This window comes from Athene noctua, chromosome 2, assembly GCF_965140245.1.
Source record: "Athene noctua chromosome 2, bAthNoc1.hap1.1, whole genome shotgun sequence".
Lineage (NCBI taxonomy): Eukaryota > Metazoa > Chordata > Aves > Strigiformes > Strigidae > Athene > Athene noctua.
In genome coordinates, this window is record NC_134038.1 from 40,894,526 (window position 1) to 41,182,883 (window position 288,358).

The 288,358-nt window shown below is 40.6% G+C and overlaps 2 protein-coding genes across 9 annotated transcripts; both read right to left on the reverse strand.

Moving 5' to 3' along the window:
• Positions 1-31,902: 31,902 nt before the first annotated feature.
• CHD7 (chromodomain helicase DNA binding protein 7) lies at positions 31,903-165,653 on the reverse strand. 8 transcript variants are annotated; one of them, XM_074898915.1, is made up of 38 exons: positions 165,506-165,653; positions 120,820-122,677; positions 90,991-91,412; positions 82,671-82,809; positions 79,231-79,368; positions 78,140-78,205; positions 73,119-73,174; positions 71,595-71,709; positions 69,799-69,882; positions 68,100-68,237; positions 67,882-68,003; positions 67,173-67,416; positions 60,922-61,098; positions 59,285-59,428; positions 56,731-56,986; positions 52,174-52,384; positions 51,458-51,653; positions 51,083-51,250; positions 50,253-50,432; positions 49,854-49,964; positions 49,561-49,766; positions 48,412-48,611; positions 47,649-47,808; positions 44,515-44,604; positions 43,855-43,958; positions 42,357-42,486; positions 42,007-42,079; positions 41,733-41,787; positions 40,782-41,010; positions 40,404-40,612; positions 39,586-40,263; positions 39,013-39,173; positions 37,136-37,363; positions 36,467-36,910; positions 35,713-35,934; positions 35,190-35,330; positions 34,593-34,697; positions 31,903-33,800 (listed from the first exon to the last, which is right to left on the reverse strand). In XM_074898915.1, the coding sequence occupies exons 2-38, from the start codon at positions 122,500-122,502 to the stop codon at positions 32,847-32,849; spliced, it is 9,039 nt and encodes a 3,012-aa protein (XP_074755016.1). In that variant the 5' UTR covers positions 122,503-122,677; positions 165,506-165,653; the 3' UTR covers positions 31,903-32,846. The 8 variants fall into 8 exon arrangements, with proteins under 8 accessions (XP_074755016.1, XP_074755019.1, XP_074755021.1 ...); XM_074898918.1 differs by lacking the exon at positions 165,506-165,653 and adding an exon at positions 163,798-164,248 and having other exon boundaries at positions 39,013-39,170; XM_074898920.1 differs by lacking the exon at positions 165,506-165,653 and adding an exon at positions 163,798-164,248 and having other exon boundaries at positions 35,190-35,297.
• A 17,531-nt stretch (positions 165,654-183,184) lies between these two features.
• RAB2A (RAB2A, member RAS oncogene family) lies at positions 183,185-228,560 on the reverse strand. The gene is made up of 9 exons (XM_074898922.1): positions 228,383-228,560; positions 228,155-228,286; positions 217,588-217,659; positions 213,878-213,945; positions 204,056-204,138; positions 202,623-202,715; positions 198,956-199,067; positions 186,849-186,917; positions 183,185-184,592 (listed from the first exon to the last, which is right to left on the reverse strand). Exons 2-9 carry the CDS (start codon positions 228,198-228,200, stop codon positions 184,497-184,499), a joined length of 639 nt encoding a protein of 212 aa, XP_074755023.1. The 5' UTR covers positions 228,201-228,286; positions 228,383-228,560; the 3' UTR covers positions 183,185-184,496.
• Positions 228,561-288,358: the final 59,798 nt, after the last annotated feature.

A 288,358-nucleotide genomic window follows, 5' to 3' on the forward strand; every position in this document is an offset into this window, starting at 1 on the left:
TGGCCACCTCCTCCCTGATCCAGGGCCACCTCCTTGCAGCTCATGGCCAGCTTCCCATCCCACTCCAAAAAATGGGTCAAATGCAGCATCACCATGCAGAAAGCATGAGTCTGCTGCTCAGCACCCCCCAAGTGAAATGAAAAGAAGGATGTGTTTTTAAATACACCTTACTGTAAGACTGGCTTCCTCTTTGCTGACATTTTGTGTGACCGAGGGGTGTTCAGTGCTCTGGCATGCCTTTGTGGCTATAGAAAGCAGAAACTCATTCGTGCTTTGTTTATTCTTGCACTGAAAGCAGCAGTTCCTGTGCATTCACAAGACTCCAGGACTTGAGGTTTTAATAACCCCAGATATTATGAGACTCTTAATAAACTTGAAACCACTGAAATACTAATAAAGATATTTAAAAAATATGACAGAGAAACTAATTGGCTAGTGGGGAGGAGGGGCTCTTTTTGAGCGTACCCTTCACATTTTCCCAAATCATGAATCACAGAATAAACTTTTGCTCTCTACGGTGCATGCCACCGAGACCAGTGAGGACCTATCTTAAGCTAATATAAATTGCCCAAATTCCAGTAAGACATTAACAATAGATCTGAGCCTGCCCTGCTTTACCTTGCAACCTCACCGGAGATCAAGCCGCCATGGTCAGCCCAGAGACAAACCAAGCAAGCCAGCCCAACTCAAGGGCAGGGTGTATTTACTCAGGCTTGGTCTTAACTGCTAAGACCATTAAGGTCTTTACCGCAGATAGGAGCTTGCTTGCACATCAGTGAGTGATTCAAGACAAGCAGGGTGAGGACACCAACATAATCCTAACTAAATACGATGTTCAGCACAAAAGATGCAGATCGGGGTAGAAAAGGTGCCAGTGTGCCTCCCTCCTGAGGGATAGGATGCTTTTGAAAGCCCTACTCACAACCCACCTGCATCCATGCATGGGAAGTACCTCTGAAAGCCTCCCCTACTGACACAGTCATGATGGGCACCACCGAGTAGCCGAAAATAGAGGGAATTAATGAGAACAGCTGCTGGGGCCATGGTGGGAGCATGTGTGTGAGAGGAAATATGTGTAAGCCCACGGCCCAGGATGGCATGAGCAGGAGCATTACCATGTCTCCTTGTCAAAACTATCAGGGAGGGAAATGCCAGTGTGCTGAGAGCAGGGGATCACCTCCATAAGCCCTGCCCTGTCCTGCCCTGCCCTGTCTTGCATGGTAGCTCTGGGAGGGAGGCGAAGTACGAGGGAAGGAAGGAGATGCAGGCTTCCCTATGCAATGCAGTTGCTTTATGAAATGTGGGATCTTGGGGAAAGGTGCATGAGCGGATGTGCACTCCGCTTTTCAAAACTCAGTGGTCATGTACACCTTGAAGCCACACACTCAAATGCCAAAATATTTCAAGGTCCCTCTGTACAGTAAGAGAATAAAAAAAATAAATGGAGAAGGACTCCTGCCAGGGAGCACACATGGGAGGAGGGCCAGTGTACCCGCTGCTGCCCGCTCCACTGGGTCTCCCTCTGCTCTCTCATAAACGTCCTCCCCACTTGCCATATGTCACACATTCCCTCCCCAAACCAGCCGACACAATTACACTGGGCCTCGGTGAGACCAGGGGACAGCATCACTTTCCTGGTAGTCCTGCACTGCTGTTGATGGCTGGGGAGATAACTGACCCCCAGCTAATTCAGTCACGTCCAACAGAGAACAGGAGCAGGAACGAGTCTGGTCGCTCAGGATGGGAATGGACAGACAGGCGGAAACACAAAGGTAGCAGGAATGGTGTGACATGAAAAATATTTAAACATTTGTGATACTGCAGAAGCTGTCTCCTATGCTGTAATGAAGCTACTTCAGTATAGGCTAGTGCCATAAAAATGAGCGAAGACGTTTAGCGCTGCTGGTAGGATAGCAAGCACTAAACTAAGCAGCCCCTCCAGTAGGGTTCAGGCACCCAGTTCCACAGTTAGGGTCTGGTGTCCTACAATATAAACTCATCTGCAAAGTGTCTACACCAATCTAGGCGAATTTACATCAGGAGGGGGTCCTACAGCAGGTGTATACTTTGTATTAGGGCTTTGCAGCGAGGGAGAAGGTGCAGGAAGGGGGAGATGAGCAGCTCACACACACCTTACCTGCAGCAACAGCCTCACGGGGAGCAGGGGCTGGCAAGCGTGCAAACCACGGGGCCGACCCGGAGCATGTCCAGTGATGCCTGCAAAGATGTGTTAAAAGCAGCTTGGTTTCCAAGCCTGGGCATACCCCTGCAGATTTTCTGCAAGGAATGATAGCAACTAGTGAGCCCGTAGTTGCCCATTAGTGCAACCTCCAGGCTACACGGTTCTCACAGCTTTGCCACCTGCCCCTCAGCACTTCAGGGGACCGTGACTGAGCTTGACACCACCTTCACGGTGCCATTAAGCGGGTGTCTGCCACCACGGCACATGTGGCCAGCTCCCAGGGAGTTACCTCTGGTGCTGGATGCAGCATAGGTGCCTTGCTCATCCCAGGCCGATGTTCCCAGCAGGGCTGGGGAGCAAGCAGAGGTTTATCACCTCCAGTCAGCGAGGACAGCTGTTCAGGCCTGCCCGGGGTAGCCTTGCACAGCATCGTGCTCAGCCATGTAGGTATGTGCTCCTTGATGCATGCAAGTCAGACTGATAAGAGCCAGGGAGAACTGCAAGGGATTACATTTTGCATGCAGTTAATACAAATAAAACAGGTCATCTTTAGGCAAATTGCAAACAAGGCTCATCTTTCTCTACCCGGAGAGTTACTGCCAACACTGAGAAACTGCCCTAACAAAGAGCTCCTATGAGACGGTGGAGGGATGTGATGGAAACCCCACCATTTGAGATGTGATTGACTGGACAAAACATTGAAAATATGATGGCTCCAAGGCTGCCAGAAAAATACATCAGAGCTGATCTCATCTATGACAAGTGTATTATGTACTTATGGATGGATCTATACAAAACCCCACATCTGACCCAGGGTCACAGGCATGAAACAGTGGGAGTCACTGTAAACACACTTATAATTATTTGGGAATTTCTTTCCTCCCTTCCATTCATTAAAGAAAATTATTTTGTTTCTCTTTCCACTTCTTTACTCACGAAGAACTTGAACCACAGCCTATCAAGGTTTGCAGGACTTTGTGGGTTGTGGATCAGACTTTAAAATTCAAACCACTCACTGGCATGAACCAGCTCTGCCAAGATGCAGAGAAAATGTAATCCTTATCCTTGGGAGCTGCTTCTATCTCTCACTGGTGTGCAACCAATAAGCAACAATAATGGTGATGTTTCTGACAGTCCTTGTAGCCTCACAGGCACGTCTTACGCTGGGTGCCTGTTACACATCGCTGTCCCAGTCCTGTTGCTTCATGTGCAATTATACTCGATCTTGGGAAGATGCACCCAGGGTTTTTGCTGATCACTGCTCTGTGCAGAGGCTGTACTATTTGAAGAGAATGCTATGCAAAGGTCCAGAGGAGTTTTTCGATTGCTCCCTGTCCGAGCTGCACCTGCTTCCCAGGGCAGGGACTGGCCCTGCTGGGAAAAAGGGCTTATGCAGCCCAGTTAGCCTCACTGGTGAATTGGCATATGTTCGTAACTAGAAAATAAGTAATGCTCAGAATTTGTTTAATCCAGTGTGTTTTAAGCTGTTTGGGTGTCAGTTCTGGGGTCTGCCCATGGATGCTCCCAACCCTCATGAGAACAGCACTTTTTCTGCAGGAAAAGTGGTGCTCCCAGGAGCAAGTGCCTTGGGCTGAGGGGACCTGTGAGAGGCAGGTGGGCTCCCACCAGCCCTCCCTTGGCCCCTTCATCTCTGCACTTGAAAAGGCAGGAAGGTTGCTGCTCAACCCAATTTCTGGGCACCATGGTGACTGGGGCTGTACCACCTTGACTTCGACTTTATGTCATTCATTTCTTCTCTGCTGGGAAATGGCTCTCTGAGGCTTCAGACCTCTGATGCTGCTTATTCAGGCTGCGATGCTGGTATCAGCACTGGCACCAGCTCAAGAAGGGACTACAATATTTTACTGTGACAGTGCTGTTCTGCTGAACCCTGCCCCAGAGGCCAGAAGGATGGGTGGGTAGGGAAGAGATAGGTGGACCTGGTATTCCACATCTCTGTGGCACAGGGGGGGTGTTGCAGCTGAAGCACCAGTGTCCATCAAGAAGGGAACTTTGCTTGCACTTCACAAGTGGCTTCATGAGGGAAACACATCACTATGGAGCAGGGAGAGGATGTTTTCCTTGGCTCGGCTGGGAAGAGCAGGAGGCAGGAGTGAGAAGAAACCCTCCTGACAGGCAGGAAGGTAGACAGGGGAGGGAGAAGGCAGGAAAAGCACGGATGTTCAAGCAGGAAGGCAACATCAGCAGACAAGCAACATAATGGAGTGCACCTGTTGGAAAAGGTCCAGAAAAGTTCCTAGTTACTCAGTGAGTCAAGAATGTGTTGAGTCAAAGTGTATTAGGAAATAAATCTGGTGGGCAGAGAGGGGGGTGCCTTCAGAAATACTTTGGATAGTCTCTCACAGTGATTGCCCTGACAGGCCAAGAAACTCCCTCCAAATCGCTTGATGATCCCCAGGACAGCAGTGCCCGCAGCCAGGACTGATTTGTCGGGGTGTGGACAATGAATGGCCATAACAGGAGCCATAGAATTCCCCCCTAATTCAAGAGGGGAGATTTTTCCCAGCAGGGTCCTGGCAAGCCCCTCAAGCCACCCCATAGCACACTACTGAGGCTGGGTCAGCCACCCACAGCTGCCCATCCTTCACTAGATCCCCTTGAGGACAGAGCTCTCAGCTTTTGTGGGTGTTTCTTCAGCCCTGACCAGATAAAACCCAAGGTGCACATGCAATGGAGCTGTGACACCCGTTGCTGGGAGCAGAGTGGCTGCATCCATGAGAAGGAGGAAGACTGGGGCTGTAACAGCTCGCCCCATAAGCAAACACCAGACTGAAGGATCGGGGCTCCATTAGATGGTTTCCCAAGGATTTACAGCTCAGCCATAAAACCGTGCTTTGGGGTGAAAGTCAGCAGTGTGGGAACAAAGTTGTGTCATTATTGTTGATCTGCAGATTTGCCTTAGCCATTTTTCAACCCTCACCCTGCTAAAGGAGAGTTGGTGTGCTCTCAGCTGGGGTGATCGCGTTTGAGCGCTTCATGGCCAAAAACCCCACGCTTGCAAGAAGAGGTGGAAAAGGAGCTGGTACAAGATCAGCATTATGGAGCCCTTCTGTGCCCCAGGGACTGCTCCACACTGAAAGAAAACAATAAATAAGAGTGATTGACGGCAGTAGCAGCGTGCCCTGCTGCAGTGGGCTCTGCAGAGGATGCCAGTGGGATTTGCAGGGTGCAGGCTCCTGCAGGCAGGACAGTGTTTTGGAGTGCCCAGGTGGTGCCCAGTTCCACGCTCTGCAGGCAGGCGCTACTGCCTGCCACCGTGGCAAATTAATGCCTCCCCTTGCCTCCCTCCCTGCTTCCCACCCGCCCCTCACACCACCTCGGTGGCCGCCAGGGAGGGGGCCCGGGGGGCACACCCAGTGGTGTGGGGACGCAGGTGCCCATCACCTGCTCCCAGCACCAGCTGGGGGAGAGGAGGATGGGGTGAGCTGCCTCACCCCCCTCATCCCCTTCCCCTGCCTGCCTGTGGGAGGGCCTGGGCCCAGCAAAAGGGGAAATGCGTTTCTAAAAACCACAGCCATTTGCAAGGCGAATCAGGTGGAGTCCTTGAAATCGCTTGAAAGCCTTTTTTTTAAAAAAAAAAAAATCGATAAAAGGAAACTGTGCTGAGCAACAGCCCAGGTGGGAAGCAGCAGGAGAGCAGCCTTGGGGGTCAGTAAACCGCGGTGGCAGGAGATGGACCGACCTGCTGAGGCCATGTGGTGGACACCACTGCAGCGGTTCATACCCTCTGCCACCCCGGCCACATCTGCAGGGCCCCCAGCTCCCCAAAAGCTGCCTCACTTCAGCCCATGCCCATCTGAAGGCACCGGCGCTGGGGCAAGCAAGGGCTTCCCATAACTGTGAGCCATGGCAGGTTTCGAAACGAAAACCTCGCCAGTGCCTCCCCGGCCCCCCCATCTCTCCCTTTCCAACTTCAGGCTCCTTTATCTTTCGGATATAAACCCGTGCTGAAATCGAGTTAAGGGAGGCCTGGGCTTTTCCTTTTAAACAGATGAGGTGGGGGGTGTTGCGGGGGAGGGCTGGCTATAATTGGATCACTTACTGTGTGACTAATCACAGCCCCCGGTAACCACAGTGACTGTGGTTTTAACCTTACTTGGTCATTTGCAAACCACTGGGATGACCCAGACATCTGCAGCAGGGCAGGCAGCTGGGGCGTGGGGATGGGGGCATGCACTCCTGCACCCCTTCACTGACCGGTCTGCGGATGGGACTCCGGCACTAGTCCTTTGCCTGCCTCTGTGCGGGAGGCCTCCCAGATGGGTGCCGGGAAGTTGGGACCTCGGAGCAGGCAGGACCGGTGGCTTGCGGCAGGGACGGGCTTCAGCCAACAATCTGGCTCCAGATATGAAACCAGGGGTTTTCCCCAGATGCACCATTCGGGATTGGCCCATCAGACAAACCCACGTATCTCCACACCGCCGAGTCTGGATGTGACTGATGGCACCCAGGCTCGCTGGGGAGGTGGCATCTGACAGCCCACTCCTCAATCTATTTCTGGCAAGGGTGTGACGACTAGATTACAGACAATAGAGCAGATTAAGTTTTGATTCTTATTTATTTGAGTAAGAACAATCCTTAAAAGCCATTATTAACCTCCTTACCTTTAATCAGTCCATTGCTGGGCGTCCTGGTAGCCCTGCTTTTACCGTGTGAGCCAGTGAACCTGAATGTGGTTCAGGGCAGCAGCACCTGGGCTGCCACCGCTGCTCATCAGGAAGCTGAGGTACGGTGAGGCCTGTGTCAGGGCATTCTCCTTTCTCTGTAATAAATTCAGGGTGGCAAGGTGAGGCTGGGGATCCCCCACCTGCCCATGCCAACAGTCACCCGGGAGAGCCGGGTGGCTGCTGCTCTCACTCGTTTTGAGCTGGCATTCAATTTCTCAAAAGGAGGACGGAAGGAAGCAACAAATGGGAAGGAAACGGGCCTGCTTGTGAAATCCAAAACCGGATCGGTAAGAAAAACATCATAAATTATGGATCCCCTGGAGCCGCCAGCAGCCTGTCACTGTGCATGATCTGTCTCCATTGTACTTTTCTGTGTGGGTGAAACTGTTGTAAACTAACACAGGGCAAGCTTTTTCTGCCGAGGATCACTGCCCGCTGCTGGAAGAGCCCTCTGCCTTCCAGCACAAACAGCCCATTGCGAACCAAATGTTTCGTGTAACCGATAGCAGCCCCAGTGGACAGGCAAGCCCTTGAAGAGGGTGAAGGGGAATGAGGGTTTTCAGCTGATCCTGCTCACTGGAGCTTAGCACCGGTGGACGCACCAGCTGCAAGGACGGGGACAGGCAGCCTGGGCCAGCACAAGGCCGCCCATTGTTCCCCAATACGCTGCTGGAAAAGACAACCGGATTAGGGGAGTTGAGCAGCCGTGCTGTGCTGCAGCGTGGGACACCCGTGCTGGGGAGGCAAGGGGGCTGCTCCCGGCACTCAGCCCCCAGGTCCCAGGGGCTGTGCCGGGGGTGACTGGGGAGCATCCACAGTACGGCCTGCCTGGAGCAGCAGGGGTTAAGGGGAGAGGGGAGGGGGATTTTCGGCCCCCCAGCCGCACCAGCCTGCCTCGGATGCCAGATGCAGGCGGGCAGGGGGAGGAGGGGAGCGGGAGCTGGAGCAGAGAACGAACTCAAGGTCAAACGGAGAGGGGAGGGGGAGGAAGAGGAGGTGGCGGGGAGGGGAGGAAGGGTGTCCCCCATGCGGGCGGAGAATCGCTCTTTATCCACCCTCCTTCCCCCCTTCCCACACACCAACCACAGAGGCAGTCTCTCATCAGGATATTTATGAACACACGCACAAATGGGAGGCTGAGAGGAGAAAAAAAAAAAAAAAAAAAAAAAAACAACAAACCCACCACCAACCACCCAACCCTCTTTTGCTCATTCTCTTTCTTCAAAGAGCAGATGTGCTGTGGCCTGCAAACCGAGAAGGACACTCCCTTGCTGTTAGCTAATTTAGGCTGACATGCTAGGTTTTTGCGGTTTGAAATGAGAAGTTTAGTAATCACCCACTAACATTAACCAACACACCTTTCACACAACCGCCTGCACCATGCTCGGGCATCGTTACAGGGAAAAAAAAAAATATTGTTTTTTTCTCTTGCAGAAAAAAAAAAAAAAAAAAAGGCAAAAGGCTCAGCAGCACCGAGGAGCCAGATAGTGCCGTGGCCGTGGCGCCTGGCTGCAGCAGCACCAGCGAGCCCCCAGCTGCAGGAGCCAAGCCAGCAGCCCGCTTTCACAGGAGCCCAAAAAGTAAATGAACAGCAGCGACGGCTAGGAAAAGGCTGTCGCATCGCCCTGGCACTCGCCAAACACATGCCACCCCCATGGATTGGAGGAAATAAGTCTTTACAGAGGGTTTATATCATTTTAAGGGGTCTTGTTTCTCCTTTTAAGCCACTTTTCTGATTATTTTCTCTATTTCTGGCCACGGTTCAGCAGCTCTTCAGAAGGTGGTCTAGCCCCTCATTGCAGATTCAAATGTATTTCTGTGCCAAATTGACCTGCTGTTATCCCCCCTTTCAGCTACTGTAACCAACACCGCACAAACAATGAATTATGAGATTAGAGTTACAGAAAAATGGCCTCATTCTGCAGATGTTGTGTCTGGAACCGGCTGCTGCGTGGCCTCGTGTTTGTTGTGTCATCCTTCTCACTCCCCCTCCTCCTCCTCCTCACAGCCCCACCTTCGCCGGGTGGCGATGCGTGCCAGGGACCCCGTTATGCGAAGGGTTAATTAGCAGCTTCCAACCCTGCCCCCCCAAAAAATAAAGGAAGGAAAAACGGAGGGAATGGGTGAGAGAGAAAAAGAACACTGATAGGAAAATAGCCATTGTATAGACAGAAAAGCAGATAATTGATCTGGAATAAAAAAGGCCATAGCAGAATTATTTTAAGATATATTGGAGTTTCACACGGGAACTGCACGGCGGGAACAGTGCGATGCTGCGGAGGCCAGAGAGGGCATGGGGTTTCTTTGTTGTATGTGTGCTGGGAGAAGCTCTGTGTGTGTGTGTGCATGTGTGTGAGTGCGCACACGTGTGTGCATGTGCTGGAGCCGGCACAGCACTGTCAGCTGCTCGGCACCACAGCAGCTGGTACCTGCGGACTGAAGGGCCCTGCATGCAGGATGCAGCACCGCAGCCTCGAAAATGCATTTCCAAACTGAGAAACATCAGGGTATTGTGGGGTTTTTCTTCCACGGTCGATCCAAATTTTCAGGTTAAAAAGTGGTGCTTTAAAGCAGATTTGAGGATGAGAAAATATAATAAAATAAAACAAGCCCCTGAAACTCTTGGTGCTGCTGAGAGTTTTGCTGTTGACTTCAGCTGGGTAAGGAATTTACCCAGGAAGCCAGTGACTGATGTGGATCAAGCCTGGTGGATACACCTCATCATTCTTCTCTTTCCTGCTATGCATGGTTTACACAGCTCAATAATTATATCTTACGTGCAATTTTTAATGCACATTACAGAATGATGAATGGAAATAAAGGTTTTCTGCATGCTGAAAGGCCATGGCTGTGCTCTTGGTTAGTGGTGGGACAGTTTTTTCCAAGGGAATAATTGATTTGGAAAAAAAAATGCAACTGTAGGTCAACTGAAACTATTTGCCAAGTTCATCATGGTTTTAGTGAATGGTTTTGACAATTAAAAAAAAAGTACTCCAGCATTTCATCTGGAGTTTTCAAAGGAAAGCATCTACAATTTTCAAAATGAAGAGAGTTCTATGTTTTAAAATTATGTTTAACTTTGGAAATTATTTATATTTAAGGACTTTAAAGGGTAAAACAAAATAAAATGGTCTTCTTTGGAGTTAAATTAATCTTTAATTATTTCCTGTGTTGCTGAGCATTTTTTCCAGTTCATTGAAACCTTTTTTTTTTGTTGTTAAATTCATATAAGAGGGAGAGCTGGGTGTCCACAGTCTGCCTGGCTCTCTCCCCTGGCACAGAATGAGGTGTAATTGCTGGGGAAGGTAATTGCCCATGTGGTGACAATAACTCTCTGTTCATCGGGATGCAGCCAGGGATCCCTGCAAAACCACAGGTTGGGTGCTATGGAAGTGGGACAAGTGCGGTGCTGGCAAGGAGAGGGAGGAGGGCCACCAAACCTCTTTCTCCTCCTCCACTCGGTACCCAGCCTGAGGGACCCAGCCCACATGCTCCCCCCCCCCCCCCCCACCTCTCAAGGAAAAGCCTGGAAGTCATCTTGCACCGGAAAGCTGGGAGTTTCTGCATCCAAGAGCAGATGGCTCCTTGCCCCAAAGTGGGGCAGTCCCATGTCCTCCAAGGAAGACTCAAGTGTCTCTCTGAATTGCCTCGGGTTGCATCCATCCTCCCACTGCCCCCCCATGGGCACCCTCTCCGGCATGCTGTGGTGCTGCCATGTGCCTTTTCAGTAACTGGGACTGCCGTGATGCTCCAGAGGCTGAGAAAGCACGAGGCAGGAATAGGAAGGCGGTTGCAAGAAGAAGCCCCATGGAGATGCTGCATCTGCTCCATCTTTTTCTTTTTTGCTAGTATTTTAATCTCTCAGCTAAAACGAACTGCAAGTTGCAGAATTTGGTTTGATCTTTTGTGTTTTCTGCAAATTCTCAACCTACCATCTCATCCTGTTGTGCTTCAGGCAATGTTTATTTTTTCCAGGTTTTGCTTGACACCAGGCTGTGCAGGCAGGAGCTATAAGGTAGGCTCCAATACATTAAAAATACTTAGTGTTCCTTGAGGAGAAACACATGTTTCTGAGATGCTTCAGTCCTGTTAGGCAGCAGGTTCAGGCTCCTTTTCTCCCTCTGTCTCTGGTCCTAACATCTTAATAGCATCAGTTCCCTTTCCACACTACATTTTTCCCCACTGTTACTACTTCCATTTTTTGAAGGCAGTCTCATATTGACATCCTTATCCCAGTCCTGTGCTGGTAAGGCAGGTGATAAACATTGGTTTCCCTATCAGCAAATTCAACTAATAATATGACAAAGCAACATCTGATAAACACCAGTTACTAAGACCCAACAGTGACAGAAAAGGACCTAAGGCTCCAGCAGCCTATGTTCCTTATCCTCTGTTTTGTTTCTTTGACTGCATTCACAGCAAGTGTCTTCTGCCGTGCTGTTGAGAGGTTTTGCATCCTCTAGTCCACTTGCCCTGGACATTTCAATAGCATTTACACTTATGTATTTCAGTGGAGTTCATCATGCTCAGAGACACTCCAGGAGAAGAAGAGGAGGGAAAAGCTTGGAAAGGTCCTCAGGAGCTGAATATGAGCATAGCTGTATGCTGGCTACTCCCCAGCCTATTAATCCAGTCTTACCATGTCTATACAGAAAGAATTACTTCAGTTTCCTTAGAATTTGGATTGTTCCACAGAGATGTGGGCGCTTGTGCTGTGGCTGAACAGAATCCATTTGGTTTTGTTTGGAATATTCAGGTCAAATGGTTGCATCCGTAAGAATCGAAAAGGAGACTGGATTTCTGTTTGCATTTCTGCCTTCTTCCCTCCCCCACCCCTTTAAACAACAACAAGAAGCCACTCATGAGGAAAACTTGAGCAAGGAAACCCAGAATTAATTTGAGAAATTTACAGGGAATGAGAAAAAGGTCTAGTAATGGAAATTGCATTAACTTGAGTGCTCAATCCACTATTACCGCAATCCCAGTGTTAAGAAGCCACCATTTGGTGCTACAGAGCTCTCAGCAATACCCGCTGATGGGTTGGGGGAGTCATTCCCAGCAAGGGGACAGCTGTGGTAGTGAGTGTTTCGGCTGGACAGTGCCAGCTCTGCCGTGACATCACCTCAACCCCGTCCACTTGGCGCTGTAGTTGTCTCAGGGGGGCTGTGTTTTCCTTCATGTAGGTGATACATGAGCATCTAGGTACCTGACAGCATTCGTCACTTGATTTTATTTTTTTTTTCTCTATCTGCGTTTGAGTTAGTGCTTTAACCTTTGCAGCAGCATCTTTTTTAACCCTTTTCAGAATCACCCCATGGCTTGCGCACGGCAGCTCTGCTATTTAGTATTGTCTCTCACTGTTGCTACCCACACACATTTTAATCTCTCACTGCTCATATTGTCCTTATATAGATGCTGTACCAAACTCCTCCCCATCAACTACAGCAGTGAACACCTGTTCTCACATCATTAACTTTATGTGCTTAAATTCTTCACAAATATCACTCCTGGCCTATAGCACCGCTGCGTGTTGAACCCTGATGGATAATATATGAAATCTGCAAAATAGCTTCAAGGATGTAATACAGAGGATTCTCCACTCAGATTAACTTGCTGGTTCCCAACTGTCCCATCTGAATTTGTAATATATACACTTGTCTGTTCAAGAATACATTCATTAAGCATCTGGGGGATAAAGGAAGCCCAGTTTATCTGTCCGTTATTCTTCCAGCTCAACTGGTGGTAAATCAACAGCCTTAATAAAATGTTGCATTTTCCAAATGAACAAAAACCACTTCAGGACTCCTGGAGGGTAGGACAAGTATCTTTCCACAGCTCTGTACAGCCAGAATCAACTTCATCACCTTCAAATCTTCCATTTTTTTGTCACTTGGATGGCAATTTGCACGGAACACCTTGATGCATTGTAGCCTGGTGCTCTCTGTCCCTCATCTGATGTATCTGCTTCCTGTCAGTAGCAGTATCACAGCAGATCCTGGGGCCATCCCCCACCTCCCTCCCATCTTTTTTCTGAGCCATCCCCAGGAGATGCCGCGTGGGCTCTCCCCACGTGACGGGGAGCAGCTGCACTCCTGCTCTGCCCCCCCTCACTCCCCCCGCCTTGCAGCTGCAGCCCATCCTGGCTACAAAGGATGAGGAGCTAACTTTTTGTGGCATATGCTGTTACAGTCAGCTTTGCTGCATCTTTTGTCTGGATTTGTTGTCTTCGAAATAGCTGAAGCCCCTTTGCTGTCTCAGTATTCACTGAGCCCGAGCATTTGCCCAGCCCACACGTTAGTATTTTGTCTTCATAAGCACTTACGGCTGCTGTGAATGTCAAGAGTTATTAGGCCTGGGACGTCACAGCATCCTCTTCACTTCTTTCACAGCATGGACAAACTGCCTACTTGCCTGTGGGGGTATCCCATCCCATCCCATCCCATCCCAGGTCATCACCTGGGGCTCACACCATCACCTTTGCTGCACTGGGGTCCCTACAGAACCACGTGATAATAAGTGATCAGAGACCCTTCTCTTCCCAGCATCTTCCTAAGCTTTGCCTTCATTGTGTCACAAAGACACACAGGTTAGCAACAGCAAACCCTTTTCCTCTTCTTCTCCTGTCTGTGTGGCTTCCTGAAAGGTTTGGGAAGATGTATTCAGGAATTATTTAGGAACAATAGACACGCCTTCTTCACAGCCTGGTGCACAAAAAAGTTTCTTCATGACATAAAGGTCACCTTTACAAAGAGGGGTTATGCTGGAAGCCCTCCAGCACGTTCAATGATTTTTGTGGTTATGGTGATTTTGGGCATTTGGGTGTCATGGCACTCACAAGGTGCCCTGAAAGCGGCATGCTGCCTGAGCTGGGCATGTGTGGGTTTTGGAAAGCTTCCACAGCCATAAAATTCACTGTGACTTCTGGTGAGAGTATCTGAAAATATGATCCCAAACCCTTCTATGCTCTCAAGTATTTTTAGAGTACATAGAAAAATATTCTCTTTTTCTAAATTTACACAGTATTCAATATGCAACTGTTGCTTTTCTCAAATCTCTCTCTAAAGCCAAAGCGGGTGGGAGGGCTTCCTTACATCCACAGACAAATGTGGCTCGTGTAGGAACAGAGAGACTTTACAAAATAACACCAAAACACCTCATGTGGTGTTGTCACATATGAGAATACAAACACAGCTTTGGTGCAAAACTATTTTATGCCAGGGAGTCTGGAAGTAGCTGGTGTAGATAACTGAGTTTCAGAGGCAGTTAAGTATGTGCGTATTAGGTGAGAAGTCTTACGCTCAGGAGAGCATTATGGTGCAACTTCACACGAGTTAGCAGCTGCAAAAATCATGAATGTGAATTTAAAAACAGGAATTGGAGGAAATGATGTTCTTTTCTTTAGCATGCATAGAGAAAATGAAACGTTTTTCATGCGAACTTTTCACACTGCGGCTTTTATTCCACATACACTGTGCATGATACCAGTCTTATTAACCTCTGCCTCCTGCACTCACCCATCAAGTACAATAAAATGGCTCCTCTGATGTCCTTGGTCTGCAGGGAGTTTCCAGAAATGGCATCTGTGCTGACATTGAAATAATCTGCAGTCCGAGGCAAGTGTGCAAGTTATTGACAAGGCTGCCTGGCAGCGGCACCCAGCTCTGTAAACTGCTCCATTCTTGTTTACTTAAAATCCTTTTCCTTCCTCTCTTTATTTGAAAACACAGTATGGCATACCATGATGCTATCTAATAGTGGTCCCACACACACAAGGGCTGGCCGGGGACCGTGGCCTCATATTCGCAGTGGCACGGAAGAGTCATCACTCTGCACTCTGCTAGCAGAAGCTGCAGGCTTTTGCCGCCTCTGAAAATCAGGTTTCTGCTCTTGGTGTCCTGGCATCGGTCCCACGGCAGGGTCACAGTGAGAGCAGATTACACCCACCGCGTGACAGGAGTCAATTCCTACTGACTCCAGGTAGCCACCGCTGCCACCGTTTCAATCGGCGCGCTAGTAATTAAAAATTGGTCAAGGTCCAGCCGCTTCCACCTGATAGGTTGGGCAAAAGCATCTGGATGAGAGGGACGGAGGGGTCCAGAGGCACAGCCGGCTGCCCACGTTGGGACTCGCAGCCCTGTGGAGGCTCTGCACAGCTCAGACTTACTGGAGCCTGTCTCTTTCAGCAGACTGCAGGGCGGGAATGAATCCCCCAAAAAATGCACACTGGGGGCTGCGCCACAGCAGGACACAGCACTGAGCAGAGAGGAGCAGGACATGGGCAGGCATGTAGGCAGCAGCACAAAGTCTTGGAGATGATTTTGGCTGTCCTTAAGTTGATACAACCCCTGGGAAGGACAGCTCTATCTTATAGTACTGCACTTTTCAGTAAATAATAAATATGTATTTATACAAAGACATCAGCGTGAGACCTTTCTCTGATAGCACTTGTGGTCTGCTATGGCTGAGAAATAGACTATCACATTTAACCCCCGCAAACATCATGAACAAGCCATAGTATCTGGCTTCTAGACACACCACTGTCTGCTCCCCGGTTATCCCTTACAGAAAGGGGTGCAACACCAGGACAGGGAACAACTGTTGCCCAGATTCTGTACAGCCACTTCCAGCCTGTCAAAAACCACGGCTCAGACACAACATTTTGAGATAAACCTGGCGCTTCGGCTTCAAGCCTTTGATCTTCATCCAGTTTGCAAAGAAAGAAAGAAGAGAAAGGTTAATCACAAACAGCTGATGTAGAAGCTGCTGGTCTGATATAAAAGTGGCAGATTCCCCTGTAACCATGTACCTTGTGGTGCAGGAGCCTTCACCAGAAAGCAAGTACCTCCCCGTTGCAGGGACTGGCTGCACGACAGGTATTTCCAGAGAGAAGAGCAGATTAGTTTTCCGTCTAACCTGGGCATGGGCTCATTAGGGATACCAAGAAAGGGGCCACAAAATGAGCTCGCAGGTCTAGCGGGTGTTTATAGTATGTGCTGCATGATTTTTCCAGCTAAACCACAATCTGAGTTTCTCTCCTGAGGCTTACACCCTGAGAAGTTAAATGGGATGATGAAAAGTTTATAAATACAGAATACATGCTTGTCTGCCTCAGCTTTCACCCCCTTTCCATGCGGGCACGTATATCTCTCAGAATACACAGCAGCCTGGCCCTCGCCTGTTGTTTCCACCTGCTCTTGGCACGGCTCGGCTCAGCCAGCCTGGCCAAACCTGTCCCGTGTGGCGTGCCAGCGCTGTCATCTTCAGCTTGATGCCTTTCACCTGTGCAAACTGTTCCCCACACCTGTGCCACGGCCTCTTCTCCATTATATCTTTCTGGAAAAAGGGTGGCAGTTGGGGCTCAGTGGGTCCTACAAGGAAAGTGAGGGTTGCTCCCAGCCCTGACATGGCTCCTGGCTGCTGCTCTGCTGCCCCCTAAAACCCCGGACTTGTCGCACAAGACTTTTGCCAAGGAGATTTTGGTACCACTGCCACCCCGTCCCTCTGGCAGCACTGGGGGCTGAGGGTATTGTGGAGGAGGGGGGGCAAAGCTGATGTCTGCTCAGTCTGGCACTCACTAAAAATCCTGCTAAGGAGAAGAGCTGGACTTTGCACCAGGCTCAGGCCTTTCCCATCTCCATCTCTGTTTACCACTGAGATAGGCAGCACTGGGTGAAACAAAGAGGGAGCAAGAGCAGCTGCGGGAAGCTTTTCCAGAGAATAAATATTTCTATTATTTCCCAGCCTGACTGGAAGCATTCATGGGCTGCAAGGAGGTGGTTACTCCCTCAACTGCTTTACTTATCTCAGCTGCTCTAGGTGGTGGTTGTAGCAAATGGCATGCTTGCAAGATAACAGAGGCTTTAAAGGGCTGCTGCCTCGCAGAGAAAGGGAGATGCTGACTCAGCTGCTGGAAAAATCAAGCAAAACATGGAAAAGGCACAAAAGTTTGTTCGAAGCCTAAAGAGGAGAAAATAAGGGAGGGATTCTGAGAATAGGAAGACGCTGAATTCAGGGTGCATCCGCTGGTGAGGCGATGGGGGAGGCCAGGCAGGCCAACAATGGAGCAAAACAAAACAACACAAAGGCAGGAAATGCAGAAGTTCGGGTTCACACAGAAGTTCAGGTTCACACAGAGTGGCCAGGGCAGCTGCGTGGCATAGGGTGCAGGTATAGGACCACGTGCAGCTGCAGGACCTGTGACATGGCTGCACCCACCCAGGGTTTTTGTGGATCTCCCCCCCAAGATGTATGGTGGGTGGGTGGAGGTTTTTTTAATACACACGTAACATCTAGTAACAAGGCTGTGGAGCTGAGCTGGTGGTGTGAATGACACAGCATACAAAGTACCCGTACAGAGATGGTTTTATGGTGTGCTGGAGAAGCAGAGTATTTTTTCTAAGCCAAAAATGATTAAAAATCAAACTAACAGATGTCCCTTGTGACTTCTGCTTGCTGAGGATTTGTTAACTCACTAGACAAGTTTTACAGTCCAGCTACTTCAGCTTTGACGAGATAACCAGACCACTGTAAAACATGAAATCTATATGACTATGCATCTTCAGCACTCATATTTCTATAAACATTAAGCACCAAAGCAGGAGGATATAAGCAGTCGATTTTCACTCACTACTGATTGTGGGGTTTTTTTTGATATAATATTCATAGTGAACAATATTTGCAGAGTGCTTTTAGTATTCGTTAACCAGAGGGTCTTCATGGGTTCATTTTAATTGCCGAAACCAGCGTCACTAGATGTTGAGTAAGGTGGTGGAGCAACAGCTGTGGACATAAAGGACAAAAACCACATGAAATTCCTCTTGGTTTAGCGGGTGTATTTAGACTCAGAGATAAAATGGTTCATGTAGACTTCAGAACAAAACATAGATGGGAACCCAATTCATCTGTGTGACTCAGGGACAAGTTTCAAATGATTGTCCTCCACCCTTTGCCATGGTGGCATTGGTTCCCAGGGCCATGGGTTCATGAAGCCTCCCCAGTCAGCAGAGCGGGGAGGACAGGATGGTCATTGGATGCCCTCAGCCTGCCGGGAACCATGCTTGCAGGGCAGCCTCACCCTTGTTGCCACAGAGGTGGGGTACAGGTCTCACAGGCTGAGCAAGGAAGGCCTGGTTTCCATCATGGGACTTCACTCTATCCTTTTGGAGAGGCCGTTCCTGGTATTTCTGGGGTTGCGCACAGCCCACAGCTGAGCCCCCTGCCCAGTTTTGCTGCTGCCAGAACAGCTGAGCTCATTAGCATCCAAAGGAAATTAAACTGCAGCTCCCAGTCTGCTTTGGGTGAAAACTAGGAGACCATAGAGCCGTGCAGAAGACACACAGATCCCTGTGCATCGCAGACCCTTGCAGAGAAGCAGAAGGCTGTAGCAGTTTTTGATGGGGTGGCACCGTTTGCTGGTACCTTGGCAAGAGGAAGAATCCTTGCTCCCATCTGGCTTCTGTGCTGCTGCAGAATGAGGGAGGTCAGAGCCTGTGGAGGAGACCTTCTCTCACCAGAGCAAGCAGCAGTGTGCAAACTCTTCTGGGCAGCCTGGGGGTCTTATCTAGTGCCTGTAAATCTCCACGTAAATTTATAGCACTATATAAAAGTTTAAAAAGAAGGAAGAGGCTGCCACTCTGTAAGGAAAGGAAGTGGTGGGGAAAGGAGTAGGAACAGGCTTAATTTGTGCAGTAGCCTGGAAAGAGTCCATAGGGAGTTTAAAAAGCAATTGTATTTTGGATCCTGAAATTAAGCAGCAAGCCGCTTGCTGTTTGGCTGAGGGTGAAGTGGTCAAATGTCATGACACGTGAGGGAAAACAGCAGCTTTCCATCCCCTGTGGGAGCCCTGGAGCGAGGGGTTTGGATGGGGAGGGAGGATTACTGCACCGGAGGAATACAAAAAATAAACCAAAACAAACCAAAACAAAAAACCCCACAAAACCAGGACAGGAAAGCATGGACGGAAATTTCAGCAGAAGGCCCAAGCAGCAACATACAGAGGCTCTAGCGTGGCTGGAGAAAGGAAGAGGATGCACAGGGGTGGGGGGGTGGAGGGGGGAGGAGGGCTGGGGATTATAAACCACTGTCAGCTTAATTTCATTTCCCATGAAAATAAAAAAACTATTTGTAGGCACATGGATGAGAACAAGGAGATGAGATTCAGCCAAGGCGAGTTTGTCAAGAACATATTGCATCAAATCAAATTAATTTCCTTGTGTGGTAAAGTAATAGGCTTTGTGGATATTCTTGAGGTTAGCAAGGCTTTTGACACAGTCTTCCAAACATCCTCCTAAGTAAATTGGGGAAGCACACTCTAGCTCCAACTCCTGCAATGCAACTGAAAATCAAATTCAAAACTGTATGAAAGGATTTAGTTTATGGTTAAAAGTAGATTCTGTGAGGCCTCCCAGGACCTGGTGCAAACAGTGTTTAGTATGGAACAGAGATCATGCCTTCACAGAGAGTCTTGAAATAATTTGAACAGCAATGTTACACATAAAAAAAGACTTTATTTGAAATGATGAAGTGGAGAAATGTTCATACAGTCCAATGAGAAACAGCACAGTACTACAGTTACACAGAAATAACACACAGAGGGATGACCAGTCAGGGGACCACTAAGGAGACCTCTGGGGGAACAGAGGATCACAAGCTGAGCACGAAATTACAGCACACCATGGGAAATGAGGAAAGCTGGACAATGGGAGGTGTGAATGGGAAGAGCTGAAGCCCCAGATGAAGCAAGCTGGCCACATCGACCGTTGGAGGTCAAACAGGGTGACCAGTGCCAGGATCTGCCTTAAGACTGACTGAAGGGAGTAGTCTCCTGCAAGGAAAGACTAGGCCAACCATGGGTCAGTCTGAAGACAAAAAGACTGCGGGGGAACATAGGTTAGAAAACACTGCTACGAAGGAAAAGTGATCCTTTGGTTCTTCATGTTCACAGAGAATGGGAGTAACAGGGATAGGCAAAAACTAAAGCAAGGAGAGTAAGCTAAAATGTGAGAGAAGCACAGCATGGTTTGTGGGATCTCCATCTCTCGAGGACTTTAAGAACAGGTTAAGCAAATATGGCCAGAAGAGGCTGAAGGGTAGTTAGCCCTCTTTTAGGGCAATGGATTTGTTAAGACGTCCAAAGGCCCCTGCCAGGCCAATGAGAGACAAATATACATTGACATAGTAGTGAAATAATACGCTTGAGCACTAGCCCTTCAGGAATAACTCAGGGTATACAGTCTAATAACTTAATAAGACAATTTAAGTTATTCTTTTTAGGACCTGGATGCCATAAGACCAGAACCCAGAGTCAGGATGAGTTTAATACTACCTTCAATACAGACAAGTATTAACCCTGGGATTTTTTAAAAAGGGAAAAAGGAAGACCCAGAGAATTACAGGCCAATCAGTCTCACCTCTGTGCCTGGCATGATCATGGAGTGGATCCTCCTGGAAACTACACTAGGGCACATGGAAAATAATGAGGTGATTGGTGACAGCCAACACGGCTTCACTAAGGGCACACTGTGCCTGGCACATTTGGTGGCCTTCTATGATGGGGTTACGGGGCTGGTGGATAAGGGGAGAGCAACTGACATCATCTAGCTGGACTTGTGCAAAGCTTTTGACACTGGGCTACATGACATCCTTGTCTCTAAACTGGAGACATGTATTTGGTGGATGGACCACTTGGTGGATAAGGAATTGGCTGGATGGTCGCACTCAAAGAGTTGTGGTCAACAGCTCGATGTCTAAATGGAGAGCATTAACGAGTGGCGTTCCTCAGGGGTCAGTGTTGTTTAACATCTTTGTCGGTGACGTGGACAGTGGGATTGAGTGCACCCTCAGTAAATTCACCAATGACACCAAGCTGTGTTGTGCAGCCAACACGCCAGAGGGAAGGGATGTGCCATCCAGAGGGACCTGGACAGGCTTGAGAGGTGGGCCCCTGAAAACCTCATGAAGTTCGACAAGGCAAAGTGCAAGGTCCTGCACATGGGTTGAGGCAATCCCAAGCACAAATACAGTCTGGGTGATGAGTGGATTGAGAACAGCCCTGAGGAGGAGGACTTGGGGGTACTGGTGGATGGAAAACTGACTATGAGCCAGACATGCACTTACAGTCCAGAAAGCCAACCACATCCTGGGCTGCACCAAGAGAGTGTGGCCAGCAGGTTGAGGGAGATGATTCTCCCCCTCTGCTCTGCTCTCATGAAACCCCACCTGGAGTGCTGTGTTCAGCTCTGGGGTCCCCAGCATAAGAAGGACATGGACCTGCTCCAGTGGGTCCAGAGGAGGCTGGAGCACCTCCCTTATGAGCACAGGCTGAGGAAGCTGGGGTTGTTCAGCCTGGAGAAGAGAAGGCTCTGGGGAGACCTATAGCAGCAGCCTTCCAGTACTTACAGGGGGCCCACAGGAAAGACGGGGTGGGACTCTTGATCAGGGAGTGTAGTGATAGGATGAAGGGTAATGGTTTTAAACTGGAAGAGGGTAGATTTAGATTAAATATAAGGAAGAAATTCTTCACTGTGAGGGTGGTGAGACACTGGAAGAGGTTGCCCAGAGAGGTTGAGGATGCCCCCTCCCTGAAAGTGTTCAAGGCCAGGCTGGATAGGGATTTGAGCAACCTGGTCTAGTGGAAGGTGTCCCTGCCCATGGCAGGGGGATTGGAACTAGATGATCTTTAAAATCCCTTCCAACCCAAACCATTCTATGACTCTATGATTCCAGCGCCCTCCACCATCAACCACAGCTCTCAATAATAATGTCTATATATTCTATTTTTATTGGCTATTTCTCCACTACCCGACCAGTTGCTCTGTGAAATGCCTAAGACAGCCTGGCCTTTTAAAATTACACACAAACATGTAAGGGCTCCAACAGCTTTTCCTGTACCCGTAGGCACCACTGCCTGCACCCAGGTCAAAATGTCCAGTTATCTTCATGTTTTGCTTTGCTGACATTTATGAATGCCACTGCTCGGTTAAAGAAAATTTTACTGGACTAGAGAAAGCAGGATATGGTGATGTTCCTTAATGGTATAACTTCTCCTTTCATTCATCATAGCCATAATTAATTTTATAGCATGGGTATAGGCTGAGATTTAAAGCCATCCTCTTGAAATGAATTAGCCCCTTTTCTCATCTTATTTGGAGTTCCCTATTGTGAATATACTCCAAGTGTAATAGAGAGGCAATTTATGAGAATGAAATTTCATCTGTGTCCTATTCCTTGCCCTCTCTCTGGTGATTTTATTATGCCAGGGTGCCTCTTCCCATTTGTTTAGAGGGCAGGCTGCATTTGTTATAAGTTCAACAGGTTGTTTAGCATACATCAATGCACAGCAGGAAGTGGGGACAGGCCTTGAATGCAAGACAGCCAACAGTCAAAGCATGCTGTTGGGGTCTGTGGGTGAGGAATGTTGCTGCACGTAGCATCTCAGCACCAAGGAAATCCTTAACGAAAGCTTGTAGTGGTCCAAGACTCAAATCCCATTAAGCTGCAGATCAGTCCTGACAGAAAAGCTGGATGCAGCAGCTTGTGGGCATGAAGCCTGACCTGACCCAAGGCTGGTACCCTGGCATCAGCACACCTCCCGTCACTCCCAGACTGGCAGGCAACACAGCTGAAAACACAAAGATGGGATAGATCAACTGTTTTAATCCAAAAAAGGAGTCTGCTATTGCTGAATCTGGTGAGATTTAAAGCCATCTTTCTGAAATGAATTAGCCCCTTTCCTCATCTTATTTGGAGTTCCCTGTTGTGAATATAATCACAGCAGTGCGTGGAGAAAGCTGCTGACTTCTGGGAATGAGCATTAAGCTTTGAGGGAGCTCAGAAAAGCTGAACAGAAGAGCAAAGGTTTTTGCAAAGCAATGCAGTGCAATGACAATGCTCCAAGGCCCTGCTTGGGGACTCTGGTATTTGCAAGCAGCTAAAGCTCCCCAGGCCTTAGTAGCAAAGCTTGCACCTTTTGCTTGTGTCAGAAAAATCCAGTGCTGAAAATTTCTCTGTTGAGGTGGAGGCAAAGGTTTTTCCATGTTGCTGGGCTCTAGGCTTGTTGGTTTGCAAGGTAGTTCCCTAGTTAAACCAAGGGGTGAGTATTCAGAAACTTAAAATGCCTGTGGTATCCATTGTTGGCTCCAAGCCTTTATTTTTTGTTGTTTAAAGTAAATACCTTCCACAGAAGAGCAGATCCTGGCAGTCACACAGCTATAATGGTTCTCTTGCAGGAGGACATGTGGATGTAGCTGGAACCAGGGAGGAATCAACCACGGCCATTGGCAATGACCCTACCAGCGGCTGGGGTGGCTGCACAGGCTGATGCCCCATGACCACCATCGCCACTGCTGCTTTGAGGCTGGTACGCTGACAGATTGTAATGGCTTATTTTGTTGGGTTGGGCTGCAAAGTATGGCAGCTCACAAAGCATGGAGGGCAACTGCATTTGCAGTTTAAACCATCCTGCTCTCTGTCCTGGGAAAATCTCCATCCATCTTAGCACTGAATTACTATGAATTGACCGTTTAGGCAATGTGTATGCAGATTTCACATAAGATGAAGAGGATATTTTGCTGGTTTAAATTCAACTGAGTTGAAAATAAAAAATAGCACCAGTAACTTTTCACAGATTTTACCTTTGGAAAGCAGTTGCATTTGATTTTCTAGAAAACTGGGATGTAGCTAATTAAAACCGCACATATCATCCTAACATCATATCCTCACTACTGAACTTCTAACCTGACATAAATACATTGCATACTGTAACCTGTTTCTCCTGATTATTAACCTTGAACATGGCAACCTATAAATCATCAGTGAAACAGCTGGTGCTCAGCATTGCCCCAAAGGTGTATGATTACGATCATTTTATATATATCTTGGTATGCAGACATGAAAAATTCATTGAAGAGCTTGGTATTGTAAGACTCATTATAATGAATTTTCTTAAAAACATAGATCATGCTTAAAATAGGTGTCTGCTCATTATAATGTAGCCATTTATATCTTCCTGAATTACTTGCGCATTGCTTGGCTGATTTCTTAGAGTCAAATGTGATTCCTAAACAAATTCAGAGTGGTCAGTTTGCCTGTACTTCAGAGCAAGAGTTTCATTTTTAGCTTTATGCCTTTATTTCTATGGGGGCCAGGACTCAAATGTGCAAAAATATCAAAAAGATTACCGATTTTCCCCAGCTGAAGATTCCTCTGCAACACTTAGTGTTACATCATTGCTACTGGGATTTCAGTAGCTGCCGTTAGCATGTTAGCTGTGGGGATGATAGCTGTAGATTCACATGAGGTTTGGTGCCGGCAAACACAAGAATCATGCAACTGTAAACCAGTAATAAAACCAAAGGGAATAAACATACCATAAAACAGGACATAAAACCAGAACTTGAAAATGAGCTTGTAAAAACCACGAAGTCTGCTGGCCAGGACCTCAAGGAACATGGAGAGTTAGTCCAGAGGGAGTAGGTCACCTGGTGACATTTGGTCTTCAGAATGGCATTCTCACCTTTTCCACCCTCCCAACAGCCAAGTACATATATACAGCCTGTGCCAGACAGAAACATGCTCCATGATTTAAAGCTCTGATCTAGTGAGCATCGAGAAGCCTGTGCCACATGTTCCCATCCTACACACATTTTGCAGGGAGGCTCTAACTGCTCATGCCCAAGGTTGAGTGGTTGTTGGCAGGTGAAGGGAATTATGAGGAAAGGGCCCTGTATTTTGCTACTGATTCATACCAGAGATTTATCATCTTGCAGACAAAGTCATTCTTTTTCATTAGGTTATGAGAGAATTTTGTCACCTTTCGCTCCCCTCCCTCCTGAGGCTTCTCTGCCAGAAACCCCACCTAGGATAGGATTTGGGGAGAGCCAGCCCTGTCCATGCATTTTCCCCAGGATAACAGAGTTGGTGAGGGAAGATCTCCCTGCCCCTGCCATAGTCTCCATTAACAAAGCACACCAGTACAAGGAGGGCTTCATCAAGGACTCCTTACTGCACATACCCCTTCAGTCTTCACTTTGTGCTGGAGGGGCATCACTGCCACCTTGAACCAGGAATGGAAATCACAGAATTCCCACAGATATCCCCATGTTCCTCCCAGAACTCCTGATTCTGATTTTCCCTGTAACAATTTTTGTTTGCTGCAAGCAGCAGACATACAGACATTCGCGTGCAACCCTATTACCCTCACTCATCAGAGAGATCAGTGCAGATTTAATTTGCTTTTGCCTGCTCACAGCATATTCTCCCTTACCTATCAGAAAGAGTGAAGACAAACATAAAAACCAGCTCCACAATCACTTGCAGATTATTTCTGTAGTGCAAACAGTAAAGGTTCAGCAAGCAAACCTGATATCACTGCACGCAAACATTGCTTGGGTCACCACAGGCACAAGGCCCAAGAAGCGATCTAAAAGGCTACCTCTCCATGAGGAATAAATGAAGTGCATGGCAGAGAAGCATAATTTGTTCCAATTTAGTTAAGATTCTCTTGGCACGCCAACATGCAACTGCTTTAGGAAGACTTCATTAAATAGTGTGCAAGAAAGCCCACTCGTCCTTTAGGTTGTATACAGTGAAATCTACTGCTGAAAACAGTTTTGCAAATCCTCTTCCAAATCCAGGTTAAAAACATCCACCTCTGAAATGTAGTTGTAGTCAAATGCTACACATTCTCAAGTGCTGTTACTGTATAGCGTGATCCCTGCTAGCCATCAGCAGAGAAGCTGATCCAAATTCATTAGAGGCTGTTACATAGGAAGGGTGCCAAGAAGAGCTGACGAACATGAGGTATTTAGCAGCACGTACTGAAAACAGGCTGAAAGATCTTTTGGAGCTTGCCTCTTGTGACTTCTTGAAAATTGCTTTTTTTCCTTTGGATTAAATATATAGTAGGTAAGAAATGATGGCAGCTCTTCATGTGGCATGGGAAACTAACAGGGCAATGAAAAAGCTTGCTCAAGTGAAACACTGAGTGTTTAAAGCCAGCAGATGCCTTTTTCTTTTCCCAAATGCTCCTTTTTAGTGCAGTTGTAGAGCACCAATGACACAAGGTGCTCCTTGGTAGGAATTGGTATTCAGAAAGCTGGACTTAAGGCCCTTTTAAAACTACCAATTTCTGCTAAAAGACCGGTGGACACTGGAAACATCAGCTAACCACTTCTTGCTATCTGACAGAAAGCAGACAAGGCCAGAAAAAACCCCAGGAATATTATCTTCTCTCTGCCTGTCCCCGATGTATCCACAAACTCCCTTATTGAGGCAGCTGTAAATAAAGCCAAGGAAGAACTAGAGGAGGGCTTTTCAGCACTCCCACATGGCCAGGGAGAAAGGAAAGCTGGTAGCTTTGAGTGTACTAAAGCTTCAGCGATCTACCACCTTAATTTCAGATTTGCCCCATCAACAGAGCAATGTGTAGAGCAGAAGCCTTTTGAGGAGAACAAGAAGCTGTAATGACGCGAATCCTGCCACTTAAAACCAATGTTTGAACATGCAACTTTGGTAACTGCATTAGTCAAGTGGCTCCACCATCAGATCTGGGTATGGTCAAAGGAGTATTAAAGAAACATGAACAACAACAAACCCTCCTCCTGAAGAAGTCAGTGCACTGACTTATGTTCACACTTCTGTGAAGTACTACACAGTCAAAACAGCAAGCAGCCTCAAGGTCGAGCAGTAGCAAGTTGCACAGTGGAAGCAGTAGCCATAGCCCTGCCCTCAAAATAGGACTCAATGGAACAACGAGAAGCGAGACCCAAAGCTTGGCACACAGTTCTAAGTGGAAGCAGGAGACAGCATAGAGAAGCTGACAGATCTGGTATCTCACAGTGGGGTAGCAGGTTCTCCATCATAAGTGGCAGCAATTGATTGAGGGGGGGCTGTATTACGACAGCCCGAGATGTAATGAAGATTGTCATGTTCAAGGATGAGCTGAAGTCTCTTACCCAGGCAGTCCTAATCAGGGTGGTTTGAGTACCGCATGATTGTTGCTAACATTAGCCTCACAACATCTCTGTGAAGAAGGCAAGTGTCATTCTCCATTCTGAAGATTGGAAACCGCAATTAAAGCAACTGCCTCGGGGAAGCAGACAGAATTAGAAATTGAATCTGGAGTCCCGGTCTGCTGACTCACCCACAGGCTCACCCTTCAAACTTGTGAGTAGGCAACTTAAAACAGTCAAAGAGCACCTTTTACCTGCGACTCGAGAGACACACTCCCTCAGACTCCAGTGATAGCTCCAGCCTAATCAAACGGGCACAAAAGAGCAAATGCTGCTTGCAAAATAAAGCGCATACCCCACTGGTCACTAGTGTGCTACAAGCTGGAATCAATGCGATGCTTGTGACAGCTGAGAACAAATTCAGCTATGTTTGACAACTTCCAGAAAATATTGGCAGAGGACAGGGAGTCTGCACTGCCCAGCAGCACCTTTGTGAATTGATTAGCCATATAGCAGATGGCAAGCCTGCTGCAGACTGAGACAGCAGAAGATGGCCAGTCTGGTTGAGAACTTGAAGATGACTGGGAAGAAAAAGCATGTCCTTACAGTGACAGCCCAAAATGATATTTTGGAAATGTCAGATGCATGGCAGATGAGGAACAGGACTGATTTTGAACATTTTCTTCAACTATTTATTATGAGCACCTGTCCAGCTTATAGAACAAAATTATACAGCTTAGCTTAAACCTTTCACATCTTTCCTTCACAAAAACCCTTAAAAGAAAACAAGGGAAAATGCTTATTCTTTTAAAACACTTCTAAACAGGAATTACATAAGTCATTCAGGAATCAACTGATATGTTTGAGAGAACTTACATGTTTTCTCCGAAAGTGGGCATGCCTTGGAAGTTTGATTTTAGGAAAATGTATTCTGGACAAAGAGCGAAGGCTTTGCTTCCCTCCTCCTGCCACATATTTTTGGGAGGGGTTTGGCACATGTTTGGGGAAAATTCATATTTTTAATGGTTTTAGGAAATGCCTTAGGCTATTCAGAGTCTGCACAGCTGCTCATCAGTAGCCAGCCATGGCTGAAGGAGCAGAAACTATGGATCGGAGAAATATGCCATCTTTGTCTGGTGCAGAACAATACTGCTGCAGTGAAATACAATGGCCGTCTCTTATTTTGTACTGGCCCTTAGAAAAAAAAAAAAAAAAGGGGGGGGGGAGTAGAGGCAAGGATCGTGGACTTTCCTTGTAGGGCCTCTGAGCGGAGGGAGCGACATTAGCTCTGCGCTCACAGATATGCAAATCCTTCCTCAGGCCCAACAATAGCAGAAGCCCTGTGGGAGGAGACCGATAGCACAAACCAGGCGGCTGCTGCTCCCAACTCCTACGCCTGCAAAGCTCACAGGTTCCCGGGACTTCCCAAAAACTGGAAGGTCAAAGCATCGTCCAAGGAGAGCTGCAAAAGCTCGAGTGTCAGAGCTGACCACTCATTGCCCACATAGCATACCATTACTAAACATTTTAAAGCTTACAGTTTGCCTGCCATTCGCTTTACAGATACAACTGCCCAAAAGATTGATGAATCCACGGCCCAGCATCTCTATGTTGTGCCTTAGGTTAACAAGGATCATGTATAAAAAGTTGGAAATAGAAGAAAAAAGGAGCTTCTGCGGTGAGACCCTAATCAACAACACCTACATCTACATACTCCAAGCAAACTTTCTAAAATGGATAGGTTGGGTTTTTAACATAGACTACAATTATCAGGATTTAATGAAGTCTCTGACTTGCCGCTATTACTGCTATCTAAATTTTTTAAGCAAAGACTGAGGGAGTACAAATAACTACCAGCAACGAGCTACTGCAACACAAATAGCCGACAGCAATCTATAAAAGTTGGAAAACCAAAACCAGTCAGTGATGTGGATTCATCCCCCTTTAGAAAATGTATATTTTGCAATATATATACATGCACTATAGTCCATGTTATCCCAAATATTTGCTATTACGCATCAAATCTGTCACCTAAAACTGCAGGCAGACTGCGCTGGGACATTCACCTTACATTCAGGAGGTTTTTGATTGCTTCCACAACTCTCATGGAACTTTGATCACAGCAACTGTCAATCCTTAAAATTCCGTTTCCTTCATGTGTTTTCCTCAGAACAGCTGACACAAGCTAGCGATTAGAATGGATGGCTGCAACATCGTTTACGTAAGAAACCAAATTCAGGTCTCTCCAAGGCATCATTACTTGAAGCCAAAGAGGGGTACAACAGGTTATTTACACAGCATGTGCAGCAAACCCTGCCGCTGACACTCTCTCCCGTTGAGGGGAGTCAGAAAATGTTCACAGGCTGGCACCTTTCAGGCCCCCAGGGAAGAGTTTGGAGGCAGCAGGACTGAGAGCCCTCAGATGCCTCAACGTTACCGGACCCCCAGCCTGACATTAAGGATTCAGAGGTAGCTGAAATACATGGTGCAGAGCGACAGGAGTCCTAAACGTCCATGATATGAAATGTAATGGGAAGACTTAATATCAGAAATACAATCTATTATGAACTGCCACCCAAATCTTAAGCCTCTCTCCAATGAGAAAGTGCTCATTTTGCTCTTTGCTGTACTCAGTGGCAAAGGTCTTCAACAGAAGTGTGTGTTATTCCAATAAGCAGTATACTTTGACATTTGACACTGATACGGAACAAGAGACTGAAGCTGACAGAAGATACCTGGGACTAGTTTAGGGATTTGTCCTATTTCATCAGTGACAGTTCACAACACTCATACTCAAACTGGTTCTCCTTTACAGTCCGGGTCTTAGAAAATATGTCTTTTAAAAGCCTGAACAGATTTGTTGTTGCTTTGCTGTTTCCCTGGCACCACGCACACAGAAAAGGCTGTGTGAGTATGCAGACTATTGCTATATTTTGACACACTTTCTTCTTGAAAGCAACAAAAGAAGTCATTTGTATTCCTCGATAACCTCATTAACATTTCCATGACCATTAGGAGGTCCAGTAAAAAATGGATGGTGGCAACAAAAAAAAAGCTTCTCATCAAGATAAACGTAAAGGGTCCTCCCCTTGAGTGAATCAAGCGCAGAATAGTATCTGATCTAAGCATCTTATTCACATAAGCTTTTATTCATTCAGACACGCTTTAAAACTCCTTATGAATCTTTGCAATAATTAACATGTAAAAACTCTGTGTCAAATCAAAGAAAAACCTTCATATTTTCATGTAATACATTTCTCGGACATTAGATGGCAATCCCCCCACTTCGTTTTTCATACCAGGGGCCCATATCCCTTCCAGAAATCCAATGTCACCTTCTTTTCAACAGGTGAGCGGTCTGCTTGGCTTGTAGGAAGCAAGGCTCTTCGGAAAGCACAGAGTATAGAGGCTCCTCCATTACCATTCTGTTGCAACACTTATTTCCTTTTTTCTTTGATTAGGAAAGGTAGATGAGTAATACCATTATGGAGGAATGCTTGTAATAAGGGTAAGATTCACTTATTTGTTACTTAGACACCCTATACCATAACTTGGATGCTTCCGTGCCAAAAACCTATAGGCAAAAACAGGTGCTTACCAGAATTTCCTCAATTTGGACAGAGGAAGGGAGTTAGAAAAGGGGTTAGTACGGCATTTAACAATATAATTTCTAGCCTTGCCAATTAAAAAGGGCCCTCCCAAGAGATATCATTAGTTTGTGTAAATCTTTGCTAGGAATTATAAAACTGATTTTTTAAAAAAAAGCTATTTGGTACCAGTATGTGGAATACATACACAGGAAGTACCTACCAACTTTTACAGTGGGAATTCTATAGGTAGAAGAAAAAATAAGACATGAGGCATTAAACAAACAGCTCAGACAAATTCAGAGTATGTAACACACCTCATCAAGTCAATACACCTTAGCTTTCAGCCTTTCACTTTTTGTTGTGGCCTACATGTGATGTTTCAGAAAGAAGCAGAAATAACAGACCTCATCAACCGTTCAGTGATGTACATGGTGGAGGGAATCCTTCCTGACCTTCATTAACTCCGTATGATCTATTTAAGTGGCAGTACAAGACATCCTGACATCTATTCATTTCAGCAGTGTGTGCCTGTGATTCATTCACACAAAACTCACTTCCTAAGCCTTCATTTCGCATCCACTTTCATCATTCATGAAACATTCTTTTTACACCAAGTTCACCCTGTTTCATATATCCCCCTCAGGACTAAATTTTGGCCTCGCAATACTTGTCCGTTTGAGCTGTGGTGCAAATTCACAGTGGACTTGAGAGCAAGGTTTGCAGCTCTTCAGCATTCCAAAGGCACAGATAATATTAGTCCCAAGACGGGGGTCCACCCACAGCTGGCTACTCAAATAGCTAATTTTTCATGTACTCCACTGAAAATCTAACCTTTCATCCTCACTCTCGAGATGGTTGTGTATGCGTGTGTCAAGGTGACAACACTGTGAAAACAGAAGTTCTCAAATGGCACATTATCTCGAATATCAAAAGGTCACAAAAGGGTACAAATCGGTAGCTCTCCAGAAGAGACACTGGTTTTTATGAAAAGTGGGTCAGTTTTAGTTTCATGTAGGTTGCTTGACACAGTGGTTTCTGGCATCACAAGCTCTGGTCTACAGGATACCACAGAGCCTTTGTATCCCTTGCTGTCACTACAGCATTGTGTTTTTCTACCCATTAACCAAGGATAAATGACCTAGATATTGTGCCTATTAAAGCCTCATTTTTCTTTTGCCCTTTTGTTCTTTAGTGTACCACATTATCACATGCTGAACACATTTTAAAGTATTCTCAGCCTCTCATGGCCCTTTGAAGGAGTAAAGTAGGGTTTTTAGTGTGCATTTCTGTAGAGTTACTTAGAGTGGAAAATATGAAGGTAATTCAAGGTTTTTCTTCCTGCCTAGTCCCTTGAAGACGATCAGTCCAGCATTTAAAGCCACTAATCTATAAAGAATATAGCAGAAAAATGCTGTGAAAAAGCCACAATGCAAATACAGAAAGTGAACATCAGTTCTGATGTCCCTAAACACTACATTCTATAATTACATCTCTGCATATCATGGGTCACTTTTATTAAAAGCATCATTACTACAGTTGGCAGCAATTTACATCTTATCTTACATGATAGCAGTTTCCAAAGAAAAAAAATAAAAAGACATCACAACAAAGAAAAACAATACATTTACAAAGTCATGTCTGTAAACTTCAAGGCTAGTTTAGAGTTGAGGTAATGCTGTTTAGCTTTGTGGCTAAAGTAACAAAGTCCTTTAATTTAAAAAAAGGTACCTGATTTTTTTCTTTTTGTTTATACCAGTGCATTACAAGATCACGAGACGATTAAACTGTAGCTTTATCCTGTAAGAACCTTCTCCGCGGGTTAATTTCCAAAAGGTACTCTTCACATTCAACAGCTGCCTTATTATTGCTGTGTCTCAAGACAGAGACATTCACACTATCATGAAGATTGTCAGAAAGAGAGTGTGTGTGTGGGTGTGTGCGCGCATGTGAGCGGGTGAACTCCCATATAGTCAAAATGAAGCGCGAGTACGATATGTATGGTAAATTTCATCTTGACCTTCACAGCAAAAAAAAAATAAAAATAAAAAAATTAAATATATAACTTCATCCTTCCTTTAAGCAGCACTTCCTTCTATTAGTGCCACTTGATTACAAATTGCTGCTTAATTCATAATACCAATGGTACCAAAAGAAAAAAAAAAAAAGCAGAGCATTATGTCAATTTCCTTAAAAAGACATGATCACCTCTCAAATTTCATCTCTCCTAGGGATAATAAATAATGCACTGCACAATACTTAATGACCAAGATACCTTTTGACACATCTGTATAACATGACTTGAACTTTTTTTTTTTTTTTGCTACACTATGTTACAGAACAGCTTATAAAAACTAAGTATGGACATTAACTGTGAGTGTAAACAGTAGGACTACCACTTGTCAAAAGTTTAAAACACTTTAACTGTAACTGGTACTGGTTATTCATCATTTTCATTGTTTTCTATTTCTTCCCCCCCATCAAGTGAGTCTAATTCTTCACCCTGTGCTATTTCATCTTCTAAAACGGAGGAATCTGCAGTTTTATCAAGGCTCTCCTCTGCATCACTGCCTTCGAGATTTTCTTCATCTTTAAAGGCAGTTCCTTCAGTTTTGTCAGTAGCCTTCTCTTCATTGGAGCCCACTGCATTCTGAAGTCCTGCTAGTGCTGGGAAACCGGGCAGAGTCAATCCTCCCAGTCCTGGAGGTAGAAACATAGATGGATAGAAGAGGCCAGGAGCCATGGTAGACAGCAGGAAAGGATTGAAGGCCAGAGGGTTTGTGGGCAATCCAGTGTTGGTGGTGGTGGTAGTGGTGGCAGTGGCGGTAGTCACTGCAGTAGCAGCACTGACAGATCCATTTGCAGAGTCAGTAGCAGAAACAGTGTCTGTGCTTTTCTCAGAGTCTTTGTTCTCCTCTTCATTCTCATTTTTCTTCTCTTCAGCTTTTGAAGCGCCATCCTCAGTCTCTCCTTGACCGGAAGCAGTAGTGGCATTTCCAGTAGTAGCCGTTATCGGGTTATTCAACAATCCGCTTAGTCCAAACATATTGGGCAATCCTGCCATCCCTGGCAACATCAGAGGCAACATGGCAGCCGGATTTTTAGCGTCCCCCCCAGCAGCAGCAGCTGTTGCTAGCCCTGGCGGGAAGCCCATGAGGCCTGCGAGCTGGAGAGACTGCAGGTTCTGTAGGTTCTGTAGGCTTGTGAGGTCCATTCCAGCAAACAGACTGTTCATTAGTAGTGGGTTGATTCCCGAAGTTGACGCTACAGCAGCAGCTGCTGCAGCTGCTTTGGCAATTTCACTTTTTGGCCTTCTTCCTCTTCTGCTTGCTCCTTCCTCCCTCACAACAGGTCCAGTGAGAAGACGGTCAAACATGGACTCCGGAACAAAACCCTGAAAAGGGGATGTGAAAAACCAAGCTTTATTCTCAATCAGCTTTTATAGCTTCCAGCAGTTAACTGATGACGATGGGAGAAACAGAAGGGATTTCAGCATACTCCAAAAGTGGTTTGTTTTTCAACCCTGGCAAACTGTGACTACCTAGCTACTAAAGTGAATGGCAGTAGAACATATAAGAAAAACTGAAGAAAGCAGTGTCAAAGATTTTTTACATTTAAACACAACAGTAAAACACACGCTGAAACTCTGTAGCTTCATTAAAAAAACACCACCCTGATATACTGCAGTTATGAGTTTATACTTTTGTACTTCACACTGAACTTTGGTCTGGAATATTTTATTAAAATGAGTATTTGCAGAATTGTACCCTTTCTTTTCAAACAACTATTGTAAAATAAAAGTTAGAAAACCTAATCCCCTTTGATGTTGCCTGTTACCAAGCTGATGACTTCTATTTCTCTTACGAATATGACAAGTATCTTCTTAATAGTTCCTACTGTATGAACACCCGTGTTTATTAAAGATTGTTGATTGTAAGAAAGAAATATAGCAAAACAAGTGCTGAAGTCTGCCTTACTGCAGCTGATCTTTCAAGTGTACTTCAAACTCCTTCTGCAGCAGCCTCCTATCACCATCCTCCCCAAGCTGGGTAACTCCCACCCAGACACTACAATTTCCTCAGCTTAAAAGCAGCTACAAGATAAAAACTTAATAATTAATTTACACAGCCTTCAGCTTTCCCATGCTATAATCTACAGTGAAGCATGGAATGAGAGTTTCACTTACAGACTGTTTAACAATGTCAGTCCAATCTGGAGCAACAGCAAATTCAGGATTTTCTTCCAGCCATCTTGGCAAGTCCTTCATTGGAGGGGCCATAGCTCCACCCATCTAATGCAAAAGACAAGGTTAATACTTTAAAAAAACCCCAACCAAACCAACCAAACCCAAACAACTATTCATAGGGACATTGTCTATTTGTGAACTTTCATCTCTGAAGGAGGACAGTAAAGACTTCCTGTTCAGACTGTGAAAAACTACATGGAAACCAGCTAATGACACTAGAATCGAGAAGATCCTGTTTTAAAAAAAACATAGCAAAATGCTGCAGCTTAGGCAGTGCTAGTAATGAAATTTGTATCTGATTGAAGGAAAAAATGTGCTATACAGTTACAAAAAGTAGGAATTATTTACTCAAGTGATTAATATGAACATATCAGAAGAGCGAAGAAGGAATTACAGGAACTGTGTGGCACATTCCAGTAAGAATAACTGCAGGCGACAAATTATTAAACTTTTAAAAAGAAAGCTTAGAGTAGAAAACCTGCTTTCCTCATTTAAAGACCTTATTAAAGACCTCCAGCGAACTAACTTAATTTTTACCTTCTTTCCATTTCGTTTATTTACAACAGGTACCCTTTCTTCTCCTGTCAAGGTGTTTATATCCAGTTTATTAGGGTTTCGACATCTGTGTCGTTTTTGTTTCGGCTTCTGAAATGGGGAAAACAGCACATCTGCACTCTTCTGGAAAGGAGAGATATGTATTGCTTTTTAGTTCATTTTCTTGACAAAGATCACTAATCATGGAACTCCTCCTCACAGTAATTTTAAGAAGGGACCAGTTACCCTCAGATTATCTCAGAAAAATATTTTTTCTTATCAGAAGAAGAAAACACTGTTTTAACACATTGTTATACACAAATATTAAGAAAGGAAAAGTAACCCTTACCCTAGTCCCACTTGGGTTTTTAAATATTATAGTAAGTGTGGCTGAAAACATCTATAGCAAACCAACAGTTAAAAAATCCAGTGATTATGCTCAGTGTGAGGAAATTCATTTTGATGTCTGTAAAACTAACTTCTGTATTAATATAATAAAACAATGTTTTTAGAATCACATACTTACTGGTACATAACTTGGCATATCTACAGTGTAAGTAGGATGCAACTTAAGCCATTCAAATAAATCCTTGTTTTTAGGAGCATCCTCTCCCACCAGCCTGGTCCCATCCTCTAGATTGATTACAGGGATGCGAGTGTCTGGGTCCAGTTGACCAGGAGATGGAATGTTCCTTGCTGGTAGGGCTTCCATATCTTCTTCAAAAGCTTTGGTCACTTCTGCATCCTCCTGAGAACATTAACATCTGTGTTAATGCTCACTTCAAGGGAACAGTTACTTGGGAGAAATAATTTCAGAGACTAAAGCTGAATGCTCAAGGAGATTTTGCATACGCAAGAGTTAATGGGGTTTAAATATTCATAGTATGTAAAGCAATACTGTTGCATTAGGGAATTTTTTAAGTTTAGCATCCTTGAACATTAAAGAACGTAACAGCTAAAGACAGAGCAGTTTTTGTGCATTTCCAGTTAACAGCCCCCAACACCTTCCCACTTTTACACAGTAAGACATAATATATTTATAACAACATATGTTTTGAAGCTTAAGTATATGTTGTTTTAAAAAAAGTCTTTTTGAAGGAGTAAAAACTTGATGTGAGCATTTCATTTGGTTCAAAAATAACAGTTCTAAACACAAAGAAAAAGCTGGTTGGGTAAAAACTGTACGTTACTATTAGGGAGAGTGTAACAACACTTTAAACTCACATTCAGAAAGTACTAAACACAGAAGAACAAATATGAGAAAAAGTTTGCTGTCTTACTACAGTCAACGATGTCCGTTTGTTGCTCATAAATAACAGATCAAGCCCTTCTACATTTTTCCTTCTTCCCCTCCTCCTCTTCATGGGTGGTTCTCCATCTATTAAAGAGCCATTTAGTAGATGCCTTGTGGGTGTGCGTGAAAGACCTGCTTGCAGCAGCTCCATTTGAGTTTTAAAGGCATCGGACACGGGTGTGGAGACAGTAGGCAAGATAAACTTTGAAGTAACAGATGAAAAATTTGAGGTAGAACTTGTTGCCTCTCGTGAGGCTTTTGATAAATCTACAACCTTTTCTTGTCCATTTTCTGAGACCACCTGAGACTCACGTAACTGGGCAACCATTTCCATCAGATTTCTCCTCTTGGCAGCTCTCTCGGCCTCAATTTCAATCTTTCTTCGTCTCCTCCTCCTCTGACGTGGAACCGATAAATTGAGTGCATCTTCCTAATGAAAAACAAGCATTTCCAAACATCAGCAAAGCTCTGTTTGTTATGCTGAATTTAAAACAGAAGTCCAAACATGTAACTGAAAACAAAGCCTTCATTTTATGCAAAGAAATACTTTTATATTTTTCCCATTTTATTCAAATAATTCTTTTTTCCTATTATGCAAAAGAAGGGCAAGCAAGATAAAATGTTTTATGTAAGAAAAAGAAAGATGAAGCCTTGCCTTTGATAACTGTGGAGAAGCGGTGATGTCTTCACTGCCACTGACGCTGGCTTGACCAACTATAGAGAGCTCTGCAAAGCTCCTTTTTTGTAGAGGGCTGTCCACAGCTGTTGGAGTATACCCAGGTATGAGCCCCTGGAAATCAAACATCTGGCGCCTATTTACTGGCCACTTCCCTTTCAGTACTGCTTCACAGATGTTGTCTAATCGGTTGATCATTACTCGGTCCTGCAGAAAGGAAAAGTACGTAATGAACCTTCAGTGTGAAAGTCGCCTTTTAAACTAAATGAGTATAACGACACAGTCCAGCTTCCAAAACTTAAGAAATACATTCAAAGCAAACTATTCCTGCAGGACAGATAAACTGATCACCTTACAAGAAGCTAATATACACAGACAGTTTTGTGGAATAAACCATCACCAGAATTCAAAAGCTGCATTTGTATTGGGGGGAAGGAGAAAGACAGACCAAGTTTTCTGTACAACAACAATGTACTAACTGACAGATTTAACAGAAACTATTGTTTTACACTGCAAAACTTCAGTAGTTAGCAAAATCAACAGTTAGGAAGGGAAAATAAAAACATCTGCAATCAGTATCTTAAAGCTGCAGTTCTTGAGATCCAAGAGGCTGGATCTGCAATTCTGTCCTAGGAAGTGGATCCTCATTAGCGTCACTATTAATAAAGTTCAACATTATGAAATGGGCACCAACCTAGGGACATCTAATGAATGTCAATTTTCATTCCACACCCATTATCATTTCAAATTTCACTGAAGCGTGCACGCTAAAAATCTCTAATTATGTTTATTAGTCTACTTATGCTGAACCTATACTGATGAAGGATTTTTTTGTTTTATTTTTACACTATGACTGGAATTTTAGTCCACGTTTCCAAAAATACATGATGAAAACAAAGATGATGACTATCATTTGATTTTTTTCTGTTTCAGTATTCAAACACATTCTACGCTAGCCTGCCTGAAGTAGAAGAAACTTCAGAACTATGAGAAATACTGCCGGTTAGGGAATATGAGCATCAGTTAGCTTCCTGAACAGCTAAACAGTGCAAAAGCCACTAGCAAATCTCAGCAGCTGCAACAGACTGCTTGCTTTCCCCAGGAATAAGCCTATTAAGAGCAAGGTCCCCTTGTCCTGCCCCCCCGTCCCAAACCAGATGGCCCTGTTATGGTGATTAGTAAGCTTAAGACTATTACTACTTTATTTCTCTCTCTCCCCTTACTGCAAAGGAGTGTACTAAATTACGTATGGATTTATTATGAGGTTACGGTTTTGTATCTTTAAAAACATTTCATATTAGATATTTTGTTAACAATGCAGAAAATTAAGACATAGCTTTATCCTATCTCAAACTGCTGCTTATGTCTGCAGGATACCTTAATACAATTACATCTGTCAACATTACATAATGGCTTAGATCATGTAGGTCACCAATACTCTTCTCAACAATCTCCTCACCCCAAAATGAAAAGGTGATCTTACAAAATGTCTGCTCTCAACAATGCAGATTGCTCTGCAAACGAAATCCGTAATTCAAAATTGTGAGCTTGCTTCCATCAATAGAGGTGCGAGAGGTGTGATTCTGCTGACATATAGTTATGAAGCCTATGAGGAACTCATGTCTGTCAGTAGCTTACTAAATGACACTATTTACAGCAAAGCATTTCCTTTAATTTCCTCTGCTGATTTATATGAAATTGAAGAATAAAATGCTATTCCACAAATTATTCACAGAAAAAAAGTCCTTTGCCCACTAGAAGTGCAGAATATATAAAGCTCACTGTCGTTTTGCAAACAGATTTCCCATATTTTATTTGTATTGAAAAAGACACATGCCATTCTACCCCTAACCAACCTTAGGCCAGAAAGAGAAGGCAAATGTTCTCTCATGAAGCAGCTGAACCACAGAGGGATCCCCATCTTCCATGTAGAATCCATCACGTGTTTCATCCCTTGCGGTACTCATAGAGGCATTGCTTTCTTCATCAAAATTCTTACCCTGAGAAACTGCTCCTGCTGAGTAACAACCATGGCCAGGCATTAATTACAAAAGTTCCCAACCACCCAATATCAACCTAACTAGATAGGTTAAGACAACTAGGCTTGACACAACATTTCCAACTTAGGCTTTTGTTCAGCAATTACTACAGCAGAGCCTCAGCCTTCTGCATTTGGCACAGAGACTATGCTTATTGGCTCAGTAAGCTCTCTTGGAAATCATCCCTTGTGGGGAAATACCCCGCTGATGCTGGACAGTTTTTATGAAAGCTTATCTAGCCACCTGATGCACGAAAGGGCAGAGGAACTGCTACGTATAGCCCATCCCAAGCTCCGTAATGGCTCGGTGTGTGCCCCTTAACCAGCTGGCACAAGTTACAGCTATGGGGCTCATGCCAAGCACACAGAATTGATCTGACCAACGTGTTACCTTCAGGTTGAGAGGATTCTTCTGATTTATCATCATCATCCAGTTTCTCCTCTTCGTCTTCTTCTGAACCTTTCTCAGAAATAGATTTTCGATCTACATCTGTACTTGTTTCTATGTCTTTCAATTCACATTTAACAGAGCCAGGCTCAGCCTCAGCATCACAGTCCGGTTTAGTGTCCTTATCTGCAATATCTGTCTCCTCTTTGATATCAGACTTTTCCTTGGCCGCTGGATTTTCAGACCCTTCAACTTTAGATTCTGTTTGTTCTGTAGTCTTTTCTTCTTGTATTGGTGTGGATGGGACAATAGGTGGTGTTTGACTGCAGCCAGCAGCCAGAGGGTTTACAGAAGAGACAGTATTTGCATTACCTGTCCCTCTGTTTTGAGCAAAGTTTTTGTGAGCCTCAAGAAAAGAGAGTTCAGGATCATTCAAAATGTGATAATCTGTCCTACTGACTCCATGTTTAGCAGCACCAATCAGTAAGTCTTTGTCATGTTTACCGCACTCCCACCACTCTGGCAGGTCCAAGCTTGGCTGACAAAGTTTTAGCCTCTCTCCCAACTGCGGGTGATGGAGAACCTGTTCACGGATTTTCCGCAACAGTTCTATGCGATATAAAGTTCTAGAAGCACGCTCTTCTGTGATTGGCTCGATCATAGTGGAAAGATCAGGCGGTTCTGCAATAACACCAATTTGTATTTTTTAACATCGATTAAATGTACACCCATTTCAAAATCATTACAGCTGGACATGAAGTTTCAACAGTCCCACTGTCTCATAGCAATCATGTTGATTTCTACAGTCAGTTAAAACTTACCATCATCTGGTTTGACTGGCATTCGGCATACTCGTCTACACATATTCACGAAGCCATTAAAATACTTTTCCAAGCTTTCATCAGACTTTTTATCAAGCCTGGCAAATGCTCTGAATTGATTCCAGTCAAATTGATGTTTTACAGGATCGAAAATAATTCCAAAAGTAGACACCACACGATAAAAATCAGCTTCTTCTCTTCTTGTCCATCTAGTCAAGGAAGAAGCAAGATAAGTGAGGCCACTGAATAAACCAAGAGTTCACACATAGTTTGGATGCCCCAAAACCCCCTTACTTTATTCTTTCAAAACAGAAGAGCAGTACTGGTGATATACAAGCTCAAATGACAGTTAAAGAAAGATATCACTAAGACACTCACTTTTGTCGTTTTTCAGTTATTATAGCTTCCCTTTCTGCTTCTAGTGCCCTCACTTCTTCCCGAGGCCGACGTCTCCTGCGGTCAGTCTTCATTAGGGCCTCTTGCCTCATTTGTTGCCTTTTATAGCTGCGCTGATAGGCAGTAATGAGGCGACGCAGACGGGTAGTCAGGGTTGAAGTGTTGGGCCAGTAGAGTTGGCCTAACTCAGCATTGCTTTCACTGTGCTTGTCTAGAGAACAGAGAAGTATGAGTGCACTACAAAACCACCACTAAACATTTCAGAGTTACTATGGCTGTAACTGGAGTCCTGTCTTATCAGATAAGAACATATGCCTCATTAATATTGGTGCATAACAAATTAGAAACAGGGTAACTACATTGGTAGGAGATAAAAAAATAGAACCAAACCATCCAAATCCAAGAAATCAGAAATGCTTGTGAAGCATTTAGAGATAACCATCAAGCATTATTATTCAATGTTATGAATGCAAACATACTATGAATACTCTAAGTATTTAAATTAATGCAATGCATCTTTAAATATATTACTAGGAAGATCATTCTGCCTCTGAGGAAACACCTACGCTTGTGATTTCCCACTTTATTATTCTCACTTAAAACTTGGCAATTTTCCTCCATGCTGAGGAAACAACATATCTATAACTTCCAAGATTATCTCGGCAAACACATCAACGGCTGCATCATGAAACATCCAGTCTTTATCATCACAATTTCTACTATGCAATTAGAAACCCAGAAAGCCATAATGTGGATTATTCAAAGACAGTAAATAATTGTTTTGAAAGATGTGAAGCATGAAAAGATTTGGCAGTAAAAAGTTTACTGTGGTGTTTTCTCAAACACCACCTATCCTCTTGTGCTAATACAAATAATCCACCTTTCACTAAATTGTCCCTTTTTGCCTTTTTGATTTCTTTGCTATAGTCTTACTTGGGTGTATTTCTATGGACTCTTCTTTGTCTTCTGGAGGTGAGTTTGCAAATTCCTTGGGGAGAAGACAGAAGTTATTTTAGTTTTCAGTTTTGACCATGTTATCACTTCAGGAGAAAAGCATGTCATCTCTCAAACACAGCAGCAAACAACAATCTTTGTAAGGTGTTTTTATCTGGCAGGTCTCAAACTTAAGAGCTGCACATTAAGATAAACATGGAGAATCAGTTATAATTATCTGTATTTGTAATTATAGAAAGTTGGAAGTTCTTACATCAATTTCATCCTTGAAAGGAGTTCTGGTTGGCTTATATTCTGGATCTTCATCCTCTCTGTCAAATTCACCACTATAAAATATTTAAAAGAAATGTTTTCAAGAAATATATCGTTTCTGAGAGGGTGCTGATTTTCTGGACAAGAGCTAAAAAGCTACAAAAGCCATCAGCATGGTGTACCAAGTTACACATTTATATTTCATGCTCAACTGTGTAAACAATTCTGTGTACTTTTTACATCATATGATCACTTCAGATCCTCAGGCAAGATGCAAGTAAAATATGACATATGAACTCATGCCAACATATATGCTGATAAAGTTTATTAATTTTTTCATGTCTTCCTTACCCATCACCGCCATCTGCTAACATGTCTGTCCCTCTCTGTTCAGCAGCTATGGCCTTTGCATCAGGCATGCCAACCCGTTCCAGAAAGCACAGCGCTGGATCAGCTCTCATAGAATTGTATTTCTCATAACCTGTGTGCAGAGCAGAAGGCAAATTTTTTTTAAAAGATATGTCCAGCTGTGAATAGGTTTAAGCAGTAGAAGTACAATTTTCTGGACTCATTTATTTATTTTTTTTAAAAAGTAAAGGAGCTGCTACCCTGCTGGAAACAACTTTTTCATTCCTGTAATGAAATTTTTCATACTGATGAATTCCATCAGCACAGAAACATTGTCACATCAATAATATTAAGAAACAGTAAGATACTGAAGAAAGTGTTCCATTTAACATCTTTATAAGGTAAAATAAATATTTTTCACATGTGAAAAACTTCTTTAAGTTTCCTATATGACTTTCAAAGTGGTTCTCCACATTCAACACTCCCTACTGGAAACATGCAGATGCAAATGGAAACACACACACACATGCATTTTCTGTAGCTTCAGCCCCACTGGAAGCCTCAGTGTAGGCTGCAAAAATGCTGTATACATGGGTTATCCGTAAGGCCAACGAACCTGTCTTACTAGGTTTAAGATGATGCATGTCAGTAAAATGACACTGTTCCCTCTATGGTTTTCAAACTGCTGTTTGCTTTTTTACTGCCCAAGTTGACTAGATGGAAAATGGCAGATCCCAACAGTGCACTGCAGGAAAATGATTTTTAGACTAGACTTGCCTCAGCTGAGCCCACAAAACAGAGCTGCTGTACATAGGCAGAACAGCACAATTCAATTAGGATTTGTACTACAACACACTGCTCCTAACTGCTGTAGAGCCTCAAGCCAAACTGTAATCATGAAAGGTTTTATAAGCCATCATTCTCCCCTTTAGTCAGGCTGGGCTGCTGAGAATACCTCTGCGACCTCCAGAGAATTGGGATTATAATCAGGAATCGCTCACTGTATATATCATGCCAGCTCTGCATCCCCAGCCTTTCAAAGTTAACAAGGCTGCATCCCACTCAAGGGAGCCGGGAGTTCTCAACACTGACATTTGTGAAATATTGCTTGGAACAAAGCCCAGGAGGCACTTGTACAGATTAATAGCAGAGGTTAAGCCCACCGTCCACTTTGACACTGGTTGGCAGAGTTAGCAAGTGAAGCAGTGCTAGAAGCAAAGTTTATGGAGATCTATCTTACTATTTGGCTATTATTTAAACAAATATGGTTTTGTTTTATTTACAGCCAAGAAAGTAATGTTTTCTTCTCAAATGTTCCGCAAACATTTAAAAACAGCATCTGATATTTACAGCTCATATTAGGTTTTTAATGCAGGCAAGAAAAAAAGGGAGATACAAGCCAACAGTTCTTTGGAACAATACTTGTTAATATTATGACTGAACAGTCCTACACACAGAAAGCTTTACAACTGAGTTTTGTTCAGAGTGAGACATCACTTACCGTGTTTGAATACTCCAATTAAAAGGGATTTATCCGCCTCTTTATCCCACCAGTCTGCAGGAACTTCGGCATGGAATGGCTCAGGTATCCATACATCTACTTCACTGTGAAGACAGCATTATATACGTTCTCAAAGGTACTACTGGAGAAAGATATTTTTTTTTTTTTTTTTTTTTTTAAGAGGGGTTCACGTTGTTCTGTAAATACAAATTTTGAGGGGAAAAAAGCCCAACAAAACCCAACACAGAAACTGAAATTCCTTCAAAAATAATTAAGGTAGTTAAACAAAACAAACCAACCCCCAAAAAACCAAACCACAACAAAAAACCCCCAACATTAGACTATTATGGGAATGGAATGCCAATGTTTATCCAAATATGGTTCATTTAAGGTCTATTAAAAAAAAAAAAAAAAAATTTAAAATTGAGAGAGAATAATCCTTCAGTATTAGCAGAACTGAAAATCTGCTTCTGTCATTTCCCACATTGTTTCCTCCCCCAAGAAAATTACCCACTGCGCCTGATAAAATAATAAGGCTGCTTAAGAACAGACATTTAAGAGATAAAGTGTGACAACCTTTAAACGCTGCATTATTATAGTACTTGTACTTTATAAAAGCCAGCGTCATAAAGCAAAAAATAAACCTGCACTTGCACTAACCTTGAGTCAGCACCCTCTAAGATCTTGTCTGCTTGGTCCCCTATAACTTCTTGTCGTAGATAGTAGAGCATGCGGACACGCAGCAGGACCCTGGAGAGGAAGGCAGAGGGGGGAAAAAGTTCTTAACTTCAGGACTGTTTGCCAACAGTGGCTTTTGGCAGCTGCTGCTGTTCATCCATCATCCTGCCAAGGCTGATTAGCCATGCTGTATGGTAGGCTTGAAGCGTGACAGATGGTGGCACATAATCACCTCTGTGTGGTGCTTTCTGCTGGCTTCCAACAGGCCTGCCTGGCAACCGCTTACACTGCACAGAGAGGGACCCAGCGCAGCCCGGCCCCGGCGCATTTCATTTAGTTCTACCTAGTGCAGCTTGTGAAGTTTAGACACGTACTCTACCACTGCCTCTGAAGTATTGAAGCAAGTTTGTAAACAACTGAGCAGATGGCTTTCAGTAACTGTTCTGCTTCATTATCTCATAAAATTTCCTCAGCTGCTGCCTTAATACCATTTTTGGAAGCACATCAGAAGTTGTAGGAATAAACGAGATATAAAATCTGGTTTTACTACCTTACAATAAACCCTCAATATGGAATGTCAGGTTTTTCAGATTATACAACTTTTTGCTTCCGAGAATGGGGGGAAAAAATAATCCCCCATTTCCCTTGGGAGATATTAACTATTTTTACTCTTTACAGTTCAAACTGCTATTTAATTTTACCTGTGCACAACCTAACTGCTACAAGGAAGTGAAAAATCTTAATTTCCCATGTTTATTTTCCCCCATTTCTGCAATACTACAGTTGGTTTTGGAAGCACCGTCAGGTGTTGTGGTCACACTTGAAGCTGGCATGAGACAGAACGGCAGACTGGCTTTTCAAGGAGACTAGGAAAGAGGTCATCTCTGTAGAAAAAGTATCTACCTGAAAATAATCCTGCGCTCCTATGTTTACCCAATTCAGGGCACCCCCTGCTGCCTAGTTCACGAAGTAAAATCAGTACCAGCTAAAATGGAGATTACTCAACCTGCCCTCTCACTGTACCCAAATCCATCACAGCAACTGTTGAATTGCTGCTGCTCCTGGAACAGCAAGGGTGACCAGGGAGGTAGTAATCTGATCACCCACTCGCATGAAAAATTTAGACCACCACCAGTTTTGAGAGCTCCTCATTAGAGATCTGATGCAACTGGAGCAATACCCGGTTTTACACGTGTTATTCAAGCAAACCTCGGAAGAGCAGGGATTTGAATGAAGGTCATGTCTGCAATTCAAAACATGTCAGACATGTTTCTTTTTGTATGCATGATAACTGGGACCAGTAAGGTGTCCCTGCTCCCTGTGTGGCTATGTAAATAAGCTGTTGAGGGTCTTTATCATCTTAGTATTAAGGAATAACAGCTGTTACATCAAAGCCAAAGAAGAGGAGCAGGAAAAAAAAACCAACATCAACCAAAAACCAGAGGCTCTTTGCACCTTTCAGGAGTCCTACCCATTAAACCAGCACACATGTTACATAAGGACAGGACACCAGTTCTTATAAAGCCAATTGCTACTGCTACCTTTTGAAGGAAATTGCTCTGATTATTTAATTGGCTTTCACCTCTGTTTGATTTTACCTGGGCTAAACATGTTGCTTCTACAATTCACTTAGTCCTGGTGGAGCTGGGAAGTGAAGAGAAACGATAGCAACTGAAAACATTCTTGCACATTTGTCAGTCTTCCCGATGCTTGTAATTGTTCTACTGTATTATTACAGAAACAATATTTTAAAAATGAATTTAAGTCTGATCTGCTAACTGAAATAACAAGTAATAAGGACATGTTACCTGGGAGATTAAAATAATGTTACAGGAAAGAATTTAATTACTTTAAGAGCAAGTGAAATGTAATAACAGATCTGAGGAACAGTTTAGAAAAAAATCAGAAAGCAGTTTATTTGGAAGTGCCCTTGCTAACATAACTCTGTAAGTATCTATTTTCATCAGCTGAGAACTAAGCTTGGTTAGCATCTGGAAACGAGCTAATAAACCCCTTAAATGCCTTTCTTCCTTCACACCACACCCCCTATTGACAGGCCACAGGTACTTTTCAAATCAATAATTTCTTTCCAATAAACAGTACTAGTAAGACACAAAATATATGAGAAACACAAAAGCAGTGGCAGCCTTTCAGTAACACTGCATTACATCTGTATGGTATATATACAACAAAGAGTATAAATTTAAAAACAAAACAAACCAAAACCCTGCAAAACCCAAAAAGCAAATAACCCACCCCCCAATCCCAAAACAAGCTATTTTTGGGACAAGGGTTAGGTTGTGTCTAAAACAGAGAATACAGTATGCAAAACTGAGATGGAGAACCAGGACACCATCAAAGGAAGCTGACACAAAAATAACTAAGATACTGCAAAACAAAAGCTAAAAGAAACTAGGAGGTTCTTAAGAGACATTCATGCAACAATAAAACATCCAAACCAAAATACAATGATCTTTATCCCCGAAGGCTTTCAGTTTAGTAACATGTTTAGAATTTCAAAAATCAAATCAGGGCACTGATTGAAGCAAGAGAGCTCAGTGCAAAATTTTCTCAAACAAAGAAGAAGAAATATTCTGTATAATGTGGAGAGCAAGAGAGGAAGCGAGAAAAAGAGCGAAAAGAAGAGATACGCCCACACATAGATGAACTACTACACAAAACTCTGGAAACCAAGAAGTGGATATTTGAGTTTAACATCTAATGAACTTTAAGGACATCAGCCTGAAAGACCCCACAAGAAGGGTAAGAAACAAACAGCTTTTGTTTAAAGATAGCCAATTGTTAAGAGAAATAGACTTAGTGTAGGGATATAGTCTTTCCTTTATATGGTAAAAAGAATAACCTCATCTGATTCCATTCTTATTTAGTAAGTAGAAAACGATTTTCTTCAGAACTGTTTTAAGTGCTGATCAGAAGAGCTTACAGAAGTAGCCAGATATCTGTTAAGATGATAATCCCTAAATTAAGAAGTAATAATGGCCTTTACATCCTACTAAATGGCCCTGTGTTCTATTAAAAATAGCCAAAAGAAGTCGTGTACTTTTCAAAAGCATGTAGCAAAAAAACCTCTAAATGAAATAATTACTAATACTTACTTATTACAGTGATGTTTGAGATGTTTTCTATAGCTGTCTTCTTGAAATAATACATCTGGATTACAGGTTGTGAGCCAATCGGCATCTTGCAGCATTGGCTGTGAACTCTGGGCTTTTACTTTCTTGCCTTTCCTCCCTCTGGGCACTGGCGCAGAGAGACCTACATAAAACCCCAATATTTCTTATACAATCTGAATAAAAAAGTTCTCACCCCAAACTGCATTACAATCACACATTTAAAGCTAAGTATTGCTGCTATATTAATTCATTTGTGGGCAGCACAACCACCAAAAACTGAACAGCAACATAATTCAGTACAGACGATTGCAAATAATGAAATCAACAAAAACTTTCATGCAAATTTAGGTGTGAAGATTTCAAAAATTCAGAGCACTCGCCAGAAAACGGTGTTACATAAATATTTCTTGTAAAAACTCTCATGAATCTGAATGGCCATAAGGAAACAAGCTTTCTGATTTATGGCAGTTTGAAAGAGATTTAACTTCAGCAGTAGGTGCCACTTAAAAATTATGCTGGAATATTTATTCAAAACTGATTTAAGGGAGAAAGCACTGCATCCTACAAAGTGTCTGAGGGAGATTTCCCCTTTAAGTATGGACCAAGTCAAAGCCCACCTTACTCATAAAATCTGACAAGATCCTACAACATGTCAGAATGGCTATAGTTTAAACTAAATACATAGCATGACTGAAACAATTCTTTCCTATTTACTAGCCTCATTATTTTATTGTGGTAGACATACCGGAATGATTAACCAGAGCTCGAGTTTGCCCATCTGCAGTTGGAGTGATCAGATCCCAGATGAAACTTTTGATATTTTCATCCCCTTTGTAATGATTAAGACAATATACTAGGATAGTCCGGCAGATGGTTTCCACATCTTGTTCTGTTAGCTGACGTTTATAGCGCCCATGTGAGAGGATGTCAGTCCATCGACCCCAGCTATAAGAAAAATATGTTCAATACCACAGCCAGGGCACTGGTATTTTAATTTGTGACTTTCAGCTTAACTCCTGGTACCAAGCAAGTTGGGACCTCCTGTGTTAGCACTAATGCATTTTGCATTTGCAGGTTACGTCAGGGAATCCAACTTCCAGCACCAAAGAGTTAAGAATGTTTATTTTACAGGACAGGCAATAAGTTCACTGCTCGTAAAGCTGCAACCGAACTACACTCAAAATAATAAAGTACATATGTTTAATGGTCCCAGTAAGCTAGGAATAGGAAATTCAGCCAGTTCCTACAATCATGGAATTTGGGGAATCATTCTTATTTTGATCTTGAAGTCCACTACTAGCAATTGTTTTATGCAATTTCCTTAAATAAAGACAGCCATTTTGAAGCCCACTGTGTCAGCAGTCAAATATAGCTACTTGCTTGCAAAGAGATAAAATTCATACAGGGAAATCGAATGGGAAAAAATATTAAGTATCAAATAACTGAATTTGGTGCCAAAATACCAGAACCTATGTTGAAAACCTCTAGATTGACTGTTGATTTCACAAAAACATTGTTCTTTTCAAATACACTTTGTTATTCCCCACAACAATTAGAAAAAAGAGATTAAACATCAGTAACTCAGGAATTCTTTACATTATGAGAAACCAGAAACAAATATTCTATCATCACAAAACTACATATCTTACCAGTGAGCTCATAGCCATCTGTGAGACACTCAAGATACTTTAAGCTAAATAACACATATATAAGCAACTTACACACAGCAACTTAATATCTCACTGGCATGTATACAGCTTAATGAGGTAAAGGTTACACAGTAAGAGATTATGTAAATGTATCCAAGAGAAGGGTGAGTTATTTACCATATATGTCATTTATGTATTTTCAGTACTTTAGCCACAATCAGTATATTTAATCTGTATATCCTTACCCATAAACCAACAAGTTCTTCTCCACCCTGAAACATTCACTTCTTGCATAACCCTGTGATTTGTCCTGAGGCCTACGGGGCTTTGTGCTAGGCTTTTCTTCAGAATCACTTTCCAGATCTGAAAACTCCATCAGTTCATCCTCTTTGACTGCACTGTAGAGTCTGGTTTGCTTTCTTACTCTTGGTGTATCAATAACTAGGTTATTCTAAAATGAAAATGAAAATACAGAAATTTAGGAGGGGGAAAAAAATCTTCAATTTAATTGTACTAGGAACTATCATAAAGCTCTTACCCTTCCATTTAAAGCATCAATATCCAGCTCAGCTTTCTTTGCCCACTTCTGCCAAAAATTAGGGTCATCCAAGGAAATGTCTGTCCTGTTCCCAGATGCAACAAAACTAGCCTAGTAAATGTGAAAACACATGCATTGGTTTCTTAACTGCATGCTACAAATGACATCTGTTTTCACTGATAAATACAATACTTAGGACTTATAAAGTGGTAGTTTCAAGAAAGAAAAAAAGTAAGCCTGGAAACTATCATGACTGGAAATACAGTTATCCTAACCCTTGTGAAGAAAATACCTGAGGCAGTACATTGAAAAACTAAACTGACACAGAAGGTAACTTAACACTACTTCTACCTATCCTGGTCACATTTTATTAATTTTACTCTGAATGTCAATACACACCTTTGCAAACGTTGAGCCTTTTCCTTCAGATTCAATAGTAATTGTGTGTGTTCGCCTTAAGAGAATCTGATCAATATCTTCTTCACAAAATTTAGACCCTTCATCTTCCTCGTCCATCAGGGCACCATATGCCCCCTTTCGAAGAAGATCTTCTATTTCTTTCTTAGAAAGCTGTTGCACCTGAAACATGTCAAAAAGGGGTTTGGGTTTTTTTCTGACATCAGTTAGTGTGTACATCTGACAGCATAATCAGACTGAATGTTCTCTTATTTAGCATTTTAAGAACTGAAACTCTAAGATAATGTGGTGTCAGTCAATTAAACATTCATGCTGAAGTCACCTTTAAAATAATACGAATAACTAAATTCTTAGGGTGAAGTTATACTAGTGGTTTAAACAATTTAATAATTCATTGTCGTGGAATCCCTTTACTTCAGCTCTGATGACTGCTAAACTCTTCCTGGGAGCAGATTTATCTTACTAACCAAACAAAAAGCTAAAGCAAAAAAATTCCAAAACAAAAAGGCTACACTGGAAAAAGCTGACTAGAACTCCAAAAAGTGCCAAGATCAATGTAATGTAAAGGGTGGAATGATGAGAATGGATGAGGATTGAGGGAACATGACTCCACCTGCCCCCTTTTGGCAATAAGTGAGCCATTAGATAGGCTAAGCCAGTTGATGTAGCCTTGCCCTTAATTAACCCTACTTTAAAATACATGCTGTACTCCATCTGAAAACCACCATTCTCCTGCTAAAACAAACAAGCAAGAAAAGTGTTACACATACATAGCATTTGTTGATCATACAACATAATATATTAATTCTCACCCCATTTGTAGCATTTTCTCTTCCGCTCATAGACTGTAGCACAGCCTTATCAAGGCCAAGCTTCAAGCTAGCTTTGTCAAACATTTCCCTTTCATAAGAATTCCTTGTTATTAATCTGTAAATTTTCACTGATTTGCTCTGTCCTATTCTGTGACATCGTGCTTGAGCCTGATGAAACCAAGACAGATACTCAGTTATAGGTGACAAAAGGAAGAAAAAAAATTGAAATAATCAGGTACTTTAAAAGTTACTGCTTTCAATATAAATAATAATCTTCACACTTTTAGGAGAGGGACAGTGGATAACTTTTCTTACAGGTGAAGAAAATTTCACAGCAGAAGGGCAAAGAAAAATTGTCATCTCTTGTAGTATTACCTGGAGGTCATTTTGGGGGTTCCAGTCTGAATCAAAAATGATGCAGGTATCAGCAGCAGTAAGATTAATGCCCAAACCTCCTGCCCTTGTACACAGCAGGAAAACAAACCTATCAGAATCAGGTCTTGAAAACCTGTCAATAGCTGCCTGACGCAAGTTGCCTCTTACTCGGCCATCAATTCGTTCATATGGGTACCTGAAATAAAGATGCATGATAAGGAGAACTGTACTGCAATGATGTTTTTTCTTTGTAAGAATATGCAATTTAAAAAAGGGAAAATATGCTCCTATAGGGTCAAAAGAACTACAACAAACTGAGTGGTTGTTTCTGTGTTCACTAACTTCATCAGTGGAAGACATACTACTTTTGTCTTCTGCTTTGTGCCTCTTGGTAAAAAACAGACTTTCACTTCTAGGAATGAAATAAACATTCAGGCTTAAGCTAAAACACTCTAGAGACACCAAAATATTTAACTGAGTAGCAAACTAAAAGGTTTAAAGCTCTCTGTGTGAGGTCACTTTGTATTTACCTGAAAGAAAAATCTCAGTCCTTGCAACTTATAGGTATGCTTTTCCCTTCAATCAGATTATTACAGAAAACACTGCAAAGTGTTTGCATTTCATCCCTTTTCAATATGGATTACTCACAGGTTAAAGACTGTGGCCACTGAGGAAAGCACAGTTTATTTAGAATTGTATTATACTGTTGCTCTCACCGTCTTTGAATGAGGTAGTCTTCCAGTATGTCCAAGCAGCGCACCATCTGGGAAAAGATAAGCACCCTGTGGCCACCAGCCTTCAGTTTTGGCAGCAGCTTGTCAATCAGTACTAGCTTGCCAGCAGCCTGGATCATTGCCTGGAGCTGAAAATCTGGAGAGTCGGCATTGTGTGTTTCTTTAAACTCTTCCAAAATTTTCTCTTCAGCACCTGCAAAGATTGGACAGCAATGCATGAACACTGCAAAGGGTTTTATTAATAAACAATGAGATCGCCTTCAATACCCTATAGAAACTGCAGGAATGTTTTAAGCATTATGTGAATAAACATTTATAAAAAATATTAAGCTTAAATTTAAAGCAAACATGTACACAAATAAAGCATAAATAAAAAGCAACTGAGCATTCTTTCTTTTTTTCCTTCTTAACTAGGAATAAACCCTTTCCTGAACAAATTCATACAATTATTTGATGCACAAATTAATGAAAAATTAAGAAAAACAATGAAAAACTAAACCATATTCCAACTGATCAAAAGAATTTTCTGTCCTTTTTTAAATACAACATGAGAGAAAAAAATATCTTGTTTCTGCAGGAAAATATAAGGAATACAAATCACATTTAAAGTCTGTGCCTCCAAAACCAAAACCAGGCTTGAACACGTGCATGACCTGGACATGCTCCTTCCATTATTAATTATAGAATCGAAATCCAAACAATGAAAAAACTAATTTCAGGGAAAATAAGCAGCTGTGAAATTACTATTCTACCTTCTATTTAGCTTTCTTTTCTCCCTGAATGTATTTCTCTGTTGAGTCTGATGAAGCCATCCAATGTATATATTCTTTCCAGAAATAGTGAAGAGTTCTTTCTTTGCCTATGAATGATATGCACAGCAGGAAGTATTTCCTTGTCCTGCTCATTACCTGAAGACTACAGACCAAGTTCAAGCTTTCTCTTCAACCTCTTCTATGCTTTCCTTCAATTTTTTTATGTCACTTCTACAAACAGTGGGCTATTCCAAGGATTATCAGATTACTACTCTTGGCTACGTGAAAGGTTAGGAATCTTCGTTCTAAGCTTATTTCACATCCAAATAAACTCTTTGGAGTTGTCTTTTTCAGTCCCTCTGCTTTTTGTTTATTTTTTAAACAAAGCATAGTTTATAAAGTATTTCTGATTTGTATAATATTCAGCTTTAATACTGCTTTTGAATAACAGAAGGAAATTGGGAGGGTGGGGGGAGGGGGGGAAGAACAGCTTACTGCCAGGCTTCTGCTGAGCATCTCACTCATATCCCAGTTCTAAATAGATGCCTGTAAACAAACATGCAAACGCACCCTCCCCGTGTGATCGCTGGTTCAGTGCCTACTGTAATATGGTGTCTTAACTAGATACTACCCTAAGCAGGCTGTCTGACAGCTTGACATTACTCAATACATTTCCACTACTACCTTTTACAGAACTTAATGGACTCAAGATATGACCACACTTGAAGGTAATTTTACATTCCTGAATTTTCCTTATCTGGATTCTCTACTCCAAGCATTACTGATCCTAATGTTTTGCACATAAGAAAAATAAACCTATGTCAAAATAGTACAGTCAGATACTCCTTCAAGTTCCCTTCAACTTCCTAGTTTGTAAAACGGGTAGAATTTTGGGTAGTAAATCTCAGATTTTGTACTGAACTTGGGCAATTTCAGGATATAATAGGCTGGCAAGTAGTTCATATACAGTAACTTCACTGATCTTTCTTGGTTACATCATTTATTTCTTACTCAACTGTAATATCCAAATCTAAGTTTCACTACTACGAAGTAAACCAATATGCAAACTCGGCACCTGCAAAAGCAAACCACCTAAGCCAAGTGCACCACAATAAACCCACAAACAGGTCTAATAAATGGTGACTTTTCAGAATCAGAGTTTGGTCTCAGCAAAACCCACTTCCATAACAGACTATGACCTCCAAAAATTTGCTCTTTCAATAAACCTATCCTAGATAAACCCTGTAAAAGGCTGCCCCATCTTTTTCATTTCTGCTTCAATTGAAACTAAGTGATGTACACTGAGTAGCCTGTTCTTGAAAGTTATTTAATGTAGTTACCTGTAGGTCTGTAACGCTAGTTCCTACCCTAGTTCATTTTTAGTAGGAGATGAAAGGCAGGTATTTGAATGTGTGCTTGGTCCATGAAGGGAACCGTCACTTCCACTCCTAGTTAGGAGAGGCTTCCAGGGCTCAAGAACGGATAAGGAACAGAGAAAGAAACCTTTCCAATGTTCAAAGCTGTAGAACATATAAATATAGAGGCACTCTATTCCTGTCTCCAAGAGCCAGCAGTGCAATGTGTCAACACTTGAGCATGGTTACTAGGGAGAAAACAAGGAGTCCAGCTCTAAGAAAAATGACAGACAATGCTTTGCCCAACTTGGTTAGAGAATACACAAAATGCAGTCCCTCCCTCTAGAGGTCTACTCAAAGACAGTCTCAGCAGACCACCACTCTCCCCTCCACACAACAGATCTACCAATCACTCTCGTTCAACTCCTACCATACCACTTTCATCATATAACCTTCGATGGTTCTTAACTGAAGATTATCTAGAAGACTCGCTTGCAACTTTTATGAAAAACAAAAGATGCAGTGTTCTACTGGAATATTGAAATACACAGGCTACTGCTTGCCACAAAATGTGTGAACCTAGAAGAAAACGAGAAGGATTCAGAGACACCTTTATAAAAGCAGTTAAGTCTCGAGAACTGGCTACGGCAACAAATCATTCATCAGGAGAACATCATGCAACACTGCACATACTAGCACTGCGAGACCTCTTGGTAGAGCTACGATAAACTTGTGCCATCACGCTAAATACAAAGAAGTTAATTATCAATCAACAAAACAAAATCTCAGGCTCAGAAAACTACAGGACAAAAGAGTAAGTATTTTATGTCCTAGAACTACAAAGGACATATTTGTTTAGTTCCATCCTCCAACGTAATAATAGCCAGGATTTATTTTTTCCCCTCAAATCTGAAGGCTTGACCCATCTGCCATGTTGCTGCATGACACCAAGCAAGCCCAAATGTTCAAAAGTCACAAAAATGTTACAAAGGCAAAAGTGCTCTAGACAAAACCCACCTCTCTTTATCAAGGTTAAACTACAGTCATCAAAAAACACTTGAAATTTTCTGTATTGCCACCTGGACTTCAGCAGTCTCTAACAGACACTAAATGATGCAACACTTGTAAGGAAAAGAATCACTGCTGTAGGCAACACTGCAAGTACTACTCCTGAACTCTATCTGACAAAACAAAGTAGCACCAAAACATTTACTTTGTTTCTTTTAGCAAACATGAAATCTGGAAAAATAATGGCAAGGTTAGAACTAGCTGAAAACCAAGATATGTAAAAAGCATCAAGTTCAGAAGCTCATAACCTGAACATCCTGAACTATTTTCTGTTAAACTCATTTATAAAATAGGTTAGTGTAAAACAAAGAACCAACAAGCAAGCAAGAAAATCCTACCAGAACCACAAAGCTACTTTACTGCTTGTTCATCTGAGTTTAGAAACGGAGCAGCTCACCAGCATGGTTGGGTTGAAGTACTCTGGAGTAACCCTAGATCAAATCTTTGTAATGATTACTTGTGCATGAAATATAATTAGATGTCATTTTGTCAATGACATTTTTCCCCAAGTTAAACAACAAGTGTCAAGAAAAACACGCAAGGACTGCAATATGGAAGTCATACAATAAAAAACTGAAATCACATATGGTTCTGGAACCGTCTTTCACCATGAAGCTTATAACCAGCATTAAACCAACTATAGCACAAATCATATACAGTAAGGAAGAGGAGTTGGAAAACAAGAAACTAGTAGAATGCAACCCTGTATAGAGGCTTGTTACATCCTCAAAGAGAAGATTTGGTTTGAGCAAACCATACAGTCTAGCATACTTCAGACAGCTATAGCTGGGTCATCATATAGTACCTGCCCTAGACAATCCTGATCTAAAACCAACAGTATCACACCAAAGAAGAGTATTCATCATTAAGTCTAATATGACATTCAAACAAATCTGACTAGTTAAATTAGAAAAACGAACCAACAACACGTGGCCATAAAAGCATGCCTGATCATAATTTCTTACTCTATAACTTTTATTCAGAAATTTTAAGCCATTATTTAGCAGTTCCTTGTTTTCTTTCCACAGAGCATTAACTGTAAGTCTGAAGAAAAAATTGCCATATTTATCCAACAATCCACATGATAACTTAAGTCTTGTTTGTCAAAAGTAACAGAAGGAAAACTTGGTAATACCAACACTCTGTCAGGTCTAGGAAGCCTTGGAAAAAATGCAGCACAAAAGTCTGCAAAAGCAATGCTGTCCTAACTAGCAGATATCCATACCTAAGAGAACCTAAAAGGTTATCTCACTTTTCTACTTAAAATTAATGAATAAATAGAAAGTCATACTAGGATAGAATTTCTAATTTACTGAACTTTTTTGCAACCATTTTTAGAATGAGGAGAAAAATAGCAGGCCTACCATTAATAAGGTACGGATGATTGCAGCATTTTCTTAGTTCCATCATAGTGTTTAAAAGATTAGGTACATTTGCCTGACCTCCACCCTTAGAAAGAAATGTGAAATTCTTTTCAAGAATAGCACGATAGTATTTCTTCTGAATATTTGTCAGCTCAACTTCAATGATGGTTTCCTCTTTGGGGGCCAGGTTCTTTTCTACATCCTCTTTGAGACGTCTCAGCATCATCGGCTTCAAAATAGCTTGGAGTTTTTGCACCTAGGAAACATATGTTTAATAAATAACTGAACTGAAACTCTAAGGCTTCAAATACTTATTTTTCAGTTTCCTTAATTCTAAAATCCCTGTTACGCATCTCAGATCACAAGTAGAGAGCATCTGTAAAAAAAAAAAGTTTCTTCAATGATCTAGAGACTGAGTTTTCCTTGTTAAGTCAGTGAGATATAAATTTCTAAAGTAATGTTTTATTGTGCATCATTTCTGTTTAGTGAATGTTATTAAACACTTAACTTAGAACTATCCTAGGCAAAGACAGCACTGCACACCAGTTATGTAAACTAATCCTAAGTGCAGCTATATAAGCAAATCTGATTGTAAAAATCAAGGTTCGCAGTTAACCTCTAACCACTAAACAACAGTGATTAATGCTATTTTTTTCCCTCCATATATCTGCTTCTAATCTTTTCTTATTTCCTTAGTTTTGACATGCAATTAAGTAGAATACTATTTAGGTCTGGTCTCAAAACAAAAACATATCTGTAAATTTTTAACACACTGATAATTTTTAGTGTCTCAAGGTTCTGCAGCATATACTTTAAGACATGGTCTAGATGGCAGGGAAGGGGGGGAAAACATCAATTAAAAAAAAAAATTAGCTACATTTTGGCAAGGTTTTATGAAGTCCCCTTACATAAAAAGCTCAAGAATATTCCATATACCAAAAGGCTGGCATTTAGGCTGTTTTAGGTTGTCTCTCATCAAAGTACAAACCAGCTCAGTGTTGAAAAGCTGATTATTTACCCTGAAATTGTTCAACATCTCCTGATGCAGAACTGTATAGCAGAAACATGAACAGAAGACACTTCTTCCTGAATTTACATCATTCCCTTAGTAATAAAGCAACTTCAAAAGAAAGAAGATAAATTATTATGGGGGGATGAACAAAAAAATACATGGAACGGGATTGCAAGGAATGAAGGAGAAAACCTAATTCACTAAACAATAATCTTTCCCATCACTTGAAAGATAAATCACATTTCAAAACTTCTAATGGTGTGTTGGCAGAGAAGGCACTTCTTCCAAAACTTGTTGGCCCAAGCAAGCCAGGCTCCAATTCTGCTCATGGATGATGGCATTATTTTAATAATATTTCCATGTATGGCTTCAAAAATTTCTAGTTCTGCTCTGCTGACATTTTGTGCTGGCCAGATGAAAGCTATGTTGAGTTAGGATATATTAACTCCAGCTCAAACACTGTATTAACAGGACTACATGGCTTCTGGATCAGAGCTGGCTCACTTCCAATCAGGTCAGAGTCCAGCCTGACTGGCATGCAACTGCCTGCACAATCTGTGGAAACATATCCTATGATTCCCTCAGGACATGCTATGATTTTTCCAGGAGGTAAGGCACTGGGGAGAGCTGTTTTCTAATTTAGACTATTACCTATAAAAGAGTTGCTCTTAAAGAAAGTTAACAAATTCAAGCACTCAAAGAGATAGAAAAGCCAGAAATTGAATTTTCAGACAAAATCAACAAAGTTGCATGCAAAAATGCATGCAATTGTGAAGTTAGATTATTGTAGGGTGCAAAGGGCCAAACTAAGGTGTATAAATTAAGATGTCATGCTTCAGTTAACTCCTAATGTTAAGGTGATTTGACTGTTACCTATTGACTTTTTAAAACATTTTGATACATACAAGAACAGTAAGTTTTATATATGATCATCAGAAGCTTCCACATTTTAGATCTAAAACATGCTGCTCTGAGTCTTTCATTTTACATTGATTTAGCATTTCTTTTATTGGACAGCTTGAGAATCTGTTTCCAAGTCAGTCAAAAAAATCTCCCTCCATTTGGTTGCCTCTTGCTCAACTAGGTTTCAGATATGTTCCTCTTTGCACAGAAGTCATTGATAAAACTCTCAGATGTTAACCGCACAGAAGTTACAGAGGACAGTCCCCTCACTCTGATACTGATGCTTAAGGAAGAATGTCAACTGACAAGTTAATTCTCTTAGAGGGAACAAGCAATTCAAGAAGTATTTTCATCTAGCAACTGTTACAAGACACCCCACCCCCATTTTTAAACATCACATTTTGATGAGGGAAAACTTTCCCATTTCTGCATGACCAATGGACAAAGGATTAAAAAAACAGTGATAAGGCAAAAAGACTTTTGGTCAAAAGCAAAAAACTCAACAAACAAAAAACTACTGTGGTCTTCCAATATGTAAATAGATACTGCTTGTAAAAACAAGTAATGAAATTAATATATAATAAAATGGATAATTTCACAGTATATAAGTAGAAAAGTAAGTGTGCAGGAGAAGTTTACCTGTTCTTCGGTTTTCAGATCACCAAATTCTTGCATGAATGTGGTTTCTGATGGGAAGCGACCTGGTTCCAAGAAGTGAAGCAAGCTAAATAGCTCTTCTACGGTATTTTGCAAAGGGGTTCCAGTAAGCAGCACTTTATGTTCCTGAAAGGTTAAGAAATAATTGTCTAGGAATCCATATAAATTCATTTTCCATGGAGAAATACATAAAATCCTATCTTTTTACCCCAATACTTATCTCTCATCTTTGCTTCCTCTCCCCTCCCCCAACTACATATAGATAGCTCTTTTCAAGACACTTCTAACTAGTATTCTGGCCTTCCAGAAAAATACTTCACTACTTAAGCACCTTCAAAAGTCCTCCAGATACAAGAAGAGATTTTACTGACCCACAATGTTCCAACTCTTTCACAAATACAATGAACTTTAAAAGTCAAAGTAACAGCTGAACTTATCCTGCCGCTTCAAGTATAAATCCACCGATTTACTAGTGGATTTACTACACCTCCAACAGATCTCAGTACATGAATCTCTTCAGGGTTGGTGTTAGTTTCTAACACAGGGAACCTAAGTAGAGTCCTACTTTCCACGTACACACAACAGAGCATGAGACTGGCAGAGACAACAGGAAAAGTTGCATAGTGCTTTAGAGGAGGAGCCCAGAGAGATTAAACAACTAGCTCAATGTCAAACATGAATTTAATAGTAGAACAAGAACTGAAGTGAGAAGTCCTGTATCTCCATCTGTAGCTTACAGGCATCAGCTTGACCTTCCTCTAATAGCAACCATAAAAAGGAAAATAAATTGCATACAGCATTTTTACAAACTTTCAGTTGTTATGTCTCAAGGTTCCGTCAAGAAAAGTACTGTTTAACAAACAGGGAAAAAGAAACTAAAAGTAACCTATAGCTCACCAGTGCTTGTGTAAGCTAATGTTTATGCCTCTTATCAGAAATAAGAGGCTTTACGTTCCAGGTATTAACTCAGCATGACTGCATTCCTCTCACATTTTAAAAGAATCTTCAGTCATGTCCGTCCCCGCCCCCCCCAATTATTTTGTCTTTTAAACAGTAAATGTCTTTAAAAACAATCATCTTATTTTTCTCTGTGTGCTTAATGCATGTGTTTTGTGCACATAACATAACAAGTATTTATGTAACCATCAGAAACCAACTGCTTTTCCCTTCCTGCCAGTCTGAAAGAAGCTCCTTACAGCTACACAAAGTAACATTACAGCTGACATTAACGCAGAGAAGTTTAACTCTCACACCTGTATTTGGCCACCTGACACATTATACCTTTAAAGAAAGGTCTATGTGAAGAAGTGACTATGGAGTAAGTCACATGAAAAGGGAGAAAGGGAAGAACAAATTTATCTTGTTCTCTTAACAGAATCCACATTATTCTTGGTCTAAATCAATGAAGAGACTTGTAAGACATATGAGCACTCCAAAACTCAAGGTATGCATATGCTTCCAGGTATTTTAAAGCCCTTCTCAGCTGCATTCCCTCGTTTTTCTTAGCACTTGATGCTTTTATTTGAGAAGGAAACATTTTATTTTACTTTTTGATGAAACCACAAATCAGGAATAATAAAAATACAGAGGATGCAAATGTAAGAGATGTACACACTGACCAGGTCCATCATCTTGAGTCCTTCCAAAAGCTTACAGTTCCTGTTTTTCAGCCTGTGGGCCTCATCAATGACCACGCAACGCCATGGAATGTTACGCAGCTCCGGGCAGTCAGTCAAGATCATTTCAAACGTTGTGATAATGGCATGGAACTTGTAGGACCCCTTTATCACACGACCCTAAAAAGAACATCAAAAGTTAAAGTAAACTCCATGGCAAAGAAAAGAAGTACATTTGTTTCATCTTCAAAATTAATTCTTTACAAATACAGCACAGTACAATGGGAAAGATATTTTAAGTAAAAGAAGTCATTATTGCTGACTCAATGAAGGAATAAAAATGTCTAAGTTTACTACAGGTTTCACACTAGATATGTTTTTAATCCCGTAAAAAGGCCCACAGAATCACTGCATCTTCATTACAAAGATGTTATACAAGTATTTCAGTCATAATTCATAGGGATAATACTAATGCCTTCAATCATTAGTGCATTGCTGCAATATTCAAATAAGGTTTACAGACTTTGTCAAGAGAATTTTTTTTTTTATTTTAAATCAAAGGTATGTGATACTCCTCCCAAATAATCCGAAAGTACATTAAGGCTTCATTTTTATGACTATTAGGATATTTTGCTCCCACTAAACAGTAAATTTTTCCTGGCAGACATCAAGTATCCAAAACACCTACAATTCTAGTAAACAGCTTTGAAAAGAAGCAATTCTCTGAACTCTTATACGGAGAATGTCTATCTCTGCATACACTTCCTTGATATTTTTGTAAATTTGTGTTAAGGAAAGTTCAATAGGACAATTTTCTTGATGGCTGGCACCATATTCACTATTTTTCTGGTTAGTTAAGGGTCTTCTTTTCAGGGCTGATACTAAGACTCTGTTTCAAAAAAAAACACTGAATAAACTTTACTTAAGATCATGAAATAAACATCTTTCTGACATTATGCTATATTTCCCCCACTGTTCTGCAAAGAAAAATATAACTTGGTGCCTCCAGTGGCACTGGGTCTCTGCAGGAACACTTGCTCTCTAAGGATTGGCCTCACACAAGTTCAATGCCATTCTATGTTTTCAAAGCAGGACTATGTTGTGGGTTGTATACTGAATACATTTCAAAACAAACAGGTATTTTACGTTAAGGTGACCATTTTTTCCTTCAAACATGTGCAAGTCTGAATCCTTTTATAAGTGACCTGCATATAATCCTCTCCAAACTGTGGGGATCTGAACTGGCTACTGACTCAATAAAATAATTGGAAACCTGATATCCTGAACTCAGCATTAAATCTGCCTATGCACATCAAGATATTTCAGAGGAAGTAATGACGTGCTCAACAGTGCTTTCTCGCAGCATAGTCCAGAAACATTTATCATCTTAGGGAGAAAAAAAGTTGTTACCTAACAAAGAGCAGATGAAGATACACTAAGTGGGCAGTTTAGAAAGCAAGCAAATTGAAACGCTGCAACCTTTTCATGAGCCAGATAAAACTGTGAAAATACAAGAATGCAGCCGAGGAGATTCTTTTGAAGTTGTGGAAAACACTTCCATGAGCAAACTGATGAATATGGCAAGCAGCACTCTTCAAAAATGATCACTACATAAAGCAGCACATCCACGTGAAGCAAAAATCTAACAAGGACCCTTGATTATGTATTTAAAGCTGTCTAAATCTCACATTAAAATATGCATAGTGGTCTTGCCACAAGAGCTCACATTATTCGAAAGACAGTCAAATGCTGCACTGAAGAACATGGGAGTAAAACAAGCAGAAAGTTCCAAGAGCTCTCCAAAAGATTTAGAAGGAAAATTATGTTGTTCTTTAACAGTTTCAGGCCTCCAACGCTTGGGAAACTATGGGAAAGAATCCCTAAGTAATCCCATTAATGTCACATTTGAAAAATTTAAATGTGGAAACTATCAGGAAAGTCACCTATAGCATTGTCACAGGTGAATTCTTAGGCAGCTAGGAATCAATTTATTCTGTTTCAGTGTGGCATCCAAATGAAGTTCTCTGATGTTGGAACCACAGGAATTTCATACCCATTTACTCAGAGAAGTTCTTCCATTTGAGTAAATAAATCTTCCTGATAGGTAGCAGCTTCCTGTTCTGTTTGGGAAATTCTTCTGGAAGTAACTCATACAACAGAGGTAGTCACAATTAGACATGAATTGTTTTGATGTATTACCTCTCAGCAGATACAAACCAAGAAGATCAACTGGATGTGTGTAAGAAGTGGACTTCTAAAAAGATGCACATTCCACCAAAGGGAACCACGAAGGATTATTATCACAGATTCACAGAATCATCTATGTTGGAAAAGACCTTGAAGATCATCTAGTCCAACCATTAATCTCACACTGACAGTTCCCAACTACACCATACCCCTCAGCGCTATGTCAACCTGACTCTTGAACACCTCCAGGGATGAGGACTCCACCACCTCCCTGGGCAGCCCATTCCAACACCTAACAACCCGTTCTGTAAAGAAATGCTTCCTAATATCCAGTCTAAACCTTCCCTGGTGCAACTTGAGGCCATTACCTCTTGTCCTATCACTTGTTACTTGGTTAAAGAGACTCATCCCCAGCTCTCTGCAACCTCCTTTCAGGTAGCTGTAGAGGGCGATGAGGTCTCCCCTCAGCCTCCTCTTCTCCAGACTAAACAACGCCACTTCCCTCTGTCATTCCTCATAAGACCTGTCCTCCAAACCCTATTATGGTCTTTTCCCCCCAACCTCAGACTCCACTTTATGGAATAAGAGAACAGATGCCCGGAATGCACATGTTAACCAATTACAGACAGAAAGCATCTGGAAAACTAAGTCACAGCCACTTCATAAAAAACACTTTGATGTCATCTTCAGTGAAAGACAGTCACTATTGCTGAAATACTGCATTAAACTGCTGCATGCTAACCATTCTTTGCAGAAATCTGAGGTAATCCTATGCTGATATGTTCATAGCTCAGTAGCTTCTCAGTAAGGAAGAAAACCATGCAAGCAAGAAAAACTCTTAAGTCAACATGCCCTGAGCCCAAAAGGAATAAACCAGATAAGACAGGGAAAGTCCTGAATATCAATAGCATTATTTTGAGTTAAAACCAACCAAGGACAAGGTATTCTGTTTCTATGCCTGAATCAGGTGGTTTCTCTTTTTAGACCTCATTACACTATGAAGTAAATTTCCCTCACAAACTTTTTTGCAGGGATCTGTCATTAATTTTATTTGTCATACATAATTCTCCTGATCTTACAACAGGACTCTTTCTCAGAGGTACAATACACAGAAAAGCAACTGGTTTATTAGATATTCCAACCAGGGAAGGTCCCTAGAAGAATCTTTCAGTTACACTGCTCAAGAGCACCAGGAGAGCCTTCCCTACATGACCCTCACAAGCAGTAAGGCAGGAAGGGATGTCTCTGGCAGCATGGTGTCCTTAATGCTGAAGTCACACCACTGAAGGAATGTATTTTGCTACTGACTGCTCTCTAGGTTTTCACAACAACTTGACTCTGGTTACTGGTGTTGACGCTGAAAATCACACTACTGCAGATGGGATATGTGCTGCTTACGCATGCTGTCTCATTATTGACCTTCAAAGCCATTCAGACTTTCTTAATGTCCTTTTGAGAAACAACTCAGCTTGAGCGGCCTCTGTTCATGTTAAGATCTAAAAAGCCAGAGACGTCGATGCCTGGGTTGATGTGTTTGGCAAGGGGACTACAAGTGGTACTGCCAAAGCCTGCCTTCTTTCTCTCCCTTATCATCCCCAACATACACCCACTGATGGTACTGTAGAGGATGTCAGACTGAACACTACACGAGGATTCTTTTTGTCATAACATGAAGAAATTTTTTGTCGTAATTCAGTTTCTATCATGAGTTTCACAGCTAACACAGCCTTACAAAGAATGGAACACAGAAGGTGATTTCATGACACATCTAAGCTAGCTGCCACCAAAAGGACAAGTTCACTCCACTTCTCCTTTATCTCCAACCATGGCAATTGTCCCATTCACTTCTTAAGCCAGTTCAGGGAGCAAAGCTAGCAGAAAATGATTCACTTTTCTGTGCCATGAGGGCTTTGTCGTTACTCGCAATGGGGTCAAATGACTCCTGTAGTCATTACAAGAGGAGAGTTAAAAATATGGCAACAGGGGGAATAAAACTTTCTGCAGCATCTTGCTTTAGATCCCTGTAGTTGCCTTTAGATAACAAAACAATATTGCCAAAAAACCCACTAAGAATCTGCACAGTGAGTGAGATTCTTCTGATGACGTTTCTTCAGGTTTCATGCTATGTAATTGCTGCATCCTAAGGGGAAGAACATGCTGAGAACAAACACCACTTAAATAACATACATGATTTTTAACACAAGAAATACTTCAGTGGAAACAGTATTTGTACAAAACCAAAATTTAAAATTCAATACAAAATATCTAGCTCTGATAAGAAACAATATTAAAACCAGAAAAAGTACAAATCCATTCCAGTTCATTTATGTATTATATGTCTAGGGAAGAAGCTAAATGTGATTATTATCATAAGGAATATACACCATTAGATCTCAGTATAGCATCTGTTATTCAAATCCATCATCTTTAACAACAGTGTATATGATTTTGATTTGAAAGTTTCTTTGTTAAATTGCTGAGAAAATTACTATTTCCTAGGCCAAACAGATGTAACTTCTATAGATTACTATGTGTTTTTCTACTATATTTAAGTACATGATTCTATTTCTGTTTGCCCTAATGGCATGTCAAGTTGTACCACAGTCATCACCTTCAAAACAGTTTTTACTCAGATCTTTCCCTGTAAAACCATATTTTTTATCTCACAACCACTCTCATAGGTTTGCTCTAACGACTCCCGTGTTCCAACACTCTTTTTGAGGACAGGAAATGAGAACGAGGCAGAACTGGACTACCCACCACACTACTGACAAAGAGAAGAATGCTGTAACTTTTTAACAACGATTTCTTTCCTCCTACACACTTGCACTACGCTAGCCCTTTTAACCACAGTCTCACAGTATGAACTCATGCTTAACTCGTCGTGTGTCATGACACAAAAGGATCTGCATTTGTCTTACAGCCTTCCCAGAACCAAGCTGTCCCTACTGTAAGAATCATCTCCACTCCTTGTCCGCAGATAGCCCTATATTTAGCTATTCTGAGTATTGTTAGCTTGGATCCAGTTTACTGAGTAATACAACTTACTCTGTATCCATGAGCTGTCTTATTTATCACTCTCCCCATCTTTGTGTCATTTGAAAACTTCCTCAGTAATGATTTTATGTTTTCTTTCATAAAAGTGTTATATAGCTCATGGACACGAACCAATCCCTGAAGAACTATGCTGGAAATGCAAATCATTTCTCATTTACAATTACATCAAGAAATATCAGTTAGCCAGTTTTAAATCCACTTAATGTGTGCCATATTGATTTTATACCATTCTAGTTTATTAATCAAAATATCCAGTGGCATAAAATCAAATGCTTTACAGAAAATCTAAATATATGAATTTGCCACTATCACTTCTTTAACTCAGCTGAAAATACATCAAATCAGGATGAACTTCCACTTTTTTTTCTCTTAAGTGAGTAGGATTCTGTTGGTTTGCAGTAACATTCAATGTGTGCACATTGTTTTTCCCCAATCCTGTTTGCTTACTCTGAGCAAAGCCATGCATTTAAGTATAGGAATCTGTTGCTCTTTACAGCTTCATCTTTCCAAACACTTTTACATTTCTACTCCCAGTTTTTTCTGTACCTGCTCTACTCCTCTCATAAGGACTATTCAACATGAGTGCAGTAACACTGATTCAAAATTTATCTGACCTAACATCTGATAAGGAATCATCAAGTTTAATTTCTGCAAGCTGGTCTTTTCCTGGAATGGAAGGCAAAGATTGATTTTTAAGCTTAGTTCCAATTAAAGTAGTTTCTCCATTAAGAATCTTTTCTGCCAGCTCTCTTCAGGAACGCAAAATAATGAAAACCTTGTATGAAACAATGAAACTGAACAAGAGTCGCACCATCTCCCTAACTCTTGTGCCCCCTCTATTTCCAGCTGACCTCTTGGTTACTATTAGAAGCACTCTTTATTAGAACTTATGCCTTCATTATTAGCTAAAATCTACTATATCACTACTAAAAACCTAATCAATGTTTAGATTAACAACAGTAAAGCATATACAAAAAAGAGAAAAGAAAAATATCACCAAGAGCTATTACCTGTGGATCTTTGAAATACATTTCATACAACTGAATGGTCCGCCGGCTTGCCTGACTCCCATGATACACAACCACATTCAACTCTGTCCAAGTGCGGAACTCCCTTTCCCAGTTGGGAATTGTGGACAACGGTGCAATAACCAAGAAAGGACCATGGATTCCTTTCAAATATATCTCATAGAGAAACGTAATGGACTGGATAGTCTTTCCCAACCCCATTTCATCTGCTAAAATGCAGTTTCGTCTGAAAATGATAATAAAAACAGTTTGAATGACTTATTCCTAACTTGCAACACAGAAAATCAATAATGAGCTGAACTGAATAAAATAGAAATTTCTAGAATGGCAAGTTTACACTGAAAAAGATATCATATTTTAAACATATGTTATAATTCATGATGCAATAAGCATGGATATAGCCATTTTATGCACCTCTCAAGTTCACATGGGGCAGCAGGGGTGTGCATGAACACACATATATGTACAAAACCATTTGACATGAGAATCTGAAATATTCATGTTTTAAATAACATTATGTTATCCACCCAAAATTAGTTTGTATATGACTCTTGCAGCAAAAAATGAGATCATGAGATGTAAATAATTCTAAAACCTCACTTCAGAAGATTACTTTAAAAGGTTACTGTTTCAGATAGACTATAAAAGCTTTTCCAAAGAAGGATTCAGCAGTAAGCAATATTTTACGTACGTGTTGTACCAATTGAAAAGAAGCCAGTTTACTCCCTCCAACTGGTATTCCCTGAGTTTGTTATTGTTTTTATACTCCCTGGAACTCTCCGATTTCTTCCAGTCATCGGCAGGAGGTCGCTCCTGTTTCAAATACAGCAAATCCCATTAGTGGTTTCTGAAAGACCACATTACTTTACTATTTTCAAATAAAATCCTCTATACGGAGCCAATTCTTACCACACGCTCCATTTCTGGCTCCCTAGACATCAGTTTCTCAAATTCTTCGATCTTAGCTTGGTCGATGTCTTGCTTGAGCTCCCAAGTGCTGTCTTCATAAGGAAGCGAACACCATTTCACCAGATAATGCATTACAGGCTTTGTCAAGACAAAAATGGAATTACATCACAATTTAAAAAGAATAAAAGCATAATCTTTTTTACAGAAGATCTGCAGGCTAGATACAATTCAAAAAGCTTTACCAGACCCAAATATCTGAATCAGCCGGAAGGATAAGCAAACAGCAGACTGACACTTTGACAACCTAACAAAGTAAAATTAGAACACAGGGAATGCAGGCTTACCACAAAAACAAGCACAATATTACATTTGAAATCACTAAGGTTAAACTAAAATTTAGAAGTAAAATAACATTTGTTTTCCAACTTCTATAATTTCTATGCTTTCCCACATATTTAAACAGTCCAGTCTTGTCAGTGTCATCAGAAACATCCCAGCAGGCAACCCAAACATCACCATTCACCAAGAGAGCAGTATGGTAACACTGACACTGTCAGTGAAGCTTTCTATTTTCCCAGGACCAAAAAGGAGTCTCCTGGAAGACAAGTGATCTTGTTCTGCAGAACAACTCATCAGAGAGTAAGAAAGTGAATTCAGGACCTCTTCTGCAACAGATAATCTAAATAACATCTAAACTATTATGACACTTAGCTAAGATTCTTGCAATTTTCATTTAAATTCTGTCTTATCTGCATGGGCATCATATTTCTACAGTATTAAGTACCACCTCATATATGCATATCAGGGGAATTTTTGTTGTTGTTTTGGTTTGTATCTTTTTAGATACAGGTAACTTATAAGCAGTTTGGAATTCTCACTTAAACCTCTTTATTTCAGGCAAACTGCTATATTAGCCAATGTTTTCATAGAATCATGGAGTGGTCTGTGTTGGAAGAAACCTTAAAGATCATCTAGTTTCATTCACACCATGGACAGGGACACCTTCCACTAGATCAGGTTGCTTAAAGCTCCATCCAACCTGGCCTTGAACACTTCCAGGCAGGGGGCATTCACAACCTCTCTGGGCAACTTGTTCCAGTGTCTCACCACCCTCACAGTGAAGAATTTATTCATTGTATCTAATCTAAATCTACCCTCTTCCAGTTTAAAACCATTACCCTTCATCCTATCACTACACTCCCTGATCAAGAGTCCTGCCCCATCTTTCCTGTGGGCCCCCTGTAAGTACTGGAAGGCTGCTGCTATAGGTCTCCCCAGAACCTTCTCTTCTCCAGGCTGAACAACCCCAGCTTCCTCAGCCTGTGCTCATAAGGGAGGTGCTCCAGCCTCCTCTGGACCCACTGGAGCAGGTCCATATCCTCCTTATGCTGGGGACCCCAGAGCTGGACACAGCACTCCAGGTGGGGTTTCATGAGAGCAGAGTAGAGGGGGAGAATCATCTCCCTCTACCTGCTGGCCACACTCTCTTGGTGCAGCCCAGGATGTGGTTGGCTTTCTGGGCTGTGAGTGCACATGGCTGGATCATAGTCAGTTTTCCATCCACTAATACCCCCAAGTCCTTCTGAAATATGTTCTCATCTACATGTATATACACTGGTAACTTCCGAAGTGTTTAATACCTTCACATTTCTAAACACAATGTCTATATGACTACAAATGCACTGAAAGTTTTGTTTACCTCTCCATTATCATCTGTGCTACGTGAAAAATCCATGATTCGATCAACTTCCACATAGTCTGGATTAAAAAGTTCATCATCAATCTGTTCAAGGAAAGAGGCAAAAATATAAAAGATATCTCTATTAGCCCTCCCTGAGAGAAAATTATTATATATTTCACCATGCAATAATATTTTGGGTCACAGTGACACAGAATTTATATTTGGCAAACTTCAACATGTTAATTGAAATGCTACAATTCAGCAAGATCATTCCCCGTGAGGGAATCAGACTTCTCAGACTTTGTTAACTGGGCCTCTTAATTACTGTGTGAAACCTTTTACTGTGAGAGAATGTTTAAGAATATTTTAAATGAAGTGTGAAATTACAATTCACTAATGAGCAATCGAAAAGGCTTATGGCATGCAATGCACTTAGCATTCTTGAAAACTACAGCTTGCAATAAAGAAAGTAGAGCCCTGTACACTAAGTGCATTTGGACTATTTTAACTACAGGAATTGTCTAACTGCTTGATAAGAAAGATTCAAAGATTATTATTATTTTAAAAACAGAGAAAAAACACTGCATGCATACACAGTTTCACCAGAAGTCACAATTTGTTATGTTCTTTCTTATGCCTTCAACAACTTAGAGGATTCTCTTGCGTACTAAAGTGTTGTTTCATTTTATATTTTTAAGATCCCTTCCAATAGAAAAAGATGACAAAAGGACTAAAAGCTATGTAAATTTTGATAGCTTTTTCTAAAACAAGAACAAATTCCAAGTGTTTACAGTAACTTGTGCCCCACTTGGAAACAGATTTTAAAACCCAGTAATTTAAAAAAGCAGCAATTCCAGGCATCTTCACTTAGAACATATGTTAAATTTTAAAATGCTGCTGATTAATGACATGATATACTGTACTGACTGTTACTCCAAATTATGTTTTTATTAAGTTCTTTAAAAATTCAAACATCAGGAGTCTTGAGAGTTAATATAATCTAGTTCCTTAGGTGTTAGTATTACACAATGCAGCTAATTCTTTATAGGTGCTACCCTACTTTATAACCATCTCAAAGCATCTTGGATGCTCTGACATAGCGTTTATAGATGTTCTATACTCTCCTAGAAGCACAACACATCAAGTCCCCCCTCAATTCCTGTAAATTTTATCGAAATATGTCGATTAGATGCACTTAATGAGAAACCCATACTGACTTTGCAGAAGTTTTCAATTTGCAACAGGTTTTGTTTAGCTTGAACTATATAGTAAAAATAAATCAAATCCAGTAGCACATGAACCTGTTTTTTTCCTCAAAAATTTTTTCCTCAAAATTTCCTTAGCATTTTACTGAAAGGTAAGCTTTAAGAGACACAGATCAGCAGATCTGGTCTTTTATTGACAGGACCCCTGCCATACTACTGCTTATGGCTCTAAGTGAAATTAAATTGATGATAAAAAGCTTAGAATCCCTAGTGAGCAGCAGTCCATAACACAGAAAAACGTGATGCATTTTTCTGGCATAATCAGCTCCTGAGAAAAGAGACCTGGTACTGATTCACTAAGACTCATGCTTACAATGCAAACAACTAACCACTCACTTTGAGAAAAAAAACCATAATAGAAAGTATAAAGTCAGGATTGATCACTTCAGTTTCATAGACTTGCAAGACTTGGATCAAGCATGGTTATACTTTATATGCTACTGACATATCACACAGTTGTTCAAAAATCTTCTGCTTGTATACAGAGTGAGAATTCATAAGAATATTCCTTAAATATCTAAAAGAAAGAAAGAAAGAAAGAAATCGTACTTCTGAAAGGAATTTGTTCTGGCCCTGTTTTGCCTTAAACCGCTTAATCTTCTGCTGAATTCTCTTGTCTTTGTCCAGCTCTTCCACAGATGCCCACTGACAATGAAGGTAAGAACTAGAAGATGAAACAGAAAATCTTACTCAAAACTATGCTTCCGTTGCATATGCCTAGGTATCCCAGTAGTACAGCTAGATCCTTCCAGCACATTGTAGTGCCACACTTGGAAAACTGGATATGATCTTCTTTACCATACAAGTTATTAAGAAATTGTCTTTACTGGAAACAATTACACTTACTAATAGAAAAATTTATCAGTAAATAAGATAACTCCCACTCAAAATTTAAATACATACCCCATACATTTAGTGTTTGGCACAAAGCTAAAATTATTTTTATTGAGCATACTTTAAAATGTAGACGTCTGTCATAAACGTCACTATTTAACATCATATTCTAGCAAAGAGCAGGTCGTTGGAAGTTAATAAAAATATGCAAACATTTCAAATACTAACATGCTTTACACTGTTTTTTGCGAGAACAGCATTACAGTTAAGTCACAAGTCAACTGAAGTTTTAATACTGATAGAAAGAAAAACCCTTGTAAATGAAGTTCCATGGTAGCAATTCATCTTTAAGAAAACACAAAGTAAGGAACAGCATCTCTGCTGAAATGCCTAGTCCCACTTTATACATTTAGAGTCTGTCAAAAGTTATACTGCTAAGAAGTCTAAGACATGAATAAATACAAAAATTACATGCCAATGTAATAAAACTAAACAAAGAATAATTAAGCTATTAAACATCATGCAAAAATCAATACAGTACAAAAGGTACAAAGGTGGCAGCATATTCAGTGAAGTCAACTATCTGCAGTTAGCTGCAAGAAACTCACTTTAAGTGCATTTCTCTCTCAGATGGAAAATTTGCTAAAATTAAACAAGATATGCTATTTTTCTAAAAGAAAAATGAGCTTATCCAGCTGTGAAGCATCTTATTTTAAATACTGATTGCATTGCAGTTTCAGAGCCCAGAAGTGAAACAACATGCTGCTCTCACCACTATTACATGCCTCTTACGGAGAGGCAGCTATCTGCTGGAATACTGGAAGCCATCTCATTTGTTATCTTGAGACATTTTGTTGAACACAAATCTTGTTTTTGAAACAAAATTAAGAGTTATCTTTTAGTAGTTTGCAGTCACGTTACTCAATGGTTGCAGTTAGATCTACACACCTACATAGGTATATGCTCATGAATCTGCTTGCATAATGAGCCTCAAAGTTTTTAATAGCAGAGCAATTTTACCTATGTATTTCGTTTTGGAGAGAACACAAATTAAGACAACAATACCAAACCCACTACCACCAATGCAAGGTATTTCCCCATTTATGTGCCACTGTTTGGGACTAAACATTAGAAATGTTTAAAGCTAGACAGTAGCAGTTATATCATTCACCAAACTGTTTTTTAAAAACTATTTGGAAATTATGTGAAGACAGTAATCAAACCTATAACTTTACTTACAAGTTTTTGTACTTTACATAGAATTCCTCTATTTCTACCTCCTCTCCATTCTCCATCTATAAGAAAAGAATTGTTGAAATGTGAATTAAACCACTAAACAGCCCAATTTAGTTAATTATTAAAACTAACCAAAATACAGAATACAGTCCCCACACAGAGAGACAAGTGGAGGTGTAGGAAAGTGTTAGTGGGGGAGGACATGGGTGAGGAGTTTCCTCCAGCAGCTTACCCAAGTACATACTGCACTGCTTACTACAACTTCCAAGACATGAATCATTTGAACTCCTCCCTAACCACATGCAGCTTCATTCACAACCTCACCCCAAATCTGGCTTTCTGCCAAACCCACAGTGTTAAGTAGAAGCCAAGTGTACCATTTTCTCAGGCAGCAGCCAATTAGCAACTGCACTCCTGAATGCCATATGTATTATTTTTGGCTGGCTCATGGCAACTTTACATTGTGGGTTTTGTAATGTTTTAAAAAAGAGTTTTAAAGGGGGTTTATTCCTCCATATAGTTAATAACTCCAAACAAGAAGCCATATAAAACTAAACCTTATACCTCTGCTAGAATTTTAGTGCATCAGTGTTCATGGCTTTAGTTTTACTCAATGGTGCAATTAAATTCACTCAGGCAAGATGTCTCACATACAGAGCAGCCAAATTAAATTAACACCCAAAAACTACATTTAAAGCAAGGTTAAAGTTGTGATATAAACCAGCAAAACCAAGGGCATTCAGTGCTAAGGGTTGAGACTACCCTTAACTCATCCCTAGTGCCGAAGTACTGCATAACATATGGCATGTAATACTGTGTTGAATTACTCCTGAAGCCAGCCATAGGACAAACTAAGGACAGTGCACCAGGCACACGTTTAGAATTCAGTTTATGTCACAACATTAGTGGTTTGTGTTTACTAATGAAGTCTGGAACAATTTTAAATAGAAGAGAATTTTTTGGTTTGCATACTTCATCAGGGACATCATCATCTGTAACAAATATTGTATGTGGTGCTAAACAGACACTGGTGACCCCTGTATAAGTCAACAACCTCAATCTTTTTATGTATATATATAAAAATATACACACACACATTAAAAACCCATATATATACACATTAAAAAAAGAGAATATATATATATATATATATATATGAAAAGAGACACTACTCTAAAGCTAGAGGATGGATTGTCATTTTTCAGATTCTTGCTCAAAAGTTGCTGGCTAGACATTATTTCCATAGCAATGCAATGAAAGAACAGTAGCAGCTGCATTAAACTCTGTTCTAGCACAGTGAAGAAAAAGTTAATGCATTCCTAATCCCTGATTTATATAGTACTCCTTCTCTTCCAGACTAGCAAGTGATTTTATCATTTTAGCATTTATATCACTTCAGTAGAGTCTGCTTGAGTTTCTTTCTAGAGAGGAGCACCAGCTTCCACCTAGTTCTCCCTGAAGAAATGAAAGAAGGTAAGGAATTCCTGGTGCTGCCTCTTGGCCTTCCTGAATCCTCTGCTGAAGACAAACTATTCCCTAACACTGAACAGAGAGAAGAAGCTTCTCTATCACTTACACAGATACTGTCAAAGGAAGTAATTTGAAGACTGTGAAGGTTTTTCTTTTTTATTAAACAAAGACTTTTAAAGGGAGCATTTCTCGAGAAGGTATTCATATTTAGAGGTCAAAACTGTATTACAAAAAAAGGAGATCCCATTATCTGACTCTATTCACCACCCAGAGGCAAAATCGCTCTTTAAGAAGTCATCCCTAATTTTAAGACATTAACTTTTTTTATTTTCTGAAATGTATTATGGTCAAGTCTCTTTGATTAGTCAGAATCCTTTGAGATACATCAATCTTACAGTGACAGCACTGTTAAGCACCTTTGAATAAAAGGTTTCATATTAGCCAATTTAATTCCCCTCAACAGAATTCCAGTCAAGTACGTTTTCTATCTACTGCTAACTTAATAACAATAATTTACAATGTAAATCTTGGTTAAGTCCTGTAACTCTCATGAGTAAAACATACTTTTGTGTTGTCTAATAGGTAATAACTGGTCTATGTTATTATATGTTTTATGAGCATGCATCAAAGATTCACCTAAATATGAAGTACTTCAGACTAAAATGTCTTAAAAATCATATTCTGGCATTCATGCTTATGGCCAAAAAAAATTCTAATCAAGTTATAATCACCGGCACTCAAGTAGGGTTTAGCAATACCTCAGTTCAGGGTACAGGATACAGAAGCTTATGCATTTGACGACACTGTCCAACCTCCACTACACATAAGTTCACATTAACCAGATAAAAAAGGTGAGACAGAACATTTATGCAAAATTATCCCCAAACTGATTATGCAGACATTCTAAAATAGCGCATGGCAGACTTAGGCAACACAGGACACTCTGAATTATCATTGCCCAGGTGTGACCATAATTGACAATCTGATCCATAGTCTCTGCAGATAATTGAAGAAATAAATGATCCCTTCGTTCAAGCAAATACTTAAGAGCACACAATCTTGCACTGCCATTGCCACAGAAGTGATACAGTAATACCTGCTAATGCAAAAGTTATTTGAGCAAGCCACTCAAGTGTAAAGAGAAGAACTTAAAAACCCAGCCCAAACAAAAAACCAACCCAAAAAACCCTAGAAATACCAACTGCTAGAAAAATAGCAGATAGAACACATTAATAACAGATGCAAAGCAACATATAAAGAATAATCACCTCAGCTGATAGGCAGCACTAGATTGTAAACTAATCAGTTTGTGGAAGAGATGCAGGCATCTGTACACAGTTCAATTACATCTAATTCTCATCATGTACTGGTAGGCAAAAAGAAATTCAGATGCATAACACACAGGTATAGCATTCTACAAACTCCACATCTTTTCATAGCATGTGCTGTTTGTGCTGAATAGCATATTTAGTTCTAGTCATGCCTTTTCAAAGTTAAGGAGCAGAAATTCAAAGGAAACTGAAGCTGGCCAAGAAAATAATTAGAAAAATGAAAGATTTTGACATACAAACTGAACATGTCAGGACCATGATGGTTTAGAAAGAGAATGATACACATACTTAACACTTTCTGCAAGACGAAAGAGTATTCAACAGAATTCAAAATTCCGCATTAAGAACAACATGGAAAAACATTGTCTTTTATGCTTCAAATATGAACTAAAGTAATTTCTAGCTTTTATTCTGTACATTTCAAAAATGGTTGCAAGTACAGGGCTGCATCATATCCAGTAATTCCAAAAATAGGTTAGGGCTTTTTGAGAAAACCAGCATAATTTCATGGAAGTATACTGCTCCAAAAGTGTATTTGTTATCTAATGTCCTTTACTTGAACGTAACGTCTTTGTTACAACCTAATCCACTGAAAGGTTTCCTAGTGAAGCCTTTCCTCATGTTTATTTTATGCATTGGTCCTGATCGCAGCAATTTTACTTTGATTAGTAATCCAACAACCAGGGTTTTGATGACGTTAGTAAGAGTGTAAAAGACCTTTAATAAAAGCACAGTTGGATACTTCAGATGTTAAATATTAACATCCTGAAATCCATTTTTTTTGGATTTTGGAGAGGAGGGTTGGGGAGAAGAGCAGGGAAAGAAGAGACACCCCTCAAACCTGCAAATACAATCCATAAAAAACATTAAAGAAAGAGCTCAAAATAGAGCTTGCCTCCAGCAGAGCTTGCAATCAAAGACATGTAGGCAGCAGACCAACCACTTCCCACAAACTGCAGCAAAATACACACTCCCCATGAGTAATCACACCTTTGTTTGCAGGGGAGAGGAAGAAGAGAAGAATAATTGGTGAAAAACAGCTTCCAATGTAAAGACATTTATGAAAAGACCACATTCTCCTCTCCTGCCTAGTAGACCATCAGGACAACTAATTACCGAGTTTATATTACATGAAGTTTATCTGAAAAATAAGACTATGGTTTGAAATATGACATACAGCTCTAGACTTCAAAAAAAGCCCTAGAGGTTTTGTGCTGTGAAAGCTGCAGAAACAGGTCAAATTCAATCACAGCCGGTCATGACATTGCATGAATTTAGGTTTACAAAGCTGTTAATGATGTTATGACAGTAGTAATAAAATTTTAAAAACACCCTTCCACCCACCCCCAAAAACCCCCACGTCACAACATGAAAATAAAAGAAAATAAAGGCAACCTTCCCTCCTCCAATTTGCAAATTAACACTTTGAGGAAAAGTAGTAGTTCTGGTTAACTAAGATCAACATGAGCACCATATCTGTATCAATCAGACAGTTTTCTGCCCAACTGCAGTGCAAGTCAGAGAATTAGCTACATGAAAGCACCTGTAAAATATAATAATGCCTTTTTTTGAACAAATTATTTTCTACCTCTTACTCGAGTTTATTAATTTGGAAGTGCAAAGGCCAATCAAGTTGTGAAGCAGATTAGAAGAATCTGTAAGCAAAATAAGAACATAGCTAGCAAGCAGGGCAGAATTAAGAGAGAACCATACTTGACTAGAGTGCTTTTTTCTCCATCTTAGCATAGTGACAAGGAAGATATTAACCACTGGTATATGTTAACATTCCTGATCGCATGTAAACTTGTTTTAGCTGCTAAGCACAACCACTATCAAAAGATGCCAAAACTATGGGCCTGGACTTTACTAGAAAACGCAGAAACTGAGGATGCAGGGGAGATATCTCACTCCTCAAACTCCCATGAAACACTACTCTGAAGTGAAGAGCACTATAGATTTCACCCAGGTATGTATATTTGCAAACACCAAAATTCTCATCCAAAAAAATACAAGAAAATAGTAGAAGACTGAACAAATAAGGTTTTATGTATGTCCCCAAAAGCATGTTAAATACCATCTAAAGATACTTTCAATGAACCTCATCTATTCAATAAAACAGAATTTGGAATATCCAAGGTATTTTAAGAACTTAATAGGGCCTTTAGTAGAAAGATGCTTAGCATGTTTAAAAATATGGGGGGAAGGGGTTTTGTTTTGTTTTACCTTTTTCTTGACTGAACGGCTACTCATGATTTTCTCCACAACAGGACCTTCAGCATCAGCAGATTCCTACATTAGAAATACCATACAGGAGTTATGGGAGTGCATCTTTGTTACCTAAAGACTTTCTTCATTAAAAGCTTCAAATAATTTTTTTGCAGCAGGATTTTAATACACAGAGGAAGAAGTTTTACCCCTAGCATGAGAACTTAAAGGATTCAGATAGATTTAATACCATAATAAAGGATTGAAGTATACGTGTTTAAGCCCATTTTTAAGAGCTAAAGCAACTCTAGCTCTCTCCGTAAGGCTGACATGCACAGATACATAGTTATATCCACACAGGCAGTTCACTTCTCCCAAAACAATACACACTTTCAGCATCATCCAGTCTAAACATAAGATGATGTGGCTGTGTCCACATGACAGGTATCAAAATTGCCTGCAATTCTCCATTACATTACTTCACTATTGCAACTCTAAGACACAATTAACAATGGAGATCACATACAATATTTCACAGGGCTTAACAAACTGCCAAATGAAATACCAAAGAACCTGTATATATATTCTCCAATAGGCTGTCAGTTAAGCGAACCAGTTCTTTGAAAAAGCACTACAAAACAATGACACTGTTACTACAGTCATTCCTACATTATTACCCCTCATCTTATTCAAACTATTTTATCCATCATTTACATTGCACAGAGAATAAAGTGTGCCCTGCTGGGTACTACAAGGCAGTAATTTCATAAAGGGGTTCTTACGGTGCCTAGCAGCAGGGGACAAGCTTGAGTGGTTTATTAAAGTCACAGAAGCCAGACCACTGAATTCAGAGAAGTAAATTCAAGACTCCTAGCAGTCCAGTTTGTTTCCTTTAGGTAGAGGCCATTAATTTCAAAGAACTGTGTCAAACTGCCTATCATCAGCTTGTAAACAAAATCATGAATTAATATATACTTAAAGAAGGTAAAAAGCTAATGCCTTCTGGCACACTGTGCCCATCACAGATGACTATCATTCAGGAAAAGGACCCATATTTGATCTTTGAATGCTGCAGTTACAGCCGCCTTTCCAGTCTGTTCATATCTGACCTGTTGCTCTGACTGAGAAGTATTTGAAGGAGAGTCTCTTCCAGCAGCATCAGCATCATCAGCTTCCTCATCTGAAATCTTGAACTCCAGGTCTTCTGTGTAACGCTTCCTCTTTACCTGCCTGCTGGAGCGTCGCTTCTAAATAGAAAGCATTGGTATTTTTCATGAGAAACAAAACTGGTATGTTTCAGAATAACTGAGAAAACTTCTTCCTATTTGTCAAATACACTAGTATTCGTCAAATACACTAGTGTGTAGCAAACACTATTATTTTTGCAGCACCCCGATAGAAATAGTGGAATCAAGACACTACTGTTCTAAATGCCTGACTGTTAGCTACTTCTGACATCTGAAAACAAAACAACGCAAGCAAAAAAAAAACCCACTCCATGCTTGTTCTGAGTTGGAAAGTGGTATTTTGTTTTAACATTACTAAAACCACGTTATAAAATTAAAAAGCCTAACTCAGAAAGCAACTAAAATAGAGGAGTTCCACCTCTCAATTCACATCTATGACAAACTTTGACAGATGGCCAATGCAGGAACCAAACACCACCTTTCAGCAGCATGGCCCACTGTGTTGCTAAGCAGTGACAACACACTTTCTTGCTCTCCCCATCCACCCAGTTGTACCCAGATTATCTTGTAGGGGAAATACAATGAAATACGATTTCCTCACTCCACTGAGCCAGCACTGTTCAGAAAGACATCCTGATGCACAGCAGGGAAAAGATCCTCTATTAGTATAGAGGAGAATGAAGAACTCGAACCACCCCAAACTGAAAACATGGTTTCTGTGTCCCCATACCCTCATCTCCAGAATGAAAGCTTCAGAAAAACTGCAGAAAACAATCTGTAAAATACACAAGCATGCATTTGACAGAATTTGCAACTTGACACTCAGTGCCAGACACCATTTTCTGCAACAATAAAATTCAAATTCCCAGATAGTCTGCATGAGGTTATATATTTTGAAAAGCTGAGAGCATATGCTGTTGAAGGAAACTGTCAAGTGAGCATCAAGTATCTCAACGGACTAATGTATATATATTAAAAAAAAAGTTGAATATCAACTGTTAAAAAAAAACAACTTCATGAATTGATATACTGCTTATTTTTACATCTTTCTCAGCTTAACACACATCTTCACCAGTACATGGAAATACATATGTAGCTTAAGGGATCTATGCTCCTGGGTCTCTCAATATACATAGACAAAGTCAAATATTTACTTTTAGATAGCTAATCATACTTTTTAAAGCACAAATATCTGATGCACTTCAAAGTTAGACATTCTTTCTTTAACTAAAAATTATTTTTTTGAGCAGAGGCTAAGTTTACATCACCCTTTTAAATAACGATGATGTGACTTCTACCTTTAACATGGTAATTTATGGGGGTTCCCACAAAACTTAACAATACTTTTATACTTGAAATTAGATACTAATTGGCAAATTTGCACCCTCATTTCCATAATCAACTGATAAGAGAATATCAGTTTTCTTTTGGTTCAATAGGTAAGTTTTACCATTATTTTTGGTGCCAAAAATATCTTCTTCCATTTCCTTAATAGAAATGATGCCTAAAATGCAATGGTAATCCTCTACTTGATTTTTATTGACTTAGTTAGCTTCCTGTTTCCTGTAACATCCACATAAGGCTTTGCAATTGTTATGGATTGTTGTCAGAAACTGTCTATACATTCACTTGCATGAGATTATCTTTTATTCATTAACTGATTTATAGGTAGAAAGGTAACAGGCTTGAATAATGGAATATAAACAAATATGTATGGTAACACACAGAAGTAAGTATTTTCCTTCTCTAAGGATAACAACGCATGGCTTTGTGCATTACTACATAATATCGTTACAGAAAACTCAGTATTTAACACAAAGAATGCAATGGTGTTTTAGACAAGTGCATAATATCAATCTCAGTTGGGAAACGCATAGTTTACTAATTCTAGCTGTCCTAGCATATATGGTTGCAACCCTTCCCTGAATTCATGAAAATAAGTTTGGGTGCAGTATAACACACACAGCAAGAGAAAGTATTAAAAAAATAAAAATCACCTCAACTACTTTATTACCCTTAATTAAAAAGTGATGCAAATGCCCTAACTCATTTCTACAAAAAGAAAAAAGTATTTAAAATGTAAAGTTTACCACCCAATTAAGTTTCATAAAGAGGAAGTTTTGCCCCACTAAACTGAAAACATGCATATATATTGAACTGTAGGCAGTATATAATCACCTGCAAATTAACCCAAAGAAACATCAGCTCCAAAAGTTCTTCTATATTTTTTGTCAGCATCATTAATCAGGCTGAGAGAGACTTGTGGCAGAGGACAGACAACTTATTCTTCAAACATTTGAGCAGTGTATCTCAACTTTTCTGATTCAGAATATGTGGCTTGCATGAATCAGAAGTAACACTCTTTTTTTGTTGTTGTTTTTGTTTTTAACTAGAATATACTAGATTGCTCACATTTCCTTTTACTCTGAATCCTTCTGGAAAATAGTAAGAAGGAAGGTATAATCCGTGTTTGTGTTAGAACACCACTGTTTGCCAACCTTTTCACCAGGCTGCTTTGACCATTCTCAAGTGATCATCAGTCTGGACATCTCTCCTAGCTAGAAGCAAGGCATCCACAGCCTGATACGCAACGGACAAACGCAAAGGATTTCAGAAACACCAGCATAAGGGTTTCTGTAAGTCCCATACTTTCTCCATCACAGTTTGCCTCTACCCCTTCAGAAGATAATTCTTTTTAATGCCCACTCCGACCACTGCCAGCAGAAGTAAGCCAGGAGCTGACCGCTTCTTAACACGGCTAATGACAGAGAACACAAAAGTTATCATATATGCTATTTCTATTTCCAGATTTTCTTTACATGAAATAAAAGTTTGGACAGAAAGTGACAGGTGCGTAGTGGTCAAAAGAAATTATTGATGTTAGCCAATGACTGGCAGTCCTACAAAAAGGCACTTCATCCATTAAAGCAGTGTAGTTACAAGTCCCTGACATGCACATTTCTGACATCCTTTGTCATGTCTCATTCTTGATTTCAGGAGGTTTGCAAAGCCAATGCAAGAAGAAACGTGAGGCTTATAAGCAGGACCTCATAATGGTACGTTAAGTCTGCAGAGCAGAAAATTCAGCCATAACTGCAACAGTGATAGAAAAGAACACATGAAAAAGCAGCACCATACACGTATCTGCAGGTAACAGGACTGTAAAGCAAAATTATGATGAGGAATACTTGTAGTAAAATATTTATCATGGTGATTTTCAGTTCTCACCTTCTTGGTACGTCATTCTAAACAACACAGAAAAGATCTGAATACCTGCATTGCTGTAACAAAGACTGTCAGAACTACTGTTTTATGCACCTAAATTGCGAATGGTTACATTTAACTTTGAAAGATGGAATTACCTGAACCCCTGGGTCATCTTCATCTTCAGGATGAGGTGATGGGGGCGGAGTTTTTTCCAAATCTGAGTTTTCAGAACCTTCCTTTCCCTTGTTAACCTTTTTCTTCACAGCACTAGTTTCTGAATCTGGTTTCTTGTTACTGAAACAGAGGTATTTTTAATCAGTATTTGTACAAAAATGTAAGCAAAAGGTGCTTAACAAAATAGTTGATCTGTGAGATGCTTATTTTCAGTGACTTCATTATTTTCAACTGCCTTCCCTTATTTAAGTATTTAAACATAACTGTAAAACCAATGATGCATGTGCCATCACTATACATTTCCCATTCTTTAACAACGGACACCTCGCTTCTTCCCTTCAAGATCTTAAGACAGTGACGCTGAACATGTATTCAACAAGAAACTAAAAATGGGACTGGAAAGGAAGAGCTACTCTCTTCAAAACCTGTACTTTCTGAAAGTGGTTTTTGGGCAACCTGACACACGTGAAGAGAAACAGCATTAGATGTGTGCTTGTCTTGATATTAACTGTGCGGACCAGGTAAGCAGAACCAGAAGAAGCGTTACCAAAACAAAGGACCAAATGGGAAAATTCTTCGTTTTCTTGTACCGTCCCTGCTATTTCCAAGCAGGAAAGGTGCTTTTCTGTCAACTCTGAGGGCACCCGTACAGCCTCAACACATGCAACTGCAGCTTGTGTGGGTGAAAAACCACCCGGCTGGTATCTCAGCATCTACATGATACTAAAAAGCAGTATCCACTGATGGTAGAGAAAAGTTTGGAGGGATTGTTTCTCCCCCATGAAAACGCCTGCGACCTGAGGAGCTGGGACCACATTTCTCCCACTGTACTTGTAGACCTGGAAATGGGTGAGGACACATATATCAAAACCCAGCATTAAATACAACATCACCAAATCACGCACTGTGACAATCTCCGGCATCATGGGGGTGAAATTTTTAAATGACAAAAAACCAAGAATCAATGGCAGAAGTTAGTCATTTTAGGCACATTTAGCGCCTTTGAGTTTCATGTGGGTTTTCCTCTAGTCTTTCTTCCCCTCTGGGGTCAACTACCCCAGGCCCATTACTGATTTGACAGGCTGGTTACAGAAAGTTGCCGAGACATTGAAGAGCCGGGTTACGTGTTGGTATCCAACGAACAGTGAGTACAGGTCACTCACTATACGTTACGTCAGCTGCTTTTATGCAACTTCTGCACCCTCAACGATTTAATTTCATACCCAGCACACCGCCTGCGGTTTATTTTTCCTTCATAATCCCTGGCCTTGTAACTTCTCAAACCGACATCAGCTTTAAGCTTGTTCATTGAGATCAGTGCGTTGGCCCACTTGAAGTCGGCGTACTTCGGAGCCGTAATTTAAAATTCCCAATAGGGTGGCACGCCGCTCCGGGACAACTCGGTTGTGGTATTATCCTCTTTTGCAGCTTGCGTTTAAAGTAATGTTGACTTTAAAATAAAATTTACAAGTGAAAAGACCGGCAGTTTTGGAAATGGATTTGTACGATCGTGAAATTAGAGGGCGTGACACAGCCTTCCTCTCACAAAAACCCACCCCGGGCTGTGACAATTTAAAAAAAAAAAAAAAAAATTTTTTAGAGCCGCGGGGTGGGGGTGTGTGCGGGGTGAATTTTGACAGGGCGGAAGGAGCGCGGCCACCAGGCGGGCGGCGGCGCGGTGCGGCGCGGTGCGGGCCGCGGCTCCCCCGGCCGCGTTTGTTTCCGCTCTAGCTGCCACCAATGGCACAAAGCCGCAGCTGAAGCGGGGCCCCCTCGCCTTTCATCCGCGCGCCGAGAGCGCTCGCGTCGCCCCGGCAACCCGCGGCCACGTGACCAGCACCTGCTCCGCTGGCTGGCGGCCACCTACTGCAGCCATCTGCTTCCCTCAATCAGCGCCCGGGCGCTCCCGGCACCTGCGCGGCCGCGGCCTGCGCCCCCCCCCGCGCCGCTCCGCACCCCCCACACGCACCCCCGCCGCCACCTTTTATCAAATCACCGCGAAACCGCTTCCCAAAGCACCCAAACTTTTTGTATTTCTCGCATTTGTTTAAATCAAAGGTGAGCCTGTCAGGGGAGCTGGACGGCCGCCAGGTGAAGCGAGCTGACAGGCGGGCACTTTTCGCCCCTGACCCCCATAAATCAGAGCGAGGCGTACAATTAAGTTCAGTAGTCGTTACCGTGCCCCGGGTGCACTGCCGCCTATGAATAACAGGCTTAAAGTCGGGAAGAATAGCGTGGCCTAGGTCTGATAAAATATCAATTTGCTGAAAGGCTGGGAAGCGCTAACGAGGGCCTGCCGGCCCCGGCACAGCGGCTGCCGCTGCGCTCCCCGGGGCTGGCTGCCCGGCAAGGCCCAGACAAAGACCCCGCCAGCGACTCCAGCGCTGGCGGCAGGTCCACCCCGACAAGGGTTTCTTTCTAGCCTCCATCAGACCTTTCCCCGCTCGTAGCGCAGGGACTCTGAGCTAAGCGTATTTCATGACCTATATATACCCCTGAGCCGTGCCTTGGCGTACCGAGTCACTCTCGGTAACGGAGATGCGGTCGAAGCAATCCGGACACGGTTCCAAATCTTCCCCCTGGCCAGGCCAGTTAAAAACAGACACAGGGAAGAGCCACCAACTTGGGGAGAACAAAGCCCGTGCGCAGCTCCACCAGGAATTTTAAGTTCTAAATTCAGTAGGAGAATTGCTCTTTTTAAATGCACAGATACAGCTTCTTTCAAGGAAAGAAAGGAAGGTGAAGTACAAATAAACCAGAGAACAACAGCACCATCCCCTTGAGCGAGGCGACACACTGCAGCGCATCCTGCACCCAGGAGCTTCCCCTGGCCAGTGGGAGCATCGGCTTCCTCAAACTGTCAGCAACTGTTATTCCTCTCCATCTTCCCACAAAGCCAGTGTGATTTGTTTCCAACAATTAAAATGTACCTGCTTCTGACTCAGCCCCTCCACTTTCCAGCAGACCATACTCAAACCACTCAGGAACGGTGTTAGCCTGGACCAGAATTACCTTTCCACATGTAAGTACAAGCAGGTAAAAACCTGTTCTCAGAGACTTTGCCGCTACCATTAGGGTCTGTGCGTCAGTGCTTAACCCTGCATGCACATCTGATAGTACTTTCCAAACTGGGCAACAAGGAAGGCAAACTGTAATATGCACATTTAGAAAACTCTCATATTTCTTTTCACACATGCACGAAATCAAAATTTAGCCAAGTCCCACTAAAGACAAGATAGTATCCAGTCCCAAAACAAGAACTAGAAATCTGGGAGAAACCAAAGTGGTATTTGCCACACATGAAACACGGAAATATTTTAAAACTGTCAGGTAAAAGTAGTCATTCAAATGATACAAACAGAGACATTTCAGATTAGATGTCTTACAATCTAGCTGTCCAATACTACTTTCTGGTTTCATCTTCTTATCCCCGAGGCATGCATAGCACGCTGACCAAAGGGGATCAGTAAGACGACAACCTGAAGAAGGTCAGACGAGCGAACAAGATGAAGGAAAATGGGCTGGAGAGGAAAACAGTAAGTAGGACAACTGAAACGAAAGCTTGAATTACAATTTGAGAACAAATATCCAAACTTTGACAAAGCGTTTTGTGTCAGTTAGTCAGAAAACCACCTACAGAGCTAGGTCAAACTCCAGGAACTTACAGGGCCAAACCATCTGGCTCAAAAACACCCCCAAAAGCATGACATGTTTCGCAGGATTAAGAGGGGAAGTAATTAGCCCCTATGTTTACATTGTGCACCTACCTCACCTCATCTGGGTATCTGACAGATCTGTTTATTAGTGTAATTTATGATGGCTATCAGGATTTGGATGATGCTTATTTCTGTAAACATTTAAAATAAGTCAGATGGGCTACTGATCCCTACTCTACTGTTTGGGAACGCTGTCCTGTGACAAAGTCATGACTGGAACCTGTCTTAGAGAAATGTTACACATCCACTGTGGAGCATCAAAACCATAAAAAGAAAAAATCTCACCCTCTCAAAATGTTAGAGCTGTGAAACTTTCTGTACTGTCTCACCCGAGAAAAACAATTATTTTTTTAAGCTCCTAGTGTAATCAAAACCTGTTGATTTTTTTAAAAATCTTTTTTTTATAGGTCACAAAAGTAGGAAAAACAATAGGACAACAAGGTTTTTTCCAGCCTGAAAACTCAGCCAAATTAAGTACGCTTTGGTAACAGCAAAGCCCATGAGGCCTGCCTGCAGCAAAGGCAAAGGTAAATATCTGGCAGCTGGGCTGGTTCAGAAGGGAGATGAGGACAGGTGTGACCAGGAACTGCCTCAGTGGACGCGTGCATGGAAATCTCACACGATTTCCTGTTCTCTCCCACAGGCAGCCCCTTCCTGCCTTGCTCAGGATGATCAGAGCTTGGGAGTGGAAACTACCACCACCGCCTCAGGACCTCTCTTCCTGTCCTCCAGCTCCCCAGGGTGCTGCGTCCTGCTGCCCGCACTGCTCCACTGCAGCAGCCTCTTCCTGCGGCCAGGAGCCATCCCCTTTCCGATACAACAAACAGCCTATCTGTGCGCCAAAAACGGCTGTCTCAGCCTCCCTCTAAAAGAGGTATCTGTGCTCACACTTAGCACTCCCCTCATGAGCAGAAACCCACTCACCCTACCCTGCACCCCAGGCTGCTGCTCTGTGTGTGGAAAGGACAAAGAGTTTCCCCTGCCACAGAGAGAGGACAAGGCAGATAAGAGCAGCCCAGCAAAGCACAGCACAGCACACTGCTCTGAGGAGATCGGAGGAGGAACAAGCTCCTGCAAAAAGCTGCCATTTGGCCCCCGCAAACAGTTACTGCTTCTTCCACTGTAATCGGTGGCCACTCTCTAGGGTTTCATAGGAAGCAGCGGGAGAGATATCAGCTGTGCTGCAGCATGATCTCCTCAAACAGGTGGTCCACATCTCCTCCAGGGACAGGCACAGGGGGAACAGACATGTGAGCCATGACTTTGCAATTCAGTAGGACTACTTGCCTTTCCCTGTCCATCCACTTTTGGAAAAAATCTGCCTGCTTTACGTGTGCCTGAAGCTGGCTCCATAACATTAACATAACATTAACCTGCATGATTTAGTGAAAATCCTTCATTTGTGATCCTAGGTATATCTACAATTTGCTTTCAAACCCGACTAGTTTGATCCACAATAGAGTTGTTTTGCAAATGTTTTTTTCCAGCCACCACTGTATATGTCCTTCTGTATTGGCAGGATTGGGCCAATATCCATTACAGTGTAATAGTACAGTATTAATGTGTGATCTTTCTTTCAAAAAAATCACCAAATACGTAGCATAGCATACTAGCAGTCCATCTGGGTGTCGTCTTTTTAAGATGCCATGGGACATGCAATTCAAACAAGCAGGAAATTAATCAGTTTCCTCCATTCTCCAATCTGACCACGAAGGTGCATTTCTGTGAGGCAGGCTGCTCATTTTGTCACAATTTACACCAAAGATAGAAGAGATGTGAAGGATAAAGTTTCTGGGGGTTTTGTTGTTTGTTTAATAAAAGGATTATAGTGTTAGTCAAAACTGGGACTGAAACAACAGGGTTAAATTATGAGCTATATTAAATTACAAAATTGGTAAAATACTTAAAATACTAGTGTCTTTTATCTGTGTATACTCTACTAGAGCCTGTGTCAAAATTATCAAGGACTTTTTATGCTCTATCCAAGAACCATTGCTCTTCAATAAATACATTTCCTGTGTCTGACTTAATTTTCCTGAATTTTACAGGAGTGCAAAACTCTTCTATTAAAACTGATCATCTTATTCAAGAATGAAAATCAGTAGTTCTACACAGCATTTTGAAATCTAAAACATCACACTGCTACTTTCAATGCTTAGAAGCAAAATACCGAGCAATATAAGTAGTAGTAGTAAACATATGCCAGGTACTAACTTTATCAAAATACTTTACTTCTACATAGTCATCCATAATCTGTATAAACTTGCATTAATCTCACTCATCTCAGCTACTGTCGTACTTCCTTTCTGTGGTTAGCGCTGCTAAAATACTGCGGCTCAGATGATTAAAGGTTTGGACTGTTCATTTATTTAAAAACTTGATTTAGTGATCTGTCACTGGACAGGTTCCCCAGTCTGTGATATTGCCAAAATAAGCAAATCTCTTTCACCGGTTTAAAAAAAAATAAATCTTTGGCAGCACAGCATCCCAACACAGTTTCAGAGTTCTTCAGAGAAGTTTGATACTGAAGCTAAGACCACAAAATGAGAACAACCTTGTTTTCAAGAGAGCATTTGGTAACAGAGACTCAAGCCCATTACGGGAAAAGTAGGACTTTCTCCACACCCCTGAGTAAGCATAAGGAACAGCAAATGCTCTTAATACCGCTCCAATCACATTTCTCTCACAGGTAAAACAACAGGGCTTAGTACTTAGTAGAATACTGTGAGTCATCTAGCCACCTAGGGACAAGCGTTACACAGGAAAGACAACAAAGACTCTCCTACAAATACAACTAAGAAAGCGGGGATTTGTTTCTTCAAAGGAAACACTGCATGACATGTCTCAAGATTTAGAGAAGACACACGAAGAGATAATAGGATGAGTGAATGGGACAAGACCAGCTCTGAGGTCCAATATCCAGCACAGCCACAAGAACCCATGCGTGTTTTTGAGGCAGATTCCTTCCAACCACTGCTTAATAAACAAAGCTTCATTGTAGTCAAGACCTTGTAAAACTGCACTAATTGAGAAGTCCTGCAGAAGCAGCTTTTTTACTTCTTGGTGGCAAAAATCTCTGAGACATGCTCAATACCATGCAATATGGCTGGTTCAGCCTTTAAATATATGAGTAGAGTATAGGGAAATGGAACAAAAAAGGTCATCTTAGCTGTTACAGTAATTTAGTTTCACGAACACATACTGAGAGATATACAACTTAGAAAAACTCTTTTAAGCTGTGAATTGCTATGTATGTAGACCCCATCCTTAAGACAGTCTGGAACACAGCCAACGTAACTTCTGCAGTAGGGACAGGCTGATCTGCTGTCATTTACTGAACAGTTAATATAACCTGTTCAGGACAACATTTGATTTTACAAGCCAGTTCTTATGAATTCTTTAGGAAACACTGTCGCTACTAATCCAGAAACAACTTCTTGCTCAAAGAACAGGTAACATCTTATTGTCCATGCCTTATTTAGCCATATAGCTGTATCAAACCTAACCAATAGTCAGTCTTGTAGAATATATGCAAAGCTGATTCATTAACAACAATTTTTAAACCCTAATACAAATGGATTTTGCAAACTGATTTGGATTAACCAGGTCTGGCTGTGCTTCCATCTGGAAGTTGTATTTTATAACACTAGCCACATCTTGAAAAACAGATTCAGATGTTTGGAACAAATTCAGAACAGTTGTAAGAAATTCTAGGTACAAATGAAAAAAAAAAAAAGAGCTTTAATGTCTTTTTCCTCTCAGTTTTCTTTCAAGAAAACATTTATAATCATGGTGTTTAGGGAGTTAAGGGGTAAGGAAAGAATCTGTGTTATTATCTATGATGTATTTACTCACGTCTAATGGCAGTTTGTTCTATCTAGCATTTTAAGTCCATCCTGATAAAGGGACATGATGCTGAGTGAAAACAGTTAAGAAAGAGCGTTGAAGCATCTGGTCTATCCAAAAAGATTTTCTGCTAGGAAAATTGTCTTTACATGAAACAGCAAAATGAATATAATCCCTACAGTGAGGATACATCAATATCCATATAAAAAGGCCTTTTTAACAGCAGCGCTTACAGCCCATGGGTTGTGTCAGAATAAAAGAGTGTCCGTAAGGGCGGTACAACTTCTAACAATGCTAAGTACCTAACTTACTACTGTATTTAGAGAAAAACGTCGTCAATCCTTTCTTCTCTAAGCCTTCACCTCTGGATTTGGTCAAACCTACATTAATGTTGAAGCAATTTAGTTTCTTAATACATGAAACACACATGAGGACAGATGAGAAAAGAAGAGAAAGAATTAGCTTTGAAATCTTAACACATCCAGAGACTTTTATGCCTTGAAAAGAAAAATTAGCCTTCTGCCTTTAAAGCTTGTTTAAAATAACTGTGAAGCCATAAACAGGAAAGCCAAACAAGAGAAATGTGCTTAAGTTCCTCAAAACCATGATGTTGTAGATGGTAGAAGGCAAATGACAAAACAAGATTTCCTCCCCACCCACACCATTTAGCAGAGATGCTCTAGTAATCCCACAAACACACTGTTTTTCTCTGATCACATATAGAAGTTTTCTGACTTACCTAGCCTTTTTGCTGGTCTTGGGTTTTGGCGTGGTATTTTTTGCTTTCTTTTCCTTTGGCTCTTTAGGGGTCTTAGGGACTTTGGGGGTCTTGGGTTCCTTCTTTTCCTTGGGTTCTTTAGGATCCTTCGGTTCTTTTTTTGCCTTGGGCTTTTTCTTTTTCTTCTTCTCTTCTTGGGAGCAATCCACTGAGTTTCTGCTTAGATTCTGGCTATCAAGTCCCCCAGGAAAGTCTTCCTTACCAAAACCTTTACTGGGACCTTCTGCAGCAATGTGATTGTTTTTCTTTTTCTTTTTCTTTTGCTGTGGCTGCGGCTCAATTGATGGCAGATAATCATCACTTTTCACTAGCTGGGTATTCGGTCCACTAACCTGAGTCATATCCGGCACTGGCTTCTCTAAAAAGGGTTCCGATGGAGAATGCTGAGAGAGACAAACAGAAATAAAATTGTAGATTTGCAACTTTGATTTCTAAAACTTTGCTCTTTTGGAGCAAGAGGTTAGAGGGAAAAAATACTAAGAAGAAGATTAACTTAGTAACATATCTGAAACATTGTACAGTAAAACAGTAAAAAACAAAGCTTTCTGCCATTAAAACAGTATCAAAATAACCAGAAATTCTTCATAGAGCAAGGGCAAAATTATTCTAAAGCTTGCATATGAAGTGGAAGTACAGAAAATAGTACAATCTTCAATGTTTAGGTGAAAAAGCAAAGCAACTGTTATTGCAGATACTTCAAAATATTTGTTATTTCAAAATAGTTGTTAGCAGGATGAATAACTGTTACAAATTATTCAGTTGCACTAGAATTTGTCCTCTGGGAAAAAACTGTTATAAGTTTGTTTCTAGACATGCAAAGGAGAATAAAGTATATTCACTGGATGGATTTATAAAAAACTAATCAAGACAATTTACACTGATTCAGCTGTAACAGGAGGTATTTCCACCAGCAGGTGAAGGATTAAGCCACTTTAAAATGTAATAGAATGTTACAGCTCCTTACTTGTAATTGAAACAGATTTGTTCCTGCTGCAGATTGGATAGAGAACTACCTTAGGTGTTTGTGAACCTGCAAAACCATCCTGTTTCAGAGTATGTATAGCATATCAGGTTTACACCAAAGTACGTGAAAACCTATGTGTAATTACACAAATGTCACGTGCCTGGACTAAACATATTGGATATATTTGCAAATATTTTCCTCTTAATGGTTCTGTTCTACACAAAGATCCACAAGTCTGCAATGAAAAAATGTCGAAGCTCTACCAATGACACTGCAGCATACCAAAGCTCTAACCTGCTTCTCCTCACTGCCTGCCTATGGTTACAGATGCAGAATTCAAGAAAAGTAATAGCATGACACCGTAATGATGCATTGCTTGCAAATGCATATACAGTGAGATAATTTTCCCCACACTCTTTCTCTCTGTTTCTCTTCCCTAAAAATGAAGTTGGGATGACCCTAGGTGGAAGAGTTCCTTCCCCATTAGCCATGGTCACAAAGTCTAGCTGTTTGAGATGTTCAATCCATTGAGCTGGGGAGAAGAAAGGTTTATAAAAAAATAGAATTTACTTACATGAAAAGCAGTGCCTGTATAACTGTCTGTAATGTTACTCATGCTTCCTTTTCTCCACTTTTTATTCAAACTGCATTTACTTAGGCATGGCAGGCATGCAAGCAAATGACTACAGACCCAACCCCTGAGCATAAGAAGAGCTGATGGGCCTACACAAGACATATACTTTAGCCACCTGGATCTAAAAAAAACAATGCACTTAGGAAATAAAATTCTTAATATTATTACAAGAGCAAGTGAACGCATGTGTATTTTTCCAAATATATTAATATAGTTTTCTGCATGTAAACAAACTGAACTAGTGCAGTCCTAACTATTTTCAGCATTCTTCACAGCAGCAAAAAAACACTGTGCCCTGAGAATACACTCACATACTCAGAAGCTACCCAAGAAGCAGAAGCAGCAAGGCTATCAAGAAGATGATAACACTTTATTGCTTTTTGGGAGAAGTTTGACTGGTTACAAGCTAGACACTACAGTTCATGGAAGAGGCTCCAAGGACAAGAGGGAAGGCCTGAAGATGTGGGTATACTTGGCTTAACCAAGAACTTCCAGGGTGACTTCTGCATGTTTCTGTCCTCCACCTGTTAAGATACTTTTCAGCGCAACAGGGTCTTAGTTGCAGTGAAAACTCAGCTCTAATGCAAACCTGATGTATTACCACCACATCAATCAGCCCCGCCTCGAGGCAACCTTGTGTTAGGCATCCTGAAGCATGAACCGACACCTCTTGTAGAAATCTGTAGTCACCATAATGGTTACATATCTTCATGCTGGGAAGTTCAGGAAGACTGGGTATCTGTATAAGAAAACACTGATCCCAGGAAGTCAAGTGTTGACAACAAATTCTGCAGTCCAATTACGCATTACACAAAATAGGTATTTTAAAATCTAATTGGTTTTGAATTTGGTTAACTGAATTGAACGTCTTCTCAGATTTGTTCTTGATGCAGAACAAAAACTCTTCTCTGTACCTCACACCATTATGTACTTGTACAGTCTAACACTTATTTTTATGTAGGAAAAGACAGGAGTATTACACAGATCACCTGTAAGTATTTCTTATCCATAGGTATTGAGAAGTACTTCTAACCTACATTTTCCCAAGGTAGTCAATATATTTCTGTATTATCTGCCATTTCATATCTCATGCATCCTATGTTTTTCAGAGACCTCAGGTGCAAGTTTCATCAATGTCTTCACCAAGCTGTTCATCATGACACTCAGTTCTCTTTTTAAATACTGTTCACTTGCTGCGTCTAACATAAGCTAAGTTTTTCTTCCCATTATTTCTACCTTGTGTTTGGCACTACAGTATTTGTTTGCCACATTAAGAGAGACTTTTACAACTATCTAAAAGCTTATGTATAAGGCACAACTTTCTAGAACATATCAGAACTGGTAGTTTATTTTTTTTTCCTCTTAAACATGTGAAACAGACAAGCCAACAAATACTAAAAACTGTAAGAAATCCAGTAATGCCATGTAAATTTAATTCTATAAAATTTTCAAGATTGCACCTTCATTAGTGATATGACCGTGTCACTCCAATCAATATTAAGTTTTATACATGCTTGAGTATTCTCATTACCTTCTTAATCTAATTCAAAAAATGAATCCTTGTCTCCTTTTTAAGACTTGTGGGTTGGCTGGTTTGTTTGCTTGTTTGTTTTAGAAGTCTGAACAACTACTTTCAGCACAGTCATAAGCAAATCTGAATGTAAGGTAGACAGCCTTCCAAGTCTCCGCAACAGCAATGTCAGCCCTTCATGATTTGACATTTGTAGCTTTAATGTAAGGTCTGGACAGAAAGTAAAGCACTGAGAATGGCAGATTGCTGCCACACCGTAGTACTCAGTAACTCCCTCTGGAAGATGTCATCTTATGGAAATTCAGATTCTTACTACCTCAAAAAGCTTATCCACAAGAGTCATTCACATGCTCTAAAGTCACTTAGACTATAAATTAGACTTAAAACATTATGCATGAAACAAACACAAAAAATAAAACAACTTACTGCCTTTTATTTACAGGACCAAGTTCCATGCATTACCAGGCATACAAATTAAAATACTCTGGCTTTGTTTCATAACATTCACAATCCCCAAAACATTAAGCTAAAAAAAAGCAAACTCTCCCCTAATTAGTCTTTGGTTATATTTCCTCTTACTTGAAAACACATTATTTTTGCCACTTCCCCCTTTGCAGATTGGCATGTTTTGTTATTTCAATTACACACAATCTTTTAAATTGTAGCACTCTTTCAAAGAAATGGGTGTGATTAACTTTATATTTCTAGGAAGTCTGTGCCTACAGTTTTGCAATATGCTAAAATGGTTTATCCCTAACTGACAACCCCACATTGCTCCCTAGTGTGAAGCTGTGTAGGAGCAGCACAAATCTAGTGAGAATAAGAGATTTGAAGCAGCTTGAAAGATGCATTTTCTTACCCCAAACCAGTGGTCTGCTCTTTCTTAAGAAGGGAGAAAAGGAAGAACAGGCTTTCACTAGTAAATATTAGATTAAGCTTACCACAAGGGAATTATTTCAAATAGTTCTACTTCTTTACATCTACAAAGGATTAACTCTAGTTACAGGGTCACAATTTCTAATGAAAGAAACCCATTTTCCATTTACAAAATTAAAAATGTATATTACAAGTTTTTACCAAAAGATTGAAAAATTTATCTGCATACTTCACAGAAATCACTTCTGCTGCTTTTAGTAATAACAATGCCATAATTTAGTATGTTGGTACAGAACTTAATCTTCCACAGGAAAGAAAGCAGTGAAGATTAAACACAAATAGATATTCGTCCTATTTGATATTGCAGCAGAATTATTTTTGGTATTATTTGAAATAAGGTGAAAAAGGTGCTCAAAAATATTGGTGTGTTTACTAGACCCACATCTCTTTAAATCTTTTAGAGAAAAGCTGTTTTTGTAAACATTTAACAAAGAACAGATGGCCTGTTTTAATCATGCGAAAAAACCTGGAGCTCACATTAATACTCCTACCACCGACTACTGGGCTAGTCACCTCCCTAACCAGCAGCATGGTACAGCCTTCAGTAATACCATTTAATTTTACAATGGACATTTCCTCATCAATTCCCATGCCTGACAGTTAATCAATGCTATTAACATGCAATATCACAATGCAGGACACTCCTAAAGATTGCAGCTAGTTAGAGCAAAACAGAGATTCTTCAGGAACTCTGAGGAGTTAAAATAATTTGCAGCTCAACAGGTTACCCAGGACAATAGTATGCTTTTGCATTATCAGTAAAAGCTAACAATATTCAAAGCAAATAATAAATGAAAACACTACTTCAGGAAATTTGTTTCTGGAGTGTAAAAATCTCACTTGTCTGGAATTCAAACTTTGCTGTAAACTTCCACATATGTATCACAAAAATTTTAAAAATTAAAAATGAAGCTGCCTGTGTTTCACAGTGGCTTACACATTTAGAGCTAAGCTCATTCTCTGCAAGCCCAAAGCACAGATAAAAGTCTCAAACCAGGCCTGCTATGTAAAGTAGCAAGATGAACAGGATGCAGGATTAATCCAGTAAGGGTTAGTGGCAGAGAGGGAGGTTAAGGAGGAGAATCTTTCTGTTTCTTGAACAAGGATTGGAACCACAATCAACTGTATTTAAGCACTGAAAGTAACTGAGTGTCACTTCCCTAGCAGAGCAGCAACTTGAGCCAATATTGAGCTTTAAGAAGTATAAAGCAAGAGCAGCAAAGTACGCGACATGACTCAGTTAACTTTGTGAAATTTAAACATCAGCACCAAACAAACAACAATGACAAAGCAGCTTTTTACTAGGCCTACTTTCATTTCCCTCACCGGTATTTCCAGACTCCCTGGTCTTTTCCACATTTTCAAAAAGATCTACTGTAATGACACTTTTAATTTTCTTGAACTTTGGTTTATTAATTAAGTTGTGTAACAGCAGAGCAAGTGCTCAGTCTGTTCCCACCGGCTCCAAAATAAAAGCATCTCCAATATATCTATACAATGGATAACTTTATGGTAAGTCAATCATCACTGAATATTCTCATTTGCAACAACTGTAGTCCTCTTAAATTATCACCTTCACCTCGGAAAATTTAAAACAGCAACTGGTGACCCAAGAAAGTTCTTGTTAAAACAGAAGACAGACTACAGCATCACTTCTGGAAGCAGCTCTACCTAGTGACACAGAGATCACTGTTTCTTCCCGACAGCACAGTCCCCAAGGCGTTAAAAGCCACCACATGCAGAAATTGCTCCACGATTCTTCCTTTCAAAGGTTAATGAAAGGATTAATCATCCCTCTGGATTATGTAGAACAAACTACTCATCTTGACTATCCTCCAAACAAACCATTTGTAAAGTTTCCGTAACACGTCTCATTGCTCAGTGTCTCAATTGTGACATTGCTTTGTCCCTGCTATTCTCAACTTGCCCCATCAATACTTTCAGCATTAGGCCTGTCTTGGTGCTCCCTCCATCTGAAGCATGCGTCATACTTGTTCAGACACTGTTCATCTGCAAAGCTCGCATTATCAGTAAAAACTCCAGAGCAAACAGTAATCAACACCACCTCCAAAACCGCAACCAAATACCAGTACCTATGTTCAACAACAGTGCAGTTGTACGGTATTTTTTCCTATAGCAGCTGAAGTCCAGAAACATCCTCAAGACTACACTCACACCCATGGTTCTTTCCAAAATATCTTTTTACCAATTGGTTTCTTCTCCTTTATTGTGGGTGACCCCTTTTCTGTGGAACTACTACTTTGAATTGAAGATGTATATGGGTTTTTTTACTTTACTATATGAAAATACTTAGTACTACCTTGGAATATTTTGGGCAATATGATGCTGTTTAAAAACAACTACTATCTCAGTACTTCAGAAACCCCTCTAAAAAAATTGTAGTTCCAAAGTGACAACTTGCATTTATAATCCAAGTGTTGTCAGTGGTTTTCTCTGTAACAAAGGCAAATCACACCAGAAATAGAAATAAACATATTTTGCAAATAGAAATAGAAAGAAATCTATTTTGCAAATAGACTTGACAGGAATCTTGCCATTTACTAAATCTCTTGTCATACTTCTACAAAACACAGATCAAAACGTATAGAAAACAAAAGTTCTATTAATACCTTCCTAGCAAGACATAACTTGACAATTAAAAATCACTTTGCATGAAAAAAGTTCATGTTTTAGTAAAGTGCTGCTGCAATACCATTTTGTTTCTTATCTACCTGTCTTCCTGCTCTGTTACTATTCATGGAGATCATCTTTAAAAAACAGGTGCAACTATTAAAAAGTTAAAACTCGCTGATCCAAAGTTTTCAGAAAAACTGAATCAAAACCAACTGGAATTTTGATGCCAGCAGCGTCCTAAGAGTGGAGTGGAAGTGATTAAAACTAATCTTAATGACCTCAGCCACCACTGCAGAAGTACACTCGTTGCTGGTTTGGTGCAGCTGAAAATATCACCCAGTTACTGTATGTGGAAGAATAACAACATGCAATACAAAATACAGAGTTCCTTAATTGAGTCTCAGCACAGCTACAGTGTTAGAATTATTTTCTGGTCATGTACTCTGTGAAGTAACACAGATTACAAAATATGAATGATACTAAGGTGACCATCTAAAAAGCAAACCCCATTTTACAGTAATCACATGTAGCAACACTGTTTCGTGCTCATATAAAGTGAGGGATTATTACTAAAGCTATGGAATGTCAGCCAGTGCAATGAGTGCTGATATAGTTTGTTCACAGCTCAAAAACAACTAACTTCTCCTGTAAGAGAACTCTTAGGTTGCTGTCCATCGATCAAAATCGACATCAGTGTTGATCAATCTCAGACAACTGCCATCCCTAGGATAATGAAGCATGTATGCTCCAAACTAGCCTTCCATATAAGAAACAGCAATAGCTACCACATAAATTATATATAACTGCTGATACAATGGTCCACAAGACAAACATTTTATTAATACTTATTTTGCTACAGATTACTTTGTAATATATACTGGTTTAGAGAACAGTGTAAGATTGCTCCTAATGCAATCAGGGCAGGTCCTAAATATTACACAACAGCAGCCAGACTCCACTCTCCTTCATCACCATGTAGACTGGCCAAGGACTCACGACTTTGGCAGGTTTTCGCTAGCTCTAGTTGTAGAGACACATAGAAAGGGAGGGTCAATGAGGTACCAAAATCTACTGGCAAAACCCATATTGCTCATGTTGACAATCTACCTCAAGTCTGCCTTCCCTGCACAGCCACGGTCAAAGGAAACCTCACTTCTGTGTGCACTCCATTATCAATCAGTAGACATGCCAGAAACGCCAGCATGACTTTTACCACAAAAGTTTCGCAGAGTTTATACTATGCAGTCTACACTACAGGTGGGGAAATGACAGGCAGACCAGCAACTGTCCTACTGTAAAATGGCCCATAAGCATCTTTTTCTTAACACTTTACTTCTGCCATGTAGAACTTATATTTAAAAATGTGGATATTTTCTTTCTGAAGTTACGCTCAAGCACAGCTATCAAGATACTCAGTGCTTACTAGAGAATTCCTTGGATTATAGAATATCCAATAAAGTTTACCACCAGTCTTTTCCAGCTTCTCTAAAGCAAAGTAGTTGTGTATCTCCAGGCAAGATAGTCACGCGGTAAAGTAAGAACATGTCAGGATGAAATGGTTTCCAGAGGTCCTAGTACAATACTTCAACTTCTCCATGACAGGGGGAGTAGGGCAGAAAACACCTTCACATATTCAACCAAAACAGTAATATTGAAACTGCTATTAAATACATAAGCCTTATAAAGAGTAACAACATTTCAGCATATATACAGGTTGAGTATTGCTCTCGTGCTTGCTTCCACATTCCTCACAGCCCTTCAGCTCCACTGTGAAAGTGAAGCAGTTTGTCTGAAATAGTAAAATGTGAACATCCACCCTCTCTCGGGTACATTTCACAGCCACGCTTTGAAATCTAAGGTCCTGGGGGAAGAGTGGAAACATACTACCCTGCACACGCAGTCTCCTCCCTCCACCAGCAGAATTCACTCCACTCAGTTACTGAATGTCAAATATGTAGAGACCCATCCTCTCTGAAGGGTAACCTGTGCCTACATCACACTGTGTTGCCATCACCAAAGGTTATGACGCTCTGGTACCAACTATGGTTTCCACTTAATACCCTGTCCCCTACCCAGAAAAAGAAAAAACAACAAAACAGTCCTGACTGACTTGGTGTGTTAGTGCTTACAGCCTCCCCATAGTAATTCAATCGATAAACGTCCCCTAAAATTTTGGGTTTCTACATTAGACTTAAAGCCACTCAGAGAACTATTTTAGGAGGGACCTTAATCAGCTCACATCTACTTCTATCAATGTTTCTCTACCATTATCAAATTTAATCACAGTGACACAGAGCAAACGGCATCAGGTTTATGACTAAGGAGAAAAATCAAAGACCAGCATACGTAGTACAAACGCTGTTTCTTCTGACCACAGACAACTAAAAAAGTTCTATCTATGCTTTCACTGTTGCAAGCAGCAGTAACAGCAAAAACATTACACACCACAACAGCAAAAGCATTTCTATTCTGGTACTTTGCCCCCCTCCCCTCCCTTTTAACCCCCCAAAGAGTTAACAGTAAAACTTAACAGGCTATATATGTAAAAAATATTAGGTGGAAGGTAACAGGGCACATACATCTCTTACATATTTACATAAAAGATACATACTATTAATAACCCTAAAAATGTAAGGTGTATAACTAAATTCAGAAGTGATACCTTTTTGATTTGCAAAGCCTCTAATAAAGTATGCTTTATCTGAATTCAGACAAAGTACACTTTATGATGATGCTTTACATCAAAGTGCACTTTAATCTAAGGAAAGAAGAACAACAGAAAGAAAAGCAGCATGTTTGGCTTTTTTTTTTTTTTTTTTTTACTAGATGAAGCTGACTAGCAGGCCAGAAAATTTGTATTTCTCTTGCCTGCTCTGTAGCGCCTAAGGATCAAGTAAATACAAATTTCAGAAATACCACCTGTTTGACAGACATCCTGTGAGCCCTAGTCCATTGCTTGTAAAGACAACGCAAAATGCTTTCCAACAATGAATCAAAAGGACCAAACTGCAATAAAGACTGTAAGGAAGTACACTAGGAGCAGAGATGAGCACAGAGAGGAGCAGCACGGATGTAAGTGTGTATTGCCCTAGTCTGTTTATCTGGCACCATTGTGTGTGTACGTATTTTTACATCATGCCTGTGCCAGAAAGTCCTCAAACTCAGCTTTATACACTTCATGTCCATGACTATGTGCCACACTTGTGTACATGCATCATCATGTCCTTTCTTCTGGGCTTGGTTATCTTACAGTCTCTTCCCACCAGCCTTAAGAAGCCTTAGAAAGACACTAGTCAAAGCCAGTTCTGTTGGCCTTCTTGGGGTAAGCCACACTGTGTCTTGCCACACACATCTGTCCCATCCCAGGACAGCCTCTCACCCCTTGTCTGAGGGCACTCTAATGCAAGGTTCTTCAGCGGGTCTAGCCCACCTCTGGGGAAAGCTGGCTCTCAGGAGGCAGGCTGGGGATCTCAGCTGCCCACCAAGCCCTCTCGTAGAAGTGAATGAGGGCAGCAATCAAAGGGCTTTATTTCATACATTCGTAAAACAGTAAAATATAGCAACCACCAGCAAAACGCTTTCAAACGTATTCTAGGCAATTGCATTTATTAGCATACAGTGTTTGTTCCAACACAAAGCCTTTAGGTAGCATACAACTTCTCTACCACTTTCCTAATCCCTTCCTTATATACCTAGGAAAACAAAACCCCAGCATTTTTGTTTTAGGAGTTCCCCTCCAACAGATTCTAGACTTGCTAAACACACATGTTTAAGATCATATCAACAGATCACATATCAAAAATATATCGACAGTTTAATAACATTCATCAGATTATGAGGCTGGTGAAAAGAGGATTCAATTCATAGAGAGCCTTTACCACTTCTCCTATCTGTAAGCCCTCATGAAAAAAGAGCATGTATCACATTCTAATAGCTCAAGAAAAGCACAACGGCCTTAGATGTTTAAGATTTCAACAGATGTGACAAAGGACCTGAATCCCCGAGTTCTTATTCCAATCCCTAGAAAGGAAGTCCCACAGTACTTCCACAATACCATCCCTATATTTATTAAATAATTAAAAAATTCTGAATTCCATGTTTTGCAGCAAGATGTTTTCAATTTCACCAGGATATCTTGCAGATAGAGTATACCAGCTTAAGAAAAATGAGCTTAAAGCATTAGAGGAAACACTACCAGCATAAATACTACACTTTGGTCTCAGTTTGGAGCTGACAAACTTTTAGCTCATCAATATTTTATCTTGATAACTCGCAACAAACCCCACTAGACAAATAATACAACACTCTTTCTTCCCTTGCCACCTCCTGCCTCTGCAAGGTGAAGTTAGACTGTATCCACAATCAAAAGATGAAATCTTTCTGATCCATCACTTGAGCTGGTGCCTTTTATTTTTTAAACTACAACTTGTAGTCAGGGCTTTTTTGCTACAAATTTTAAAAACCATATCGAATTCTCTGATCCCATGGACTTCTAAGAGTGTAAAATACATAAGGCACCGCTAAGGTAATGAAAGTTAAACCAGTCTAAACCAACTTTAAAAAAAAAAAAAATGTATTATTTTCATCTTTAAGTTTGCTTATTCTGATTAAAAGGTCCTTGTGCCAATTTCCCCCAAAACGCCATATTTGTTAAATGTTTTCTGATATCGTAATGTGATATTCACAGTAGCTCAAGTCATCCTATCTCTATTATTTATGTCTATTCCAAATCTCAAAGTGTTTTATTCGTTGCTGTTTCAATCTCACAGTCCAGGTGAGCACACTTATTATGAGGAGATTCACAATTTAAAATTATTTAGAAGTTAACATTTTGATCTTCTAAATACCATTCCCTCAGTCACAAAGAAGTTCCACATCACAAGAGTAAAAGAAACTCCAAAAATCTCATTACCACTTTTATTTCTATTATAAACTGTGCCTAATAAGATGGAGTGACTTTTCTAACCCATTTTTATCCAACATTAAACTGTGCTTGTCCAGCAGAAACTTAAAAGCTTTCTTCAGATGATGACAAATGAGTCACCCTGCAAGTGAAATAGTAAACACAAAATGTTCTCTTGGAAAAATAGTATTTGAAGTTCACTGTAACACTTAGAAAAACTATTATACATTATAAACATGACAGTCTAAATTATTAAGTATTTCAAATACTCAAAACCAAAGAATAAATGTCGTTAGCGTCACTTATGAAACAAATTCTACTTCCTAGTACTGAATTTTTTACAGTAGTATCTCCAACATCTAGGGTGACTCCTCCCTAGTTACTTCCAGAATTGCTGCCTCATTCAGCATATAGGATGGATGAGACTCCTAGATTAAATCAGATCTGAATGACCAAGATATTATACTGAAGACTCATGATACCTTGAAAACTTAGGTACAGAATAAGAAAGATGGCAAGGAAATGGTCTGTGATGAAAGCAGTGAATGTCAGGCAAGATAATTTACTGTCCTTTTTTCCACCAGCCCCAACTTACTGCGATACTTTTCTCTTTGTTTCCAGAAGTTCTGGGGTGGGTTTTTTGTTGTTGTTTTGTTGTTGCTTTTTGGTGGTTTTTTTTGTTTTGTTTTGGGTTTTTTGTTTTTTTAAATTACATACTCATTTATTTCTAACATGGATCTCTGGAGAAGGACCTCTTCTTGAGAAGTGCCCAGCCACAACTGAAGGAGGGTACCTACTGGCTTCAGCATTACAGCAATGCAGCCCAGCATAATGCACACTACCAAGCCCCAAATCCCATGTCTATCACTCAGGCCTCAGGCAACTCCCTGTCCCTCTGTTCTGGTTTCCTCATATGTAAAATGGAGAATACACATTGTAGGAGAGTTTAGAAGACGAATGAATTAGTGGTTGTTGAGGTTTTTCTGTGTTATGATTAAAATTACCATAAAAAAGCGCTCACTTAGCTATTAGTTCTTTACCGAGATATGAAGAGAGGCAGTGTTCGTAGGAAGAACCAGTCTGTTTCATGAGATTCAGTGATATTCAAGACTGGGTTTACTGGATAATATACAGTAAATAAACCATCAGGACATACCTCAATTAATAAAAATGAACAAATTAAACAGCTGCTTATATCACAGAAAATCTTCTGCCGGTAGAAGAAAGGGAACAGAGAAAACATGTTTGCATACACAGATTACATCCTGTTTCATAGGTACAAGGAATGTGTAGCAACAGTCCTACTTCAGATCTTTAACTTCCAGCTTTGCAGCTTGCTATCATTCTGTAAACACAATCACTTAAAATGTATATTCAATTATATAGTTTCACATTTTCTATAACTTACTTTGTTGTTTCTTAACTCTCACTTTCAACAGATAAAGTATATACAAACATAACAACCAAAGACTTCTTGCTAACCGTAGATACAAACAAGACAGGCATCTGCAGATGGTAACAATTAGTTTTCTGGATGTCCTCCTCACACCCCTTTCAGAAGCCTTGATGCTTATACCAGTATAAATACTTAAAAGCTCTAAGATGTCACATACTAAATATGTGGCAAGGCAACAAAAGAAGAGTTAAAATCTACTGGGTTTTTTCTTACATACACAGATACTTACAAATATATACCTATGTATTCAAACATTTAACTTCCAATGTTTTTCAGATTTCCCTTACTGATATCTGAGCCCCTTCCCAAATCACAGCTGTTTCTTTGTTCACTTTCCAATAAATAAATTAAAAAAAAAAAAAAAAAAGAGATCAACATGCAACAGAAAAAAAATAATCAGCTGAATCATGCAGGTTCTTCCCTGGTTACATACTCAAGATCAACGTTTTCCATCCTGTCACGTAGAAGATACCCAGTCCTCAGGTTAAATAAGTTCTATGAAGAGAAACCAAAAGATGATAGAAAGTCAGATTTTTCTTTTCCCTCTCCTGTCTCTAAACAGAAGAGGGAAATAACCTGAAAACATATCAACTTGTGCGGTGGCTTGCCTACATTTTGTTTCAGATACACTACTAAACAGTTACGGAAAAGCAGTAATTCCAGAAAAGTCTCTCCAATTAACCAGCCTTTAAACACCTATAGTTGATCAACTCAGGGAAATCAAAGGGTAAAAGGTACAATATATCTTCAGCAGTGATGCATTTTACACCAACGATACCTATTTTATGAGAGAAAAACTACTAAAGATTTAATGGTACCAATTAAAGAAGCCAAGAGTTTGCATGGCTCAATGGCTGAGTCATAGACCTTTTGTCTATAATAGGTTCCATTATAGCCCTGAGCTCAAGCTGTGGGAAGAGGATTGCAGATGACTAAGAGGAATTAGTATTTTTAAATGTTATTGCAAAGGAAGGTGTCCTTTAAGCATTATACAGCTGAGTAGTCTCAGCTGCTAGTGCAACAGTAGAGCAGCTTGCACTTACTCAGAATCCTAGTTTTAAATTAGATGCTTGGAAATTTGTGGACACCTCAACTTCAAAACACTATCAAAGAAATTAAGACCATGAGTGTAAAGTCCTTACAGATTTAACTAGTATTTCATATGCATTTCTAAACTTGAAATGCTTCAGTACTTGTAATTTTTGTACTATGTTATTACCACTGATTTTTGGTATTCATTTATGTTTACATAAAACAAGGTAAGACTGTGTAGCTGAAGACCAAAGTATTTGAATATTTTGAAAATATGATGTCTGTAAACAACTGGTGCTATGTACAATGAGGAAAAGAAAATTAAAATGTTGAAGTGCCTCTCAAGATGGCTCCTAGTAAACCCAGGAAAGTATTTGTGCCACAATACAATATTGTACAAAATTCTGATCACCCACATCAACAAACAATGAGACCTCAGACACAGGTATAAGTTATCTTGAAGGAAAAGTCTAAAGGGAATTTAACTTACTTTAGATAGATTGATATTTATGAAAATATCGGCAGATCCCGATACAGGAAATAAAAAGAATTAAGATGGGTAAAATTGGCACCAGAGCAAATTGGGTATAAAACCAGTGACTAATAAATTCAGGATAGTAAGTCAGATGCCTGTTCCAACATTCAGAGTAATCTGATTTGGGTAAGAATTCAAAAACGAAGTACTGGGAGCAAAAGCCAAGTGCTCTTTAAATTGTAAGGTTAAGAAAGGTAGTTCATAAGATGCTACAAGTGACAGCTTGAGGCTCAACTCAATGGCCCAGACAATTTTTACAAGTACTTTCCTCCGAATGACAGGTGACAGAAAAACCAACAGCAAAATCTTGCTTAGATAAAAAATAAATGTACTTTAACAAATGTAATTTGGAATATGACAAACACTGAACTTATTAGTTCAGAAATTAGTTAAATATGCTTAGATTAACCATTTATGCTTAATTTTCTAGGGGAAGGAAACCTCTATTAAGCAGAGTAACAGGGCTGGTAAGACAAGCTTCTGGTTGAAGAAGTTTTACCTTCAAACCTGAAAAAAGAGGTTGGGTACTCGAAAAGCTTTTATAATTACACTGGCCGATATAGTCAGAACCCCAAATATTACCTCTTTTATAAGCCCTAGTTCTCTTACATCCTCAAATTGTCATAACTGTGAATGTGATTACTCTGACACTCCAAAGAAAAACCTCTGTGATTGCAAATGCTTGTACTTATAACATCTTTGACTAGAAGTTATCTTTGTTCATATCGTGATTGTCATACAAAATGCAATACCTGTTTAAAACAGAAAGGGTTACTTTTAAAATAAAGAGACACAGTTCCAGTGTCCTTTTGCAATAGCTTTTCTATTCCTTGGTTTGGACAATATTCACACAGCAATGCAGAAGTCGTTTTTAGTTTTAGGTACTAGATGATAAGAGATTTGACAAAAGTAGAAGCAGTTTATGAAATTACTGGTCATCAGTTGTTCATTTACACAGTTACATTATTTAAGCTTTAGCGATATACTTGTAAGGAGTGCATTAGTGCAGGAGATGCTGGTATCTACTTGCTGAGCATGTCTTAACTTGCAACAGGAATACTGCAACTAAAAAGGCTCCCCAGAGAATTTCACTTCTTCCTAACGTGTTGGAAAACTTGTTCTTCCTCAAGAGCTTCCTACTCACAACATCCCTAATACAAGAGATCTGAATCAGTGATGATAAATGAAAGTAGAACAAATTCTTCCCTCAAAAAAACCCCAATTGTTTTCCATAGAAATTACCCCAGAGCTCCCAGACCAGAAGCTCCTGGCCTGCTCTGACAGCCCTCCAGACCAGTTAAATAACAATGTAAACCCCTTCTCCCATCTCCACCCATTAAGGCAATTAGGTGGTTTACAAGAGTGATTTGTTTTGCGTTAAGTTTGTACAAGTTGGTGTAGAGACACTTAGAAGAGATAGAGAGGAACAAGAGCTTTTATCTTTTACATCTTCTAGTAAGTATATCAGACTTAAGCAGTTAATCACTGAAAGAGCAAGACAACCTGCAGATCATACTTTAACTACTTGCAGCCCAGGTTTTCTTATATACTAATATATGTTTTGTCCTCCACAATGTTTTCTTTGATTTACTTATTAATACAAGCATCTACAACTCACAGAACATGTTCCCCAGTTAAAAGGAAAATACACTGATCAAGATTTCAATAATTCTACGTTTTTGACTTGCAAAAACAAATTGGTGGTTTTCTAGGATTGAGGTAAGATAGTTATTTTCATGTGCACAGCTAATGATCCCTTTATGTATTAATGCTCACAGTTCTGCATGAGAATTTTTCATTATCCCATTAGACATAGGTAGTGTAAGTCCTTTAAATGCAAAAAGTTAGTTTCTGAAGCTGCAGTGATTATTTTGGATATACTTAAAAGACAAAGCAGAACACAAGACTACATCCAAAGGCTTTTTGCCCTTTTGAGGACATACAAATGCACAGAAGTCAAGCTGGCATTCAAGAAAGCGTGCAGGAGTTGAGGAACAAGCAGTGTTAACTGTTCCCAAGGGAGGGCTCCTGAGGCAGGCACCCCGGGAGCACTAGGCAGCCATGGCAGGAGCCTGCCCAGGGCAGCAGGGGAAGAAGAGGGAGGAGGTTTGTGGCCACCTGTGTAATCCCAGGTGCATTACCCAATTGCCCATTTCCACCCTGTGAAATGGAAACAGTGATTGCGTTTGCCTGCCCTGACAGCATACTCCCACTGACTCAAATTACCCCAAGGTTCTCTGATGGAAGAAGTTAACAGACATGGAGAGTACGTATCACAGGTTAAAGCCATCTTTTTCGAGCTGGCTTACTAAACTAACCTGGCAAACAGCTCAGGTATCTGTGGTTTCATGCTGTCACTTTCCATTACAAGATTTGCAGCTCCACAGAAAGGCTGTTATGCCCAGTTCCTTTCAAATCCAAAGGCAAATAAGAACATTTTTAGTACATGTTCTCTTCAGTCTTTCAATGTCCTTTGCAAAAAAAAGGCAGTCCTGTACAATCCATTACTTCCAGGTGAGGTGAGGATATACCATTTTGATCAGCCAACACAGAACTCACCATTGGAACTCCCCCCTGGAGAGATCATAGAATGGTTTGGGTTGGAATGGACCTTTAAAGGTCATCTAGTCCAACCCCCTGCAATGAGCAGGGATATCTTCAACTAGATCAGGTCTCTCAGCCCCATCCAACCTGACCTTGAATGTTTCCAGGGATGGGGCATCTACCACCTCTCTGGGCAACCAGTGTTTCACAGCCCTCATCATAAAACATTTCTTCCTTATATCTAGCCTGAATGTACCCTCTTTTAGTTTAAAACCATTACTACCTGTCCTATCACAACAGGTCCTGCTAAAAAGTTTGTCCCCATTTTTCTTTATAAGCCCCCTTGAAGTACTGGAGTGCTGCTGTAAGGTCTCCCTGTAGCCTTCTCCAGGCTGAACAAATCCAACTCTCATCATTTCCTCAGAGGAGAGATGTTCCATCCCTCTGATCATTTTTGTGGCCTCCTCTGGACCTGCTCCAAGAGGTCCACGTCTTTCTTGTGCTGGGGGCCACAGAGCTGAATGCAGTACTGCAGGGAGGGTCTTAACAGAGCGGAGCAGAGGAGGAGAATCCCCTCCCTCGACCTGCTGGCCATGCTTCTCTTGATGCAGCCCAGGATATGGTTGGCTTTCTGGGCTGCGAGTGCACATTTTTGGATCATGTCCAGCTTTTCACCCACCCCAAGTTCTCCTCCACAGTGCTGCTCTCAATCCCTTTGCCCTCCAGTCTGTATTGACACGAAGGTGCAGGACCTTGCACTTCACTTTGTCGAGCCTCAGGAGGTTTTCATGGAGCCCCTCTTGAGTTTGTCCAGGTTCCTCTGGATGGCATCCTGTCCCTCAGGCATGTCCACACCACTCAGCTTGGTGTTGTCTGCCAATTTGCTGAGGGTACACTCTATCCCCACGTTCCCACAGACGTGTCAATGAAGATATTAAACAGTACCAGTCCCAATACACTTACTTTGCTGGGACAGGGGATCCCCTGCACTTTGCTCCACACTGAAGTGTAACTGCTGTCATTTCAGACGCCAGCCTGAGCAGGTACCATCTGAAGTGAGACTCATGTTACAACACAGAACTCTCTTTTGTCAAAAATTCTTTCATTTTAAAATTTTTTAATCTGTAAGCCTCTCATAGTAGACATGTAATTCTCTTAAACTTCCCATATGGATATTGTTGCTTAGCATGTAAACCTGCTCTCCTTCATCACCTTTCCCAGACCACTTAAAAGCAGGAACTTCTGAGGTTTACAGACCACAAGTTGAAACCACCAACTCAAAGAAATCTCAGTGGATCCATGTAAGATACAAAACCAAAAGAGATCATCAGTAATCAGCTCTATTTTTCTCTTGGGGTGGGAAAACGACAGTTCTCCAAATGGACTTTCCATTACAGTATTTTATTAACCTCAGCATGACAAGGTGGGCTTGAAATTACAGACTTGTTAAAAATCGCAAGATACTTCTCAAGCTCTAGTTCTTTAGTCACAGTAACAAATTAAAAAAAGCCTTTGAATACGTTATCTATGGCATGTCACAGGTAGGCCTTTTCCCAGTTCCTGCAATAACTGAACTAAACTAACAAATCAGGAAGTATCATTAGAACTGAAGGGGTGGGGAAAAAGAAAAAAAAATGTCCCAAGCAAAGCCCCCACACTTCCTTTTCTGTGGACAAACACCTCATTTAGCAGCACTGATTTAGATAACTCTTAATTATAATGTCTGAATCACACTTTAGTTCTCCAACCAGTTTGATCAACATTGTTCTATGAAACATTAAACACCTTATCTTTAGTGCAGATATCTTTAGTAGCCTCGCTCCAGCCATTCTTTATACAACCTATAGTAAAATGTAAAAATCCCTATACACAAGTCTCAAATCAGACATGTCTACAGCAATATCAGGTCTAAATTCTGTTTCATATTGTAGTATTATAACCAGAGAGCTGTGTCTAAAGCAACCCTTTATAACTTATCCCTCACTGCCAGTAACAGTTTGAGTTACATTTTTCGCTGTTGCTGTACAACGCAGCAGGGAACTGCCGGAACTGCTCTGCCTTCCCCTGCTCACCGCTGAAGCACAGCGCCTCTCAAGCACACCCGACAACACCACTGGCAATACAAACACGAAACAAGCAACCTGTGTCAGGCAGCAAAAACTCCCTGAATCCCAGACTAATGACTTAGTTACACAATTACCTGGTTTTCAACAAGTTTTCCTGAAATACTTCAAAGAAGGCTAGGAGAGAGATAGACTTAGTCTTCCAGTATTGTAGGTGTTCATCCCTACGTCCACAGCTGACAATGCTTGCCAAAATAAACGTGCAATAGCGCATTAACAAACTGACTGAGATAAGTATAGCCAACTATAAAGCCTAATAATAACTATATATTCATATACAGTTGTACAAGTGAACTGTGACGTCAACTTTTTATGGTGTCACTTTAAATTCAAAGTCTCCTCACTATATTTAGTAACAATTGGCTGGTACAGAAAGATTTCTTCCAAAAATAAAATAAAGCACTTCGTATCTTTGGGTGCTCACGTGTAAGGAAAATTACAGTATTATCACTGTTATCAGAGTCTTGCAGGGCCAAAAAAGATATGAAGTACCAGAATGCAAGTGGATGGAGGGCCATCTGGAGAGAAAGGAGATGTAAAAGGAGAGTGGAAAAAACAGAGTTCATATTGACTACTACATATTAGGAAGTTTGTTATGAAGCTTGTTATGAGTCCTCTCTTTTCTTACAGGAACACTAAATCCAAAAATTTATGTAAGTATTAACTTCTCAGTTGCTGTGGCCATTAAGTTCGTTTGGTTGCAGGAGTTAAGAGCCAGAATAAAACACAATTAGCACAATTAAAATTGACTAATGATTTTCTGATTCAACTGATTAAATTACTCAGTCTGTTCTGAGAAAGAAGTCTGCTGTAGGTGGGTATACATTCCTTTCAGAAACTCTTGCGTTACATACGAAAATTTCCTCTCTGATTAAAATAACAAGAGTTTGTATTTCGCAAAATATAAAAAAGTAAAAGATGAAACTTAAGTGTTTGGCACTTCCTACAACGTGTTATGTCAATATAGCAAAGATAGATTTGGTGCTGTGTACTGAAGAGTAAGTGTTGCACTCTTGAAAACAAATACTTGCAATTTTCCAAAATGAAAACTTTAATAATAATCCATGGAAACCCACCAAGCTCCAGAAGTTAAGAATTCATGGCATTTAATTTCTACAGCAGCAACCCATGTAATATGAACCCACTCCCAGAAGCTCTTAATTTTTGTGCTTGTTCAGTGTAATACTACATGAGCTGCTGTCTCCTAAGCTTGGCTAACACAATAAAACTGCTGAGGAGTACAGGGAAGAGTTGCTCAGTACTGATTCAGGAATGAACAGGTGATGGAACAACAGAAACAAGGAACAAAGATTCCTCCCAACCCAACAGTGGAAGATCAGAGATCCACCTGTTTTCTTCCACATCTTGTGCTCTCAGGTTAACCTCTACAATTACCAAATTCCTACACAAGAAGTGGGACGCTCTGAACTGTTAAGACATCTTTGTCTTCTTAAGCAAAAGCAATATTGCAAGGAGTGACAAGGAGAGCAGGGAAATGGCATGTTTTAGCATAACAGATAAGAATTGGAGTAACAATTGGAATCGGGAGTTTTACCAACTTGGATTTTAAATAAATAACAATCTTTATGCTCACCATCTATATGTTCCTCTCCATAAACAGGGACAACACTATTACCAACCTTGCCCACTAGCTGAGAAAATTCTAATATAATAGGTAATATATCAAGGTCAGCAAAATTAGAAAGAATGCTCATTCCAGAGTTTATAATCAAACCCACACTCAGATCACTAAGCCACCCTATCTCTCAGTTCTGTTTCCTCATAAAGAAGACTAAGAAATTTATTTGAGTTTTATTTCTAACTTTTCATGCTTTTTAAAGACTCTCTGTGTTGGAGAAAGAAATCCCATTCAGTGCTCAAGGAAAACAATTAATCGACAGATACTGGAAGCATCTTCCCTCATTCCAATGCACATGACACACATCTAACAAAACTGTGCCAAGCTCTCTTTGCTAGAACGGGGATGTTCTTTCATCTCTTCAATAGCAAAATAGCTGTAACTACTTCAGTTGGAAGAGAAAAAAAGTCCTTCTTTTCTAAAAAAGTAACACATCTCTGAAATTGAATCAGTTATTTGTATTGGTGCGAAAAAAGGAAAAGAAGGTGAGAGTTAAAAAAAATATGGGAGTTGGAATGTGACCTGTTTGGTATAACCTAATTTGGTATAACAAGACAAAGGTTTGACTTCTAACAGAAATTTTCATTTATCAAAATTTGAGAAAGGACTCAAGGGCTGGCTACAGAGGGCAAGTGCTACAGAAACTTCACCTGTGTAAGGGTACTGAAAGGCCTGAAAGCTCACTGCCAGAGGAAGAGACAGTCCCCATTTTCTCCAACCAAGCTTTCCCACTCCCATGCCACCAGCTTGGGTGACCTTGTGGTCACACAGGGAAGAGATGCTGGAAACTTAACCTGAGAAGCAAGCTGGCCCGATAAGCCAGCTCACCAAACGGCCAGGTGTGCTGTGATGCAAGGAAGGACTGACAGTTCTGTATCCCAGACCTCAGTCACCTTTATTTGTACGCATTATTTTTTAATGATTAGATATTGAGAGTTATTGAGTTTACTCAACTATGCCAGGAAGCTGTCAGTGAACTGTCTGCCCACAGCACAATGACACAAAGGTGCACCCTGAAGCAGCATGCAGAGCACTTACAGGCACCACTGTGTCAAACAGCTACCTCTGGCAAGGCCTCAAGGGGCAGGTGACTCAAGCAGCTGGCACAGGAGAGGTGGGGTGACTCTAAACTTCTCTGTCCCTATTTGTTATAATTATATTTGTTATACTTCAATACTTATAATTTGTTATAATGTTGGCAATTTCCTCTCTGTTTTTACTGCTCAACACTGCTCCATCAGCTCAGCCATTTGCTGACCCCTCCCTGATCACCTCTTCCTGCCCACGCTTCCTACTCTACTCCTACCAGTTCCCAAGTAGCAGCTTCACCATCTTTAAACCACACCTGCAAACTTGGTAATATTTCAAAAGAAAGATCTGTACAAACAGATGCTTTTATCACTGTGAAAGATTCAAAGGTGTTAACCTCGCTCCTTAGCTAGCAAACTTTATACTCTGTTGACAAAAAAAGGTACCAATTATTCATAGATGATATCTCTGAAGAAAAAACAAGCGATTCATTCCCAAAAATCCAGACCACATCACCACCTGTATAATATATGTGTATCTCCATACAAACAAAAGAACATTGACACCTAGAAAGGAATCCTGTCAAAGATAACAAAGAAAAGAACAGGAGGCATAGTACATCCATTTTGATACATTGTTCAGGTGAGACCATCCCTTTTAAAAATACCATTCCATTATTTCGAGTTTCACAATTGTTTGGTCATCAGTTCTTTCATTATAACTCAAATCTCAAAACTGCAAAGTGAAAAGCACTGGCTTACTACTGAACTGAGGGAGAAAACAATCTCCACAGACAGAAGTTAAAAATTGAAATTCAAAGTGATGGTGTCCCATCACAGTGGGAACCGAGGCATTTACGATCCCCAGACAAAAAAAAAAAGAGGATACTTATGCAAGTCTATGACTCTTGCATTCAAGATACAAGCAAAACCAGATTAGTTTTAAACAAATAGATGCCTCGAATTCCACGTGAAAGAGCAGGATGGAAGACCAGGAGGAGGATCTGTAATAAATAAGCAAGAAATTATTACTTCGCCTGCCAACTTGTTCCTTGTTAAGAATGCCACTCAACTGTATTTAATGACATAAAAACGAAATGTAAAACAAATATCAAGCATTTCTCCTTTAATTTGCCATCCTCGTATGATATGTAGGGTGATGATGATAAGAGACATGAGGGTTTGTATTAAACTATCAGCCTTCAGTCACGGAAAAAAAACACTCTCTGAAACAACAGATTTCAATTTGTTCAAATAAATGTAAAATAGAAGAGTGTGTTCAGCCACAGGAAAATAAGATGATTGCCAAATCCCACTGAAGTGACCATCAGCAGGTAAGAATACTGTAGTTAAGTACTGAGTAGGAGCTTACATTTAAACGAATTAGGTGACTCCTCAGATAATGCCAGTGATTTCAAGAAAAAACACATTCAGGTCACCAACATATAATAGAAACTTTCAACATATTCACACTGAAAAACAAGTCTGGTAACTCTTAAGCCTACAAAATCAGCATGCTGAGACAGACTTGTGTTTTTATGCTAATGTTGCAAACCAGCTTTACCCAAAACTCCAGAGCAGATAATTTAATGGCACAAATCATTTTCATCACAGTCAAATCATGGCACCCGAGGGAAGAAGTATTCTTGAAGTTGCTCATGCCTCCTCAACAGTAAAAAAAGACTAAAAAAATCCATAACAAAACCACCTCAAAACTGCAAGTCTTTAGCCCAAAGCCCTGTTAACTACAGAATCACTGCAACCCCGTATTTACAGAAGTACATATAGCCTTCGCAAGGGTGAGGAAGAAATAAGCCTTTAGTTATGTTAATATTAACTAGACTGGAATATTTTCAAGGAGTTTAAGAACATGAACTTTTGTTGGACAAAGTATTTCATATTAATTATGATATCCTTTGAGAGACCTGCATATGAACTAGCTCACAGATGGATGAAGTTGTCAGAGTAAACAGATTATTCTTCTCCACAGACGTAAAATAACTTCAATACTTATAAGCAAAGGTGGCTTTAATGGTCTACTTTTCCTTTATTTGGAAAATTATAGTTATTTATGTTGCACACATTGCCCAAATACAGAACTTCTTCAGACCCTCAACAAAATACAGCAGAAGCCTGTAAGCTTTTAAGAAAAATTATCAGCTTTTTAGATGAACACTATGGATTTTCTTCTCAGCTTTCCTTTCATCATTCTCCACAACTTCTGATATGGCCTGGGTTTTTACATATATTTTACATAAATACACACACATATACTTAATCTATATATAAAAATAATACATAATTGTAATCAATCAAGGTTCAGTATTAGTGTTTTTTAAATTCCATTTAGTCTGGCACCTTCAGAAATCTTGCCAACATACACTAGTTTGCTGGTCTATGAATATTTGAAAAGGGAAACTAGAATTTCCACGGGCAGCCATGAGATTTTGCCGAATGTGCAGCACATACAGTACCTCAAAAGACCAGCCAGCAGTCACATGAAATAGCCTCTGCATCAAAACAAATAGTACCCAATAGTGTTTACAAGTTAAAAAAAATAGAGTTGTCCTACTTATTAACAGGAAAATAGTCAAAAAGCTTAACACTCAAGGAATGAAAAAGCTAACAGTTCTCTCTAGAGCTGTGGGACATTGCTTATGAATACTAATTTTGGGAAAAATCCTAACCATCTGAAATGATACAATTTCTTACTAAATAAAATTATAGGACATGCATTGAAAGATCACTGGTTATGCAAAGGCAGTAAGCAGATTAAGGAGTCAGTCTCTTACTACTCTTAGTCTTTAAAAAAAAAATACCCAGGAGAAACTCAAAATTCATTTTTAGTGCGCCAGCAGTAACTGACTCAACCTGCACTCTCTGCCAGGTTAGAATACAGCATCAAACCACTCCAGCTGATAGTAGTTTTCATTAATATCCCCCTCCATTACGGTATATCCAAGTATAAATTAAACTGAGGCAGCAACGCGAGGTTTGAAAATGCTGGAGGGGTCTGTGACAGGGGTGACCCAGCTGGTGACTCAGCAGGACATTCTCTGCCTCTTCCCCTGCAAGGGAGGGAAGGAAATTTCAAAAGAATGTGTTCATACCAAACACAGCTATGAGTTATGATTTAAAGCAAAGTCACATGCCACAGATAGTAAGGCCAGTAGAGTAAACCTGGCAGTGAACCAGTAACACACACAAAATGAATTCCTTCTCCACAAGAAGCTGGACACCGCAACCCAGCATCCTTCAACATTGTTGGTGCCCACCACTGAGCTCTACCATTAGTCGAGCATGGAGACTATATCATAGCTGTTTGTCATTTATGTATTCCTACGTTTGACTATAAATAATGTAGATCACATTTGTGGAATGTGATTAATGAACAGGACTCAGAACTCCAGCCCACATAGTAGCTGTGGGTCAATAAGAAGTTCTTTATGACAACACACCCAGGATAGCCAATTCTTGGCAGAGAAAACTCCTATACTTGCTCCACCACTAATAAAATTCTCTGAAAATAACAATATGTATGAGCAACTGCATAGTATTAGACCCCCAGAGGCCTGTCTAACCTGATATCCCCTCTCTGATAAAGTCTGTGGAAAAGTACAAGAACCAGACAGACACACAGTAGATGCACCCCAATAACAAACTTTCATCCACTTACTTATGGCACAGATCTGCTGAGCCAGATGTGGTGCCTTCATGTTTATCAAATGATGCATTTTTCTGCACAACATTTCAGAGATCAGCATCTTAATGTGCAGTTCTGAGCTCACCACCTGATAATTTGCTGAGTACCTTAAAAGAATTCAAGGAGACAAAAGTAGGTGACTAACAACCCTTGTTTCACATCCACCTTCTTCATGCACCCAATTCACTTACAATTTTAGAGGTTTTCACCATCTCTCTCCTTCTCTTCCTCTCACGTCACCCCCCTCTGCGCTTTTTCAAGCACTACTGTATTTTGAAGCCTAAGGAAGGGACCCTGAGCTGCACAGCACTTGCCACACCCACACACTAAACATACATGCAGAAACATAGCAGCAAGCTATGTTTTGCTCTCTACTACTTCCGTAACAATTCCTACTGGTTTATTTCTTTTGATTGTCATAGCACATTTTCAGATAGCCATCTGACACCAAGACCCTGTCCCTAAGGAAAAGTTTTTTGCCTGCCACTTCACTGCCCAGGCACCACAGAATCACAGCATCATTTAGGTTGGAAACAACCCTTAAGATCATCGAGTCCAACCATTAGCCTAATATTCTCAAGTCCATCACTAAACCACGTCCCTAAGTGCCACATCTATATGTTTTTTAAATACCTCCAGGAATGGTGTCACAACCACTTCCCTGGGCTCCCTGTTCCAGTGCTTGATAATCCTTTCAGTGAAGAAACTTCTCCTTATATCAATCTAAACCTCCCCTGGCCATGCCTTGACTCACATAGCTTACAGCCCAAGTGACTGACATTCCTGTTGCACTTCTCATTATTTAGTTTCATGACTGTTAGGCTCTCCACCATGTCTGCACTTTGGCACTCAGCTGTGAGTATGTTAACAGCAGCAGGAAACTCTACCATCTGACTTTTCGCTCTTTTCCAGATCACTTAGGAGCGTTTTGGAGAGCACAAGCTTGCAAGCTCAACACAGATGCCTCCACTGTGAAACAAGCAAGCTACTCCTACCCTCTACTTTGCACCTTGGCCGATTACCCTGCCACAGAACAACCTGCCTTCCCACCCTGTGGCCACTGAGCTCTTCCAAAGGCCTTTGATGAAGAATGTTTCAAAAAGAGGGCTTGAAAAACTAAGCACACTGACTGAATGTCCCAACACTATGGTGGTTCTTACGAATCTATCAAACTCCACTGAATCCAGCAACTCACTGTGAACAAGGTCCTAATAATCATGTCTAGTTTTCAGCTATTAATCTAAACCAGCTGAATTGTCAATCACCAGCTCTATTTCCGAGCCAAAATAATTTGCAGTTTTGCACACAAAAAAGAAATAACAAGCCCTAGAATCAACACGGCAATTTCTTTCAAGTTAAAAGCAAAAGAACTTCACTTTCCTTCCAACATATCTAAAAACAAAACAGTAATTTGGTTAACCACAACTATTACAGTCTTTCCATGATAAGGCTAGCTTCAAATCACGAAAAATAATTACTAAGATGGCTTCTGTTGATTTAAAAGTACATAGTGATTTCCATTTCACTGACTATATCCATTTTGTTGATTCATTTTATACAAATAAAAACAAACCAGTCATTTAAATAACTGTTCTTCAGTGCACAGTTTTCTGCCAACTGACATGAAGGGAAAACCATGACACAGACAGGAGAGCTGCAAATTCCATATTCAGTCTTGAAAGCAGGGGTTTCACACATCTGCATTTTTCCCCAGGGGGTGGGGAAGAGCTGAGTTTTCATTGACTTGCACAATATTTATTTCATCCAAACAGTTTTCAAGGGGGAAATGACTGCCTGTCAAGAGTTTCATTACTACAGTCAGGTCTCAAACTAATTACTTAATGGGAAGGTTTGTTAACAATAACTTTTACCAAATAAAAACTTAACAGAAGCAGGGTAATAGAGAAACTACTTGGCTAGCTACAGCTGTTTGAATTACTGATTCTAATCAAGTAACTTGAGTTATCATGTGGTTTTCCTCTAATTGTTCAGTTTCAGCACTTACCTTTGTTCAAGCTATTCATCTGCAGTTCAGAACTTTGTAGTAGGTTGCATAGCTTGTTTAAGGGTTGAACTGTCTGCGTTTCACCTCTTCCCTGATTAAAGTACCAAGAATATTTAATAAGTCTGTTCATTCTACAAGTAAACCTTCTCCTCCCAAACCACCTCTTGCTGCCAAAAAAAAGGTTACTGGATGGTCAGATGAAAACAAGAAATTAATGCTGGTGAAGAACACCACAGCTTTAGGGCACAGTCAATCTCAAGTATTCCCCTTCCCACACCCCCTCCATCACTAGTTGTGCAAGATCCCAATGCCACTGGTTTTTGTTCCTTTACTGTCTTAGAAGTCTTAGTTTACCCACTTCTACAATTTTCTTTCAAGTTTTTTCTGCTAGATGTGTCATCTCTCATCTTCAGGCTAAAAAACACATCCTGTGCTTCTTTTTCTGATCCCTAGTCCTTCTGTATTGATTTCTCTATGCTGTCATTACCCTCCTTTCCAAATACCTGCTCATTCTCTTGCGTTTTTTCATAGTCTTGAGTTCTCTCCTTTTTCATCCTGCTTACCCACACCATTCATAACACAAGAGATACTGTCAAGAGTTGCTCTCTCAAGGAGGAACACACAACTCCATGTGCATGTGAGAACGGTAATTCAGGTTCTCCAAACAAAACCTGTGCAATAGAGGCAGGGGAAGAGGAAGGGCCAACACAGATATTAAAATTTCATGCCAATTTTGAAGGGGGGCAGGCAGGGGAGAGAAAGATGGTCCTGAAGATATTTTTTGGCCCTTCAAGAGGAGAGCTTCCTCCTCCCTCCCAGAAAGACAGCATCCTTTCTCCTTGTGCAGCTTAGTCCCTGATCTCCCACCCAGGACTTCCCCACCCTACAGCACCTCCAGCGCTTCCCCCCTCCTCTCTTCCACGGGGAATGTGGAAGCCTCTCCCAGCTGCTGAGCTGCTCCATCTACCACTCCTTGTCAGCTGCCTCTCTGCAGCGCATACATCTGATTCCCAGACCCACCTCACGCTGTGCGGAGCAGCTAACAGAAGCAGCCGGCAGGCAGAAGTGGAGGGGACTGCTGAGCAGCTGCGTTCCGCACAGGCCTGGGACACTGGCTAGGACAGCTGTTTTTGTGATTTATTAAGCTTATTGTAGCATCGTATCATTATGACTGCATTCCAACAATTGTCTCGAAATATTTATGGGCAGTTACATGGCATTAATTATGGACTGGTTTAAAAAAAACCAAAATAATTAAGCCTCTGATATCTTGACCACCTATTCATTCGGTACCAAAATCTCCTGAATGACGACTGATAGGGCCAGAGGCAGGCAATGGCAAATGCGAAGATCCCAAAAGACACTTTTTCAGCTGAAGCTTAACATACTAGCATGTAGTCAAACCTGCTAAGCTACAGAGGATCAAGATGTTTTACCATTTTTAGCTTTTAATTGAAAAAGGATGTGGAAGCAATACATTTTCATTGAAACCTGGCAGATCAGAGACCAGTAAAATAAAACTTCTATCCTATTTGAGATTTCATTTAAGCCTCAGAAGATTTGATTTCAGACTATGACTCACATCTGCTGTCTTCTCCTTGCATAAACTGTTGCCCCATCACTTATCAGTTGCATTACTTAGTGCTGAAGAAGTTCATCCCGGAAATTTTTTCACATGCAAAAACTTCAGCTTTAACTTAAAACCACAAAACATTCCCTTAGGATTTAAAGAAAACCCTGTTTGGCCAAAACAAGCACACACTTCTTTTTCCAAGTTGCAAATACAAAAAATAATAGTTTAAATGACAATTCTCATACATGCTTTCCATTTTCCCCTCAAAGAAACCAAAGCCAAAAAAAAAAAGCAGGTATTCAAGCTTGTCCTGTTGCTGTATCATGTTTCAGTCTATCCATAATGTCATCCTGTAAAAATTACTGTAAGGACATTAGCAAGCTACCTAAACCTCATTTTACCTTCAGCTTCTGTGCACCAAGAAAGCCACATAATTAGTAACAAACAGGGGTCAAACAGGAGCAACTATTTTGAAACCACAGATCTCGTGTATCCTGAATTGCCTTTATGGGAATTTAAAACATTCTTCTACTCATTTGAAGTAGCTTACCTGAAGGACAGGCACTTTTTGTGGTGTGTTTTGTGGTGACTGGTGAAGCTGTGCCCAGGGCTGATGATGAGGATGTGGGGGTGGTGAAGATTGATGGTGTATCCCTGGATGAGGCTGCATGGGAGGACAGGTTGGCATTTGCTGTTGAAAAGACTGCTGTTGACTAGGAAGCTGCTGGCCAGATATTAGTCGCTCCTGTATTGCTTGTGGATCGGCAAGGCCAACACCTGGACAACCATTTGGTCTCATGTGCCCACCCATCTCCCGTGGTGTTGAAGACATACCCATAAACGGACGATTCTGTTGCATGTTTCGGGGGCCCATATTCCTTTGTCCAATTCCCATGGCACCAGGGGGCTGGTGTGACGGCTGAGGATGGGGTATATTTGGATAACTGCCAACTTCCATTGGTATTCCAGCACTACCAGGTCTAACCTGTGGAGGAGGTGTACCTGCTGGATTACTCATTGCTTTCATAGGTGACATGGGAGGTGGAGAGGCATAAGTTCCCTGAGGCTGTGAAGGGTGCATAGTTTGCGTGTTCATTTGGTTAAGTGAGCCACTAGGGTGGATGGGCTGCTGGTGCATTAGTCCTTGACCACTGTTTGATGGAAATCCGACAGCATTTGGGTATCTTGGTACAGACTGATTCATTGGAGTGTTATTTGTAAGGCCTAAATTCTGATTCATCCCTGTATTATTAACTAATCCCTGATTAAGGTTACTGTAAGGATATCGAGAATACTGCCCTGAGTTGTTTATAGTAGGTGAGGGTACCGTCTGGCTCCGAGAACTAAAATTAAGTGTTTGAGGCCTAACAGCACCCTGCTGGGGAGGATTAGGGGAGAATCTGGGACTGTGGGCTACTGATTCTCCATGGAGAGCAGTGGGGGGATGGTGGTGAAATTGCTGGACTGAGTGTCGCAAAGAAGGTGCCATACTGGGATTCTGCTGGGGCACATGAGACAAGTGGCCAGGTCCTGAGGTGGCAATGAAAGGGTTTCCCTGATTGAGGCCTTCCTGGCCTTGAGAAAACTGGTTCATCCTCTGCTGCTGCGGCTGGCCGTGCTGCTGCATTGAAAAATCACCACGAGCCATGTAGTTTCCCATCTGCTGCATGTGCTGAGGATGGCCCTGCCCAGGGGGCCCGGAGGGTGCCTGCGGTGGCTGTGTCGGCTGCGGCTGCTGCTGCGGTTGCTGCTGGTATGGTGCTCTTATCTGGTCTGGCACTTGAACTGCCCGCGGTCCCCACATGGAGCCACTGTCTACGAAGGGTTGCCCGTGTCTTTCGTTCTGCATGCTGGGATAGACTCCCATCTGACCACCAGCACCACTGCTGTGAGGAACCTGAGGAACTGGAGGGTTGTGATACTGTGAATGAGGAGACGCTATACCATTCCCAGGGGCATTGCTTATCATCCTGTTCGGCTGATCCATCAGGTGCATTTTCTGCTGTTCGTACTGATTATAGTGATCAAAATGGGTCAACTTGGCTTGATTTTGATTTGCAGGGGGATGATGAAGAGATGACTGTAAAGAGGGAAATCCTTGATCCATGGGCATTTGCTGCCCCATGGGATTTACTGTATTTTCAGGATATCCACATTCTCCAAGACCTTCCAACCCTTCACTGAAAATATTCCCATCTTCTCCAAACAGACTCATCATTCCTGGATCTGCCATCTTTTTCCAGCACACAGCTCCTCAGAGCTACAACTAGAATGCTAGTCTGTGCTTCACCTCAGCGAGGTGTTTTGTCCTCAAAGCCTTTAATCCTCAACTAATCTCCTTCATGTCATTCCATATTTCCTTAATTCTTTTGGACCACGCAGTGTCAGGCAAAGTCTGGTTACTGCTCCTGGAAAAAGCGGGGGAAGGGGGAGAAAGAGAGGAAGATATTGAAGTAAATAATGTCAGGCAATATAAAGAATACATACTTGACTTTTTTAGACAATGCTAGCTAGTTTCAGCCCCTGAAATACATCTTAAAAATCTATTTCGCTTTACGAAGGATTCATTAGCTTTATCAGAATCTTTATTATTACAGAGAGTTAGGAAGCAAGCAAAACACTAGCCTTAACCTTAAATTAATCCATTCACTACACTTCCTAGTGCTCCTTTCTTGGGTGGAACAGAACAAAAGAACACAACATGCAGCAGCAGCAGCTGCCACAGCAGGTAGGCAGATGTATGAATATAGCCAAGCAGCCCATCTGCCGAACTAAAGCCCTGAAAACGCTCTAGTTACCAGCAGCATGTCCTTAACCTTATTCCCTTGAGCTGTGTAATCAGATGAGCAAGCAGAAGCACCAAGTCCTATGATGGACTAAAGTCAGTTATACAGAGAACAGATTTTTCAAACGCACACAGAGATGACCCTCTAAAAACATTCCAAACTCCAAGATTTAGGAAGAAAAAATTATTTTTTTTAAAATACACAATTTATCTTAATTTAGTGAAGTTGTAAACTGAAAGACGTGACGCTTCTTCCCACTTGAGCAAAACTATATTCTCAATTTGTGTAAGAAAATTCAATTCAAAAGCCTAATTCTATGACAGGGTAGATTTCTCAATCCCTACCCTAATTTCTCTCATGATGATAACAGGGAACACTATCATTGGAGTTCATTATTCATCTTCAGGCAATCATGCTACTACCTGCAACTGCAGCACTTTAGAAGATCACACTGAAGTTTTGTTCTCTCCAGAATTATAACACTGAAAATTCACTCAGGAGAATTAGTAATGGCAAAATAATTTAAATAATAAAATGCAAACCGAACCAGGTACACACTTGGACTTGGGAAAAAAAGAAAAAAAAACACCACATAACAATAGAATAGATCGAGAAAAGTTCCTGTTTAGGTTTTTTCTGGTTAGGTTTTTCACAGGGAAGAGTGGCATGTTCTAAAATGTGTCCCCCATCCCCTGCCCACAACAGCTTGGAAGATTTTGTTTGGATTCTGCTTATTATGAATAAAACTAGTCTAATGCTATCTTTCCTTCTTGAAAACAGAATTTTAAATGGTATGTCTTATATCTCAAAATAAACTTCAAAATGATAGTCAAGGAAGCCCATACAAGTATTTTGTATCTTTGTCGTAATTTAGTAGTGACTATAGTTGCAGATACCAACTTGCCATTAATCAGTGATCAAAGAAAAGAAGATTTACAAGTTTGTAATTTCACATCTCGTATTTTGTTGCGGAGGAGGGATGCTTTCAGTCACTTTGGATGCAAAATGCCAGGCCAAACTATTTTACCCGAAGGCAATTTGTCCCAGACAAGTTTTAGGGAGAAAATATCAGCACATTTATTACACTTCTTGTGGCCATTGTCAAGAGGACCTTCTACAGCATAAAGCAGAGGGCAGGAGAAAAAGCACAAGCATTTATCACTCCTCTTAAAATAGCATTTGAATGTCACCTTTAAAACCACACTCTTAAATCTCTTTAGTGCTCAGCTGGGATATTAACACTTACATTTCTAAATCACTTGGGGGTAAATTCCTACGAGCCACCTTCACATCTCTAATATCTATTTATTTTTATTTCATTTTCTTTTTTAAGCAGAAGCCGCATGTAGTATTTACTACCTCAATCAGCTTATTAAAACATAGTGTAAGTTCCAACAACAAGATGAGAAGGAGCCTCCTTCACCAAAACAAGCTTTTGGTAATAGACTGCTCCAGAGCAGACCACTGCGGTGGCGAAGGTGTCTCCAGTGATTTAGAATTGCCCAAAGACTTCTGACAGTGCTGATGCACACTGCCATCAGAAGCTGGCAAAGCTAGACATCAGTGTGTACTAAGAGTTTCCATCTAACAGAACAGTCTCTTTGCTTGGAAATGCTAAAAAGCTTAGTGCGCAGATACTGTTACCTCCCAACCACTGACGTAATCTGGGCAATATCACGCTTGAGCTAAGTAGAGTATCTCATCCATCAGCCACATTTACAGCCTATTTACAGCCACAGTTATGAACAGGTGAGAATTTTCATTCTTTGTTATATAACATTATGCCTACTAAAAGAATCATTTTTTTAAAGAAAAGCATGCTCTACTCTACTGAAGCATTAATGAAACTTTGCAATAAAAATAACTGAAGTCTAGATAGAAGAATTCTCTTTGCTGTCTGTTACAGATAAGCTAACAGAGAATCTCCAGAAAAAAGGTTACAAGCATCAAGTACACATTTGAATTGTACTGCTTCATTTACTGTTTTTCAGCTGACAGGCTTCCAATAAAATTCAGGCCAAAGTCAGCAACCGATAATCATCAACATTGGCTCTCTATTCCTCCAAACTAAAGTTACACCTCTGATGTGATATATGGCTAACAGTACATACTGAAGAATGGAAGTCAGTAGCAGCTACAACCTGATCAAAATAAATTAACCAACGTTTTGATAAGAAAACAGTCCACACTGGAATTACCTAATAAGCTTTCAACCTTCTACACTAGCAGGATGTCTTCTAGATAGTTAAGCAAGTCATGAGAGTCACAGCCTTATTTTAAGTTGCAGTCATTTCTTTGCTTCTTTCACCACAATCAATGTATTTTCTCTACTTCAATCCTCAAGGCTGGTCCAAAAAAGCACCCCCCCCCCCCCCCCCCCCCCCCAGCTAGGACCTGAATCAAGCAATACCTCTAGCTATATACTCACTAGGCACCACTATTTACCTCCCCATGGAAGCAGACACACTAACAAGACTGACAACGATAAACTCAGCTTAAAGTCTTTTTTCCGGTTAAATTGTTTTAAAATATGAGTTTGTTCATCTTCTTCTCTACTACCCCATAAGTTAAAACCAACAGACATTTGTGAAGCAGTGACTATTTTCCAGCTACAAAGGAGAGAATATCTGAATCCTAAGAAAGGCAGATTGATGAATGTGTGTGTGTGTGTATGTATGTGTGAATATATATGTATGTGAATGTAATTCTGACCGTAAGAAGAGTCAGTGAGCTTTTTAAAATCATCTTAAACAAACTATACATATTCTGCTATAAAATACTACAGCTTTTCTGTTCCTAAACATGAAAGATTGCACCAAAAAGACTGAACTAAAGAGCCAATGAATGTATTTCCTTAAGACTGCCCAGACAACCTGTTTCTGTTCAAAGCAATAGTATGATCCCAACTACCAGGACACAGTCAATTGCTTAACAACCCTGTTGTCTCAACAGACAAAGCTTACATTACTCCAGTCTGCAACATTCCAGTCCTAAACAGATAGATCTCAAATTTAAGTAGTAGTTAACCATTGCTCAACTTAGTATCTCAGAGTTACATGGACTCAGCAGCTTTGGGCAGCTTCCCACTTTCTGGTGTGGAACAAAGCTGGCTGCTGCATACATACATGGCTGCAAACACTGAAACCTGAACTTCCTTAGTCTTCCTCCCAAAGCAGCAGATCCAGGCAGTCAAGACCACGAAGCAGCAAGGGCAGCACACAGACGCACGTGCCCTCCACAATGCCATCTTCACATTTTGCTGCTGAGAATAACTTTTGTCAGTCAACAGGTTCCTCAATTCAACTATCAATCCTTCTATACAAGAAATTTAGCAGCATTTCTTGATGGCCATGCAGCAAGTATTCTGAATAAACAGAACTTGAGAAGGCAGCTAATACTGAGTGCTTCAAGCTTTGAAGTGAGATGTGTCATGCAGAGCTGATATTTTTACAGCTACCCGTTGATATCTCAGACAAAACTCTGAAGTACTTTACAGGCACAAACAAAACTGTTTACTCATATAATGGAACTACGCACCTACAACACAATACAATAAACACTGCAATACAGTGCTATTTTGAAGAACTAGGCTAAAAAACCCTCTCATGCTAAAAACCAAAGCCATGCCAAAGGTCATTTTGAGACTGTAGCCTCAAAATGTAAGATTAAACATTAGGCTACTAAATCTGCATTTAAACATTGCGTATTTAAACTGCTTTTCAAAACTGCTAAGCTCCTACTGGCTGTTGGGGTAGTAATTTAAGCATTTGTCACATGGAAGTAGATGATACAAATGACAGCAATTAAAGTCACATTCTTATTTTCTTAACAAAGTTGAAGGAAAATAGTCACCAAAAACTTCAAACACAGGTAACACCCTGACGACATAGGAAGAGTCATGCCATGACATTCAAATCGGGAAAGATGGCTGATGAGACTTCTACCTTTCACCTCATTTACCTACAGAGCGAACAGCGCTGCTGATGCCAGGACAGTTACGCAAGTGCCCGACCGTGTCCGTGGGAAGCATGCCTAGTCTCCTGCGTGTTTAATGCTTAGTTCAGACAACTCTTCATGCACGGTACCTACCTCCTGCATATAGATTAGCCAAAATAAAAGAGCAGATCTGTAAAGTGATTGCAATGTGATTTCTGACTGTAAGTTCCTCCGAAACTTGGTTATCTGAATGCCTAAAGACACTTTTCTTCCCCCTTCATATAGAAAGAATGCTTTCCTAGTATACACTTCACACAGTACAGCTGTGTTAAAAATTAAGTCTGTATAGTTCATACCAGATCAAAGGATGTCAGGAATCTTGTTCCTCCCTGCCCCAGGAAAGGGAGAGGGGACTTGTAAGGATGAAAAGAATGACCTCATGCACTTCAGGAATACTCTGCCTTCAGTGGGAAGAGTCAGAAAATCACAGCATTTCTGAAAAGTTTAATTTCACATCTATCTATCTATCTATCTATCTTTGTAAAATTCACTTAGCTCTTTACAGAACCACATCCTTACAGAAATTTTCAGAGGTAAATTTAAAGCACTCAGTATCTCTTGTTAAATTCACAATTGGGGAGGTAGGAAAGCGGGGAAGGGGGGAGTGAAAACCTCACACACCTTTCCTCAAAAGTCACAGTTTTTGCATATGTGCAGTCAGCTAAATGCCATGAATACTATCCAGTAACATCTTTTGGGCAAGAAATCCATCAAATCCCAAGTTTCCCATACAATAGTTAAGCAGAAGCCAGACTGCATTTTATTTCCTTAATGCATGATGCACTTTGGCAAAGAACAGGCTTTTACAGAGGCAACTGAGGGCACAACAGCCTTCGAATATTTGGCAGCTTGTTGCTGTCAAGCAGCTGATGCAGGAATGACCAGCTAGAGTTCAGCCTGTGCCACACATTTGGAAACAATATCCTACGTCATTCAAGTTCACAGGAGCTCTGATACGAGACCACAACAGCATCACGTAGGAGTACTCTGATGCAAACCCACCAAGCCTCGTCGTTACATCATACACTCCTGTTGCGAATTACTTCTGCATTTGCTGTACCAGTTGGGCTGCAAACTCTTCCTAACATGGGGCACTGCTAATTTTAAGTCAGCGCTTACAGCATTAAATAAGAAGCCTCAGCATGTCTTTTCTTCCCAGTCCAAAAGAAAAAGGGTAAGGCTTATAGCCATTTATTAGAAGTATGTACTTGGAGGTTTTCAATGAGGTAACCAGAGGAATAAAAACAAAAAGGTTTTCTGGCATTTAAGCACATCACAAACATGAGGTGGGAGGAGAGGGGACAAGCCTAAGCCAGAAACACTTCAGTTTTAGTGTTATGTAGCCTGGAATTTTGAGAGGCCTTTTTTGGTCATACGACCACCCTCTCTTTCATTGTAAGTTTAAAATACAGATGCGAGGAGGAGGTTTATCTAAAAATAGTCCCAGATAAGCAAGAGAAACAATTGCAGTCACAAAAATATTTCAGGAATACTCTTTAAATTCTTGATAGGGGTGTTATCCTGCAAATAACGTTATAAAGGGGAAGAGTCGCAGGTTTAACGTAACCCTAACTGAGGCCTGAAGATTAGGAGCGCACCCAACACAGCCGACACAGTTTTCGGAGTCGGGAGGACGGGAGCGTTTGGCAGGCGCTGTGGCCAGCCCTCGCTCGGTGCCAGCTGCCGCCCTGATCCGCGGCTGTGCGACGGCCAGGCCGACACAAAGCACAGGCAGGGCCGGGGGGAGGTGGTGTCAGGGAGAAGACTTATATTGTTGCCATCAGTCACCAAGAAATCTCCCAGCAATTACATTCTCTTATAAAGCTGACACTAAACCGGCCCGGGGATTCAAGAGGTGGGGCCAGCGGCGACCCGCTGAGGCGCTGAAAAAACACCCCGCGCAACTGATTACTCTTGTTAAGGGCCGTGCTTTTTGTGCACCTACTGCAGTTGTCACTGATTAACCAACTGATCTGGCAATTTCCTACATTCTTTTGCATTTAAAAAGGATCTGAGAGGCCGAGAGTCATCCCCTTTCATATTCCAGGGGGAGTGGGAGGCTGCGCCCCGTCCGGCTGTGGTGCGGCGGGGCGCGGAGAGGCCCCGCTCCAGCAGGCCCCTCTCCCGGCTCAGCCGCCCTCCTCCCCCAGCCCAGGCCTGCCAGGCCTGCAGCTGAAAATAATTTATCTGTTCGCTCTGCCGGGCTCCCGGCATATGCGATTGGGAGGGAAACGTATCCATCACGAATAAACTTGAGCACAAAGACAGGCTGAGTGTCACAGGATACAAAAGGGCAGAGGTCGCCGCAGCGAGCGGGAGGGTTTGCGCAGGGCCGGGCTGGGCGCGCATGGCCGCCTCTTGCAACCTCCCCACAGCAGCGTCAGGCCGGAGCCTTTCCAGTTTGTCACGTCCCCCGAAGTAAACAAAGCCCGGCGCGGTTCAAGTCATAAAAAACACTGCGAACAGCAAAATAACCGGAGAGGTGACAAAGCTCAAAGTAAAACAGGGCCATTTCTCTTCCTTTTGCTGGAAGTAGCTCGCAGTGTTTACACCCAGAAAGCTGGGAATTGTAAAAATTCATGAGGTGGATACTAAAATGTTTCCCAGGGTTTCTGAACATGTGATTTTCACTGAAATGTATTTTTTTAATCATAGGCAGGTTTTAAGACTTAATCATATCCCAAAAGGCTATTTCCAGCTATAGAATTATGAGCGCTTTAAAGTAGCCAGACCCTATATTTTACTTTACCTGTTACAAGGCCAATACAATCATGTTTCATTCATAGTTTATGAAGTCTGAAAAACCACTTGATGAAATTACAGTCTACCGATACCACACATGGTATATTTGTCCACGTATATTCCATAATCATTTCAATTTATGACTTGTACTTAAGAGTCATTTTCCTGTACATGTGTTCTTCATAAATACTGCTAGATCACAGTCTGCACTTGTACAGGAACCACATATCCACACTCATTTCTGTGAAGATAAATACACCTTATACATCCAAAGTGAAAAGCCAGAGTTTTCACAGAACTAAAGAGAACATATTTCAGGATTGTGGAACAAAATGGTAGCTCTCCCTTACACTCTTTACATGTGGCAAGATGAATCTTCCTACATCTGAACTTAAGCTCTCACTCAGCTTCCAGTATTGATGATAATTTTTGTCCAATACACTTAAGCATACTGTCTTGAACTTCTCAGCAAAGAAAAAAACATTATATATCACATTGGGAAGGGAGTACAAATTACCTTTTTAAGAATAAAGTAACATCAATGTTTTATAAAGTATTTCAAATGAAATCACACATGATCTATTGGATTTTACAAATCTTAACTTTCTGTTAGCAAAAAGACCTGTAGTACCAGCCTAATTATGTATTTTATCATATGCAATAGACTATTTAAAAGAAGTGTTAAATTATTTCACTAACTTAAAGTCCACTACAAAGAAAAAGGGTTGGGGAGAGAGGGAGGGGTGTGAAGAAAGCCTGTACACTGCAGGACACAATGTAGTAGATGGAGTGAATAGATTTCAGGAACCTTAATTTACTGTCTGGACCATTAACTAGGTCTAATAATGCCCCACAGAATATGGGGTACAGCTGAGATACGGGGCAGATACCAAAAAGACCTTCCACAACTACTGTTTATTGGACATTTGTTTGAGGTTTTTGTTTAACAAAATTCAGATAAGCATTTTGAACATCCTATTGGTTTTTCTGAAGAAGGATATGCCAAAAATGGTGGTTTATTCTTGGCCTGTGGAATGGAAGCAGGCTCTTGCATGTACAAATGAAGTTTGACTTTTTTGTTTTTTAACATAATGCCTGGCTCACAATGATCATATGAGTGCTTATTCAGACCACAACATAAATGACTATACCAAACTGTTCTCTACAATGGAGAATGACAAAAGGAAGAGTTTGGAACTCTTAACAGCTCCCAGTGTGTATAACTAACATACTTAAACAAACCGCTGTGTTCAAGTTCACTTAGACATGGAAAAAGGGTGCCTACACAGCATGAGCAATGGTGCCAGAAGTTATAAATTGGAATGGGGACTGTCAGATGAGTACAACCTTCATCACACATCATGTGCAGTGTGGCTTTTCCTTCCAAGCAGGATTAAGCTAGCATGCTTTTTTCCTATAAAATCAGGAGATTCAAAAGGAAAAGAACAAAATTTTATTCTGCAAAACTTTAATGGGTCTCCAGTACCTTCTTCACAAAGAGTAAAACTAACTGGGGTGTTTTCAAGTGTGCCGCTTAATTGATACACGCTTCTAAAATTATTCCAATGTAGTTATGTTCAAACAAACAAAAAGCCTTCCAGGGAAAAGTCTGTCATCTTAAAATTTAGAACTATGCAATCTCACTCCCCTTCTCATCAAGATTTTGAAGACCTTGGAAGTAGCTTGCAAGTCAAAGATAATTACTGACCCAGTACCCAGAGCCACAGTCTTTCAAGCCACAGCAAGCAGTAGAAGCAGCTGACGTTCATCTACCACAAAAACCTTTTACCCCCAACACGGAAATTCTTCAGCTACCTTCCGTTTTCCACAAGCTTTTCAGAGACTGACAATGACATACAAGAGCAGCACTGCATTCATGGATAAGATGTTAAAGGAAATTTTTACTCATCTGAAAATAAAATTTAAAACTGGTCCCATTTCACATTAGGTAGGTCTGTCTACCTTCTCCCAAAAAGCAGGGCTAAACTTAATTTTATAATAGAAAGCACTATCTTCACCGTTCCTAATGATTCACACTCCATTTCAATTTACCTTTCAAGCTTATCAATCTTGCTGCAACATCTACAGAAGGCTTGAAGTTTCCAACTCCTTTTAAATAAACAAAAAAACCAAAATGACACATTCCTACACCCCTCCCCTCAACAAAACCAAAAATTTATTTCTTCTCACTGGAAACCTATGAGGTTAAAATTTAGTGTAGAGGGGGTTTGTGCTTCATCTTTTCGTTTGTTTTTAAGTAGGAAAAGTAAGCAAGTTAAAGGTGGGAGTAAGCTAAAAGATTAGAGTACTATTTTACAAGTGTAAGAAATAGGAAGGTTTATTTTATAGAATCATAGAATGGTTTGGGTTGGAAGGGACCTTTATTATAAATCATCTAGAGTTTGAAGAGTTTATACTGCAAACTTAGTTAAACTAGCAATTTATTTTGTGTTTGTAAATACCTGAGAAAGTAAAAGTCTGACCCATAAAATGGTTCATTAAAAAATAACAAGCAAAACTACTTAAGTAGCAAAGATCACAGAACAGAATTCAGGAACTCTTCATCAATTACTATATGAAGAATGCTACCATACAGATTTGTGTAACCGGCCAGATTTAGAGCTATTTCACTTACTCTTCAGAGTCTGGTTGTCAGAACAAGACCTACAAACAGCTGGTGTATTATCTATGCTACAGTGCAATGCAGAAACACTACTAGGAAAATCTTCATTCCATCGAGGGTCAAAAACCTGATAGTCCAAGGTAAATAAACTCAAACAGCTAAAAACATATTCCTTTGCTTACAAACTACACATAGAAATTACAAGAGGTACAAAGAACTTGGACGTTCCATTGCTAAACAACATTTCCAAATTTATTTTCTCTACAAAAAAAGACTCATTCAGAATATAATAGCCATCAGAAAACTACAAGCATGAACCCCTACACTGTGTTTTACTTAAGAAGCAAACAGTAAATAGCAGTATTATAACATCCTTAGCACATGAAGAACTATCTTGATGGCCTATCTTTCTAAGTTAGCAAGCAAAGATGTAGATAACCTGAACCCAATAATACAGTGCACGGCTGAGGAAGCGGCACTGGATGAGGCTCTGCTAGAGATCAATTGATTTAGGAGTCACAGGAATTAGTGGCAGATGAAATGCTTATGCTGTATAAGCAAATATTATTTGTACCTACAGCTGAGACGAGGGTAACTGTTTCATTAATGATGCTTGCAAAGCAATAAAATCTAGCTCTTCGTCCTCCCCCCCCAGTGACATATACTATATAAAACTAGTTATGAAAGTAAAAGTACTTAGAGGTACTTGAAAGGGATGATGAACTGCCTGCTGCTGCTAATTAAACCTTCACAATGAGCTTTCCTGACCAACTTTTTACACCACCTTTCAAATTACTGTATCCAAGAACAAAGCATCATCCAAAAATCTGAAACCAGTAAGAGTGATTCTTCCTTTCCTACCCTGCTCAGCATCTGCAATCCATATACTTCTGTGTTTTCAGACAACGGTGATCTTTGAGCCCAGTTTTGAAATAACAAGAAGAGAAGATCCCCTCAAAAAAGTACGTTACGTCCTCAACTGAGACTGCAGCTTCAAAGCAAAGCAAGCAATGGAACATCTCACCTCAGTAACAGCCAGACATCAGAATCAGGTACCCTTGGACACTGTATACCAGTGTGCCAAGCCGAGATGAGAAGTTGTTGAGGAAAAAAATTCTATTTGAGAAACTTCAGTGTCTCACCACTCTAAAATACATGAAGACTTGATAGACTGATTTTTCTACCACTTGGCCTTTGTAAAACTGTTAAGGGGGCTCTGTTGTATTTCCCCAAAACCCTGGTCTTTCCTTCTCAGTTTAATGGATCCTAACAGAAGGACTTAACACCAACTGCACCTACCGTATCTCCATAGCACCCAACACATTCTGCACAGCTCTGCTAATTACTCAGAAGCCAAAAAGAGAATAATTAAGCAAGAGAGATACTGGGACCAGCTTAATCAAGAGATGTCTGCAAGGCAGTAGCAATAGCAACAGCTGTCAACCGGATTTGTGCAGTCGGGATTGTCAGAAGTCCCAGCCTGCTTCTGAGCATCCAGGTAAGCCAGCTGCCACCTTCCCTTTCAAACACAGCCCTCACTAGTCAGCCATGCCTCTCACGGCAAGCTTGGGTTACAGCACGGGCAGCACTCTCAACATATTCAAAAGCTGTTGCTACCAAAAACTAGAAAAGTGTTTATTTAAAATTAAGATTTTTTTTTTTTTTTTTTTTATTGTGTGTGTGTCTTTTTTTCCTCTGGGGATGACTGGTTTTGGTTTTGAGTTGTGGCTACTTACAACAAAGTAACAGTCTAGGGGCAGGCTAAGTGAAGGTTTTACTGAAAAAATGACATGACAATACTGACAAGTCTCTTATCAAAAAATAAAGTATCTATACAAAACCATAAATGGCATCAGACTTATTTTTCTGATTATTCAATACCTACATTTTTAAGCACCTGCATTTATAGAAGCAGCAGTTAGGTGTTAGTAACACTAAATGCTAAACAGTCTATGTACTCTAGTAGCGCCTCCTGACACCTCCATATAAAATGGATTTTCTTTAGGAAGGATGGAAGATGCTATGAAACAATAATTTCTATGTATTTATAATCATTTTAGTAAACAGGAATTGAGGCATTAGGTTAAAAAACCCCACACCAATAAAACCCAGCAAAACCACTTCAACATCTGTCTGCTTAAAAATAAAACTTCCCCTATTCTCTAGGGCAGTGGTTCTCAACCTGTGGTCTGCAGACCCCTGGGGGGGCCACGATGTTGTCACAGGGGGTCCACGAAGGCTTAAACTGGGGGTGGGGAACATCCAGCCCAAACATTTGGTGTGGCCCACGGCAAGCACTGCCCCTCCTTTTGCCACAGCCCCCTCTCCTCAATGTTCCTCTCATACACAAGCCCCCTCGCCTGCTCTGATGCACTAGTATGGTTGGTGGTGACTCCCCGTCTCAGTGGGACACACTTTAACTAGGTGTTTTTTCTCTTAAAGACATTTTCTTAACCCAGCGGCCTTCTTTAGGGCCACAATGGGGCTGAAGTCTGTTCCTCCAAGTGTTGGCCCTGGACCCGTAAACAAAAATACATGGTGACTGAACACAGACAAACAAGGGGGGAGTGAGAAGAATTATAAAAAATTTTCATCAAATTTTAATGTAAAAATTGGCATCAAATTCAGAATCAGCATGTTAAAATACCATAAAATGGGCCATCTGAGCAAGAGGAGTGTTGATGCTATTATTTTAAATTCATGTGGAATCACTGTAATGAAGATATTATACTAGGAGTGTGTGCATTAACAGGTTAACACATTTCCTCTTCTCTCCAAATTTGAAGACCCTTCATGAGAAAACTGAAATATTTGATGCAGTCTGGTGCTTTAAATCTTGAATTAAGTCTTGGTGGTCTGCAGTCATAAAAGGTATTTAAAGGGGGCCTGTGGTGAAGGAAGGGTTGAGAACCCCTGCTTTAGGAATCTCAAGATTAAAAGTGGTATCACATACAGAAGGGATTATTCAATTGTTTCACAACATCAAGATGCTCTACTAAGAAACAGGCTAAATCACTTTTTCTGTCTATGACAAACATGTAATTCAATTCAGTTCATTTAAACCAGGAGAGTCAACTCCATGCTCTCGATAGCTTGGTCCACAAACAGCACTTGTTGATAATATGAAAATTTGAGATTATCAATATGGCCATAATATACTGCTTTACATGAGGATGAACAGTTAATTTTTCATGTCGCTCACCCATTCCCTATGTCTTTTTCACAGCAAGTACAAAACTGAGCTTCCTCTCACACCTTCTGAAACACTAAATGAAATAACAGCATTAAAGCTGGAGTGAATTTACAGGTAAGGGTCAGAGCAGTACTAAGAAAGCCTTTTTTTCCAGAGCTGAAGCCAACCAGAACAAGTTTAAAGACAAGAGTTTCATTTGAGAGGCAAGGAGGAAGTATACATCAACAAAGCAGTGATGCAAGGAACATCTACAAGATAGAAATCTATGTAGCGCCTCTATTTCAAAACCTATGATGGCAATATAGTCTATTCACTTACAGTTTGTTAGAAAAGCATTGTTCATCTGTTATTTCACAAGACATACCACCTTTTATCATAACCGATACGTGAAAGGGACTACAGAACACACTCTGAAATCTTTTTGCCGTTTCGAGAACTAGACTAAAGATTTCAGTGTTTACCACAAACTCTGAATTTCACTGGAGCCAGGAGACTGTCCAGCCAGTTTCCACTACTTCTTTTTGACCTAGGCATCTGCAGATTTGACTGAATTCAAACCCAGATAACTACTGATTCATCCATTTAAATTAATTTCCCATTTCTGCTGCACCATATAGTAGCTGCTTAATCTGAGAGCCTGCTAGCCAGACAGACCGGCATACCAAACAACTCCTTAAACTACCAGTAGACACTGTTTGTTGTTCTCAAACTTTAGAACACAAGCTGGATTTCCCTTCATCCTGATCTTGTATCTTCCATAGTAATGCTCCAACTGCAGAACACAGGATGGAGAAGCTTCTTTACAAAACACTGCAGAGCCTTTTACCTGACATCTCCATACCCATTCTCACTGCTCAGCTAAACTATTAACAACATGGTAGTTGCTCACAACTGAGCACATGAATGAGATGCTGAGTCACACAACTGATATCCATCAATAAAAACAGTCCTGTTTTACTGAGTCCTCTCCTTCTTGGTCACTGTTTTGTTCACTCCACGTTTTTCAAGAAGGCAACACATCTCATGGGCATGGAGGTTCTCACTCCGCACAGAACTACATGTGGCAGCTGCACTGACAGTCACGCACTTGCACAGAAAGCCATCCAGAAGTATATATTACATCTCTGATAATGCAGTACATCTTTCCTCCCAAAAGACAAACAATCACTCCTATCAGAAACTTTGTAATAATTTCTGTTATCAATTTCTGCCAACATCAAGCTAATAAATGCATGATCTCCAGTTAGAAATCGGTGGTTAAATTACATATAGTATATTAGCTGGGATCTGGGGGCAGAGGGGGGCTAATTTGAGAAATACATAGAAACCTCCCTTTCCAAAGAATAAGCATTAGCACTTTTAATGTGCTCTGGGATTTCAAGTTGAATGTACGAACCACTTAAAAAAAAAAAAATCACTTTACACTAATTTTCAACTGGTTGCCTAACACCCATCTCCTAAGTGACTATCATCAAAACACAACCATAACACTAGTGATGAATTAATATTAAAATCCTTCAGTGAGATCACAGAAGTCCTCAAAAAAACAGCCCAAGTTGTCAGAGCACACTTCTCCCACACGCTGAGTAGTAGTCAGGTTCTAGAAATAAAAGCTTTGTTCAATTACAAGAGTGGGTGCTAAGTACGTTTCTCATTTACACATGTAATTTTGAAATCCAAACCAATTTGACAGTGTCTAAACAGATTTTAAGAGCCAGGAACGAATACTTCCAAAAGGAAGAAGATGCAATAGTCAGAAAAAGGGAAGCTGCTAACTCACTCACTTCACTAGCAAGGGGCTGAACTCTGACAGTTATATATACTTCATCAGGGATAATTAAATAAGTTTTGCAGGGCTTCCATGCGCCAGCAAGACAGAAGTGGTTACAACTCTTCATGTATAAAACAGGTGCTTTGTTGTTCACCTATTTTGCTTTACAGGAATACTCTTCAGTTGCACACCTGCATTGCCACCATCTCTGCTGCTGTTGGTAACTTACCAGGATCACTCAAGAGACAGCAACAGCCCAAAGATCTGCAAAAGGGATAATCTAAGCAACTGCAGGATGAAAGAAGTGCTAAAGACAAGAGCAGCCTAAAATAGCAGTCTGAAGATGGGCAGCAGGCACCTGCCTGCCAAAAAAGACGACACCTCACAGGGTGAAGTTCCCCAGCTCCTGGGCCAAGAGAGCGATGGCCACTCCAAGGTTTCTTAACGCCTCCCTTGGCTCCCTGCTACTTCTTAGTAGTTGCATATTTTTGTCTTCACAAATAAGGCTTCAGCTATTTCTCCCACTGTCTGCAAATTAACATTTAGCATCGCTGTACATTTCTGAGCCGATCACAGGCTGAAACACAGCGCTCTTCCCAGGGCAGGGGGAAGCTGCCATGTGTGACAGGCCAACAATGTCACACACAAACTAAGATCAGTAAACATGTTTGCTACAAAGAAATGAAAATGCACCTAACAAAGTTTTCCGAGATACTAGATGTGCATGTGTTGCATGCCAAGTTTCTGAGAGGAAAGGGAAATAAGCATGCGAGCCATTTTCTCCAAAACCACAACCCCCTAATTCCCCGGGTCAGCGCAGTGTCTGGTCCTTCAACATTTTACTCGGCTCAGCAGATGAGGAAACAGTCACACCAGAAGGCCCCGTAACAGATGGAAACCAGAGCAGCTGGAGAGCAGGGAAATGTCTGTGCGGGCGTGGGGCGAGGGGGTGGGGTAGGGGCATAAAGCCCATCCCCGCTCCTAAGCTTTAAAGCTGTGTGCAGCCATCACGCCGTACTGCAAACTCAGCCCACAGATCTGCTGGGGAGAAAGCTGAAGGAAGCGGTACGTGGTCGGATGATTTAGTGCTTCCAAGGCTTCCATCAGGAAAGTGACACTGAGCCACGCAACACGGACCTGCAGGCACAGGGTGCGAGCTCCTCAGGGGAGTGGGAGGCAGTGGAAAAGAGCAAGCTGGGCCTTTGCTGCCTTCATGAAAAGCACAACAGATGAACTGCCACCTCGAGAAAACCTAGAACTGGAACAGTGAGGAAGGAGACAAAACTACACGAGTACTGGAGAAGTGAGTGAGGAAAGAGTAGATTAATTGAGGTAAAAACCAATCAAGGTTTGAGGGATACTTTTTTCCTTTTTTTTAAAAAAAAGAAAGAGGTATTACAGAACTAAAATGGCATAGAAGCATGTTTTTAAAGAGGAAAAAACAAACATGGCGAATGAGGAAAAATAAAAATTGAAGAAAGAAGCCCTGACATATGGTACAATTATTCCACTGCAGTTTAGATTCACAGCTTTACAACACCTGCACAGTTAATAACCGTATTAAGTCACACATGATGTCACCAGTATTTCCTTTCTCAACTTAGTTAACTATTAGGGAAATACATCTAACAGGAGTTTCTACACTTTTGGAAAGACAAATGACTGTCCATGATTAAGATCCCCATCCCTTGGCACAGTCTGGACAGCAGCCTACCCCAGTTCCTAGATGAGGGAAATGGACCAAGCCCTGTGAGGGAAATAGAACCATTAAGCAGTTTTATAAACAAGAGCAGCAGTGTGGGGTTTTTTTTTGTTGTTTGTTTCTTTCTCTTAATCCTGGTTGAAACTACCTTCTGCAATACTTCTGGGTCCCCAAGTCAGGAGACGAGAAACTAAACTGATCAACGTGTAAGATGGAAGTCCTCATATGAGAGCAGCAGATTAGTGTTAACCCAGATAACACAAACAAGGTCATTCAATGCTTGTAAAAGGCACACAGAAATACTCCATTATATATACATACATATGTAACTGTTCTTTACCTGGCCTGCCATGGAGAATTAGACTTTGAACACTGATTTTCAGCAGCTATGAGCAAGTGCAAAATTGACAGGGTAGTGTAAAGTTTTCATGACAATTTTTCCTCCTTAGTTATTCCTGTTCCTTAGCACAAATAAGATGCTTTCATTCTATTGCTTATCTGAAACGTCTCAAGAAAATGTTCGGGTGCAGTCTGCCGCTAAGAGGTAAGCTGATCTAACCATTAGTTGCCATCAGAAGATCATCACCACAGGGGCAGCTGAACAGCAGTGACAGCACAAGGGAAGAAGCAAGAGTGGTACAGCTGATTTCAAGCAGCACAACCCATTGGATCGGCTTATTACTATACCACTCATTCAAACTGCCTTCAGGCCACAGCCAGGTGGTTCAACAACTTAACCTGAAAAGCACACCATTAAAACAAGCCAGGCATTTGCTGTATCAAAGAAAATGATAAACCAGTCTCTGCTGGTATGACTTCCAGCGGAAAAAAAAATTGTAATTTTATCAAATATGTGAAACGATATTTTGCATCTAAGTGATCAAACACACAATTAAATTGACACCGAACACTACACAAAGCATGGAAAATCTTGCAGTTACTGTTAGCTACTCCTGCTGGCTGAAAGGGAAGATTGCTGACTTGGGAGTTCTTTCATACCAATGTACAACTCCAGTGAAGGATGTGCAAATATTCTCGGATCTGGCGTTAGAATTCATATTAGACAAGAAATGTTACATCTCAGTGTGATTTAGGAAAATAAAGGCCATTTGTGAACACTAAGGATATTTGTCAAGAGAGTCAAAGAACAGGTTTTAGTTAAGACATTCCAAAAGCAATTAATCCATGGTGCTCGGAGGACTGCCTCCAGCAGTTCAAGCCAAGAACACGCACAGTCCCTCAATGAACGGCTGTGATGGATAAACATGCTACTTAATGGAGAATATTTTGTCTACATCCATTCAACACCTAGGAAGACTTCTGGACACAGAGAAGTAAAACTTTCATGGATTTCTCCTAACACTTCCCCTGCTCACACTGTACTTGTCTGCAATCTTCCCCAAATCCCCATACTGAAAGTCCATTAGAATAAGATTGGGGTTTACATACTCTTTTTTAAAAAACTTATTTGCCACAAGAATTTTTAAATATATCCCACTAGTTGAAACACTTTTGTTCCAAGAGCTGACCATTACAGACTATTTTCTAGATATGGCAGGACAAATTCCTTCCTGTCTGAGAGTTTCCATGGTAATAAAAGTCCCCTTTAAACACATTCACGGTGGTTTGGGCAGGCCAAACAGGCAGCCTTTGTACTGAAAAGCTCCCTCTTTGTACTCCTCTGTGCTGATCCTGCACAAACTAGCGTAAAAGTGTATTTTAGTGGAGGCAGAGTAAAACTAAGGCTCACATCAGTTTCACACGACAACTGTTTATTCCACAGCACAGATACAATCCTCTGGAAGATTCCCTTCCCAAAGAATTTCAAGTGGTTGGAGACAGCAAGCTACAGGGCAGTCTACAGCACGTTTCAAGCAGACCTAACCCCAGCAACTTGGCCACTTAAGACTATTAAAAAGATGAACTGAAATGACCATCCTCCTTTCCTCTTCCCCTCTCCACACCATGTAGTCTCATTGCTACTTGGAGATGGCATATTTACACCAGTGCGTGTGCGTCTAGTTAAACAAGAGTAGTCTTAACTGATACCTCCATATCAATTTGTAGACCCACCACAGAAGGGGATTGGGAGAACAACCTAATGTGTGGTTCAATTTGCTGTTTGCAGGAATATACAGAAACAAAATGTTTTTAGGATATTCAACAAAGCACCTCCCTTGAAATTTCTATCTATTCACATTTGTACTCTGACACCTTTGAGTACTAGCACAAATTTTGGCACATTTAGGTCTTGCTACAAGTGAAGCCTTTCTGTATTAGGAGTCTACATTTCACTAAATTCACAGTATTTCAGATTTTAAAAGATTTTTTTTTCCACTACCACTTCAACACATGCTGGACCAACTCCACAGGCAATGGAATCTCTTAAAGAACTAAATGATTAAGCATAAACATGAAACTTTAACTCACTAAAACAGATTTCAGCTATCCTTTAGATTTTTTTGTTAGCTTTTGAAAATTTGTATGCAGATTTAATTTTAGATAAAAATCTCTATTTCCTGATCAAGTCTGTTCATTACAGTTTTCAAACCCTGTAGCTGCAGACATTTCTGCAAGAGTCTTAAGAGCAGCTCAGTTCCCAAGCCAGTATTCCTTTGCTTACAATAAAATAAGGGAGAGAAAATTTAAGCATCTAGCTTAACTTGTACAATGAGTTTTCCTCCAGTACTACTGCTAAAATTTGGTCTCCCCCCACAATCTAGTGGAAATGTCAACACAACACTGTCTCATCCAGGCTTTTGAGAAAATGTATAGAGAAGAACAGAGAGGAATAATTCTGAGAAATCAGCATAATGCTTCTTATCTCTCAACAGTTTTACAACACCCCTCCGACACACACCACCCTCCTTCACAGCTCCCACCCCTGCCATGGAAATCATTTCCCCTTGGGTGCCCAGGCTCCTGAGAGGTCCAACCTTGACTGTAGACTCTCTTTGCTTCCCAAGAACTGAAGCAGTTTGTATGGGAAGCATTATCCAGATGAATGAAAAAAATAAGTCTTGTGATCACTTTTGCAAGCATAAGAATGAAAATACCTGATCTTTGTCAGATCTAATTCAGAGGCATTGAATTTCCTTTTTGGCAACAGAGGAAACAGCCTTAAAAATTACAGCAAGTTTAAAATTGTAGGAGGCAGTCCAGTAACATTTAAGACAAGCAGATTGAATAGAAAGGAGAAGTTTGAGAAAGGCATGTTATGCAGAACTATTTGGACCCATAAAACCAAGTTATAGCTATAACTTTCTGGATAAGCTTTTCAGTAGGCAGATTTTAAGAACAGGATCAGAATAGATACAGAAAAATCAGAAGACAGCAACGTATTCATGAAACGCCTCTCACAGATCTAGTAGCTCACTGACTACTTGCAACTGAAAAATTATGGTGTTAGCTTAACCAAAAGCTAACAGCATTCATTTTTCTCCAATAGAAAATTTCAACTCAGGAAAAGAAACTGAACAGAATTTGTTTTGGTTGCCAGCAAAACCTGGTCTATCGCTTTCGTTGAAACTAGTCCAATTTAAACAAACATCAATGTAACATCCCACATTTCTCATGCTAGCAAATCTTATTAAGAATACTTTCCACAAACACATGGTATTGCTCAGTTATTAACAAAAAAAAAAAATTCTTACAGAGTCCTTAAGGATCATATGTAGTAGACCCATCTACTTCAGCAATCTAGCTATGAATATATCTCCTTAAACAGACGCAACGTGTTAGATGATTTTCACTGTAGGTTGTAATATTTCTGAGTACGTTTAAATTGCCCTCAAATTATGCTTTATCAAGCTATCATGCTGATTGTAAGATAACGGAATATAATCAGAAAAGGTAAACTGTAGCTTCTATTTCTTACGCACCCACTTCATAGAAATCAGAATCATCGTACGACAAAGATTTCATTACCACCCTGTTCTGACAGAAACCAATATTAATTATTATTTGAATTAACCTTTGAGCCACAGTTTTCATCAGTACTCAGTAAAGACATGGACAATTTCTAATTACATTCTACTCTCATTATGAGTCACTAGGCTGTAAAGCTGTATCTGACAAGACTGCTATACTTGGCCTTGAAATGTTTTGGACTTCACTATAAATCTTTCAGAAACATCCAAGAACTCATTGAGTACAAGAGCTATCAGACAGGATGCTTCTCCAGCAAATTAGAAGTGTTTTTAAAGGGATACCAACTGTGATATCACAGAATTGCAATACTAATGCCGAATGAAAGTAACAGCAACTTTATCATTCAGCATCATTATACAGGTGATCTTTTACCTGAAGTTACATACAGTGGATCCAGTCACCCTATCAAGTGCAATTATGTAGTGATTATAAACTGAAACGTAATTATACTCAACAAATAGTATAAGAAGAAAATGAAAATTTATATACTGGCAAAAATCTGATACTAAAGCTTGCAGCAAATATCCACATTATAGGCTCTATCTATTACAGACCAGAGAAAGAGATTTTATCTGCTAAAGACTTATTAGTTCTCTAGTAGGAAATGCGGATTTTCAGGGTCATAAATGAAGAATAACCTGTAATTAATATACAAATATTAGTACAAGAGGACAGTTTTTCTTTTGTAATTTTTCTGCTTTACCTCACATAATTACTTTGCTGCGGTCAGTTAGCTAGCCAACAAAAAATGAAATATATGCATGGATACAAGTAAAGTGAATGCCACTCTGGAGAACAGGTTTCTACCCTTGACTATGCCAAATCTCTTGAACGAACAAATTAAACTTCTAAAAGAGTGATTTCTGGCTCTGTAACCCAAGCCTCATTTTCGCGACTTCACAAAGCTCACATCTATGACTAACTCCAAATGTTCAATCTCTGAGCAAAAGACAGTTTTATTTGAAGGAATACCAGAGGCTGGGATCTATCAGGTTTCAAACCCAGAACTTGACTTTAGCTGCTGACTCAAGACATATTTCAAGATAACAGGAACATATTTCAAGATATCATTTTTAACCTTCCACTGTTGAAAATACCTGTATCTTAAAACAGAAGCCTCAGTATGAAATCAGTTTAATTCCAGTGAATGACATTTCATGTTATCGAAAAACCTTGCCTTGGACTAAGATGCACAAAAGATATGACTTTAAATTTTGCTCATCTCCAAAAAACCCAATGATCTTTCCTTCACAGATCACTTTTCTGGGTGCTGTTAACTACACAGAAGATCTAAGTTACTAACTTCACAAAGATTTTAATAAGAAATTACAAGACATAAGGTAACCCAATATAAGGCATGGAGTTAACACAGAAAATGCCAGTTGTGCATGTATTTAAACACATTATGGATTCCATTAGTTAATGCACAACAGCTTTGTAATCACATAGGGTAAATGATGGTCCATAACTGGAATTGCTAGATACAGTCAGGCTTATCAAAACACAGAATATGCTAACAGAATTCAGATCTCTCAAGTTTTGGGAAAGGCTAGAGATGATGAATGGGGTTTCTGTCTATAAAAAGGCAAAGTGTTTGCAACATCAGTGTCAACAGTGTTACCAATTCTAAATTTGCATCCATTTAAACACAGAAGTTGTATTTTTCCTTCCAAGACAGGTGACTAACACTACTGTCTTAAATGACATCCCCAGATTCTGAAACTACCCAGACCCTTCACCTTAAGGCCCCAACTTGCTTGCTCACTCAAAACCCCAAAAATTTGCCATATTGGTTTGTTGCGCTTTTTTTCCCTTAAGTTGCATGCTTTTCAGAAGTTATTCCAAATTTACATCTTCTCTGTATTACAGTAGTCTCTACATGAATATTCAGGTAAGTATTCTTCTTTTATACCCAATACATTAACTGGATTATTCTTCTATTCCCCCAGCTAAAAACACATAGCTGGTAGCTTGACTCTTTCTTTTGTTGACATAGAAGGGTAAAAGAGGGAGAGGAAAGAAAAAGCATCTTTCTTAACCATGCAAAAACTCTGTTTAAACAGAAACAAGTAATTTATTTCCTTCTACTTACCCTTATCTATCTCATTAATAAGAAAATGAGTCTGAGCGATGGGCAAATGTAAATCAACTCATGCTCAACACATACAACTGTCTGATTCAAATCAATAATCATACAGGGGAAAAGGAGGCATCAGAACCATATCAGGATAGTGCATCTTCATGAACATTTTTAAGTACTTTCCACATAAAGTTTACAAGAGCTTGCTGTCATAGTTAACTCTGGATCAGCCCTACTGCCCTGATAAACTTCAAGGTAAACCAGAAGGAACAAATATGTACACCAGCCTTTGAAAAAGCAAGGGAAACTGACAATGTACTGTCGAAAGAGTTGGTTTTGATTTTATCCTACAACAAATCCTATGTTAGGACTCTATTCTGCTAATGCATAACTGCTCCACATATCCTCTAAAACAGGGATGTGGAACACAAAGCATGTGATTTCATTTCATACCACTCATTAACGCATATACCTTTTCAATTAAAAATAAGATAATGCTAACAAGATCATTAAATCATCAACAGTAAACTTATCTGAAGGACTTATTTGGCCTGCAGAAAGGCTGCCCTGCCTTTTAGCTTGATATCTTTTGTGTATTCCAGACTTGAAACGCTGAGCTTCTAACAGTTTAAAATAAAGAAGCCTAATATACAGTTGTCTCGATTTTCAGAAATTCAAAGTTACAATTTAATGAGCAATTGTCATTTATGGTGCAATACCCAGCTACTTCGAGGTCTTTGTCAAAAATGTACTTGATGGAGTGGTATCTTAAAAATCTTAAAAAAGATACTGCCTTATTGCTGGGGGATGGGGGGAACAAAAGTGACATATGCCTTTGACAAGGATCACAGAAACAGGAGCAGATACCTATAACCCATAGCTTTGTTCATACTAATAGATTAAGACCTACTTCCCCCTCCCAATGCCACTTTCAAAATCCCATATGCGTGGGGGGATGGGGGACAAGGAGGTTAAGGGAGGAAACGAGAGCATTACAGCACCTCGTTTTGTTTATCAGCTATTCATAGACCATGACGAAATCTTCTCCAACTGTCTTCACGCCATTTTTTTCGTATCAAATTTGCTAGTGACACTTTTAAACAAGCCTATAAGCAATGTATTCTAATAAATCAGCCTACAAAAGCCCCTATTCCATTTAAACCTGGGCACTAAATGACTAATAGCTTGTGATCTTCCAAGAGCAGAGATACATTGTACTATATACAACAACTATGCAGCTTTTAAACAAATGAATTCCAGATTCCCCCTCTATTCTTCATGAAAGTTACTTAGGAGAAGTTCAAAATGCAGTAGTTCAGGAAGAGAGAAAAAATGGCTACAGCACCCCTCATTAAACACGACCTAAGGGAATTTTAGCGTTGCACAACACACTGCTTTTGATTGTGTCTAGGCTGGATTAGTTTCAACCCTTGTTACTTCTAATTTTGTTACCAACCTTTACTTTGCAGACAGAAAACCACACCTCCACTTTCTTCTAGGTGCTTTGCTAGTATTACCTGAACAAAGAAACGACCCCATCCTAAAATGCCTTTAAGTTCGTTCTTAAACCAAAAACCTATACTTCTGTACAGTTTCTTTTCCCATTGCCCTCAACAAATTTACCTGTAAGCACAATGATTGCAATTTAACTTAAAGAAAAAAAACAAGCAATTGATGAGCTTATCTTGCACATATGGCATGCTATCTAGAAACTGAAGTAGGTCTCATTAAAAAGTTTAAAAATTAACTTATCAAAGCACAACCATGACTCCTCAACAATTGGCATGGACACAAGCCTTTCATGACACCTGGATTCTTGGTAGGAAAAAACAAAAGGATTTTGTAACATCTCTTAAAATTCTGTTTATTTCTAAGTGTTACAAACTCACAATTGCCACCTTTCAGAGCATCTATTTTGGAAATGCAACTGCTCCTTCTTTATAAAATCAGTTTGCCTACTTCCATGACTATGGGGTCTCAAATATTTCACTATCTTTATACAGCAAACATGTTTTTCATTACTGAAGAGCAGAAGTCCCCAAAATTCAGTTGCTTATGCTGAAATACTGCGTGAGTGCATATTACAGACTACTCTGAAAGTCTATGTAACTTTCAGGATAGCCTCTTCTCTAACAGAAGTTATCAAATGAAACACAGAAGTAACAGTAAAAGCTTATGACTTTAGATTTACAGACTTACTACTTTGTCAGTACTTCTCAGCTAAGCAAAGCATCATAATTATCAAAAAAGACTCAGTACGAAGTGGTTATTATTTGTGCAGACGTTTTTCTAAATATGGTACTTATGTATCTATACATGAAGACATGAATAAACCCCTTACTGTTCCAACACTGCTTCAAGCACCAAAGGTTTTTATACAGAGTGGTACTGTAGCATGTCACATACTATGATAAAACAGAGAGACTGCAGTACTAAACAATTAAATAATATAGCACAGTACAGTTTTTCACATAGGAAGCCAAGAAAAAGAAAAGTCAAAGTTATGGTTCCCATAACTACAGCTTGATTGTGATACTGTTTTAGACTGTATATTTGAACAAATGCATCAATTTACAATTGATGTGGAATTGTAACTGAAGGACACAGTCACATACTTTGTCTCACTCTTAAATAAATCAGTGACATTCAAAATACATTTCCGTGGCACTTGTACAACTTGGTAAGGTGACTGGTTTGCTGGAGAGAAGAAAACAGGCTATAAAAGCCTATAAACCATATTTATCAAAAAACTTCTCCAAAGTTATGGTGAAGCACACGGGGCAACACTGCTGCATTTTAACTAGATTGTGGACTATTACAACATCCAACAAATTATAGGACATTCAGATTTGTCCATGTCATATTTGACTTGACTATACCATGACTCATGGCTACTGCTAATGAAATCCATTAAATATATTTAAGCTTAGCATTCCTAAAAAAGCAACAGCAACAAAAACGCATTACTGGAGTGCTTACTTTCCAAGAGAAAAATGCATGAAAATGAGGAAGCTCAGAAAGAGAAACAAAATGAGACCGTCAGACAAAACGTTTGCAGACAACAGACAAAAAAACACTATACTGAAAATGCAGAGACCCAACAAAAAAAAAATTCAGCACAGTTAAACCACAAGCTGGGGAGGCTATCAGTAAGAACTTTTCATAAAGAGGAAAATAAATCACAAAACAAGAACTAGCAAGTAAAATTGCAAACAAAAGGCACGTTCAGAAAGGGCTAAAGTAATAAAAGGCCCTTTCACAAATGCCAGGTACATGAAGCCTCCTAGAGAATCCACTGGAACAACATATAACCGAGATTGGAAATAAATAAATAAATAAAAAACAACCCACAAAAATGAAAGTTTTTTGCCTCTACTATCGTTGAAGAAGCTACGGGGGCGGGCTTTCATCCTTCTTGTCACATAAAGCCTTAGAGGTAGTTTTGCTCAAGCTAAAGCAAACAGTAGCAAGTTACCAAAGCAAGATGGTATTCATCCAAGAGTTCTGAAAAGCTGAACGATGAAGTACCCTATCTATCCACTATACCACGTAACAACTTGGTGTCAAACACTGCTTTCATGCTGATGGTGCATCAGTTTTGAAAGGCGGTCACACTTTTAGATTGTCATGAACTACGGACCAGCAAGAGAGTAAGAGAGTCTATGAAATCAAGAGCAGCATGAAGCAGGTAAGTAGTGAACTATTGTTCCCTTTTTCTTTTAACAAGGAAACTAGAGAACATCAAACAAAACTAGCAGGTGGTAGGTTCAAAATAAAACAAATAAAAGGAAGCAGTTCTTCATACAATGTGTACTTAAGCTGCAGAACTCATTGCCACAGTCCCAATGGAAGCCAAGAGTTTACACAGACTGAGAAAAGACTAGATGAATTCATGCAAGAAAAATTCATTAAGTATTACCTATTACTTCTTCCAAGCTAGTTCTGAGCTGCCGAGTTGTGGAGGCTAAAGGGGCTTACTGTGTTTCTGGATAGCCTCCACTGTAGTCACTGTGAAATAGGATTCTGGATGAGACAGACCTCTGGTCTCAACTGGCAAACCTATTCTCTGGTACTAAAAAAGCAAGATTGTAGTTCTAACGTGGTTTTAATAGCTCTTGACAAATATGCTACTTCGATAATACACAATTTCCAGTACATCATTTCACCTTCCTTTCACGAAGAAACTATTTCAGTCCATGTTATCAGTACTTCAAGAATGCAAGCAAGATTACATTTGAGAGGACCACAGCATGAATGAGACTAGGCCACTCAAAACAGCGAGTATCACGCTATACTGAAATACTACCATTCCCGTATAAAAGATTACCCCATTCCAACAACAAAAAATTCAATGAGAGTTTATGATCTTGTATTAATCCCTTGAGAGAGTAAAAAAAAGGTGGATAAAGGTAGTAACAAAAACACTGACAATACTAAATATTGCAGCACAAGCAGCACTTCTCTAGATGCAGTTACTCAGTACCTGCAATGGTTTTTAAGTTCACTTTGGGAATACCTCAAAACAAAGTTGTGTTGTACATTGAAATTGTATTAAAAACATTTTTTCATGTTTGAAGTAGAAAGAATTAAAAGCAACACTAAGTGGTGAAAAAAAAAAGAAAATATTCATACTTTTCCTGATTTAACAGTTCTAAGAGATAGTATCAGCTCAAAGCACTGGCCTGAAGCTTTACTACTGTTATAAAAAGGTACTTAAAATAACTACAACATATTTAGGTTAAGCACTTAAAGGAATTACTGGAAGACTGAATTCAATCCTCGGCTCCAATCCTCAAGTCATTGTGCAACATCTTAGCTGCTGAAAACAATCCCTCTCTATTATCTGTGAGGTGGGGACCATGCCCATCTCCTAAATTAGGGGTACTAATTTTTCCCTCCACAAATACAGAAGACACAGTGATTGCTCTTGTAAGCAGTGGAGGAACTCTGCGTCTTTACACCTTTCCAGCCTACTCCAGCTTCTTCCAGCACAGGAAAGGTGCTGCTGCCACTCTATGCTGAGCACGGCCCAAGCTTGGAGCCAGCAGCATATGCCCCGTGCAGAACAAGCTTTCTGCTAAACCTCCATCAGACACAAAGCAGCAGAAGCCAATGGTTTATTTTCAAGGACCCATAACGATCAGTTTTCACAGGTACAGTAAAACTCACCAGAACACCCAGATCACACCCAACAAATTACATATCCTTGCTTGGAACCACAGCTCTTCAAAGAGATTGTTCAGTTGTAGTTTAGTTTAGTCAAGTTAAATACTTGACTTGAGACAGAAGAAAAACCTCACAGAAAACATGAGTCAAAATGGCTAATAACACAGCACAGAGTAGAAAGTATACTATTTGAACTTTTTCTACTCCTAAAACTAGGCTCAATGTATAATAATCACAGACTATTTGGCTGGTCTTACTCAGGAAACTGTGTAGGACAAAGGGGAAGCTTACAGTCCCTAAGCTCAATACATAAAATATAACTGTTTAGAATTTACTCCTGAGAAAAATATTTAAAGGAAGAAGACATAAATTCTGAAAAATAGCAGGCTATTCAGACACAGACTCTGAACACTTAAAACAGATTTTTTTTCAAGTGCTAAGTATCAGACCAACTCCGCTTTTAAAGACAGTATTTGTCTACTCCGTGAGAGCAGTAGCAAGGCAAAATTTACACTTGGTAAAGAACCAAGATCATCTGATGAGAACTGCTAGGTAAACAGCAACTATTACAAATCCCAATACAGCAAACCTCAAAATACATCACTAGGAACCTGGTATACCGGTTTGGAGTAGCACTCAGGTTCCTGGCTTCTGACCATCTGCCTAAGCCACTAGCCTTGAAAAGAAGGAAAACCATCCAAACACTCAGAGATGCACGGACTAAAGATATTTTGCCTTCTATCACTTCCAAGTACAACTGAGATAAAGAGCACCAAATTCACTCACTGGAAATGAATGTACTTCTTATGGTACAGCAGAATTATGTGCTCGAAACTCCTCCTGATCTTTCAGCAAGCCTTGTGCTACTGCACAGGCCATATATCAGCAACAGTCAGCATCAGCAAGTGGGAAAATACCCCCACTGCTCCTATCCCCCCCAACTCCCGGGGTTTTTTTAGGCAACAGTTTCTCAGTTCCTCTTAAACCCTTCCTGTAGCAATGCCCACCACTCCAGACACCTCCAAATTTAATCCAGTGGAATAAGCAGCCTTTAAATTAAGGTGTTATAAGGTCATATAGCAAGCAAGATGATCGGATTAAAGAGGAAGTAGAGTTAATACTGAGTATTTTAAATTCTGCATTCAAGACAACGGCATGATAGTCTTTCAAGTGTAAACCAGTCTTCAAGCAGGATGCCTAAGAACCTTCCTATTGAAAAAAAAAAAAAAGTTTCATTTCTTTCTTGAATCCGAACATGAAATATAGGACAAAAATTCATCAGATAGACAAGATCTGGTCCCAGAGACAGATGTTTTACAGCTGTGCTCTGGGCTTCCTAAAGCCCATTAGAGCTAGCACATACAACTCCTAATGTAAACAGGCTGCTTTTAGTAACTACAATATTCACTCTGAACACACACAACGCTAGTCAGGGCCACCACTCCTCACAGTTTTCACCAAAAGCAGCTTACAATATCCTCAGTACCTTGAGACAGAATTTTTAAGTTCCCTCTCCTGCACTTCCCGCTATTCCCTGTAGCTCCTGAAAGGAAGTTTTTTAGATGTAAAACCTGCAGAGAGGAATCTAGATGATGCACAACATCAGTGGAGGGGACAGGTATATCTATAGGAAGTATTTACCTTCCATTACATACAATTGCCCAAATCTTGAGAAAACCAGGGGGGAAAGAATGAAATTTCACTCTTCCACCTGCTAAGAAGCCCGTTTCTGTCACACTGCAGGCAGTTTACACAAATAAATTTATGAAACAGCCAGGGCTCTTCAGAAAGCAAGCAGTTTCTCATGTCACGTTCCCACTATGCTAAAAGAGTCACCTCAAGCTGGCAGGTGGCTTGAGCAGGAGCTACAGTCAGAATCCTGATTTTTTTCTAAGGTGTTCATTCCTCTGCTGAGCTACACAGTATAAACTGCTCATTTCTCTCTCTGGAGAACAGCAACAGTATAGTATTACAGGGGTAACTAAGCAGCATGTTATTTTACTTGTAATGTAATTTTTTCACCAATTTTAAACAAATAAGAGTGTGTCCATTTCGCTACGAGAAAGCTTTAGACTATGATCTGAAGTTAACAGTCTTGGGTATCTACTATGACAAAGAGCTCACACTATCTCAAACTAACAGGAATTATGTAGATACTTGAGATGAAACTCTGAACAACTGAAACCACAGGATTAAACACTGATTTAGTAAAATTTGAGACATATAAATTGACTCAGAAGGTTGATGAACCTAACAGAGAACTTCAATCTTGCCAAAAAAAAAAAAAAAAAATCACACACCACACCCTCCCTGAGCAATGTTACTTTCTTGTGAATAAATTGTTTTAATGATTAAATACTTTACCTTTGAAATATCAGACAAGCCATTTATACATTAGTAAATCTGTAAGGCTTTTGTTCTCCTATCTCAAGAGGAAAACTGATTTCTGGGCATTGGATTATTAATACTAACAAACTGTTTAGAGCATGCAATCCATACCATCATTGGAATAAACAAATTTTAATATCAGTTTGAACTCAGGCCAGCACATTTTTCTTCTGGTGTCCTTTGCTTCACAGATGATTACTCTATTTCTGTTTCTCCCATGAAGGTTCCCAGGCAACTGAGCCAATCCACTTGCTCACTGCCACCAAAATGAAAAGATGAAAAGGGCTTGCTGCTCTCCAAGCCACCGGCCCCCCTTGTCCTTAGTACCAGCTCTGGTGTTCATCAGATCCTTTTATGAGCCAGTTTGATTCATTACAACAGCAAAATGCTCTCCATTTTACCGAGTTATTTTTCTGCCATTTTAGTGAACTAAAGTGGTTCACAGAAGGACCTGACAAGCACTGCTGCTATAACAAAGTAGCAGAGCCATGCGGTTGGGAGGAAGGGTGCAGGGGGACAAAGGCAGAGAGGAAACTTCTCCTTTCAGAACAATGTCCGGTTGAATTAGCTCACTGTATTTCTCAAACCATACCCTGACTTATAAGCGATTAGATGGACTACAAGAAGACATCCAATAGCTTTCAGCTATCTTCGGAGCTACAAAAAAATTACTGTACAAAAAAATATAGTAATATGTATTCTTATACAGATTTAAGTATAATACTCCAGTTGGGGGGGAAAAAAAAAAAGTTCTTACAAAGATAATAGCAAGATACGAATAACTCAATTAGAAGAGGAAGGTAAAGAATGCTTGGCAGATTTCATTCCAGCTTTTTTTTTTTTTTCTTTTTTAAAAGCCCTGGGAAATTCACCACCAATCTCAATAAGCGTTATGATGGAGAAAAGCGACAAGTATTTCTGATAAGGAAAAAATAGCAAGAACTTTGCTCCAGTATCCAAGTAAACCTATCAGGGGAAGGCTGACATACCTAAGAGAAAGAATCTGGAGGGAGGTAGTCGAGTCAATGCATTGCGAGGTGCTGTACTACAGGCAAGTGACAACGTGCTCTAGTAGATGCCCAGTCCCCCTGTTTTCTGCCCAGTGATTTCCCTCCATGGATCAATCTGCCTCGTTCTGTGATGGACTGCCTACTGTGGATGTGCCATTTCACTTGAGAAGCAAGAAGTGAACACATATAAAATATATCACTCCCACAGCCAAATTGAATCGATGACAGCAGAAAACGGGACAGCTCAGCTGCTGGAGTCCTTATCTTGCTATTCAAAGTGCCTGGAGGCACCTCAAAACAGAAACAACTAATTTCAGTAAGCACTGGAGAGAAAGAGCACCCTGCCCCAAAACACCACCATCATTACACCTTATCAAATTAGACAAGGGTTTCTCAGCCTTCCTGACTCTACCAGCTGCCTACCAAAAATCTTAATGTTGGGCAGCCACAGAGCACACCACAAATCCCTGAGTGCCATAGTGACAGAGCCACAAAGGAAGACAGCAGCAGATCCTAGAAGCCCCGCCGGGGGTTAAGATTGGGCATGCAGCCTGCATCCCAGCTGGCTCTGTAATATCCACCTCCAAGAGCCCCTACTAGTTCAGTTCCTCCCGCAGCAAAAATTCACATTGCCCAACCATCCCCATACTGCACAGTCCAGTTGTGCCACCAGTCATGCGACAATCTCAGCAGGGGAATCAATCACACGTGAACCGCTGACAAGCCAAAGGTTGACCATCCTTCATGGAGAGAGGCAGGCAGAAAGGCAGGCGTTCTGGTCTCCTTTCTTTTGGGGGAGAGGGCAGGGAAAGGGGACTGGTGGTGGAAGGAGAGAAATATATCAAGGAGATTCACCTTTTAAATAACTGCGTTAGGGAAATTTCTTATGAGAAAAGCAATGAAAGCAATTCCTCTCACCTGCCATCTCTTCTGTAGCCAAGGTTTTGTTTTTTAACCCCCCAAAATTAAGGAATCCTTGGTTTGGACAGGGGTGAGCAGAGGTGTGAGTCGTTAGCTTATTTCCTTGAGAACTAGCCATGCAAGGACTGAGTCACCTTAACCATAGCTTTTCTCTAAATCTAACCATGGTAAGTGAAAAGCAACACAAAAACACCTCCCCTTCTTTTTTTTTTTTTCTTTTCTTCAGTGCAACATCTAACTTGCTTGACTTTTAAGACTACCTACTACAACAATTATCGGACCCAAGTTGGAAAGCATGTCTCTGTTCCAGTGCTGCCTTTAACAAGCCAATTCTTCCAGCAGTCATGCCATTTCTACAAAACCAACCCCTTCCCTCTGCACGGCTGCCACAAAGTTCAAAACGGGTTTAAAATACAAAAGTACGTTTGCTAAGACTCACTTCTGTGAGAAAAGGTGGCATGGGCTGAGGATTGCTGCAGAACTATAGTAAAGGAGAAATGCAGGTGGAACTGATGCAATTTTTTCAGTCACCTCTGTTAAGGTTACAATAGAATTAAAGAAGCACATAAGTGCCTTCCTTCACTTCTGTAGCAAAAAGAAACCAAAATGACAATGTACCTTTGCAGAGTTCAAGAGAAAAAAAAAAAAGGGGGGGGGGGGGGGGGGGGAGGGAAGTGAAGCTGAAGCCTGCTTATTCACTTCCCCACCAATGAAAGAACAATGATTAAGCTAAGGATGAACAAGGCTGTATCCCATTCACAGAGCCAAGTGAATGCAAAGCACAGCAGACACCTTGTAACGGTACTGATAAATAAACTGAATTACTTAGCAGGTCTCTCCCAGACTTAGCTCCTGAGGCAGTCCAGAAACCCCTATTTAACTCACTTTCTGAATGATTCCTTCCTAAATCAAGAGAGATATTAAATTGCTCACTATAAACTCTCAGTTTAATTCTTCATGGTTAAAACAACTTGAGGCAAGAATTATACTCTTAGCAAGACTCCCCTCATCAGAGTTTAAAGGAATCTCTCAACTCACGTAAGCAATGGCTACAATGACACAGTGCTTTCGTTTAAGTCATCCTGACATGACCACACCCCCCTGTGAAGTCTGCAAGACACTCCCAGGATCTAGCAACATAGTCCATGTACCTCTCAAACCAAGAACCAGAGATGATGACCTGCCTGCTTTTTTGCCTTGCCATAAGCCACCAAAGCAGCCACTCCAGTCCAGCAGCAGCACAAGCCTGAGCACATTCTCAAAAAAAAAAATCACAGGACTTGCCCAGATACATGCCACACAGTTGAGAGAAAAAAAGATATCACATTTTTAGATCTTATTTCAAGCTAATAACCTCGGTTACAGTTGTTTAGGTATTTCTGATCCCACATGAACAAACAGTGCATATTCAAATACAGAACTAAGAGCAGCAAGTTACCTGGGATGCCAGATTTCTGGACTTCAGATATGCTCTCCAACCCAGGAATAGGTTAAGATTTTGGAAACGTTATACCTTAAACGACTAATTAAGATGCATCCTTGAAATTTACCAGTCTCTCACCTACGTGCAATTTTACTTCAGCCCTATCAGAGTGATTTTTGAACATCTGTTAGCCTCATCATTACCTTCCTGTTTTTAATGCTTGATAGAAGGAGGATTAAAGAAAAAGTCAGTTGTATCTCCTTTTCAGCTGTCTTAATTTCAACGCAAAGAAATACTAAACCACTATTCTCTACAGCCCAGACCGATGTGCACTTTCCTGTAGGATGTTTTACCAAATAACATTTCAGCTCTGGATTTCAATCTCAACAGCTATACCTATGAATCCTCTCTGAATCAAGAAGTATTATAGTAAGTTACTGTCAACTCGGAATTCCCACTTACTAGCTCACCCAAGTTGTTAATAACGAAGACTTTAACAGAATTTTTCCATTTCTCTCTCATAAGAGCTCATTTCACATTTCTCCTGGAATAGCACTACCCCAATACTTTCTGTGATGAAGACTTTTTCCTCCTCATTTTGTCCTATCGCTGATCTCTAAGCTTCTAAAATTCCAGCTTTCAGTTCAGTTTTAGTTAGTTTTCCCCTGAATTCTCTTTCAAAGAACAACCAGTATTCCTTTGCACCTAAAGACTACCCATTTAACAAATCCTGTTTACCCTGTGAATAAATCCACAGGCTTCCTATTTTAAGGTCCAGGACAAAAGTGCCTTTATTAAAGTCTTCCTTGGACTTGCTCCAGTTTCTGATCTGCTTTACCACTGGTCACATAGTTCATGTTCTTCAAACCTTCCCTACTCCTTTCAAAAACATCAAAATCCCCCACAGGGTGTGTCATCCTCATACCCCAAAATTCTGTTTGGCAAGGGTTATCCCACAACAGCTATCCCCATATCACACTAAGTGTGACGGGACTAGACTCTCCTCACTCAACTTCTCCGTGCACAGAGAAAGAAAAACTACTACAGCTGTATTTCTTAACTACTAAATGAAGGGGGAATGTCATTTTCATGAAAACAAAACTTGAAATGACAAGAGGCCTTTCCTGTTCAAACGGTCCCGAAGAACGTCTGGAAAGCTGCCGGCAGGCTGCAGCACCCAAGCAGCCTCCTGCTCTGGCTCTCCGCTGCCAACCGCCCCCTTGACAGGCAACGCCCAGGGTCTAACATGAGACTTCATCAGGCTTTGGTGCAGCCAACCAGCTCTTCCCACACCAACAAAGGCATCCTCCACGCTTTGGGTGGAAAGCGGTATTACTAAGAGTTGAAATGCATGTTTATTTCGCAACACATCCTAATTATCTAAGGCTGGCAAGAAAACGCAACTCCGCTAAGCAAACACAGAGCAATATAAATTGGAAAGGAGATTAAAAACCCAATAGGAAAGGCACAATCTGAAGAGGAAGTAAAATCCATGGGAAAGCTGGGGCAGGGGGTGGGGAGGGGGCAGGAAAGAGAAACAAAAAGAAAGAAAGGGTTTAGATTTCAGAGCAGGACTGGTTTTGCTGCATAAAAGGAATGATAATTTGTACATCTTACATACACCTCCATAAAATGCTTTAAGAAGTGATGCTTACTTTGTACACAGAAATCAAAATAAACTGTGGGTAGGCCAATTTCTTTCCAAAAAATCACTATGAAAAACTATTAAAGCCAGCTACCTGTTGAAGTTCTCACAGTAAACCGAAAGCTCAACTGAATAGCTTAAAAAGCATCTCAAGGACAGTTAAAGTGCTCCCAAAACTATCCAGCAGTGGATTCTCCACTCACCAGCTACTCCCAAGCAGGTAAGTTGCTGCGCCGCTTGCTATGATCACCAGTCCATATTTAAATGAAGCCTGAACAGAATAACCTCTAGGATCAGGTCCGTATATGTGAAATTTAATTTTCCTCTCAGAACCATTAGGAAGAAGGCAGACATTTTGGCTGCAATGACTTTTTCCAGACAATTGATTCTCCAAGTTATTTATTCCCCACCATTCCCCTCAAGGCCCTCTCATCACAGCAATTGTCTATGTCAGGGGAAGGTTGGACGCAGCTCCCATGAAAGCCAAGCAAAACCACACCCAAAATAGCTATATAGGTCACTACAAAGCAAAGTGAGCCCTACATCACGCCAGCGAGGGCTTCTGGTCAGTTCCTACATGTCAATAAGCTTTCAAAGTCACACGTTACAATACAGCAGTAGCTTATTTGATAATTAGCACTCTTTTAACTGAGTTTCAACTTTTAAATGAAAATGCTTCAATTAAGTAGTGTCTTTCTTTTTTCTAAAGAATGCATTTAGCGTCACAGCAGCAAAATAATCAGGATGTTTAGAAACGGCTACTGAGCAGCATTCATGAAACAAGAGAACCCAACAGCACGAAGATCCTTGGTTTTGACTTGGCTTCTTCTAGGTGCATGTTTACATCTTTGAAAAGTCACAATGTTGGAAGCTAAGAGCTAATCAGCTTTTGTATACTTAAGAATATCCTTAAGAGCTTTGTTGTCATATTCAGGCGCTTGGAATGTGTCCTTTAGGTCACAGCCTCCTTTTTGTTTTATCATGCCTTCCAACCTCATTTTCCAAGGAAGAATTTTAGTGCGTAACTACGATGTGGTATTTCCATGACCGCTGATCTCGGGTAAGATGAGAACCACTGAAAGTTACAGTTAGGTTCTGCAGGCAGAAAGAAATCAAGAAAGAAAGAAAACTCTTCCATCGGGTTTCAGTATCTTGTCAGAATCCTAATAAAAACATGAGATGTTTCTGCATACTGCACCTCACTCCTTCCTCTGAAAGAGTTCTAAAAATAAATTATACTTGGAGCTTCCCTTTGCCATTTTATCACTGCCAAAAGATAGACAATATTTGCAACTTTCTTCCATTAATATACTGTGGTTCACATTTGTGCAAACAAGCTACTCACAGAAATACAAATGATGAGAAACGATGAAGTTAATGTCTGTCTTAATGATGAAGCTAAAGAGATGCAGTAAATTAATACAGTAACTTCTCTGTTGGAAAAGTGAAATCTAAAGCCTCACCTACACACAAAAGACTCATTTGTAAAAAGGAGGGTTTAATTATTTACTAAAATTTGCAGTTTTCTCATGTATACAGGGAACATGAAAGTATCACCCGTGTTACTTACGGACATCGGTTAACCAGCTCATAAATCCGAGCAGTTAGTGATCTGTTCATAGCAGACAAATACAAAAGGGTTTGGAAGTCAGAATTTAAGGGAACCGGGGGAAGGAGGGTGTTCAGACACACACCACTTGTCACACAGTTGCCCGTATCCTTGCTAGCCACACAGATTTATTTGAACAGCGCTGTATTCGTGAGAGCAAATACCAACCAGCAGATTCTAAAAGCTTTCCCTCTGAAAATTAATGTAAAAATTAGATGAATGGGAAATAAAGGATAGAGTTAAGGCACAGGATTCAAGACAACGCATGTGTTTATTTCCATCCTTTCTTTCTGGTTACTTTTTTCCTCCTCCTCCCACCTTAACAACCCTTAACGTATCACACCCTACGCTAAAAACAAAACAAAAAAACAAACCGCCAGCTGCTATAGGGTGCCATGGATATGGCAAACCACAGAGTCTCACTGTGAGATTTCAGCAGCTCTTTGAAAACCTGCAAAGTTCCTATTACTCAGGCCTTCCACACCTTTACAGAAAAATCACGTCTGGGTTGCTTTTGCTAGTTTTAAAGCAGTGTTGTATTCCGACACTGCAGATCCTCCTCCAGCAAAGGGCCTAGGCCACCATCCTGCACAGAGCCAGGGCAGGATGGGCCCACTGACACCGAGAAGCCACCCACGCCAAGCCCGCACCGAGCAGCTCATCACCTTCTTCAGTACACCTTTTTTTCAGCTCCACCACCAGCTTGTTTCGCCTTTAATAAAATAACGCAAATAACTAATTTTACATCTTATAAAGTCCTAATATTTGAGCATTAATGGAAAATACCCGTGGATGTTCATCAAAAGCTTTTCAGTGCGAAACAGCAAATAACTCGCATGAAAAAAAAGCTACACTCTGGTTAACCGATCCCTCTACATGGATGGGAAGTCTTTACAGGGCTGCTCTGACCTAACTTCAGGCTTCTACACTAACCAAATTCAAAAGAAAATGGTTAAAATTCAAACCTCCCACCACTGTACAGTTTTGATTGCAACAGAGAGTATTCTGCTATACCTCATTCTGACTGGTATTTTGACAACACTACATCCTTCAAAATTGTTATTTTCCTAAATGGACTGCGTGATCTTTACCTATGATCAAAACTTTCCTTAATTACTGTAGAGGCAATAAAACAGTTCTGGGTTTCAAATCTGAGCAAGTCTTTTTCCACTGTTTAAATAACCTAACTGGGATTTACAAGTAATAACAGAAATATCATTACATTGTTAAATATTTAGTAAGATCTTTGGTCAAATACGATTATCCAATTAGTATCAGTGAATCACTAATTCAGTTAAAACTTGCAATCACAAGCATTTAACGCTCTTCTACAGCTTTCATAATGATCTTTATGTATTTCTTATTTCAAAAAAAAAGCTCAAAAGAGACTGGAAATACGCAGTTTAGGCTAACAGAAATGCAGGACAGGTGATGTGTGAATCTGTGGCATTCTCCAGTGCTATAGTAGGGGAAATTCTGTTTTGTAGAACTGTTTCAAACTTCAAATGATGTCTCACACAAAAAATAATTACTTTTTCCAAACGGTTGTGGTTTTATCCTAGAGGAAAACAGCACACTATCAAAAGGATCTCTGCAAAACCCTGAGCACATTTACACCACCAAACAAGAAGAAACAAGCAACATTCCCACTTCTAGTAGCTGGAGATCGAAAATGTACAGAATGTAATTGTTCTAATCACCTGTTACAAACCTCAGAAACAAATGGTTAATTTTCCCCGGGACTGTATCTTATTTTAAAAGGCATTACTAGAATTTTTCCGGTGCTGTTATACAGACCTCTCGGAAGAAGCTCTCACTATCTCCTCACCGTTAAGTTTGTCAGCAACCCTGCCGTCTAGAACGTGTTTTATGCAGAGCAACGTGATTTTCTTTTCTTTTTTTTTTTTTTTTTTAAATGGGGAAAAAAAAAAAAAAGTGTTGGAAACTTTCAGGATAGAAACTAGAGAGCTTCGAAGTTCCTCTCTTAGCAGTGCCTAGCAATGGAAAGGAGAGAGTTCTGCAAACGTGCCCCAAGCATCCAGCTACATTTAGCTTTCAGCCTTTTTATTATCATTGTCAATGAATGGGCCCCAGTCAAATTAAAGCTGCCATTTTAGGTTAAAGACTAGAGAGCCTCTGTTGTGCAACAGCGAGACAAAAACACTCCAAGCGACAGATGCAGCACTCTCACTGGAAAACGATGGATTTCAACTTTTATAAAAAAAAAAAATATTACCGATCATGCTTTTTAATGTGAATTATATATTGATACTCACACATTACCGCAAACTAACGGGATTTATAATTGGGATAAATCAGCTACCCATGCTGCTAAGGTCATAGTCATTAAGATTTTTTTTGCCGTCGTTAGAATGGATGATCTGTGAGGAAATGAACAGAAACATTTTTTGTTCAACTTGCTTGTCTGTATCTCCGCTAGTCCCAAATACCACGAGAAAAGAAAAAGAAAGAAAGAAGAAAAAAAAAAAAAAAAGGCAAACACATTCTCCCGAAAGCCATCTTCTAGGATAAACACAGCTCGCAATCTGCTTTCATGAAAGTAAAATCGAGACGCACATCGACACAGAAACAAACTTATCGCATCGAGGTTATTCTGATATACCCCGAGCCAAAAATCCACGAAAAACCAAGTGGCTGGGGGGGGGGGGGGGGGGGGGGCGGGGGGGGGAGGGGGGGGTGGAGGGAAGAGAAAAACAAAGCTGCTGGCAAATGTAAAAAAAAAAAAATTAAAAAAAATATCGCCCTTTTCTGTAGTTGGAAGGCACGCTAAGTCCCTTCCCAAACGAAAACAAAGGCAGAAAGTGGGTAAGTGCGGGAGAGTTGCGCGGCGCGCCGAGCGGCCCCGGCAGTGGGAAGGGAACTCCCGGGCACCGCGACTTTCCTTTTGTCCATTGTCTGTTTAAAAAACAACTACTTTAAACCCGGGCGTGAGCGGGGTGCAGGAGCGAGCCGAGGAGACCGGCTCCATTTCCAGCCCCTGCCCCGCAGCCACCCCCTTCCCAGGGCGCCCTGACCGCCCACCCGCCCGCCCCCCCGACACCCACCCGCGAAGGCCGTCCGGCGGCGTGGGGCCCGCCCGCAGGGGCTCCCCCGGCGTGGGAGCGCGTCCCCTGATGTAACGCTACCGGGATAAATGAAGGCAACGTAATGATGGCTGCTCATTGCCTGCAGCGCCTTCTCCCTGAGACTCACTAACAACCCTGCCCCCCTCCCCCCGCCACCGCACGCACACGCACACACACACACACACACACACACACACGCTGCCCGCTCCCCGCACGCAGCGCCGGCCCCGCTCCGCTCCCCCCCACCCCCCCTTCCCCGCTCCGCGGAGCCACGGCCGCCCCCCCAGCCCATCCCCTCCCCACCCCCCCAGCCCTGACCGCTTGGCCTCAAACCACCTTTTTCCGCTCACCCTCAAAATGGCCCGGAACGGGGCGGGGGGGTGCGGGGTGGGGGGGAGCGCCCCGGTCCCGACCCCATGTGCGCGGCGGCGGCGCCGCCCGCCCGCCCCGGCGGAGCGAGGTGCCCGGCAGGGTGAAGCCCCTATTATGCGGCGTCCGCCGGCACCGCTCCGGCTGCCTTAGGGAGCGTCCTCCCTTCCCGGCCCCCCCTTCCTTCCTCCCCCTCTCCCCTTTCTTCTCCGGTCGCCGGAGAGCCACGGCCGCCCCCTGCCCCCCCCCCCCGCCCCCCCCCCCCCGCTCCCGCCGCCGGGGCAGGACGATCCCCCCGCCGCGCGCACCGGCGGCCGCAGCGGCACCTCGTGCTCCCGCCTCCCTCCTCCTCCTCCTCCTCCCTCCCCGCCCGCCTTCCTGCCGCCCGCCGCCACCCACCGCCCGGCCTCCGCTGGGGGTGCCCCCGCTGCGGCCCGGCCCCGGCCCCGCCGACCCATGTGCCGGCGGGCAGCGCGGCGGCGGCGGCGGGCGGGGCGGTGCCGGGCCGGGCCGGGCCGGGCCGTGCGCGGCGGGGAAGCGCCCTCACTTTGTTAGCGCTTGTTGTGCCGCCGCGGCCGCCGGGAGCCGTCAGCGTGGTCAGCGGGGGAAGCGCTCCCGCGGCCATCCCGGCCGGCGCTGGGCCCCGGCGCCCCCGTCGCGCAGTTTCGCTCAACTTTTCCCGGATTTTCAGTCACCCTCCAAACTTGCGGAGAGGCGCGGGGGGGCGGGGAGGGGGAGAAGGGAAGGGGAAGGGGCGCCGCCGCTCCGGCTCCCCGGTGCCCTCCCCTCCCCCGAGGCGAGGCAGGCGGCCGGCCGGCCGCAGCACAACAAAAAGCCATTTACACCCGGGGAAGTGCCCCGCTGAGACACCCCGCTCCCCCCGCCCCGCCTCGCCCGGAGCCGCGCCGGGGCGCAGCATCCCCCCCTGCCCCCCACCCCCACCCCACCCCCCCCGGGCCGCCGCCGGCAGCGAGCACCTCCGCTCCGCTCCGCCGGGGCCGGAGACCTGCAGCGGGTCCCCGGCCCCGTGGCCCTCGCCCCCCCCGCCCGCCCGCCCTCCGCGCCCAGCGAGGTGCGGGGTCACTCACCGGGCCGGTGCGGGGCCGTCGGGGACCGGTGTCCCCCGCTCGCTCCCTCGCTGCCCTCCGCCGAGGGGCTGGGGAGGAGGAGGGGACACGCTCCGGAGTTGGTGCCGCCGGCCGGGGGGGGGGGTGGCGAGGCGGGGTGCGGGTCGCGCACACACACACACACACACACACAGACGCACGGAGTTGCTCGCTCGCACCGGGGCTGGGTTAAGAGGGGAGGAGGGGGATCCCTGACCGGGGCGGGCGGGCGAAGAAGGGGTGGAAGGGAGGGGAGGGAGCAGGAAGGGTCAGCGCGGGTCTCGGGTAGTTTCGGGGTCTCCGCCGGGTCCCGGCTCCGCTTCGCTCCTTTGTGTAATTTCACTCGATTCAAGTTTAATCCGATAGTTCCCAAGCGAGCGAGCGCGCCCGCCGGAGCCGAGCCGAGCGCGACACCAGCCAGGCGGCTGCCGCGGCTGCCGCCCCCTGCGCCCGCCCGCCCCCGCCTCCCGCCTCCCCCCTCCCTCCGCCGCCACAAGGCGCGCCCCCGACACCGCCCCCTCCCCGGGGGCGAGCGCCGCCGAGCGCCCCGCCCCCCCGCGACGTCACCGCCCCGCCCGGTATAATTTATGCAACGAGGAGCGAGGGGAGGAAAAAAAAAGGGGGAGGATTAAAAAAAAAAAAAAAAAAAAAAGACACCCCCCCCACACACACACACAGAGCACCCACCGGGCGGGGGTCACTGACCGCCCCGCCGGGGCTCCCGCCGCCGCCGGGCGAGGAAGCGCCGCCGCGGGGCGGGGGACGAGGCGCGGGGAACGGCGTCTTCCGTGCGCTCCCCCGGCGCTCCGCCCCGTCTGCCGGTGGCCGGGCCCGGGGGGAGGTGTGGGGGGCAGCCCCGCACCGCGGGGTCAGCGCCCGTCCCGTCCCGTCCCGGGAAACTCCCGGTGAAGCGCGGGGGGGGTGGCGGGTGGGTGTGTGTGGGGTGGTGTCGCTGTGTCACTGCCGCGCTTCGAACTTCCCAAACGAGGCGGCGAAGTGAAACCGAGCGGCGCACCGGGAGGCTGCCCGGCCCCCCGCGGCCTGCCCCGGCCCCGGCCCGGGCAGCGCCCGGCGCGTCCCCGCCCTCCGCTCTCCTGCCGGCCGCCGGGGCGAGGCGGGGCGGGGCGGGGGCAGGATCGCCCGAGTCCGCGGTTTCGGGTGGACTTTGTCCCGAGCGGGTCGAGTTTTCAAAGGGAAGCGGCCATTAAGCGCTGCCCGTCCGCGGCAGCGCCCCCGTCCCGCCGGGGCCGGGGCCGGGGCCCCCGGCCCCGGCCCCGGCCCCGGCGGGACGGGGGCAGCTGCCGAGCCCTGTTTGCTGTCGTGTTTCTAAGCTATACATTCAAATTCGTGAGACAAACCGAAACAAACTCATTCAGTAAGTAAATTGGACAAATCCCACCCAAAAGTGATTACCAGTAGTAGCACGCTTAACGGTCTTCCCTGCATCACTCGGGAAACTAAAATAAGCGCCTTAAAAGTATAAAGAGATTAAAATGTAAACCCAGTATAAAGATACTCGGCATTACAGGAATTTTCAGCGAGTCATTTGACAAGACAATTTTCCACCATCGCCTTTTGTAGCAGGTCGGAGAAGGAAAAACAAAGTCATGTGCTGCTGAGTAGGGCTGCCCTCCCCCTCTCCCTCCCACCCCTCCTTTCTGGGGGCTCTGTGCGGGACCCACACTCATACCTCCTCTGTGGGAAAGAGAGAAGGCGTCTTCACGGGATCTCGCACCGCTTTTCCCCTCTGCTCTCTTCTCACGCAGTTGCCAAGCCAGACACGGACACGGCAGATGTCAAAAGCTCCTCTCGCTTCTTGGGCCGTTGGCTCCCTCGATCCAGGCATCCGCGTCGGTGCTGCGGCTGTGAGGGCCACTACAGCCACAGAAATCTTTCAGGCTTCTCCGGAGGAAGTCTGAAACTCTTCCACATTGTGTTGTTCACGTCTGGCCTACTCAATCTCTCTTGGGTTTAGGGGGAAAGCACCTTATTGGGAGAAGGGACGGTTTGCGGCTGGAGAGGCGTCACCACCTCCCATGCGGCTGGGCCCGCGCAGTCACACAGAGAGGGGCCAGCAGCCGGGGCGGTGACGCTGTCCCATGCTTTCAACTGAAAAACGTGTTGAAAACCTGATAGCATGTGATGGTGTGGTAGAATACGTCCCCTGTTCTTCACCGTGGTCTTCCATAAAGTTAAAAATAGCAAGTGGAAATAGTATTTAAAGAAAAGCTTTGAAGCAGCACATGCCCTGAGTATACCTTCACCAAATTTGCTCAGTTTACGATGGTTCTATTTTTAACGCGCATTTCTCTACTTTGTGAAAAAAAAAAACCAAACCAAACCCTACACAGAGGTATCCTCCCAAGTTACTAAATGTAATCAGTTTCAGTTTTCTCTTGCAGTATGTTGACAGACCAGAAAGTAAACAGCCTCCAAACACTAGTCTGTTTTTCTGCGTGTATCATTTAACTGCACCCCTAATCTGGAAGCCAAGGACCCTGGCATAGCGTAAACCCGCCTGGAACTCCCCTCGCTTTCAAAGATTTAAGTTCTCCAAGATTTAGGGGCAGGAGAAACTCATTCTGAGACCAACTGCCAGCAGCCTCACTGCTCCCTCTAGAACTTGTTTCAGTTTCTTGTTGAGCAGAAATCAGATTGCAAAGCTTCCGAGCATGAAAAGTGTTTAAAGAATATCACGGTGACAGGATAAGACAATCAAAGAAATGCAGCGGGTTTTTTTAAAAGTAGTATTTTAGCATGGCACCAGCAACGAGGGGGTAAATCTTTGTTCCAAGGTAAAAACAAAAATGCCCCAGCCTCTTGCTGAAGGCACAGAACCAGCTCCTCGGGTCCCATAAATCATCCTCAGGCCGCGGCCTATGAAATCAGCTGGCTTACCACTTGGGTAATAACAATGTGGAGGGAGCCTCCCAACGTTTGCCAACATTAGAAGAACCAGAATCCTCAAACGGCACTTTCACAGAACAGGGAGAATGATGGCCGCTCTCCAACTCCTCAGCAGCAATAGAAAATGGAGAGTAAGGAGGAGTGCCGCAGGGGTTTCACCACCCCAAGGTGGGACGTGGTCCAGGTGTGGCACACATTCGCTCACACATGTACTTGACAGCAGTACCAGACAGGGATGAAATACATCATGGCATAGCTGCTACAGAGGAAACAGTTTTGAAACCTTAACTTGTGCTTCAGCCAGTCCCCGAAGAGAAAGTCATAACTCCCCAAGTTATCAACAAGCACTTTGCAGCTCCGTAGGAGAGTGAGGAAACAGCAACATGGCAGTCTTCATGATTAACCTTATGGGTAACACCTTATTAAAATATCCAAGAGATGACAGGGATGAAAATTCACTCGTAGCCACCCAACCCTTTGTATGCTGTTGGGACGAAGTAATCCATCTGATGTAGGCAGCCATTTGGCTCGCAGATTAGAAAGAATTTGCATTAATGGCTGAGAATTTCAACAGCAGTTGCAGAGCAAGGGTATGTGTACCAACAAAACCCCAATGAATTGCTACACTTTACCTAACTAGGTAAACTTTCAAGGTGGGGATAGTTTGGACAAAGCTGAGCAAGTCACTCTGTATGACAGGCATAATTATGCAGAGATAAGTTAATGTACTCCGTAAGAAGTACGGCACAGAGATTACCAAGCGGCATTTACATCTGTTTTAAAACATCACTATTACGAAATGCAAATGATTTAGTATCACATGAAAATACAAACAAAGGCTATTTGTTCAGTAGACTTTGAAGAACCAGCATCTGTTTTAACAGCCAGATATAGTGAAATGTAATCTTAAGGTCTGGACGTTCACACTTCCAAAGGCAGCCGATGACACCCCATGACGCCGAGTCCCCACACAAGCTGTGCACAGGTGGCTCTTCGGGCCACAAGGCCCCAGCAGTCCGTGCCTCATTTCTGATAACTCAGTCCATGTATTTGGCTTGTTTGAGAACTGCTAATGCTGTGGGCTCTGCATGGAGAACTCAGAGCAACTCACCCTGCTTGAGAAAAGCTGCTTCCCCACCTGCTCAGCACTGTGATGGTCCAAACCACGCATCAGTTCCAACAGAAAGTACCCGTGCTTGTGCCATACCCTCCAGCTGGCTTCTGCCAAAAGGCTTTTTTGTTTTGATGAAGGAACTTGCAGCTCCCAAGGAAATTCTGTGCGGATGTACCCAAACCTCTACAACTTCTTATCTCACAGCCTTTCTTTTACTTCGGTTTGTGCAAGGAGAGATGTGAAACTGGATCAGGAGCTGAAGCATGTGTTTGGAGTAGCTGCCCTCCAAGTACTCCAGGCTTGGTATTCGGGATGCCATTTCACGGCCTCAGACAAGTAGAGGCATCACATTTTGTCCCAGGATTGGTGGGAAGCAGCTCCATAATCACACAATCCTGACACATACTCACGTTTTATTCATCTCTGAACATTGTTTCAGCCAAATGAAGCGAAAAAGACAAACGGTTTCTTTTTCTTTCACAAGTGAAAGTTTTACTCAAAGTTTCTCAAAAATTAGGCAGCAATGGAAACATGAGACTGAGAAGGTGAAGCGGCCAAAAGGGCCCAGACAATAAAGATGTGCCAAACTCTAAAGAAAATCATTATTCCTTTTTCAGAAGAAATTGTTCACCGATGTACAGCTCGCTGAAATACTGAGAGCACGTGGATTTTGGTTAGTACCAGGAAGCAGAAGACTCGTACCAGAAAGAACAACCTTAATGATTTCAGCTGAAAAGCTAAAAGCGTTAGAAATACAAGTGCTACAAGGAGCCACCCTGTGGCACCAGCAAGCTAAGGGAACAGAGGGCAAGCCAGGGTAGACACTCGTGTGGGTTGCTTTGCCTTTTTTTTTTTTTTTTCTGAAACTCAATCCAGCCCCAGTGACAAAAGTTGGAACTGTCCCAAACAGCCGCTTCTGTGGCAGGGAAGTCCTTAACTGAGGAACTGAACCAGAAAAGCAGAGGGGCAGCGAGCCCCGGCAGCTCATGTCCATGTGCCACTCACCTGCCAGGCCTTATAGGCACAAAGCTCTCTGAGGGACGTCAGTGCTCCCCACTGCCTCACCCTCGGGAACCCAACAAGAAGAATTAATACTACTCCCAAAATTAATTATTTTCTGTGGAAGTTTTCTGACAGTAATATTTCTCAGAACAAGGGTGACAACATATAGGTTTCTCAAGGCTAACTTACGGACGTAACCAAAGACTGGAAGGGGGGGGAATGGGTGGAAATGCCATCTGAGACAGCAGGCCGTGACTCGTCACTGTGGGTTGCGTGGGTGCACGCACAGCTGTGGGCAGCTGCCCGAACCTGCCTGCAGTCTCCCCCTCAGGTGTCTCAGAAACGCTGCCCAGGTACCGCCACTTACCCATGATGATCCGGACAGCTGGAAGGCAGCACCCACTGAAGTGCCAGCCACACAGAGGTGACCAACAACGCGCTCTCCTTCCTGAACAGACTCACCGCTTAGTTTACCCAAGTAAGAGGCAGGATTGCTTAGGTTTCCATCTAAATTCTGATTTAACAGGCCAGTGCCCGACTGCTCACCTCAGCCCCACAGTTCCTGTTACTACTGGGGACAAGACACCAGGTTAACAGGCCACCTCTTTAATCAAGAACAGTAGTGAGTTCTTATAAAAATGGAGCAACACCGGGGAGGTGACCTAGGCTGCAACATCCCTGCTCGTGAGGACGTTTGCTCTTGGACCGTGACACGAACTGACAGTTTCACGGTTGGTTTTGTTTCCACCGTGCAGAAGCAGCATTAAGGACTCCCATTTCCACCTTTGACAGCTCAGTAGAACATGCCTGTTCTTATATGGAGAGACACAGCTATCACAGCGCTGACAATTTCTGACCTTTGTCCTTAATAAATGGAAGGCAACATATCTAAGAATGAAGTCACACACCCGACGAAACTATCAGCTGACATAAAAATATGGTAACTCGTCTGCTTAGCAACACAAGCTGCCGCCAACATCACTTCCTTCTTAAATACAAAGTTCAGTTCACGGGCTCCACCCTGACTCAGAGCCGCCTGTAAAATTGGATCTGACTCGCCGAGAGGTCACGTCTCCTCGCCGTGAGCAGGACTTTCCGCAGCGGCTGTATTTCACTGGAACTTCCCAACGCGCAGCCTGGGGGAGGCAGGGAGGCAGGGAAACGCCGCTGCAGCCACAGACTTCACCTGCCGAGGAAGCGAGGCGCTGACTTTTCACATTTCCATTCAGGTTTCCTTCAAGACAGATTTTTCAGAGCAGGTACTGAAAAACTTGTTCCTTCTGTGGACTGGGGAGTGAGAGTGATCCGTCATGATTACTTCCTGGGTTGGCACATGCAAGGAGCACCCAGGTGTGACATTCTCAGAGACAGTCAGAAATACCTATGCGTGTTGTCTTACTTGTTTCAAAATGGGAGGCAATTTAAAACCCACAGCCCCAAACACACATTTATAATATCCTTGGAAAATAGTTATAAACTTGTTATTTTTGCTACTCAACATTAATCGAGAAAAAGATGCATTTAAAATTGTTTCTTTAAACTGTCACACTACAAATGCAGTAAAAAAAAAAAAAGCCTTAAATGTGTTAAGTTTTATGACTTTTCCATGTATTTTTTGGTAAATCATCATCAAATTGCAAGTCAACAATAGTTAAAAAAACCCACATTTACTTATATGGTTAAGTTAGGTGTGGTTTCTCTCCAGTTCTGTTTCTATTCTGAAAAAAAGAATCTACTAATAGGATGATACAATTTTCTCATTATACTCAGGTCCACTCCCCTCCCTGCTTGGTAAACTTCTAGGAAGAAGACCGAGAGGGATCTGAAGAGACCATCTGGTCCCCACCCTGGCCGCACAAAGACAGGATAAAGTAGCCCCAGACAATCCCCAACAGCTGTTTGTCTAACCTGTGCTTAGAGACACTCGGTGAAGCAGATACCCAAACTTCCTAAGTAACTTGTTCTGGTATTTCATTACAACAGTTCAAAAGTTGTTGTTGTATCTCCCCCCATTCTCCTAATGTCCAATCTGTATCATCCTCCCACCCTCCTAACATCCAGTCTGAGTCATTTTCCTTCTGTACAGATCTGAAGTATCTCATCTTTCCCAATGAAACCGAGGCAGTAGTGCAGTGGAGGCCTTACCGGCACTTAGTGGAGTCATCTTTACATCTTTCTCTATGACTTACATATGCCACCTATTGATAAATCCTAAGAGAGCATTGCATTTTGCAAAAGCATTGCATTGTCCATTGCTGTTTTGTTACCGATTCTCTACAAACTCCCTTTAACCATTCACCTCGATTTCTCCAAGACACTGACAACTGCCTTCACTTTTGCATTTATTTAAGTTCATTTTGATTTCTGAACTGATCATCCGTAGCGGTCACCATCCTCCCAGCTCAGTGTAATTGAGACGTTTCATAAACGTGCTCTGCATCAATCCATGTTATTCTTTGTGTTTTCTTACACTGGATTTATCACAGTAGTATTTTGGTGCCTTACAGCAGAGTGACTGGTGACATCTCTTCTGCCTCTCTCCTTCTCTGTCTTGTCCTTTCTCTCTCCAGAAGGGCGTGCATGGAAAATTTGGTTTCAGAAGGATATAAGGACATACATAAAATCACGGTACATTGACAGAGAGAAAAAGTAAAATAAATTCTTCCTTCCACTGTTTCAGACCCATCCCTGAGAACAAGGGCTCAAACATAACTAAGTTTAAAGCTTATGGAAAAGTTCTGCTGTGACAGAGTACCCAAGTTGTCAGCTGTGGTCTTCATTTCACTGGCACAGAACACTTCGGGGTCAAAAACTCTGAATATGAATCAATACTCTATCGAAACAGCAGAATATGGAGGAAAAGGAAAACGCACTCACACTGTAGCCTGCATTAATTGCTGTGGGTACTGGAACATTCAAATGGTGTCAGAGACATTCAGCAAACATGTTAAGGACTTCAACTTCCTTGTATGATCTTCACAGTTTCTCACAATACGGCCAAATGCGTATCCCTTGTGCAGCATTTCACTGCAAGAAAAGAAACAACTGCCTGGCTAAGTAGAGTTTGCTCATTGAAGTATTTAAAACAATGCACCATTAACTGAACCTTACAAACATTAAATTTAAAACTGAAATTAACAAAATATACTCTGATAATCCCAGCTCCCAAATAAAGGAACACCTCACTTTATGCATACATTTCACAGGAGACACATTAAATCTGATTCCACAAGATGCTGTGTACTTGTCATTCATGCCGACACGATTTGAAAGTAGTTCAATACCACTAAGTGCCAACTGTGAAGAAATAAATCTAGAGCCAGAGGTTAGCGTTAAAAGCACCACCTCCACCAGCAGACGCTTGATTTTCTATCCCTCCATTCTGTAGCTTTTCTGCCTCTCTTGCGTAAATATCTAAAATTTGTCTTATTCTTAAAGAGGAACACCTCAGCTCTGCAGTGCTGAGGGAACTCCCCTGGAAACCTGCCAGAAACTCACCTTCCCTATGCACAAGTGTGTTTATGCTTTGGGTATTACAAGCAACTTACACAATCATTATATTTACATGCACATTCTCAGCAGATGAACATAACTTGCTTATTTCACTGAAGGCAGAAAGACCTCGTGTTTTCATCCTGTGGTTGCAGAGGAGGGAGGGGATGTGTGCTGCATCTGTAATGCCACAGGTCACACTTCGTAGGCTGCACACTTCGGTAGCGCTGCACCGAATGGCACAACTTTTATGCAACAGACCAATAGTTTTCTCTCTTAAAAAATGCAAGCCAGAACATGCCGTAGTTTTCACACTGAGAACACAGATTGTATGACGGCTTCTAAGGTAAGAGGGTTTTACCTGAAGCTTGTCTACAACTTAACAGAAAAGTTGTAAAGCGGTTGCTAGAAGATAAAGACAACAGATACAGCCTTAGCACTAATATTCATTGTTTAATCTTTGGTGTAGCTGGTTACCAACATGACTTTTGAGTCAGAACAGTGCATATACTGTCAGGTTTTTTATTTAATAAATAGTATTACACACACCATGTCCACTTTGCATTCTGTAGGGAAATAAGAATCGTTGCTAATGTTTGAGATAAAAAGCCCAAACATGATGGCATCCGATTTGATACCAACTTCTTAGAAACCAAGTTTAATGATGCAGAAAAGCTGCTTGTTTCCTTTAGAGGTAGGCTTAATTTTTTAAGTGACATTTCCTGTTGTATGACCACCATAAGTTGATGTGCTACATTATATATATACACGGGAACTCCCCAGAACATCAATGAATTAACATAAGTAAAGGCAGATATTCTAATATCTTGGTCAAGTGACCACAACTGTCTTACATTTGTAGTTCAGTCTGAGCAGGCGGTTCTCACGGCCTGGATGAAAGGGAACTGCAGCAGGATGGAGGGAGGAGCAGGAAAAGACTCACTTCCACCTGGAGCTGCTTTTTATAAGCCTCCTTGCTACCAAACAGGCAATCCCAGTACTTAACAAGGGAGCCTGGCTGACAAAGGCACAAATACGTAGTTTATTCTTGATCCTGAAAAAAACAAAAGGAGAGCCTTCAGAGAAATAAAGAGAGGGATCATCTGTTCAGTTCACCACGCCGGAAAGATGTTTTTCTGTCACAACTCTTCACAGAGGTTTAAGGCTAGCAAGCTGCAGATTCTCAAACAGAAGGAGCAGCAGCAGTTATTGCAATAAAAGGATCAGTGTACCTGGGCCTTGGATTTTTGTCAAGCAGAAAATATAATTACACTCAGAAGTTCTCCAGTGCCAAAGACAGCAGCACATCTAACACTTTATGCTGTCCTAGGTCATTTTTACATGTTTATACAAAGGCACAATGGTATCGTAAGGGTTATCATCAAAGCCAGTAAGCCCTTAAACTTTCCTACCAATCCCTAGAACAGCCTTCTGAAAAACAAAGATACCACTACACACACAGACAAAAGTACTGAAAAAAATTACAGGCAATACATATTTTTAAAACCTCACTGTTCTTTTCCCCAGTCTAGATGCCATAAAATCCCAGTAGCTTAAACTGCTGTGAGAATTTAAAACCTATCATTTGCCTCAAATTGTAAGTTTTACTACACATTTTTCACCTCCTTTAAAAACGAAAACCCAGATTCAGTTTTTAGCAGAAGTGAGACTATTGCTTCACCATGATTAGATATAAGCAAAGGAAAACAAACAAATGAACTTGGGGCCCAATGTTGTCGACATTTGTTCCATACACAGTGCATTACTCAGTACTTTCTCAGCGCTAGCACACATGGTAGTTTTTGCAAGATCATGGCCTTGTTTTAGTATAACACAATCAAGATAATTTTTACAAGGTCAGAAAGCTGGAATAAGAGGAAACAAAATCCAGGCCAGTTGTGTCTGGAATCAATTAGGCTTATGTGCTTTTCAGATGCTGCTTGTCTTTCTATTAAATAGTATTTCGATGTATATATACACTATTAGTGTGTACCTAAAAATATGCATTGCGTACGTTTCTCCACTTATTTAAACCCACCCAAACTGGGGATGTCAGGAGGTCGAAAAAAGGAGAAGAGGTGTTCATCTGCGAGAGCTGAGATGGTTTCGCTTTGAGTTTGCAGTTATCTGCCTCCTCAATGACAAAATGCTCAGAAGGGCCAAATGTCCAGGCATGCCTGTGGTGTACTCTACCTGTCCAAAAAGCAAATTAAAACCGAAGGAGTTGTCCCAGCAAACACCGACTATGCCCACTGTCAACTTTTATGCACTTTATCGAGTTTTAAGGTTTAGAGCAAAAGGAAAATGTTATTTTATCTTTGTAACATGAAACTTGTCTAAGCATCACATTCAATACTGAATCATCCACAGAAGACTTTAATTAATGAAAAGTTGATGTTATGGGGAATTTCCATTTCCTCTATCTTGTTTTTTTCTCTAGATGAGGCCAGTCTAGCTTACACTAAAATTAAAGCCAGAATCAGTACAGAAGGCACGTGCAGGGATCTACAATCCAGATTCTTGCTGCATTCACAAGTAAAACGTGACAGTAAAAATGTTTGCTTGTTGCTAATGTAGTGAAAAAATTTACAGACATGAAAGTTCAATTGTCCAGCCACTTAAAGATCAAAATATTTACCTCCACTTCTTGTTTTCTCACCTTCATTTCGCCAAGTACAAAACTAAAGTGAAAGTGTTTTTTCCTCCACTGCAGTAACTTTTTAACGCAAGAAGTTGAAATTATTTTGGAGATAGCATTATAAATAATAAAATGCAGTGAAATAAGTTTAAAACCTCGAATTTCCTATTCTTTTTCTAAGCAGAATAGCTGTATTATGCCTTTTCTGTACATGGCCTGGCCTGCCGCAGAGCTGGCAAGGTACCCCCCAGGTAGGTCAGCGAGGCTTCGGCGGGAGCTGCTCCGAGGAGGGGCTCTGGGATGGGCTCCAGGAGGATTCTGCAGGGCAGGGGGCAGCGGGGCCGACGGGGTGGGCAGCCCTCGCGGTGACCACAAGAAACCCAGCCCCAGGGAGGGATTTTACTGCTTAAGTCTGTCACCCCTCACACGGCTCTCCCACGTCTCCCTCCTCTCCCACAGCGGGGCGGCTCGGCGGTCGTGCTGCAGGGGGAGAAGGGGAGAAGGCTCACGGCCAGCGAGGCTGCCTGCAAAAAAGCCCGTGCTGAACGGGCAAACACAACGCCGAGGGAAGTCCCCGGGGTGGGCTGGCGCAGCGGCCTGGCTTGAGCACGCCGACGGCTGCCCCGGCTGCGGTCAGGCGCGGAACCCGACCCCACGCCGGCACAAAGCGCCGACCTGACTTCGCGCCCCTTCCCCTCGGTGCGGGGAGGGCTCCTCGCGCTCGCCCGCGCCCTTGCCTCGGGAGGAACCCTCCCCTGCCCGGGCTCACCCTCCCCGGACGGGCCGGGCTTTGGGCGCGCTCCCCCGCCGCCGTCCCCTCGGGCCGCCGCCGCGCCGCCCCCCCCGCAGCTCCCCCGGCCCGGTTCGCGAGCGGAGCATCTGCCGAGGGAGCAGCTCCCGGCGGCTGCGGCCGGGATGGGGGAAGCGACCCGAAGGGGCTCGGCCGCCCCCCGGCCGCCCTCCCCCCGCCTCAGCTCACCCCCCCCGCCGCGCCGCTCGGAGCGGCCCCTCGGGGCTGCGGCCCCGGGGCGGACGACGGGCCGCGGGGAAGAGCGCGCAGCCGGCGGCAGCCCCGGGGTTGCCGTGGCGACGGCCGTGGTCAGGCGGCGGGACTGCCCGTCCCGAGCGGGGCTGCGAGGAGCCCCCGAGCGCCCGGTCCCACCGAACGCCCCCCAGGGGGAACCCCCGCCCCCTCCCGCGGCGACACGCGCGAGCGCGGCCGCCCCCCCGCCCGCTCCCGTGACGTCACCCCGCCGGGCTTTCCTTCCCCTGACGGCGACTGCCCGGCCACGCTGATTGGCCGCGGCCGCCGGCCAATGGGGAGCGCCGCCCCCTCGCTCCCGGCACGCCCCCCAGCCCCCGGAGCCGTGGCGGAGCGGAGCGGGCTCGCCCCGTCCAGTCCCGCCCGGTCCGTGCGGGCAGAGCGGCCCGGCCCAGCTGCCGGCCGGCGGGAGCGGCCCCGGGGCGCCATGAGCCGCGGCCCCGCCTCCGGCTCCCCCGCGCTGGCAAAGCTGCACCCGTTTAACCTGAGCCCCCTGTAGTCGTATTTATTTTGGTTTAATAGGTGTTTATGTATGTTAGTCCGGACCTGTGCCTAATCAATCCGAGCCAAATCAAAATAACGCAAATTTAGATCAGCCCCGGAGCGGACGCGGAGGCCTCGGTGCCCACCGGGCAGGTTTTCCCCTCACACCTGCGGATGAACCGGCGGTGGCCGGGAGCCGGCGGGGCGGCTGCTCAGGCCCGCTCGCTGGCGGGAGGTGGGTGGCTCGGCTCGGGCTGTGGCGCTTCACCCTCCCTGCCCGACTCACCGCCGCTGTCGCGACGGCGAGAGCGAAAGCGTGTGGAGCACAACAGCCTTTCCCGCCAGGATGGAGAAAAAGTTATGGCCCGTGTACGGGGAGGGTAGGCGTGCTCCACTTTCTGTCCTGGCTTACGGTAGGAGCACTCGGCCGTCCTAACAAGTCACAGTGCTGGGAGGAAGAATTACCTCATGGAATGGCAAGCACTTTCCAAGCAAAGGTGGAGTCTGGAGCAAACAGCAGATCCAGCTGATAGCGGTTGATAAGCCTGGGGAGTATCGCGTTGCTGCTCTGCGTACCTCAAAGAGACGCCTCAGTCCTCGTGGAGCAGGAAGAGACGGCTCTGACAGACTGGCGGCTCCCAGCACCCAGATAATGAGACGTCTCCTCCTTCCTCCAGCAAGCAAGCTTGCTCCTTGGCTCATGAAGCAATAGTTTCAGTAGCTGCTTCTCCTCCGCTGCAACCCTGAATGGATCCTCTCTGCATTTGTTGAGTAACAATAACAACTTCAGAGTTCATCTGACACTGAAGGAAAACTGCTTTTTGCCTTGCACAGTAATTGAATTAAACTGGAAAGCCAGTAGGATGGAGTAAAGTTTCATACATCATCAAAATAAAGCCCAAAACAAACAACAGAACATCACTCAGATGGTGCTTGGCCAAAGAAATTGCTAATAGGCAACTGAATTTTTTTTCTGTGATGGTATTGAAGCCTTCTGCTGCTCGTGCAGGACCTAGGAGAGGGGATTTAGCAGCCTCCACGCAGGCTTGTGAGCAAACATTCAACCTTACAAACCACTTGGTGCTCCGTGCCCGGCGTTCATGCTGCCAGACCCGGTTATCCAGCCTTTTGCTGCATGGCTGCGTTGGGCACAGCTCAGCAAGCTTCCTCATGTGCCCTGTACTTCTCCCAGGTCCTCAACAGAGTTAATCAGATGGGTCAATGACCAACTGTGTTTGCCAAGTTTATATAGCGGCATTGTTATAAGCAAATGTCACTTCATCCAAAGTGGACAAACTAGTTATTTTTTTAACCAGGGATAGTTCATAAAGGTCTTCCATAAGAAAAGGGAACTGTAAGTATGCTGCTCCCTTTCTTGAATCATTCCCCCTAAACAGACACTTAGCCCCAAACTCCAAGTAGGAAAGGAAAAGGTGGGAGAAGTAACAGAAAGGAAGAGAAGTGAGGTACAGATGTGAAGAAACGCACAACAGACAAGACATGGAACTCTGAAAACTGGAAAGAAAACAGAATCAGACTTGGATAGGAATCCAGAGAAAATGGCAAAGTAGTAATTTATAATGCACAGCAGTCAGTCCTGCAGGCCAGTGCTGTGACATAACACTCATGAGACTTTCTTCAGTGGTAAGGATGCCCTTTTCTCTGAAGTTACATGCCTTTATAGAAAAACATCCCAGACAGGATTACAATATTGCACATACTTCATACAAACTTCATTTCTGCTTCACAGCAATAGCTATGGCAGACACCGCAAACATTTTACTGTCTGTGCAGGAACATTTTACTTGTGAGATGAGAGTTGAACAACGTGAGGCAAGGAGAATCAGCACAGCCCATCCGCTGGATTTTTATACACCCCTTCGTCAGTGACCAGTTTGTTTAGGTCAGTCAGTCACGTTTTGCTTAGAAGTGGCTGGATTGACTCTCAAGGACACCAGAAACACAAATTCATGTTTTGTTCTGGTATTGCCCATTTTAAGTACTCTTGACATGAACCTAACCAGCAACCCGTAAATAAAGTCCAGCCATCCTCACAAATTAAAACGTGACAGAAAAAAATGGAAGAATCTGCTTCCAACTACATTCAAGACACAGCTCTGCCGTATTTGTATACAACAATCCCAGACAGGTGCTGTGTGTGGATTTGGGTATTTTTTGAGCCAGCGCCTGGCAAGTCAATTTGCCCCATGCCCTCTGCCACTGCTGTTCTCATCTCTCCTCCTGAAAACCACACGTACGTGTCCTCAAATTCTGGACACTGCCTCAGCTCCAGTCTTAGCAGTACCAAGGTGCACCTGGCAAGAGGGTGTCCAAATTTAAAAGTCCGTCATTACAGCCGGCCCAGCACTTATGCTTCTGGAGCAGCAACACCCTCCCAGGCATAGGTGGCAGCATTCAGCTGCTGGGTCAGGCTTGTTAAACCCGCGGCCTCTCCCTGCATTATCTCCATGGGAGACCATAGGCAACTCCGTGGGTTTTTGTCTTCATGAGTTCCCTTGTTATTTAACTGTCTTGTAAGTCACGTTATTTCAGGCGTTTCCTGCGTCTGAAAATGTTTTCCCAAGCCCTAATCGGAAAACGTACTGTCAAAGTTAAAGTAGTCAAGTAAACAATGTTAAATTGACAATTGTTACAACTGTACCTTGGTCTCTTTGGAGCTGTCCTCTCACTTAAGGATTTTCCTGCCTCCCAGTTTTTTATGTCTAAGTCTAAGAAAAGTAAACAATCAGTTTCCAGTTAGTCTGATATGCGGTACTGGGCTTCGCTTAAGTAAGAAAGGCTAATTGGATCCTGCTATAATTTACACCAAATGTACCCTAGTCCCAACCATCAACATGATTCCGCCCAATACAAACATTTGTATCTCTGACTCTTTAAAAAAGGAATGTTAAAAATCAAAACTATGCTGTAGGGGGAAAAGAAACCCAAAACATACCAATGCATTGATTCATCTACATACATGCTGCCATGGACAATTTTACAAGAACAGTAATTGGGGATAGGAATTCAAACTGATGTACTGACAGTGTAGTAGACTTGATTCTGAACAAACTTTTGAGTAATTTTCCCTGCACCTTATTTCACCTCTGTCACATGAAGCCATGGGATGTAGCTCTTAAATCCTGTGTCTGAGTATCAGATGCACATTCCAGTTTGTCAAAATAAGTTTTTGGAAATACTCATCACCACGACAGGGAGATGTGGCAGTATTGAAGGTTGCAACCAAACACAATTTTTAAAAATGTATTTTTAAGGGAACAGTATACCCGACAGTATAGTGATTTCTGTAATTGATGATCCTGTGACAGCATCATACTGTTTTAGACTGGAGTAAAACTGCCTGTGGAGCACACTGGTTTTGCCTTCTCCAGTTTAGATTGCGGGTGGTAAGACTGCTACAGTAACAAACTCTTTCTTCAAGCCAATCCTAAAGCAGGAACACTTCCACCCCTCCTCCTCCTCCTCCTCCAGCTGCTAAGCAAAGAATAAACTTTTAGTTTCGCCCCTCCTTTATTGGAAGGGGAATAGGGTAATATGCTGTAATTGGTTTTCCATGTTTGCCAAGAGTCTGTTTCCTCTTATCATCCACAATATTTAACATAAGTCTTGTAATAGTTCCAAAAATAATAAAATCTGTCCCAAGAATAAAAATGATAGATCCACAACATGCTGCTTTTTTGTTATGGTCTTGGTTTCATAACATTCTGTTAGTAGTTTTTATTGCCTAATGTTGTGGTTTCTTTCATACGCAGCAGACCCAGTAAAGACATTTCATCAGCTACTTACACAGCAGCAGCCTGGATTATTTACAAATGGAGATTTCAGTACCATATTAAAATAAATCACCACTGCATACTGTTAAAGTTACACTGCAGTAACACGGCAGAAGAAAAGCCAGATATTCTAAGGGGAGGAACGTTAAGTATATACAAATCAGAAATATGATATCAGCAAACACATTTATTAAGCTATCCAAATAAAACCCGTTAGTCTTCTTCCTTCTCCCCTATCTCCTCCCACGTCCCCCTGCACATGTAAAACAGTACAGGGGGTATGTGTAACAAGTAACAGAACCCATGCAATACTTTCCTCATGGTTTTGTATTGTGCAGCGAGATAGTACATCCTTCTCTCCCTCTGTCCCACCCTTCCATCCCAATGCAAAAGCCCCACACTGGGCAAATTCCCTTAAGCACAGGTGTAATGGATGTGGAGCAGTAAAGATGGAAAGTGGCACTTTGCTCACTGGATTCAGCTTGAATGAAAAAAATACCACAACAGACAAGACAAAAAGGAGATAATACACACGAGAAACTTGATTTAGAGGGAAAAACAAACCAACCAACCAATCAACCCCAGGAAGAATGCTGTAGGACAATCAGTAGCATCAAAAGAATAGTCCATGGAGAGGAACCATTATCTGAGGCATCAGCATTTACAAAAGCAATACTCTACTGGTAACAACTTCAAGAAAAATGCAGGCACATTGGTGTGCCCTCATGTAGAATGATTACTTAAAAAAAAATCCTTTAATGCCCAAAATTGTCTTCTGGTATTTCTGTTGTTTTAATACACATTTTTTCACTCAGATTCAGTTTAACTGTAACTTAAAACCTGATAAGAGGTTTTCCTTTCTTCCCAAGAACAGATTTAGTGCTTTAACAGCCACAGGTAAACTCTTAAGGCAGAAACATCTTCCCCAACTTAAATGTATGCCACGTAGCCTAAAACTAATGAGTGCCCTCCTAACCCCACCAATATATAAATATTGTGGTCGAAGGCTCTTCAACTAGTCAACAACACAAGAACTAAGCATCACAAAAAGCATAACACATCAGAAAGGAGACCTCTCTGGAGCACAGGATGGAGCATTCGCTGCCTGCTAGGGGCTTTAGACAGTCTCTCATTATTTTAGCTTATCAGTAAGTGTTTTGGCAGTCATTTACCTTAAGTCATTGCCGAGTCTGATCTCGCACAGGAATAAATCATAATGATGGAAGTCAACAGAAACACACAGGTATAAGATTGAGGGGGAGTGTTAATCTTTAAATGACTACCAAAATTCCCAGAGCTTCTCATTTTAAGTAGAAATAAGAGAGAAGTCTTAAGTCACTCTTAGAGGATTTGTCACTCCAAATTTACTCTTTTGTAAGTTATCTATGGTTTATACCACGTGCTAAACTGGGAGTATAGGGAAACTGCACCTCGGTATGATTTTTCAGTATTGATAGTTTTACATTACATGTAACAGCTGTACAAGTTGCTGGGAAATAATTAAATGTTTTCCTTCTTTGGTTATGACAAGGCAACTGGAATTCAGCATGAAACTCAGCAAGTTATCAGTCACTCATGTACAAGTAAAACTGAAACCTGTGAAAGAATAACCTTGTAAAGCACATGCTCTAGAAGTAAACTCTCCTTGCTAGGTTCTGTGCTATGTAATTTTCAAATTCTAATAGGATAAAACAGCACCAGGGGCTTCTCAAAAAAGCCACAAAAATGCCAAGATTTCCAACTGGCAACAAAAGGATTATGTACAAAGCTTATACATGTATTATGAACAAAGCTTGTGACAAAAAGCCAGCCAGAATGAGAGGAAACTTTGGTTTTCTTCTAGCTCCTCTTTGAAAGTACCAGATTCTTAATATAATGTACAGTAAAAGACTGGCATGTAAACCAGGACCAATGAGCAGGATCAGAAAAAAATCAGTATTGCAGCACATTCCCTTGCCCCTCCCCCCCCCCCCCTCCAAGTATAAAAGCACTAGTGGCTCTTTGCTAAAATAGTCCTAGATTCTGGGTCAGTTCTGTACATCTTCCATGCTTTCAGAAAATGAGTGGCTGTCAGAACCTGTAGTGTTGTAAATCTTCACCACTTAAAACACCATGCGTTTTTGTTCTCGGGACATGATACAAATTCCCCTCCTCTGCTCCTTTAACAGAGGCAGTTTTTATGGCTAAGAAATTTACTCCCATTTGTAGCTGAAGCTGCTATAGAAAAGCATGCTTTTCTCCCATCTCATCTCAATGTTGCCAGTTGCAAAAAAATCTTCAAGCAGTTAATTCAAGCAAGCACTCTTGTTCCTTCATTCCTTCTTAAGAGCATCTAGTTATTACAAGCCAGTTTTCCCTCAGCATCAATGCAATTCTGTCCCATGATGTTACTATCACGCAACAGAATTTTCAAGCTTCAACCGAAACTAAGTGTGTGTTGTAAGTGCAAACTTCATATAATAAACAGTTAACAACTGAAAGTATGTAAATGGCATAGCCTCTTAAGACTTTATATTGCATTGCTTATAATGCTCCTAAATGTGTAAAAACAGTTCAAGTTGGCAGCTAACATAAATCCTTATTGGTTGTCCCTTCCCCCAAATACAAACAAAAGGTTCCACACATTTTTTTAAACTTTATTTAATCTCAGAACCACTGCTATGTTACACCTGTCAGGCTAAAGTTTATTCACTTTTGATGTTAAAGTTCTGACAATAAGAATGGATGACGTGAGGATCCACATCCCCCAGTGCTGTGTTGCAGTCAGTATTGGTCCAGTAAGACAAAAGTTTTGCAGTTATTTCCTGCCTTTCCCTGTTTGGTGGTTTGTTTTGGGTTTTTTGTTTGGTTTTGGGTTTTTTTTTTTTTTTTAAAGATACATGAAGCATGGCATAGCATTAGTGTCACCCTTTTATCTGAAATTTATTTAAATAGCATGAGATGGAAACTCAGTTGTTTCCTCATTTGTAGGAAAAATGTCATAAATATTCTGTATACTTTAACAAAAACACTTAAACACAGGATTTTGGTTTGCACTGTTGCAACCCCTTCATTTGAGGCAAAACATCTCCCCTCCCCCAGCCACCACATAATAAGTACCAAAGCATCTCTAGTTTTGTTTTTCATCAAGATTTCCAAACTGGCAGATTTTATTTTCACACCCTCTTCACAATAGACAAGATGCTTACCATATATTTAGGATTACAAGTTGTCACTAAAAGAAAACTTTACACAACCACTGTACATTTAGGTTGAAAAACTGTCCTTGCATGAAAAATATACCTAGAAATCAAGTGGTAAAACAGAAAAGAACATTAAGAAAAGATTGAAGTTTTTATAATGTGCCATTTTAAATTTATCAACTCCTCCTCTACTTTTCATTCGTACTCTGTTTTTACCTATAGTATTCGTTAAGGCAAACAGCTAATCCATTTCTGAAGAGGTGCTGTGGAAATTGTGGACAAACAGCAAACATTTGGCATTAAAATAGATAGCACGTATGTAGCCTCTAGTAATATACATTAAGCATTTCTCTTGGACTTCAGGATAATGACAGGGGAGGATGAACATGCTAACAATGTCAAAAAGGCTTAAAATTTAGCGTCCAAGCAATTTCTATTAATGCTTCTGTAGTTTTCAAGCTCTAAGTAGTATAGAATTTATGCAAATGCATTAAAGAATTCTAGCTTGGCAAGTACACCCAAGCAGGTTATTAAACTATATATACAGAAAGTGATAAATACAGAATTAAAAGAGTCCTTCTGCTTCTCTTTATAGCCTTGAAAATTGACAAAAAACTTGAGGACAGCTCTACAATATTAAACATTAGGTAACCGCAGGAGCTGGGAAACCTAACTACACAAACTGATTAAAATACTCAGATGACTTTGTAGTGTTTAATACAATTCAGTTCGTAGTCAAGGGCACAAGACAACATTTAACAAAAATAATCACATCAATTGACCTAGAAATCAAACGTAAATAGATATGAATACAATCTCCAAAATCTGTCTTTAAGTGAACATTAACCATTTATTCAAAGTTATACAAGAATTTGAAGGATAAAGTCTTCTGCAACAGGAAACCAACTTACAAGTTTCATGTCTCAGTTGAATTGAAGTGGAGGCGAGCGGGGCAGGGGGGAGGGAGGGAAGGGTGAACAAACAAGTTAGTAGGCCCCATCCAGGCAGCTAGAAAGTAAAAACAGGCTCAACAGCAGCCTCCTCCAGCTTGTTGTCCTCCCTGATTGCCTGCAAGTGTTGCATTAGTAGCAGCATGTTGAGGGCCAATTTTTATGCCATTTGCCTGAAATGAAGTTTAATACACAGTATAATTATTTTAGAACACTAATATACTTAAAAATATTTTTTAGAAGATCACATAGAATGTTCTGCTAATGTATGAAATAAATATAGCAAAATTGATAACATTTTTTAGCAATATGTCCTTGGTGATTAAATATAAATGAAGATGCTTTTCTTCTCATTTAAATTTTATCTCTATGTTGAACTTTGTACATTAAACTCCTAACACAAAACACAGAGCAAGAGTTGTATTTGACTACTACTTAGCATAAGGCTTTAAAAATACATAGCATTTGCTAGGAACATAAAACCTCTCCCTTCTCACCAAAATCTCCACTAGTTTAATAGTTTAATATAAAACTTTTCCTCTCTAGACAGCATTTCTTTCTGTGTTGAATCAGCTGTAGAGGCTAAGGGCATACGAGTGTTCTGTGTCATCAATAATTTCTATGATCCCGAAAGACGTGGCTACTTGCCAAGAACCCACACACAGCGTAGCTCTTTCATTCATCAAAATCACACTTATATCTTAACCCTCACTCCCTCAAGTGGATTTTACCTAAAAATACAGCACTTTGAGAAAAGTAATACAGTAGCTTCAGAAATTAAGCTCTTAAGGAAACTTTGCGTCACAGTAAATCTCAGATTTATAGTGCTTGGCAGTTGTTCTGCAACAGTGGTAGCCTTGGGGTTTCTGGCACTAGCTCAGTATTGACAGCAGCTGATGTGGTTTCTTTTCGCTCTTTGACTCCTCTTTAATAAAAAGCATGCCCTATGGCTCATTGGTTTTGCCCCCTCTGGGCTGATAGCAACTTCTTGAGGAATCAAGGAGCCAGACTTGGCATAAAGCCAAATAAATAGCACGGACTGTTGGCTCTTGACAGCATATTGCAATCAAAGCTCCATAAGGCACACTAAAGCAGTCAAGCTACTATATGAAACTCGACAGATACAATGAGCATGCTTTTTCAGACACTCTGATTACCATCCAATTTATATTGCACTACTGAGTGCTTTTTCCTTAGGAAATATCTTAAAGAAAATTGAAAATTTTCCATCACTAAACTGAATTTAAAGAGTGTTTCACCAAAACACCATATACACACACACTTTCCAGTCAGTGTCTTTGAAGGATTACTATGCAAGTTGTATTTAGCTACAAGTTTCCTAATGCAAATACTTTGCAAACTACTGAAGTTTCTCATTATTGCCTCTCTAAAGTTGTAAGGGCAGTATTTTTAATAGTCTAAATTTTCTCATATTGAAATATATTAAGCAGAAAGATGTGAAGCCCTTTAGAACTGAGTCCTGCCAATTCCCTTGCTACTCTCTGAACAATTCTGCAAGGACTATCATGCTTAAGAGAAGCGTCAGTCAGTCCCAGACAGAGAATGCACCTATTCACAAAACAGATACTGAACAGAGTGAGTGGTGGCGCAGATTTTCACATGTGGTTTCACTAAGCACCGCAGTGACATAGGGACATGTAGGATAAAAGAAACTTGGGCATCAGAAAGGACTGACCACACTGTCAAATTTAAACTTCATGCGGTGTGACTTATGTGAGAAGATTAACAGAGAGCTTACACAATCATAACATTTCTATATGATCCTAGTATTTCTATTTACTACCACTGAATTTGAAACTGCTTTTTCTATGGCCATGAACCTCTCTGCTCAATATTTTCAACAGCACAACCATTTCAAAATTCAAGAGAGGCATTATAGGTCTTTCTGTGCTCTTTCATTACAAAAGTGCTCCCTGCTCCACCTCCCCACCCCCACCCCAAACAAGCAAAGAGACAGGCCCTGATAATCTGTAATTTCAGTAATGTGCATAGGCAAAATGGCTAATCTTTTATTCCCTACAGAATCCAGCCACCTAAACCAGGAACATTTCAAAAGTCTTTTATGTAACTCTCAAAGCAATCCCTCCCCTACACTGGACAGCTCATGGAGTGCATCTGGCATATCAACATGGTCCCCCATTTACATAGTGGAAAATTATCTTTGAAAACAGATGACACCATATGGAGAAGTGGATGAAAGTGGATTTTCTCCTCTTTTGGGGATTTATATTATTTTGTGATGCTTCATGGATGGATAGGGTCACTTATTTTAATCCATTTTTATCACAATGGCAGACAATTCTACATCCAAATGGAACAGACAAATATTTTACTGCCCGGTCTTCTAGGGAAGATGAGTTTTGTACATTTAAAAACAAACAAAAAGCATTCAGAGTACTAAAAGTTACCTCGTTATTAATGTCAAAAACTCCTTCCTGGATTTTCTCGTAGATCTCTTTTGCAGTGTTAATAAACGCCTAAAATAGAGGGGAAAAAAACCACAAACATAATGAATGCGATACCCTTTGGTGTAAAATGCACTAATTGGAATCCTATCTCACATGCAGTTGTTTCAGCAAGACTTCTTCCTGACCTCAGCAGGAACAGGTATGACAACAGCATCCTATAACCTACCCTGAAGTAGCAATGGATCACACGCTGTTTACAAAAACAGTGGTGTTTTCATAACATCTGTATTCTACAATCTGTTGTCCAGTAATTACAGGGAAAAAGTGGTTTTTAAGATATATAAATTACTTTTAAATTATTTATTTCTGACCCTTATGGATAGATTGTGTGGCAGATGGTTTCCCCTACCCTTAATATCTTTGTAATAGGCCACTCTAGATTAGAGTGCTTAGCAACATAAAACCACAGGGTACTTACAATGATGATGTAAGGATGCTGTCTGCTGGATGAAACCTTATGCTATCATTTAATATTCACCTAATTTTAAGAATGTATTCTCTTTAATTAATCTTGCACACGATAGGCAACAGACATCTTAACAGTAGAAAGGAGAGGCCCCAGGTTTTACTATGATTTCTGAAAATCTATTGTTTGAATTCAGAGAAAAGACTGACATTCATGTCTAAAAAAGTGAACAATATAAATGTTTTTGGTTAAAGTTTACAATCAATGATTCGATTCTTTGTCTCTCATTTAACTTTATAGGTCAAGTAATGCTTAAAATAATGTATAATTTAAGAGGTGATTAACAGCAGCTAATAATTACAATCAATATGAAACATACAGGGTTTTTTTGTGTTAAAATACCAACACCATAAAATCATACAAGATATGCTATCTTCTGCACAAGCCTAATAGAGCAAATACAGATCTAATTCAACTATAAAAAAGTAAAACAGGGTTCATGGAAAGGAACAAATCATACCTTTCCTCATTTCTACACTGGAAGCATTTGACTGCTGAACTTGCCACCAGAGCTTTGTTTCCTAATTAACAGGACTGATATGTTTTCACCTTTAAAGGCCTTACAGCTCCCCAGAGTAATCAATCTACTGCAGCTCAATTACTGCACCAAGCGCACACCACAGCCAGTGAAGGAGACTTGAACGACTGCAGCAGGAGTGGAAAGATATGAATATGCATAAACTCTAAGTGGGTGATCGAATCATCACAGAGGGTCATGAGAATTTGCAGCAAAATAATGAGAAGAATTAATCATTGCAGATTCACAAGGCACTTAGGAAGTGAGTTCGTTTTTCAAACACGCGTTAGAGTTGAGGAGAAAAATTGGCTTTCGGCCAACAACAAATTGAATCAAATTCCTCAGAAATTGAAGTTTTCAATGTAAGAAAAAAATTTGAACTTATCTTGGTTTCTGATAACACACTAATTATTGTAATGGCCTCATACATGAGCCTACTGAAAGGTATAAGTCAAAAATGCCGGAAATTCACACAGCTGGAATCTGTGAGGATACTTGCTTACTTCTAGTTCAGTGGGACATTAAACAGAACTTGAAGTCTTAAAAATGTGTTATGATAACTTCATGTAAACAAGCACTTAACAACTGGCACTTCTAACAATTCTAGATGTTCGCTAAGCACGCCTAGGCTCTTAGAATTAATTTAATGAGAATTACATTAGATTATAAAAGTTAGACCAACAAAACGAGAATTCTAACAGACTACAAACTCTAACACAACTGAGTATACAGTTACCTTTTGGATGCTACACTCAAGAACAGATCACCACAGGAAGGCATCTATCCTCACAAAAAATAGTAAAATGCACTGGAAAACAGTGTGATTTAACAACACCCAATTCCTCCCCACACCCCTAGTTATTACACATGTACTGTATGAAGTGTAAAAAAGCATACCGAGTCCAGTCCATTGATCTGAAAAATTCAAACATTCCATTCATCTCAGTTCTATCATTTCGGCTGTCTTGAAAAGACATAATCTGACTACCACCTTTCCATCAGCGATTCTGGCGTACCTCAAATTCGTGTTAAAACAGCACGGCCTGGCAAAATGCCAGACTGCACTGGGTCACATACAAATAATTCCTATTTGAAAACAATGGTTAGACAAGAATATAGCACATAATAAGTCTACCTCATGTTTTCTTCAGTTGGTATGGGTTCTGAAAAATTACTACTAATCAGCCATGAAGAGAGACTTGCATCCCTTGAGACTTCCATTTGTTTCTTACATCCATGTATTTTAAGTGAGTTTATGCTTCAAAGTGTAAGTGGACTTAAAATAACCGCCTGAGAACTTCACTGAAAACAGCAGTCTGTTTAAGAATATCATATCAGATTTTGGCACTGCATGCTAGCGCCCCATTTAACAAGGATAAGAAGGTGAACTCGGTATAACTGACGACTTCTAAAAATCTCTTTTAATACTGTATGTTCTAACTCTTATCTGGAACACACAGTGTACTATAAACTCTCCATTATTTATGGGCAGTTTATCCTATTTGCAGATTAACTGAGCCATGGATGCAGAAAGACAGAGCGGTTTCCCCTCAAATCCAGTTTGGATTTGTTAGACCATGTGCAGGGGACTGCAAGAACACAGCTGTAGCCCTTCACACACCAACTTGGATCCAGGTGCAGTTTAGCCACTTCCACACAACACAAGACCTCAACAAGGAAGCCCACACGGACCTGGCTGGCTGCCTAGCAAGCCTACTGTGGTTGCAGTGTACATTCCTGTTATGCTGCTGTTACTAAAATGCTACACAAAGACACTTGAGCACTTCCACCCCAAATCAGCTCTGGTTCAGGTTCATTTTCACCACCCCTGGAGAGGCAGTACCAAAGCCAATCTGGATTCATAATCAGTCACCTGAAAAATGGCAAGACCCTAGTACACAGTACCTCCATTTCTTGGAAAAGAAAGAGAAACTTGAAACTTTTGAAAAAACAGTATGTTAGACTTCCAAATATAAAAATTCTAGACTACATTTCAGGAAAATGAAAGAAAACAGCATAACTTCAGGAAAATATCTACATTTAATGTTTAACTCTTGGTTTTAATCTTTCTAAATCACAAATTACTGGTGCTTTTATGCATGAGACTACTGAATGGATCTGTACCCCAGCATCAAAAAAACCCCTTGTATACAAGTTATTCAGTGAGCTCTTTTAATGTAACGTGTTTTTCAATTGTGTTCACACCATAACTAGGTTCTCAAATAATAGTAATAGCCTGCCAAGGAAAATTACATTTCTGTACAAGTGGGAAAGTGAGTCTTATAAGATGTGATCTGTCTGTTATGTCACATCTGCACCTACTGCAAAGCTAATGGAGGTTTTTGAGTCACAATATGCCAGTATAATATCACTTTAGATGACTTGTATAAGGAGTTTCCTAGATCATAGTGCTACATGGGAATCACTAAGTCAAGTCTCACAGTACTCACCTCAAAAAACCCCCTAAACAACCCAAACTACAAAACCCCAACTACCAAACAATACAGATGCTGCATTTAAGATAAATTAATCCTAAACACACTGAACGTAGAATTAAATCAACTTCAACATCCATTTTATTATTCAAAGTAAACAAGCAATGTAAGTTTACTACCCTTCAGACATAACCAGGAAGAATGAATTCTATAACTGGTAAAAAAAAACATAAGAAGGGAGTAAGTTCCTGACGCTTCTGTCTTTTGGAAGCTGTATGCAGAAGTAATAATAAACAGAGTGCGAGTTATAGAACAGCTACGTTTAGTTTTTACTTGGCAGATGACAACAATGTCACTTCTTTCTCAGAAAGCTAATGCCATGACAAGTATTTGAGGACTTAGCTACAAGATGAACATAACAGAAAAAACTTGTAAATGAATCAGTGATACTTTTCAGAATTCAGATTTTACAAGTTCATCTTTGCTTAAAATCAGAATAATCAGGTTCTCCACTGCCAGCTTGTGTAACATGCTGCCCTCTGGTGGCAATATAAAAGTTAAATTCAGTGCTCTGAAATACAAATTCGTTAGTCATTATTTCTGGATGCTTTCTTACTACTAACGGTTAAGTATCTCACAAATTCTAAAGCATGACCCTCATCTCTGTGGTCAGCCAACACCTAGAATTTCCTCCTCCTTCCCGATTTCCTCTTACCTTTTAGCAGTAAGATACAAGATTACTTGTTTATTAAAGAATGGATTTGGAAACAGTAACAACATGGACCACAAATGAATTTACCCCTAGAGCATTCTCCATCCCAGCATATAAGCGGTGCTGGATGGACACCTAATAGTGCTAGATCCCAAAGCTCTGAGCAGCTGCTTTATGCACAGTAAGACAATACTTTTTACAGCTAAATGATCCTTCAGGAAGAAGGCTAGGCCACTAAAGGGGCTACAGAGGAGTTAATTATCAAGCGATAGGAAGGTGCTATATAATGAACCTACATCCCAAAAGCATCCTAACTTTTTGAAGTAAAGGTGCATAGGCACAAAATAGAACTTGACAGCTATTTGTTTATACGTACCCACTGAAGCACAATCTTTCTGACAAACTTAACAGGAATATGCACAGTACTAGAGCTCAAAGTGTCTCAACAAGTCCTGCAGTGGCTGCTTAACAGTTACAAAGGACAAAGCACTTGAGGAAAAAAGAAGATAAAACCACCAGAACTAAGAATCCATCTCTCCAGCAGAACCTACAGCTCAGGCAGGCAGCCAAATCATACTTTTAATGCTTTACTATAAAGCCTGAAACCCTCAATTAAGTGATACTTTTTATTCTGATAATCCCTTGGGATGCCCAGAAGCCCCAAGAACCATGGCAGAGCCACCATTCCTTACTGCACACTGGGGCACAGTCCCAAGGGTTTGCCACAAGGAGGTAAAAGCTGTGAATCCTCACCAGAGCGAAGTGTCCTGCCGCTTCTCTATCCCACAGCTGAACTGACACGAGCTTCACCTCTCCTTCTCATGGGAGAAACCAGCTAAAGCGCCAACTTGACACAGCTGAAAGGCCACAGAACTTGATTTCAAGGGACTTGAAGGAATACTGGTTTTTATACAAGTTAAGATAAACCTACCTGTTGGTTTTGTTGGTTGGTTTTTTAAGGGACTCTGATGAACTAGAAATCCTGTTCTTTTGCAAGTTCTAGTCAGATTACATCTTGTGTGTCACTTTACCTTACCATGAAAACTACTAATATCCCAGGACTTTCAAGCTTTACTAACTAAATCCCTGCTAACTATATCACCAGGTTAAACAACTTACCAGCAATTTGTTGTGTTTATGGAGGGTGTTGAGGGGATATAAAAAAACACTTTAAAAATCAGTTCAAATTTAGAACCCGCTAAAAATCTCATCCTTCCGAGGTATTTTCATTTTTACCCTTCAGAATATTACAAAGGCTATCTTCCTTCCCTTATCCATGACTGAGTAGTACCACTGTTGAAACTACAAGGGTTTTGAATATTCATTATGCATTTAAGCAAAAGTTTGAAAGAAGCTGCCTGAAGAGAAAATTAAGTTACAGCTGAAACAAAACCATTGAATGACCATCCAGTTACATGTAGCAGAAGTACTCCATTGCTCAGTCAAAACCGCTAGTCTATTCAGATTTAATCCTAAATAATGAATCCATTATTGCATTCTATTTATGTGCGGACAACTTGGAATAACACAGACAATAGTCTTAAGATGAAAGCTTGGCACAGGGCTATATAATCCCCTCCATATGTGAAACAACTTACTAAAACCAACTCCCACGCTACGAGTCAGTGCTACACTAGTACAACTTAAGTGAGATCGGCTTCTGAACAGTGATGGTATCTAGCACTGGTTTGACCAGTATCCAGAATACTCTTTTGCTTAAGATTGATCACATCAATCATTATTGAAAGTAGCAGTCTGAAGTGCAAGAAGAATGCACAATTATTGCTGCTTCCCAAATACAGTAGGTATCTTAACTTCTTGAGAATCAGTGCATGTAAGTGGATTCAAACAAGTGACATTCCAAGGACACAAAGATAAGGACTCTGCATAGCAGGAGACTGCATGGTCACCCTGGGTTCATGCAGGTGATACCGCTGAACAGAATAGTGCAACTGGCCTTCCACTGCAGTCAAATTATAACCCTGTGCTTAACCTCCACCCCAGTAATCCTTCTATCCTCCCAATGACTCAAACTCTTCTCACCCAATCCCATTCCATATCAAACACAATGATTTAACTCTGTGACCACAATGAATTCTCAGAAGCCCCCACAGAAACTATGAAGGAAGAGCCTACATCTACTTCCTGCTCCCAACTACCAACTACCTATTGTGCAAACAGGGTATAAACATCCCCTAATTGCCTCGCACAAGATAAATAGCTAACAGGATATTCCCCACTGCTAAACACTTCTATCCAAGATGCAGGTTACGAGATGTAATCCTGAAGAACACAGTGAACAAACTGTCTTAAGATCCAAGCAATGAACAGGTCAATGTAGCTGCTACAGCTACAGACTGACTGAAGCATTACACAGTGGTGGAAATCAGGTTTAATCAAAGGAAACAGCTTAAATAACACTAACAACAAGAGCCAATTTGTTTATATATAAAAAAAAACTTGCTAAAGACTCCACTATTAGCTTACAAACATCTACAACAGCCATTTATGATGCAAGGTAAGATAAAGTTGGGTCAGAAACAATGTCAAACTGACCAAAACAAAGTCTAGAGGCTTGTCTTATCACTTGACACAGATAAACATGTATTTTCAACTAGAGATGCAAAGTCTTCTCTGGGCGCTTAAACGTTTCTGGTACAACACAGAAGAGACACACCCATGTGCTGCTGTGTTTCAGTATTACATTTGCATGAAATGTAAGTAGTCTTTATACTGAATAGCTATGACTAGCACCAGAAGACTTCTATGGCTCTCTGCTTGTGCTTTACAATGCCGATTTGTGTGTTAACTTATGTAGCACCACCAGTTTGTACTGCCACACTGCCCCTCCTGAATTCCCCAGTGTCAAGAATTTGATATTCAGCATACAAGAGCCACACAGTTACTAGCCCTGTTGCTGCAGGGCCAGGTGTTAGTCTGGACATGAGACTAGAGACAATATTAAGAAAGGCATGCCAGATCTTGAACCAGATGCTGTAGAAATGCTTATGTGGTAAAGCAGCCAAAGCTTCCTGAGGTAGCAGAACAAACCTGGTAGTATACAAGGCAATGCCCCTACCCAAGTAGCTGTTCAGAAAATGTGGAACGTGGTTAGATAATCCACTAACTGTGTGAGACTGAGAAGAACACAGTAACCTGTAGAGCTAACAATGTCTCAAGAATAATTAAAATAGGTAAAAAGCACTTGCTATAGTTTCTTTACACCTGTAGGATGCAAACTGTACAGTGGTGAGTAACTGATGTCAACCAAAAGATATATAAGAATTAATCCATCTGCTATAAACTAAAACCACTTGACAATGCAGTGTGAACAGCTCAGAAAAAAAATTGACCGATTCAACCTTGGTTTTTTACAAAGCAGTCATTTAATTCAAAACACTTCTGAAATTTTCTTTTCCCATGAAGAATTTCCTAGGCAATTCTAAAAATCTTCTAAGGTAGCTCCCTTACCACTTCAGAAATCACTGATACAAGCAGCCATCCTAAAGAACTAAAGATGTTTACCCCATTTTCTACTCTGAAAACATGCATTAAAAGCATTTTTGTTAACATAAAGTTCTGGTGACTAGTATTTCAAGCAGCCATGTATGTTTAGGAGATAGACTGCTTCCACATACTGAGGTAGGCTACAGAGAATTACAAAATTCAAGCTATTTGAGAAAGGGCTTCTCTGAACAATCCAAAATTATTATTTCTAAACCCTTCATGGTCTTGATTCTTTTGCCACGACAACTTTTGCCTCAGAATCAAAAAGCAAAGTTTGAAAACCATCTGTGTAGTGAGAACCGCCCCCCCCATTTAAACTGCAAAACATGTCTGGCCAGGAAAAATGGATATTCTTCCTAATTCTACTTTGGACAGATACCTCAAATTTAGATCTAACTATTTTTCCTAAATAGATGGAAGAGTAGTTTAAGCCCTATTACTGGATACTGTGTAGCTTCTTTGTTGCCACTTTCCTGGGTAATCCCACTTAACACTACTTCGTTCAATACCCTATGCAGAAAAACACTTCCATTACTACTTTGTTTTGTATAGCAACCACTAAGCTACACAACACAAGCACAAATGCATCAGGCCAAGGCTTTATTAGGCAACTACATGATCTCAGTATGGTAAAATCCCTCTTTTGGGAAGGGAAAGAGGAAACAAGACACCAGTTGTTATCTGGGAATGTTCTAGCCTGTTATATCTATGCACTTCCATATGCACATATGCACGTGCCTTTCAGTAATAGCGTCTTTCTCCAAAGGCCCCTTTATGAGAAATATTTCCTACAAATGTGTAAGAAGGACAGGAGGCTGATAACTGAATTAAAAATTAAACATTAATTTTATCATTCGATAAGACTTTGTTAAATACAGAGTAGAGACCTAATATGGGCACGTAATTCTTAAGTATTTCTGAAGCTGTATTCATGTAAACTTTTGTTTGCATGTCTTTGCTGCTAGCTAGTCAGAATCTACATCTACCATTTTGCTCTGCGGCTATATCCTTCTCTCAAGTAAAATCCCCTGCTCCTTCACACTGCTGATGCTGTATCTTATACAGACATGTTTGACTTTACAGATTTCTACAGTATTCTGGCACTGTAATGGTTAACTACATAACCCATGCATGATGCAATATAGTCATCAGTGATTTATCAGCATGGATGAAAATGCTGCCGAGTAATTAAGGGGATATTCCTTCTCCCCCAAACCCCATAGCTTAGTACTTTTGGAAAAGAAGAGCATTCCAAGACTCAAATTAAATGCATAAGAAATATTCAGACAATTTATCTGAAACCTAATAATAGAAGTGTCTGCTTCAATACTTTTGACACAAATGCATTTGAAAACATCCGATATAATAATCTAGATGCAAATTCAGAGACTTGCAACATCCAGCTTTTTATATCCAGTGTATTTCCATCAATGTAAAAATTCAACAGTATTAATTTCTCAGCCCTTAGCTTCCCAAAGAGGCCAGTGAAAGTGTTCTCCATTGCCACCACACAAGATAACATTTATAGACACAGGGCCACAGATTTCTTCTGCTTAAAATTTAATCTAATTTTAGTTGAATTACCTCAAATGTTGTTCTTCCTGTTTAGTTTCTATATACTCAGTCACGAAACCACCATTCTTTTCCAGTCCTGAAGTCAAGTTTGCTAATGTTCCTCCATTTTGCATAATTCCTGTTCTTTCCTCAAATGTTGCCCATTCTGTATGATTTCTTTCCTCATTCCCTTCTATTCTTTGATACTGAACAACCCAGAATCAGCATTAAAATGAAAATAGTCTTTTTTGTCCACAAAATTTCTTTCACCTACTGTGTGCCTGCTATTTCTCCTCACTTGTTTTTACTGGCCCAAATACTAAGATTTTGCTCCTTCAGCTGTAGCTATTCCAGACCACATCACCTGTTTTAGTGTTGACTAAGAATACCGTTTAAGGAGTGCATTTGATCGTCACTAAAAAGGATTATACCCTAAAGATTTTCTAACAGAATTAGAAAATTAGTACATGCATATAATCACTCACTCGTATCATCAGGAGGAGAGGATTCTATTTGAACTTTTCTGACAAATAAATTAGTGCTCATTTTCCTCCTGATGATCAGAGATGCATTAGGTACTGGACAACTCATTCGCTAGCATGTATTTTTTGACATGAAGAGAGGTGCTAGTAGTAGAATCAGGTAGTAACAAACCACAGTGAAGCCAGTGAGAGCTGCTTGTTATTCTACTATAAGTTTTCAAAAAACACTAAATATTTCAGAACTAGAAAGCTTTACCACTAAAAGAATACCTCATCAGTTGGCCACCATTTTGCACTTAGGACAGTTTTGGAAAATAGTATGGGCAGATTACCTAGTATGAGCAGCTGAACTATGCCATGCTATTATAAAAAAGGTCAGTGGGAACAAATGAACTGAGTATGGGCCTGAAAGACATGTGAAGCAACCTTTCTGCTTTACATAGCACTAACATCTCAGCTAGAGCTCTTTATCCACCACTGCACTGTGTCTGGCTAGGATGGAGTTAGCTTTTTCTACAGCAGCCTGTAGGGTGCTGCGTTTTGGATTTGCGACTAAAACAGTGTTGATAACACACCAATGTTTTAGCTACTGCTGAGCAGTGCTTACAGAGTGTCAAGGTTTTCTGTTTCTTACTCTGCTCCCTGCAGTGATTAGGCTTAGGCTAGACAAAATCTGGTGGGGCAGCAGGGGACACACTCACACATGCGTACACAACCAGGACAGCTGACCAGAACTGGCCTAAGGGTAGTTTTTCCAGAGTATCTCTTGCTCAGATACTGGCTGGGAATCAATCTGTGGGAAGCTGAGTAACTGTCATTCCATTATTCTTCCCTCCCACCTCTTTCCTTCATTTATTAAACTCTATCTCAACCCATGAGTTTTTCCTCACTTTGGCTCTTCTGGTTCTTTCCCCCATCTTGCTGGACAGGGGGAGTGAGTAAACAGCTGGATGGTCACTTAGTTGCCAGCTGAGGTCAACCCACCACAACAACCCTTTAAGAAAGGCATGCAGTAAATCAAGGTGAGATATGTAAAAACTCACATATGTCCAGAAATATGAATGTAAGCAAATAAAAAGAATATAAGCAAAACTTAAAAAAACCATAAGTTCTTTAAAACAGCAAAGACTGAACAACATATTCAAATACACAGTAGACTATAACAACCAAGATCATGACCACTTCAGCAGTTCTGTAGAGGACAGAAACTGTGTGCATGAATTGCAGCAAAGAAGATTCCTGCTAGGTAGCAGAGGGGAAAGATGACAACACCACAAATACCACAGCAGTGAAACAGACTGCTCTGAAAAGCCTGTGAAATATTAGAGGTCTTTAGAACAGATTGACATCTGCCAAGGACACCAATAGCTTGGCTTGCTTCAGACTAGCAAATCTATTCTAGTCTTTTTAGATTTCAGGGCAGACAGATGTACCCCTTTCTCTGAACAAGTATTTAAAAAGCTAAACAAGCATATTAATTACTAAAGTCTCAACAATATAATTAGTGCTATACAATCAGATACAACGTAGACATTGCGTTTCCCATAATATAAAGAGTGCTCAATAAAGAGCAGCCCTGCAGAGTAGGACTTGGAATAGCAGTGGATGAAAAACTGACTATGATCCAGCCATGTTTGTTCACAGCCCAGAAAGCCAACCACATCCTGGGCTGCACCAAGGGTGGCAAGCAGGTCGAGGGAGGTGATTCTTCCCCTCTACTCCACTCTCATGAGACCCCACCTGCAGTACTGTGTTCAGCTCTGGGGCCCCCAGCGTAAGACAGACATGGACCTGCTTGAGAGGTCCAGGAGGGCTGAAGATGATCGGGAGGCTGGAGCACCTCCCCTACGAGGACAGGCTGAAAGAGTTGGGGTTGTTCAGCCTGGAGAAGAGAAGACTATAAAGACCTTACAAAGACCTGGAGAAGGAAGACCTTATAGTGGCTTCCAGTACTTACAGGGGGCCCACAGGAAGGATGGGAGGGACTCTTGATCAGGAAGTGTAGTCATAGGACTAGAAGTAATGGTTTAAAACTAAAAGAGGTTAGATTGAGATTAGATATAAGGAAGAAATTCTTCACTGTGAGGGTGGTGAGACATTGGAACAAGTTGCCCAGAGAGGCTGTGGATGGGGCATCCCTGGAAGTGTTCAAGGCCAGGCTGGATGGGGCTTTGAGCAACCTGGTCTAGTGGAAGGTGTCCCTGCCCATGGCAGGGGGATTGGAACTAGATGATCTTTAAGGCCCCTTCCAACAGAAACCGTTCTATAATTCAAGTTAAAGAATCTAAAACCTAGAGGAATAGTATTTGTACAAATATCAAAGTGCAATTCAAAATAACTGTTTTACTAAAACACCAGCATTCAGCAAAGTTACCTCCTCTACATTGGAAGCAGTTTTGGCAGATGTCTCCATAAAGATAAGCCCATGCTCTCGTGCAAATGCTTCACCTTCTTCTTTCTTGACTTCTCGTCTAGATTCTAAATCACTAAGATGGAAAAAAAAAAAGTTAGTTGCATGGTCTAACCTGTCTATATATATATATATTATTCCTCAGAGACATGCTGAGAGGTCAAGAGCCCCCATTAGAACTTATGTACATATGAATAAAGTAGAATCATTGTAAGCTTTGCACTTACAGTATATGGAGCAGCCACAGACACCACACTTGCTTGAGCTATCAATCCTAGCTGACACAGATCTTAAAGACTTAAAGGCTTTCAACAGGAGGCATGTGCATTTATCTAGTTATTCCTTGAATGCTAACTATAGACGTTGTCATTTTAGGTAAATATCATTCTTTTCTACTATAATGTTATCTACCAATTCACACTGTAAAGCTGAACTGATAAGGGAATTTTATAAATTATTTCTTAATGTTACAAACTTTAAAAATAAAGTTATTTTTAATTATTTGTATTCAGTAACAAAACTTCATACAGTCAATTTCTGTTCTGATAAAAAGACTTAAAAGCAAAAATAAGTTATTTTGAACTACATTAGCTGTTCTCTCCAAACAAGCTAGCATTTAGGTTTTGAAACTTCAGGCCTGGCCCTCTAAGAACAGAAAAATATGAAGTGACTATTTTACAGTTTCTTGTTTTCCAAGCAGTTAAAGTTAAATATTAGAGAAAAGAATAGGAAAAAACTCTTGGACTGGACAGCTAAAGACAAATCTGCTTCTCTAAGTCATGTAGACACTTAAGTATCTACTCTTACTTTTTAAAGCTTCTTTAGGAAAAAGGTGTACAGAGTTTGTCCTTCTTTGTAAATGCATTACCTCTTGAGCAATAATAATGCTACATTTACACATAAATAATAACATATATTTTAAAGTTTCATTTAAGTTGTGCATGTAAAAATACCTCCAGACACATTTTAAAACTAAACAGTGTGTGAATACAGAAGCTTAATTTGTAGCTAGAATAGCAGTAAAAAGTATACTGGGCTTCAGTGCTGCCATCCTTGTAATTATACATGTATTAAAAAAAATCAATGATACTCACTGTGGCATCTATTTTGCAGCAAAGCAGGCTTTTGTTATTTTTATAACTACATGCTAGCTCAGATGAGTTATATAATCAGGACAATTCAACACATCGTTTAAACATAAAGCATTTGACAATAAGGATGCAAGAAGTGTCTTCTCAATTTTAAAGCTGATGTTCGTTACATGTAAGCTTTCCCAGTATCTCAGCCTCAGGCTCAAGATATCTTAACAAGTAGTTCACTCTCACGTCCCTGAAGTAGCTATCCGACATTGTATTTTTGAACTTGAGCAATGTCTTAATTTGCTGAAACCTTGAATCACTAGAGTGTTATCTCCATGATAGAACAGAAATAAACAACTCTTTTGAATTGAAGCAGTGCAGCTGCACTGAAAACTGCAGTGATAACAGTCAAAACTCACTACTCATATCAAAACATATTCTTAAAGAGCTTTAACTGCTTCTACTAACCACTGTTGTCTTCCTCTCTCCATTCCAATAATTCGAAGCATTTGGTCCTACTAGATCAATATAGCTATGTTTTTTTCTGGAAAGATTAAGTACAGTATTTGTCATGTTTTAACACTAGTATTTTCAATGTTTTTTAAAAACAGATATTGTATTTCAGATTAAATTCACAACATTCTTCAAATCCATCAATAAGTCAGTACTACAAATGTATATCAAGTGCACTTTTGGGACTCATAAGAACAAAATTTATTCCTTCAAAAACATTATGCTAGTATACACATTCTTCTTTCCATCCATCTCTACTAGTATACCCTACCATAAGAGCTCCTGTAACACACTTTCAGGATAATGTAATATAATTGAAGGTTTTTTTCCCATCCTGTTCTTTGAGGCTTGAAAATAGTCCCCTTTCAAAAGTTTCTTACAGAATTTTTACTTCATGTAGCACCTTAATCTGTTACTTCAAATACATCATTTAAGTCTATTTCTTCTTTGTATAAAACCTAGTTGTAACTGGGAATACTAAGCTAGCTGCAAGTAGCATATTATAACATACAATCATGTGGTATAGTCTGCATCAGCCAAATGCAAGACATACAAATTTAGTTCAATAGCTAAGAATGATCAGGAATGGTTACAGATGTCAACTAAGTATGCAAACTTATGTAATACTTATCTCAAGTAAACAGTAGGCTCTACTGTTTCTCTCAGTGCCATATTTTTACTCACATAAGCATAAAAACAGTTGGTCAGGGACATTACAGGCTTACCAAAGCTTCATTTAATAAAACATTATATTTTTATATTAATTTGTGAAGACTATGTTTATCACATTCCTCAATTAAAAAGAGCATAGTTGAGTCATTTTCCAGATTATGTATAAAAACATGGACAAGCTTCACAAGTTTAACAGTTTTTCAGGGGCAGGTAGAGGGTGAGGGGCAGAGGGAAGACAACAGAAGGAACAAGGGGAAAGAAGAATAAAAGAAGAAATGAACAGCCCAGAGTAGCAAAGCCAGAGTACTGTTTCTCAGTAATATTTAAGAATTTATCTATCTGCTCATTAAATTTTAAGGGACAAGCATACACACCATTATTTCAACTGGCATCTTTACCTTCAAGAATTGTGGAGGCACAGAGTCAAGTTAGGGTCAATTAGGTAAAGGTCCATAACTAATGGGTTATTAAATTCTGAGATGATGCTTTTGATATTTGGAAAAATCCTACATCCAGAAAAAAAAAAATCTTAACATGATGCTACAGTTCACTGCATCAAGAACTAGAAAAATTACATATAAAACTTAATGTATTCACTGATGCGTTTTTATAAAGACCTTTAATACAGACTAAAGTCTCAGCATCAATAGGGAACCATTTTAGAACTTTGGACAGTCCAGCTGATCAAAAGACCAAGTACATAATTGTTTACAAATTGGGTAACACACTTCCAACACTTTCAGTTGCATTTTCATCACCCAGTGTCTAAGAGCAGTCTGAATTTAGCAGGAAATGGTGAAAAAACATTCTCTACCCCCAATCCCAGCTAAGATATACAGAATACAAAACAGGCTTAGAATTCTAAAACATCTCAATCTCTGAGGTACAAAAATTTTTCTCAAATGTAAAAAGTTCGAAGTGAATCCAGTAGTACAGGCTTCTTTTTTAAAAATAGAATTTCCTCTGTTGTGATTCATAACCAAAACCCAAAGCATTTTAGAACACCTAAAATTAGGAGCCATATTCTCTTTATGAGAGAGATCTAGGTGCTTCTAAATGGTGACTCCAGATGTAAAAAAAAGAAGGTAACAAGAAAAATAATTCATATAATCCATGACTTCATAGTCAACCCTTTTAAAAGAAAATTTCTAAAAAAGGTACTCAGAACATAAGGTAATTGATCCACATGTGCTGCACATTGTATTAGTTTAATCAGAAAAGGAAAGGTTTTAGATTCAATAAAGAACTACCTCCAGTGACTGGAAGTAATTTAAAGTTAAAATACTCCCTACAAATAAGAAAACAAAAAAGCTGAAATACAGATAAGTCATAAATCTTCACCACTTACAAAAATCGTAACTAGTTACCTTTTATTTCCAATAAGCATTATAACCATGTTGGAATTGGAATGCTGACGAGCATCTTCTAACCAAGTTGTCAAGTGGTTGAAAGTGTCCCTCCTAAGTACAGAAGAGAATAAAAATTAAAAGCAGTATTTCAAGAAATCTCTTTCCCTTCTGTTAGTCAGCTTCTCTACTTGAGTAACCAACTCACTTATTAGTACACATGCTCCAGGGATAAAAGCTAGTAATCCCTTTGTGGAGAGGGAGAATAGGCAAACAAAATTTTAGTAAACAGGAACATTAATGAACTCTGCCTAAAAAGTAATTGAAAACATGTTTGCTACAAACAGTAAAGAGGATTCTTAAAGCTGTAAGAATCTGTAATTTTATATACATATAAAATCTGCTGAATGGAATTTTAGAAGTCCCTAACAGCCTCAATCAATTCAAATAATAGTACAAATAATCACATACTCATATAGTAATTTTTGTTCTACTGAAGGTAGAAAATGGTTGACAATTTTCTGTGGGTTTATAAACTGAATTTAGCAGCAGAATCTTTTTAAGATACACAAATATGGCATGTGACAGACTTTACAGAATGTGCACACTAAATATTAAATCACATACTTGTGAAGCATGTTTAAGATTTCACAAAAGAAAAAACATCTATTTATGAATCAAAGATTCATTTGCTGGAAATCTAACGGAAAGAATACGTTGCTTCCTGATATTTAAAAATAAATGGGAACAAAAGGAAAAACGTCTAGGAAATCTCTAGTAAAAGTTGTTGCTTAATTCAGCAACAAGACCCAAGATCCACACAGAGCGCCACAAACCCTAATAGGGTTTTAGAGCCTGAACATTTTTATAAACCAGCCACAGTACCCACAGTTTTGCAGATAAGTTGTATAGAGACTTTATTCAATACAGCAGGAAAACCTCAGTCACTTCTGAATGACTGCTACAAAAATCATGTCAAGACCTCTGTTTTCCCAATCTCATAAACACAGCAATGGTAGAAGTTTCCTGGTATTTTTATGTAACCAGGCTTTGATGTTTTACTATTTCACTCCTTTGCAGAATGACACTTCAGTAAAAAAATCGGCTTTCAGTAATAAAAACACTAGAAAGGTATTAATGAAATATTTTAAAGTCTTTCTCAATAAAGATAATCCAGAAGTTCACAGTCAAATAGTTTATACATATGTTTTGTCTCAGGAAGAATGAAACTTTATGTATACTTTTTCTCAACCACTATACAGAGAAAATTGGAAGTACATAGGTTACATAGGCTGTATCTTGATTTTGAGCACTTAAGTTGGCAAAATGCCAGATTACAAATATCAATTCAAAAAGCCAATCTAAATTAAACATTTTAACACTGCTATATACCATAGCACAATTCTGCAAAGACAGATAATTTTAATCCAGTTATACCTCCACAGTATTCTCACCTTGTAATGTCATACACTAGTAAAGCCCCTGCTGCCCCTCTGTAGTATGACCTTGTAATGGAACGGAAAGACTCCTGCCCTGCCTGCGGAAGACAAAATTTCATTATTTCATATCAGTTTTAATTTTTGATGCTGAAACCCACGAACTTAGAATCACAGAATTCTACTTTTGAGAGGACAGGGACAAGGAGGAGTATGGAGAAGAAATCAGAGAGGGGACAACTGGAGACAGTCTTTAGCAAGAGAAGGCACATAAGGAGAAGACAGCAACTATTACATAGTGCTGTTTAAAAAAAAAAAAATCGGAACAAGACCTCTAAACCTTTTTTGGCAATCCCTGACAACCCAATTTACTGAATGGCTTCACAATACATGAATCATTATTAGAGCACAGAATGGACTCCTAGCAACTAAGCTCTGAAGACAAATTTGAAAGGAAGCAAATAACCCAGAGCTTCACATTTGAATTCAATAACCCGCTCCCTGGGGCAGCTGTTGACACTAGAATAAATAAAGTCCATTGTAAATAAATGATGAATGACATCTTTACGCCCACCATCTGCTGGTGTAAAGGTTGTTGGAAGGCCAAGGATGCAGATTTTATCCGTTATATCATAAACTGCAGCCAGCTTTCAACAGTCTTCAGATGGAATTCTTTCAGTAATCATTTTATTATGAAAAAAACAGAAAAGAGTTCTGAATTCAATTTTACACAATTCCACTCCACAGTTAATCAATTTCCTCTGTACTTGATAAATAATGCTTGTCAAAACAGCTACAGGATGCACGAGTCATCTTCATATGCCCTGGTGAAAAACTTCAGAGATCCTACATAAATTTAATAGTTCTCACAGAAAAGTAAAAACCTCAGCACTTCAAAGAACATGCTCAAAGAACACAGTCCTGAAAAATACATATTCATAGTTGCAGATCTTGAGCTCCCCATGCTCATGTTTTTTGGAGGTGCTATCTAGCACCTGACAGTTCTTAGAAGAAACATTTGCTTCTAGTATTTACTAATAGCAGAGGCTTTAGCATAATTCAAAGATAACACAGAACACAATTAAGAAATACTAATATTAATGCTGAAAAACCCCTATATGCAATAAGACAGTTATCTGCAGAACCATAGGAAGTTACCCTTATTTAAAACCATGAAAAGAATGAAATATTTATCAAATACAAGCTACCCTTTAGTGTAGAGTAAAAGAAAAAAACAGTATACAGAGAAATTTCTCTTCTCACAGTTACTGTACTTTTCTTAATAAGGTCTTTTCGAATTCAAGAACTTGGTCTAAGATTCTGTCACTGAACAAGAACAGTGTCACAAGTTTCAACATGTTTAGCCTTCAGAAAGCATCATTATCTTCCAAAAATAATCATTTACTTTGGTTTAAGAAAACACTTTCTCTTCACCATTCCAGTGGAAAAAGTTACAAAAGACAGACGATATACTGAATAGTTTCAACACAATTAGAATACACTAGCATACGCACTTGGCCGAGAATCCAAGTGCATCTTTATGTAAACTAAGGTAACAGAACACAGACAATCTGCTAGAATGCACTGATGAACAGTCAAAAGATCAAAATTTTAGTGCAATTCTTGGTTCCTTACCCAGAAGCTGCACTAAGCTCTGCAACTTTTTCTTGGTGTAGCGACTAGCTCAAGTGCATGGTAGATGCATAAAACATTTCCCTCCTAACTAGACAACAGACAAGTTATTGTTAACAGTGTATTCCATGTATTGCTTAAGATAATACATTAAGTGGACAGTCTAGCACATTAAGATTGCCTGCTTCACCTTCATAAATTCCACCTTGACACCTGAAATTGTTCATCTCCCTGAGTAAATTAATCATGGTCAACCCAAGATTGCCAGAGGTTCTAGGAGATCTTACAAGAATGTAAGAACAGAGTTCTTACAAGAATCACTTAAAGTTCAGTATTTAAATCCTGAAAATACTGTAATATTTTTAATTATTTAAATTTCATCATGAGCAAGTGAAACATCATTGACTCCTGAAGGAAATACTGGAGAAAGGGAGGAAAATGTTACCCCTTCTTCACCAAAGATACAATCTTCTATATAGCGGTTAATGAATTTGTCTATTGGTATATATAAGCACAACACAAACTGAATTCCCTTTCATTCTAAACAGAAGAAAACTTGAGTTTCTGTAAAGAAACTCTATATCTACATTTATATAATACATATTTATATTAGCCATAAAATAAAAATAAACACTTCTATATCTATATAATATACTGTTTATTTTAACAGTACCTTTTTGAATGAGAGATCTAGAAGGTCAGTATAGCATGGTTAGGCATGTAGAAAATACTACACAGCTTTTTCTAGTATCATTATTACTTTAAGCATTTTTCATCTGACAATTTGATCTGCCTCCACCCCTTTTTTTTTTACCTGAGGAACAACCTATTTCAAAGAAGACAAAAAGCATAGGCTATTAGCCAAAATAGACTTTAAAAAAACCCAAACCAACAAGTGTGTTACAACTGTACTTCTATCAGTCTTGCAAAGCAGGACCAACACAAGTTTAGCTACTTGCTACAAGGAGCAACATACAGAAATAGCAATATGGAAGCTTAGTATAAATTTAAACCAGCTTTGATACCAGAGATTCCATCTTAGATACCATCTTTGGTATCTTCAGATTCCATCTTTGATACCATAATTCCATTTTATGTGGAATTAACATTGTTCTTACCATCCCTTCCACATTCCCCCAAAATGCAGCACTTCTTTTCTCTTCCATATTAAAAAGCTTTTTTCATAGACTCACAGAATGGTTGAGGTGGGAAGGGACCTCTGGAAGTCACCTGTTACAACCCCCTGGCTCAAGCAGGACCACTCAGAGCAGGTTGCCCAGGTCCATGTCAAAATGGCTTTTGAGGATCTCCCAGGATGGAGACTCCACAACCTCTCTGGGCAACCTGTGCCATTGCTCAGTGTGGGTGGAACAGTGGCAGTAGCCACTAAATGAATGTTAAACAGGGTATTTCCCACAGCTGTATTACATCTAGTACAGGCAACACAAGCCTTTGCTCCAACGCAATCCCCAGTTATACCCACTTTCAGAATTACACTGCAGTGGAAAGGGGAAAATGAAAGATCTTTTTGGTAACAGACAGACCATGATAGCTATTTCACATACACAAGCTCTAGCTCAGACAAGGTTGCCCACATGTCCAAATAAATGCATACTGAACAGGCCTGAACATGCACCCTCTCAAGAGAAAAAGGTGCTATCTCTGACACGAGTAGCTCACTAATCATGAAAAAATGTGGGCCTCTGATAAACAAGTGATGTTTTAAGTGCTAGGAACATTCTTTTTGGCTGTTTTCTGGACTGTAAGCTTTTAAAATTCATATCATATTGGTTAACAAAAACAAACTTTCTGATAGGAGAGACATATAATCATAGTTCTGGGAGTTATAAACCTTCAGAATAGTACAAAAATCTTCATCCCTGCTTGAACTGTAAAACTGCATGGACATATATCCCATTTGCTTCTTTGAATATAACTCGGTATAGAGGCCAAAACACAGTTTCAAATTAATGATGTAAGCACAACATGAAGCATTATCAATCAACTTAGGTCGTAGAGATACACAGAGATTTAGGGCTGGCACTCGAGTTTTCAGGAACATTTAAGCTATGTAACTGTGTTACTACTGACACTGTGTTACTACTGACACAGTATGGCACATTTGAGAAAAGACTCCAAGTGTTAGTATTCCTATAGGAAATCTCTGTGTCATTTCCAAGTGTGTGGTGCCGTCATGTAGGTGTCAGTTGCAAAATATGCCAGCAAGTCTTTGCTATCAAAAAGGGTTCCTTGAAAGTTCCTTAACTGTGGTAAACTAAAGGGAAAAAAAATAATAAAAAGAAGAGCCACGATGCAGTACAAGAAAGTAGTTAGAAAATGAAATAGGATCCACAACAGCACATCTCCCTAGAACAGTCCATTCATTTTACTGAACTCTCTATTCTCAATGCTGAAGAATTTAGAAAGTTTCTTCAAGGACAAAGTTATATGATTACATCCCAGCAGGCCTTCAACAGCCAAGCTGACCAATCATTTTTATTAGGAGGAAACTTTATAGTATACATCTACATGAAAAATGAGAAACTCCAATGCACCACAGCTAGTAGCTCTAGACTCCTTCACTCTTACAAGGCACATACACATGTAGTATGCTTCAAACTGGTGACGGAACACCTCATTCACACTGGGAACTATTACTCATTTAAACTTGTTTACACTTTCATAAGCTCTATAGAAAACTAAAAAGACATCTCAGAAACAGCTAACTCACACAAGTGTCACACTAGCTATGACAATTGGGAACTACTCCACAAAGCTGATCCCTGGAACAAAATGTTCCAGAAAGAGAAGAGCAATACATACGTTTGAACATAGTTTTGAGAGTTATAAATAAATTAACAGCCTTTTAGTCACATAGCAACTTGTTTACACAAATACATTAATCTTTGTTGCAATCACGTCTCTACTCCAGAATAAAAAGAATTTTAAGGTGATTTACTGGCATGTAGTACAAATAATAGGCACAAAAGTAGTATAAAAATAAAAAAACCCTGCTGCTTTCCAAAGACGTTCTTGACCAAGAATTGAAGATGCTTACGAAGAAGAACCCACAACAATTCAAGAAAGTGTCAGAATTTATGCAAAGAATTCAGCCAAGTTACATGTGGCTTCAGAATAACCCTGTCAGCATCCTAATAGGAACTGAAATTCCAAGAGGACTAAAGATCCCCAAGGGTGAAACCGTACATATGTCTAAATACTGATCATATGCCTTTTCTTCTGATGTTATTGAATACATGCCATTTAGACATCCAGAGCAATTCCCAACACATCATAGAAACAGAAAGCTTTAGCCTTCCATTATTAGAAGTACCCTTATGATTTATTTCAGGTTATAAATATATTTGAAACCTTTAGGTTTTAAGTAGTACCCTCAGTAAAATGGGAGTTCTACTAAGGAAGTGATTTGCCCTTCTTCCACCTAAAGCCTTATCCTAAGCAAGAACTTTCTCTATTACCATAGAAAGACACAGATAAACTGACAAGAAATCTATAATCAGTCAGAAAATAAAATACCAATAATACACTATTTCAATAACCAAATATATTTAAGCACATGATAGATAAAGGTTTGTGAGCACTTAAGCTAGATGGTGTATCAAGTTACCTTAGCTTCCTAAAGTACCATCATGGATGTGAACAGTAACCTAGCTACTGGCACTGAAGTTCTTGATGATGGTCCTATTACACAAACTGCAACAAGAATAACTATTAAATGGACAAATTCCCCCTCATCCATGAATCCAGGAAGAAGTTAATGCTCACACATAGCAGCAAAACCAGTCTGTGAACTGATGATCAAACTACTTTCAGGAACCAAAAGAGATCCTCTCCAAGTTCTTGATGCTACTTAACAGCAGTAAAACAGGGCCATGAGCACTGAGTCATAAATGAACTGTAAGATGGAGCCACTTTCTTGCAGGCGCAATGGTAAGAGAGTCAAATTAATAAAAATACTGTAGAAGAATTCACCAAATGTCCATGAACATAAAAATATGCTCTGACTACCAAAGCAAGTAGAAAACATCATGAAGTAGACAATTAGTAAAGAACTTGGGGGGGTAAGCACTACATCCTAGCAATTATCAATGTCACCAAGATGAAGTGGATTTTCATTTAGTGAATTAGGCAAACTTTATTCAGTTCTACTAGATGCAAAGAATTTATAAATACATGAAAAAGAACTGAATTTCCAAGAAGGATTAGTGTATTCAGAATATCTGAAAGTGGACAGACGAGTCATGCAATGGTTTTAGGGAAGAAAGAGACATGCCTTCAGTGATGATGCCTTCCACCTTGCACAAACGTGCATTTTCGTGCAAGCTTTCAACTACTGGAAAACACTAACAATTTAATTAGAAAGTTCACTTCTATGGAAGCCAAGAAATTACTTGAAATTAGCTTATAAAAAAGAAAATATTATTTCAGATATTTAGTTTTATTCTGGGCAAGACCAGTCTTAGTCTAAGCAAGACTGAAGTGTTATAGAAACATAATGATGAATAAAATTAAACTTTTTAACGACAGATTTCCAAGAAAGAGATAATAAAAATTACTCTATTTAAATACACAGGAAAAATTCTTATTCATATCAATTTAGAGAACATAAGCAGTATTGATTAGTGTCACCACTGATCTCTCTCACTGCAGCATTTGAGAGAACTTAAAATTCCCTCTTTCAACTACTGCTTATTTTTACTCATCAACAATGACTTGTTAGTAACAGTCAATACAATACAGAACATCCCCCTCAACAACAAAATGAAGGCTACTGACTCAGCCTGGTAACAAGCCCAGTATCTCTCTGCAACAATGCAGGTTTTTTTTCCTGAGGAGAAGCAATTTTAGTATTTCTCAGTGTTACACGGTCACAAGACAAACAACCTCATCTACACAGCCTGTTTAAACTCACAAAGCTTAATAGCTCCCAGAACAGTCATTTTGATCCTTACCAGTTTCTGTAGACCACTTCTAGTTCCCTAAAAGTTGTTTTTGCAACTGACATTACCTTGAACACCACACTTCTACAAAACAGTAGCTTAACTTCTTATAGCAGGCAATTACCGACTGACCGGTTTTGACAAAAACATCTCAGTCTATCCAACTATTGAAAGATGTTACTAAGATTAAAAGACATAGGAAAGGAAATAATCTAGGGACTAAAGATAGACAAGAGAAATGAACAATTTGGTCCAATACCTGCACTCCCCTTGACTGACCTAAATGCATCAGAAAGGAAAAGTGAAACCCAAGGACTTGCAGACCTAAAACCTGGGCATGCCACAGCACACAGTAGCAAGCTTGCAGAGCCCAGCAGCGGGGAGATCAGGAGCAGCCTGCAGCTGGAGAGAACAACAGGACACACTATTTGCTTCTGTAGACACGATCAGAATTAGAGCTGACACTGAAACACCTAACACTAAATATTGAAGGGCCACACTGAATATCTTTCATGGAATGTGATTTTTGGGTGGTGTTGGTTTTGGGGGGGAAAGAGTGATGGTAGTGGTGTTGGGTGTGTTTTTGCATCAGATTAGTTTTTTCAGACTACCAGCTCACAGGACCAAATACCAGACTACAATTTCTAACGGACACACATGCATTCCTTGTGAGCATATCTTCCATTTCAGCCTTATCCAAAAAGAATTCAGTTTGCGTACTCCCACTGGAAAACTAGACTGCAGTAAGCAGAGCTAGCTTCTGTAACACACTCCTGATCCAAATCAAGATGCCAATGAAAAAGTCAAAGTTATGGTACAAGAAGAGCACAGAAATGGATCTCATGTAGACATGCAACAGTGTTAGCTTCAGCTGACCCTGTAAATTATGACATACTCTTACAGTGAGGTATGCTGCAGCTTCCATACATTCCCATTATTAAGACATACCTTTCCTTGGAGCTGCAGCTGAAGACAACAAACTGAGCACCACTGCATAGAAATATCTGGCCAGAAAAATCTGAATTTAAGTGTTTGGTTCTCTTAAGAAAACAAGTCCTTATTCATTGTTAAGCAGTCAAAACAGATTTTATCCAGTTCTCCACTTCTTACATCTCTGTTCAAGATTCCTCCTTTTCAGTAATGGGTTAGAAGCAGGTAGGTAAGCCTAGCACTAAATCAGAGAAGTGCTAGTGCTGTGACTCAGTAAGCACTAACGGAAAATGTAATTACTGCACTGTTTCTTTAGTCATAGGTGTAAAATGAACTTCTAAAACAAAAACTGTTATGGCTTAATAAATAGGGAGATAGCACCAATAGCAGTTAGCAGTTTTCGCTAACAAAAGAAATTCAGGAACTGCTCAACACAGATACACAATACAGACATAGTAACCTTGGTCATTATGGACATCTTTACATACCTTAACACTCATAAATAAAATTGCTCTCTACCATATCATATTTCTTATTTTGCTATTCCTTCAACACCTTTGCACCCAAGATGAGAACCGAGACAGTGAAATTTAGATATACTGACAAATCAAGGTAAGAACAGAAATACCCTGTGTTTTAAAAATCAGATTCTATACAGTTAAAATTTTAACTACAGCCAATATACTGTCATTCATTGCTTACAACTTATAAATTATTAATTACAACACAAGCATACACACAATCAGTGTATGAAAGCTTTTAATTAATATTTTTAATCTAGGTATGATATACTTAAGATAGCCAGATAAAATCCCTTCTCAAGAAGAGTTTAAGTCATAATCAAAAGAAATTCCATTGAAATTTTGGCTATCAGACCCTTCGATGAATTCAAGAAGCCAAACAGAAGAGCTACTGAGTCACAGGCATCAAGAAAAACACAATCTACTCAAAAATAGTTGAAGTTCACTTGTATCCAAGGAGCAGATAACAGCACATTACCAAAATTAGTTTGAAAGTCAATGAAAGACAGTGTCTGCATTGGTAGGGAAATGAATAATTTTGTCTGAGAAACTGTCCCAATTTGGGGAAATAAGGACCAGTGTAGATATATTCTCATGTAGCCACACCACATATTAAAAAGTTTGCTTCAGAAGCTACTGTTTATACAGACAATTGCTTGTGTATTGAACTTAAAAACAACCAGTCACCTTGGTAGTTAGCAATCAACAGTTATAATAGTAAAAATGCATGGGGCAGAAAAAGCCTAAAACAAGCACAGTCTGACCACATTCTTCTACACCTTCTCACTGAGAACTTCCAAGAAAGCACAATTGTCAAGATGCCATTTCAGGTGATGAACTTGTATAGTAACTAAGGTACTTCAGATCTTACCTAGGAAATTGGCTAAAATACTGCATTTGTTTAATTTTCATATACACATGCATGTATGTAGGCATGCATATATAAATGTATCACTCCTTCATTGATTTTCTATACCAAAAAGAGCACATACATGAGACTATGACTCGTATATCTGTCAGTGTCTAAAGGTATCCTAAAATGCTTTTAGAAAAGGAAACAGACAACCTGCCCATTTGAAGGACATAGCCATCAGTATGAGCATCTTAAAGCCGCTGCATCACAAGTGTAAACATTGAGGCTGACTGCTCTATGGTAAAGTGACTGGCAAAAAGAAAACAGCTGAGTTTGCTAATGTATGTTTTTAACCTGAACCCCCTCAAAAGTCAGTCTGGCTTTTGGTAGGCTTTTCAAAACTTTTAAGCTTTTACCAGCCCCTTCCTGACTGTCTGAAGTATTTACTATCTTCATGCTTACAGTGAAATTGAGTGCTTAAGTCTTCTACGAAAACAGTGAGCCACATCTTTTTTTCTATGTTGGAAATGCAAACATTTCCTCCAGAGCACTCTTGATTAAAGCTAGTAGACACATCATAATTTCCCAACAGGATGTTACATTAACCAACCTTGCATGAATGCACAGAGAAATGTAAGTTCTTAATAATACACAAAATTTTCAGAAAAAAGGGAGGCAGCATGAATTCCAGTCTTACAAATCTGAAACTGTTACTTGAGGAAGTAAAGTTATAGTGCAAACAGCAAAAATCTGCACTGTTTCAAGAATACATCACACCAAAAAAGGAAATTTTAGCAAACCTTTGATCTTCACAGAAACCAAAGAAAGATGCAAGACAAAGTACATAGTCTCACATGGGTGTTGAAGATGGAGAGCTTAAGCAGAATAAAGGGAAAGCCAGTGGAGCCATACGTTTAAATAATTTCTATGATTTATTACTTACCGTATCCCATATCTGAAGCTTTATCTGTTTTCCATCAATAGTTATCATTCGAGCCCCAAATTCTACACCTGAATAGATTTTACAAAAGATTACATTATTAGCATGTATCAGAAAGAAGAATGTCATGTACTATGAAAACAAGTAAGTTTAAGTTAACTCAACATTGTATCTCTTTCACAATCTGCTTTTAGTTAATTTTCCAGCTGCTTGAAAGAGCTAGAAAGTTTTCCAGAAGGAAGAAAAATGTTACTTTCAAGGTGCTTTAAAAATGCATTAATTAGAGTAAGTGTCAAGGAGGTATGTTCTACAAAGTTTTCCAAACAGTTTAGTAGTTCTAGAACAGAGGGAGAAAAACATGTCCATTTAAATGCAAACAGAAAATTGAAGTCACATTTATTTTAACACTCTACCAATGATAGATTGTTGAAGCCAGTTTAGAAGTAATTAAACCTACAATTATTTATCAGTAAACTACTCTATTAATTGAGCATACAAACGTCACTTTCAATAAGATAAATTTTATTACTGTATTAATTACAAATTTCTGCCTTTATGAAAAAGTGCTTCTGAAATTCTAAAGATCAATATTAATAAGCAAGGAAAAAAAATCATGTTTCAAATAAAAGTAATTTCTCCAGTGGAAAGATTCAGCTTTTTGCACCATCTTTTAAAGCAATTTTAATATCCTTAACAGTAAATTAAGCATAAATTGAGGCTATTGCTACAGCAGTTAAAATCTGACAAATGCCTACATATAATTGACATATTTAAAGGCTGTCAAGTTTCCATTAATCTATGCTTCAGAAAAAAATAAAGATCCGGTAGCTTAATTTTTGTCTAAAATTGGTCACTGTCTAGATTTTGACTGAAGTCTTGCAATTAAGCAGCCCTGACTTGAAGTATTCCGAATGTCCATTCAAAGCTTGTTTAAAATATTGGGGGGGGGGGGGGGGGGGTCAGCGTTGCTTTCTGCAGAAGGACTTTTGGGGAAGGGGGCAGGAAGGAACCATTCCTTGCTCCCCCCCCCCCTCCCCCCCCCGGACCAAAGAACACTGTGCTCTCTTTAGCATCCAAATAACCTACAGTAACTGTATGCAAACAAATGGAAAGAATGGACAGGGAGGGACAGAAGGGAGGAAGCAGGTGAATGACAATGCTCTCTCTGAAATTGATTGCAAAGCCCGGGGAAAGTCCTTGGACCACTACAAGTGCCAACACTGCAGGTATTACTTGATCTCAAAATGCAGATATAGAGCTGCTGATTTAAAACCAGCAATCAGACTAAATATTTAGTTTCTACACACAACCGCATAGAAGAATTCAAAGGTTATTTATCCTGTTCCATCCAAATATCTGCTGAGAGAAAATTCTGAATTTGAAACAACACACATAGTTTGATGGTAAATTTGTGCTCTTAAAAAGAAGGAATGGAAGCTGTTCCGGTTTATGTTAAGGACATATCCTAAAGGGTACTGGGCAAAACCCCAGAATGTTTAGTGGTTTTTGTCACCCATATCTACATACAAATGCTGTAGAGTTGGTTTTTTCGGTTAGGTTTTTGTGTGTGTGTTTTATTTCGGGGGGGATGAGTTTGTTTTTGTTCTGTTCCCCCCCTCCCCCATCATGCAGCTTCTCCCTCCTGCCTTCATCTCTTTTAATAACAGTGTGTTGGTTTAAGCCCTGCGGGACCGTACTTCAGTTCCCAAATGAAAAATAAACAGATAGTTGTTGCATTCTAATTCTTTTAAAGTACACTTACAATTATGCACAATTCTGAATGTAGCTCAAAGACAGAAAAATACCTGCTTCTATGTATTCTGTCTTTTTTTTTCCCCTCCATCTTGTTTTCATTAGAGGTAAAGTTTCTCTCTGATTTTCTTAAATTTTAGAGATAACATCTTAGGCTAGCTATGCTAAAATTTTTAGGTTCAATTTTGCACAATTCAAGACTAAATGTCTTTTTTCCACATGTCCAATTTTAGTTTCCCTTCTCTTCTCCTGAGTTACTCACAGCAGGAATAAAATTTCTACTCCCATAAGCTAAAATAATTGTATTATATTGAAGAAAGTTAGACAACGTAATGCAAACTTTTTTATTCAATCTACAGGTTCTCAGGAGTTTTAACATCATCAGCTGGAGGTGTATTAGGTAACACCAACCCATCCCATCTTGCACTGCACAGGCATTCATATGACTTTAAGATGTTCTTTATTTGTTTTTCTAAATCTGTTTAGGTAATTGAGAGAACCATTCTCCTGGCCAAAACACATGCATGCCCCATTCATCAATTAAGTGAAAGGAGGCTGCTTCAAGCCTATGCTCCTTCTTCCCCTTTCCAAGCATCTTCCTATGCTCCACTCCTACATCCCTCATTATGTTGCTATCTAGGTTTACCTCCTCATCCCACTAGCTTCAATTTCTGCTCCCAGATTTCAGCTAGCTATATGCCAGGCAAAGAACTGGCACTATAACCACCCTGCTGAGGTGAAGCTGTTTCCCACAACCTGTTTGCTAATGTGACAGGGCTGCCAAAGGCACAAGTGATCTATAAGGTGTCACATATTTGGCATGTCTAAAGAAGAAAAGATGGCAATAGCTCATGCCTCCCTGAAGACCTCAGGCTCTTTATTCAGCCAGCCTATCTGCTGCCAAGACATCAGGAATATTTGAAAACTGATGTTAGCCTAAGAATTTGAATTAATTTAGACAGCCACACACAAGGTGTGGGAAAACTGGAGAAAGAGAGAGCGAAGCCATAACCTAACCACCCCATATATTCTGTTACATGAAGAATATTTGTTTATATTTCAAGTATCTATTTCAGTACTCCCAAACATGGGAAGCACCTATTCCAGGGCACAAACTAAAAATAGACTAGGGACACATTTTGTGCAAGGCTCATCATGACTAGAGCCGATAAGTTCCCTGAAATAACATCAAGAAGTTGTTCAAAGTTTCTGAAACCTTAAAGACTAGCATCTGTTAGCTTAACAGTGAAGCTGATCTGAAAACTAAGCTTGCCCACAGAAGAATTTATTCCCATGTTATTCTTTTTTATCTTTCCACACAAAATATAAGTTTGTATCTTTTACTATAGTTAGATCAGAGGCAATGCATTCTGTCAACATGTATTAATTTCATCTAGTTTCAGTATCAAATCATACCTAACACAAATGGTCCACATCCAATTGAAGAGTCAGGAAGAAAAAACACTGTCCCTTCCAAACAGGAAATACCTTCACACTCCAATCCTTCTCTATCCAGAAGTTACACATTCCCAAAGAGTAAGTTTGATTACTCATCTTTAAAGTTAACTTTGCTTTGGTCTATCTTCAAGGTTCTGTGGCTAGGCTAATATTCTGTTCCCTAGTTAGAAATCTGTCATTTGCATCACCATCATTGCATTTCAAGCTTGGCCAATTCTGCTTCCACATCCAGTTTTTAGCTTTTCTGAAGAGACAGCTGAGATACTGCAGCTATAACTTTTTTTTTTAAAATGTTTCAGCTATAACTTTTTTTTTTAAAATGTTTCAGTACCTTCCCAATAAGAAAAAAAGACCTCCACTTGGCTTTATAAGGTAACAACTATTCATACTGCCTTAATGCAGCATAAATCCTATATTACCGCAGCACAACCAACTCATAAATGCCTGCTAAGCTACCCTAGCTGCTTAACCATTAGCACTGTTGGGGACAAAAAGAGACCTACCAATAGTGAGATCGTGGACTGGTTGAAACCGCTTGTCTGTAAACTGTAACAATAAACATGATTTCCCAACACCTAAAAAAAAAAAAAAAAGAAGTTTTAAGCAATTTTTTTTAATAAATCTGTTAAGAACCAATAGACATTACAGTGAATGGTATATTTTGTTTAAAATTCATAACTAGAACTTGAGATACTAGATTTCACCTACTTTGAAGTGTATGCAACTTTTTCATAACACAACAGCTTTTAAAGTTCCAGAAACATTAAAACCAAAGCAGTTATTTTCAAAATTTGAAAAAAAAAAAATTTGAAAAAGCAGTTATGCCTTTAAAATTATGTGCAAAAAAGTTTCCTAACAAACCTTCAAAGTATCATTTCACATCCTCTCTCCACAGTAACTACAGGTCTAGCTACTCCTCACAACCTTACATCTACTTCCCCTTCAGTATTTTCAGCTTTCTTCCGAGCTAACTAGATCCTCAATAACACCTCACTCCCACCTATGTCTTAATTTATCAGCTGAGGCAACAGCAGTACAGATATGGCTGCTTACAACCACTATGTGCTACTGCCCACTAGTTTCCAATAGGCCAAAAAATAGCCCAGGCAGAATTGGCAACAGCTGAGTTCACATTACAGCTAGCCAACACACTGTCCCCCTCACATATCCTAATTTCCAACCCAAATGGGTTAACTACTTCACATTACATGGACACTAGTCAACAAATGGGCAATTTCTCCTGTATGTGAAAGCACAGAAAAGTAAAAGTTAATGCAGTTGATAGGAGTACTCAAACTACCTAGGTCTGTAAACATAATGCTTTTTACAGTTAATCTTTCCTTGTTCTTTTACTTCAAAGGGTCATTCTTCCTGTTCTGCTCAGTCAAATTTCCTATTGTCAGCCTTTTAAAACTTGACAGTTGTACATTTGATGTACATACATTTATAATCTAAACTATTATCACATAACATACAATACTGTAGCATCCAAGTTGCTGCTGTACTTTGCTTTATCTGTCCAGGAAGGTAAGGCTATTTTAGCCACATACTAGAGGTCAGCAACAGCTGATCAGAAGTGACATATCTGGTAATAAAAAACAGCAAACAAAGGGGTAAGGAAAACACTGCAAGACACAAGATATGCATACGAGAGGTTTGCATATAGTGGCATTGACCTTTCTACTACAAAATTCAGCAAAGTTTTTTAGTATGGTTTCATGAGGAAACAAAGCCTATGCAATTGTAATCACTGCCCACCTGTCATTTTGGTCTTAAAAAGCTAAGACTAGTGGCCAGTTTCAAACAAATCTAACAAACAGCAGACTTGCATTTAGTTTTGTCACAAAACGAGTTGTGACAAATTGATGACACTCTGAGATTAATAACCCAAGTGATGCAGCAATTCCAGCAGCCTAAGCCAGTTGATGGTACTGCTATCCCTACTCTCTTCCCTACAGCATGTTTGAGCCCATTTCTCCACATGGCTTAGATAAATTCTGAAGCAGTTTCAGTTGTCAGATTAGCGTGCTAACCCAGCGGACAAGAAGAGTGACAAAGCAAACAGAAACGGCTTAATGCAGGGTCGGACAAGCATGAGAGTTGGTTCAAATGAGGGAAAAGAAATGCAGCAGCCAGCAGATCAACAGCTTAGACTGGCATGGAACTGCAGTCCAAGGCAAAGTTTGCAGCATCGGCCTTAACAGATCTCTTTCCTTAGCTCTCTGGCATATGATAGCAAGCTGTCAGAACACAAGCAGCTTGGAAGCAGGTATAGATTTTGTCCAACAAAATTAGTGGACTTGAGAAGTGGATGAGGAATGGGGGAGGGCACTGGAGGTAAGAAAGAATCAGGGAAAAGGACAGGCAGAATACTGGTGCTGTTGGGGCACTGAACACAAAACTCTATGGACTTAAAACATTCAGAATTCTTCTACGCACAGAACACTGTTCATATATACAGATAACCAACAAAATACAGCTGCCCCATTGCAGAACATAATCACCATCCCACTTACAAAAAACCCCCACCTATAAATCACAGCAGAATGTAGAACAGCTTTTACTATTAATCTTCCAAAGTGATTTCAGTATCACTGGATAAACCAGAACCTCAAAACTATCCAATATTCCTGCACAAGTCTTACTAACATTAGAAAAATATTTTTAAATCTAATCAAAGTGACACTTGATTATGTGTCCCAACACCAGTTCTCAAGTGGCAATCTGATATTTCCTTCTCCTTGTAAGGCTGGTGACCAGCCTGTTGGTTCAAGAGAACATACAAACACTAGTGTCAGCACAGCAAAAATGACAGACAAGCACAGCCCCTTTGATGCAAGGCCTGTCTCAAACTGGCACAAGATGCATCTCTAGTTACTGCTATGAGGCCTTTTGGGAGCAGGCTGCAGACTGATGGCTTCACACACAGAAAGAGAATAACTACTTTCTGTTCAAGGCCACTCCTGCTACTTCAGAACCTTCCATCAAAAAACATCTGGAAGTCTCTAAATTTTATACTGTTATTGACTGGAAAAGGGGTTAAAAAAATTGCAAACAAAGCTGTAATGCCTGTTAAGTTTAGGTTATAATCCATTTTAGATAATATTTACAAATATTTTACTGCCTATATGTGATAGTATTTTTTTGGTTTAATTTTATAGTTTTAAGACATTGCAAGTTTGTAACAGGAAAGTTCTTACAACAGTAGTTTGTGGCCCATTCACTTCCAGAGCTGGAGCAGACTGCGCTATCCTAGACACAGTCAAGAACCTGTATCAGGAACAGGAGCTGGATATGAACTCCCGAGCAGTTGACCACCTTGTGACATAAACAGATGCTGCAAATATCAATTAACAGCTGCATGGCAGCTAATTCCATGGCATACAGATAGTTTAAAGTAACTACACTGGTTAACTCTAAGAGCAAAATGACTGTTTACCAGGTACCTCATTCACTTATGCCTGAAACGAGGCAGACACTCCAGGAAAAGTAGTTGAGCATGTCTTACAGTAGTCAATTGTAGAACACAAAAGAGATTCAGTTATTAACTCATTCTCCATTTTACTGCCACAATTACTTTAATATAGCTTCAGATGAACCACCCCCAGACAAAAAAGTCTTAGTATCTTAAAACAAGAAATGAGCAGAGCTTGGATACACTTCACCAACAACTACAGTAAACAAAAGCAGAACAAATAAAAGAACAAATTAAAACAATGGGTTATGTGCTCAGAGGGGAGACGGCGTACTTCTTTGCAAGTGCCTGTTCTAGGATGCCTTCATCAATTCTTAATACCCAAACAGCACTGGGAAGTGGAACTTGTGCTACAGCAGTTTTACCCTCCAGCTCTGAATTCCAAACCAGCAGCCTGAGCTGTTTCTCCAAATTCCTCTGTCTCCCTTAACAGCTTCCCCTATCTGGGTGCCATTCTGCAATCAATTTCCCTAGGCAAAAGGTCACCAGAGCTTTGCTCTTGTCCACCTTGGCTCAGCCACCATTCAACACCTCCCTTTCTTATATCTACAGTAGCGTTTATTTTACTGCTCAGCAAGCCCAAACAGCTCAGTGGTAAAGTGAACCTCTCCCTTCCCACTCCTAAGATTATGCAACAAACTAAACCAAGAAACCAATCCACTATAAAACTACAGTCACCCAAAACACCAGTATGTGCATGAGACATGGGTTACCAAATAAATAGAAGAGGAAAGGGTTGCTCTTTTCAGTAGTAGGCTGCACTTACAGCAATTAAAAAAGCAGTTCTGGAACCATAGCACAGGTAATGACTTTTGCTAGAAGAGCTGACTTGCTTCCTTCTCCCCTTCTAGTTCCTGTGACACCCTGTGAATTCGGTAAGGAAAGTTCAGTCATCAACTGCTAACTCAGAGGTGCACTACTATCAACATGAGGAAAACTTCCAGGCTTTTCTTACCACTAGACAAAACTCAGTGTTCCTTCCACTGATGTTTGTCTTAGAAAGCTGATGTGGCTCAAAACGCCTCAAAAAAGTGGGGAGAGGGGGCTAATATCATTTCCTTATTTGTTCACATAAGCACCACTATAGCCCAAGAAAAGTGACAAGAGGAAAAGAATTGCAGTAGTTGTCATCCCAACCTAGTTATCAAAATTGAATCCTGAAGACAATCTCTTTAATCAACTAGCTGCCACTGATGGGTAGACTCACTCCTTCCCACACAGTTCCACCTCCTTACTCGAAACGGCTCTTACGCTTTTCTGACCTATCTACTATTTGTTTGGTTTTGTTTTTTAAGTCATCTCTGTGAGCGAACTGGCTTTTCGAAGGCTCAGACAAGCTCTGATGCTGACTGCTCATAGTTGAGACAAGGAGTGGTAACCAGGTCCACCTGTTTTGCCAGCAAATGAACATTGGAAGAACTCAGCCATCTCACAGAACTGTATTCTTCTTGTTGATTCACAAGACAGGGTGATCAATCAGCCCACCAACCACAGAAATGAAGACCTACTCTCCCTTTATCTTGCACTCACCGATTCTCCTACATCCAGTCTCCTTCCTTGAAAGCACACTAGACCTTGGAAAGCACTTCCCCCGACCAACTCAGCTGATTCAACCACTAAGTAAAAAGTTAACCCAAAAAGTAGGTAGTTTTCCATTGCTGTTAGTGGGTTGATTCAGCTCGTAGTAGACTATTAGACCCATACACCACAAGGTAAGGGTAGCAAGACCTCCTCTTTCATGTGTAATCAACTGTGTCAGCTTGGATGCCCACGAAGCCCAATACTAACTGAGCTGCTTCTTTTACCTTCCTTCAGAAAACAAACAAAAATAAATCTTTAAATAGGCCAAGGACAGTCTCAAACAATGGACAGGTCTCAAATAACAGAGATTTTAAAACCAATGCACATTTAAACCAGGTAATTAAATAGTGCAAATGACACAAGATATACACCTGTAACCTGGCTTATGAGGTATTTCTAGTTCTCTCTAGGAGTCTGCACAGCTTCCATGTTTCATAAGCCCTTTTCTTATCACAGGGCACAAGCTCATTCCTTCTCTCCTTCCTCTCCAATCACAGCATCTTTATGCAGCTCAGCAAAATTACCCTTTTGCAGGCCTAAGTATAATGAGACAATAACTTAAAAGTTTTTTTTAACCTCTTTTCAGCCAGTTATTTGTTAGTCAAAATGCTGTCATTAAATGGGAAAATCTAAATAAAATTACTAGGAAGGACAAACTACAAAATTCCAAACTGTTAGTTACAGAGCAAAGGAACTTTACATACCAGTGTAAGCATGGACAAGAAGGGAAGAAAAATAAGCTCCAAAATCCTTCAGGATGGCTACACAGGTTTGGGAAAACTGATGTCATAAAATGGCTTTTTAACTCTTAAAAATTATTCAGCTTCAATACTTAAATATACATTGTTGTAAAATATTTACAACAGCGTATCTAAAACAATGATTTTTCTTTTCTACATAAAAATTAGTGCAGACTTACAAACCGAAAGGAGCTGTTCAGCTTTATCACATTTCATTTAGTATGGCACGACCCATCTGCTAACTGCAGGTTTTAAAAATAAATAAAAATTACTTCCAAAGCAAATTAAGCTACATGAATCTATACAAAAACCTTTTCATGTCCTGGATGATCACAACACACTTAGAAAACTGCCAGCCATTCATAATAAAATGGTTTTAATCAAGAGGAGGGAAAAAGTTGGATTTTTTTAAAATTAGAGGTTAGACTTAGTATGAGGGTTCACAGTAACAGTCTCATGAAACCATCTGTATTGTATGGGCATCTACTTATAGTTTGTTAATTCCAGTTAACTTCTAAGAGGCTAAGAAGATATACAACACCTAATATCTGCTCTTTTAGGAATGAAAGTATCAACAAAAGGGTCTCAAAGCAAGATGTAAGTGAAATGCTGGGGTTTCAACCCCAAGCCCCAAATTAAGGTTGACATATGGGTGATTCCCACAGCCCTTCACAAAGGGGGGGGTGAGTTTACCTTTAGGCTTCCCTCCAGGGTGGTGCCGGCCTTGCAGACAGAGCCATTGGGTAAATGAGCCCCAGGTGTCTGCATTAAGTGAGCAAAGGTCAGGTGTCCCACTGAGGGATAAAAGCCGGGACCCCTTGCAGGCAGGGGCAGTGTCTGTCTGTGAGGTGGATGCACTGTGCAGAGTTCCCTGTTGGGGAAGGGCCTCCTGCCTCCCTGGGACTGGGCTCCAGTCAGGTCTGGCTCTTGTAAGTGTGGCCTGTGTAGAGATTCAGTATGTGGCTTCCTTGGTCTTATGTGTTTGGCTCGTTAACCCAGTTGTCGCCCATCCCTTCTATGGGAGTCTGCATTTCACTGTTTATTCCACCCACTGTTGGTCATGGGGTGTCATTGTTGGGGTCATTAGGATTGATGTTGATTATGTATAATCTGATTGACTTGTTTGTACCCCCAGTGCTCACCCATGTACTGACCCTTTTGTATCAAATACAGTCTGGTTATTGGTTCATCTTTATGCTGGCTGTGTCCTTTATGCTAGGCCTGATAATTGGCAAAACAGTAGTACAGATCCATACTCTGTTTTTCAGTACAAACTAGTCTTCAAGCTATCATGGGGTGTTAACAGAAACTCTAATGGGATGAAAATCTGTTTAGCTGAGAACTATTGGTACAAACATGTAGAAAATAAGGGCAAGAGACTCTGGAAATGCACATTGCTAGCGAGTAACAGCTGCTGTTCCAGAACAAAGTGCAATGATGCTAGAAACATTTCACAAGGACTGAAAAATAAAGCCAATTCAATTGCTTAGTTTTAACACTTGAGAATCTCCTAGACAAGAGAAATGGTTGACTAGACAGTTTGCTTTACTCTAGAGAGTGAGAATTAGATCACCAAGCTACTATATTTTCTTTCATCATCTTCCCCTAATAAGAATAACTTTGAGATATTGTTGGTTTATAACAAGCAACTATCTGCTGAAATTGAAAGGCAAGTGTAAGTTCATTTACGCAAGAAGCTCTGAGGGTTGCTGAACTAACACATTCAAGAAAGCAGAAGACAGACCTCCTTATGAAAGATGCAGCAGCTCTGATCATAAAGAAACATTTAGATGGGATACCATTGACAAGTTATGTTGGTGGCAAGAAATCTGACCACTGCAACACTGGTAATTCAGGTATACTAAAGTTCAGTAGCATTCTCTAGTGGAATTTAGTAAACATACTGTAATATAAGAAAATCATGCTTAATGCGTATTAAACATTCTGGACAAAAATAATTCCAGCTCTAGCCTTCACAGAAATCTTGTGTATCATTCCCAGTTTATTCCCATGTGGTACACTGCTGGTAACCAAAACATTTAAGCAGATGTCACCATCACACAGAAAAACTTTCAAGAAAAAAATGACAAATTTGAGCCACCAACTGCAAGAACAGGCAATGCTAAGACTGTTTACCCTAACTGAGGTCAAAGTCCATCTCGACTTCAGCTGGTGGCCAAAAGCAGATGTGTAGGGAAGAGTGGACAAACACACCAAATCCTACCAGCAATCAAAATGGAATAAACGCTACCAACTACCAAGGAAAAGGTCTTGGAGGTACAGCCCTAAGCAGAATGCACCACAAATGCTTCTAAATGCGTTTGCAAACTCCTACAATATTACAGAAACATCCAGATCAAAACATTTGGTCCATAATGGTTGGACTAGATCTTTAAGGTCTATGATGACCTTATGATTCTATGCTTCTATGATTTTTCCTGGTTAACTCTCAGGGCAGTCAGTACTTCATAATGCTTCTATTTTTCCCTTAAAGATACCATTTTCATGAAATCTCACAGCTACTATCCCACTGATAAAATGTAAAAACCACACAGATTTATGACAATGTTGTTTGAGTGACTGAAAAACAGCCATGCTATTTCAGGTCTCTCCCACAACAGAGAACTAACTAGATCTTAAATCAGTTCTGACTATATTGAAAATTTTTTTTAAAAAAAAATATATAAAATGTAACAACCAGAATTGAATCAGTCCCGTGTTCTTAAAGCTACCGTACCTGAAGTACCAGCAGAAGAAAAAGCCACTGAATGTCTTTTTGAAAGACACCAATGAAGCAAGCAACACAAGGGGACTAGAGCTGTTGAGCAAAAAGCAGTCTCCCACAGTCAGTTTCTGTGGCTGTCATTTTAAGAGACTAAGATCATGCTGAATTCCTGTGTTCAAGCAGATGAAAGCATGTGGAATCACAATTCAGAGAAGACACATGCAGGTGTCTTGTATAACTGCAGAGGTTTTTCATTGGTTTGTTTATGGTTCACGTAACCCACTTTGTTTTGTAGTGCTGAAAAGGCAGAGGAGCTAAATGCTAACATCTGTCCTCAGCTGATGCTGCCTTACTTTTCTCCTACAGTTTGTTTACAACTAATTGCTGAGTCACCAGACAGCTGATCCAGTTCCAAAGACTCTAAATAAGTCCTAGAGATAAATTTCTCGATCGCTATGAACATTATATGGCCTGCAAGGCCACTGGCATATCTTTACTGGCTAGAATGCTGTGGCAGACCACCACTGGAACAGAACAGGACATCCCCAATCCACTCTTAATTTCCATCAGCAAAGCTGTGAGTTCAACTGCCTTCATGTGAGGGACAGCAGTAATAACTAAACCATCACAGTCATTTTGGCAACAAATAACTGTGCACAACATAATATAGCTACTACTGAAAAGCTAATTTAGAACACTGAAAAGCTTAATAGGAGATCTATATAACAGCAAAACTAACGTACCACTATTGGCATATTTAATTCACCTCAAGAATGCTCTCTGCAGTAGCTTTAATTAGCTTCCTGTATCAACTCTGAAAAAAAGCCATGGAAATCTAAGAAACAAAGAAAACACACCTGCGAGTTGTTGTCCTCTGTTTCTTTTTTCTATCTTATTCTTCCCATATTTAGCGCCTAAGCAGCTGAAACAACTTCAGAAGTGACACACATCCATTCTGTATTTCATATTTCAAGCAAAGTGCAGAACAGAGCATTACACTGAGGATACTTCATTGTAAAAATTTAATCGGTATATGATCAACGTACCAAAGCAACTGTTTGCTGCTATCTCTACCATTTTAATGATTACAGTTTTTAGAGATACACCAGAACTGGCCTCCTCTTCTGAAGCACAACCATTCTGAATTCTGCACTACCATTTTGCATCACCCTGCGAAGACAAACTTCTTCCTTCTCCTCAATTTGCACAGGTGATCTCCTGTCCTCTGGTTTAATGAACTGTCACTCACCTAAATACTCGAGAAAAATCAGAATTTTTGATCATCATCTACAGCCTAATGGTTCTGACACGGTTGTTATAGCTGTGATGTGTTTCTTAAGACTCATTTGTACTACAGCTGCTACTGCAGTAGCCTAAAAAAGCTTCCAGAAATTAAACGTAGCTTAAAAAAAAAAAATATCACAGAGCAGTTGCATCCAGTGTTTTAACAACCTCATGTGTAATGCAACTGTAATGTATAATTATACTACAGCAACAGATAATTTGGTTCATAGGTATGAAGTACAATTATGCAGGTATCCTTATATCCTTAGAATAGCAGGTAAAATGACAGCTGTGTCACCAAACTTAATTAAAGAAGGCATCTTTTCTGGTATGAGGAAAACAAGAAGATGCACAACACAGGCACAATAGTTAACTATGTTAGTTACCTCGTCCTGACAACAGTCTGATGAAAGTATGCTTGCTATATATATCCACTCTATGCTGAGAAAGCATAGAATATATTGGCAAGGAGGCTTCAAACAGCACTTCCTATCAGCACATGGAAGCCTGCAGCACTCATAAGCATTAACAAGCATTAGTATTTGTTACACAACAGCAAAGAGAATGCAGCAAGTTTTTAAAAAGTGGCAAGCAAAGGAATGAGGAAGGGAAGAGACCACAGAAGCAGTCTGAAGCATCTGGGAAAGCAGTGGTCAAAAAGCCCCCAAACCAATAGTTCCTGTAAATGGGAAGGAAATAGCCAGGGCTTCTACTTTTCCTCTGGCAGCATGTCTTGACTCAGTTTGCTACAGCACCTCCAGCCGCGGCTGGAAACGGCATCCTTGTGGCCTGAGCTGAAGGTACCTCAAAGCAGCAGCCCTGGCCTTGCCACAAAACTGCGGGATGGCATGTGGCACCTCTCAGGCCTCACCGCTGTGGGGATGCAATGAAGGGGCATTACCCAGGTGCAAGTTTTGCAGTGACAGCGCCTTCTTCCTCTCCCCTCCCCCGCTCAGATGCCGCAGCCAGGGGCGTGCCACAGCCCGACCTGCCCCGCGGCCTGTCAGCCAGGCCCGGAGGCGGCTGTCAGGCCTCCAGGCCTGGTGCGGGGCCCAAGGCCTCCGGGCGCGGAGCCGCCGAGAGGCAGGCCGAGGCCCCGGGCGGGGCCCAGCGCAGAGGCGGGGGGGAGCCGCCTCTTCGCGCAGGGCCACCACGTCGACGACGCCAGCACTGCGGAAATGGAAGCGGGGAGCCGGGCCCCGCTCTCCGCTCCGCCCGCCCCCCCGCTCCCGGGGCGGCCTCTCCTCCCCGCCCCCGCCGCCTACCTGTGTCCCCGATGATGATATACTTGAAGAGATACGCGTAGGCCATGGCCGCCCGGTCCCCGGCTCTCCGGCTCTCGCTCGCTCCTTCGTGACGCGCGCGCTCTCCCCCCGCCCCCGCTGTCAGGGCTCGCGCTGCGGAGAGGTGGAAACGGTTAACGGCCACCGGGCGGCGGCCCGCTCCCGCCGGGCGCCTCCGCGGCCACCGCTCGCTCGCTCGCTCCCTCCTACCTCCGCCCCCGCGCCGGCGGGCTCGCTCGGTCGCTGCTGCCCTCCCGCCGCTCCCCGAGGCGCCGGGGAAGGCAGACGCGGCGGCGGGAAGAGCGGGCGGCGAGAACAATAACAAGCGCCGAGCAGCCCCGGACCCCTCCGGCAACGTCACGCACCCACCTCCTCGCTCCGCCCCGCCCCCGACCCGGAAGTGCTGAGGTAGCGTCGGGCGCGCGGCCGCCTCCCGCCGGCGTGGGGGCGGGGCCTCGCCGCCGGCCCCGCCCCGTCGCCGGCCCCGCCCCGTCGCCCCGCGGGGGCCGAGGGGAGGCGGCTGGGCGGGCTCCGCCGGTGCCCTCGACCCGGGGGCTTGCGCGGCCTGATCCCCCTCCCTCGCCCGCTTTAACGGGAGCCGGGGCCTGGGGACGCTCTTTTCGCTTTGGTGGGAGGAATAAGGTGCTCCGGCGCCGGGACGCCGGGGTCTCGCCAGAGCGGGTGTGGTGGCGGCGGGCGCGGTGGCGTCTCCCCCCGCGGTGAACCCCGAGCGGCTCCGCGGGGAGGGGGAGAAAGTTGCCGCTCGGGGAGAGGTCCGGAGAAGGAGAATGAAGGCGGTCGGGCCTGTGTTGGGCGCTGCTTCGCGCCAGGGTCAGGGGTGCTGAGGTAGCAGGATGCGGCAGAACCCCAGCGCGGCTGGTTGAAGCGTTTACGGTGTTTCTGGTTAGGAGGATCCAGGGAAAAAGCTTGAGCTAAGGCTGCGAAGCCAGATCTGAGCTAGAGAAGCCTCTGAGCATAAGCACCAGAGAGCAATTCTGTACAGCGTTGTTTTCATCACTTATCAAACTTGATTTCTGGCTTTTAAAGTTTTTTTTTCCTTTCTGATTTCCCTCGTTGGACTGGAAGCAATGAGCCAGGAAGGCAGCCTAAGGTCACAGCTGCTGCTTAGGACTTTCTGCTTGGAGTTCACATGGGACTGGTGACTTGGAAGAAACGTCAGGGTCTCCCTTATTCTAACCTGCTTCGCAGAGTGCCCTGTGTATGCAGACCTTTGGCCCTGGAGCAGTCAGAGGCAGCTTGGCTCACGGGTCGGTTGCACGCCGAGGCTACGTCAGGTGCAGGGCAATGGTGAAGGGGTAGGGCGTTCCACTCGGGTGCCGAGGCCGATGATGATGCTTCGGGGTGCGCGTCCGCAGAGCTGCTTGTTGACTGTGAGTTGGTGGGACTGTTGAAGATCTGTCTGCGTTTTCTTCATATGTAGTCACAGGTCTACTGTTCTGGCTGGACCAGTCTGGTAGCTTTTAACTTTATAAAGGTTTTGATTTGTGGTGCGTCAAGTCAACAGCTTTGACAACATTGACTTCCACTGCTTCTAACAGGTGTGGGTCTAACTTAATTGTAAAAACCTTCAATAAAGCTGATTATGCCAAATCCTGTTTCCATATTTCATGACCTGCAACCCAAAACTAGATCTTTTTTTACTGTCCTCTTCCCTGTAGACATGTAAAAAAGGTGATTGCTTTAAAGAGAAAGAAGCTCCTTTATATATTCTAAACATTTTCCACATGAAAAATTTACATTCCCTTATCAGTCATTTTTTCTCCTCTTTTTTTTTTTTTTTTTTCCTTTTCTTCTCCATAATTCTCCCAGTTTCTCAACACTATTTGTAAAGTGTGGAGTCCAAAGTAGTTGTTCTCATGTGTCCATAATACCAGCCTCATCACCTCAAAACAGTCATATGAGTATCTCCAGTCTTGCTCCTCTCTGCGTCTGATTTTTACCTTTTTTTTTTTCCCCCAATAACATCTGAATTCTATTTTTCATTCTAGATCCCTATTCTAGACAGTTACCACCCAAATATATCTATACATTTGCTATCTCCTTATTAAGCACTGTTTTTCCTAATTTTCAGTAATTTTGATCACGGCCAGTCAGTTTGTCAAACATCTGATTTTTAAATTTTTATTCCATCTTGGCCATCTTGTTACCCAGGTTGTTTATGAAAATATTGAATAGGTCTTGCCTGGACTGGACAGAACATTGAAAGCGACATGTGAAATTTTCTCCTAGTTTAAAAACTACACACAGAAGAAAGCCACTTCCCCATTATTTTATGTACAAGAAACGAAGTCTCAATATAAATTTTTGCTAACAGTTCCTATCCAAAATGAGTTTTCTCATAAAAACAGGGTTTTGCCTTGTTTTCTATGACAGTTAGGGTTCTGTTTTCACATACCCCTGTGCGCGAGGCTCTGTGTTCCCTGTCCTGAAAACTGGCATCTGGATGAAGTCGAGCACCTTGGCTGAATGAAAAGCTGCAGTTGGAGTCGGCTGTTAAACCCGACCAAGAACTCACACTAAAACAAGACTTCCTGTGTGCTCCCTCTACAGCTAAGCCCCTCAACTGGCGTTGGCACTACTTGTTCACAGGGGTTTGTGTGACCTTAACCACAGGAAATAAAGCTGCAGGAAACCCGGCCGTAAGCAGGTCACAACTCATCCAGTGTAAGTGAAGGTTGCTGCTAACAGAGATCGGGCAGCTCTGCCCACACTAACCCGCTCTTGGACCCTCCCTTGTTCTGGCACTGTCAGAGTCACCTGCTGAACTGGGGAACAAGGAGTGGCTAAGCTTTAATTTTTACATATTAGCTTTCAGGCAAATTCATTCTGGGTCCCACAGCCACACCAACAGACTAAAATGCTTTTGGCAGCCTTGTCAGACAGATCCTACCTCTGACCCACAGTCCTCACGCCTCAGAGAGGATCCCGTGGTTGTGAAGGCTAAAGCCCATTCTCTTAGACCAGTCATGCAGACAGGTTTTGACTCAGGCACCTCTCCCACGGCTGGCAAGATGAAGGAGAATTGTGTGGGCTTCTGTGTCCTTCACCTTCTCCTTCAGAGCCCTGCCATCACTCATGGCATGCTCCAACTCTCAGGGATTCCTCCATGGTTGAGCCACAAAGGGTATTACTCTGAGGGCTGGTCAAGCCTTGGCAATCTGTTCTCAACATCCCAGGGTAATAAATTTCAAGTGTATTTGGTGGGGAAAGGCTTTTTAATAGTGCCTGTAGTGATATGACAAGGGGTAATGGTTTTAAACTAAAAGAGGGTAGATTCAGACTAGATATAAGGAAGACATTTTTTACAGTGAGGGTGGTGAAACACTGGAACATGTTGCCCAGAGAGGTGGTAGATGCCCCATCCCTGGCAATATTCAAAGTCAGGTTGGATGGGGCTCTGAGCAACCTGGTCTAGTTTGGCAAATGTCAAGGGGAGTTGGACTAGATGACCTTTAAAGGTCCCGTCCAACCCAAAGTATACAATTCTGTGAGTCTGTGATTCTATGATTTTGTTTATTTCACCGACAGGATTTGGTGTCTTAAGTTTCCAAGTTATGTGATCTTCTAGATTCCATGTTTGACACAAGCAAAATTATCCTGATGTGAATGAATTAAATCTGATCAGAAAAGGGTATTTCCTCTTTGTAAAATTGCAGATTGCTGATGGGGAGAAAATACCGACATTACAGAATCTCCAGTGAAGTGGAAGGTATCCTTAACACCACTACTTAGCCATCTAACAGCCTGCTGATGATGTGACTGACAGTTCAGAGGGAAGGCTGCCGTACCTGTTTCTGCTCTGGCAGCCTGGTAAGTCAGACGGGTAACCAACTTGCAGGTGACCCACGTGGCAGGGCTATGACCCACTGAATGGCTTGGTGACTGCTCGGCTTGGGTCAGGAGCTGCACTGTGTACAGAGAGCCAGGCCTCTTCTGGTTAGCCAGGCAGCCAGCGGTGCTGGGGAGACTTTGCGTGTACACATCTGTGGAGTATTTCAGTCACTTGTGATGCTACTGTTGGGATACTTATGGAATCGGTGTTTGGTAGAGGCTTGCAAGGATAACATGCAAGAATTCATTGCTTATGCTATCCCATGGTAAATACAAACTAATTTGCTGCTGGATAAGAGACTATATACCTAAGTTGTTGAGTGTTACCAGCTGTTTTGCGAAAATGAGATGCCTCCAACTAGAGATTAATGTTAAACTGATTGTCCTCCAAGTTATGTTTAACATACATTTGTTTAACTGCTATTGAGGCATGTAAGTAAATAGGTATTGTATTTTTTCATTTTTTACCTCTCACTGAGATGGGGAGTCTAAACAACCTTAGATTGATGGTGCAAGACTGGGGAACTTGCGCAAAGACAAAAGGAGGTGTATGGGGCTGTTCGCAAAGACATACCAGGTGCTGATAACGTTGCTAGGCTACTATCTCCTAGCTCAAAAAGAAGCCTCCTCTGGTCCTTGAAGTTGTGGGTATCAGCAACAGATTACCTCACAAACTGGCCGTTCAGTCTGGTCAGAAGCCAGAGAACAACTGAGGCTGCGCAGAGCAACAGGGTGAAAAGTTCATCAGCGAGGAAGAAGAGGTACTTCATCTATACGACCCCTGTCCAGGAATCTGCGAGACCCCTGCCCGGACTTGAAGAGCTCATCGCGCAGGCGCAAGGGGAGGAGACCTGATTACCATGAGAAGGAAGGGGAGGGGAGGTGGGGATAGGCTATGTATATGTATAGGCGTTCTATGAATATGCACTACTTTGTAACATATAAGCCAGACGGGAGCTGCAAACGGCACGCATGCTTGTGGTGGAGCGATCCCCCATGCGCCCAGCGCTGAATAAACATACCCACTTTATAACTCCACAGTTATAGAGTGATTTTTTCCACAAGTCATCACCTGCCTAAATTCCCATTTTCCAGAGAAATTAATATCGTCTTTTGTTAAGCATTAATACTTTAACAGAAGGCTACCATGGACTCAATCTCACTTATTAAAAAAATTATTAGCCAGGAGATATTAAAGAAGTAGTGGTTATTCAATATTGAAACATAATGCTTGCAGAGGTTTGCTTTGCTTTTGCTTTTTTGTTAATGTTCTCTTGAACAATACATGTTATCTGTGACTTTATATAACATGCTCTTTAGAAATGCAATGAAATATTTCACTAAAATGACAGTATCAGGATTATATTCTGGCAAATTTGATACACTTGAGGAAACTAGAGTTTGTTCTTTTTCCTGTGTCACTCAGTTTTTCCCTAAATTTCTGTCATTTATCACTGTGTGAACTCACTTGGGGTTTGTAGCAAAGCTTTAGTCAGGATCCTTACCACTAACAGTATTATTTAGGAGAGAGCCATGGAGGCATCCAAAGATCTAGATACTCTGCAGAGCTAAGCATTAGACTGGATTTTTTTTCTGGAAACTGAAACAGAAAAGCAGAACCCTAGTGTAACATCTGAATACAACTACACTTTATTTATCATTTGCATTGTACTGTCATTTAACTGTTAGAAGTCAATCTCCACTGCTCTTGGGTTTAACTTAAAATTTTTAAATAATTCCTTTGTGCTGTTAAATTATTTATACAGATGTTGAGCAGGAAATGTTATTTTCTAGTGTCTGGCATTTAATCTGTCTGTATGTACTTTTTCTGGACATTAATTGTATGCTACAATTTATCTTATTTGTGAATTTTATTTAATAATTTTGAAAAGATTAGATTTGTATTTTACATAAGTAACAAGGCAAAATATAGTGTATTTTATTTATTATAAGTGTTGAGAATGGGATACCACCTCATGTGGAAATATACAAAGCAGATCCTGCAGGAAGACAGTCAAATGTATCTAAATCTCAATGAAGATCTGCCTTTGAAAAGAGAGTTTCTAGGTACCTCTTAAGCATAAAAAGTGAAGAGCCCCTTGTCAGCCATCCTAGTTTCCCCTTTATTTAAAGAAGATCTAGGATATTTTGAAGTGTTATAAATTCCATCATAGAATCCATTTAGATATTATTAACATGGGGGACTACAGGGACAATCTGGCCTATTGATAAATCCTGTGAAATTATCACAAAATAATCATTATGTTAATGGCATAGAGAAAGATTTGTCAGCTGATCAGTACAGTACCTCCTCCTTCCAATCTAGGATTTTAAGAGTCTAGTACTTTGTTTTTTTTAGGTTCATAACACTTTTCCCTGTTCCATATTTGTTAAGATAATGATAGAAGCTCATGTAAAGTCTTTGATGTGCAGCATCAAGCAGTGGTATTTACTAACTTTTTATTTTGTCTGTGGTGAAATTATAGGTATTTTACTTTCATCATGGATTATCACAACAACCACCCTGAAAGAAATTCTGAAACTATCTTTCGGTTTCTGACCCACTTATTGCTGATTTTGCCTATGTGAAGTTCTCTAACCCTGGACTTTATAGCCAAGTCCAATGATTCCATTGGAATCATTCAATTTTCACTTCAGTTTCAGGGCTCTGGGATACTTGATTTTGGCAATTTGAGGTTCTCATTCCTTGTTCATGTTATGTTTCATTTTGTGACAGGGACATTTGGAAGCATCAGCAAGGGCTGTGATATAATTGGTCTCTTTACCTTCTGTGCATAGAAATCTGTGTTCCCCTCTTCAGGTCAATGTGGCAGATTGCTGTATACCTTGAATGGGCAATTTCATGCATACTTCTTGTTTGCATGGAAAGAAGGAAGCAAATTAGTCTTTTAATTCCCAGTCCTCCAGCCCTTGGGCTTCATAATAGGATTCTCACTTGTGGAGCTAGAATATAAGCTTGTCTTCCACTGGTGTCCTGGTTTTGGCTGTGATAGAGTTAATTTTTCTTCTTAGTAGTTAGAATAGTGCTGTGTTTTGGATTTGGTATGGTATTTGGTATGAGAAGAATACTGATAATACACTGATGTTCTCAGTTGAGAGATCAAGGACTTTCCAACCTGTGTGCAGGTGTACAAGAAGTTGGGAGGGAGCATGGCCAGACCACCAGACTCAAATTAGCCAATGAAATATTCCATATTACGTAATGTCATGCTCAGTATATAGAGGAGGTGTCTGGGAAGGAGGGGGTTCTCTCTTGCTTCCAGGATTGTGATTGTGAGATCTTGGGATTTTGGGATCGCTAGCTGGGAATAGGCTGGGTATCAGTTGGCGGCTGGTGAGCAATCGCATTGTGCATTACCCATTTGTACTTTCTATTACTGTTATTGTTTTCTTTTGTTTGTTTGTTTGTTTGTTTGTTTATCTTGACCTATGTGTCTCCCTATATCCCTCCGATTATCTTCCCCATCCCCTGGTGGGAGGAAAAGCAAGTGGCTGTGTGGTATTTGGCTGCCATCTGGGTTTAAACCACAACCGTTTTTTTAATCTTTGCCTCCAAGAAAGTTAGCATGGCTTAACATCTGAATGATGTAAAACTTTACGCACTGACTAGTTTGCTAGGTAGTTAATTCATGACATAGTAAGCACAGCAGAATCTCTATTATTTCTTATGCCATTTAGGCCCAGAGTGTGGGAAGCAGCGGAGGCTGTATACGTGGAGAACAATGCAAAGAGGAGGGTCAGAGCAGCATGTATCTGCTGGACTCTGGGAAGGATGGTCAGGACTGAAGAAATGAAAATGCTTAGACGTTTCCACTCAGGTATGAAGAGAGTGAGTGCAGGGAATAGAAAGTGGTCTCTGGGCTGGGAGAAGTTGGGGACTGGTCTGACAGAGGATAAGGGGCAATATGAGAAGAAATACCTCCAGTGAAAAGTTGAGTAAAAGGACTGAAGATCAGGTGGTTTAAGGAAAAAGAGTCGAGAAACTAAAATTTTGGAGTGGAGAAGCGGGAAAGTGGAGACTGGGCTTCTGAGTAGAGTACCTAGAAATACACTCCCATGAGGGATGTGCGGCTTGGGCTCTGAGGGTCCTAGTCCAGGCAGCTTTGGCTAGGATTTCAGCTAATGGCTGGAACACATGCACAAAGGCTGTTTCCCCACCCTCTTCTATAGCCTCTTTTTTTCTTTCAGAAATGCAACCATTTTACTAACTACAGTTTGCATACTTTTAAAAGACCCTTGCTTTTGATCTGGTGGAAAAAAGTTTAGAAATTAGTTTCTTTTTAAAAACCTTTATTTAGAATAGTGCAGTATTTAACTAACAGCCTTAGCTGAATGCTATTAGCTAAATGCTAAAAATAAAAGTAATGTGTTCTGAAAGATACCATATTTCTTCAATCACTACAGTTATTGAATGTTTTATTCCAGTTCAACTATATTGATAAACAATTTTGAGGAGTGAAAAATTCAGTTTCAATAGCACTTTTTGTTTATAAAATATAATCTCGAGACTACATTTTCAAGTCAGTACAATAAAAAGTTTAGTTATTCAGTTTCTCAGTTGTATCCATATTTTAGGTTTTTCCACCCATGGAAATATCTACATGACCTCTGCTTTATCCCTATTTATTTACTAATGGCCTTTGCCACTGTTATCATTGCACCTTGTTTTTCTTTGCAAATAACCTTGTTTTGCGCTACCTTGACATAAAAATAAACAGCTTGATAAAACAGCACAAAAAAAATGTTAATACACTTTTCCCATAAAAACGAGGAAAACAAAAGGATCCTTGAAATAACCTTGAAATGGCTAACAAACCAACTGAAAAGATGTCTTGATGTTTGTTTGTTTGTTTGTGTGTTTGTTTTTCCTCAGGAACATTAGAAAATGCGTGCTTGTGTAACAAGAATCACAAAAGCATAGATTATTAGTGCTACACAGACAAGTTGAGAGATCCGTGCAGAAGTCTACTTAAACTGGCATCAAGGCAAATTTTCAAGATTTTTTTTACTTTAGAGGCAGAGTTTTTCTTAAATTTCTTTAGATGTCTTTTAAAAATTGTTTTGGCAATGGTTTGATAAAGTGAAAGGTAAACAAAGTTACTGCACAGGCTCACAGGAAGTGAAAATCATAAAAACTTCCTGTTTACTCATAGCAAGAAGTGAGAGAACTTTAAGGAAACGGGTTTGCTTCAAAAGGAACAGTAGTAGGCAAGCCTACTTCTTTTAAAAATTGAAAATATTTTGGTCTGAAAGGGTTAAAAAGAAGCAGCTTTTTTTTTTTTAAAAAAAAAACCCACCTACTTTTATTTCCCAATTTTTTCTTCTTTTTCTCTTCAAATAATAATGAGGGTTTTTGTTGTTTTTCAGACACCTCCACTGATGTCTTTTGGTGGCTGTAGAAAGTAAGGAACTGTCTAAGACTCTGGAAGTCAACAGAGTTGCTAAAGGATTTGAGTTGAGGAAATCTTAAGGACATTGTCACTGAAATGATCTTTTTCCACCAAGATATTAGAGGATAACCTACCTCACATTTTTGTCTTAAAGAGATAATAACAATGTCTGGTGATTCTAATGAAAATGCTTGTAGCTAAACCATAGCTAAAATGATGTTAAAAAGTTTTAAGTTCCTCTTGAAATGATTTAAAATTTAGCAAACCATAATAGCATGAAACTAGAGGTTTATTTCTCTTTTAAGTATTCTTCATTGTGCATTCCACTAAATAAGTTTAATCTTAAGTATTTTAAATTAGAAGATGTTTTACTTTAACAAAGACATATGTAGGCTGCTTTTGTATTCAGCCATTGTCGATGTAGAGGGCAGCACGTGCTTCTGCATGTATTTTCCTTCATTTGATTGAGTAACTTTCGCAACTCCAGCCTTCTTAAGGTTACTTCAGCACAGTTTCCCTCACTTGTCTTCAGGCTGTGAAGGTCACACCAAAGCTGTTATTGCCCACGTGAGTTGTGCCATTGTATCTTTACATCATAAGCTAGAGACTCTTTCATTCCACACATCAGGAAGTGGACAAGTGTTAATTTTTTGCTCTTCATGCAGGTTCCTATATCCAGTTATACATTGTCTGAGAAAGGTAAACAGTACATGCTAGAAAGTCAAAAACCCCAAGAGAATTAATTGTAACAGGGCAACACTCCCTACCCCATCAGTTTGCACTCATTTTGGATGGCAAATTATTAGGTGTTCAATTTCTGTATGTTTATTGAGAATATCTTGTTGTTCTGATCATGAGATGTCAAGTAGTAGAAAATGTTGGAAGTCAAGGACTCTGTCATGTTTCATGGCAATAACTGTAGCAGGAAAGTAATCCTGGCTCCAAACTCCAGTTTATTTTTCATCAGATTTCTCTTTGGTGGAGAGTCTCTTCTTTTATAGTTTTATAGTTTACTTCTATACACTTTAAAAAGGGATTTTTCAACTCTTTATTGCTAGTCCACAAATGGAAAGAAGAGTTGTATCTCATCTTGACTCAAGGAAGCTCTTGTTTGCTAAAACTTGAATTCAGATTATATCACTAGCCAGTGTAATCCCATCTTTTTTAACAATGAAGCTTGTTTAGTTGTCACAACCTTCATGTCATCATAATTACTTAACATAGAAAAAGCTTGCTGTTTGTGGCAGCGCCGAGCCCTCATCAACATAAGGCTTGCCCTGTGGTATGTTGACAGTCCTCTTCTCCAAGGCCTATTCCTATTTAACTTTTTTTTTTTTTTTTTTTTTTTCCTGCTATGTTTCTCAATCCTATTTGCATTTTCTTCAGAATGATCTAAATTTATTTTATGTGGTCAAAAAACCCATGCAAATTGGCAAAATGGCTTTCTGGGTAACAATTTCAGTCATGGTATTTTCTTCCCATGTTTTCAAAAGGTAAAATGAGCGGCATCTTTGCAGAACTCCTTAGTGCTGTAGGAAAAAAATACACAGTATATAGTACTCCCTAGTATGAGCACAGAGTGGTCCACAAACTATGAAAAGTAATCCAGTGTTTCAGAAATAAACCCCAAACTTGCTCTTTTTAGGAAATCATCAGCCATATAACAACTGGCTAAGGCCATACAAGAACTGTCAGCATGCTAGCTTATGCCCTGTAGAGACTGTGAGCCTACTCCTAGTACTACTTGCAGTAGTTTTGTTTGACAAGAAGCAACAGAAAAGCATACAGGGAAGAGCCTAAATGAGTATTTCCATGAGCAACAGTAATGTGTAAATTTTCCATAGCTCTTCTTACCATGCACATGAATCCAGCAACATAATGTGGAAAATCAGAGATGTCCTTGACAAAAAAGAGTGACCGGGAGTATACTGCATAAATTCATTCTGCATTAGCAGTCAGGCCATAGCCATCCTCTCATCCTCTCTCTTGTGTATACTCTGTGTAACATAGAGTTAATCAGTGTTTGCCTACTTGGTAAATGGGGTGCTCCCATGGTGCATCAGACTTACTATGCTGAAGGTATGCAGTGAAGTTCTGCTATGTATTGGGAATGCAATTTGTCTTGGCACAGAAAGAAATGAAACAGCCAACCTTCCCAGAAAGGTATGGCAGCACTAATCTAATTTATGTGAGTTAGACTAAGTAGGTATCAAAATATTTGTATCCTGATGACTCAAAGCAAGGTATTAAAACAGTTTCCTCAAGTGAAAGCAATAAAAATGTATAGTTCCTCTAGTATAATGTCAGTTGAAGCAAAGAGAAAAACTTATGACAATTATAATGTTTATGTCAAATGAAAATGGAGCAAATGATGCAATATCCATTTTAAGTAGTACGATGTTATGTATAAAATAAAAACAACTCTTTTGGAAAAAAAACATGTTGATTTCAGTAGACACTGAAAGGAAGGAGAGAAGAAAAAGAAAAGGAAAAGATAAGTACAGATCAGTTATATAAATGGACTGGTTTCCAAAACAAAGGGGCCATACAGAGATTCATAGGCTTGTTTCCCAGTAAATTAATCCCTAATTTGTATGAATTAAGCCTGCTTCTCTTTCCACTTTTAGTGGAAAGTAAAATTGTAATTGGGACCCTTTGGAGCATGAATTGGATGGGTTTGCTGAACATTCCATCCACTCTCTGGCTCATTCTTTCAGGTTTCATCTTAAGAAGTTGAATCTTCTGTCAGTAATTTACATTTATAAATTATGAAAAAAAAATGTCAAATATTTCATTGTACTTTCTTACATGAAAATGTTGCTGTAATGACAACAGGCATATTTATTTTGTTTTACATAAATCAATTTGGAACATGGAATTGTCCCACTGTTTGAAATAGTTCAGTAGTTCAGCTTTATAAGCCCTAAGTTTACCAGTGTCTCTTAAAGCATTCTATCCAGTGTCTCTTAAACATTCTATCCAACACCTCAGATAAAGATCAAATAGGTTTAAATACTTGGCAGTAAGCAGATGTCTGACTTTATGTTCTGAGGTGAGTAAATTCCATACATTTTGTATATATAAGCTGGGCTCTGCCTTTTCTGCCAAAGAGAATTACAGAAGTCTAACTTAGTAATGATCTAGCAGAGTTTTAGAGAAAATTAGACTTGAAGTGACAAACCAACCAGTAAGAAATAGTACTTTGCTGAGCCTTGTTTTAAAGTAATTACTTTGATCGGAATTTAAATTATGTTAATTCTGTCTATTGAATGAGAACAAATTAAATTACAAATTTCACTCTCATGAGTGCAGTTTATGAGGGGAAAAATACATTGCCTATTATATGTTTATTTGTGACAAATTACTATGATTAGTATCATATTTAATAAACAGAAATTGTATAAATCCAAAGAATGCTGTGACTCAGTATATATACTAGTTTATATTCAGGGTAAATGTAAAACAAAGTAATGTGCTAGAGAGGATTCAAAGTACTTTTGACTGAAGTACTGCCACAGACTGGAAGACACAGAAGATGTCTCTCGATGGCATTAAAACACTTTAGAAATGAACATGTTGCACATGGGGAATAGATGGGAATAATAACATTATTTCAGAAGTTTAGTATCTTTAAAATTGACACAAAGAGAGATATACTCATTGTTCCCCAAACCTACCTCAAATTATATGCATGAAGCACTGTTAAAACAGCAATCATGCTTTCCAGGAAATAAATACAGCTTTCTGCAGTAAAGTATCCCTGACATAATTTTGCCATGTGTATTATCTTCTTTATTTATGAGAAAATCTTTTTGTCTGTCAGAAAAAAATACACATTCCTTATCCTGCTCTTTTGAAAATAACCAGTTAACTGTATCTGGTGTTTTGTTGTATCCTGTCTCTGATTTTCAATACTGTTTAAGAACAAGCATTTTCAGTATTACACTAATACTTCTTACAGACTGTTGCCTCTTCATGGAGGAAATAGTAGGTGATGCAATAAAGGTAAAAACATCATGGAGAAACATTGCATAAAACAAGAAGCACATTGTGGATGAAAAGCCTTAAAAAAGTAACCAAGGAGCATCAGCTCGAGGACTTCAGATTTCAGTTATAGCTGATGAACTTGGCTCAGACTGTATTTAGCATGTCTTGAACTTAGACCGCTGACTAAGAATCTGAATCTGTTAAAGTAAATCAGGTAAGCCCCTGGCAAATTTCCCCAGGTACTGAAACAAGACCAGATTTTAGACTTGACTTGAACAGTTTAAATTCTTTGTCAAACAATAATGGATTTTGCATCTGATTATGATTAGGGAACCATTGCTGAAAGGCAGGTAGTGCAAGGGCAAACATAATCCCTCATCAGAGTAGGCTATCTTGTGGAAGTGTTGGAGGGAAGGGGAAATGAGTGCTCCAGAGCCCTCTTCCAATGATGGAACAAGGTCAGCGAGAGTTTCTCAGTTCTTTTTCCTCAAGACAGAATTGTGGAAGGGGAATGGAAGCTTTGTACGATACTTTTGTTACAACTGAGAAGCACAGACTAAGAAAGGAAGGAGACCTTAGTAATCATTTGAGTTCATAAGAAATTGCAACTCTCTCAGAGTGCGATGGTCCATTCCAGTAGAGTCTTCCTCTAAGTAGCAGGCTTTGCAAAGTTTTGAATTATAGAAAACATACTTCACTGAATAATTTAGCTCTTTTAACCGCATGGCTTTTAGTAGCATGGAAATATTTCCTAGAGCTGCAGTTATTCCAGGAAGGTTAAGTATAGGCTGTGGAGTAGTTTACATGATGGCAGCCTCCATTGAGAAACAAAGGAAGGAAACCATTTAAAATTTACTAATAGCTTCTTTTTCAATTGGACTGGATTTACCGTCAAATCTTCACAGTTTCCAAAGGTTTAAATGTTGTCTGTAATGACAGAACCATAGATTCTGAATGCTGGAACAGTCAACTGTTCAGAGCAGCATAACACCTCCCCGAAGATGCATTTTGGATCGTGTACTTTTCCTGGAGTGTTAAGTGATACTGGAGCTTTAAAAGAGAAATTGCTGAGAGTTTAAATTGCAAGAAACCTACCTGTGAACATCAAGGGAAAAAAATCAGCCCTGGCTTTGCATATACTAAACAGTGATGTCTGCCTCACAAGAGCCTGTTCTAGGTATTGTTTTTTTCAATTTGCAATGTCTTCTATTTTCAGTTAAATAATTTAAAAAATGGTGTGTATAGAAGCACACATATACTCTCACAGTTATACTGCCAGGAATTTGAATTAAAAGAGATGAGAAATTGTTTACTTCTCTATAACTAACTCAGGGCTAAGCAGTGCAACTGCAACTCCCTTGAGGAAGCCTCAATGTTTGAGATGATTGTATGTATGAGTAATAGCTACATAAAACCTTTCTAGGCTTTGCTATAGTAACCCCTGTAGTTTAGTCTTCAATGGAACTTATTCCTGCTTTACAGTAATTATTTTATTACTAATGAAAGTGATCTGAATAACATCATTGGCTTTTAAACTCTAAATGTACTGCAGTTGTTTCCTACAGGCTACCATTTCAATCTTTGGATGTTCTTGCTAACTGCAGAAAGAAATTCTGAGATGACCATTAAAAATGTCCACAACACTACATTTAAATGACTATGGTGATTTGATGCTTCCAAACATAGAGCTTCTTTTCCCAAACCATGATTTACAGTTATCATTGTCAATACCTCAGATATTAAAACTGAAACTGTTGATGTTTAATTTAGCACAAAATTGGCTTTTCATTGTTTCCATGGGCCAACACTAACTACTGATCACTGATTTTAAGGAGCTATATGTTTACGTCCTCCTCCCCAAATCCACAGAAATTACCAAGGTTATCTTGGTGTAGTTCCCTCAATAAATACAAAGATTGATATGCGTTTCAGAACAACAACATTTAATCTTCAGTTCAGGTTAATTTAATTTAGTCATAGATGTTGACAGTTATTCTGAAGTACACTATTTTGACATTGCGTTTCTTCTAGGTATTTGGAGGGTTTGCTTTGACTCATTTGGAAGAAACCTTGAGGGAGGTCAGCAGTCATGGCTGAAACATCACTTACTTGAGTGACTGTCAAAATAAACAATTTAGGCTAGCATAGGTTATTGGAGTCAGTGTTTCTTTTGCAATATTCTATGTTAATTGAGAAGCCTACATCACAAAATTCACTTTTATTATACACAAAGAAGTTTCAAGGTCACTTTTACCATCCCCCCAGTCACATCTTCCTGGTAAAATAATGTAGAAACAGCAAAGCAGCTTATTACTGCCAGCTTCTCTCCAAAGCTTCACTTAAAAGTGGAAGTAGGATATTTTTAGGATGGCGAGTTTAAATTTACTTAGGCCATATCATAGAAAGTTGGTTTAAGAACTGGAACATCAGCTTGCGACTTGAATTTACCGCTCTACCATGTATTTGCTGTTGTCTTGGTAAAAACTATGGTTAGCACTTACACTACTCAAGTATTATCAAGATCAATAAAGACTGTAGAGCTCAGATAATCACACAGGAATGGGGGCAATGTGATCATGTTAGATATGGAGTCAACTGAAACTAGATAGCTCAGCTGAAAAGGTGTACTTTCGTAACCAATGGTTTATGCAGAAGCCACCATCATCTACTGTGATTCCTGAGCTGGGATGACCAAATCTCTTGTTTATATTTGGGCCAGGTTTGCAATGATGTTTTGGCCATGGCTGAAGATCATTTAGATCTTCAGCAAGACATCTTACTGTATTGTTATTGACTGTTATCCCAGAGAAAGATGTATGTTATGTTGCTTATAAACATATGTAAACCTTATTTATATAAATATTCTCTGAGTTTGGGATTGTCTATATAAATATTCTCTATATATGGGATGCAGCTATATTAGCAACTCTTTCTGAATGGATTATGAAATGTCACCAGAAACTGTAACAGAACTGAATTCAGTCTTTCCCTTAAAACAGTGATTAAGCTTATCCTCTAAAATTTTACCACTCTGGTCATAGGTAATGAATTCCTAACAAGTTAGAAGTAATTACTGTTTCAAGTTATTAAATGTATTTTCACCAAGAAATTTAGTGCACTGTTCCAGCCTTTTATCTAGAGAAAACATCTGTGCAAAGTAGTTCTTCAGCTGGCCAACTGCACAGGGTAATTTTAAAAGGAATTTATTTAGGGCTAGTGGTTTTTCTTCGTCTCCATATTGAGCATTTCTTCTTCATTACTGGCTACAAATAGAAACCTTTATCAGGAAAGAAAAAAAATATCAAGAATTGTTTGCTTCCAAAGCATATTTTTATTAATATATGTATTATAACAGAGCCAGGATTTACTAAAGAGATTTTAGATACTTCAGAAAAAAACCCACTTGATTATGTTAATATATAATCTAAATTCTGTAAGAGAGTACTCGGCCCATAATCAACTAACCAGTTTGTCTTTTTTTTGTCATACTATTAAAAAAAAAAAAAAGTATTTTTGTGACTATATGGCTTATAATTAAAAAAGTTAGCAAAATCTAGATCTTTCTTCTGGATAGTTAAATGTTTCTTCATGCAGAAGACTTTAAATCAGGCAAATGTTTTTTACTGTCAAGAGATTAAAAACATCTAACCAAGATACCTTCCCATCTTTTTACCTATCTCCTTACTGCAAAACAGATCACTTCATGCAATTTGTTTAGCTTCTCATAATTTTCTTATAATCAGAAACAGTCTGGAGAAAGCATTTGTCTCTTCAGCAGCCAAGTATCTTTTCCTCTTTTAATCTCTAAGATGACCAACTCTGCACTGTTTCAGCATTGTAGAACTGAAGACACAAGATAAGGAACTGCCATCCCTGTAACTCCTGAAGGAATTTCTGTTGCAGAAGGTTACAGCATTTGCCAGTTGCAGCCTCATTCAAATTCAGAAAGTCCAGCTTTTATGAAAGAAATTATTTCTTTTAGCTGTAGTCAGTGGTTCATTGCCAATTACTAGCTTTACCTTCTAAAATATGATACAAGTTGGCACCTAGGGATGGATAGCTGCAACTTGTAGTCAAGGTATTTGGTTTAAAATTCTTTGAGGTTTCCCAGCACAGGTAACTGTTTCGATAGTATATATCCTTTCCCTGCCTTCTTTCTTTCCTTTAGTGTTTTTGTATGTATTGGTACTTGTAAAAATTTCAAATATACTCTGAAAGCAGATGAAGAAGTTTAACAACTTGCATTAATAATATGCCAATGAACCTCAAATCCCTTGCAGGAGCATGAATTTCAACCCAGTTTTAATCAAGCAAAGTGATTTCTCTGAAGGCTCACCAATTTCCAGATATATTCAATGTTCTTATGATGATGGTTGCAACATTTTTCTTACACTAACCACATAGTCTTCAGTAATGATATGACAACAATAAGGCTATTCCACATTTGGAATACATATATCACCTTGAAGTTAAACAGTATATTTTTATCCACTATTACAATCTTCAAACAAATAGGATTTTTGTGCCTACAGAAGACTGTGCTTTGTTCAACTGCTAACCCTGAATGGTAAACTTTCTCTGGATCTAAGAGTGAGTGGAAAGATTTACCTGCTGAAAGGCCTGAACTTGAGATATCGTACTAGTATGTTTTTCTCCGGCTTCTCAGAGCCTGATTTTGGTACACTTCATCATTCTTTTTTGTTTTCCTTGATCACTTGGTATATTACGTGAGATATTAGTAAGTCTTCTCTACAGGTTACAAGCCATATTTCTCATACGCAGACTAGGCATCCAGTCTACACCTTCAAAGATGTTCAAATATTCTCCTTTGAGTATTCTGTAAGCTATTTTTCCATACATCTCTGAGAAGAGGCTTACTGCCAATTCAAAACAGCTGTTCTTTGTGTTGGCTAATCCAAGATACAAATTCTTTATTTTTCTGGATAGATTTCACCTGTATATGCTGTGTCCACTGCAATTTCATATCTATAAACTTAGCAACATCTTGTCTTTTTAAAATAACATCAATATAATCCTTTAAATTAGTTAGGTTAGTATGTTTTCTCAAGTTACTAAGCAGTAACATTTCTCAAAAATATTGCTGCTAAATTTTCAGTAACCAGGTCCACTAGTCCAACATGCCACATCAGGGACTTTCTCTGGGGAGACAATTAATTCTCTTTCATTTTCATTCTGCCTAAATTATAGGAATGTAATGCTGTCCACAAGTGCTAGCCTGATGAAGAACATATTCCACATTCTTAGCAAGATCAATTTTGGTACCACACTAGTGAACTGCAGCCATATTACTGTACTTTACTGCACTGTGTTTATCATTTCAGGAATATTGTAGCTATTGATCAAGTGCCCAGTTCAGCTGGGGACAATTAATGACTAACTCAGTAGCCTTTGTGCTTAATTAAAATAAGATTTCCCTCTATAATTTCTAATATATTTATGTCTGCTGACAGTCAGGCACAATGTTTCTTTAGTCTCCAAATTTTCCAGGGCATATCCATAGAAAATCATCTGCCCATGGGCTCAACTGTCCAACAAAACCTCATCTCTTATCTTTCCAACTAAATTAGTAATTGTAAGTTATTCACAGTATTTTAGGTGAGAGTGTTTTCTGCTTTGTGTCTGTTCACTTGTTTTTCTTCTTCATGGCATTTTGGATTATATTACTCTGTAATCCTGTACCTCAGCCACTGGTCCCAAATACTACCTTTCACAGAATTAACACTCCCCCTTTTCAGTTACCCAGGATACCCTGGTCAAATCTGTCTTTCATTATGATAAACTAAACCAGTTAAAGCTGTCTTATCTGTCCATTTACAGGGAGCTGTGATTTTAACATGTTTTATTTTATTTGTTCTGTGTTTGGTTGCTGACAGCTAACGGATTTTCCACTGGCACATAGTTTCCTTTATGCTTTCTGGGAACAGTATGTCAATTTTAGTTTTTCATTATACTGTTTCTGAATTCTCCCTTCACTTTTTTTTTTTTTTTTTTTGCCTTCTGTTGAAGTTAATTTCCATTTTTCTAGTTCTTCTTTAAGTAATTTAATATCTAATTCTGTGAAAATGCATTTTCACTGTAATTCTGTGCCATTTCCCCTCAAATATTATAATACTCAAAAACTTCTCTGAAATATTTTTTCTTTAGCTAATATGAGTCCTCCTATCTCAATGCAAAAATCTGTCAAGTACTAATTAGATTATACCTGTGAGTAACTAAATCTTTCACATAACTTCTCCTAGAGCAATCCACATCAGGTAGATGGTACTCTTAACATTTCAGCTTCTCCTGCCAGGCCAGTTAAATGTTACAAGAGGCAACTTTAAAACGAGAGATCTATTAAGGCATGTGAAGACCCTCATACCATAGCTTGCATGGGTACCTGTCTTACCTGCTGAGTTTCCAAAAACAAAAAAAAACCCCAGGAACGCAACAATCCTGTGATTACTTCCTTTTACCTCTTTCTTTGAGTTCCAATCCTGAACAAAATAGAATGTTTATAAATATAATTTGGCTTTCCCCTAGAAGTAGAATAGACAAGAATAGAATAGACCAGTTCAGTTGGAAGCGGCCTACAATAATTATCTAGCTCAAATGCCTGACTAGTTCAGAGCTGACCACAAGTTTAAGCGTGTTGTTAAGGGCATTGTCCAAATGCCTCTTAAACGCTGACAGGCTTGGGACATTGACCACCTCTCTAATGCCTGTTCCAGCATTTGACCACTCTTGGTAAAGAAATGCTTCTTAATGTCCAGTCTGAATCTCCCCTGGTGCAGCTTTGAAGCATCCTCATACATCCTATCATTGGATCTCAGGGAGAAGAGATCAGCATCTTCTTCTCCATTTGCCCTCCTCAGGGAGCTGTAGAGAGCAATGAGGTCACCCTGCAGCCTCCTTCTCTCCAAACTAGACAAGCCCGAAGTCCTTAGCTGCTCCTCACAGGATATGCCTTCCATCCCTTTCTCCAGCTTTGTTGCCCTCTCCTGGACACATTCACATCCTTCTTAAACTGAGTACCTTCACATCCTTCTTAAACTGTGGGGCCCAGAACTGCCCCCAGTATTCAAGATGAGGCTGTACCAGTGCTGAATACATCAGGATCATCACCTCTCCTGACTGGCTGGTTATGCTCTGTTTGATGCATCCCAGGATGTGGTTTTCCCTCTTGGCTGCCAGGGCACACTGCTGACTTTTATTTAGCCTGCTGTCAACCAGCATCCCAAGATCCCTTACTGCAGGGCTTCTCTGCAGTTACTCCTCTCTCAATTTATACTTGTGCCCAGCATTACTCCATCCTAAGTGCAGGATCCAGCATTTTGACTTATTAAATTTCATCCCATTAATCATTGACCAGTGCTCCATTCTATCTAGATCCCTCTGAAAGGCCTCTTGTCCCTCAAAAGAGGCGAGACCACCTCCCAGTTTGGTATCATCAGCAAACTTGCTAATGGTGCATTCAAGTCCTGCATTCAGACTGTTGATAAATATATTGAACAGACCTGGTCCTAGAATTGAACCCTGAGGAACACTGCTGTGACTGGTTGCCAGCCAGATGTAGCCCCATTCACTACAACACTTTGAGCTTTGCCCTTCAGCCAGGTCTTCACCCAGGACTCATCTCACAGTTGGACAACTTTTCCAGAAGGATGCTGTGAGGACCTGTGGCTATCCCACTAACCTTACAACATAAAACTTCTAAAATATAATTCATTATTGTTTTTTCAAAAAACCTTGGTCTGCACGGCCTAGAAATGTATTCCAAAGCCAGGGGTCTAGAGACACTCAGCACAAGAGGGCCAAATTAAGGACCAGTAGCTTGCTGAAACTGTAGTTCAGTCATTGAAAATATAAATTAATTAGAAATTGTTCTCCAAATGGCATCCTCCTTTTCCTGCTTGCTGTAATTCCATGTACTATAAAGGCTACGTTTAAAAGGGAAGGGCTGAATCAGGCTTTGTGCTAGTTTCTGGAAAGATACCCAAGACTGCCTGAGTTATGTGGGGCAAAGTGACAGCAACAGTGACATCTGCAGAGCTAGTACTGTCACTATCAGTGGCACAAATGTGTTCTTGCATCTTTTATGAGTTTAATTCAGCAGAGGATAGAATGGATCTTTTGACAAATTCTGTGCTACAATTACAAGTCTGTTGCTCAAAGAAAAGACTGTTTCTCAATTGAGAAATCAGAGACTTTGGTCATCTGTAGGCTGAACTGCTACAGTAATTTAACACAGAAGCAAGGAACATATAATCCAATTATGTGGAGTAATATCTAAATCACTCATATTCCTTTTTTAATGGTTTGCTTTGGAATCCATTAGGACAAAAGGACCTTTATGTATGTAAAATATTAATAAAGTGAAAAATTGAAGTGATCATACTTAGTTGTAAGTGAACAAAGTGCATTCATTTGTGTTCTCTGTAAATCCTGTCATTCTTGTCCAGAATATATTGTCATGGTATCCAGTATGGCCATGCTGAAAAGTAGTAATAACAAATGATGGTGGTTAGGGATATGTAGCAGATAATTTTTCTAGTTTTGTACCTGATGCAGGTTTGAATAGGCAAAAAAAAAGGGTCTGTTTCACATGTAGAGGCAACAGTATTCTGAGGTCAGGCTCTGGAAGAGTGGGACCTGACACTGCTGAAAATACATGAAGTAGAACAAATGTTAGAGGGGATCTGGAGTATTTTTTTGAGAAATGAATAAGCTTTTACTTATTATTAAAAAGAACTTTTATCTCAGCTCCTATAAATGAGGTTAATATCTTCAGTTATGTGGCCAGATTATACAGGTCAAGATTCTGATCCTCTCTCAGTCAAGAAGGCCTTCAGATAAGACCTTGGTTGTGTTTGATGTTGAAAAAAACCTTTGCAACCTGTGGCCAGAAACAGGCTGCTGTCCCAGGTTTGCCAACAAGCCAAAGTATACTGATTTAATTTCAAATGTTACATTAAATTGGGTTAGTTAAGACTGTGATAAAGGAAATGTTTATCAGAGTGTCCCAGTCTTTTCCTGGCCTAAGACTCAAGACCAAATATTCTGGCCAATATTAAGGGTATAGAATTACTTTCATATGAATGACATGAATGGAGAGATTAGTTGTCTTGAAAGAATTATTTTTCTGTCCCAGACCTTTAGAAATGTTTTCTAGGGTGCTGGGAAATCAGCAGCTAGTCCAAAAGCAAGACAAAGGATCAGTTATAAATATCCCTCTCCTTCCAAATCCTGCAGAAAAGATGGCAAGATTAACATATACGTGGCTGCATAATTTTTTTCTGCTGTCAGTCACCCTTAATCTCTTCCTATCTTAGGTAGGCAGGAAAACACAAGGATTTGAACAGCGAATTCAAAGGGCAGGATGGCAATCTATTTTGCTTAACTGTAAGACTGCAACTGTGAATGGAAAGAACATTCAAAAAATCTGCATATTGCAATCTTGATGTCATGACAATAGCAACCACCCCCTTGCCCAGCTAAGCCTTCCATTGCTGTTTTTGTAAGAAAAATGATCTTAGCCTTGCAAATAAAAATGTTTAGCCATTGTTGCCCCACTAGCAAACTCAGAGTTTAATATAGTTACTTCCTTGAGGCTATCCTAATTTACATCAAAACCTTTCCCGGAACATCTTTTCTTACTGTCTATGTTTAGCCGTTAGCCCTTCTAACTTCCCTCTCTAGTCAATGGAGAAAGACAGACATCTTCAGAAAGCAAATCACGGAGCTCCTTCAGATAACACTTTGATCTGTCTTGCTCCATAAACTATATACAGAGCCATGATTTTTACTCTGGGCAGTATGAAGTCAACCTCTTTGTGTTCTGGGCTTTATTTTAGCAGGTAATAAGCAAGTGATGAATCTGTGGCACCTTCCAATAAAAGCTGAAAAATTTCAATTTTCTACAAATTCTCTTGTAAATGTTCAGTTAGTGGTACAGATGAGAGTAAAAAACCCAGTCATATGCACATATATAGACAACATGTCTCCCACGATATCCACAATCATAACTCTGAATATAATCCTTGCCAACAAACAGCGTCTGTTTGTTAAAGGCATTTTAGAATTTCTGAAGTACTCAGTAAATGGTCAATTCATAAAAGAACAATGTGACAGATTTTGTCCATGTACCCTAGATAAAAAAGGAACAACAGCTACTTAAAATGTTTTGCATTTATCATCTTTAGGGAAAAAAAAAGAATTTGGAGTTACTGTCCAATCCCAAGAGATACTTATTCTGTGTCCAGTATGACCCTAATTATAATGATAGTATAATGAAGAAGTGTTCCCTCTCTTCCTGTAGCTGCACCATGGCAATCTGCAGAAAATTGCTTCAGCTGTAGATACATGAATATATGTTTTCTGACAGTGAGCTGTGTTCTTGTAAGATCACGCATTTTTTTAAGGGATCCTCTCATGAACTGTGATTAAGAAAGGACAATCTGCCATGCTATTAAGAAAGTACCGTGTAGCCCAAAGTCAAAACCAGATGCCAGCTTAATTTAATATAACTGAAAAAAAAGAGCCAAATCCGAAAGGGCACCAGCATTGGCAGTAGTGTGAATTATAGATAGTTGTGACTTTATTCCATACAAAAGTACATACCAAGCTTGCATACTCCGGTGCAGAAGCTGCAAGTCTGACTAACAACACTTAAATATTTATTTTGTTAGAAATATTTCCATGTATTAATCACTTCTAGAAACTTCCATTTGCCTCAGTTACATATTCCTGTTCATTGGTCGGGGTTTTTTTTTTTTTCAAAAATTACACAGAAGAATTCAGCTTTTTGTTTTGTTTTGTTTTGTTTTATTTTTTGTCAGGACAAGTAAAAAGTATTTCTTCCCGTAATAATTTATTTTAAAACTTGTTGCAATCCCAGCACCAAAGCAGTAGGTGGTAAGCAAGATGAAATTTGGCAGGGTAGGAGCTCTGAACTGTGCTCCCAAACTCCATTTTGATTTCTTCAGTTTGCATTGATGGCTTACTGAAAACATCATGCAATTCCATAAGGGAATTGGAAAAAAAAACGAGAGCTGTGCACTTGCATTAGTTCTTACTCTCAAAGCGGTGCCTTGTAGTTACATCCTTATAAATGACTAGCTTCTCAGTGTCAAGAGGTTTCTCAGCAACCCTTGTGTGAACTGATATAAAAATCGAGGTATGCTCCTTGATTAAGGGTATTTTTTTCAAATGTCTGAGGATATATTTTTCTCCTCCTGGTTATTTGTGTTTTAGCAAGGAACATAAGGTCAGTTTTCATTCAGATAACAAATTAATTTCAGTCAGACTACAAAAATTTAGGACTTAATTGAATATATACCTATAGCATGTGAACTCTCTCCTTTGTGGACCAGCAGGATGGAAGAATATTGCAAAGGTTTTCTATCTCATTACCAGAAATCTTCTTGTTGCAGTCTCAGTGGAAGGCACCTGGTAAGCAGGGAATGTCATTACCCAGTTTATCTTCCTGCCTCTGAAGGACAGTCATATTTATTGATTCTCAGGAAGAAATACAGAGAACTTATAAGCAGGAGTAGCAGATGAAAGGAGTAGACTGCTGACACTGAAGAAGAAAAACTGAAAAGCAGCGTGTTGGCAAAAGGCCAGTGTAGCTACAACTGAAGAGCAGAAGACGTTTCCAGGCAGAAGAAGAATGAAGAGGGGTCATGAATTTTGCCCTCCTGCTTCAACCAGATTGCTCATATGGTCTGACTTGGCAACAAAGTCTGATCTTTCCTTGTGATTGTGCTAGGAGTATTTGCACCCTAGTATTTGTCAGCTCTTGTTAAGCAATATTCTTTGATTTCGGCTATGCCAATGGCTACTGAAACACACCAAGGGCCAGAAGGTAGGCCTAGGGCAAACGGACTGGCTAAGCAGTCAGGCGGCCCCAGCTCCCTGAGCAGCCCTCTCCAATAAGAGGGGTCACAAAATTAACCCCATGTGCATTGCAAACAAAGGTTTACAGTGAAAGTTGCTGAGGAGGTAAGGACCTTTCTTAGCACAGTCATTTTGGACCTTCTATCTCCTCTCCTAGCCTTTGCTATACACCTGTATTCCTTACAGGCTCCAGCTTGGGGAGGTGGTAGTGGTCAGTTCTGTGATTTATCCCTTTTGTTTCCACTCAAGAGCTGCTGGGCTTTTAAAGCCTGAACTCTCATCTCCAGAAATGAGAGAGATTTGCTCTTGGTGGCGAATCATGAACTAGAATCACAGTAAAAAGTGTACTGAACTTAGGGGAAGATCATTAAAAAGGACAAACAGCAGCACAACTCCACAAGTTACATAGCTCCATACTTTAGTTTTTCTCTAAGAGTAAATAGAACAAAAATTCTATGCTAAGGTTTGTGCCACATTGAAACTGAGGCCCTGTAAAAGACAGTATTACATGTGCATATCCCATGATCACAAGGAAACTCTCTTGTCTTTTCATGCCTCGTGTCATACCCTGCAGGATACTGTGTTTATGTTGCCTAATCTAGCATTAAGAAATCTTCTGTACAGCCTTTCTGCTTGAAGGATAATGCTCTGTTTTTCAAGGCTATGTGTTATTAGCATACAGGAAAGGGTTTCAGTTAAGTCTCCTTCCTCTACTGCAGTCTATTTGTGACCCGCTCAGATAAGTTTTAGCCTCCTGCTGCCTCAGTTTACCCTTTTTTGCAGCAGGGACATCTGCCTGCTGCTGCTGTGCGAGCAGCACTGTGCGCACGTGAGATGGTGCGCTGTCTGAGAGCTAAGTTACCCAAGTAAGCCTACCTGCATCTGCAAGACTTGGTGCCATGGTGGAGTCAGCCAGTACAGGAGGAAAGATTAAACTGGAACTTCATCGGGTCAAGGGAATATGATCTCCAATACTGGCAAATTGAGTTCTGGTAAGTGCACTGAAGGAGTCAAGGCACCTTTCTGATGCTCGTGTTATATGAGACCAAGTTTATAATGTTGATCTGTATCAAGTCAGGATGGGTGACCTCTTTTGTCTGATGTGGGCTTCTCTACTATAATCTATACCTTCATTATCTCAAGTGCAGGATAACAGTAACCCACTCTTACTGTCAAGTCACAGCTAAAAACTGCTGTGAACTGAAGGTGGCCTGAAATGCAGCCATGCAATTATTAAGTAATGTGTCATGCAAGGAGCACAGTGCATTACACCAATTGCTTTGGGAGAGCACTCGTCACCAGCAAGAACGGAGGTGAAATACATATCCTCTATTTTGACCTTTGTCTCCTGAAGTGGTTCAGGACCAACCTGCCTGAAGGGACATTTATTTCTCTGTGCTGTGCACTACAGATGTGATTACAGGTACTGGAGCTGGGGCCAACTTAAGTTTTAATAGGTCTGAGATGTGAACTGTGCATTTTGTATGAACACTTCTTAATTTTATATTTTTTTTTCCAAAAGGCAGTTCTTTGTAAGCACAGGAAGGAGTATTACCATGATTCATACATTTAAGTAGGATGGATGATTATGTTAATCAGGTTTGACTTTCTACATGGCAATGCTCCTTTTACTTTCCCCTGGAATTCTGCATGATGTACGTACTTACACAGGTACATGGCAGACCAGAATACATATTTTACAGTCCTACCCAGCTTCTAAGTAAGAGCTTCAAGTGATTTGGAATTTACTGTGTCCCATGATAAGATGTTCAAATTGCTACTTTTTACTCTGGCACCTGAATGGGTTTGTTTTGTCAATGCAGTATGAGCAGGCAATATTTTCTTTAAAATATGATTGTTGTTAATATTTGTGAAGCATCAAGGATTTTCTAAAAATAGTACTTTGCTCAACTACCAAAACCTAGATGAAAAAATATTTGAGGTTGGTTTTTTATAGTTCTCTTGGCCTCTATGTCTTTCAAAGCTGTTATGAATATTTCAGTTACTGTGTGAAATGAAGTTTAATTTTGGAGAAATTTATTGTATAGCTTAATATTTATAAAATATTATGTAAGGAAACTATTGCCATTACTCCTTAAATGAATCAGAAATAAAAATTATGATGAAAAAGGAATTGTGATCGTTTGGAGCATTAAAAATTATTCCACTAGGTGGAGAACTTGCACCAAGTATGCGGCTAAAAATGTTAGTACTAACTGAAATTGTAGCCCTTGCTGCAAAAAAGAACTAATAACTGAATGGTTTTTGTATCATGCTTTCCTTTTATCATTTCTGGTGAAGAGCACTTTTAAATTTGTAGCACAGAAATTCTGTGAGGTTGTAGAACACTATATTAATTTATGTTTAAAAATTAATAAGAAGATTAACATATTTCTTGATATATTAGCTGAAGAAGTTGATTTCAGTAGTTATCAACTTTTCTGTGAAATATTCTAATTTAAAACATTTTTCTTCACCATTCAGCTGATTCTAATGAGGTGCTAACAATGCAGACTCTCCAAGGGCAGAAACAGTGAAAAATCTTTGCCAAAAAGAGATATTTATTTGTAAAAAATCCTAATTAGCTGGATCTCAGTTAATCATAAACTAAGGAAATGTTATATTTTATTATTTTCCCTGGTTCTGTCAACATGGCCATTATTAAGATATCGAGTTCCTCAGAACTAGGAAGAGGACAAATGCTGACAAAAGAGAATATTTGATTATGTCTTTGTGTTGGATATAGGTCCCAACCATTAAGTAGAATTAGGACTGGGTTTAGATTTGGAGTTTCTGCAGATTCGGAATTCTGTAGCATTGCAGTATTCTGTAAGTCCTGTGTAGGTGTGAGGAGAGTAAAGATTAACAGGGCCAGTTTTTCTTAACCATCTGAGACTGATCTGTAGAGGTAAATCTGCAGGGAATTTGAAATCTGCATATTTGTCTGCTGGAAATAATTAAAAAGTGGTATATGGTTTGTGTAAGAGTCAGAGTGTAAAGCTTCTAGGACCCAAATGTCTAGAAGGGGAAAATTCAGAAAGGCCCATTGCTTGTTTGGGTGAGCTAGCCAACATTAAGCTTCAGGGTACATTTTGAGGTGGGGTTTGGAGTATGAGAGACAATTGGAGTTGTTTTGTTTTGTCAGGAGAGTGAAGAATCAGGAAGATGGCAGAAAGGGGTAAATGCTCTGTATCCATCTTTACTATTTACATATGTTTAATTTATGCAAGTATTGTAACTGGGATTTAGGAATTCAAGTCTTCAAGATATTTGTTCATGTCTTTATTCTGGTGGTCTGACAAGAGTTAGGAAGAGGGCAGGTGATGACAGGGTAGAAGGTTGGATGTACTCTTACTGTGCTCTTAACTCTGCGAATAATTGAAGTCAGACAGTGTTTGGAACTGGATTTTCAAGATACCACTTTATAATATATTCTCAGTGGCATTCAGAGTTCAGAAGACAAGATAACAGGTACTTGTAAAGGCAAATGCTGTCTATTTTGTTTGGATGCATACCAAGTTATAACTAAGATTAGGGCTAGTGGTGGGCTATGTGTTAGGTTAAGGCTTTAACTTGCTTGAAATTTAGGACTGAGGCTGGGTTTTGGGTTGAGGCATTCTCTCCTATCAACACATTCCTTCCTAAGAGCCCAGATCTTTTCTGCATCCTCTTATTACTAAAGAATTGGAAGTGGGCAGGTTTTGGAAAGGATCAGTGTTCTGTGTTGTCTTGTAGAAGGTTAGATTTATAAAGCTGTACAGGTTAGGGTTAGTGTTAGGAATTGGGAATCTAATGTTTACAGTTCCCAATTTATGAGCAGGTTCTCCAGGGAATACAAAGATGATGTGTTTCTCTATGAGAATATGCTTTTCTTCTGCTTTTATTGCTGTGCTCACTGCTGATCTTGATGTTAATATTAGGATTGGAGCTAGAGTTAGTAATTTGGGTTTTATGCTTAAAGGAACCTCTTTAATTTTTGTATTCTAGAGGGTCTAGATATCTGCAAATAGAGAAAACAGTTGGATGGGCCAATGCTTTATGTTCCAAATTACTTTTGGGCTTCTTTAAATGCATCCATATAAAATTTTGCGTTAGGATTTGCATTTTGTATGATTTACAAAGATAGAAAATTAATATTAAGAACAATACTATAAATTATAAAGAACAATTACTATAAAATAATCAATTTTAAAAGTATCAAATAATATAGGAGAGAACACTAGAAGGGACTCCTAATGTTTAAATTTAGGTTCAGGGCTGGAAGTAAATTTAGAACTTAGAAATCTAAAGCTTCAAAACTACAAGATATTCTCCTTTTATGTAAAGTCTACCCATGTTTGGAAAGTAATTTCTTAAAGATATTACTGGAATTAGAGGTCATATCTAATTAAACATAATTAAGTTGAATTTAGGGCTGGAGTTATCATTTGGAAACCCAATATTTGAAAAGCTGACTTTGTTATGGCGTTTTGTAGGGCCCTCTGGGTACAAAGGGGGAACTGATCATTAGGGGGCATCACATTATTTTCTTCCCACCATTGAAAGGGAACCTCTGCTAGAAATTAAAGTCAGAGTCAGAGTGAGGGTTAGATAGCCCCCAGCTGCTCCTGGCTGAGGTGGTGGATGGGATGAGCTGCCAGGCCTTGCCCTGCCTCCTTGGAGGTGACCTGGAATTTTGTCATCCTGTACGAGTGCTGGAAGAATTGATGTGAGACAGAAGATGTGTAACAGTAGTAGTTAAGACTTAGGGGTTTTTTGTAGGGTATGAATTTGTCTTGTGGATATGACGAAGGCTCACGTTAGTGTTGGGGAACATGAAGGTATTCTCACACTGTCTCACTTGTTCCTTGTTTCCATTTCTGGGCCTCATTTTCCTTGAGGAGCCATCATGTCTGCCTCCATTCAGAAGATGGCAATTATTTCACCCAAATGTAAATCCAGGCCCAGCTGATAATTCACTTCAGGGTATCTCCCAGACACTTTGGCAGAGGGTCTGCACTGAATCTGACTTTGTCTGCCAGGACATGTATATAACACCCACTTGAGTCCCAAAATCCCATTGTATTGCTCTGTAGGACACACTGCGTAGCACTGGTATTACGCTGGCAGCTGGTGAGAAGTAACACTTTGAACTGAAAACCCCCCAAATGCAGGAATTGTGTTCATAGGTTGAGTGACAGCACATCTGGTCAGAAGGAGATGAAGGCCAAGCAGACAAAATGTTGGTCTGCTCTGATTGCACTGGTGGTCAAAGTTCTCCCACTGGTGGATCCACAGTGGTGGTGCAGACACAGCGAAGGCTGCTAACCAGAGCTTCGCTGTGGTTACAAGAAACCATTAAAACTGTGTAGATCAACAGGACTGGTGCAAAGGTATCTCCAGCCATTTAATACTTTTTCAGCTTGTAAGAACCTTTAGTGATTATTTCCAGTAATCCTATTACCTCTTTTTCTTGTACAAGTTGAAAAATATTGACAGAGAGCAATGGACCATTGTGGACAGAATCCGCCTGGTTTATTTGTTCTTAGCTTGTACATTGGGAAAAATGTAAAAGGGTGACCAAGTCAGAGAGACTACCTGAAGGAGGAGGAAGGTGGCTTCTTCCCATGGGAACATCTGGCCACAGCTGGAGAGCAAAATTTCTGTTGACAGGAGCCTGTGGGAGAAGAGCAGAGAGAGGTTTGAAGCATGAGTTGGGTGATGCTGCTCAAGCCAAGAGACTTACAAGAGGGGCAGGGACCATCCATAGGTAAGAAAACAGAAAAGACATCCTTTCCCACAGTATTCTCCTGGTGAAACTGGCTGCTTGTGGCTTGGACAGGTGTAATCTTTACTGGGTAAAAAACTCTCTGGATGGCCGAGCCCAAAGAGTGATGGTGAATGGAGTTAAATTCAGTTGGTGGCCGGTCACAAGTGGTGTTCCTCAGGGTTCAGTACTGGGGCCAGTTCTATTTAATATATTCATCAGTGATCTGAAGAAGGGGATTGAGTGCGTCCTCAGTAAGTTTGCAAACACCAAGCTGAGCGGGAGTGTTGACCTTCTTGAGGGTAGGGAGGCTCTACAGAGGGATCTGAGCAGGCTGGATCAATGGGCTGAGGCCAATTGTATGACATCCAAGAAGGCTACATGCTGGGTCCTGCACTTGGGTCACAACAACCCCATGCAATGCTACAGGCTTTGGTAAGAGTGCCTGGAAAACTGCCTGGTGGAAAAGGACCTGGGGGTGTTGGTTGACAGCCAGTTGAATATGAGCCAGCAGTGTGCCCAGGTGGCCAAGAAGGCCAACAGCATCCCGGCTTGTATCAGAAATAGTGTGGCCAGCAGGAAAGTTATTGTCCCCCTGAACTTGGCACTGCTGAGGCTGTGCCTCAAATACTGTGTTCATTTTTGGGCCACTCACTACAAGAAATACACTGAGGTGCTGGAGCACATCTAAAGAAGAACAACGAAGTTGGTGAAGAGTGTAGAGCACAAGTCTTATGAGGAGTGGCTGAGGGAACTGAGGTGGTTTATCCTGGAGAAAAGGAGCTTTGGGGGAGACCTTATTGCTTTCTACAACTACCTGAAAGGAGGTTGTAGCAAGGTGGGTGTCAGTCTCTTTTCCTAAGTAACAAGTGATAGGACAAAAGGAAATGGCCTCAAGTTGCATGAGGGGGGGGTTAGGTTGGATATTAGGAAAAATTTCTTCACTAGAAGGGTTGTCAAGCACTGGAAGAGTCTGCCCAGGGAAGTGGTTGAGTCACCATCCCTGGAGGTATTTAGAAGATGTGTAGATGTGGCACTTAAGGACATGGTTTTGTGGTGGACTTAGCAGTGTTAGGTTTATGGCTGGATTTGATGATCTTAAAGTTCCTTTCCAATCTAAATGACTTCCTGGGATCCACAGGAGACCGTTCAGTTTTCTTTGGTCCAGAAGGCCATTGAGCTGGCTGTCACAAAGCCTGAGCACAAGAAGGCTGGGCACAAATCTTTTCGATCTTTTTTTTGGGGAGTTCATCACTACAGGAAAAAGATCTAGTTCAACCTATCCCAAGATCTGGTAAATACAGATTGCTTCTCAGAAACCTAGATCACAGCAACTCTTCTGACTTCTGCATTGTAACAGTTTTGCACCTTCTGGTTTGGTGATAATGAAATACAGTCTTTCAGCCTTTCCTTTTTGCGTTCTGAGAAAACATTTCCTGTTTGTTTTCATAAGTGCTTAGAAGTGTTCAGAAGTGTTTAAATGTCAGTGTACTAAATTAACATGGTAGGCATAAGGAATGATATTGTATTTATATCTTACAAATCACCTCCACCTTCTTATCTGCTTTTCAAAAGAATAGTCTGTCTAGAGTTATGATTTAATGAAACAGTAGCTAACAATTGCTTTTTTTTGATGGTACAGCCTTGAAAAGGATTAATTGATCAGGAAAGAAAAAGATCGTCTAATTTTAACATGGGTAGGGAGGGTTTATTGTCTTTGCTATGCTAAGACTTGTTTGGTCCATTTTCTATCACTATGTTCCATGTGTAATTGTATTCTTGACTATTCTTCTCTGTAAGTTTTGCTCTGTCTGGTCTTGTAACCATTGTAATAGACTCTGTGTGCCAGTACAGGTAATGTGACAGGAGGCTGTCTGAAATATTATGTGATGGACAGAGAACAGAAAATAATTTTTCTCGGTTGTGCTTCAAAGCAACAGAATTGAGAGCCTGATTGCGAAAAAACCTCCTGTTTTTAGATCTCTGTATGGAAGCATTCCAGATAGCTGGCTACTCTGTGCAATTGTTTTCCATTTAATTAAACTAGAAACAAGAGATCAAGAGCCAAGATGTCCACAGTCAGAGATAAAATCGTGGGACACAAAGTTCAGGTGTAATGACAGAGAGTTTTGTTTTAAAGTGTCACATCTGTAGAACAAGAGAAAACTCCCAAGGAGGAAGGTTGTGAACTCCTTCCTCTTGCCACAAAGCAGCTGTGTGAAAGTGACCTCAACAATACCAATACGCAACACAATGAAATGTATAAGAAGAATCACTGTCTTTTGGAAAGTGAAAACCTTATTTTGTTCAGAAGACAGCAGATGCAAGCATCTTTTATCTTAACCTGTCAGTTCAAACATGTTTTCAAGATGACATTTTTTGCTTATTTTGCAATTGGTTAAGACAGTCTGCATGACTTATTCTTTGTAAGGGAAATAATTGATTTTCAGTCCAGAAGTGTTTAATCAGCTCCATGTCTTCATGAATACAAGAACTTTTATGCAAGTCCCAGAAGTATTACTTCCCCAGGAAAATATTTTAACAGTCCAATTTTACACTGGTGTAATTATATCCTATTTGATCAGTAAGATTAGTAATGTAAAGCTAAAGAGTGACAGGAAGAAATTCTGTTTTCTCTTATTCTCTGTACCTGCATCTTCCATCAGTTGAAGAATTTTCATGGATCATCTTTCCAATGTTCAACTGTTTCAACAGTTAGGCAATCATGCTATATATATATGAAGAGTTAGGTGTGTGAGAGTGGGGTCTGTGGGAGCCACTTGTCATCATGCAATATTAAGAAATCCCAGGTGAGCATAAGCCTCACTCCTTCAAAAAGCTAGGGGTCTCTATCTTTCTCTTGAAATTAGATGCTCTTTCTCAGAAATCCCTAAAGCAGCAGAGAGGCAGATCCAATTCAGTGTTGTGAAACACTCACTGCCATATTCAGACTTGTTCTTCAGTCTTTGGAGGTGGCAGTATGGGGGGAGTTGCTTGTGGGTTTTATATAGTTTCTTCTGATGAAACTTTTGCATGCTGTATGAAGTAGTTGAATGGACTTAGACTGTTCAGATCTCTCCAGTCTTTGAACCCTCAAATTGCTATATGCAAAGTGGAGACAGTTTAAGAGGACTAATTGAGAGAATTTCAATCTACCTTATTTGAGACATGGTGATAATATATTCCCTTGGGAAGTGGGTGATGTAGTTCAGGTCATCCCAAGATTTAACCCTGAGTGTCATATATACTGGATAAGTGATTTAACCTCTAAATTTTTAATAAATGATGAGGACATTAAAAGGTGAAGGCAAAAGATACAGTACTTTTTAAAACGGGTTATTTTTTGTCTAAGAACACCAGTCACATATGACCTCAGAAGGGAAAAAGGCAATGGTACTTCTATCATTTAGGAATTCCCTCTGAGGACATAAGCAATTCTGTGTGTAGCCCAGATATTTTATCGGCAAAATTTAGATATCTGGAAACTTTAGGCCCTTCTGAAGCGAAGAGCTGCTGAGTGAAGACTTCAGGTAGTTGACTTTTAGATTCAGTGTGTAAATCTTGGACCCTAATCTTTTTATGAATCTAGCTTTATATTCCTGTCCTTGCTCTTGTACTTCTGATTGTCAAATGAGAAAAGCCCTAAAGAGTGAGCACACCCCCTTTCTACAATTGCAGGGCAAACTCCCAAACAAATGGCAAGGCACCCACTGACTTCTGTAATGCCAGGAATTCACATGTGGTTAAAAGATAACTGGCTTTGGTTTTATTGTATGTCTTTCCCCTTTGTTCATGAGCACTGGCAGTGAACCTGACATAATGAGACTTACAGAGCTTCCCTGGACAATATTATTAAAAAAAAGAAAAGGAAGCTGTCTAATGTATCTAATAATAACTGAATGATAGCAAACTATTCACATGGCTTTCTTTGTCAGCAGGGAATTTATTTAGTGACTAAAGGGAGGGGGCTTCCAATCTTATATTCCTATGAAATATGCAAAGCACTGAGCAATGAAGGATGACAGAAAATACTCATGTCCGTGTCAAACAATATAAGTAACCTTTCATTAGAATAATTCTGCAATAGTTAACTATAATTCCAAGTTTATACTTGGTAAGCAATTCATGAGTTAGCATTCAGACTTCTTTTGCAGTCATTACCCATCAGTCTGTATTTACACACAAAAAATATTTTATGACAAAAAACATGAATCAGATGTTTTTATAACCTAAGAATATTGTATTTAACCCAACTCAGCCTAAACATTTTTCCATCCTTTTGTCTTCAAAAAGATTTGTGTTGCTCGATCAGAAGAAAATGTTTTTGCCAATACTCAGTTTTGTTCTCACTCCTTCAAATATTTTGAAATTAAGTATTGTGACTATGACTAATACTTCATGTTTTCTACTTGTTCTTTTCCAGACTATAGCGCCAGGATTTGTTGTTCTTACTTGTCATTATGTCTTTTACATTATCTCCTTGTTTTGTTACTAATTAAAATGTAATTGTTATGACCAAATTGTTCCTGCCAGTTACAACACAGAGTGTATAGCAAAAATTCTAGCACCTGTCTCATGGGATATTTTAAACTATAGTTTTATTTCACATTAACTGATTATAAATTAACTCAATATAGTTATTAGTTTTGTGAAATTGTTCTACATATGGCCTGCATGTTTGTTTGGCTACAAGCACTTCTCTGCTATTAAACCCAAATTAGTTGTTGTTTTGGGCAAATGTTTGTGTAATATCCAAAGTGTTCTTCACAACAGTGTTAACAAGTAAGTAATTGATTTACAAATTACCCTAAAATCTGTCTACTTTGAGTAGTTCTCTGAGTTTATATTGCAGAATAGAACAAATTTGATCATTTATTAGAGAATGCCTTAGCTATTGAGTTGGAGTCTGTGTTGTATTCTTATTCTCCTGCTTCCTTATTCCCTCACTTAGTACTACACTTTACAGGAGATACTTATGAAGAAGGTCTGTGCTGTCACAATGATAAAGATTTTGATGCTGGATTTGGTTACATGCACTGGTTTATTCCCATTCCCATCCTTATGCAAAAGCTATACTTGCTTAGAAAATTTTATTTAAAATATTTTTGCTCTATTGTTTGTTTTTTTCGTTTTTTTTTTTTTTTTTTTTTTTTTTTTCAGTGAACATAGCATCTGCTTACATCTTCAACAGCACTAATAAATATCTTTCTGGATCCACCCTTCCACTGTTTTTAGTTGAATGTTCATCCCTCTCTAGTTTCGCTGTGTAATAGTTTCTTCATCACTGAATCACCCTTACTTGCATGCTACTTACACATAACATTTCCTTTTTCTCTGTAATTTCATATATTTCAGTTAGATATGTTCAAATCCCCATCCATTGCAAAGCACTCCATTTTGTCTATGTGCTGGTATCTCTTGCAGACACTACTTTTGAGATCCCATGCATTGTCCTTCATCAATGTCATTTCTCTCCCTTCAGCAACTAGCAGGGCTTTCCTGAGGTCGGGAGAGGAAAAGGGTGTGCCTTTAAAGACCCTTTCTGCCTTCCTGAAAAGGTCACCTCCTGTAAGGTGATAAGAGCTTCTGGCTGTTCTATTGTTATACAGGACAGCTCTGATTCTGAGCAGAAAAGTGTCTAGGGAAGATATAGGATGCAATGGCCTTTGTGCTGTTTTCCCCTCGAGGCACTGCGTGCCAAAGTCTCTTCTCAGCACAGGCTGGAATCTTTTGCATGGATCCAATTATATGTAAATGTGTGGGACTCAGTTTCATAAATGGGATTCCAAATTGCTGCTAAAACGTCGCATGCTGAAATGTTAATATTTCATAATTAAGAATATTACACAGAAATTATATTGTTATGTATAATTTTTCCCATTCATCAAATTTTAGATTGTATTTTGCATTATTATTTGGATGCATTTAAATGTTTTTCATCCCACTTTGTTGAATAATTACTTATCTGTCATCTGTTAACGTCTGCTTGATAGCTAAACAGCCAAGTCCTGGCATCATAACTAGGGATATTTCCTAGTTTGCTGCTGTTGCTTTCATATTCATTGTTTGTTCTGTAATGGCCCTTAAACATTTCCCATGAATATTTGGGCTAGAATGATTCTTTACATAATGCCTTAGAGGAAAAAAAGGTTATTCTAATAACAATTAAAATTAGCAATGATATTAGGCTAAGAATTTAAAATCACATCTCACTCCTGTGCAAATTCCCTTTTATAATTAAAAAAAAATCAATTTTCAACAATGTTGTATACCTCATGCATAATACACAGATTCAGTGATTTACTTCTTGTTTTGGCACAGGCACAGTTGAATGATATAAGAGCTAAATTTTTTTTCTGCTTTAATGGCTTGTATTGTCTGCATAATGAACCCTGTCTGAGCTTCATCAGGAGAGTCACACTGTTCATACTCTTCTGTTAGTGAAAAATTTCCTGCTTGTTCTCCAAGAAGTTTATCTTATCTGAAGTCTGAAAGAAGATGGTCATTCACGCAAGTATCAGAAAGAGACAAATCTAAAATTGAGTTTTCTTGTTAAAGTGGTTGTTACTAAGTGGATACAGGAAAAAGAAGTGTGGGACAAAGTTGTGAGATCACTAATGGTATTGAAAGAATTTCCCAGCCATGATATACATTTTGATAAATGATGCTGTGATGTTTCCTCTGGATCAGAAGAGGAACCATGTCATACTTGGAGAGGTGCTCAGAGAAGAAGAGGATTTTTGTAGCCAGAAGTAGATTTTTTTTTTTTTTAAGAGAAGAATGGCAAAGAAATAACAACAAGGAATACTAGATACAACAAGAATTTGAGACATCTGGATCTTCGAGATGTCTGACCATTTGGTAGTGTTCCAGAAACTGAGCTCCTTGCAATTTCCTCTATGAAGAAACAGTTCAAATAAAGAAATGAAGGGGGAAGCTGGGAGAAGCTTGTGTAACCTCCACTCTCAATGTTCGTCATAAAGTAAATCAGGCAAATGAGGGTAAAGCAAGACTTAATATAGATAAAGGAATACCAAAGATCCTAGAGCAAAGAACAAATGCAGTTAAGAGTAGATTACAGCTGAAAGGCAACACTGCCACTGGAAGGCAGCAGAGGTAGGGAAAAGATCCTTTTGAGGAAGAGGCAATAAGAAGTGAGGAATGATGCAAGTGCTCGTATATTAACGCAGGCCAACATACATTGTTGATTTGTTTTTATTTTTCTGGAAGGGAGCCTAGTAAGCTTTTGTTTGCCAGTTATCTTAAGCTATGTAAGACTTATCATAAATGTTTATGATAAATCATTATAGGTAAAGCAGATAAGGTTTAGCTTAAAAATAAATAACTTTTACATAGAAAGTCTTTGTAAGATTATTAAGTGGATCAAGGTGTAGGAAAATTAATTTTGTACTAATAAGAAATATGTAAGTGCGTGCCTCTATCTGCATGGATTCAAAAGGAGTGTTTAGATCCTAAATTTACAGCGAAATATAGTAACAGAAAATAAACAAAGTCAGCACTGAACACATATGCTTTGCTTCAAGCATTTGTGTTTTCATAAAACGCAGAGGTTTGTCAGCTGTGTTATGTAGGTAGAGAAACAATTTAAAACTCTCAGTGTAGTCATTGCACTCTTATAGATGGAATTCCTAGAAGCTAAATTGCAATGAATACCAGCTGGAAATCAGAGGATGGAAGAAGAGAAAGTGCTCTCTGGAGATTCATGTATGACACAGACACTCAAATAGGGCTTGCAAAAGCTGAAGGCCATCTTTAGTGCTGAGGTAAAGCTAAGCTTCTACCCTTTTTGAAAAATGTCAAGAGAATTGATATAGATTAAGTGATGCCATACAGTGTTTAGGCATTTTCTGTAAATCCCTAACAACTGTATCTATCTGACTAAGCAGATTCCAGCGATGAGATCTGGGAAAACCAAACAACATAAAGGAATGTCTGATAATATCCTTGTTGTTCACACATTTCTGATTAGAGTCATTCATGGGTCTCCATCCCAAGCACTCTGTGAGAACAAACACTGATCAGATGCACTTTGGAGAATTTTTGCAGGCACTGGGAGTGATGATATTGCTTTCTGCAGAGACATCTTGATGAGGCCTCTGTCAGAGAGTAGATGAAATACAATGGTGCTAAGTTCTGGCGTGACAAATCCAATACTCTAAGCTTGCATCCTTCTTACTATCAGTAGGATTTTTTTTCTGTTTATAATAGCACTGTTTGTCATATAGGTTCTGAGGGTATGTAGCAAAGATGGAGCAGTTCAAGTCAAGAGGACAAAGACTTGTTCCTCTACTTTTATTCGAGCAAGACCTGGATTAGCCAGGGAGATTTTTCTTGCATGGATACTATTTGAAAAGTACTTTTTGTATTAAGCTGAAGTTATAAAAACAAGAAACAACAATAGGTTTAAATAGATAATGCAAGTAAGTAATATTAAGTTTTTAAGATCTCTTTCTTTAGAGTTTGCATGTTTCTTAGCCTGGTGAGGTATAGAAGTATCAGAGAACCTCAATTACTCAGATGACCTGGACAATCTAAACAAACACCACATCTAAAGAAACATTTGGCCTGAGGAAATAACTTTAGAAATAGATCCTGGTTTATTTTCTTTCTCAGGGCATGCTGGAAGGCCTCTCCTTTAGTCCTTTCAGGAGTTGAAGAAAGGGGTGGAAAGCAGGAATGAAGTATAAGTTAGTTGTTCTGTGATGATTACTGGGCATGGGATGAAGGGAATCATTGAATCACAAAATCATAAAATACCAGGTTGGGAGGGACCTCAAGGATCATCTGGTCCAATGTTTCTTGGCAAAAGCATGGTCTAGACGAGATGGTCCAGCACCTTGTCCAGCTGAATCTTTAAACTGTCCAATGTTGAGGAATCCACCACTTCCCTGGGGAGATTGTTCCAATGGCTGATTGTTCTCATTGTGAAAAACTTTCCTCTTCTGTCCAATGGGAATCTCTCCAGGAGTAACTTGTAACCATTACCCCTCGTCTTTTCCATGTGACTCCTTGTAAAAACGGAGCCTGCATCTTTTTTTGTAGTCACCATTTAAAAATGGAACATGGTGTTAAGGTGTCCCCTAAGCCTTCTCTTCTCAAGGCTGAACAATTTCAATTCTCTCAGCCTTTCCTCATATGGCAGGCTTTCCAGTCTCTTGATCATCTTTGTGGCCATTCTTGGGACCATCTGCAGCCTGTACACATCTTTTCTGTATAGCAGGAGCTAAAATTAAACACAGTATTCCAGGTGTGGCCTGACAAGTGCTGAGTGGGGTAGTGACTTCTTTGTCTCTGCTGGTGACACCCTTGTTGATGTAACCCACCATTCTATTGGCTTTCTTTGATGCTGCAAAGAAATATTACAGAATAAGTTGCTGTGGATATTTAAAGTGATAGACTGGGTTCATATTAATTTCTATAAATAAAAACAGAAGATATACAGTGAAATAAATATTTGAAAAGAAATTATACTACTTTGGTGATAATTTCACTAATGTTTCAGTGAAGTTATGGCAAATGATACTGCCTCATCCTGAATTGCAGTGTGGAAATGTTTTCAATGTAGAAATTCAAAAGCAAAAGGAATCTTTTTTCCCAGATCTTTCTGACATTACACAGAAACCATACACTTTTCTCTGCTTTAGTAAAATAGAGCTTGTCCTTTATATTGTGTGAACCTTTGATATATGTTACCTAGAGAAAGTACAGCGACTAAAACATGAGCATGGCAGCCTGTGGTAATAAAGTCATGTTATCTTTGGGTGATGTGGAAGAGAAGTGGTGCAATTGGCACTCAGGGGCTTCAGTTTAGTATTTACTATGTCTTAGTTGCATGCAAAGGCAGTAGGTCATAAAGCAAGCTGCCACTCTTTTGACAGAAAGAGAATTAAGATGTGATATTATACATAGAGCTACTTGTCTGTCCAGGTTTGCAAAAAAACAAATATTCTGTAGTATTTGCTGAATATATATTTTGGATATAAAGTATTCCTCTCCACAACTGCATCACTGTCACACCTCTCAGTATGACTGAAGAAGTAAGTGTGCTTGTGATGTACAAATCTCCAGTAAATCGTCTCAGAAAACATTCCTGTAAACATCCTGTTCACTTAGTGAAGACATAAATGAACCATATGAACAGCCAAGAAAAAAACTGGTATGTCAAGTATTGTATTAGAAATTCTGCTTCCTTCTGGAAGTTCAATGTAAGGAATGCAATATATCTAGGACCACCTTCAAATGCCTTAATCGCAAGTTAAATTTTTGAGTAGTAGTGCTCTCTATTAACAAGCTGACTCTGAAGGCCTAGGGTTGGCCAATAGAGGACAACAGAACCATGGATTTAAGTAAAATTTAGGTCTGAGTAATGTATCTATAAAGCACATTTCAGAAAATGTTCTGAAAAGTAAATGCAGTTGTAGCACAAGAAACAGCTCAGCAGATTACACACCCTGTGCTTCACTATGAGAAAGTCATCTAAGAGCAAACATTTTTGTTCAAAGGAGAAACTAAATGAATGGGAAATATATATCTATATTCTCAGGCTTTTGGTAAGCCCATTTTTGAGCCTTCCAAAGTGTTTTTGTTTGTTTGTTTGTTTGTTTGTTTTCTTTAAAAAAAAGATCAAAATGCTGGTTTAAGATTTTGGGCTAAGACTTTTTGATTAACTTATTAAAATAAAAAAAATAAAAATTAGAAGTGGCGGTTAAAAACATGGTATCAAATGTTTTGTTTAAAACCTATCATAAAAAAATATTCAATGCTTTCAAACTGACAAATTTCATTAAAAAGGGAAAACATGAAACTAAGATATTGTGACCTTTTATTCTCCCCAGTCAGTACCAGTGTCTGACTGAATTTATTAGCTGATTTTATCCAAAGTTCCCTAGTTCCAGTCCCCTCAGAGTTCATTTACTTTTCACAAAAGCTTATTTGCCCAGATCTGATGCCAGCCTTAAATCTCACCTCTTTTGTAACTACTCCTTGGAAACAAACCAAATTTCTAAAGCTTGCAAGATTCAGGGAAGGCAGTTTGGTGAAAGACTATTCTCAAAACCTGTATTTTTTTATTTTGCAGAGAAAAATTGTTAATGTTGTGATGCCTAGTCAGTGGTGTACAGATGGCGATAGTCAGTGGGTACAGTTAATATGTTGTAATAATGTAATATTTCATATCCTGACCTTTGAAAATTGATGTCATATATATCCTGCACATAGTAAATGTAACTGTTTCACAAAGGTTGGAGGAGTTCCTGGAACATTTTGTTCAGTATCAATGTGTGTTTTGCACCAGAGAAAAGAAGAGAGAGATTTTATGAACAGGATGAGGTTCTCCGGAGAGACTAATTATTTTTTGGCATTGGTAGTCAAGATATAATGTACGAAAGGGGGCTACTTTTTCTTTTTCCATTTCAGAACATCAGAAGCATGTCTCTCCAAAGTGTTTTCAACCTGAGATTCAAACACCAACCCAGATTTTATAACAGGACTTTACAGACCATAATAAGCCTAGATGTATTTTTCCTACATTGTTACAAAGTTCTGGTTTGATTTAATTGAATGTGCAACATTTGTGATTATTATAATGATCATCCCTTTACCGGTATGGCATCAAGCATGCATGCTGTGCTTTATATATGCAACAAGGACGCTGCCTGTTATCTACAACCCCGTCCGGAGTGGTTCAGTATAGAAAGCAGAGTCTGCTCCCATGTGAGGGAGGTCTTGGCTCAGTTTCCCTGTACATACCTGGGCATTTCCATGCAGCTGATGATACATGCAAGTGAAAGCAGGTGATCTTACTGCTGTTCTTTCCTCGGGATTCCCAAAACCAGAGAGGAGGCAAAACAAAACGGTGCTATAGAAGTAAATTTTCAGGGATATGTTCAGGCAGTGCACCCTGAGGATGCCTTTGAGTCTCCCCCTCCTCTCTGCTTTCAATCGGTGTAGCTGGATTACATAAACTATTTAGGCTGTATGTGCAGAACTACAGAATGTATTACATTTGGTTATTAAAAAAAATATTCTACCATCTTTTTCAGACTGATAAAATAACATTTGATTCTACATGAACTGAAAGTGAGTTAGTGGCAGAGGTACTACACTGAAATGTTACTGCAGCAATCCTCACAGAAGAGAAATAATAATTAGACACCCTTCAAAAACTAGGATCCAAGTCCCAGAGCTACATCATTTAAAAACCGTACCTCCTGAAGCCCGTTACGAAGTACTTTTATAATATAGAGACTGAATGGTAGATGAACTAAGTACTGACAGTCTAAAGCAAATTAAAATAGTTGAAGGAAGCAGTATACAGTACAATTTATAGAAAGTCAGGATGAAAATAGGTGAGGATTCAATGTATACACTAAATTATATACATTGGTGACTATTTAACATCTTGTGTCTGTCGTGTATTTGTTTTATTTACTGTGAAAACTAGAAAGGAAAATTATGATAAAATATTTAAGAGGCAGTGTAAATGGAAAAAATGTTTTCCCAAGATAATGGACTCCTCCAGCTATTAGGCAATGAAGCAAAGTAGAAACATTTATTTTTCAGGCAGAAGGCATGGCTTCTGAGATAAATTTCTATGATAATGAACATAGAGCAAGCATATGATATAATTAATCCAAAGGTATCTGCTTTTATACAGTGAGCATGGGATGAGCAGTGATGGTTGTTCCTTGTGGCCTGATTCTCCACCAGCTGGCTGGCCTGCTCAAGTCCTGTTTCTCCTGCTGGGCCTGCCGGGGCTCAGTGTGTTCCACAGAGGTAGCCATCTCCAGCAGCCTATGGGCTCCCGGAGAGCCATTCTGGCTGAAAGCGTACATTTCCTTTCTAACAGAAGCGATGTTGGTTGTGGAGGTAGTGATCAGGCTTGAGAGACTGCTTTTTACTGCACAAATGTCCTTTATTTGTTTCCTATGAATGAAACCCTTTGCAATGGAAGAAACTTCTAATCCTCTTTTACAGCGATTTTTATGAGTGACATTGCTTTTCCCCCACATTTAATTTTTGGGCAACAGCTGCCCACCTGCCTATTTGCCTCAGAATGGCAGAACTTCCCCCAAACCTTCCAAACACAACTGCAGGCAAATTTTTAAACCCCCTGTTCATTCACATCTTGTGCTTTACTCTGGGCAGTTAGCATGTTATTTTCCTCCTAACTTCTCAGTTTGGGACTCAACATCTTGTAGTCTCAGATTTAATGTATTTTTGATGGTGCAGACCATTTGAAAACCTCCCTGACTTCCCTACCTTTCTCGGCACTTCTCTCCTTTTTCTTTAGTATTTGTTCAACATTTTTAATGTTCCTATCATTCCTATTTTAACGTTAACTCTCATATTTAAATGTCATCTCTGGTAGTTGTTTGGTTTTTTTTAAAATGTCTGAACCTGTATTTCTAATTCCCTTCCATTCTTTCAGGAAGAGTCACTAACCTAAAAATATAATTTGGTAAATGTCTTTCTAATTACTGTATAAAACACCTAGAAAGTATTTGAAGTCAAATAAATAAGTAGATACAACCTGGTGATACTTGTAAAATTATGCAGGATAAACTTTAGGAACTCAGATAAGTAAAAGTTTCTGTCACCCTGGGCACTAGCTCCTTTGCTTGGGCAGATCAGGCTGAACTTGTCACAACTTCCCTTTATGATTTGAAGTACATGTGATTGATGCTTGGACTGTTTGATCTTAAAATGTCACTGAGGCTATTTGTGCTGGGTCATATCACTTCAAACAAAGTATTTTAAAATCTTTGCCCTCCTTTCTTCTTACCTGATAGGTGGATAGCTCTGCTATTGCTTAGTGTAAAACCAGCAAACACCACTTTTTCTTTTACCTTAAATCACTGCTTTCCTAAATTGGTACTTTGAAAAACTGACATTCTGGATATATATATATATATATATATATATATAGTAATAGTAGTAGTAAACGCTGCTAGACTGCCCAAAAGTGTCTTTAACACAACATTTTCATGACCATTGCTCTGCCTTATGGCCACAGTTAGTAAATATTGACACAGCTGGGGCCTCTCACTACATCTCTCTTCCACTTCCATATTTCATACCCATCATTCAAAATATGTTAAAACATTTCATGACAATAATGGAACTCTGGCATTAGCTTATGCAACTTTAGGAGTCAACTTCCCAGTACTGTGTAGCCAGATTTATTTATCTGTATGATTCAAACTTATTGGCAATGTGAAGATTGATAAGTATTCATATGGCAGGTGTGGGTACCTGACCTGGCTCTGCTTGCCCTAGGGCCAGAGCTGGAGTTACTGGGTAGCAATGCTGTAGAAAGAGCTGGTGTAGCTGCACTCCAGCCAGGTCAAGATGTAAAGTGTGTGGTAATTCCAGTGAGGCTGGTCTATACTTTTTACAGACACTGAATGAGAATTCTGTACAACACAACCATTCATAGCATGGCTTTACCATCTCAGGTCTCCATGAATTTGGGGAGACAATACTGTTAGGTGAATTGCATTTGGTACAGGCATCAAGATACTGAGGGACGTAAAACCAAGATAAAATTATTCCTATGTAGCTGAAGGCAACAAAAAGAGTTTGGGAAGAGAGAAACATTCTGGGAAACTAATGGAGTCTGATAAAAGTCATGTTACAATGGTAAAGTGCCTGCTATACTTTCTTAAAAATCAGGTATTTTTATGTGATTGTTCAATTTGGACTTTTTATTTAAATTTAAACCTATGTTTGGAGTACTTTTGCCTCCCTTCATGCAAGACTCATCTGTTTTAAACACAGAAAGGTATCATCTCAGCCCTTGGAGAAAGAAATTTTCTCAACTATAAATTAGTGTTTTAGCTGAAAATCAGAAATTTAAGTAAACAAATATTTGGTAAGATTATGACTACTATCTGTAAAACTGAGAACTCAGTGAATTGAAGGTCATTATATAAGGGGAAAGAAATGGTCTCTATATGCATTTTATCTTCATTTAAGAAAATGAAATCTAAACTACACTTGAGGCCAGTAGAGGTGAACCTTGGAAATCTGAATTCATTTAAAGGAAGCTCAGGAAAACAAATGTGGACTGCTGTAGTTGCCTTTACCTGTTGTTTCATATTTCCCCCCTATTTAGATAGAAAATATGGAAAAATTAACATCAATTCAGCTCTTGCAGGCATGTTATTTTAATGGCACTCACTGACTATATTTCAAAAGCTGTGCAGGCTGGTAATACCTACACAAAGGAGAACAAAAGTTTAAAACAGTAATTATAGTGAGAGGCTAGAGCTTCCATTCCTGAGGGGCACATGGGACAGCCAGCAAAGGCCCCCCCCAGATAACTGAAGAAAGACTGCTCTGCAGTTCCCCATGATTACATGTCTTTTGTTTTGTATTACTGTGGTTATGATTATTATTTCTACGGTGCCCAGGAGGCCTAAGCAAGGATGAAAATCTTTTTCTGTACCTCCAAATGGATATTTGGAAAGACAACTCTGGTTCCAGAGAACTTGCTGAAAGGAGATAGTGTTTTAAAGATGAGCAAGGTTGTTTTCAATATTTGTGGGTGAGAGTGCCCTCACAAATACACTGTTATTCAACTCAAGCAGGTGTTTTCCAGACAAATAAAGAAATATGTATATTCACATCAGTATAGGGAGCCATGGTCTATCTCCTGCTTCTGAAAATTTGGCTCTATGTACATGGAAGTGGAAAACAACAGCTGTGAAGGAGGGAGTTTGGAGTACAAATGAACACCAGATCCAGCTGTAGATTTGCATTCTTTGACATCTGGTGCTGAGTAGACACTGGGGAATTCTGTGACAACATGAGATTTTATGCATCTGTCAGCTAAATCTAGCATTGCTCTTTGGGACGTTTGCATGGATGAGGTTGATCTCAGAGAGCTGTTTGAAGACAGAACTAAATAAAGGAAGAGGATTGTATCTGATTCAGACTCTCAGTTTGTATACAGAGCTGGCAGGTTGCATGGAGCTTGCCTTGAACTGGGATCGCACATCTGTTCTGCAAGAGTTTGCAAGATAGTTTGCACAAAACACCAACATGTTTGATTTCAGAAGTTCTGTGGCTTAGGACTCCACTAAAGCCTTTTGGTGCATAAGGAAAAAAAGATTAAGAGTGTGTGTGCATGTGTGCATGTGTATGTGGGGAATTCAATTAAAGGAGAGAGACCAATACAGTTTAAAAAAGGGATTTTCAACACTTCTCTGAAGATTACTGGAATATCACAATAAACCCAGATACTCAAGGAAAGGAAGAGTTGTGATCATATGACACAGTCCTTTGAACTAAAGTAATTCTGACTTTACCTTTGTAATTTTACCTCATTCTTGTACAGCTGATTTTTTTTGAGATGAGAAAAAAACCTTGTGCCTTCTGCCAAGCCAGTTTATATCACCATGGTTCATATGCAATCAAAGGAACAAGAGTTTGAGCACCGAAGACATTACGCATCATTATCCATGGTACATCCTCACGTGCTCTCTTTAGGATTATCACTATATATTGATGGACACTAGACATTGAAAAACATCATTGCAAAATGAAATCAGATCACTAATTCATTGAATTCTGCTTTAATCTGTACTGCACAGTAACAATGTCATTCTTAAGAAGGGAGCTACTTAATTTGATTTTAACTGCATTTTTCTTTATATGCCACCAGCATAAACACAGACTTCACACGAAAGCATTTAACCTCTCTTCCTCATAACCTTGGATTATCAAGGGTGGGTGTAGACTGAGGCCGGATAGACATGCTGTGAAGTCAGTGGCTGCAACCTTTCCACCCCAGACATCTGAGAGCACACACTGCGCAGCAGACAGTGCTAACGAAGACCACTTTTTCCTGATGAACTCATGCTTCACAGTCCCTGCTATGGTGTATTGTATAATGTGGGCTGATGTAAAAACGATTGGCAGTGCAGAAGATGAAATAAGCCTTCCTCCTTCCTTCCTTCCTCATCTTCTTCTCAGGTAGTCTGCTTGAATTTCTTTTGTTTTGGGATGATCCTTGTTCCAAGTGATTCTTGCACCAAAAGGAATGCAAAAAGGTTTTTATAGCTGCTGGTCATAGACCATGTATGTGGACTCCTCAGATATCCATCAGCAGGAACATTTTTATGGTGTTGCCTATTCCCCATTATCTGCACACACTAATCAAGTCTGAGCCATTTTCAGATACAGTGATTTAACAAGGTATTGTGTTAGGTTTTGTGGTTTTTGTTGTGGTTTTTTTTTTTTTGTTTTTTTTTTTTTTGTTTTTTTTTTTTTTAATTTTGCCACGGATATTTGAAGAAATACCCTGAACTGCTTTGGCTATCAGCTATCTCTTTGTAAAAAATCTTTGTGCTACACATGTGGTGGCAAATGCTTCTGTAATACAGCCCCTGACTCCTTTAATACCCTATGAAGGATAAAAAGCAACTAAAGCTCTTAAATATGCCCTATTAATGACAGTTACAAATGTACATATTACTTTAGCAGTGCTGTAATGGAGTCTGGTATGCTGAATAAAGGTCCACAATTTTCTAAAAATACACTCCTATAACTTTGAAAGAGGTGCAGGTGGAAGTTTACCGGGAGAAAATAGGCTCAGTTGACAACTTGTGGCTGACAAATGGTAAAACCCAATTTCTGAGAAATTTTCTCTTGGTTATAAACCAGGTAAGAGAGAAACTTTGCTCCTTTGAGATGACTGACAAGTTTTTGCTCTGGATATAGATGCAGCTTCTTAAAGACAGAATGTGTTTACAACCTATAAGATACTTGCAATTTTTAATAATGCCTCTCAACAAGCAAATAATAGAAATTTTTATTTATATTAGAAAGTGTTGGTATGTCTGTGTGTTGTGTGCCTGTGTCCATGCATATGAATGTAGCCCTTGCACATAATAAGAAACCTGTGTGTGGCCACGATAAGTGGTATTCTAGTCATGCAATTAATTAAGTCCAGGCTCACCCTAACACGCAAGCTCCAGCATGTGCATCCATCAACATTTCTGTAACTGGAGCACTAGATTACAACACTGACACACCTAAGCAAGGGACTGACATTAACCTCGTGCTAGATTTAAATCATTCCAGGCAGTCTGTTTTGAATTTCCAAACGTTCTGTACTGTTCTAATGAGTTAATTCATTTGGTATCCATTTCCTCCTGTCAGCAGCTTTTGGAAAATAAATTGTGCATTGTTATCTTAGCCTTGACCATCCTATTAATGGTTTAGGAAATGCAGCTGAAGATTATCTGGAGTTTTTCATGGCAGAGGTTGACCTGTGGCAATGGGGCAATGATCAATCACATCTTGAAGGAGTCACATACTGCAAAATACTTTTTATCTTCTGTCTGCAGCACAGTATTTAAAAAATGTTTTCCACCATTCATGCAGAGAGGTAAAAACAAAAGTGTAATCTCAAGAACTTTATAAAAAAGTCCATTCAGTGCATAAATGTCATCCACCCAGCGAAGGTGGATATACCATTATGTGACAAATTTGGCATTTACCAGCAGCACATTGGTAGTCTCTTTTCTTTCTTGTCTGTAGCTATTGAATTCACAAACCCATGATGATTTGTGTGTGCTTTCACAGTGCTGATGTTAGGCCAGGTGTGGAGTGGGGACAGACATAGTGCTTCCAGCCCACAGCATCTGCCAGTGCCAGACTCACAAGAAAGAGTTGTCCAGAAGGAGCCTGGGGTTACCCTGAACGCTGCTGTTGCTCGGCTCCACAGAGCAGCCTTTGCCTGGAATTTGTCAAGACCTGTCCCCTGCTTCCCAATACAGTGTTAAAGATGGCAATACCTGTATCCTCTAATTCACTCTCGTGAAAGGCACTACTGTTAACTGCCTGAGTTTAGAAAACAAAGCTATCTAGGTTGCCTGTGATTCCTGCTTAAGAGCTGGCAAAACTCCCACAAGAGACAGCTCGTGTCTATTAATCTATTAATTGGCAGCAGTAGCTTTCCCTGCTCTTTCTGACCCCTCCACCACTTCAGGAAACCCCCAATTTTTCTTTACACATATTCCTCAGTTTCCTAGCAGGCATTTATAATCTGGTATCCTGTGATTATTCCAAGCAACTAATTTTTAGAAATGCCTAGAGACATCTTTGATCCTTGGTGTTCTGGGTTTGTTGCCCGTGTCAGCTTTTTGCACTGCGCTGTGTGCTAACCCCACTGCGGCACACAGTATAGTGTTACTCGTGCCCATACTCTCCTTTCTCTCCAACCACAATTAGATCATCTCAAAATATCCGTACTATTCAGAGGCTCTAGATCTGATGTGAATGTTCATAGATTAATTTAGCACAACTAGTTTACCTTGGGATTTAAACAAGCTGCTAATTTAACAGCCCTGAATCTTTCTTGCTGTCCCTGTGCTGAAGTCCTATGCTTCCCATAGGATCTGTGGGAATAAAGAGTATATAAAAAGAAAAGGAAGCATGAAATTCTTAGCCTTTCAGCCCTTCATTTCCCTGTGACTTTCAGACAGTTCTCACTTGCACGCTGGAGAGACTCAGAGGTATTTTTTAATGAGAAACAGTTTGAATGCGCAGGTTTTCATTGATCTCAGTGAAAGTGAAGTTCACCTCTCTGAAGAAATCCCCAAAGAGTCTAACGCACGGTGCCAGGCATAGTCAGGACCTTGTACTTGAGTCTGTTCTCTCCTGTGCTTCCATTCTCCTCAGCAGGTGGTGGAAAGACCTCTTTATTTTCCCTTATTATGTTTTTAAGGGTTGCAAATGATTTTGACCATTCTAGCCCTACTTTAACTTAAGGCACTGAAGTGGAGCCCTGAGATGCCCTTTAATCCTGAACTGAGAGCTGAGTGGGAGCCAAAGCTGCTTACACAATAGTGGGGAAATCCATTCTCTGAGAAGGAATTCTTGACAGCAGCATGTGGCATTGTCCAAACACAGTCCTCATCAGCACTGCAGTAATGCACAAATCTGAGCTGGGCCAAACAACTTGCACTCAGTGCTCATCTGAATTTCCATTTTCCCAGAATGTTTCACGGTGAGCATAAAAAAACTCTCCCTTGGAAATGCTGGTGATTCTTGGAAGGCCCCACGTGCCTTGGGTAGGCTGCATGTGCCTGGCTTTTTGCTGGTGTCTGTGGGTAGCTCATATTTTCCTTGGTGTAGAAGAGCTGCAGCTGCACATCTGCAAGAGGCTCCAGGGAGAAATGGACCACAGTTTGATTTTCATAAATAGCTTCTCAAATCCAAGATTTGTGAGAGAAAATGCTGTCAATGCTTTTACTTAAATTCTGTCCTTATTTTTACAACTTAGTTCAATTTTAACAACAATAAAAAATGTCCTATATTCTCTGTAACATAAGTTGGTGCAGTCCCACTGAAGTCTGTGCAATTGCATTAAATAGTCTAACAGAGAATTTGGCCCATGAAGGGAAAAGAAGCCCGATAATGCTATGCTCTCAACATGAACATTCATTTTCCTTATTGCCTCTACCAAGAGATCATTTTCTCTAGTCAGAACTCCAACTGCAATTTTTACTATCAAGAATATTGCTTTTAAATAGAAAAATAAAAAGTAAACTATTATAATTTTCAATAACCATGCTACTATAGCCTTAATTTTCAAGGAAAATATTACCAAATGCAATTTCAGATAGGGTTCTATTATGTGCAAACCACTGTTGATATAATAACTTCTATTTTAGGTTGCTAGCAAAGAGGAGAACAATGTGACCCATTTAAAAACTGGCTCACAGAAAAATATTAGCAAGTCATTTATCATTTCTATTTAATTTTGGTGATAACCACCATTTGATAGAAACATTTATTTTTTATAAAACTAACAGTAGCATAGGACATAGCTGACCATAACACATGCACTTTGCAATGGTACTGAGAAAAGGACTTCCCGTTTATTGACAATTATTTGGAAAAGAAATTTAAAAAGCAAAACATTCACCTTTGAATTCTTCAGTAGATGGAGCCTGCATTTTTGGAAATCTCTGATGAATGGGCAAATCATATTCACACCACTGGAGTGCTGCAGTGGCTGGATACAAGCTCTTTGAGAAGGACAGGACGGGATGGTGAGAAGGGACAGTTGCCCTGTATTTGAGAGAGAAGTAGGGATGCATGGAGCTCTGCCACGAGCCAGCTGAGAGCTTATGGGTGTCTGCCACAGACTGCCTGATCAGGTAGAAGCAGCAGATCAGGCCTCCTTCAAGTAACTAGAAGAAATCATGTTCACTAGCCCAGGTCCTCACAGAAGTCATTAACAACCCTGATACCTGTTGGAGGAACAAACAGGGCAAAGCAATCCGGGAAGTTTCTGGAGTGCATTGATGACAACTTCCTGATACAGGTGATTGAGAAGATGAAGAGGGGAGATGCTCTGCAGGACCTGATTTTTACAAACAAAGAAGAACTGGTTGGGAATGTGAAGGTCAGGAGCAGCCCTGGCTACCATGAGCATGGGGTTGTGGAGCTCAGGATCTGTAGAGAAGAAAAATAGTAAGTTAACAGCCCTAGACATCAGAGGAGAAAACATTGGCTTGTTCAAGGACCTGCTTGGAAGAATCACATGCGACACCATCTTGAAGAATACAGGAGGAGTCCAGGAGAGCTGGCTGATTTTCAAGGAACACCTCTTCCAGACTCAAGAGTGGTCCATCCATGTGCAGGAAGTAAAAAGGTGGAAGGAGGCCTGCGTGGATGAACAAAAAGCTCTTGACAAAACTCAAAGGTAAAAAAGAAACATTCAAGAGGTGGAAATAGAGTTAGGTGATATGGGAAGAATATAGAGACATTGCCCAAGCATACAGGGATCAGGTTAGGAAAGACAAAGCCCACCTGGAGTTGAATCTGTCGAAGGAAGTGAAAAGCAACAAGAGAGGTTTCTACAGGTGCATCAGCAGCATAAGGAAAACTAGGGAGAATGTGGCCCACTGTTGAATGTGGTAGGGAACTGGTGACAGAGGACACAGAAAAGGTCAATGTACTCAGTGCTCTTTTCTCATTTGTCTTTACTGGTAATACCAACCTTCAGGAATTCCAGGTCCCTGAGATGTATAGAAACATCTGGAACAAGGAAGAATTACCATTGTTGGAGGAGGACCACGTTAAGGAACAGTTAAACAACTTGGATGCACACAAGTCCATGGGACCTGATGGCAACCACAAGTGCTGATATTGCTAGCCAATATCACCGTGAGGCCACTCAGGATAATCTTTAAAAGGTCATGGCAATCAAGGGAGGTTCCTGAGGACTGGAAGAAAGCAAATGTCACTTCCTTCTTCAAGAAGGAGCCACAGGCTGGTCAGCCTCACCTCATTCCCTGGGGAACAAGTAATCTTGAATACCATTTGCAAACCCATGAATTACAAGAGGTGATTAGGAGCAGTCAGCATAGGTCTAGGAAGGGTAAATAATTCTTGACCAACCTGGTAGCCTTCTGTGACAAAGTGATTAGTCTGGTGCATGAGGGGAGAGCAGTGCATGTTGTTTACCTTGGGTCTAGCGAGGTTTTTTGACATTGTCTGACACAACATCCTCACTGGCAAATTAATGAAGTACAGACTAGGTAAGAGGACAGTGAGTTGGACTGAAAATTGGCTGAACTGCTGGGCTGAAACAACTGTGACCAGCAACACAAAGTCCATCTGGAGGCCACTCACCAGAGGGGTATACTGGGGGTCGATACGGGGGCCAACATAAACATCTTCCTAACATAGTTTAACATCTTCCTGAGTTACCTGGACAGTGGGACAGAGTGCACCCTCAGCAGGTTTGAAGATGATACAAAACTGGGAGAAGTGGCTGCTTCACCAAATGTTTGTGGCTGGAGAAATGGGCTGACAGGAACCTCAAGAAATTCAAAAGAGGCAAATGCCAAGTCCTGCCCCTGGAAAGGAACAACTCCAGGTATCAGTGGAAGCTGTGGACTCAACCAGCTGGAAAGCAGTTTTAATAAAAAGGACCTGAGGGTTCTTAACCAAGTTGAATGTGGGCCAGAGATGTACCCACGCACGAAAGAAGACCAACAGCCTCCTGGGCTGCACTAGGAGGAGTGTTGCCAGCAGGTCGGCTGAGGGACGTGATCCTGCCCCTCTACTCAGTGCTGGTGAGGCCACACCTGGAGTGATGTGTCCTGTTCTGGGCTTTCCAGTGCAAGAGAGATGTAGAACTACTGGAGACAGTCCAGCACAGGGCCATGAAGATTGTTAAGAGTCTGGAGCATGTCTCCTAAAAGGAAAGGCTGAGAGAGCTGGGACTACTGAGCCAGGAAAAGAGAAGGCTCAGAGAGATCTCATCAATGTGAATAAATACATTATGGAGGTGAGTAAAGAGGATGGAGCCAGGCTCTTCTCTGTGGTGTCCAGTGAAGGACAAGAAGCAATGGGCACAAATGAAATGCAGGAAATTCCACTTAAACATAAGAAGAAAATATTTTTTACTCTGGGGTGGTTAAACACTGGCACAGGTTGCCCGGATAGGTGGTGTAGTCTCCATCTTTGGAGATATTCAAAACCCAGTGGGACACGGCCTTGAGCAATCTGCTTTAGCTGACCCTGCTTTGAGCAGGAGGTTTGGACTAGATGATCTCTAGAGGTGCCCTCCAACCTCAGCCATTCTGTGAAATCATTGCTGATATAATTAAGCAAAAAGTGCTGTCTCTGTAGGAAGCTCCATGTTTGTTGTGGTTTGAGCTCAGAGGGAAACTGAGTACCACACAGCCTGTCACTCCTCCCTTCCCCCAGTGCTGAGAAGGGGAGAACAAAGCAAAGGCACCTCTCACTCCCCTCTTCCCCACCAGTGCTGGGAAGAAAGAAAACAAAAGGCCCAGGAAACTGAGATAAGGTCAAGAAGGCATGACCTCATCCATTAAGGCACAGGCAAAAGACAAGCTTGTTATAGGAAGAAAAAAAGAACATAAAATTTAATACAGACAGTAACAACACCACGTAACAGTGTAGGACTGTGAGAATCATTACTGCATATTGAAAACACCTTCTCCCATCCCTCCCTTCTTCCCAGGGTCAGCTTTGCTTCTGACATCTCTACTGCCTCCCTCCCAGCGGCACAGGGGCAGGGAATGGGGGCTGCAGTCGGTCCCACATCTTCTTCCACCTCAGGGTGAGGGGGACTTCTGGCATTCCTCCCCTGTTCCAGCGCAGTCCCCCTCTCAAAGGAGACAGTCCTCCACAAACCAGCTCCAACATGAGTCGCTCCCATGGGTGCTTCAGTCCTCCCAGCGCTGAACTATAACAGTGGGGCCTTCTTGCCATGGGGTCCCAGCCTCCTTCGGGCACAGTCACCTGGGTTGGTGTGGGGCCCCCACGTGCTGCAAATCTGTATCTGCTCCACCGGTGACCTCCATGGGTGCTGAGGGGGGCGGCCCTGCTGCCTCACCATGGGATACAGGGAGTCTCTGCTCCTGTGCACCTCCCCCCTTCTCCTCCTTTCTTCCACTGACCTTGGTGTTCGCATAGGAGTTCTCCTCGCAACTCCTCCTCACAACTCCCGTTCCTCCTCCTAGATTCCTCTTCTTAAATACGTTATCACAGAGGCTCAGCAAACCAGCCTGGCCTTGGCCAGAGGCGGCTCCGACTGGGAGCTGGGGGAGCTTCGAGAAGCATCTCCCAGGGAGGCACCGCTGTAGCCCCCTGCCCTGTTACCAAAACCCCCTGTCACAAACACAAACCAGGACAATGTTATAGGCATGGATGCAGTCATGGTGTTCTGCTGTTAATAAGTTGCATTCCAAGGGATACACATATAAACCTGCGGGGTATCGGTGCACACGGGATCCTGACATCTAGCGAGACAGCAGGGACCTTCTGGCACCTGATTCTAGGGTAGATGGGGGGTCCTTTGCCGCTCCTCACCAGCTGCAGTCCTTAGGGGCTGGGCTGTCCCACCCCCAGGTAAGGAGTGCAGTGAGCAGCATGACTTTGGTCTGCCCAGTACACTGGAGAGGAGGAATGAGCTGCTGGTGGGGGACAGCTGGCTGTGCTGGCACTGTGGTAGCTGGGGAGCCCTTCTCTCAAGGAGAACCCGGAGCTGATTTTTCCAGCCTACTTTCTAGACCTTTTGTACTGATCCCACAAAGCACAAAGGGAATAAAGCAGGGCTGGGAATAAGTGTGAAAAAATATCTCCCCCAGCCTTTTAGGTACTGAACAGAAGGAATATTTAACAGCATGACTCTTGCACCAATTCCACAGAGATAAAACCGCTTCTGAAAGCAGTTTTTGGTTGTTCAGGAAAACTCATTTTCCTCCCAGGTTTCAACTAGACAAGGTAATTTTATTTTTTCTTCAGCTTCCTATTATTGCTATGATTATTATCATCAATGAATTATTTTGAACATCAAGCATATGGAGCAAACTATACTTTTTTTTTTTCCCCCATCATCCTTTTAATAGTAAGTTTTGGTCTGCATTTTTAATAAATAAGGAACCACCATCTACTCTGTTTAGGATTAATGCATTCATAAGTCTTATTTTCAGTGTCTATGAGGGAAAGACAACATATTAAAGCAAATCGAGGTAGTTGATATCTTCCCTAATGCATTTTTAATGTATGAGCCATGGTAAGAACCAGAAAAGCATTCTCTGCTCTGCAATACAATTTGACAACCAAAAAAAAATTTAAAGAAGAAAGTAAGATAAAAACAAGCTAATAGAATGTATGGAACAGGGAAAGATATAGGCATGCTATTAGTCTACAGTTAACTGGTTTTATCGGGATTTCCAGCATACAATAAATGAATATGGTAACTGGTGGAGGGATGAGGCTGTTGTGATATGAATAAGAATGTAACTCTAAGAGACTGACTTGTGATTTATAGCTAATAATATTATTGAAATGAGGCTAATGAAGGCAATCAATCCTATATTTTTTTTTGTGTATTTGATTTTCAAAGCTTTTTTGATAGAAAAAGGACAGATTTGTCTTATCAACAATCCCTGCTGATATGAGAAGTCCCACTGAAATCAGTTCACAAGCAACCTGGGGAGTAAATAAAACTCTGTGGATGCACTTCTGCTCTGCCTTGCTTCTGTAGTTCCTCTCATGACAATGCCCTTAGAGCCACATTGAGTAAGAAAACTGCTACAGTGCATCTAGAGTGAAGTTATAGATCTTATTGGTGTACTAATAAACTCTAGATGCTGTGAATGTTACCTTTGGTCTTGCTGACTTGGGTACTGATCACAAAGGCTTTTGCTGGGTTACACCAGTCTTCCCAGACCTTTGGGTATTTATGCAATTAGCGGATCTGCACTGCACACTACACTGCTTGGTTGAGTGAAACCAAGTGCTGAAGTTAACTAAAGTAGGCAAGCTTCATTGTATTTACTCATTCTGTAGGAACACTGCAGACTGCAGTGTATCTCTACTTCTTACTGTCATCTTTTCCCACTCCAGTCTGTCTTCATCTAAGTAACTGAAATCCAGCTTCAGCGAGGTTTGGCACATCCCTGAAAACCTACAGACAGACACCTTTTCCCCTTCTTTGTGTTTCATTTGCCTGTTTCTTTACCCATTTTTCTGGGAAGGGACAATGTAATTTAGAATATGTATCTTCATACCATTTGGAAGAATACCCGTTTCTTCAGGGAAATGACATGGGATATATTTAAAAACACAGAGATATAAGAAATACTGGAAGTACTTTTACTCTGCTTTCCTTCAAGTACATAGCTCATAGTTCTCCTTACAAGGGAATGTCTACAGTGAAATTACTAATCTTGTGAATAGTTTTGTGGATACTAATGTGTGACTGTGAAGAGAGACTCCCCCATATATTTATCTCCTCAAGCCCAACACCTTCCTCTGTAGGATTCTGGAAATGGGCATTCTAGCAGAGGTTGCTGTCTCTGTTACCATGCTCATATAAGTCAATAGCAATAACCTATTTGATGTCAGTGAGGCAGGATAAGATCTTGTGTAAACAGCCAGTGCTCACATCTTTCCTCATCTCAAGAACCTTGCTGATATATAATTTAACACCTTATATGTCCACCTCACCCAAATACATGAGTGGGCACAGATATGTAACAGCAAGGCAGTATGATTGTGAAGAAAAGGATGTGAATATAAAGTTGGATTAAAGGTATGGCATTATGGACAAGATCATACCACCTATTATTCTGTGCAGGGTGGGGGTTTTTTTTCTGTATCTCAGGTCCAAGCAGCTTCTGGGTCTAGCGGCATGAAGCACAGGAGATTATGGGCAAAAATGTACTTGAAATATCAGGTGCTCAGAGTAGCTGAAGTCTTATCTGAGCTTGGTGAGTACAGTCTGAGATATGAAACAGACTGGAGAAACACCAGCAACACAGCAAACAAGGGAATGGCTACTGGTTTCAAAAGAAAAATAGTTTATTATGTTTTGTTATAAAGCAGAAGATTTTAGCTAGGGTCTTGACTGGTTATTTGTGTTTGAGGTCACTTATGAAAACCACTTACCACAGAGCAGATTAGATCCTAGCACTGCTGTGCTGTCATCACTGAGAAGTCATTAATGTTTCACTGAACTGTTCTAATGCTATTAGACTGCCCCATGTCACATGTGTTATGCCTATGAATGCTCCCTTTGTCTCCCCGCTTAGCGTGGAAGGTGAAAGGTGCTGGAATTGAACTGATTTTTCAGGCCAAGAATCTTTGCAATCATAAATAAAGTCCCTTCAGTTTAACATCCTCCTTTCTCATGTAGAAACAGATGTCAGCACAAGGAGAAAGCAGGTGCAGAGTGCCTCTCTCAGCTGCTTTTGAGGGAAACCAGGAAGTTAAGTCACAGGGAGATGTGTTATACCATCTTTAGAAAACCATTTGTAACTTCTAGATACATTTCTGCTAATGAGAGTGTGAGACACCAGCTCTTTGGAAGTTACCGCATGCACTGTTGCACTCTCATCAACTCTGATGGGTGCAGTTTGTATGGGAATGTAATTTAAACATGAGGATATGAGGAATGATTTATTAAATTACGAGAGGAAGTACTTAACAAAAAAGGCCTAATACTAGAAAAAATGTCTGCCTTAGTTGAATGCTATTGGAGCTACAAAATTTCTTACCAGCTGAAAAGCTCCAAGTGAATCCTCTCTGTGCATTGCAGCGCTGTCTGAATCTGCGTATAAATACCCTGAAGTAGTAGTTGTAAAATATTATAATTTAAGACAAACAGTGTCTTAACTCCTGAACCTAATGAAGGCCACAATTTTACTGTTGCCAATCATATTATTGCTGTTAAAGTAAACAACAGTGTAATGTGAGAGCATGTTATGTAACGTGAGAGCATGTTCTGTTTGGGTGCGTGGTGAGAATTTGAATACTGTCACCAGGCAATTCAACTTTCACACAAAACGTCATTTTTCAATAAGGGCAAGATGAGACTCAGTATGATCCAGTCTCTGTGAGATGCCAGACTGAGGTGAGTAGAAAGGAATAGAGAGTTCCATAGCCTCTCTTCCCTCTCTTTCCACATCTATCAGCAGAGCTGGTTTGATGTGGGTGAAAACATGCTATGCTTTATAAAGAGCTGGCACAATTTGCCCTGATTAGCAGAGCATGCCCACTTTTATTTGCCACTCTTGCAGTATCCTCATTTTAAACATCATGCCACAGGGATTTTGTAGACACTCTGGGATTTTAACTATGAAAGGAGATTTTTTTTCTTGCAAACTCCTGCAGCTTCCTGGGCTTGATGCACTGCATTGCCTGGCATGGATTTCACTTTCCCTGACATTGAAAAAGACCTAGCTCTCCTGTCACAGAACAACTCACTTCAGTGCCCTGTGCCAGCAAAGAAGCTCTGTGATAAACAAGCTTTTAATTTTGTATTTTCACACTTTTAGTTTATAATTTGCAACTTGACAAAGCTGTATGTTGATGACTGTGCCAAAAGCTCAGCCCCAAACAGAGACGCTAAAAGAAGTGTGAGGGCAGGGGAGAAAGGGCTCACAGGAAGCTCGCAGAAGAATTGTACTTTTAGAAGCTTTGTAGATGCTTTGATTTAGTGCCATCAGACTTTCTGCTGCAGGCCTTCTACTTATTCCTAATGTAGACAGTCTAGGAAAAGTCCCAAGAAACTATAAATCATGCCTTTCAACCTGAAAAGTATCTTCTGCCTCCCTGAATGCCAAGGAGTGATCTGCCAAAGCAAAAAACATGCAGGGACTCAGGAGAAGCCTGCCCTTTCATATGATAAGGTGTCTCTGGGACAAACTGTTGTTTAATCGAAGTATAGGTAGCCAAATTTCATGGAGTATCAGTAAAAGTCCTGATGGC

Bases quoted from the DNA above. Each gene is read 5' to 3' on its own strand.
- RAB2A (XM_074898922.1), bottom strand. From the start codon at position 228,200: ATGGCCTACGCGTATCTCTTCAAGTATATCATCATCGGGGACACAG. The intron at 186,918-198,955 runs GTAACTTTGCTG...CCTCTATTTTAG, and splicing joins CTGCTTCCAATGTAGAGGAG to GCGTTTATTAACACTGCAAA. The intron at 184,593-186,848 runs GTAACTTTTAGT...ACTTCATTTCAG, and splicing joins TTTTTGACATTAATAACGAG to GCAAATGGCATAAAAATTGG.
- CHD7 (XM_074898915.1), bottom strand. From the start codon at position 122,502: ATGGCAGATCCAGGAATGATGAGTCTGTTTGGAGAAGATGGGAATATT. The intron at 61,099-67,172 runs GTAATAGCTCTT...TGTTCTTTTTAG, and splicing joins TGTATTTCAAAGATCCACAG to GGTCGTGTGATAAAGGGGTC. The intron at 42,487-43,854 runs GTAAGTGATGTC...CTCTGCACACAG, and splicing joins AATTGGAGTATTCAAACACG to GTTATGAGAAATACAATTCT.